The 288,358-nt window shown below is 43.5% G+C and overlaps 2 protein-coding genes across 5 annotated transcripts; both read right to left on the bottom strand.

The window, feature by feature from the left end:
* Positions 1–52,850: 52,850 nt before the first annotated feature.
* Positions 52,851–71,394, bottom strand: SLC30A10 (solute carrier family 30 member 10). The gene is made up of 4 exons (XM_073628365.1): positions 69,348–71,394; positions 67,115–67,195; positions 65,013–65,252; positions 52,851–58,586 (listed from the first exon to the last, which is right to left on the bottom strand). Exons 1-4 carry the CDS (start codon positions 69,889–69,891, stop codon positions 58,111–58,113), a joined length of 1,341 nt encoding a protein of 446 aa, XP_073484466.1. The 5' UTR covers positions 69,892–71,394; the 3' UTR covers positions 52,851–58,110.
* A 56,343-nt stretch (positions 71,395–127,737) lies between these two features.
* EPRS1 (glutamyl-prolyl-tRNA synthetase 1) lies at positions 127,738–278,792 on the bottom strand. 4 transcript variants are annotated; one of them, XM_073628361.1, is made up of 35 exons: positions 278,636–278,792; positions 254,714–254,798; positions 251,493–251,592; positions 235,222–235,378; positions 232,993–233,114; positions 232,202–232,296; positions 229,313–229,439; positions 225,277–225,469; positions 224,431–224,602; positions 224,010–224,243; positions 218,661–218,745; positions 216,598–216,657; positions 216,356–216,376; positions 201,157–201,267; positions 198,335–198,471; positions 194,444–194,651; positions 192,549–192,661; positions 190,122–190,239; positions 188,495–188,884; positions 185,545–185,766; positions 184,988–185,227; positions 184,397–184,624; positions 182,449–182,720; positions 182,268–182,319; positions 180,671–180,880; positions 177,329–177,401; positions 175,377–175,456; positions 175,148–175,249; positions 168,785–168,940; positions 163,484–163,681; positions 155,099–155,272; positions 149,390–149,550; positions 144,002–144,080; positions 129,929–129,993; positions 127,738–128,037 (listed from the first exon to the last, which is right to left on the bottom strand). In XM_073628361.1, the coding sequence occupies exons 1-35, from the start codon at positions 278,673–278,675 to the stop codon at positions 127,887–127,889; spliced, it is 5,031 nt and encodes a 1,676-aa protein (XP_073484462.1). In that variant the 5' UTR covers positions 278,676–278,792; the 3' UTR covers positions 127,738–127,886. The 4 variants fall into 4 exon arrangements, with proteins under 4 accessions (XP_073484462.1, XP_073484463.1, XP_073484464.1 ...); XM_073628362.1 differs by lacking the exon at positions 216,356–216,376; XM_073628363.1 differs by lacking the exons at positions 184,988–185,227; positions 185,545–185,766.
* Positions 278,793–288,358: the final 9,566 nt, after the last annotated feature.

Here is a 288,358-nt window from a genome sequence, read left to right as displayed (position 1 = left end):
CCCAAGTGTTTCCGAGCCTCTTTAAGTGTTTCCGGGTGCATCTGATCGGCTCTGAGTGGTTTCCGAGTGTTTCCGAGTTACTCTGGTGCCCCCCCACCTCTGGCCACATGCGGTACTGCATACCCTAGAAGTCAATGTGGAACGAATTATCTGAATTTCTATTGACTTCTATGAGGAAACTTTGATATACGAGTGCTTTGGATTACAAGCATTCTTCTGGAACGAATTATGCTCGTAATCCAAGGTTCCACTGTATGTGAATTGGATGCATTTTAAACCGCATCCAATTGACATGATATGTGAATGTGACCGGCTCTCAATGGCCGGTTCACACATGTTCGGGGCGGCCACGGTGCGGTTTTAAAAAGGGTCCTGTGAGCTTTTGGGCCCAGTTCTGGTGCGAATTCAGGCAAAAAAATTTGCCTCTAAATCACACCAGACCCCGGGTGCAAACCTCAGCCACGCATTTGTGAATCCAGCCTAACAGGGCCATACCACCAGTGTCATAACTCCTTCATTGTAAATGCCCCCTTATCTTTTTATATATTTGAGACTGTTGCTTTGTTGTCCTAAAAATGCAGGGGAAAAAAATGACATGTGTGATAAACTCCTGATTGTCAGACATCACAAGACTCAGCCTTAACCTGATCTGCTTAAAGTGGTCGTTAAGCCACTTTAACCTGTATACACCATCAGCACTGCCTCCTATTGTAGTATCCCCCTTTGTGTGTGATTTATAAAAATAAATGCTGCAAATACCTCATTTCACTGCCCAGATTGCGATCACATGACTGGCCAGCTTCCTCCTTTTCTCCTCTGAGAGATGTAGGAGGACGGGACTGGAATTCCCCTGCTGATGTCAGTCTGGAGGGGAGGAGGAGGGAGCTGGCTGGACATGTGGTCGCAATCTTGGCTCTTAAATGAGGTATTTACAGCATTTATATTTATAAATCATTCACAGAGGGGGACACTGCAATGGAAGGCAGTACTGATGGTGTATACAGGTTAGTGTTACGAGAGCAGGAGGGGGGAGAGGGGGCTAGCACACAGACAGAAAGGGGAGGGGAGAGGAGAGGAGGACACAGGAGCAGAGGAGAGCAGATAGCAGGCTACTGATGACAGAGGCACGTAAACTGACCACAAAGTCAGGGCTCAGCAGCCATGATACACCGTGGTCAGTTTACAGAGGGGTGGGGAGAAACTGGCAGGATCAGCCAGGTTTTTTAGGTGTTACAGGGGGCCAAATGACACAGGACAAGCACTGTGTCATATAACATGATTTAACCACTTCCATACCAGGCACATTCCTCCCTTCCTGCCCAGGACAATTTTTAGCTTTCAGCGCTGTCGCACTTTGAATGACAATTGCCCGGTCATGCAACAATGTACCCAAACTAAATTTTTATCATTTTCTTCCCACAAATAAAGCTTTCTTTTGGTGGTATTTGATCACCTCTGCGGTTTTAAATTTTTGCGCTATAACAAAAAAAGAGCGACAATTAAAAAACAAAATACTGATGGGCACTGATAGGCGGCATTGATAGGCGGCATTATTAGGCGGCACTGACAGCACTGATAGGTGGCATTGACGGCACTGATAGGTGGCACTGATGGGCACTAATAGGTGGCACTGGATAGGCAGCACTGATGAGGAGCTACTGACAGGCAATACTGATGGGGCACTGATTGGCACTTTTTTGGGCACTGATTGACACTGTTGTGGGCACTGATCGGCACTGTTATGGGCACTGACAGGTGTTTATTATAGGGGCAGGCTGGCAGGTGTTGGGCACTGAATGGCAAGTGATGGGCACCTTTTGATGGGGGCTGTGCTGATAATCAATGTGCTGATTATCAGCACAGAACCCCCCCCGACAGGGAGAGCCGCCGATCGGCTCTCCCTGTCAGCGTGAACCGAGGAAAGCCATTTACCGGCACTTCCTGGTTCACGCGCTGATCAACTGTTTTTGGTCACAGCTGATCACGCGGTAATCACCGTCATTTTGCTATATGGCGGGTGGCAAGTGGTTAAAGGAGCAGGATCCTTTTTTTTTTTTTTTTGGGTTAACAACCGCTTTAACTTTCATAAATCAGGCATTATTTTAGACCTTTATAATCCTTTCTGTTTCCATTAGAAAGGAAACGTAATATTGAGCAGCTGAATGTTTATCATTAATGACAGAATCTTCCCTTGTTATTGTAAGGCACAGAAGCCAGCTGAGCTGTCAGATTTTGCTGCTGAGTCATGACTGCTGACCTGCAAACAGTGACGAAATCACAGCCCAGACAGCTCATCGTATTCATCCTCGTCTGCTGCATTCTTCCTTCATTGTGTCTACACAAAACTACAGAAAAATATAATTTCAACATTTTTCCATCATAACTATTTTATCAATCCAGTCTAGAAGCTGGAAATCACTATAATAGACACCACCACTCCAGTGATCTCCACTAGCTTCCTGTGAACACTGGAGGTCTTCCACTCAGCACAGGCACCATTTAGATATCACTTTGATTTCTCATTGAATACAAAGCGTTCGCTAATTAGACGAGGTGTGGAGGCGGGGCAGTGACATCACTGAAGATCAAACAAAGGCTAAGATGGCTGTAAATGATAGAAGGGTTTAGTTCCACTTTAAGGGCAATTTCACACCAGAATCACACAGGAACACGGTCTGCGTTCCTGTGCGATTTATGTGCATTCCCCTGCAATGCGATTTGGCAGCCCATTAATTTCAATGGGCTGCAAATCACACTGGACCGCACAAAAAGTAGTGCATGCACTACTTTTGAAAAATATTCTCTGCCAAATCGCATGGCTCTGTGTTTGGGGTGCCCTTACCAATGTAAAGGCAGTGCGTTTTGAACTTGGTGCTGGAAACGCGCATTTCTAGCACCACAATTGGTGCGAATGGGCCCTCAGGGTTAGGGTTACATAGAGGATCAGTGTTAGGGTGAGTATGAAAAAATGTTGTGTAGCAAAGTCTTTTACCTCTCCCAGTCTAATGAGAACCTTCAAGACCAAAGACAGCTGACATCCTTCAATATGTGGTGGGTTGTAAGGCATAGTGGGTGCAAAGATGGTGAAAGTCATTGGGCGCCAGAGGTTTTATTTCTTTTAACAGTCCTTTTTTATATTTTGCAAGGAAAGAGGGTTTGTGCCAGGACACCCTTGAGTAGTTACAATTTCAATTGGCAGACTCCGAGACTTCAACAGGAGGACAGCCGTACAGGGAAAGGCCCCAGCAAGGTGCCATGTCTGCACGTGCAGGTTTGCTGTCTCCTATGGCAACAGTATCTAATAGTTCCTAATACAAAGTTCAACAGTTCTCTCAGCTTCACTACAATGTCCACTTGCAGCTCTTCAGCCCCTTGAGCTCCTGGTCTCTCACTGGACTCTCTGATTCACTGACTCTGAATCTCTGGAGCTCCTCAAGGCTTTTGTGGTGGTATCTCCCTCAGGTGTTACCCATGCTTCCCTGCTGGGTCCCTAGCTTGGCACTACAGATACCTTTCAAGCTTCACCCCTGCTAACTGGCTCATTCCCTGGCTTGAACCAGAAGGCTGCTCTGCAAGTGTCACCTCCGCTGGTTGGGTCCCTGACTTGATCACAGCCTGAAGTTTTCCGATTCTCCACCTTGCCCGTTCGGTGAGAATACTGCTCTGGTACTTGTTTCAGTTACTCACTGTGGTCCCTGGTAAAGGTGGTTGGTCCCTTAGTGGTGACAGCTTCCCTTCTACCTCTGACCACGACAGGTTCTCTGGCCGGCAGAACCGTCACTGTTGGTTGGACTGCAAGCCGCTGTACCAACCCTGCACTGCCCTCTTACTTCTGGATAAGCCAGATGCCCCCGGGATAGGCCCAATCTCTGGCCTAGCAGCCCAGGGTGTACAACACGCATCCAACCACACAATGGTCCGGGTGGCACAGAACAGAGATCACCCGAATATATAGGTTCTCCCAGCAGGCCAAAGGATTCAAGAAAACCCCTGTCCATTGGCTGAGATATCCCAAATACCCATAACTTGACCTTGAAATCTCCTTCTCGCATCTAATGCCACCAAGTGCCTGGCCACCTAGTGGCAGAAGAGAAAAATACCCCACGGCCAAACTTAGGGAGAAATCAGTGGATCTCTAACAACTATCTACAGTAACTACCCATGGCAAGGAATTTGGCGAGGAGTTCCCTGAGAGTTGACAGCAACAGATTCCAAATGCAAATAGCACACTTGAAATGAACTCTGGACCTTTTATCTGCTCCTTGTAAATGGGATAATGAGGGAATAACACACACCTGGCCATGGAACAGCTGAGCAGCCAATTGTCCCATTACTTTTGGTCCCTTAAAAAGTGGGAGGCACATATACAAACTGTTGTAATTCCTACACCGTTCACCTGATTTCAAATTAAAGCTGAAAGTCTGCAGTTAAAGCACATCTTGTTCGTTTCATTTCAAATCCATTGTGGTGGTGTATAGAGACAAAAAGATTAGAATTGTGTCAATGTCACAATATTTATGGACCTGACTGTATGACATTCAAGTATCAAAAATAGTTATGTACATCTTGAAAGCAAATAAGCAATAATACTATCGCCTAACTATCTATCTATTATATACAGTCGTAGCAATATATAGAGGGTTAGTGTTGTCATCCGCCTAGATCCCTGTCTCTACTTAGCCAAGGAAGACGCACCGACACAGCAACACCTGAAAGAGAGAAATCAGAACAATGCAAAATGCAACCTACCCTATAAACTTAGTGCAATATGTACACAGTGATTTGAACTACTCCTCTGCTGAGGGCAGCATGGTCTTCCTTGTATTTACATTTTGAAAGCAGGCAACATTCTCTTTAAGAATGCCACCCCCTTTCATAATCAGTATAGAACTATAAAACTTCAGCAATACTTTGATCCAAAAACAGTCCTGATGGATGTGTATGAGTCCATTATTTGAAGAAATAGGCAAGCACTTTCCTATAAAGTGGGAGATGTTACTGCGCTAACTCAATATAGTGATGAAAGATAAACAGCTGCTACATGGAAATATGACAAAAATTAAAACGCAAAGGATGGTATAAATGTAGTGCTAAACCATAGCCATTAAATAATGTGACTAAATAATGTATAAAAGTGATAAAAACTAAATAGTGAATATCAGTCCCAAAAATAAGTACAACAAAGCATATGAAAAATGGGTGAAAACACAAATAAGGAAGTCTCAAAGGTGAAAAAATCTTGTGGAAAACATATAAAAAGTCCCCCGCAGAAAATGGTTGTTCAGAAGTGGGATAAAGAGGCCTCAGCAAGCATGTAAAACTTCAGGGATAGTGTGTCCTCCACCCAAGGTAAGGGATGTATACTCTTACCGGAACAGGTGGACTCGAATGTCAGTCAACAAGGCAAGGATAGTCGAATCGACAGATGGCCAAAACGATCCAGGAAATCCAGGGGAACTCCAAGGATGGATACAGGAAATCGTACTGATGATGGTAAGAGTGGGTTTTATTGAAAAAACCAACATACATCAATAGGATAAAAAATGTGATCACAGGATAAAAGCAATGTGGGAAGCAGAAAGTGAAGATCGACGCATTTCGTCCCAATGGACTTCAACTGGTCACATTATTTAATGTCTATGGTTTAGCGCTACATTTATACCATCTTAAGCATTTTCTTATCACAGCCTATTCTAACTAGCTACATGCTCTATATCCATAACCGGTTACCGTCCATTTAACTTTACTTCAGATGGACTACATTTCCCAGCAATTCCTTTTCTTCTTTGAAAGGAACTCTGAGTACAGGGCATGACTACATTACAAGCAACAAGCAGTCAGGCCAAATCGCAAGGGACCACACTTGTCCCCTTGTAAGAGTGTCTTCAGTCTGCCCACATGGCAGCCAAAGACAGAAACTTTCTTTATTCTGTTGCAATCAACAGCCTGCTGAAGTTCACAGATTGCTCTTCAGGGTGAAACACCCCAACACCTTTAGTCTTTAGCCAACGTGGCTCAAATGGTTGTTCCCTGTAACTGCTAGCAGTATTCAGTCCAGCACAGTCCTGGCGTTACAGCTTTCTGGGATATTCCCATTAATAACATTCAAAATGGGTGTGCAAAGTAACTGTCAGCAGAGCGTCCTTTGCATCACACAACCCATATTTGTAGTCCACAAAGTAATAGCATCGCTTCCATGAGACTTCACCAATAATATCGGGGATCTGGCAGTGTCACATCTTCTCCCTTAGCATTCAAAGTGACGACATGGTATTTAAAATCTCGCTTGTATGGCCTAGGGAGGACAACACTGTCCAGACCGATCTTGCGGCCGTAGCCCCAGGTATTCAGCACTGAAAGGTATTTCCCGGATGTTTTAGGCAATAATTTCAGAAAGTCCACCTTGAGAGGTATTTGAAGGAATTCCCAGACGGCCTCATCCACCCACTGTGTTTCCTTCTCCAGGATCTCCTCTTCTAGATGAGGAGGAATGTAGGGTTATAAATACCCGTAATTTTCTGCTACTTCCTTAATGATGATATGTTGGATCCTAGACAGCCGAGGCAGGGTCTTAGGGTTTCCGTACCCAGATAGAACCCGAGCATCTGGGGCATGCTGAACTGGATATCCAGCAACCACCTCCAGCTTACGATTCACTTTGAAGCTTGGCATGGGCATAATAGACCGTCCTGCGGGAACCCATTGATTCCTTTGATCCTCCTCAAAGGACCTGGCAATGCTAATCAGCGGAGCGGCACTGGCTGACAGCATAATCTGCTCACTTGCGGTAGTAGTAGAAGGTGTTTCATCTTCCTGCACATTGCTAGTTAACTCTTCATCACTCTCTCCCCACTTCCCTGAGTAAGACAAAGTGTCCGAAAAGAGCTGATCAGACGAAATGTCAGAATCTGAGATAGTCGAACACTCTTCGTCCGACAGATAATTTGTCCTGGCTTTTGCCTTGGTTGGCACCTCTAGATCAACTCCCCTTGCGGCCACTGGCATCACTTCACCCACAGTCACACCACGCTTACTGCTCACTGACTTACCCGACCCCGGTACGTTTCTTTCGGGTGACTCAGTCATCAACGCGAGCACCCTGGCCCGGCCTCAATCCTTGGGAGCGATCGGTGTGCTGGGATCTGGGGTAGTCGCTGTGGTAGAGTTTGTAGTTTCCTGCACAAACTTTGGACATCACTTTCCGAAGGGACAGCAACACTCTTTTCCCAATCCACCTGTAGGACCCGTGGAGGTAGAGTTGGAGGGGTGACCTCAAACAGATGCTTCCCACAGTGTTTGCAGACGATCCAAGGCCTCAACTGCGTGGTCAAGCCAGAGCATTTTCCACAAATCAACCCCAGAGACTCATAGCCTCCAGCCGTGTGCAAAGCAAGCTGACCATTCGGCGTGTACCGCACTATGGTATCAGTCACTCGGGTCAACGTAGACGCCCGGAGCGTACTTTCTCCAATCCGCCATCTCACTCACAAACTGTGCCATCTCCTTCACTAACCCACAATCAGACACACGTGGTGGCATTTCCTTATCCTCCTCTGCTGAGGGGGAGCTCCTCCGCCTGCCAATGGAATGGTGCAAATGTTTCTTGGGAACTGTGGAGCTCCCGCCTCCTTCTTGTTGCAGCGTGCAAAAACTGTAATGGAGTCCATTTTGGGGCCTGTTTTACCCCTTACAGCACTGGCGGGAAATGTCAAAAGACCAGGCTGATTTTTTCCCATGAGCAGTGAGACTTGTTGGTTCTTCCCTACACTGATGCCGCGTACACACGAGCGGACTTTATGGCAGACTTTGTCCGGCGGACTTTTCGACGGACTTTACGATGGACTTTCCAAATGAACGGACTTGCCTACACACGATCACCCAAAGTCTGACGGATTCATACGTGATGACGTACGACCGGACTAAAACAAGGAAGTTCATAGCCAGTAGCCAATAGCTGCCCTAGCGTCGGTTTTTGTCTGTCGGACTAGCATACAGAGGAGCGGACTTTTTCGACCAGACTCGAGTCCGTCGGAAAGATTTGAAACATGTTTTATACCTATGTCCGTCGAACTTTTGGGGAAAAAAAGTTTGCTGGAACTCACATACGATCAAATTGTCTGACGGACTCCGGTCCGCTGGACCAAGTATGCCGTAAAGATGGTACACACGACAACACAGAAGGGTAAATGTTACTTGCCACCTTCCCACGGAGCCAGGTGAAGTCCCGATGGAGCTGAAGCGGGTTGCTATGGGTAACTGCTGCAAAGACAATACCTTGACGAAAAGGGGAAATTTGGGACTTTGAATGAGATGTGTGTTAGAGAAAAACAAATAAATAAATTACATGATCAAAAGGAGGTTTATTCATAAAAATGTGATAGGACATAGTACATAGCAGGTATGACAAGCTGATGGGCATATAATACATATAAAAATACATTATTGCACAAGCTTGATAAAATCAAAGGAAAATTATAATGTACAAACATGATTGAATAAAAAACTGCATTACTGGCTTGACGCGTTTCGTGAATACATTCCACTTCTTCAGAAGCAAATGCAGAATTCATGTCTATAAAAAATATATATATCCAACATTACTCCAATGAATTGAACAAGGATGCAAGGGAAGGAAAAAACCAAAACACCCCAAATTACTTACTTTACAGCTCTAAAAATGGTCATGTAATACTAAAGCCTGCTGGTCAAGGAAGGCTGGGTATATATTGCAGTCTTGGGGGAGGTATAATTTTCTCCTTTCATACTGGACACTTCCTGGACCACATATGGAAGCCATGGCATCTACACTTAGATCACCAGGTACACTGTTTTCCACTCTCTCTCTCCCCCCCCCCATTGGGGGTTCTCTCTTTTGGCACTTTTTCAGTCCCTGAATCTCTGGACAGGATGGGATGGGATGAAAAAATAGAAGAGCAGGGAAATGTGATGAGGACAACCAAAAATCCAAAGAAAAACGACAACCAGGGAGCAAAGGGTGAAAAGGTGCAATGTCCTAGAATCACAACAGACCCATCCTGTCCAGAGATTCAGGGACTGAAAAAGTGCAAAAAGAGAGAACCCCCAATGGGGGGGGGGAGAGAGTGGAAAACAGTGTACCTGGTGATCTAAGTGTAGCTGCCATGGCTTCCATATGTGGTCCAGGAAGTGTCCAGCATGAAAGGAGAAAATTATACCCCCCCAAGACTGCAATATATACCCGGCCTTCCTTGACCAGCAGGCTTTAGTATTACATGCCCATTTTTAGAGCTGTAATGTAAGTAATTTGGGGTGTTTTGGTTTTTTCCTTCCCTTGCATCCTTGTTCAATTCATTGGAGTAATGTTTTAATATATATATTTTTTATAGACATGAATTCTGCATTTGCTTCTGAAGAAGTGGAATGTATTCACGAAACGCGTCAAGCCAGTAATGCAGTTTTTTATTCAATCATGTTTGTACATTATAATTTTCCTTTGATTTTATCAAGCTTGTGCAATAATGTATTTATATATGTATTATATGCCCATCAGCTCGTCATACCTGCTATGTACCATGTCCTATGCACATTGTTATGAATAAACCTCCTTTTGATCATGTAATTTATTTATTTGTTTTTCTCTAACACATATCTCATTCAAAGTCCCAAATTTCCCCTTTTCGTCAATGTATATTAGGGATGGAAGTGTGTGCTCGCTTTTGACTACACACTTCATTTAAAGTCCCAACTTCCTCAAAACTTCTATAGCAAAGACAATACCTTAGCCCCACATTGGGCACCAAATGTATCAAAGTCTTTTACCTCTGCCAGTCTAATGAGACCCTTCAAGGCCAAAGACAGCTGATATCCTTTAATATATGGTGGGTTGTGAGGCATAGTGGGTGCAAAGATGAAAGTCATTGGGCGCCAGACACTTCTTGCAAAAGAGGTTTTATTTCTTTTAACAGTCGTTTTTATATTTTGCAAAGGAAAGAGGGTTAGGGCCAGGACACCCTTGAGTAGTTACAATTTCAATTGGCAAACGCTGAGACTTCCACAGGAGGACAGCCGTACAGGAAAAGGCCCCAGCAAGGTGCCATGTCTGCACGTGCAGGTTTGCTGTCTCCTATGGCAACAGTATGTAACAGTTCCTAATACAAAATTCAACAGTTCTCTCAGCTTCACTACAATGTCCACTTGCAGCTCTTTAGCCCCTTGAGCTCCTAGTCTTTCACTGGACTCTCTGATTCACTGACTCTGAATCCCTTGAGCTCCTCAAGGCTTTTGTTTTGGTATCTCTCTCAAGCGTCACCCACGCTTCCATGCTGGGTCCCTAGCTTGGCACTACAGATACCTTTCAAGCTTCACCCCTGCTAACCGTCTCGGTCCCTGGCTTGGCCCACAATCACCTCCACTGGTTGAGTCCCTGACTTGATCACCGCCTGAAGTTTCCTGATTCTCCACTGTGCCCATTCGGTGAGAATACTGCTTTGGTACTTGCTTCAGTTACTCACCGAGGTCCCTGGTAAAGGTGGTTGGTCCCTTAGTGGCGACAGCTTCCCTTATATCTCTGACCACGACAGGTTCTACGGTTGGCAGAACCATCACTGTTGGTTGGGCTGCAAGCCGCAGCCCAAACCCTGCGCTGCCCTCTTAATTCTGGATTGGCCCTCACACAGCCTGGCAGCCAGATGCTCCCGGGATAAGCCCAATCTCCGGCCTAGCAGCCCAGGCACACCCACCCAGACAACAGTCCGGGTGGCACAGAGCAGAGATCACCTGACTCAACCCGAATATATAGGTTCTCCCAGCAGGCCAAGAAAACCCCTGCCCATTGGCTGCGATATCCCATATACCCATAACTTGACCTTGATATGTCCTTCTCACATCTAATGCCACCAAGTGCCCGGCCACCTAGTGGCAGAAGAGAAAAGTACCACATGGCCAAACTTAAGGAGAAATCAGTGGATCTCTAACAACTATCTACAGTAGCTACCCCTGACAAGGAATTTGGTGAGGAGCTCCCTGACTTAACCCCAGGGTGCTACAGTTGTTAGAGTTTTTAGAAAAGGTTAAGCTGTGCTTATTTGATACTTTAGTTTTTTTGCTGGGTGAACGAAAAAAAAAAAATGAACAAATGTCTCCATCCACACAAGCAAGGTGGATGAAGGAATTTTTCCTGCTGGGACATATTCTGGCATGGGGACTCTCTGATTTAAGAATACACTGATATGCTGCTGCAGCCGGCTGACTGAGAATACATTTCCAAGAAGCCTGTTCAACAAAACTGATCTAATTAGGGATGGCCTGTCCATTACGGGCGCCCGGGCACCGCCCTATCTCTCCAAGCCACCTCTTATATGCAATGGATAGATTCATGCATAGCATTCATGGCCACCGCGGCCACCCCCTATTCATGTGTCCGGACCCTTTCAGGGCACCAGCGACCAGGGTTTTTTTGAAGCACCTGATTACAGCCAGAGGCTCTAATGGGCTTCAAAATAGGGTGGGCTCGGGTCTCAGAGAATGTGAATGAAGCCCACCCAGGTGTGTTACAACAGCGAATTAATATTCGCTGTTGAAACACTGATCCTCAATCTGGCCAATCAGAAGCGAGTATGAGACCCGTTTTCCGATTGGCCGAAAAGAAAAGACTCCCGATTGGCCGCCGAGCAGGAGGAGGAAACAGAAGTCGCCCCCGCCATGATGACCCGTGGAGAGAAGGAGAGGGGGAGGCCGCCGCTGCCAAGCAGAGGAAGCCACCAGTGATGGGGTAAGTGATAATGACCGACCGGGGGCGGTGGCATACTGTTTGCCGCCCCCCCCAAAAAAATTCCACCGGCTGCCACTGGATCTAATGATCAACTTCTGTTGAACAGCCACACATGGATAACAAATTTGTCCCGACCCTGCTGAACTGCCTATGGCCAGCTCTAGTGTGATGAGATGCACCTTATTACATTCTAGGCTCAGTACCCCTGTGTCGTCATATCCTTTTCCTATGAGGCTTAAAGCAGTATAAATCCCAAAAGCAAGCAGTTATAATATTGCAGCTTACTAATTCTTAGATGTGATGGCTGCATTAGTCTTTTTAGTCTTGTTTTCTTCTATTTTCATCTGGTGATCTGGCCTGTAAGTCTGATGTTTTTCAGCAGAACAAACTCTCTTGCTTACAGGTAAAAGACAAATCATTTAACACTGGCAGGGGTGTTTACAAACATCAGCTTTTATTCATTTTTGGAAAACCTTTATCCCAAAAGGAAAAAAAAAATGTTTTCTGTAACTGCTTATAAAGTGTGAGCTGGAGTTTTGCTTTATTTGCTGGTGTATTTAAATATCCTAGTACATCCCAAACTCCCTTCTACCCAGACTGACAATGCTGATGTCCAAATGTGCCCCCTGTACTCCTTCATCCAAAGTGGGGACACTCTAATACAGGGGATGTTTTACTGGCCAGATCCCCAGGTGAAAACAGAGGGACAAAAGCCTAAAAAAGAAAGCTAATGCAGCCGCCACATCTAAGGATTGGTAAGCTGCAATATATTTCATTTTTGGTTTTTGGTTTAATACCGATTTATTACAACATGGAGCTTTTCCATTTCTCAAAAATTACAGTCAGTTGGTAGATGCTTTCAGTTTATATAGCATACAAAGAGCTGACACAGCGCTGTTAACAGAGTGCTGCCAATCTCTGCATCATATAGCATTATAGGGGTTGAGGTCACATCCTTCCATCAATGTAATAAAGTCTACAACACATTAACCATATCAGAGGAAGATCAATAAAGAGCGCTTGGAACGTCATTTTACTTCTGTACTTAGGTGATAGGCGAGCCTTTAACCTTAAAACCTATCCCATTATCACCTCAGATATAGATTATAACAAAAAAGAAAGAAAAATGACATGGCTGTATAAAAACAGAAATATGGGGACGTGTTTAAAGAGGAACTCCAGCCACAATGTTTTTGTTTTAGTGTTGGATAGAGCATGGGAGGGTTAGAACCTCAGTCAGGGTCTTATCTCTGTCTGTGTGCTTGATGGGAAGATTACCCCTCATGTCCTGTCTCTCAGTGACCACTTATAACCAGAAAAGTAAGTGAGGAGAAATATTTCATTGGGGACAGCAAAAAAAAAAAAAAAAAACAGATTCCTAACTGCTCTAAAAATCTTTTATTGGTTTGTATCTCCATTGGTGAGATCACCCTGTCCTCCTGCCATCACCTGTCACCAGAACAGGAAAGCAAATTAATTCTCCCCAAAAGGGAGGATGGCAACCACGAAGGCCTGGTTCACACCTATGCATTTTAAGCACATTTTCAGTTTTGCAGAAACACACTACAGTCCATTTAACATGGTTTCCTATGGCTGTAGTTCACATCTGTGCATTTTATGGATAGGACCAGGGACTTTTTTCTGGTTCTTGGTTCCATAGACTTCAATGGATAAAAAACATGTATTGAAAAACACAAAATGCACCTGGAATATGCAAACTGCAACCTGCATAGATGTGAACCAGGCCAAAAACCTGGCAAGGATTCTACCCTGCCCCACCTTATGTATGCTCCCACTTAACTCTGTCCTTCCCGTACCATGTGACCAGGCCATAGATCTCCATAATGCTAGTCTGCTCCCGGTTACCATGGGAGATGGACTGTTAGGCTCGATTCACACCTATGCATGTTGCTTTTGAGCGTTTTTGGAGGTTTTTTTTTCATGCTTGCCATGTTTTTGAGCAGCGTTTTTGCTACGTTTTTGCCGCGATTTGCGTTTTGCGTTTTTTTTTTTTTTACAGTTTTTTTTTACAGTCTTAAAAAAATTAAAAAAAAAAAAAAAACGGCAAAAACGCATCAAAAAAGCACCAAAAACGCTGCAAAAACGCTGCAAAAACGGTGCACTTGCGTTTTTGATGCTTGTCCATTGAATTTTATTACATGCAAAACGCTGCATTTTGCATGAAAAAAAGTCCCTGACCCTTTCCAAAAATGCAGAGAAACAAAAAGGCATTGATGTGAACATGTTCCATAGGAACCCATGTTAAAAAATTCCCGTGCATTTCTGCAAAATGCAAAATGCATCAAAAAATGCGCTAGTGTGAATGGAGCCTTAGGCTCCATTCACACTGACGTGTTTTTTGATGCATTTTGCAGAAATGCATGGGAATTTTTTAACATGGGTTCCTATGGAACATGTTCACATCAATGCATTTTTGTACCTCTGTGTTTTTGGAAAGGGTCAGGGACTTTTTTTCATGCAAAATGTTAATATAGTTAATAGTTATAGTTAATCAGTTAATATAACTTGATGTAGCACCCTGATGTTTAGGCAGTGTTGCTCCTAAATTTACCTACCAGTTGTAGTTACCTTGGCTCACTGTTAGGGATCAATTGAGTTCACCCACAAGTCTGGAATTGCTGCAGTTCTCTCTTCTGCTGCTAGGTGGCCGGGTATCTGGTGACATTAGATAAGACAAGGGTAAAGCAAGGACAGATTAGGAGTATATGGGGCATCTCAGCCAATGGGCAGGGGTTTTCTTAAATCCCTTGGCCTGCTGGGAGAACCTATATATTTGGGTGGAGTCAGGTGATCGGTGTTCTGTGCCACCCAGACGGCTGTCTACGTGGACATGTGTTGTACTGCCTGGGCTGCTAGGCCGGAGTTTGGGCCTATCCTAGGCACATCTGGCTGCCAGGCTGTCTGAGGGCCTATCCAGAATCAAGAGAGCAGCGTAGGGTTGGGATTGCGGCTTGCAGTCCAACCAGAAGTGACGGTTCTGCCGGCCGGAGAACCTGTTGTGGTCGAAGGTAGAGGGGAAGCTGTCGCCACTAAGGGACCAACCAACTTATTACCAGGGACCACAGTAAGTAGCTGGAGCAAGTACCGGAGCAGTATTCTCACCAACCAGGTACGGTGAAGAATCGGGAAACTTCAGCAGGTGTCAAGCCAGGGACCCAGCCAGCGGAGATGACGCATGCAGAGCAGTGTTATGTGTCAACAAAGGACTGAGCAGGCCAGTGGGATGCTCAAGCTAGAGACCCAACAGAGAAGTGGGGGTGACGCTTGAGGAACATACTAAAGTGAAGATTGGAAGAGCTCAAGGGATTCAGGGGCAGTGAATCAGCAAGTCTAGTGAGCGACTGGGAGCTCAGTGAGTTGAGAAAATACAAGAAGTGACAGTATAAGAGTAAGGCTCCATTCACACTAGCGCGTTTTTTGATGCATTTTGCATTTTGCAGAAATGCATGGGAATTTTTTAACATGGGTTCCTATGGAACATGTTCACATCAATGCCTTTTTGTACCTCTGCATTTTTGGAAAGGGTCAGGGACTTTTTTTCATGCAAAATGCAGCGTTTTGCATGTAATACAATTCAATGGACCAGCATCAAAAACACATGTGCACCATTTTTGCAGCGTTTTTGATGCGTTTTTGGCGTTTTGTTTTTTTTTGTTTTTTTTTTTTAATTTTTTATATTTTTTTTAAACTGTAAAAAAAAAAAACGCAAAACGCGGCAAAAACGCCGCAAAAACGCTGTAAAAACGCTACAAAAACGCTGCTCAAAAACGTGGCAAGCATGACAAAAAAAACTCCAAAAACGCTCAAAAGCAACATGCATAGATGTGAATCAAGCCTAAAGGAGTTTGTTACAACTTGTATTAAGAACTGTTCTAAGACTTTTGCCATAGGAGACAGCAATCCTACACATGCCGATCGTGTGCACGGGGCATTAGTCTCAGCTGTCCCCCCTTTTTATATAACAGGTGGGCCCACCAAAATCAAAAGCCTGGGAACTGAGCCGAAAATGTTTAACCCTTTCCCCCAGCCTGGTACGGCTGCTAACATACACTATATTGTCAAAAGTATTGGGATGCCTGCCTTTACACAGACATGAACTTTAATGGCATCCCAGTCTTAGTCCGTAGGCTTCAATATTGGGTTTGCCCACCCTTTCCAGCTATAACAGCTTCAACTCTTCTGGGAAAGCTGTCCACAAGGTTTAGGAGTGAGAAGGGGGTTCAGCGGTGGGACAGAAAAGCAGGGGGGGTTCAGTGTTGAGCCAGGTGAAAAGGGGGTTACAGTGGTGGGACAGATGAGCAGGGGAGGTTCGGTGTTGGGGCAGAGGAAAAAGGAGGTACATCGGTGGGACAGATGAGCGGGGGGTTAAAGTGGTGGGGCAGAAGAGCAGGGGGAACAGAGGTGGGACAGATGTGCAGGAGGTACATTCGTGGGGCAGATGAGAAGGGGGTTACAGTGGTGTGGCAGATGAGCAGATAAGTTCGTTGTTAGGACAGATGAGAAGATGGTTCAGTGCTGGAGCAGATGTGCATGGAGGTACAGTGGTGGGGCAGATGAGAAAGGGGGAACATTGGTGGGGCAGATGAGCAGGTGGTTACAGTGGTGGGACAGAAGAGCAGGGTGGTACAGTGGTGGGGCAAATGTACAGGGGGTTACAGTGGTGGGGCAGATGAGCAGATAAGTTCAGTATTAGGACAAATGAGAAGATGGTTCAGTGGTGGGGCAGATGTGCAGGGGGTTAAGGTAGGGTTGCCACATCATCCCTTTAAATCAGGACACATATTAATTACACAGGTTTTGAGGCTGATTAAGGTGGTAATTAAACTCACTTGATGTCTTATCTGCATTAAATCAGCCTCAGAACCTGTGTAATTAATATATGTCCTGGATTAAAGGGATGATGTGGCAACCCTAGGTTACAGTGGTAAGGCAGATTTGCAGGGGGTTACATTGGTGGGACAGATGAGAAAGGGGGTACATTGGTGGGGCAGATGTACAGGGGATTACATTGGTGGGGCAGATGAGCAGGGGGGTTACAGTGGTGGGGCAGATGTGCAGGGTAGTACAGTGGTGGGGCAGATGTGCAGGGGGTAGTACAGTGGTGGGGCAGATATACAGTGGTGGGGCAGATGTGCAGGGGGTAGTACAGTGGTGGGGCAGATGCACAGGGGGTAGTACAGTGGTGGGGCAGATATACAGTGTTGGGGCAGATGTGCAGGGGGTAGTACAGTGGTGGAGCAGATGTGCAGGGGGTAGTACAGTGGTGGGGCAGATATACAGTGGTGGGGCAGATGTGCAGGGGGTAGTACAGTAGTGGGGCAGATGTGCAGGGGGTAGTACAGTGGTGGGGCAGATATACAGTGGTGGGGCAGATGTGCAGGGTGTAGTACAGTGGTGGGACAGATGCACAGGGGGTAGTACAGTGTTGGGGCAGATGTGCAGGGGGTAGTACAGTGGTGGAGCAGATGTGCAGGGGGTAGTACAGTGGTGGGGCAGATATACAGTGGTGGGGCAGATGTGCAGGGGGTTACAGTGGTGAAACAGATTTGCAGAGGGGACAGTGATCTGAGGTGTGGAGTTGCAGGAATTGGGGCTGATCTGAGGCGTGAGGATGCAGGATATTAATTTCTCACTACTAAAGTAGTTTACAGCATTTACTTTATAAAAAATCCTTTTCGTGATTGAGAGTGTGAAGTTGACATTTTTTTGTTATAAAATCGGCACGCTCAATTTCTTTGAAAACATTTTTCGGCACACTGTGCTCAAAAGGTTGCCTACCCCTGTTTTAACCGATAAGTTCACTCAAAATGATCATTTCAGTGATTGGTGAATGCTTGCTATTAAACCACCAGACAGTTTCTTCTAGATCTCTATGCTGAGTTGATGGCTCTGCACTCCAGTCGATTGTGAGGGGCTCCCACCATACCTGCTGTATTTATTTCTATAACATAGAGAAAGTAACAGGAGGAGCTGGAATACACAATTGTGCACAGGAACACCTAAAATCCCCATTATGTCTGTGTGATCTCAAATCCTTTAATGACCGTTTTTGTTACTTGAATGTTTCATGTAGTAAGCATAAATTTCTAGCATTTCATATATACAGAATTCAAGGTAAAGGTACCCTTAAAAAGTCACTAGTACCATAAAAGCCTCTGTAATATATGAAACATGTACTGCATATTGCTGACACAGGTGAAATACACAATCGTTCTACAGTATATAAAACTTCACTGCATGTTACTTTATACATATATGACTTTTTTTATTTGCAGTCTTTGTGTCATATATTTATTTACAGAGATAAAAGCTTTTTTAAATAGATCTTTTAAAAAAAAGTATCATCTCATCTGAAATTTCTGCTGTGCTGGCAAAGACACTGAGAAAAGTTTCCTTGACATAAAGACACTCTCTACTAATAGCAATGCTACTCCTACACAAGGGCTTCCAGAACAAAGGCTCACTGATTCTTCCTAATATAACAATGCCATGATATTTGGCATCTGGCAGTGACAGCAGATCTGGCATCCAGAGTAATGACACCAGGGCTCATCTGAGGGGGTAGGCCAAGGAGGCAACTGCCTTGGTTGCTTCAGTAGGAGGGGGTGCAAAATGGGCTAGACCTGAAACCTATGCTGCTGAAGTAGTTCAAATGTCATGGGGGGAGGGCGTGCTTTGGCCTTTCTTAATTGGTTGCTAAACGAGACATAAAGCAGTTGATTTACTAAGAATGGAGAGTGCAAAATATGGTGCAGCTCTGCAAAGAAAGCAATCAGGTTTCCAGGTTTTATTGTCAAAGCTTAATTGAACAAGTTAGAAGTTGATTGGCTACCGTGCACAGCTGTACCAGATTCTGAGTGCACCAGTTTTAGTAAATCCCCCCCATTGCCTTGTACAGCTACGAAAATCACTGAGATGTCAGTCTTTGCAGTGCACCTCTCAAGCAACCCTCCATATAGATATGCTTTGTATATCCACATACACTACTGTGCAAAAGTTTTAGGCAGGTGTGAAAAAATGTTGTAAATTAAGTGTAGCACCCTGTAGTTTAGGCAGAGAGGTCCTCACAAATTTACTTGCCACGAGTAGTTATCCTAGTCGATTGATAGAGATCTATTGATTTCTCCCTAAGTTTTCTCCCTAAGTTGGCCTTGTTGCACCTTTCTCTTCTGCCATTAGGCGTCCGGGTACTTGGTGGTACTATATATGAGAAGGGATTGGGGTATCTCAGCCAATGGGCAGGGGTTTTCTTGAATCCCTTGGCCTGCTGGGAGAACCTATATATTTGGGTGGAGTTAGATGATCTAGGTTCTGCGCCACCTGGACGGCTGTCTGAGTGGACGTGTGTCGTATTGCCCGGGCTGCTAGGCTGGAGATTGGGCCTATCCGAGGCACATCTGGCTGCTAGGCTGTCTGAGGGCCTACCTAGAAGCAAGAGAGCAGCGCAGGGTTGGGATTGCGGCTTGCAGGCCAACCAGAAGTGACGGTCCTGTCGGCCGGAGAGCCTGTCGTGGTCGGAGGTAGAGGGGAAGCTGTCGCCAGTAAGGGACTATCTGCCTTATTACCAGGGACCACAGTGAGTAACTAAAGGAAGTACCGGAAGGAAGTACCGGGGCAGCATTCTCACCAGATGGGGATGGTGAAGAATCGGGAAACCAGTGGGAATCAAGCCAGAGACCCAGTTAGTGGAGGTGACGCTTGCAGAGCAGCCTTGTGTGTCAAGCTAGGGACCGAGCGGGACAGTGTGGGTGAAGCTTGAGAGGTATCTAGAGTGCCAAGCTAGGGACCCAGCAGAGAAGCGGGGGTGACGCTTGAGGAAAAAAGCACCATGAAGATTGGAGGAGCTCAAGGGATTCAGTGGCAGTGAAACAGAGGGTCTAGTAAGAGACCGGGAGCTCAGTGTATGGAAGAACTACAAGGAGACGTTGTAGTGAAGCTAAAAGAACGTTTACGCTTTGTGTTAGGAACTGTTAAAAACTGTTGCCATAGGAGACAGCATTCCTGCACGTGCAGATGTGGCTTCTTGCTGGAGACCTTTCCCTGCACAGCTGTCCTCCTACTGAAGTTTTGGAGTCTGCCAATTGAGTTTGCAACTATCTAATGCCGCGTACACATGATCGCACATTCCGACAACAAAATCCATGTTTTTTTTCCGACGGATGTTGGCTCAAACTTGTCTGAAATGATGAGAACGTGGTGATGTACGACGAGCCGAGAAAATTTCAATTCAATAGCCAGTGCGGCTCTTCTGCTTGATTCCGAGCATGCGTGGAATTTTGTGCGTCGGAATTGTGTACACACGATCGGAATTTCCGACAACGGATTTTGTTGTCGTAAATTTGAGATCCAGATCGCAAATTTTGTTTGTTGGAAATTCAGACGGAAAATGTCCGATGGAGCCTACACATTTTCGACAACAAGCTTCCATCGAACATTTGTTGTCGTAAATTCCGACCGTGTGTACGCGGCATAAGAGTGTCCTGGTCCAAACCCTCTCTCCCCCCAAAAATACAAAAAGGACTGTTAGGAGAAATAAAACCTGGGGGATACACAGGGGAAATGATGAAAGTTGGCTGTGCACTTGAAGTGTAGTCCCTGGGATAATGTACCACTAATAAATTGACAGGCTGGTGTTAAATCCTGTATGGGAAACGGCATATAGCCACTGTTAATTGGTAGTCCGGATATCCAGTCTTTGGTAACACCATATAGTGCAAGAGTAGATCAAATTACAGTCCCAGGGAATATAAGGCATATTGTTACCACATTTAAGGCAAAACCACTTGAACCACTGGTCCGCTCACCCAGCCATGTTAAACAAGGATCATTGATGCTCAGGCAGGTATCCCATTCTGACCCACAGCTAGCCTTGCCGCCCGTCACCCGCTGCCTGACCCATAGCATGTCACCCATCACCTAGATGGGGTAAGTGCCAGAAAGACCAGCAGACAGCGAGCGGGCGGGGAGGGGGATGGGTGCTGGTTAAGTGCCGCTTGCACTGATGGGAGTGTTCATCTAGAGGTTGCTAGAGGTTCAGTGAGCAATAAGCAATTTCTAGCTCTCAGAGAAGTTACCACTGATTATTATAGCTATCTGTAAGGGGAGCATTCTTTCCAAAGACCACCAAAGACCACCAATGTAAGAAGCAGCCTTTCCACTGATTATCAATGTAATGGTGGCTTTCTCCCACTGACAACCAATGTATGGGGGCACTTCTCCCTCTGACCACCAGTGCAAGGGGGTCCTTCCTACATTGACCACCAGTAGTGTTAGAGGGTCCTTCTCCCACTGATCACCAAATTAAGAGGACCCTTCTTCAAATTACCACCAATGTAAGGGGCAACAATCTACTGACTATCAATGTGAGGGAACACTACATTTTTTTCATTATCTGAGTTTCTATTCTGATCATTCTTTTTTGTTTCATTTCAGTATTATTATTACTGAAAATAAATTTGTTGTATAAAGCAACTCTGGGTATCAAATATGTAAAGTACGCCACATTTCTTACTCTTTTATTTATTCGTCTTTCTTCAACTTATGGTTTACACTAATGCACTGTTATAAATATAGTAATTTATTAGAAGGGGTTCCATGAGGCCTGAAAGTTATTTCAAGGGTTCCTCAGTGTTGAAATAGCAGAGAGAGGCTGTTCAAGGGAAACAAGCATATAAGCATTGTTCCGCACTAATAACCACACAGTGTGGAGTAAGGGATTTGGAATAACAGCACATATAGAACCCGTAGAACCGGTTGTACAACGGAACATTTCACTGCTGAAGTCCTTATGAAATGAGACATCAATCTTTGCCAATCTCCTTGCCAGCATCACTGGGGCACTGGTAAAACAGTGCCAAATTAATATTGGTATTTGACTGGTCTTGTGCAATTCTTAAGTAACAGCTCAGACAGGGAAGACTTTATTTGCACTGAATTTAGGAACACTTTACACAGAAAGCACCTGCAGTACACAAAATGGTAGCATCAAAGAATTACTTACTATAGCAAAACATTACTGTACTCTGGTAACTGTATGAAGTTACAGTGCCTTGAAAAAGTATTCATACCCCTTGAAATTTTCCACATTTTGTCATGTTAAAACCAAAAACGTAAATGTATTTTATTGGGATTTTATGTGATAGACCAACACAAAGCTGCACATAACTGTAAAGTGGAAGGAAAATGATAAATGGTTTTCAAAAAATGTTACTAATAATTATCTGAAAAGTGTAACGTGCATTTGTATTTAGCCTCCTTGAATCAATACTTTGTAGAACAACTTTTTGCTGCAAATACAGCTGCAAGTCTTTTTGGGTATGTCTATACCAGCTTTGCACATTTAGAGAGTGAAATGTTTGTCCATTCTTCCTTGCAAAATAGCTCAAGTTCTGTCAGAGTGTCTGTGAACAGCAATTTTCAAATCTTGCCACAGATTCTCAATTAGATTTAGGTCTGGACTTTGACTGGGCCATTCTAACACATGAATATGCTTTGATCTAAGCCATTCCATTATAGCTCTGTCTGTATGTTTAGGATCATTGTCTTGCTGGAAGGTGAGAAAAAGAAGGGGGAAGTGCCAACTGAGTGTAGTATTATAGTAGATTTTGATAGCACAAGGTGAAGAAACACTTACAGATTGAAGAGTTTATAAAGGTGCTCATAGTAAGGTAGCCTGCCCGGGATGTAGTGCCGTCCTGCAGGCTCATCTAGCTGAGTTCTGGTCGCTAGCAGTGGATGGTGGGAGACCGCGGCTCTCTACAGCTTCAGTAAACTCACTTTGAACAGCATGGAATGCTCAAGCGGAAGTGCCGTCACTGTAGGTTCAGAGGTCAGGGCTGTACCATCAAAGCTACACGCTCAGAGCTCAAAGCTCCTTCGTTCTCCTTCTACTGGCCAGTAGAAGGAGATGTGAGCTCCGAGCATATAGCCTTGATGGTACAGCCCCGACCTCCGATCCTCCAGTGACGCCACTTCCACCTGAGCATTCCACGTTGTTCAGCATGAGATCCTGAAGCTGCAGAGAGCCGCAATCTCCCACTATCCACTGCTAGCGACCAGGACCCAGCCGGTGGAGCCTGCAGGATGGCCTTACAGCCCAGGCAGACTACCTTACTGTAGCACCCTGGTGTTTAGGCAGGGTTTCTAATAAATTTAGTTCATCGCGTATTAATCATTCTGGGAGATTGTTAGAAGATCCAATCCATCCGAGATAGAAGATTCCTCTCTAACTCTGGATTGCTGTACCTTTTTCTCTTCTGTCAATAGGTGGCGTTTGCTGGTGGTATTACATTGACAAGGGTGTAGCAAGGTCAGACTATGGATGGATGGGGTGTCCCAGCGGGGGGTGATTGGTGTTCTGTGCCACCTGGACGACTGTCTGGGTGGATGTGTGTTATGTCGCCCAGGTTGCTAGGCCGGAAGCCTGCGGCCTATCCCGGGGACACCTGGCTGCTAGGCTGCCTGAGGCCTATCCAGGCACGAGAGAAGCAGCGCAGGGTTGGGGCTGCAGGATTGGAGTCCAACCGAGCATAAAGGTTCAGCCGGACGAGGAACCAGTTGTGGTCGGAGGTAGAGGGGAAGTTGTCGCCACAAAGGGACCATCCACCTTGTTAACGGAGACTACAGTGAGTAAGCTGGAGCAAGTACCAGAGCAGTCTTCTCACCAGCCAGGGACGGTGAAGAAGTGGGAAAGCTTCAGCAAGTGCCAAGCCAGGGACCCAGTAGGATAGCAGGGGTGACGCTTGAGGAGTATACAGCGTGTTAGCTGTGGAAGAGCTCCGGAGATTCAGTGGCGATTGGATCTGGAAGTCTAGTGAGAGACTGGGAGCTCAGTGAGTGAAAACCTACAGTGGGAGACTGTAGTGTAAGAGAAGAACGATTCTGTGTTGCCAATAGTTAAGTACAACTACCGTTAGTGACTGTTACAAGATTTTTCTTTTGCAGACTCAGACTTTTCTTCTAAGATCACCCTGTATTTGGCTCCATCCATCTTCCTATCAACTCTGACCAGCATCCCTGTTCCCGCTGAAGAAAAGCATCCCCACAACATGATGCTGCCACCATCATATTTCACGGTAGGGATGCTGTGTTCAGGGTGATGAGTAGTGTTAGTTTTCTGGCACACATAGCATTTTGCTTTTAGGCCAAAATGTTACATTTTGGTTTCATCTGACCAGAACACTTTCTTTCACATGTTTGCTGTGTCCCCCACATGGCTTCTCGCAAACTGCAAACGGGACTTCTTATGGTTTTCTTTCAACAATGGCTTTCATTTTGCTACTCTTCAATAAAGGCCAGATTTGTGGAGTGCATGACTAAGAGTTATCCTGTGGACAGATTCTCCCACCTAAGCTGTGGATCTCTGCAGCTCCTCCAGAGTTACCATGGGCCTCTTGCCTACTTCTCTAATTAATGCTCTCCTTGCCCAGCCTGTCAGTTTAGGTGGACGGCCATGTCTTGGTAGGTTTGCAGTTATGAAATACTCTTTCCATTTTCGGATGATGGATTGAACAGTGCTCCGTGAGATGTTCAAAGTTTGGGATATTTTTTTAAAACCTAACCCTGCTTTAAACTTTTCCACAACTTTATCCCTGACCTGTCTGGTGTGTTCCTTGACCTTTATGATGCTGTTTGTTCACTAAGGTTCTCTAACAAACCTGTGAGGGTTTCACAGAACAGCTGTATTTATACTGAGAATAAATTACACACAGGTGGACTCTATTTACTAATTAGGTGACTTCTGAAGGCAATTGGTCCCACTAGATTTTAGTTATAGGTATCAGAGTAAAGGGGGCAGAATACGAATACACGCCATACGTTTCAGATATTTATTTGTAAAAGATTTTAAAAATCATTTATCATTTTCCCTCCACTTCACAATTATGTGCCACTTTGTGTTGGTCTATCACATAAAATTCCAATAAAATACATTTACGTTTTTCGTTTTACCATGACAAAATGTGGGAAATGTCAAGGGGTATGAATACTTTTTCAAGGCACTGTAAAACCTGTAAAAACCGTATTCAGGACTTTATTCCTTTTTATTTCACATGCCATTATATTTTTCTCCACATTTATATGCAGATCAAGCTGTCCAACTAAAAAGACATTTACAGGGGTTGGGACAAACCATATAGCACTTCCAGGGTTGATTACATTGGTCAGCTTTTATTTATGATGTTTAAAACTTGTTTCCAAACGATAAAATACTGTTGCTATAATTACTTAAAGTATAAGTTTAGTTAAGTTTAGTTTTTTTTATTCAGCACCATGGATAATACTTACATTCAGGGATGTAACTAGAACCTTCAGGGCCCCAATGCAAGAAACCATGAAGGACCATCCAGGCGCGTTCTGTTGGTCCCTGAGCCCTTTTCACCTGTCCCGGGGGCCCTGCCTTGCAAGCCTGGGGCACTTTTCTCCAATTGCAGGACCCTTTTGGTCCTGCAGTGCAACCCTTTCACACGTTCTGCAGAGGCCCCCTTCCCGACATCTTGGGGCCCCCCCACAGTGGCAGAACGCCAGGGCCTAGTTCAAGTGCAACCTTTGCAACCCTGGTACATCTGCCACTGCTTACATTCAATGAGAAGTGTCCCTTGAGCTGGTGGCTGCTGTCTTAGTCAAAATCAATACCCTTGCAGTGGTAATCTTCCAGTGCTTCAGGGCTTAATATAGCCACTGGACCTGTCATAACCACTCCTCAAGAGTGCTGACCTCAGCCCTCTTCTTCCATTCATAGAAGTTTTACTAAAGCTTCCATCAATAAGAATGTAGGAGACAGACTTTCATTCATCCTATCTTCCTCCATTCATAGAGCCTTTTAATTTGCTGCATAGCCATATTGGGTCAATGATGTCAATGATGTGCAGCTGCAGGGTGCAGCATACTTATTTCTATGTGTAGGGTTACCGTACATGTGCAAGGTCTCTCATTTACAGCAAAGCTAATGTCACGCTAATTAATAAATGATAATGACAGGCCGAAAAGCTACACTGAAAATGCTTAGTCACAATCTAATATTACCAAGTGTGTGTCTAATGTTCCTTTGGGAGTGTGGGAAAAGAATCTTAACAACACTATGACTCTGCTGTGGTCACAGGGGAGTCAAGATAGAGAAGAGGCAATTCATGCATTCATTCAGAAGAGACAACCTATTGTCATGTCACACACGCCACTATTAGAGTATATACTGTATAATCTGACCCCATAAAACAGAAAATTAAATGCAACCTTGTGGGGCCGGTGCTACCACTAGGCAAACTAGGCAGCCGCCTAGGGCGCACTGCTGCCTAGGGCGCCCGGCCACTGGTGTTCCTACTCTCTTCTCTCTGCAGCAAGCAACTAAATCTTAGCATCAGCAGGCAGCTGCCACTCCATTCGCACATAGTGTCAGAGGCGCATCGGAGGACTGTGTCTGTGTCTGTGCGCTGGTGAGGCTGCATTTGATGGGCGCTGGTGAGGCTGCATTGATGGGCACTGGTGAGGCTGCATTGATGGGCGCTGGTGAGGCTGCATTGATGGGCGCTGGTGAGCTGCATTTGATGGGTGCTTCATTAAAAAGGTGGGGTATACTTGGGCAGGGCAAAGGGGGCAGCATCAGGGGTGGAGCCAAGGGGGCGGCAAAATGAGGTTTCGCCTAGGGTGTCAAAAATCCTTGCACCAGCCCTGCAACCTTGCCAACTGGATACAGAAGTTACTGATGTTCAATTAGCAGTATTGAATAAGGGCTCTGTATGCCTGGGAGGAGAATTGTACACCTCTGATTCTCAATAATGCATAAAGGTAATGATTTCATGCACGTACCTGGATTCGGTTTACAGGTGGTTTTGCTGAACAGCTCACATTCTTAAAGCGGAGCTCCACCCAAAAGGGGAAGCTCTGCTTGTTTGCTTCCCCCCCCTCCCCTCCGCTGCCACATTTGGCACCTTTTCGGGGGGGGGAACGGGTACCTGTCTTTTTTGACAGGTACTCGTCCCCACTTTCGAGAGACCTCGCTGCGGCGAGGTATCCCGAGAGTTTAGCCCCCCTCCTCCTTCCACCGCCTCCGGGCCATTCAGAAAGGGCAGAGCACCTCACTCATGCACAGTAGGGAACCGGTTGTGAAGCCGCAAGGCTTTACTGTTGGTTTCCCTTACAAGGAATGACGGCGGTAGCACCCAAGAGCTGAATGAAAAATCGGCTGTGGTGCCGACATCGCAGGATCTCTGGACAAGTAAGTGTCCTAACAGTATTTGTAGCTGCTGACTTTTAACTTTTGGAGGGTGGTTGGGGCGGCTGGAGCTCTGCTTTAAGCTTGGGTTCTAAAGTTAATCTAAGCCCCACTGAGGTCATTGAGAGTAAATGATTTATTAATTTTAAGTCAATTTGCCTATTTTCAAGACTAACATTGCATGATGGGCTGAGCACTGTAAAAAAAAAAAACATGTACCAGGGCAAAATAAAAATTAAGCCTTTAACAAAGCTTAAAGTGAAACATACAATTCCTTTAAGAAAACTTGCTTGGGAATGCCATAAACCTGTGAATGGGTGCATCTGCACAATATACAGGTACTACAGCAAAACTGACATTTACAAAGAAAATAAAAAAAAACATTTAAATAGACGGTGCATGAAACTGCATGGGGACTCCCTCTCACCAAAATATATAACAGAGGACCCTGGGAATAGGGTGGATTTCAATTAGAGAATCAGGGCCAATAAGGAACACTCAGAAGAGAGCTTGTTGTACCATAGACCCACATGAGAGTTGTAGGCTGCACCATGCTTCTCAATGGAGACTTCAATTTCCACAAATGACTGCATCAATTGAAGGAGAAGCTTCACTGTTTTCATAGGCAAATTTGCTGAGATCACGGTAATGGCACTATTGGGACAGTTCTGCAGCCAGGGTCTGTGCCTCACATCTGAGGGACTGGAGACTTTAAAGAGGAGCTAATAGGACCTGTTGCTGTGCCTGTTCCCTCACCTGAGCCTGCTGCATAGGCTGAGTTGAAAGAGAGACCGAGCAGCTTGGCGAGTCATGGCAGAGCAAAGGACCAATCATCATCTGCGGCTCCTTTGGGGATAGGGCAACAATTGCAGTAAGGTAGCCTGTGAATTTACAATGGTCTCTCAATACATGAAATCTCCCTGCCCAGCCTTTGCAATGCAGTGACCTCTGCTGTAGTAAACTGCTGTGTGTCGGAGTGCCATTCAGAATGATCATTACAAGAACGCACAAATATCCAACCCCTGTGAGGGGGCTCTTCAAATCTTCTGGTTTTCACGTAAAATCTGGCTACAACCAGAGGAACCGTTGAATTGTTTTTTGATTATTCTGCACCTGAAGATGACACACCTTTCTCACCCAGCACATACAATACCAACACACACCTTGGGGTATTTCAAAGAATTTTTTAAGCTAAGTATAGCCTAAAAGAAGAAAACTTTAGCAAGTGTACCTATACAAACAATTAATAAGACCATAACGTTACTGTTAGGGATATGGTAAAACACTTGCACTTATATAACACGCTAAAGAGTCCCATTTTGTCAAACTGGCCAGTGAATGATGAAAAAGAAAAAAAAAACGTTGGTTGGCAAAGTTGGGGCCCTTCAAGAAGGCACAAGAGATCCCAGCCAGCAAAGATTGACTTGTATGATGTTAGTCTCTTACTAGACCCAGGGAACCCTCTTCTGGGTCTCTGGTCACCTGCTCTGATTTAGTAAAAGTCAAGTTCAAGTCAGACAGGGACAGAAGATGCTGTGGTCTCTCTCTTTCAATCCTGCTGAGACAGTCCCTCTTTTCCTTCTTTACAAGTGGTGGGAGTGCTCTCTAGTACAGTCTTTGTAATCCAAAGGGCCACTGGATTATTCCAAAATAAAGAGGAGTTAAGACAACCCCACTGGGACAAAACTATATTGTTTTCTGCTCCCCCACGGCTGAAGTACAGGCAGCAACAGTCTCTAATCAACACTCTTCTCCTGGGCAGCACAGCATCATCTAGTTCAAGTGAACTTTGCTCACTCACCACTGTTCCCCCTTCCCTGTAACCTTGTGGTGCTTTCTCTCCTCTCTGCAGCCTCCACACCAAACACCTCCTTGCTCTGTTGCATCAGCCATTCACCATCCTCCATACCCAACCAAGGTGGCTGCCCCCTGCACTGGAGACACTCCATAGATAAGAATTGCAAAGTGCTCTCCATAAAGATGACTGCTGCACTTCTGCATTAATGAATATTCAGTTTAACCCTGTCCACACTTCAGAAAGACAATGCAGCAGCAACAAAGGAAGAAGTTCCACAGCAGTTATCAGCGACAATTCAGGTTACATTAACTTTACAGGAATGGATCCAGCTGGTCCCTACTTCATACAAGTGACAATAATATGCAATTAATTCTCATATGAAGGTCACATAAAAAGAGAGGAGGGACCTCTTCCCAATGGGGTCACAGACAAATAAATGCCGACAGCATTATTCCTCACTCACGCTATACAAATGTTATATGTGCTTAATTTTCCTGGGTGTGGACATGATGGAAAGTTTTTTATTGCTAACAGCAACATACTAAAGTTCAAAAACCAGTATTCAGTTGTGCATGCACAATGTTTGTATTGATCCTTTTAGCCACTAGTACCTAATAAGCAGGCAGACTGGTATGTTATAACTGCATCTTTAACATTCCTCAAAGGATTAAATACCACGACCTAGAGGTGTTAGCTTGTTTTTTGGACATGTAAACTCACTACCTGCACTAAGATCATTTAGGCCTGGTTCACACCTATGCAGGTTGCAGTTTGAATATTCCAGGTGCATTTTGCGTTTTTCAATACACGTTTTTGATCCACTGAAGTCTATGGAACCAAAAAAAAGAAAAAAGTCCCTGGCCCTTTCCATAAAATGCATAGATGCGAACGTGACCCATAGGAAACCACATTAAATGGACTGTAGTGTGTTTCTGCAAAACTGAAAATGCACTAAAAAATGCATAGATGTGAACTAGACCTTAAAGAAACATTGTCAGAATAGAAACATGGGAGCTGCCACTGAAAACATGCTGTCAAAGGTGACTCTGTGAGTTGTCATTCAATTTTTGCAAAAGAAGGTCAGGAATGTCAGTTCTCATACTTTTCTTAGGATAGTCAGTTTAAAGTTTGTGGGACAAAAGATAAGGCTCTCAGATTTACTTGGCTGCATGCTTATTCTGGGACAGACGTTTGCTATATATCCAAGCTAGAAAGTGGATGATGGCCAGAAAACCCATATCCTCTCAAATCCCCCCCAATATGGACCCTGCCTCCTCCTTGCTTTACTCTAGTACTGCAATTAAGTTTGAGTGGGTGGGATGGGGATGCGCCCGGCCTCGGAGATCACACCCTGCCCTCCTTCTTCTGGTGATGTGTCACGTGTGCACTGAGCAGAAGAAGTCAGAGTGTATACTATAATGATATATAGTATATATACATACACACATGGTTTGAGCTTTGGGGGTGCACACCCTAATGCAATAGGCTGCGCACACATATGAGAAGCTAACAAAGAGACATCCTGGGAAACACTTGGTGGTCAGACACATATAGGGAGTTTAAAAGATGAACTATTATTCATTCCCCTGTGATCGATAATATTTTAATTGCTTTTGACTAGTTCTATATTCATTTATGATTGCTTGAATATTGTTTTTTGCCCTTATTTATGTCTTCTGTGGTGTAGGGGCTTAGTTATTTCATTAGTTTGAGTGTTGTTGTAGTAAAGAGATTGTAAAGGTAATTAAAAATAAATAAATAAATAACGAACATGGTATACTTACCTGCATTTTGGGTCTCTATGCATTTTTAACCCTTTCATGACTAAGCCTATTTTTGAAATTTGGTATTTACAAGTTAAAATCCGTATTTTTTGCTAGAAAATTACTTAGAGCCCCCAAACATTATATATATTTTTTTAGCAGAGAATCTAGAAAATAAAATGGCGATTGTTGCAATATTCTATATAACACGGTATTTGTGCAGCGGTGTTTTAAACGCAACTTTTTGGGAAAAGGGACACATTCATGAATTAAAAAAAAAACAAACAGTAAAGTTACCCCAATTTTTTTGTATAATGTGAAAGATGATGTTATGCCGAGTAAATAGATACCAAACATGTCACGCTTTATAATTGCACGCACTCGTGGAATGGCGACAAACTACGGTACATAAAAATCTCCATAGGCGACGCTTTAAATTTTTTTTACGGTTACCAGGTTAGAGTTACAGAGGAGGTCTAGTGCTAGAATTATTGCTCTTACTCTGACGATCGCGGCAAAACCTCACATGTGTGCTTTGAACATCGTTTACATATGCGGGCACGACTTCCGTATGCGTTTTAAAAAAAATGTTCTTATTTATTTTATTTATTTTTATATTAATAAATTGTGTTTAAAAAAAAAAAATTTGATCAATTTTATTGCTGTCACAAGGGATGTAAACATCCCTTGTGACAGTAATAGGTGGTGACAGGTACTCTTTATGGAGGGATCGGGGGTCTAAGACCCCCGATCCCTCCTTTGCACTTCAAAGTATTCAGATCGCCGTTTTTGGCGATTCTGAATACTGTATATTTTTTAAAACCGGCGCCATTGGCAGCCGAGTAAACGGGAAGTGACGTCATGACGTCGCTTCCGTGTTTACAATTAGGAGGCTGGAACGAAGCCACTCCCCGATGGAACAGGAGGCCCGATAAGAGCGGCGGGAGGCGGCGGGAGGGGGACGTCCCCTCCTGCTCCTCCGGTATAACAGCCGAGCGGCATTTAGCCGCATCGGTTGTTATACCAGGAAAGCCGATCACCGGCTCTAGAAAACAGTACCGGGATGATACCTGCAGCTGCGGGCATCATCCCGGTATAACCCCCGAAAGCCGAGTACGCACATCTGCGTACGCTCGGCGGGAAGGGGTTAAAAAAGGTGTGGGGTCCCCGCCAAAATTCATACCAGACCCTTATCTGAGCATGCAGCCCGGCAGGTCAGGAAAGGGGAGGGCAAGTGAGCGCCCCCCTTCCTGAACCATACCAGGCCACATGCCCTCAACATAGGGGGGTGCTTTGGGGCGGGGGGCTCTGTGGTTTGGTGATTGTGGGGGTCTGTGGGCGGGGGGGCTTATAAAAGAATCTGGCAGGCCCCTTTAAGAAGGGGATCATGCCCCACCCCACGTGAATGAGTATGGGGTACTCATTCACCAAAAAAATAGTGTAAATAAACACAGGAGGCAATTTTTGACAAGTCCTTTATTAAATAAACAATAATAGAAAAAACTTGTTCCTCAGTGTAGAATCATTGTTAACCACTTCAGCCCCAGAAGATTTCCCCCCTTAATGACCAGGCCATTTTTTGCGATAAGGCACTGCTTTAAATGACAATTGTGCAGTCATGCGAGGCTGTACCCAAACAAAATTGACGTCCTTTTTTCCTCACAAATAGAGCTTTCTTTTGGTGGTATTTGATCACCTCTGCAGTTTTTATTTTTTGCTCTATAAACAAAAAAAGCTGACAATTTTGAAAAAATCCAATATTTTTTACTTTTTGCTATAATAAATATCCCCCAAATTTAAAAAAAAAAAACGAATTTCTTGCTTAGTTTAGGCTGATATGTATTCTTCTACATATTTTTGGTTAAAAAAAATCACAATAAGTGTATATTGATTGGTTTGCGCAAAAAGTTATAGCGTCTACAAAATAGGGAATAGATTTATGGCATTTTTATTATAAATTTTTTTTTTTTTACTAGTAATGGTGGTGATCAAGGATTTTTATCGGGACTACGACATTGCGATGAGCAGATCAGACATTTTTGACACTTTTTTGGGACCATTGACATTTAAACACCGATCAGTGCTAAAAAATAGCCACTGATTACTGTGTAAATGTCACTGGAAGGGAAGGGGTTAACACTAGGGGGCGATCAAGGGGTTAAATGTGTGTCCTAGGGAGTGTTTCTAACTGTGGGGGGATGGGACAGCCTGAGGGAGGAGACCAATTGTTGTTCCTAAGCAGTAGTAACAACAGATCAGTCTCCTCACCACTGACAGAACGGAGATCTGTCTGTTTACATTGACAGACCTCTGTTGTGTCTCTCTCAGGAGCGATCGCGGGTGGCCGGCGGACATCTCGACCGCCGGGCACGCCCAACGGCTTCGCCCTTCGCGCCCCCTAGTGCTCTTAAAGCAGGCCGACGTACAGCTACAACGGCTCGCCCAGGGGAGCCAACCTGCTGCAGTATAACTGCAGCGGCTGGTCCTAAAGTGGTTAATCACAGTGCCCGCCGCCACCACTGACCCGGGTAATGGTCACAGGTTTTCCTTTGTGGTCCAGCCTATCTCCTGTGTGATATAAAGGAAAAAGACCCAGATCCTACGGAGGGAATCAAGCAGGGGGACCCTGGAACAAGTTTGTTGAAACACCAACCAATTGGAATGCTCCCAGGACATGAACGCCTTTGTTCAAGCAATCTCCAGTTTGGACTTTTGCCAAAGATGTATACCCACGCAGGTAATCTGGGGAAGCCACAGCTCAGTTTAGTTGTGGGAAGGACATTGTTGCATGTATTGAATTGTATTGTTGCTGTATTGTCCACTCTTATATTGTAAAGTGCTGCGCTAAATTTTGGTGCTATATAAATTCTGTATAATATAATATAATAATGTATGTTTTGCCTAATGTTCAGTAAAGTTGCTTACTCTACTCAAAGCCTGGTCTGAAGTTATTTAAAGGGTCATGTGGGGTCCTGTCATATTTCTCTAAGGAACTTGGGTCTGGACTAGCACATTAGAAGTCTGTGAAACATGACTTCCACCACAGGTCAAACTTGCAAAGAAGTTGCTATGAGTTACAGCAAGAAGAACAGCAACCAGTCATTGGCATGGTACCTAAATAGGTCACAGAATCTCCAGTAGCGATGGGGGTCGGCATGCAACTCCCTTCCTAGCTGTCTGTCTCCGTTGGTCACCAGGAGCGGATTAGCGTTACGGAGTTCTAATACCTGGTCACTTGGTACGAAACAAAAAGGGTTAAGAGGTGCATGCCTGAGGTCCATGCAATGTGCTTGGTGGGACCATTCTGTTACTGGGAGTGAGGTAACAGAGTTACGCTGACTGGTGGAGTGGGCATAGGCTCTGCATGTCCCTCCTAATGCAACACATACACCTGTTCAAGTGTGTAGGACAAGGGACAATATCTTTGGAAGAACTCTGCATATAACACTACACACAAGTGGCTTATCCCTGAGTTGGGGGACTACCTTAATTATTGACTTTCACATGACCTGGTCCAAGGCATTGGTGAGCATACCTTCCGGCAAGGTGTTAACCCTGTGCTAGAACAAGTGATCCCATTCATAGCCTGGCGTAGCCTAAAAAAACACTCCGGGGTAGGCTTCCTATGCGATCCACACTAGGCATCCAACAAGCTGTTGGGGAAAACGGTGGAAGCATCATTCATCTACCCCTTACATGTAAGTTACACTAAATTGGGAAGACCCTTATGAACAGCAGTCATTATCTACTCTCACTCATATGTCATCTTTACAATAATTCACATGCTACAATGTTTAAACCTGCCATAGTTAAATATTTCCAGACACGAGTGAGTGACTGTATCTGGTGGTTTAGGTAATGCCAGACACTACCCCCAGGCACTGCATGCAGGTCACAGGCTATATCGGGCAAATAGGAGATGGCCAGACCACAGTATGGGAGGTAGATGATATGCATTTTACTGATATATACTGTAGACTTTAGATAAGGCTAACACAAAGAGCAGAACTTGGCAGGGTGCAAAACTGCTGAACATACAAAGATCAAATCAGTCCTATCAGTCCTAAACTACAGTACATGAATGCTCCAAAAGACAGCATGAGCAAAAGTGTTCAGTATGGAAGGGCAAAGATCAGTTATGATATGCAATGTGGAGAGCTCTCCATAGCAATTTTAATTACTCCACTGGAATTAGCATTGCCTTGGGTTAATGAATTTTGCATGTCAGGCCTTGTACACGTCTAGCTTGTTAATACTGCATTGAGGAATATCATTTACAAAGCATTTCAAAGGTGTGAAATCCTCAAAGCACCAATCAGCGCCTGTCTGAAAGATTAACTGCATTAACTGCTGGATACATTTATATCTGCCTAAGATTTAGCTGAGGGTGCTGGTGGTACCTTTATGAGAACAAGTGCTCTTTAGATAAGTTCTCCAACACCCTTCCTCACCACAACCTCTGCATAAATAAATGTAATGCATCTTCATACCCCAAATGTTTTGATTTCCCCATGTTTACTGCATGACCAGCTAGAGACAATGAAGCCACCCAAGTGGCTAATTAGTTTTCAGCATGTTGCTTCTTCATTTACGAAACCCCTACAGGTGTTGGTATTCTTTTGCCAGCAAGTGCCAGCAAAACAGAAGAGGTAACCACTCAGATGTGAAGACTACTCTACAACCTTATCACCTTAATCATCTTAACCTTAACAATTTTCAACAGGTGATGGTTCTTCCAGTAAAAGTGATCTAAGCGGCTCTACATCAGTCTGATCACTTTTATAGGGCTTGGAACATCTGTTCCTCCCCCTCCTCTGTAAGGAATAAAGCTGAAAGCAATGAGGGTTATGCCACTTCCAGTTTAGGTGTTTGTTTACCTAGCTGGTACCAGCAAGTGAAGCAGCAGGTCAACCTGATCTCAGTTTGATCAGCTGCCTTGGAGAGAAGAGGAAGAATCTGAGGTCTAATAGATCCCAGATTTCTCTATAAAGAGGACCTGTCGCTGCACAAATTATCGCAAGGGATGTTGTTCATTCCTTATGATAGCAATAAAGCAAAAAGGTTTTAAAGAAGAGTAAAAAAAAAATGTAAATAAAATAAATGGATACAGGCAACTGAACATGTTTAAAGATGGTGAACTAAGCAGGCTGAGCATTGGCCCATAATATGACACTTAACTATACTGAGACAAGGCTAACCAAATTGTAATTGGTATAGTTTGTGAAAAATATAACGGCAGTAACTATCCCATAAAAAGGTGTCCTCAAGTACACTCTGCACATACAACCCTTAGTTACATAGTTACATAGTTACATAGTTAGTAAGGTTGAATAAAGACACCAGTCCATCCAGTTCAACCTAAGGGATGCCCCCCCAATTATCCCCATCCCCGCACATTGCATCCCATCAAGATGCCCATCCACTATATTATTATTTTTTTTTAATATATATATTTAAGGTACCCTTGTAGCGCCATCAATCTACGCAGTGCTCCACACACACCCACACTGGTCCCCACCCCCAAGGGGTCTGCAATCCAAGGTCCCCAACTCACACCCATACACCAGGGCCAATTTTTTTTGGACAGAAGCCAATAAACCTACCAGCATGTCTTTGGAGTGTGGGAGGGAACCGGAGTACCCGGAGGAAACCCACGCAGGCACAGGGAGAACATGCAAACTCCAGGCAGGTAGTGTCGTAGTTGGGATTCGAACCAGTGACCCTATTGCTGCGAGGCGAGAGTGCTACCCACTACACCACTGTGCTGCCCAGTAGGGGCCCTTAAGGGGTGGTACACGCATTTCTAACAAGGGGTACCTCTGGAAGTGGCTACAAATTATTTGGCGCTTTATTGTCAGTATTAGCCGGCTATTGCTGGGGCCCTTCTGTAAGGTGGTGCACATGAAACTGTCCCTTTAAGACTGTTCAATGGATGGCTGATGGGCTGCTAAGCAAGGAGCAGTCCCTATTGGCATTAGCTGTGGTCATTGTTTCAATAAGCACCATCAATTTTGCTCACTGATCCTGGAACACAGAATGTCTTGTCCAGTGCATTTGGCAGTTATCTGCCCATCTGCCCTCAAGAATCCAATCCCTGGCAGCTCAGTTTCCACAAAGTTCAGTCTCTGCATTCAGACTTCTACTGGTCCTCTCTGACTCTAGGCGCACACCAGAGATCGGTTCTGTCCTTTTCAGTCAGAATGCCAAAAAGGGCTCTCCAGACTTCACACATATAGATAGGAAGTAGTTCTGGACAGCCACACTCCGAAAAAATTGCCTTTTATTCAAAAAACAAAATAAAAAGTACATGCCACAGCAGAACTGAAGGACTGACGCGTTTCACACTACAAACAGTGCTTAATCATAGCATAGGTGCTATGATTAAGCACTGTTTGTAGTGTGAAACGTGTCAGACCCTTCTGTTCTGCTGTGGCATGTACTTTTGATTTTGTTTTTTGAATAAAAGGCAATTTTTTTTGAGTGCGGCTGTCCAGAACTATTTCCTATCTATTGCTATATGCATTGCCAGCACCTGTGGCTTCTAAACTGGTGAAGAGGTTTACTATCGTTTGACCTTCCTGGAGCGGTGATATCTCCCCTTCCTTACCCAGACTTCACACATGCTCTGGTCTCTCTGATGTAAGCACAGACCCCAGCAACATGTCTGCACCCACTAGCTCTCCGCACTAGACTGCCCAGCCCTCCGGTAATTTGCTTGGTAAATGTTCTGTCCTCTCCTCCTTTTCCTATATACCTGTTTTGGCCCTCACCTGGCTGCTAGATTAGATGAGAGATGGGAATGAGCGAGTAATGCCGCGTACACACGGTCGGACTTTTCGTCTACAAAAGTCCAACGGACGCCGACGGACTAAAGGTGGCTGGTAATCCGTTCGTGTGTGGGCTTCTCCGGACTTTCAGCAGACTTTTTCAGCCTCAAATCCGACGGACTTTAGATTTGAAACATGCTTCAAATCTTTACGTCGTAACTACGACGGACCCAAAATCCGCTCGTCTGTGTGCTAGTCCGACGGACAAAAACCCATGCTAGGGCAGCTATTGGCTACTGGCTATGAACTTCCTTATTTTAGTCCGGTGTACGTCATCACGTACGAATCCGTCGGACTTTTGTGTGGTCGTGTGTAGGCAAGTCCGTTCGTTAGAAAGTCTGCTGCAAGTCCGCCGAAAGTCCGCCGGAAGTCTGTCGGACAGGCTGTCGGACTTTTGTAGACGAAAAGTCCGACCGTGTGTACGCGGCATAAGGGATTTTACACAGCCTGCTCTCTCAGCAGCACAGCAGGGAAGTGCAGGAAGAGAGGAACATAGCCCGCAGCACAGCCGCTCCTCTAGTCTGCTACACAGCGGCAGGGGGGTGAAGGAAGAGTATCAGCACAGACAGCACAGCCTCCTCCTCTGTCACTGTTTACAGTGGTGGGGGGGCAAGCGGGGGCTGCACACAGCCGGCAGGCACCCAGCTACATGAGACTTCTCTAACAATGACTTCTTTAACACTGGACCCTGAGACCATACACTAACTTGAACCTATAAACCCTAAACATAATCTTTAACCCAAACAATTAACCCCTAAATACTGGTCTTTCCTTATCAGTGTCCAAAATATTGGCATTCATTTCTCAGTCTTGCCCAAAATTCAGTAGAGAGCAGTGTTAATTTAGTCGACTAAAACGTCTAAAACATTTTAGTCGACTAAAATGACTAAAAAATTTTAGTCGACTAAAATACGACTAAAACTAAAACAATTGAGATGACTAAAATACGACTAAAACTAAAAGCCATTTTAGTCAAAAGACTAAAATGAGACTAAAACTAAAATGCCATTTTAGTCAAAAGACTATGACTAAAACTAAATTGCAATTACTGAAATGTACTGGAGATTTTAGTCGACTAAAACGTAGGACATTTTAGTCGACTAAAATGTACTGGAGATTTAGTCGACTAAATACGACTAAAACTAAAACAAGTGCAGAAGACTAAAATGGGACTAAAACTAAAATGCCATTTTAGTCCTAAGACTAAAATTAACACTGCTTAAGAATAGACTCAAACTATTATACTTCAATAGAGCCTTACTAACCAGTGTACCCTATGCAGAGCAAAGCAATAAGTTCACTTCAAAGCCAACTCTTGCAGCTGCTTATACTTACCTTCTTTTCATTCCCCATTAGCTCAATTCGCCCTGCAAGTGATATACTTTGAACTTCTGGTTATGGGTAGACATGCGACTCATTCAATTCCTTCAAGTGCTAACTTTGGTGTTTATCAATTGGCTGATCCGGTACCTAGTGCTGTTACATGAGACAGAGGAGAGACTTCTCAGCCCTGTGTGTCTAAATGTGAAGCTTTCGCAGGTCCTCTTCACCATGTTTCGACATCTGAACAAAATGGTGGGAGAGTGAAGGTAAGGAGCATTTACACAGCAGCAGGAGCCAGCGATCAAAGTGAAACTGCAGCTAGCACAGATTCACTTTAGGCCTTAAAAGGTCTAATAGCACTTGAAAGTCCCTCTTAAGCTCCTAAATATGATGTCTGAACATTACTGTCTTTCTTAAGGCTTCATTCACACTGACAATTACATACATGCATTTATATGCCTTTATTTGAGTTAATAGGGCATGGTATTGGTATACATAGTTTAGCAATTTAGCCGTGTTTACAGAAAATTTAATTCTGTGCATCCAAGGGCAGATCAGATAATTGCCAGAAGTTGCCAGAAAAAAAAGCCTTTACTGCACCAATGCCACAAAAGAGCCCAGTTACAATATGCCCAACCACACCTTGACATGCCTTATAGCTTCTGGCACACTGTAATCTGGAGTGACGAGGCCAAAATAGAGCTTTATGGTCACAACCATAAGTGCTATATTTGGAGAGGGGTCAACAAGGCCTATAACGACAAGAATACCATCCCCACTGTAAAGCATGGTGGTGGCTCACTGATGTTTTGGGGGGGTGTGAGCTCTAAAGGCATGGGAAAACTTGTGAAAATTGATGGCAAGATTAAGGCAGCATGTTATCAGAAAATACTCGCAGACAATTTGCATTCTTCTACACGCAAACTGTACATGGGATGCTCTTGGACTTTCCAGCACGACCATGGCCCTAAGCACAAGGCCAAGTTGACCCTCCAGTGGGTTTTGCAGAAAAAGTTGAAGGTTCTGGAGTGGCCATCACAGTTTCCTGACCTTAATATAATTGAGCCACTCTGGGGAGATCCCAAATGTACAGTTTATGCAAGATGACCAAAGACGTACCTGGAGGCATTTCGCCAAGATGAAAGCACAGCTATACCACCTGCAAGAATTCGAGGCCTCAAAGACAACTATTACAAAAGACTGCACACTCTCATTGATGCTAAAGGGGGCTTTAAGTGCTGGTGACCCCCTGACATGCCACAATTGGCATGTCATTTTTTTGGGAGGGGGAGTGGGTACCCAGTTTTTACAGACACCCAGCTCCCACTTCCTCCCTCGCGCCACGGTGCAGGAAGAAAGATCACCTCTCCCCCCTCCCTCCCTGCAATCTTTTGGGACACGTCACAGGTCCCAGAAGATTGCCCAGCCATTTACAGCGCGCAGCGCTGCTCGTGCATGCGCTGTGCACGCCAGGCTGTGAAGCCACAACCGGGCGTCCACAATTAGAATGCCGGCGCCGCGGAGAGGAGGGGGAGAGGAGCAAGGCTGCGTGCGCCCGCATCGCTGGACCCTGGGACAAGTGAATGTCTGATTTTTAAAAGTCAGCAGCTACACTTTTTGTAGCTGCTGACTTTTAAATGGGTAGAACGCCGCTTTAAGAACTAAGGGTATGCAGACTTTTGAACAGGGGTCATATTATTTGTTTACTTGTGGCTATGTTTTGTTTTATGATTCTGTTACAACCTATAGTTGAATATGAATCCCATAATAAATAAATATGTTTTGCCAGCTCACTCATGTTTTCTTTAAAAATGGTACATACTGCATATTACCAATTCTCCAAGGGTATGCAAACTTTTCAGCACAACTGTAGTGCCTCCCCCACCTTCCCCCACCCAGAGAATGCTACGGAGTAGTATTCTTCACAGAGGTGTAATTAAATGTTAGTGACACCGCATTCATAGTTACTTATTAAACAACCTAGTTTGCCATGAGACTTTAACTTGTGGAAAATTTCATTGATTGCTTTGTGTCATTTTCCATTAATTGGAACCTTGGAGTAGATAGAAAGCCCGTGACAATGGCATCAATCACCTTCTTAACTCTTTGTAACTTACTGATTTCTTTATTACTCAATGAATAATTACATGGTTATCCAGATTGTTCTATGATTGCTTCAATGGCTGCCCTGGATTAAGAAAGACAGGAAACTTACATTGTGACATCATTTATAGGAGCGGGTGGGTGTTGTTTTTTCTCCCTTATATGGTCAGGTAAGGTGCCGTGACAAAGGTTGTCTGCAGCATGTAAGAGACCCCTCATGTCACTGGGACAGGAACGTTATGGAGGTCATTCAAAAAGCCTTGAGACTCAAAGCTTCCTTCTCCTCACAGTAACATGCCTCAGCCTCATAGCTCCTTGGTAGCACATCTAAGTTTTACTGCTCCTTAGTAGCATGTCTAATGCTGGCCATGCATATGAACACTCATACAAAAATTCTCTGGGAATATTCATTATAGCTGCATAGCATAGTACCTACATGTGAGTATACATTATTACCTCCCTCAGGTTTGACCCCTCATTGGCGTACCTTATATTTAGTACTATACATTTATTTGTTTACTTCCAGTCAGGGCTTTTTTTCTCGGAGAATAGGTGCAGGAACTCCCCCTGTCTGAGTCACCCCTTGTCTCTGCCCCCTACCCACCTCTGACCAACGTCCCTTGATTCCACCCCCTACCCACCTACCAGTACTGCCCCTTTTAGAGAATCCAGAACCAAGTATCATTTTGTGGTGCTAAATCATGTGTATGGAACATGTTAATGATAAAAAGAAAAGCAATAACATAGATCCCCTGCAGCCAGCAACAATAGAATCCCAGCAATAGATCCCCACACAACAATAGAATCCCAGCAACAATGGACTCCACCCCAACAACAATAGATTCCCTGCAGCAACAGTGAACCACCCACAACAAAATATCACACCCAGTAACAAAATATCCACCCAAGCAACATTAGACGCCGACCCCCCCAGCAGGAACAACAGATCTCCCAGCAGCCAGCATTAATGGATCCTCCAGCAGCCAGTTAAAATAGACCTCTCCCTTCCAGCAGCATAAGACCCCCCCAGCAACAATAGATTCCCCATCAGCAACAATAGACCCTCACACAAAATCAGATCCCCACCAGTGACAATAGATCCCCCAACAGCCAATATCAATAGACCCTCCAGCACACCCCACACCCCATGCTATTACATACATTTAGTGCTGGAGGTGCCGGAACTGCGTTCCCCCGCGTCCCCGCTGAAAAAAAGCCCTGCTTCCAGTGCTATTATGTGAAGGTGATGGTTACAAACAGAAAATAATGGAGCAAGAAAAATTGCCATTAACAGTTCGGGATCTCATAATAAAAGCAAAATACTGTGGGGGTTATTTACGAAAGGCAAATTCACTTTAACCTGCAAGTGCACTTGGAAGTGCAGTCACTCTAAATTTAAGGGATAGATCCGAAATGAGTGGAAGCTCTGCTGATTTTATCACCCAATCATGTACAAGCTCTAATGCTGTTTTTTATTTTCCTTGCATGTCCCCCTCGGATCTACAGTGACTTTACTTCCAAGTGCACTTTCAGTGCAAAGTGGATTTTCCTTTAGTAAATAACCCCCTATGCGTACTAAGCAAACATAAGAACAAAGTCCATTTTAAAAGTTCAAAATGTCCTGAAAGTTAAAAGAAACTGCACTCACGACAGCTCCCCTGTGAGTGAGGCAATTCTCTGAAATGGAAGCAAAAAAGAACAAGGTGCGCGAACTAAGTGTAGAAATGAAGCCATTGGGAGATTTAATAGGCAAAACAGCCAAATGGGTACTGACATAACATGAGAGATAAAAGAGTGTGATAATAAGGGTCCTGGGTCACTGCGGGAGCTCCTGGTGAGACGCTGAAGGTCTGGAAGAAAAAGCGGATGCTTTGAAATGCGTCACCCGATTCCTCCTGATGTCACATCCGGTCCAGCTCCGAGTACTCTGAGTGCGTTCCATGCTGGTTCCATCCACCGCGAGGCAAAGACCTGGCCAGCTGTCACATCTATCCTGCCGATGCCGAACCTTCAGCGACTCACCATGAAGCTCCCACAGTGACCCAGGACCCTTATTATCATGCTCTTATGTCTCTCATGTTATGTGAGTAACCATTTGGCTGTTTTACCTATTAAATCTCCCAATGGCTTCATTTCTACACTCAGTTTGGCGCACCTTGTTCTTCTTTTTTGCAGGTGATGGTTACAGACTACCCACAAGCCTGTGCCCTATATTATGAGGATTTTGCCCCATTGGATTTTTCTTTCCTGTTTGTCCATACGGTAAACAATATTTATGTGTGTTTGGGAATTTCTCTCCTGGGTACCTATACACTATTATAGGGTAATCATGTGTTATTATCAATTATACATTTAGAGCTGTCTGGCCGCCTCCACTTGAGTGCATGTTCCCTCCTTGGATGGGCTCCCTGCTCTGTGTAGCCCTATGCCCACCTAGGGCATCTGATGGACAGAACTTCAAACTGCTTGTGATCACTGGTAGGAGCACCTACCAATTGGTAGATATGCATATACACTTTATTATCAAAAGTATTGGGACACCTGTCTTTACACACGCGTGAATGACATCCCAGTCTTAGTCCGTAGGGTTCAATATTGAGTTGGCCCACCCTTTGCAACTATAACAGCTTCAACTTTTCTGAGAAGGCTGTCCACAAGATTTAGGAGTGTGTCTATGAAAATGTTTGACCATTCTTCCAGAAGCGCATTTGTGAGGTCAGGTACTGATGTGGACGAGAAGGTCTGGCTCGCCGTCTCCACTCTAATTCATCCCAAAGGTGTTCTATTGGGTTGAGGTCAGGACTCTGTGCAGGCCAGTCAAGTTCCTCCACCCCAAACTCGCTTACCCATGTCTTTATGGACCTTGCTTTGTGCACTGGTCCAAATCATTAGGTGGAGGGGGGGTTATGGTGTGGGGTTGTTTTTCAGGGGTTGGGCTTGGTCCCTTAGTTCCAGTGAAGGGAACTCTTAAGACATCATCATACCAAGACATTTTGGACAATTTCATGCTCCCAACTTTGTGGGAACAGTTTGGGGATGGCCCCTTCCTGTTCCAGCATGATTGTGCATCAGGTCACAAAGCAAGGTCCATAAAGACATGAATGAGGGAGTTTGGGGTGGAGGAACTGGACTGGTCTGCACAGAGTCCTGACCTCAACACGATAGAATGCCTTTGGGATGATTTAGAGCGGAGACTGTGAGCCAGACCTTCTCGTCCACATCAATGCCTAACCTCCCAAATGCACTTCTGGAAGAATGGTCAAACATTCCCATAGACACACTCCTAAACCTTGTGGACAGCCTTCCCAGAAGAGTTGAAGTTGTTTTAGCTACAAAGGGCGGGGCCAACTTAATACTGAACCCTACAGACCAAGACTGGGATTCATGTGTGTTCATGTGTGTGTGTAAAGGCAGGTGTCCCAATACTTTTGGTAATATAGTGTATATTGTGCGCTATATGTGATCATATACTATTATATGGTGTCACCAATGTTCATGTTATTTTAGCCAATTTTTCATCTCTCTGTCTAGGTCCTGAGGAAGCCAAGTGGTTGGCGAAACACTGACCTTACAGACACCTCGATATACAATGAATTCTGTAACTGTATTTGTTGGAATATGTACGATTTATGCTTTGATCACGTTCTCTTAATTCTACTATAGACAATGCTTCAACACCCCTCATAGGTTGGGGTTGTTACATCTATGTTTATGTATTTTTTATATTAAGTATTGTACAATAAAGTTTACCCTTTTATCTATCCATGTCTCCATCATGCTGCCGCTAAAGCTATTGTAGGTACCAAAATGTTTTTCCGTTTTTTTTTTCTCTGTGTTTTTGGAAGAGGCTAATTTAATCCCCTTTTTAGTGTATTTATACAAAAATTCTCATCAGTACATTTGATGACATAAAAATCAGCGAATCTACCACAATCTAAACAGTAGAGGTAAATAGTGGCGCTGGCACTTATTATCATAGTCCAATATAAATCAGTCCACAGCTAGAACAGTACAGCAGAGAGTCAATGCAGGAACACAGATGAAAAAGATGTCCACTCCACACCACATGTCACACGTGTCACCTCTCCCCCATACACTGCACACTGTGTCACCTCTCCCCATACACTGTACACTGTGTCACCTCTCCCCCATACACTGTACACTGTGTCACCTCTCTCCCATACACTGTACACTGTGTCACCTCTCCCCCATACACTGTACACTGTGTCACCTCTCCCCCATACACTGTACACTGTGTCACCTCTCCCCATACACTGTACACTGTGTCACCTCTCCCCATACACTGTACACTGTTGTCACCTCTCCCCAAACACTGTACACTGTGTCACCTCTCCCCATACACTGTACACTGTGTCACCTCTCCCCCATACACTGTACACTGTGTCACCTCTCCCCATACACTGTACACTGTGTCACCTCTCCCCCATACACTGTACACTGTGTCACCTCTCCCCATACACTGTACACTGTGTCACCTCTCCCCCATACACTGTACACTGTGTCACCTCTCCCCCATACACTGTACACTGTGTCACCTCTCCCCATACACTGTACACTGTGTCACCTCTCCCCCATACACTGTACACTGTGTCACCTCTCCCCATACACTGTACACTGTGTCACCTCTCCCCCATACACTGTACACTGTGTCACCTCTCCCCCATACACTGCACACTGTGTCACCTCTCCCCATACACTGTACACTGTGTCACCTCTCCCCATACACTGTACACTGTGTCACCTCTCCCCCATACACTGTACACTGTGTCACCTCTCCCCATACACTGTACACTGTGTCACCTCTCCCCCATACACTGTACACTGTGTCACCTCTCCCCCATACACTGCACACTGTGTCACCTCTCCCCATACACTGTGTCACCTCTCCTCATACACTGTACACTGTGTCACCTCTCCCCATACACTGTGTCACCTCTCCTCATACACTGTACACTGTGTCACCTCTCCCCATACACTGTACACTGTGTCACCTCTCCCCATACACTGTGTCACGTCTCCTCATACACTGTACACTGTGTCACCTCTCCCCATACACTGTGTCACCTCTCCTCATACACTGTACACTGTGTCACCTCTCCCCATACACTGTACACTGTGTCACCTCTCCCCCATACACTGTACACTGTGTCACCTCTCCCCCATACACTTTACACTGTTGTCACCTCTCCCCCATACACTGTACACTGTTGTCACCTCTCCCCCATACACTGTACATTGTACACTGTTGTCACCTCTCCCCATACACTGTTGTCACCTCTCCCCATACACTGTACACTGTGTCACCTCTCCCCCATACACTGTACATTGTGTCACCTCTCCCCCATACACTGTAGACTGTGTCACCTCTCCCCCATACACTGTACACTGTGTCACCTCTCCCCATACACTGTACACTGTGTCACCTCTCCCCCATACACTGTACACTGTGTCACCTCTCCCCATACACTGTGTCACCTCTCCTCATACACTGTACACTGTGTCACCTCTCCCCCATACACTGTACACTGTGTCACCTCTCCCCATACACTGTACACTGTGTCACCTCTCCCCATACACTGTACACTGTTGTCACCTCTCCCCCATACACTGTACACTGTTGTCACCTCTCCCCATACACTGTACACTGTGTCACCTCTCCCCCATACACTGTACACTGTTGTCACCTCTCCCCATACACTGTTGTCACCTCTCCCCATACACTGTACACTGTGTCACCTCTCCCCCATACACTGTACACTGTGTCACCTCTCCCCCATACACTGTACACTGTTGTCACCTCTCCCCATACACTGTACACTGTTGTCACCTCTCCCCATACACTGTACACTGTGTCACCTCTCCCCCATACACTGTACACTGTGTCACCTCTCCCCCATACACTGTACACAGTGTCACCTCTCCCCCATACACTGTACACTGTGTCACCTCTCCCCATACACTGTACACTGTGTCACCTCTCCCCCATACACTGTACACTGTGTCACCTCTCCCCATACACTGTACACTGTGTCACCTCTCCCCATACACTGTACACAGTGTCACCTCTCCCCCATACACTGTACACTGTGTCACCTCTCCCCCAAACAGTATACACTGTGTCACCTCTCCCCATACACTGTACACTGTGTCACCTCTCCCCCATACACTGTACACTGTGTCACCTCTCCCCCATACACTGTACACTGTGTCACCTCTCCCCCATACACTGTACACTGTGTCACCTCTCCCCCATACACTGTACACTGTGTCACCTCTCCCCCATACACTGTACACTGTGTCACCTCTCCCCATACACTGTACACTGTTGTCACCTCTCCCCATACACTGTACACTGTTGTCACCTCTCCCCCATACACTGTACACTGTTGTCACCTCTCCCCATACACTGTACACTGTGTCACCTCTCCCCCATACACTGTACACTGTGTCACCTCTCCCCCATACACTGTACACTGTGTCACCTCTCCCCCATACACTGTACACTGTTGTCACCTCTCCCCATACACTGTACACTGTTGTCACCTCTCCCCATACACTGTACACTGTGTCACCTCTCCCCATACACTGTACACTGTTGTCACCTCTCCCCATACACTGTACACTGTTGTCACCTCTCCCCATACACTGTACACTGTGTCACCTCTCCCCATACACTGTACACTGTGTCACCTCTCCCCCATACACTGTACACTGTGTCACCTCTCCCCCATACACTGTACACTGTTGTCACCTCTCCACATACACTGTACACTGTTGTCACCTCTCCCCATACACTGTGTCACCTCTCCCCCATACACTGTACACTGTGTCACCTCTCCCCCATACACTGTACACTGTGTCACCTCTCCCCCATACACTGTACACTGTGTCACCTCTCCCCCATACACTGTACACTGTGTCACCTCTCCCCCATACACTGTACACTGTGTCACCTCTCCTCCATACACTGTACACTGTGTCACCTCTCCCCATACACTGTACACTGTGTCACCTCTCCCCCATACACTGTACACTGTGTCACCTCTCCCCCATACACTGTGTCACCTCTCCCCCATACACTGTACACCGTGTCACCTCTCCCCATACACTGTACACCGTGTCACCTCTCCCCCATACACTGCACACTGTGTCACCTCTCCCCCATACACTGTACACTGTGTCACCTCTCCCCCATACACTGTACACTGTGTCACCTCTTCCCATACACTGTACACTGTGTCACCTCTCCCCATACACTGTACACTGTGTCACCTCTCCCCCATACACTGTACACTGTGTCACCTCTCCCCCATACACTGTACACTGTGTCACCTCTCCCCCATACACTGTACACTGTGTCACCTCTCCTCCATACACTGTACACTGTGTCACCTCTCCCCCATACACTGTACACTGTGTCACCTCTCCCCCATACACTGTACACTGTGTCACCTCTCCCCATACACTGTACACTCTTTCATGTTTGGCAATCAGACATTGTACCCCTCAGGGTTAGGGATAAGCCCAACGTCTCCTCCACTCTCATGGGGCAATGGAAATCTCCCGTATATAGAATAAAAAGAACATGCCAATAGTGCAAATAACGTCTGTCACAATTTATTGAAACCATAAAACTGATCCACAAGGTAATTGCACTCACATGTAATCAAACTAAAATTTGCCTTGGGTATAGAGGATTTAGACAAATCATGGCCGCGGCAGGCTTAAGGCACCAGCTCCATGTCTCACCCCACCAATGTCAATCTCCTAACCAGACATCCCTTCCGATGCTGCATGTGACGTCATTTTAATTTAATAAATTGTGTCAGGCGTTATTTGCACTACATTGGTACAATGTCTGATTGTTAAGCATGAAAGTGTAAGGCAATTATTTCTGGTGAGTGTACAGTGTATGGGGAAGAGGTGACACAGTGTACAGTGTATGGGGAAGAGGTGACACAGTGTACAGTGTATGGGGAAGAGGTGACACAGTATACAGTGTATGGGGGAGAGGTGACAACATTGTATAGTGTATGGGGGAGAGGTGACACAGTGTACAGTGTATGGGGGAGAGGTGACACAGTGTACAGTGTATGGGGGAGAGGTGACACAGTGTGCAGTGTATGGGGGAGAGGTGACACAATGTACAGTATATGGGGGAGAGGTGACACAGTGTACAGTGTATGGGGGAGAGGTGACACAGTGTACAGTGTATGGGAAGAGGTGACACAGTGTACAGTGTATGGGGGAGAGGTGACACAGTGTACAGTGTATGGGGGAGAGGTGACACAGTGTACAGTGTATGGGGGAGAGGTGACACAGTGTGCAGTGTATGGGGAAGAGGTGACACAGTGTGCAGTGTATGGGGGAGAGGTGACACAGTGTACAGTGTATGGGGAGAGGTGACACAGTGTACAGTGTATGGGGAGAGGTGACAACAGTGTACAGTGTATGGGGGAGAGGTGACACAGTGTACAGTGTATGGGGAGAGGTGACACAGTATACAGTGTATGGGGGAGAGGTGACAACATTGTATAGTGTATGGGGGAGAGGTGACACAGTGTACAGTGTATGGGGGAGAGGTGACACAGTGTACAGTGTATGGGGAAGAGGTGACACAGTGTGCAGTGTATGGGGGAGAGGTGACACAATGTACAGTATATGGGGGAGAGGTGACACAGTGTACAGTGTATGGGGGAGAGGTGACACAGTGTACAGTGTATGGGAAGAGGTGACACAGTGTGCAGTGTATGGGGGAGAGGTGACACAGTGTACAGTGTATGGGGAGAGGTGACACCAGTGTACAGTGTATGGGGGAGAGGTGACACAGTGCACAGTGTATGGGGGAGAGGTGACACAGTGTGCAGTGTATGGGGAGAGGTGACACAGTGCACAGTGTATGGGGGAGAGGTGACACAGTGTACAGTGTATGGGGGAGAGGTGACACAGTGTGCAGTGTATGGGGAAGAGGTGACACAGTGTGCAGTGTATGGGGGAGAGGTGACACAGTGTACAGTGTATGGGGAGAGGTGACACCAGTGTACAGTGTATGGGGGAGAGGTGACACAGTGTACTGTGTATGGGGGAGAGGTGACACAGTGTACAATGTACAGTGTATGGGGGAGAGGTGACACAGTGTATGGGGGAGAGGTGACACAGTGTACAGTGTATGGGGGAGAGGTGACACCAGTGTACAGTGTATGGGGGAGAGGTGACACAGTGTACAGTGTATGGGGAGAGGTGACACAGTGTACAGTGTATAGGGGAGAGGTGACACAGTGTACAGTGTATGGGGAGAGGTGACACAGTGTACAGTGTATGGGGGAGAGGTGACACAGTGTACAGTGTATGGGGGAGAGGTGACACAGTGTACAGTGTATGGGGGAGAGGTGACACAGTGTACAGTGTATGGGGGAGAGGTGACACAGTGTACAGTGTATGGGGGAGAGGTGACACAGTGTACAGTGTATGGGGAGAGGTGACACAGTGTACAGTGTATGGGGAGAGGTGACACAGTGTACAGTGTATGGGGAGAGGTGACACAGTGTACAGTGTATGGGGAGAGGTGACACAGTGTACAGTGTATGGGGAGAGGTGACACAGTGTACAGTGTATGGGGAGAGGTGACACAGTGTATGGGGGAGAGGTGACACTGTGTACAGTGTATGGGGGAGAGTATGGGGGAAAGGTGTACTCTTCCAGCTGTGGACTCATTTATATTGGACTATGATATTTACACATTTCTCATCACTGGGTGTTTAGTGCATTAATAAGTGCCAGCGCCACTATTTACCTCTACTGTTTAAATTGTGGGAGATTCGCTGACTTTTATTTTATATTTATTTAAAGTGGCAGCTTCAGTAGATGTTTATTTTTATTTTTTTTGACGCAGTGGTAGGGTCAATTGAATATTAAGGGCAAGTTTAGATCCTGTTGAGTATACATTTGATGTCATAACGAATGTTGGTCAAAATTGCTTCAAAATTTTGTTTGCTTTTAACATTACTTATTTCAACAGCCTGCAGACGTGTTTATTTCATGAGTCAAAAGTTTCAAATAAGCAATACAGCAAAACATCAACTCCAACATGGGGCGGAGGAGAAGTGGATGGGTGGAGGGAGAAAATGGGTAAGGAAAGAATGGAATCTCAGATAGATAGATATAGAGGGCAACATTAGGGTTTAAGGTTTTAGTATTAAATATAGAACAATTTGATAAAAGAAGAAACCGAAAAATAAAGTCTTGGAAAAATAACACAATGATGTGAAACCGAGATGGAGACAGTAAAGTTGAATTAGGCTCTCGACAAGAGTTTACTGAAGTGGTTTTAAAGAAAAAAATAAATAAATAAAAAATACAAAAAAAAAAAAGAAAACATTACTTATTTCGAAACGAATGTCATTTCTCAAGCGAATACCACATAGACATACAAGAAATTCTTTCATTTTAGAAAAATTTCTATCCTGCTCCTTAGTGCCGGTTCACACAGGGGCGACTTGTCAAGCGACATAGCCGCCTGACAAGTCGCCTCCCGTTCTGTACTACGGAACCGTTCTAATAGGAGCAACACAAGTCGCTCCGACTTAGAAAAAGGTTCCTGTAGTATTTCTGGGGCGACTTCAGGCGACTTGCATTGACTTCTATACAGAAGTCATTTTGCAAGTCGCCGCTGAAGTCGTGTGCAAGTCGCCTCAGTGAGGCGACCTGCAAGTCGTGCCGCCCCTGTGTGAACAGGCACTTAGAATTTTCTTGTCACAGCAGTTGAAACGAACAGAAGTTTGAACCAACTATTGATTTATAAATCGCAGGAAAGTTCCTAAAACAAAAGTTTTTAAACAAAATTCTTCTTGCATATGGCCAAATTAAGCCTCACTGCTCCTTGATAGCACATAAGTGTTTAATTCTCTTCAATAACATGTCCAAGCCTTATCACTCCTAAGTAGCATGTCTAAAGCTGGCCACAGATTGGTCATTTTTTTTCGTTCCACCAGTGGGCAGTGAACGAAAAAAAGATGAACAGATTCTTCTATCCACACAAGCGAGGTCGATGGAGGAATCCTCCCCTCTGAAAAATTGCATTCTGACAATAGGACTCTGCTGATCGACAAAAGTTTGCCCATTTGATAAAAGTCAACCTAACGACTGCTGTCGAACAATGACAGTCACACATGGGTCCATCTATGACCAGCCTAAGCCTCTCTGCTCCTTGGTAGCACATGTAAGCCTTACTGCTCCTTAGTTCTAACATCGAAGGCCTACTGCTCCTTAGTAGCATGTCAAAGACTTACTGCTATTTTGGTAACATATTTAACCCCTACTGCTCCTTAGTAGCATGTCTGAGCCTTATTGTTCCTTATCAGCATGTACAGTATAAGCTAGTTCCTTATCAGCATGTACAGTATTAGCTAGTTAGAAGGAATTCTGACTAGTCTGCATAAGCCCTACTGCTCTTTAGTAGCATATCTACACCTTAAAGCAGTATTAAAAATGTAATATATTGTAGCTTACCAATCATTAGATTTCACCTGGGGATCTGACCAGTAACACACCTCCTGTTTTAGACTGCCCCCACTCTGTATGAACGAGCATAGTGGGCACAACAGACAGAAGCAATGTCTGTCTGGTGGAGGGTAGTGTTAAATGTACTAGCAGATTTAACTACACTAACAAATGGAAGCCAAACTCCAGCTCACATATTAAAATTACAGCAAACAGTATTTTTTTTCCCTTTTGGGATCTTACATGACTAAATAAAAGCTGATCATTGTAAGCACCACTGTCACAGGTAAATGATTTTTGTCTCAGCCCTGTAAAGTGATACACCTGGAAGAGAGCATATTCTTTTGAAAAACAGGCTTACTGGCTGGACAAAAACGAATGCAACCATTACATCTAAGAATTGGTAAACTGCAGTATAATAAAGGTTTGCTTTTGGGTTTAATATCACTTTAATGCCTTTTAGTAGCAAAATTTAAGTCTAACCAATGCTTAGTAGCATACCAAAAACTATGATTTAAACAAAAAATACTACATCAAAGTTATTACAAAAATAAAACACTTTATTACTTTTTCCAGATGTCATATATATTATAGCACTATTATAAACTGGGCATAAAATATACAAAGACAGCACAAAAAATACTTTCACAATTGTGGATTATCATTGCAAATGGTTATCAAAACCCTTTGGCTGTGTGTATAACTGTATGGGACTTGGATGAACTCTCCATAACGTGAATTAACAACATAAAATACAATACATTTTCTGTCTTTATTAAACATTTCCAGTAAACTTTCAAATTCAGTTGGTTTTCAGCTTTGGAAAAACATTTATTCTTCTTTACGACTGAATGATCTGTAGCAGATAGATGAAATTCTGGAGGTCTGAACTCATGGGCAGAACCTGATCAGTTGATTACTTTTATATGCTGAAACAAATCAAAATGGAATTTTATGACCCTTTATTCCTAATTGGAGTTAAATGTCTGAGATATCAAACAAAAGAAATAAATTCCATAATTGATCCCCTTGTCAATACCTAGTAATATCTATCACATAAATGGCTGAAGGGTGTTATCCAGCCCAATAAAAAGATGACTGTTGTCCGGACCAGCCAAAATGAATGGCACTAAGATTTCCACAAAAAAAAGGGGGAAGGTGCTGTGCCATTACCTATCTCAGAGTACTGTATATCTAGGAAAGAACATATAGAAAGATATAGATATAGAAAGAACAATATTGAGTTATCCTATCAGATCACTGGAGCATCATGGACATAGTTCAGGCCACAAAATAAATAATTTCTAGTATGTGTGCCATCCATTTTTTTAAAAATAGGCACCATGGAACATTTATATAATGGTACCTATATACTGATGATTTCTACCGTCCAAACCCATCTGCTCAAGAAAAAAAAGCTTGAAATCAGACTTTCTCCAAAGCTCTCTCCATATATAATGGGGTCTAATTATCTAAAATTGAACAGTCACAACCCTGAGCAATCTCCCTTTACTCAACACACAGACACCCTGTTCATGGCTAGTCAGCAATCCTCCCTATAGTGGAAAGAGGAATAGAAACAGAATACAAATGTCTAAACCACAAAGCAGTGATGACATAAGTCTCACACTGTCTGCCCTTGCTGTCATTGTTCCCTGCACAAATAAGCACAATACCATAATTACAGGGAAAAAATTGACCTGGGGACCTAAAGGATTTGGAAGGATCAGTAATCTATCTCATTCAGCGACAGGTCCATGGCCCACGGCCCACTCCCTGTAATTGCTGCCTTTTGCATGGCCCATTAGGACACCTTTAGCCTCACCTTTCCAAGACTTTTTTCTTTAAATTAGAAATCCATAGTGCCTAAACTTAAGAAGTAAACTCAATATAAGGCAGATATCTGAAAGCTTGTCCACAAAAGTAGTTTAAAGTAGAGCTGTTAAGAAAAACAACTATATTATTTACGTTGACCGATGAAGGCCCAATGGGTTGATATGAGCAACGACTTTACTTTTGCTCCTGTTTGTTGCAGCTTTTGTGCACAGTGAATTTGATATTCCTTTGCATCACAAAGGGTAAAAAAAAAATAGAAGTGGTTCTCACAAGGTTCCTCCTGACTGTTTAGACAGCTGATGTTCTGATGTCATCCTGGGACATGTAAGCAAAAAAAAAAAAAATGAAGTAAAACTAGTATCTGGGAGTGCAAACTATCATTCATTGGCAGGCAAGATGTTGGTATTTGCAAGCAAAAGCATTCAAAAACACATGAAGAAGCTTGCAACCAAACTGCTCATCTGATTAATGTTTCTTTGCGAGTCAAAAACTAAAAACAGACTACTGCCATTTCATATACAAGGCCAGTTAAAGCGCAATTGAGCCCTCAGGTATTTTACTTGTTATGCAGCCAGGAATACACCCAAAGGCAGATCCCCTTAAGGAATTGTGGTAATTCAAGTGATTGGCTGAGCAAGTCAACAGTAAGTGGTTTCAAACATGCTTGGGGCACGCATAGATCTATACTCAGACAAAAAAATGTTACAAAAAAAAACAAAAAACAGGCAGATTTGATGGACCACTTGGTCTTTTTTCTGCCATCACTTTTCTATGTTTCAATCTACCAGACTGTGCTCAGTGCAGCTAAAACAGCCTCCCATCACTGCCTATAGAGTGTGTAGAACTTTCTTGATGGACATTTCAGCTGAGCTGACAGGTCCAGTCGGGGGCCACTGTACTAACTATGCGAGGTTAGTTCAGCGATCTCTCCCGCTGAGCTGTTGTGTTCTGACAGGGGGACACCCCACCCCAAGGGCCAGAACACTCCGATCAGCTCTCTCTGTTATTGGATGAGCACTGAACGGGGGTCGGTCGGCTGCTGGTTCTACAGCATGCATGTCTGACATACACATGGGCAGAATGTCGCCCGGTATTTTTTGTACCGGCAAATGTCTCCCAACATTCTGCCTGTGTGTACAGGACTAAGTGTAAGTAAACCCCCCCTATCGTTTTCAGCCAAGGAAGCTACCATCTTTGCCTCTGTTTAATCTACAACTACCATGATGCTGCACATGTGATCATTTATGACACCAGCCATTGGATGGTTTGATAGTTTGGTTGAAAGCACAACCAATGGGAGTGTTACATTTCTGTCACGTGACGTAAATGAAACTGTCTTATGGATGGGTTTACTTCTGCATTAAGTCTGATCTAGGCATGGCCTGCCTTTTATATTGCCCCCCATGGTTTTATTTTATTTCAGATGTGGCCCCTCAGATCAACAAAATTTGTAACATGAGAGCCTACCTCTATACATCATATTCCATCAGGCAGACACTAATATTACACAATTGGTGGTAAATTTCCTGTGGCCACATTCAGATGAACTCCACTTGCTATTAGTGTCAAACTTTCCGCACTGCTTTTAACCTTATTGCCTAACTGGCTTTCTGTGTTCTTGGCAAAACAAATCACCAATAATTATTTCAAATAATCATTTTACTGCTTGCGATGATTAGTATTAACAGGGAGACAGCCAATTAGTTTTTATAGACCAATGTCACCATTGGTGTGAAACGGGATACTGTGGTGTCACATTTAACCGGTTCCCAACTGGCGCATGCCGATGTACGTCGGCAGAATGGCACGGCTGGGCAAATGGGCGTACCCTTTAAACTTGCCGCTGTGCCATTGCATGCGCGCCGCCAGCGCGCGTGAGCTCAGTGAGTTAAGTAGCGGGCCCCGCGGACTCGATCGCTGCAGGGATACCCACGATTGCCTCACGGAGAGGAAGAACGGGGAGATGCTAATGTAAACAAGCATCTCCCCGTTCTGCCTAGTGACAGTGTCACCGATCTCTGCTCCCTGTGATCGGGAGCAGCGATCAGTGACGTGTCACACATAGCCACGCCCGCCTCACAGTTAGAAACACTGCCCATTGAAATAATGCGTTTTTTTCCAAATTGTCGCTTTTTTTGTTTATACGAAAAAAATAAAAACCTCAGAGGTGATCAAATACCACCAAAAGAAATCTCTATTTGTGGGGAAAAAAGGACGTCAATTTTGTTTGGGAGCCACGTTGCACGACCACGCAATTGTCAGTTAAAGCAACGCAGTGCCGAATCACAAAAAGTGCTCTGGTCAGGAAGGGGGTAAATTCTTCCGGGGCTGAAGTGGTAAAACTGCTATTTATTAAGCGCAAGGAAGTCTTCAAAAAATATATTTTCACTTTAAAATTTTATTTTCATCTTGTCACTACAGACATGTGATTGCTGTATTTATTGATTGTGTTGTTTTCTTTAAATCCAACATATCTATATTTAAAGTGTAATTTACACATACAAAACTAAGACATCATAAAAAAAACCTGAGTTCAGAAAATATATAATATAAAAAAGATACTATTTACTTTTTTCATTTATACATATATGTTCTATTATGTTTTCTGCAGAACGGCTACATTAGTACAGTGCATATAAAGGTAAGGAACAAACAACACTGGATGAAACCAATTTTGCTTTGTGTTTTTTGTAAATCACCTTAAGCCCCGGTTCACACAGGGGCAGCCCGACTTGCAGCGCAACTCTGTAAGGCGACCTACACACAACCTCAGCGGCGGCTTGCAAAATGACTTCTGTATAGAAGTCAATGCAAGTCACCCTGAAGTCGTCCCAAAGTAGTACAGGGACCTTTTTCTAAGTCGGAGCGACTTGAGTCGTTCCTATTAGAACGGTTCCATAGTACAGAACGGATTGCGACTTGTCAGGCGGCTAAGTCGCCCCTGTGTGAACCGGGGGTCAGTTAACCCTATTTAGCAAATACCCTGAAGAAAGTGTAGCTCCTATAGCCTGTGACAACCAAACATCTTTCTTTTCTACAGTGCAGATCAGAAATCTATATGGTTGCTATGGCCAAGGAACAAGATTTTTTTTCTAGATATGAAAAATAGGAAATTGGGAGGAAGGCCTCAAAAAGAGACCCTCATTTGGTATCTGTATTCAAGGAGTACTGGATGGTTTTAGTTATGTTTTATGTGCAGCTTTTGTGTGTTTTGTATGTTTTTTTGATATGGATGCATGTGTAATTTTTATCATATAATAAATATTTTCTTGTACTTTTTACATAAACTGAGTACCATGATAGTCCTTATACTTAGTTTGTTAGGGTCCATTATTTTGTATATCTTTTTCTAGATACTTTAAAAAACGAAAAAACTAAAGACCCTTGCTTTGAGGTCCATAAATTCAGAAAATAATACTCTGTATGCTCAAAGGGATTCTGGAAACCAGCTCCGTCACTGAATTACCCATGACATAAAACTTCAGGTTATGCTAGAATTAAAGGAGTGAACATTTTTCAAAGCATGCACCAAGATAATTGCACTTCATGGTTTAGAGCTATGACATATTGGTACAAACAAAAGAGCCATTAAACAACCATAACGGCTATAGAGTCCCATAGTACACAAGAAAGCAACAGTACAATTATAGATTAACAGGCATCCAGACTCAATTTTGTACATCACAAAGTGGTACATAGTCCCCCATATTTACAGAGGGTTTAACATCAATGTAATTTAGTGTGCATTTGATCGATTGTGCACTAAAAGGCTTTTGTTTTCCATATGTGCATCCCCTAGCAGAGGTATACACTGCCCATTCAAGACCTCAACAGTGATATCTACCAAAGAACAAAGAGTACATAGGCAAACAAACACAACATCATCATACATCAAATGAAGTTATTTGGTCCTCAGAAAATTATTAAGGTTTTTCAACTCACTATGGTTCATCTAAACATTTTTAAAACCGAGTAGATTTTGCATTTAGAGCCTCATTTTCTTGGTTTACACTCCCGACACCGTTCACTTCTGGAACCTCTACGTACAAAGGGTCGACCGGTGTGTTAGCATCAATGTTTAAGTCATTACTTCGGTACCACACTTGAGAAGATTTGCCTTTTTTCAGAGCTGTGCCATTGGTCTCTGAGTAAGGGACCAGCTCCTGGCTGCAGCAGAGATAAGCATCACAGTTCTTGGAGATACAGGGGTTGCTGCAAGCTAAGGAGACCTCCTTCTCTTTGATAAACTCAGCCTGAAGAGTGACAGCATGGACCCCAGCCGAATGGAAAACCTTTCGGATGCTTCGATTCGAGACCAGGTAGTCGTTGAGGCTCTGGAATTTAACATGAACGGTTGCAATGTTCTTTCCACTTGCCAGTTCCCATATGTGAATTTCATGGATACTTTTCACCCCTGGGATTAATGATATTTTGCTACCTATAGAACACGGAAACAAAAGAATTTAAAGATATTTTGAGAAGCAGTTGGTTTAAATGACCAAAGCAGGCACTTGGTGAAGTCATTGCACTCAAACAATATTATGAATTCCGGTTAGCAGAACAATCTAACAAAGTGAGTCAGTGGTCACTTTAAGGGCACTGCCGGTCCTACAAAATTTCTTTGCAACATACACATATATTGAAGGTTGACAGTTGTCTTTGCTGATCATCCTGTGCACAAATAAACAGAAAGTGGTCCCCAGTTTCAATCAATCCATTCCCTCTATCTCAGAAAGTATGATCTTCTAAACATACAGTACATTTGGATTTGTTGGTAGACATCTGCATACTCTGTCCAGTCTGACAGTGACCATTTGGAAATTTCCAACTGATCCAGTTGATCAGTTTTTCGATTATTGTTCACTAATATCAACTTTGCAAAACCAAAACAGTTCTCCAAAAACTGGAAATGTCTACATAGAATAGAATAGAATCCATATCATCTTAAGATCAGATCACCTGGAACCCTAAGTTGCCTATTGTTTCCACCCAATATGCTCATCTTCTAAGCAGTGTTTGCCTGCTTAGAAGACTGCAGGTGTAAAATGTAACCCACTAACACAGATTATTGGTTTGTGTCTTGGCTTGTTACATCAAACCATACTTAGTGCATCCGCAAATTGTCCAAGTACTGGGTCAATCTATTACTCAAGCAACAAAAAAAGTGTTTTGCCACAAGGTATGGTAGGTGACCTTGTTGGCTCTGCAAATGAATAAAAAATATGCATGTAGGTACCTGGATGTGCCTTTATTATGGTCCTGTACCCAGTTTAGCAGGTTTTTCATATCTGTGGGTTTACTTGATAATTTTAGGAGCGTGAAAGAGGCATGTGAGCATCATTGAACTACTCAATCAATTTAAAAACAGAATGACAGGTCCAAAATTGGAAACTACCTTGCCCCACTTGCTGTCAAGGACAGCCTAGCAAATATGTTGCCTCAAGGCATTTTAATCCTACAGCCCCCTTGTGTCTATGGTAGCACAGACACTGGGACATACTGTAGACGGTAATACATACATTGAAAGTAACCTTACCAGGAAGCTACCCCATCCCTCTGGTTTGTACAATAACCTACCAGACTCCAGAGCTGCATAAGAGAGATGACGACCCCATGTGTGTGAGTGCAAAACACAGTAGCCATCATTTTATAACACTTTCTGAGTGTCTACTGTACATTTAAAGCAGAGTTTTTCAACTGGGGTTCATTATAACCCTGGACATCAACAGGGGGTTTAATTGCTGTCCATCATTGCAGCAGATTTATATCTATCCAGTAGTGGCTTCAGTGTTCTTCTTAAGCTATCGCTCATTCAAGTGCTGGGTACCAATGGGCAGACTAATTTTAGCCCAATGCTACTTGCCGAGTTCCAGCTCCTGACATCTGCACATTGAGCCAGCAACACAAGACAACAAGAACTGTTAACACCAAGCCAGCAGCATGGGATGAGAAAAGAAGCTCAACTCTAAGGTAAGTAACTGTATTCTCTCCCTACTCTGTGCACCACTTGCTCTTTGATAACATGGGCATAGCTTATTAGATAATGTTTGTCAGACATCAGACACTACCACTTTTCCTCACACAGCTGAAACAACATGCCAAGATATTATTTCTCTCTCTTCAACATTTCTCCTTTGATTCCACCATGGTTAAAGAATTTTCATCATAATAATGCTGAGACCCGAAGAAGTCAAGTTATCTTACAAAAGCATTTTCACAAAACTGAGCTGCCAATGAAATGTACTTCCAAAAATCCTAGGCATGTGAGCTCCTTTGATGAAGAGACTGGAGGAAATGAACTGGAGCAATTTTCTACCAAAACGAAATATATTTTTCCAGGGTAGGTAAGAATGTGAAAGCCAGCTGATCAGTGTGTTTTGCACTGAACGCCAATGCAGGGTTAGTTCTTTTATTTCTTTTATTTATTGATATATCTACAAATCACTGGTCACACTAACATTCCATGAGCTGTATGATCAGACATTCTTGCTGAAGAACTCAGTTTTTTAATGGTTCCCCAATGGTAAAAAGGGTTGGGAAAGGCTGATTTAAAGTCTTGGAAACTAGAAAGAGGGTCATTGGGTACCACCTTAGTGATATTTTAAACAGCCATACAGGTAGATGATAACAAGGAATGCAAGCAATTTCAGCATTTACAGTCATTTGTGTGCGTACTAGAAACACTGGTTATTGCTTGCAGAGTTGTTCAAAGTTTATTCTTCACTCTTGTGACCTGTTTTTAGCTGACTAAAGTACACTGTCCGCTGACATCACAGTGCCAGTCCAGGCTTAGAAAAGATCCCGACAATATGGTCTGGATCTGCCCAGATGCCTGGACCGGCAGCTGGCCCAGGCTCTCAGTAAGATGACGAGAGCCTGAGCCACCTGCTTCCACCCTCTTCACAGCTCAGCTCTCCAGTGAGCACTGGAGGGGCAGAGCAGAGAGCCGGTGACTGACAGTTACCGGCTCTCTGCTCACGAAACACTGAGAACGGAGTGATCAGCTGTGTTTGATTGCTCAGTTCTCAGTTTTAGAGCCGGCAGGAGACAGATGCAGCAGCCACCTAGATGAGTATATATTTTTTTTCTCTTAAACCTTACTAATCTTTTAAATAGGAGAATGTGTTAGTTGTCAACTAGAAGCTAAGCACTGGTAGGCTTTGATGCAAAGCCTTCCCTGTAACCCTAACACTAGCCCTCAATGTAACCCTAACAATTATTATTATTATTAGTATACAGGATTTATATAGTGCCGACAGTTTGCGCAGCGCTTTACAACATTCGGGCAGACATTACAATTACAATACAATTCAATACAGGAAGAATCAGAGGGCCCTGCTTGTTAGAGCTAACAATAAGCCTTCCTTTAACTCTACCATGTATCCTCCCTGTAATCCTAACAATAAGTCTTCCTTTAACCCTACCACTTACCCTACCTATAATACAATCATCATCTCTAACACTAACCCTCCCTATAACTCTATGAATCAATACCCCTCATACTAACCATCTCTGTAACCCTAACATTAACCCACCCCATAACTCTCACACTAACCTCCCCTGTAACTTTAACATTCATTAACCCCTTATGCCATATCTCGTATTGACCCTTCATGTAACTCTAATACTAAGCCTCCGTTTAACCCTGGCACGAACCCTCTATGTAACCCTAACACTGAGATTACCCCTCCCTTTAACCTTAAAACTATCTGTATCCACAACTCTAATATTAAGCCTCCCTTTAAACATAACACTAAACCCAGCCATAGACGGAGCGGGAATGCCTCTGGAGGAGCCATTGTGTTCATGCAGTAACCGCATGTAAAATCTGACAGGCTGGTTGTACCCAAGTTGATCAATAAATAGGTACATTCAGCCTGCCCATACATTGTTTGAATCTCAGACGGTTCCTGCTGAACCGGCCGAGATTCGAACCATCTATGGCCGGCTTAACCCTCTCTATAGCACTAAAAGTAACACTCACACTGACTGCCTCTTTAACACTAACCTTAAAGTGGATGTAAACCCTCACATATACCCAGTGACGTGAACAGCCTCAGATGATACACAGGGATGAAACAAATCTCCCTACATAAGTTTTACATGTATATCTGCTGTCTTCAGCTTTCTGTATTCTTTAGAAAGTGAACATCATGTTAGAGATTTGTGACAGCTGATTGGAGGAAAGGCAGACCCCCCCACCCCACACACACATAGGCAGAGGAAGGAAGGAATGTGCAGAGCTGTGCTGTGAATAGACCAGATCTCTGCTAATCTATTTATAGCCCCCACCCCGACACAAATTTCAAGCTGGTTTTATCTCGGTTGTCGGAGAACTTGTCAGAAGTTATCATGAAAATAACAGAAGAACAGAGCAGCAGAAAGACATGGGACTTAGAGCTTTGGAGAGAGATAAGAAAACACTACAGATATATGTGCTTAGGTCAAATTTCATGAATCAGGTTTACATCAACTTTAATGATAACTTGACCACTTGTTTGCACTATCTTGCACTGGTTGCACTGGGATCATCTACAGTGAAGAGCCTGTGCGAAAATATACTAGTACTAGGAATCTGCTGTTTCCTAAAAGTATCATTTAGACCCTTTTCACACGGAGGCGGTTTTCAGGTGCTTTTGTGCTAAAAATAGCACCTGAAAAGCGCCTGAGAACTGCCTCCCATTCATTTAAAGGAATGCTTTCACACCAGAGCAGTGCGCTTGCGGGGTGGTGAAAAAAGTCCTGCAAGCAGCATCTCTGGGACATGTTTGGAGTGCTTTAAAAAGTGCCTCAAAACGCTTCCTGCCCATTGAAATGAATGGGCAGCGCTTCCAAAGCGCCTTAAAAGTCCTTCAAAAGAGGCGCAAAATGGCTCTTTTTTCATTTTATTATTTAAAAAGCGCACCGTTAGCGCCTCAAAGGCAGCGCTTCAGTGTGAAAGGGGTCTTATATCTGCAGTCCTGCAAACAGGAGGGGATTGGCTAGATCATAAGCAGCCATATTGTAATACAGCTAATCATAAGAAATATGAAATTAAGGACACAAGCATGTTATTCACTGTTATATGGGATCATTGGATATCAGTTCAAAAGCACAGATCAGATATCCTCTGCATGTGAACTGTGCTGTTTTTGTGCTTATGTGTGTTTATTTCCTGGTGTGGAAACAAAGGCGCATAGAGAAAGGCCAGCTGAGAACAAACAGAAATTACTTAAGTGATTATTCTCCTAGTACTTCATTCCGGTAAACAGTTTTATGATGATGAGCTACTAATGAACATGGCACCTCCCATAACTATTCAGGACACTATTTATATGGATCAGTACACAAAAGAAGGCTTGTCTGGCTGTAATATCAATCATCAATAACAGGGCCCTGTCCTGAAATACCAAGCTTTAATGCATAACTTGGCATTGTTTGACAAGGTGATTTTATTTAAGGGCCAACTCTACCCAAAACTAAAATACACTGATGGGCTGAAAAAAAGCCATCAGTTTCTTGTTTTAAATTGGTGACTCCAACCAGGCAGCCTTGTAATGGACTTAGTGGATGGATGTAAATACTACAAGGGTTATTCCTTGCTTCTGGGATCCTAACAACTAAGAATCCAGTCAGTTATTCGGGATATTCTGGAATATCCGGTTTAGGACGGCATATAGCCCTGCAGCACTGAGGTCTTACACATTCGTTTTATTCAGAAAACACCTTTATGCAGTTTTATGTTTCTCTAAGTCTGTGTAGGTTTTCTTCAGGTGTCCCAGTATCCTCGAACAAACCAAAAACACTTTAGACCTGAAGTTTAATCTGCTTATATTTGGCCTTCCCTGGTTCCTCCCTTCCCCTTGTATCTACATGCTAATGAAATTTTTTAATAAAACCTTTCCAATTTCATACCTAGACTCAGGAACATCATCCCTGGGTCTTTGTGTGTTTTTTATGCAGTGCACACAGATCATGGCTGGCGGGAGGGCTCCGCAGAGTTTTGTACCAAGCTTCCTGAAAACATCACAGCACCCAGTACTCCTCGCAAGAGCCCCCAATTCTGATGCAAGCAGTAGACCGGCTCATAAAGGCCAAATGTCGTGCGACAATGGCCGGTTAAATATAAACCATCCAACATTTAGCCCATGTGTTTGGCAGCCAAACTGACAGAAGTCGGCAGTCTGGCTGGCTTCTGTCAGATGAGCATGCTGGAAAACCAGCAGCTGACTGGCTCCCGATCAGAGATCTCAGCCAATGGCAGAGAGTGCTGAGCAGAGTGTTCCGGCAGGGGGCCGTCCCCCTGTCAGAACACAATAGGACAGCGGGGGAGATTTCTGAACTAACATTGGGTTGTTAGTACAGCGGCTCCGACTGGAGCTGTCAGTTCTTTTTAATTCAACTCACTGCGAAGAACAAAAAAGAAAACCTAGTGGTGTGTACAAGGCTTTAGGAGAGGTTATGCAATTATCAAAATGCTTTGATGGGTGGATGTCGATCAGTCTGGAGGGGTGGGAACTTCTAGGCAGGTTGAATTTGCATGTAGACCATCCTAGGCAACACCCGCATGTGATGCTGAGCCTCCATTATTGAAAGAACTGAATTCCAATGAATAGAAAGGGCCAGCCAGGGACGGTAAGGCTGGAGAGGAAAGAGCTTGATGTTGCCTCCATCTTCTAATGGACACTGTGTGCAGTGAAATCAAAATGAGCAATTTCAGTACACAAGAGGAGTCTTTATAACTGTGCAAGGCTGAAGATAAGGCTGGGACCCAGCTTTAGGTAATCTGAAAATAATGATACTATACAAGTTCTGATAATATACATATAAATACAAGTAACATTAATTAAGTCTTCTCCACATGTAAAAGAACAACGTTTCTTACCAATGTCACCAACGTTAACATCCTCAGGGACCATTTGGAGTAATATAGTGCCTGTTTCTTTGATGAGGGGGAAAGCGGAATATAATATGATGGCCACCATGACTACAGTAAGGCTGGGATCGATGTAACACTGCCAGTTGCAGGGTTCCTCGGGTTTTATAGGTTTGACATAAAATATGATTGCTGCCACCACAACTACCACTGACCCCAATGCATCTCCCATAACATGAAGCAGGACACCTGCAGGCAGAGAAAGAAAGAAGTATTGTCAAACATCTAATTATATATTTTTTTATTTCTCTACGTTCAATCAAAACCTCCTGTAAACCCTAACCACCAGCAATCATGACTGGAAGAAGACAGGGAAAGGGAGGCATTATGTAAGCAATTGTGTTGTCAGTCTAACTCATGGACTCTTTCAGAATGGAGGAGAGCGAGCAAGCTCCACTGCAGTCTTTTTTTTTTTAAACATTTTTAAGGTTGTACCACGTGTTATCTGTAACTCATAATACATTAGTGTGATAGTCACTGGGAAGAATGCTCTTTACATTTGTGTTCATTGCGAAGAAGCTTACCCTTATGGATAGCTTAAAAGCTCATTGTTGTTAATTGAACTCAGTGGTCTCCAAACTGCAGCCTGCAGGCCAGATGTGGCCCGTTGCTTGTCCTTATCTGGCCCTTGGAACACTTTTCCTCTCATTGATACAAGGCATTATTAATCCTACATACAACAATAATGGGGCACTATTCCTTCCACCAACACCAATGACTGGGCACTATTCCTCCCAATGACACCAATGATGGGGCACTATTCCTCCCACTGATACCGATGATGGGACACTATTCCCCCCCAATAACACCAAGGATGAGGCACTATTCCTCTCACTGAGACCAACGATGGGGCGCTATTCCTCCCACTGATACCAATGATGGGATACTATTGCTCCCACTGACACCAATAATGAGGCACTATTCCTCCCACTGACCCCAATGATGAGGCACTATTCCTCCCCCTGACACCAATGATGAGGCACTATTACTCCCCCTGACACCAACGATGAGGCACTATTCCCCCCACTGACACAAAGGATGGGGCATTATTCCTCCCACTGATACCGACAATGGGACACTAGTCCTCCCACTGAGACTAATGATGGGGAACTTATTCCTCCCACTGATACGAATTATGAGACACTATTCTTTCTACTGCTTTTAGTGATGGGGAACTATTCTTCCAACTGCTACTAATTATGGGGCAATATTACTCCTACAGATAGCAATGATTGAACACTACAGCTCACACTTATACCAATGATGGGGCACTGTTCCTCTAATGATACCAATTATTGTGCACTATTCCTCTCACTGATTCCAATGGTCAGGAACTATGATGTGGCACTATTCCTCCTCATACTGACCATAAGCGGTATGTAATTTTTTTTTACATAAACTCACTACCAAGCCCGGCGCATTTTCTACTCCCACTGGCCACAGTCCGGCCCTCCTAAAGCCAAAAGGACAGTAAAATGGCCCTTTGTCTGGAAAGTTTGGAGATCCCTGATCTAACTCATTGAACACATGTTGTGCTTTTAATCAAAAGCATGGACCTCTCAGAATGGAGGAGAGAGTACAGGGATTACCTCATTAATGATCGGTTCTCCAATTGCAATCCTGGACCAAGCTCTATTGAATGTTCTCAACCTTTTTAACATGGAGGAACCATTGAAATAACTTTCCGGGCTAAGGGAACACCTTCTAATAAATACTATATCTATAATTCAAGGCATTTTAGCCTGATGGTCACTAGAAAGGATGCTCCTTACATCTGGAAAGAACCCCACCTTTACAGATAGCTAAAAACAAATCACTGCTGTCAGTGGTTGCTCATCTGAAAAATTGAAGTTGATCATTACTCAAGGAACCACTAGCAACCTCTGGAGAAACCCTAAGGTTTCATGGAAGGCTATTCTACTGCTTTGATTTCAGCGCAAAAAATAAGATCAGGGGCCTGGCTATGCTGCCTGGTAGGACAGTTCCCCAATAAGTACATTCTGTATATTTTGCTCCATTTTTATCTGCACATCTGCTTTTATGATCTTTACCTCTCATGTTTAGGGCTGCCGCGTTGTTATTCTTGGACTTCTCATCCTCCAGATCAGAATCCTGGTCTTCTAGAGAGTCACCTGTAGCCAAAGAAGAAACGCTGTGTTGTGTATAAATTCTACAAACAGAAGAAACACCAGTTTTTCAAAGATCAGCTTTGCCATTGACAATACAGATAGAATGTTTTGTCTGGAGACACACTTTAAAAGCAAACAGGGTCATACAACTTTAGAAAATAGCACATACAAAGGACAAATCCCATAATGTGATGGCAAGATCCTAAACTAGGAGCCCCAACATGATGAGTCAACTTGTTACACATGGGCCTATTGCTGCATACAGACAATCAGATATTCCGACAACAAAATCCTGGATTTATTTCTGACAGATGTTGGTTCAAAATTGTCTTGCATACACACTGTCGCACAAATGTTGTCTGAAATGCCGAACGTTAAGAACGCAGTGACATACAACACGTACGATGTGCGGGGAAAAATTAAGTTCGATAGCCAGTGCGGCTCATCTGCTTGATTCCGAGCATGCGTGGAATTTTGTGCGTCGGAATTGTGTACACACGATCAGAATTTACGACAATGGATTTCGTTTTTCGAAAATTTGAGAACCAGCTCTTAAATTTCGTTTGTCGGAAATTCTGACAAAAAATGTCCAATGGAGCCTACACACGGTCGGAATTTCCGACAACAAGCTCACATCGAACATTTGTTGTTGGAAATTCCGACCGTGTGTACGCGGCATATGAGTATGGGGAGTAAACTAACCTAAATGTAAACCTTTTGGAAGTTACTATATACACCTCAATCCATAAAGCTGGTACATACTTCTCAAGAAATAGTAGGCAACATCTTTCTAATATTGTTTCAGCTGGTTACGCAATGATGACAGATACACTTTACAGATGAAAACACAGAAATATTTTGGCAGAGCAGCCAGCAATAAGGAAAAGAAAACATGCAAAGTGTAGTATCCCACTGCAACCAATCAGTAATCCGTTTTTATTGATCAGGCTGTTCTAAACACATAATTTTGTATTATTTAAAAGTGTATACACATACACTATATACACACACACACAATTTCTGCTTATGCCTCTGTTTTAAGTGGTTGCATATCAGCCACTACATGTACAGTCTGCAAGTTGAGGTAAGATAAGGATATCTAACCATTCATGAAGTCATTAACCCTTAGACCTCAGATAGGACTCATAAAACTGCTCATACTCCAAGGTCACAGCAAGCTTCAAAGTACATGTTATCTGAGTTGAGTCTTATTACAGTACATAGTACATCAAAAAAGAAATGTTCTTGTAGAAATACAAGTTCCAGCAGAACCAGTTGCTAGGCCATCATGCTGGAACTTGTTATTTTCAAGGTGGAACATGCAGATTGGTTCACGGCCCAATAACCAATATGGCCAACAAAATCAGAGGGGTAAGTAGAAGAGGCCAAAAGAGACAGCTGCCCTGGGCTGTGATGATTGAGGGTCAATATTGCATTAGAAAAAAAAAGAATATTGATAGTTAAACCTGATCCCTACAAATATTATTATTTTAAATTATTAGTAGTAGTAGTAGTAATAGTAGTATATTTTTTGTATTTTTGAAAAGTAACTTGACTGATGTAACATATAATCTGTAACTATCATTATTTGCTGTTGTATTGTTTGTTGTAGCAGGGACGACTTAAAATAACAGTCACAAGGCTGAAAATAATCATCAGGGAAAACAAAAAATATTTGGCATAATAAATTACACCTGAATTTGAATTTGAGAAGATGGTTTGACATAATAAAATGCTTGGCATTTGTCTATAATGGGGTACATTTTTTTGGGCCTTGAAGCAAATCAACATTACAAACACCTTACCCATAAATCAAAAGCACCTAATTAAACCTCTGGTTCATAGTAATGGCCAAATCTGTCTGAAATAGACATGGATGATATTAGTCTGTCCCAAACGAATAGATTGTGTAGGGGACAACAGTTGTGAGCATATGAAGGCCACAACTGCCATTGGATGACCACATCTTAGCAGCTTGGAAAGACATGGATGACCCATATGGCCTAATTATCAGCACATTAGGTCTAAAACAGCCTCATCAGCCAATTATATGTGTGTATGGGCACATTTTATACAACTCAAGGCCTCAGTTGCTCATTGGTGCCTCTTTAAAAACCCACTAACCAATACCCCTGATGAAATAACCGAAAGGCACCTGCTCTGTCGTGGTCCTCACGCTCCGTCTCTTGGAAATCCGCCCTATAGGGGGTGACATTTAGGTGGTCATTGGATGATCTCTGAGGGTTCTCTGGATCCTTTGTTTTTCTGAATCTCCGCATGCACGCTCCATAGTCCTGGAAGACCAGCAGACCCACAATGTTCACCCCCAGACCCAGGGCACCCACGATCAGCACCAGCTCTGGGCCATCAATCTTCTCTGGCTTGGCTATCCGCAGCACTGAGTCCACCAGGATGGTAAAACAAAGGGCAGTCAAGAAGACGGCATTGCTCAGGGCGCCCACCACCTCGGCCCGGGCATAGCCATAGGAAAACCGAGGACCCCAGTTTGTGCGGCGGGAGATGCGGCTGGCGGTAAGGCCCACACAAAGGGAGATAAGGTCAGACAGCATATTGAAAGAGTCTGAAATGAGGGCAATAGAGTTGCCCAAGTAGCCAGACACCAGCTCTGCCACAAAGAAGATGACTGTGATGACTAGCATGAAGATGAGCCGGCAGGTCTTCCCTGTGTACCGCCCCATGACAGCAAGTAGAGGTAATAGTCAGTGCCAGGAAAGAGAAAGGTCTCAGAGGATCAACAGGGCAACAGACTGGGTCACTGTCAGCTCTGTACCTGATTACTGGTTCTGATTGCTCTGCAGGGTCTGCAGCTACTGAGCATATGGCACCAGGCACCAAGCAGTGTACAAGCCAGGGTGAGCTATCTACTGAGCAGTGAACTCAGATCTTATATGTGCAATTTAAAGGAGCCAAAAATGTCACATATATTTGTACTGTTTCTAATCAATACGTGATATCACACAACACTGCCTACTAAAGCAGTGGGATTATGCAGCACTGCCTGATACAGGATCAGTACAATGATGTTCAGTAGCGCAGTGCAATCTTACAGTGCTAAGCCAGCAGAACAGAGGAGGGTTACAGAACTGGCTTTTTATTGCTGAATTCCTTTACTGCAGCAGTGGGATCTTGCAGTGCAGGAAGGCAGATCAGCAGTGGGATCTTGCAGTGTGGGGAAGTAGATCAGCAATGGGATCTTGCAGTGTGGGAAAGAAGATCAGCAGTGGGATCTTGCAGTGTGGGAAAGAAGATCAGCAGTGGGATCTTGCAGTGTGGGAAAGTGGATTAGCAATGGGATCTGGCAGTGCTGGAAGGCAGCTCAGCAGTGAGATCTTGCAGTGTGAGAAAGTGGATCAGCAGTGGGATCTTGCAGTGTTGGGAAGCAGATCAGCAATGGGATCTTGCAGTGTGGGAAAGTGGATTAGCAGTGGGATCTGGCAGTTCAGGAAGGTAGATCAGCAGTGGGATCTTAAAGTATGGAAAGATTAGAAGTAGGATCTGGTAGGTAGGTATGCAAGTAGTGGTATCTTGCAGTGCAGGAAGGTAGGTCAGCAGTGGGATCTTGCAGTATAATAAGGTCGATCAACAGTGGGATCTTGCAGTGCAGGAAGGTAGGTCAGTAGCTGGCTGTTGCAGTGCAGGAAGGTAGGTAGGTAGGTAGGTCAGTAGCTGGCTGTTGCAGTGCAGGAAGGTAGGTAGGTAGGTCAGTAGCTGGCTCTTGCAGTGCACGAAGGTAGGTCAGTAGCTGGCTCTTGCAGTGCACCAAGGTAGGTCAGTAGCTGGCTCTTGCAGTGCAGGAAGGTAGGTCAGCAGAGCGATCTTGCAGTGCAAAAAGGTAGGTCAGCAGCTCCTCCAGTCATTTCTTCCAGTGGTGTCTCCAGGCTGAGCGTTGCAGTTTATATAGACGGAGCCGAGTGATATAATCGGTGAAGAGTGATGTCACCGCCCAGCCCGGCCGCTCCTATTTTCCAATACAGCGGCACGTACTCAGCACGGTGTGATCTCCATGTGACAGGCGGGACTCCTCCGATTACACCCGGACCGTGCATTCATCACCCGAGTCACCGGGGACCGGGCTCTCTGCAACCGGAGGATGGGAGATCTGTAATCATCAACCCAATCCATTCACCGACCAGTCTGTACACTGGATAGAAACATCTCTTCCCAATGTGTGTATGCTGTATATATCTATATTTCCCGATAGATGATAGATGATAGATAGATGATAGATAGATAGATAGATAGATAGATAGATAGATAGATAGATAGATAGATAGATAGATAGATAGATAGATAGATATGTTTGTATTCTAATCACTCATGTCGATACATTTTAACAATGAGTTTATAAAATGTATATACATTTGGAAAACTATAGCCATTCATAATTCTACAACTCATTAAAATAATCATCATAATGGTCATCATGTAGATTTTTAAAGCGGAGGTCCACCGACCATTCATTTTTTTTTTTTTTTTCAACCATGCAGACACTAACATAATAACAATGTAAGCCTCACTTGTTTGGTGAACTATGTCCCCCGATGTCCGGTTTTGAATAAAAAACAACGTTTTAAAAATTGTGGACGGCCGGTTCCATCTTGCTTGTGGGCATGTGAAGCCCACAAGCATTTACTTCCTGGATGCGGTGAATGCTGGTAGCTCATTCCCGCTCGTTCCCGCGCATGCTCAGTGTTAACAGCGCGGAGCGCCGTAAACTTCCAGGCTGCCATCACAACGGGCGTCGTCGTCTGAAGTTCCCGCCCCATTGTGATGGCAACAGATAGCTCCTAGGAGACAGTGATAGTTGTGATAGCTTCCAGGAGACAGTGCGCCGCCCTCCCAGGATACAGTGCGCCGCCGGGGATAAAGAATATACACGCCTACTCCCGCGGGGGTCCGAAACAGGAAGTTCCACTATAAAGACAAGGTAAACACACAGAATTTTTTTTTTTTTCATTTAGACATCTGTTCAATGCCATGAAGGGATTAATATAAAGTTTACAATATGTGTGGACCTCCGCTTTAAGGCTTCCCTCATACCGAAGCATTTCGCGCTTGTGGTTCCATTAGTTGGTAGCAACAACCCAAACGCAGCAAGCAGACGCACATTTTTGCAGAAGGACATCAAAAAGCTATATAAGCTACTTTGATGTGTTTGTTGTGCATAGGGAAGCCAGTTGAAATTAATAGGGGGCTCAGGTGCGTAGCGCAAAGGTGCAAAACCCGCATAAGCATGGTGAGATTTTGCACCTATTCTCAAAAGTCCTGCTGTGAGTGCAGTTCCATGAAAAGTTGTTCCCCATGTTTTCCAGTGATAACCATTCATATACGCGCGACTTAGAGCAGAGTTCCACACAAAAATGGAACTTCCACTTTTCGGAACCCTCTCCCCCTCCGGTGTCACATTTGGCACCTTTCAGGGGGGAGGGGGGTGCAGATACCTGTTTAAGACAGGTATTTGCACCCACTTCCTGGCATAGACTCCCACGGGAGTCTACGCCTCTTCCTGTCCCTCTGCGATGTCTCCTGGCAAACACACACAGGTCCCAGGAGATAGCGGGGACCAGTTACAACACGCTGTGCGACTCGCGCATGCACAGTAGGGAACCGAGAAGTGAAGCCGCATCGTTTCACTTCCTGGTTCCCTCACCTAGGATGGCGGGGGCAGCTGCCCAGAGTCGAGCGAGTGATCGGCATCTACTGCCAATGTCACTGGACCCTGGGACAGGTAAGTGTCCAGTTATTAAAAGTCAGCAGCTGCAGTATTTGTAGCTGCTGGCTTATAATATTTTTTTTTAGGTGGACTCCCACTTTAAAGTTGCAGCAACTTCAAAGTAGTTTATGCACTACTTTGGCCCAATTTGTATGCAAGTTGAGGGCCATAGACTTCAATGTTAACCCTCAGAAGTTGCATGAAAGTCTTACCTGAATGTTATACTGTGTAACAGTTGTCCATTATCACTGGTCAAAGCCAAAGACGTATCCAAGTTGCACTCATCCAAAGTTGCACTCCAAAGTCAGCGCAACTTTGGAGTCCTACAAGTGTGAATGGAGAATAAGGCCCCTTTCATCACACGATCTGGTCTGCCTGTCAGATTTTCAGGTGGACCTAATTGAATCACCCATTGTCCTCTATGGAACGGTGGATTTCAGCGGACATGTGTCCGCTGACACCCGCTGGGCATCCAATCCGACAAAATCCACTGGAAAATGGACGTATGATGATATGTTCATCCAATCCACCCAGCGTATCGGATGACAATCGTATTGAAACGAACATGCAGTTCATTTCCATCCAACCGCCCCATAGAGGAGAGTGGGCTGTGTCCGTGTCCACTTTGCATAGCAGAGCGGACATGGACCTGTCACCTGCTGCTCAGCGGGGATCAGCAGAGAGATCCTCCGCTAAGCGGGCAGATTCTGCTTGTACGGATCCGCCCCATGTAAAAGGGTTCTTAAGCTGGCCATACATTGATCAGTTGTGTTTTTTTTTTTTCAATCAGCCAGCAGGCTGATCGAAAAAAAAAAAAAACTAAATAGAGTCTCCCATCCAAACAAGAAAGGTTTATGGGGGAATCCTCCCCACTGCTCCAAACTTTCTAAACAAAGGGCCAGTTTGCTGCCCTTTAGAATTTAGGAGGACCGGACTGTGGCCATTGGAAGTAGAAAAGGTCCTCACATCAGTGGGAAATACAGTGCCCCATCTTTGGTGTCAGTAGGAGGAATTGCGCCCCATCATTGGTGTTGGAGGAATTGCGCCCCTTCGTGAGTGTCATTGGGAGAAATTATGTCCCATCATTGGGCCCCATTGCTGGTGTCAATGGGAGAAATTGTGCTCCATTATTGGTGTCATTGGGTGGAAATGTGCCTGTTCATTGGTGTCAGTGGGGGGATTGGTGGCCCATGATTGGTATCAGTGAATGAAATAGTGCTTCAAAGGCCAGATAAAAGCAAGCAAAGGGCCGTATCTGGCCCCCAGGCCACAGTTTGGTGACCACTGCTCCAGCAGAATACACTGCGATTGGCTGCAGCGCTGGTCAAATATAAATTGTCAAACACGCCCATTTGTGAGAGGTTGATCATTAGATTGACTTCTCACAAATAGGAATAGGCATACATGGATCAAAATTAGGCCTTCCCTGCTGAACCAGACCGACTTCAATCCAGCTTGAGAGGATTGGTATTGGACCTACACATTTTAGATGATAGTGGGCTGTAGGTACACAATGTGGTCACAAATAATCTTTCACATATACAGAGTCACACATTGGAACAGGCTGAATCTGTGTGATTGATCATCGATCTTCTCTGGCTTGGCCAGTCGCAGCATCTCATTCACCAAGATGGTAAAACAAAGGGCGTTGCCCAGGTGCCCCCACCACCTTTCACACAAAATATTTACAAAGCCCATTGGGAGTGAAACTGTTTGACTGGCCTATGGAGAAGAAAAGAGAGTGCAGATCAACAGCTTATCTCAAGAGAAAGCAATAACAATGGGCTGAAATAAACCTGGTCAAAAGATTTGACCCCTGAGAAGGCCACAACCGCTATTGGATGACATCTTAGCAGGTGGGAATGTTGTAGCCCATTGGTTAAGAAATAGAAACAAAAAAATTACTTTGCAATTAGTGTTAAATGATCCCAAATAAGTGATGCCCAACACTTTTTACACTAAAGATCTACACATTGGGATTGGGCAAACCTGTGTGATTGCCCTTTAGAGAGGAAAAAGGAACATGCACCGCGCCAACTTATTTCAAGGCTAAAGCTGGCCATACACCTATAGATTATCTGCAGATTTTCTATGGTTAGATGGAAAAAGTGCAACAGATTTCTCCATGTTCCCTAAACTTTGTGGATGGAGGAATCTCCCACTTTTTCCATCTAACCATAGAAAATCTGCAGATAATCTATAGGTGTATGGCCAGTTAAAGCCATAGCAATGAACTGGAATAAAATAAAGTTGGTCAATAGAGTTGACCACTGAGAAGGCACAGATACAGTAGACCCAAATGACAGATGGGTAGACATTCGCTCATTGTTTGCAGTGCCAGGATTTGCTGCTGTCCCCATGGTTGTAATGGGAACTGGCCAGTTTTGTACAGTGGTCCTCCTTGCATTTCTGAGAACAAAGTGTTCATCATTGTTCTCTAAAGGTACCACTAAAAGACCCAATCCGTATTATCCTTGTCCCCTTGCATTAGTGGCCAGTGAAGAAATGCGCTCATATAAAGGGGATCGGTGGAGAAATGCCTCTTTACATTGGTGGTTAATGCAGAAAATCCCCCTTGCACTGGTTACCAGCGTAGAAGTGATCTCTTACATTGCATGTCAAAGGGAAATTGCCCCCTCACAATGGTAGTCATTCTAGGTGGGAGATCAGTTCATTTATGGCTAACCTCAGAAAATCATTGCCAAAATTAAATGTTGCTGGCTGGATGAAACGTGCATTTTCATTTGTCCAGTGGCACCCCAGTCCTTAGAGTCCAAAAAAATTCCTCTTTTAAAGATCAAAACTGCACAAACCACTATTTCAGTTATGCCTGCTCATGGCAACTAGGGTTGTATGCTGGGTTCTTATGTCTCTTGGGTAACTTGAGTTCCATCTGCCACAGGCATGAAAAAAGTCAAACAATGGTGTCATGCTTGCTTAATAGATTTTCTATCAGGCCAAAACCAGACCAGTAAATCTTAGGGTCCAGCTACCCAAAAAATTGTGCCTTTGTTTTGGCCTTGTGGAAAAGGCAGAGACACAAACACAAACTAATCTTACCATGGAACCGGTTTAAACTCTGCAGCCACAGTGAAATATCAATATATAAGTTTGGGTGAAACTTACCATTAAAACCGAGGTTATTTTTAAAATGATCAGTGGATCCAGAGAAAGATCTTTTTCTGAAAATATTTAGCTTGACCCCCAACCTTGCCTCCTCCCGATCATCCTTATTGGCTAAGTGAGGCTGCTTATTGCTTTTAAAACCGTTATAGAAGCTTGAAAGGTTGGAGATAGGCTGTCAGTGTAAATCGTTACTGATCACACAGTGCCTAGTGGGGCTTAACAATAAGGAGACAGCAGTCACACCAAGGACATGATTACAGAACATAGAACCCTGCAGCTAAATTTTGATGGGCTCTTCATGACTGGAAGTATCACATGGGGTACAGAGCGCAACAGCAACCTTTGCAATCCCTAATGATACAGTGAGGGATATGTAATATCTTCACAGGCACTCGGATTTTCTATGTTTAGCCACTTGCCTACTGGGCACTTACACCCCCTTCCTGCACAGGCCATTTTTCAGCTTTCAGCGCTGTCACACTTTGAATGACAATTGTGCGGTCGTACTACACTGTACCCAAACAAATTTTTTATCATTTTCTTTACACAAATAGAGCTTTCTTTTGGTGGCATTTAATCACTGCTGGGTTTTTTATTTAAAAGAAAAAAAAAAAAAGACCAAAAACTTTGAAAAGAAAATGTTTTTTACTTTTTTCTGTAAGTAAATTTTGTAACTAAGTAATTTTTCACCTTCACTGATGTGCGCTGATGAGGCAGCACTGATGGGCACTGATAGGCTTAACTGGTGGGCATTGATGAGGTGGCACTTATGGACACTGATAAGGCGGCACTTATGAGCACTGATTAGGTGGCACTGATGAGGAGGCACTAATATGGCGCACTTATGGGCACTGATAGGAGGCACTGATATGTGGCACTGATGAGCACTGTTAGGCGGCACTGATGGGCACTAATAGGCAGCACTGGTGGGCACTGATAGGCGGCATGGATAGGCGGTACTGATGGGCATTGATGGGTGTCACTGTTGGGCATTACTAATGGGCATTGATTGACAGAAGTGATGGGCATTGATGGGCAGCACTAATAGGCGGCACTGATTGCCAGCACTGACTGGCATCGCTAATGGGCACTGATTGGTGGCACTTGTGGGCAAGGGTGGGCACTGATTGCTGCCACTGGTGGGCACTGATAGCTGGCATTGGTGGGCTGTGGTGGGCACTGATTTGTGACACTGTTTTGCAATATTGTAATCAGAGCAGTGATGATCAGTGCCCTGATTACATTCCTAGATGTCCCCCTGCATGGAGATGGCGCTGATCGGCTCTCCTCGCCACACACTTTGTCAGTGTGAGGCGAGGAGCGCCGATTACCGGTATTTCCTTGTTTATATGTGACCGGCTGTGATTGGACACAGCCGATCACATGGTTAAAGAGCCATGGACACGGCTCTTTCCACAGATCGGGGTCGCGCCGTGTCCTAGCAAAACAGCACGGCCACGACCGCCGCGCTGCGCACCCCCGCGGGAGCGGCCATTCTGGAACGCCGTCATATGACGGCGTCCCAGAAGGAGAGCCGCACCACCCCTCCGTCATTTGATGGTGGACGGGCGACAACCAGTTAGAGTTGAACTCCAGGAATTATTTTTATTGCATTCTTGGATAAGTCCAGCTTGGCATAATGTAAGTATGCATATCTCATACCTGATGGTCCACTGGGAAAGCTGAAAATCATTGGAGTAGTTGGTGCTACTTCAGCGATCACCACAAACTTCCAGGTAATGCGCCGCGTAGCTTCCCCCCTGCACACTGACAACAGGGGGTTGCTAGCTCAACTCCACCTTGTGGAGACATTCCATGAATGGCAGCAATACTGTCACTGAACCCAGAAGATTGCAGCTATCACTGTAGTAGCGCCAACTACTGCAGTGATTTCCAGTTTTCCCAGCTGTTCATCAGGTATGAGTTATGCCCTGTACACACGACCGGTTTTGGCGTCGGAATAAACTCCGAAGGTTTCTCCGACGGAACTCCAAGCAGTCTTGCCTACACATGGTCAAACCAAAGTCCGACCAAAGTCCGACCGTCCAGAACGCGGTGACGTACAACACGTACGACGGGACTAGAAAAAGGAAGTTCAATAGCCAGTAGCTAATAGCTTCCGTCTCGTACTTGCATCAGAGCATGCGTCGTTTTTGGTCCGTTGGAACAGCATACAGACGAGTGGTTTTCCCGATAGGAATTGGTTCCGTCAGAACTATTTAGAGCACGTTCCATTTCTAGGTCCGTCAGAATTTTTGAAAAAGAAAGTCAGATGAGGCATACACACGATCGGAATAGACGATCAAAAGCTTCCGTCTGACTTTTTCTGTCGGACATTTTGCTCGTGTGTACGCGGCTTAAGGGATACTTATATTGTACCAAGCTGGAGTAACGTGAGTTTGCAATAGAAAATAATTCTTGGAGTCCAGCTTTAAACTGCCTCAACAGCTCCCCTAATTGGGCCCCCTTGTAACCCCAAGACCAGTACCAGCTGCGTGGGCTGGTATGGCTATATTTATGCATTGAGTCACACATAGTGGCATTGGAACAAGGATAGCAGAGGTCGTGAGAGCAACTGGGCCACTTTTCAAGGAGGGCCTATAGGACCACTCTAGTCTTAAACAAGTACCCTCTCCATTGCCATAAGCAAGTTTGCCCCCAGTGAAAGGGAAGGGAATTACTATACCATGAGCAAGTTTGCCCCCAGTGAAAGGGAAGGGAATTACTATACCATGAGCAAGTTTGCCCCCAGTGGAAGGGAAGAGAATTACTATGCCTGGCAGAATAGAGAATAAGAGTTGGGGTGTTATATTTGATAGAGGGGATGTGAGAGTTGGGAATTTTAGAAACAGAAAGCAACAGGGTGGTTATGTTACTCGCAGGGGGAATCAAGGGGTAGGGGATGTTATATGTGGGGCAGTGGGTACAGTATTAAAGCTTGGGGACCTGGATCATATCCTGTGCCAGGGCCCAGTTGTACCAAGATAAGCTTCCAGTCAAACAGATTATTGTCTGTTCTTCCAAGTTCGTTGCAATTATATTGTGCAATGTTCCTATCTAAAGCAAACCAATTATTAAGGTCATCTTTAACTCACACCCTTTTATTAAAATGGCATTGATCCACTTATCAACATACACATATTCATGGACTAAAACTGTGCTTATTATTAGCTACTATAGTGCACTGTGCAGTTTCATCCAGAGGTCAGTTCGAGTTTGTGTTATTTCTCTGTAGCATTCCATTTGTATATACTTTTTCTACAACTGTATATATGACACATTTTTAAAACTAAAGGGTGTAGTGTGTGAATGTTGCCCTTAAAGACACTAAATGATATCCCTATCCTCCGAAATTAATACATCTGTATCCACTTCTTAAAGTGTTAATAAACCCAGGATCCTGCATTCATTATATCTGGTCTCCCACAGAACATGAAAATGCAATTATTTTAGTAAATATAAACTGCTAAATGCCTTTTCTCATCAGCAGTATATAGCAGTCTTGTGACTTCTATCAGTGCCTGGCTAAAGCTTGTAGGAGGAGTTTTCATACTGCACTGGCTGTCCTATCAGGATGCAGGACCCCTGACCCTCTGTCTGAACAGTGCTGATTGACCCTGTGCTGATCACATGCACCCTCCAAAGAGCAATACACACCAAAGTGAGCATGTGCAGAATGACTCCAAAGGTTCTGTCTTATCAGGAGATGGATTGGGGACTGTAGAAGAAGAGGGGGATCGGAGAAGACAAGATCAAACAACCTTTTTATACAATGCGTAGGATTAACCCCTTAGGTTCCACAGGGAGTAAAACAAGCATGCTTTACTGCATAAACAGACTGATTTTACTGTTGTGGGTTTAGTAACACTTAAATGGCCCTGTAATCTATTTTTTATTAAATAATTTATTTCTTCCACCTTATAATGCCCTCTGTGGGCTCCTAGAGCTCTGCTCCTAGACCTTCACTTTAGTTTTCCACAGTCCATAGTCTATCTCTGTAGCGAGCAAGAGATGGTTCTACGTTCCTACATACAGTGGGACCATCGAGAATGAACAAAACCACCTCTACCAGGAAGTTGCGCTACAGCAGCAAAAAAAAAAAAAAAGGCATTCCTAAATTTGGAGGAGGCTGAGAGAAAAAGAAAGGACTTTTTTAGGTTAAGAATACATACTTGAATAGAATAATTTTTTGTAGTCAGAGTTTAGTGTCACAGAAATTCGTCATTGACGGCCTTCGGGAATTTATATCCCACACCACAAGCCTCCCTCTACTGGCTACGCTTGTCCAAGTACGTCTCCCGATCTAGTTGACGGCCCCATAGAAGTATATGGGAGTGTAATGCAGAGGTGGGGCCAGCACAAGGAGCCTTGTGGTGCAGGATGTTAACAATTCCGAAGGCTAAGGGCAACGGATCTCGGTAAGTATGGATCTGTGGAGAGGGAGGGTGGGATGGTTTAGGTTGGGGAACAGAGGCAGCCTCCATAATCTCTCATGACAGGGGATAAGCTTGGATTTGGTCTAAAGTTTAGTTCGGACCAAACTCAAAAGAAAACCGTCACTCCTGCCTACTACCACCCAATTAACTGCAGCTAGTACGTTACACTCCCTGCACCTGCACATACACAAAGGGGAAGGGATGGTCATGACATGAGAGACCTAATAGGGCCCTCTGAACCCAAGTTTGGACCAAACCTGAGCTCATCTCTACTCCAAACTATCTTGAACAACATGCTCTTGCTTTTTTTCTATCATGCCCTCAGACTGATTTTAGTCCTTGTAGGCCATTGGTTCTCAACCCATAGTACGCGTACCCCTGAAGGTATGTGCACCAAGGGCAGGGGGTACGCCGCCCAGAGCCAGCGGCGTCAGGAGAGAGGGGCTGACTACCCGGTGTGTTCTGTCGAGAATTCTAACTCGACTTCGGCAGAACCCCAGCGTGGCCCAGTGAAATAGAAGTCCCGCCTCCGGCTCTTATGATGGACGTCACACTGGTCCAATACAGGGACGTGAGACGTCCATCATAGGAGCCATGGGTCCAGGAGGTGGGACTTAGTGGACACTGCAGTGGAAGATCCCCGCTCAGTGTAAACCGGCGGGCGGTGGCTCTCCTCTCCCCATGGTGGCATGGCTGCATTGATGGGCACTGGTGAAGCTGCGCTGATGGGCACTTGCAAGGCTGCACTAATGGGCACTGGTGACTGGCCAGGCTGCACTGATGGGCACTGCCGAGGCTGAGTTGATGGGCACTGGTGACTGGCAAGGCTGCATTGATGGGCACTGGCCAGGCTATGCTGATGGGCACGGGTAAGGCTGCACTAATGGGCACTGGTGACTGGCAAGGCTGCACTGATGGGCACTCCCGAGGCTGCGTTGATGGGCACTGGTGACTGGCAGGGCTGCATTGATGGGCACTGGCAAGGCTGCGCTAATAGGCACTGGCAAGGCTGCGCTAATGGGCATTGGTGACTGGCAAGGCTGCACTGATGGGCACTGGTGACAGGCAAGGCTGCATTGATGGGCACTGGCGAGGCTGCTCTGGTGGGCTCAGGTAAGGCTGAGCTGATGGGCACTGATCAGGCTGTAGATAGGGCACTGATCAGGCTGAGCTGATGGGCACAGGTAAGGCTGCATTTATGGACACTGAACAGGCTGCATTTATGGGCACTGATCAGGCTGCATTGACGGGCACTGATCAGGCTGCATTGATGGGCTAGGCAGCGCTGATGGGCACTGGTGACTGGCAAGGCTGCGCTGATGGGCATTGCCGAGGATGCATTGATGGGCACTGGTAACTGGCAGGGCTGCATTGATGGGCACTGGCGAAGCTGCGTTGATGGGCACTGGTGACTGGCAAGGCTGCATTGATGGGCAATGCTGAGGCTGCATTGTAGGGCATTGGTGAGGCTGAGCTGATGGGCACTGATCAGGCTGCATTGATGGGCACTGATCAGGCTGCATTGATGGGCATTGGCGAGGCTGAGCTAATGGGCACAGGTAAGGCTGCATTGATGGGCACTGATCAGGCTGCACTGATGGGCACTGATCAGGCTGCATTGCATTGGTGGGCATTGGTAAGGCTGAGATGATGGGCACAGGTAAGGCTGCATTGATGGGCACTGGTGAGGCTGCATTGATGGGCACTGATCAGGCTGCATTGATGAGCACTGGTGAGGGGCTAAGCTGATGGGCACTGGTATGTGTGTGTGTGTATCTGTCATTGCAGCATGCACACATACAATGATATTGCAAACGAACGAAAACCATCACAAACACATTCTGACATTACACACACACAGAAACTATGACACCCAAACAATAGACATTACTTTCTTGAGACAGGGGTACTTAGGAAATTTTTTTAGACCTGCAGGGGTACTTCACCGTAAAAGGTTGAGAAACACTGTTGTAGGCCCTAAGTATCAGGCCGAATGTAGGAATTCAGCTATCATGGTCCTGAGCACCACACACAGTGCTTGGTAAGGACAGTGTGGCAGTCATGGGATCATTGCCAACAATGTAGGCATCTGACCCTAGCCATGTTTTTATCCAGAATCCTATATATTATGCTCCAACATCCTAACTCAGTATATCATGGGCTAACAATTAAAATGTATTAAAGCCAAAACATTTGTTTACAGTTTTGGATCGAGTAGGGTCAACGCCCCTATCAGATTTTTTTTTTGTTTTTGCTTCCTTCATCCAGCTGTGGAGCTTTCATATCACTTCCTATCCAGGAGATGCAAAAGGAAATTAAACATTTTTTTTTTCAGAGTAAAAGGAATTTCCATCTTAGAAAGCTGTCACATGAACAGGCTTCATTGGAGGACTTGTGCTAATGCCAGCTCTAAAATGTTGGATTTCCTATCACTTTCTACCTTAGTCACCAGGACAAACCAAAGGTTGAATCTTCACAAAAACTTTACAAAAGTCTATCTAATCCCTTACCCCAACCCCACTGCAAGGGTCAATTTTTTTTAAGCCACATTCAACTTTAACTATCTCCCGCTCTCACAATCACCCCATTATGCAGTAACCAGTAACCCAATATTATATTAAAGAATTAAATGTATTTTTAACTTGCCAGCAACCACCCAAAAAATTAAATGAGAGCGTGGGTGGAGTTCTATGGAAAAATTGCAAAAGGTTATGCAGTGTTTCCATGTGTCCTATTATATCAAGCCATCATAAATACCACTTCCCTATAGATTAACTTTACATATGTAATGAGGCTTCCTGGTACAACTAGGTCACCTAGGTGATAGCCTGATGCGGCCTGTGAAATGGAGATCACTTGCTGCCCCCTGGAGGTAAGGACTGGCAATACAGGTAATTACAATGTCACATTGCTGGTAGTAATGAATCTTAAACTAGTAGGGGCTCTGTTTCAGTTAAAAAATAAATTAACTCACAACACCCTCCCCACCACCCTAGTCCCAGTTGCACTGAGCTCCTTTGTTATTTTCCGATGCCTGTGCCAGCCAAGTGTGGCAGTCTGGGCGTTTGAAAAATGTCGTTTACAGACCTGAGGTTATGTAGCATCATAATGCTTGCAATGGCAAGTGGTCATTGGTCAGCGGCATGTAACTGCACTTCTGAATAAGAATTTCTTTGAGCCCACTTTTTTCTGGTGTTGGTACTTTCTGAATCAATGACCTGTAGCAAGCATGCAGCTCGTGTAACCAGAACTCCTAATTTCAGCATACTGGTTCCAGGGCAATGGGTCAAAATGCCAGTGGGTGAGCATGAGAGCCAGAGAGCTAAGGAGGACATTGACTCCTTCCCACTGGCCATATGCATATACTGTATGTGACAGTTCGGCATGGGCTTTCATGCCATCCGCCACATGTATGTGTACAGTCGATGTCGCTGTTCTGTTCTGGGAGGGTGCACAATCCTATTGTGTTGTGCACCTGATCACATACACTTTGATTGTGATGAACATAAAATATACAAAGTTGATTTTTTATACAAAGACAATTTTGTGAACATGCACTAGTGCATTAAACATGCACTAGATTCATAATCAACGTGATAACTAAAATTTATCAATGTTCTAAACTTGATTAATATGCATAAAGAGATATAAAATTAGTGACATAAGTGAAATTGATTAATAAAATGAATATATAGGTTTAAATACAAGCAAACTTAAATATCAAAAAGGAGGGATAAGTCAGTCCCAAAAAATATATATATTTTTTTTTTTTGGGGGGGGGATTCAAACCCATGGCTTGAACCTTTGAAGGTAGCAGGGCATACCACTACGCTATGTTTGATTCTTTTCTGACTTATCCCTCCTTAATTTTTTTACATTTTAATTGTTAATCAATTTGAATTAAAAAAAATTTGACATTTTTTTTCACAAAGCTGTTGGGGGGTGAAGTCTCATTTTTGAGACAGAGAAAGGGACAGAGGAAACACATTCTCCAGTTCCTTTCTGCAGCCTCAGCTGCACTGCAGATGAATGAACATGAGACAGAGGCTGCTGTTCATTCATAAACTGAAGCATTGTAAACACAGTTTACCCCCAACGAGCACTGGCAGGGGGCCCCAGAAGAGGAGGATCGGGGCCACTCTGTACAATACATTGCAGAGAGCAGGTATGTATGACATGTTTGTTATTTAAAAAGAAAAAAAAGTACCTTTAGAATCACTTTAAAGTGGTTGTAGAGGCAGTTTTTTTTATCTTAATGCATTCTATGCATTAAGATAGAAAACCTTCTGTGTACAGCAGCCCCTCTAATACTTTCCTGAGCCCCATCTCGATCCAGCGATGTTGCACAAAAGACTCAGCTGTACGGGGCTTTCCCTCCTGAATGGCTGAGACAGCAGCGGGGCGCCATTGACTCCTGCTGCTGTTAACCAAATTCAGTAATCCAATGAGGAGAGAGAGGGGGCTGGGCCGGGCTCGGTTCGTGTGCCCCCCATAGCAAGCTGCTTGCTGTGGGGGGCACTCAGCAGGGGGGAGGGGCCAGGAGCACCAAAGAGGCACCCGAGAAGAGGAGGATTAGGGCTGCTCTGTGCAAAAGCAATACACAGAGCAGGTAAGTAAAACATGTTGTTATTTTAAAAAAATATATAAAAACGAGACTTTACAATCACTTTAAAGATCAACTGCCTATACCATGATATACATTTTTTGTTTTTGTTTTAGTGAGTTGATTTTATATCGCAATTTTTATGTGATATTTATCATTCATATCTACAGATTTTGCGGTATTCAATATTTGAATTTATTGAATTGGTTGTTTAAATATTCCATATAGAAAACGGTCACGTGACACAAATATCATGCATTAACGGTTAGTGAATTGACCCCTATGTCTCTCAACAATAATCTGTTGGTTTGCAGCAGCTGGAAGATGTATTGGAATGAGGAGAGGGTTATGCGATCATAGAGCGAGGATGGAGGTATCTAGACACCCCCCCACTTCTTTGTCCTATTCCCCCTCATTTCTTTTCTTCATCCTCTCCCTATAATATCCTAATTGGTCTCCAGTTTTCTTCTTTACCTTATTAGTTTTTACGCCAACTCTTTCCTTCTCTATCCCTGCTTTACATTAAATCCCTAAGTGGTTATTTTACCTATCAAAATGTGTGCACCACAAGAAATGACAGTCATAAACTCGTTACATTGGTTATAATTCAAATTAGAACTTCATGTTCCATTCCCTGAGGTATGGTGTATTTGCCTATTTTTGGATTGTCATTTTCTCTTAAATAAAGAATTTATAAAAAATAAAACGCCCCAAACTGACACTACTGACGCAGGCTATTTTGCCTATGCATTCTGTATACCATAAGCTCCTATACAAAATCATTCTGCATAGGTGGCAGGTATGCGCTCAGAATGTAACTAGGAAACTAGTCATTTCCAGGCACATGTTCCATGATTAGTGTGTTATAATTACTGCGAATAAGCTCAGTGCAGCTGTCACTATGTCTCCCAGGGAATTCAATCAATTTATCCTATTTTTAAGTGAATGCTCTGGAGTGTACATCCCCATTCAAACTTAAAGTGTAACGCAAGCAATGGAACAGGTCATGTGACATCTCATGTAAGCGGGAGTAAAGACTACATATAAATATGCTTAAAGTGTTACTAAACCCAGGACCCTGCATTCACTATATCTGGTCTCCACAGTACACAGAACATGGATATGCAATTATTTTAGTAAATATAAACTGCTAAATACCTTTTCTTATCAGCAGTATATAGCAGTCTTGTGACTTCTATGAGTGTCTGGTTAAAGCTTGTAGGAGGAGTTTGCATTCTCCTCTGACTGCCCTATGAAGCTGCACGACCCTCTATCTGGACAGTGTACGCACCCTCCCCAAGAAAGTCTCTCTAGCAATACACACCAAACTGAGCATGTGCAGAGTGCCTCCAAGGCTCTGTTCTATCAGGAGATGGATTGAGAACGGTAAAATAAGGGAATGATCAGAGAAGACAGGATCAAACAGCCTTTTTACACAGTGCAGAAGATTAACTCCTTAGGTTCCACAGTGAGTATAACAAGCATGCTTTACTGCATATACAGACTGATTTTACTGTTGTGGGTTTCGTAACAGTTTAAAACCACTGCTCCCCTACCACCTTACTACCTATGCTGTAGAGTGCTGAAAAAAAGAACTGTGTAAATGCCTTATTTCAATCCATTAATAGTGTATTCTACTAGTCAAAGTGCCTTAAAAAAAATCATAAGAGGAAAAATAGGGGAGATACCTCTTCCCAATTGTAATCATATCCAAAAAACAAAAAAATAGAAAGTCAGACTTTCTTGGTACCCCATGAACAAGACCATACACATAGTATTAATATATACTATATATCATACATAGTATGAAAAGACTATTTTGTCACAACATTACAAGTGGACTAAAACATACCTAATAAACCCTCAAAACATACTGGAGATCGTTGTTATATAATCCAAAATTATCTCAGTCACTCCAGATATGGCGTTTTCCTCTTATTTCAATCCACTCCGCTCTGGATTTTGACCAGCTGTTGCCGGTGTCTTGCCGAGAAAGTTCCCTCGGCGGATAAGTTCCCCCCCGTACTGCGCAGGTGCAGCGCCTGCGCAGTACCAGCTACTAGCAGCCGCCGGAGATAGCCGAACGACAAAATCCACAATCAGCTGTACACGGCGCCTGCGCTCTGGGTCCAGGTTCCTTCCCCACCAACCAAGTGGACCTAGAGGGGGAATCTAAAAGAGCCAAGCGAAGCGAGGCCGTGCCTGAAGCGTGGCGAGCGAAGCGAGCCCGCGAGGGGCCCTCTTACAGGCGCCGTGTACAGCTGATTTTCCCCTATTTATCTTCGGCTATTTCCACCGGATCCTACTGCGCAGGCGCAGCGCCTGCGCAGTAGGGGGGGTCCTTATCCGCCGAGTGGAACTTTCTCGGCAGAACACCGGCAATAGGAGGGGGCACCAATAATGAATGGGCAGTGGAAGCTGGCCGGTGACGTCATGGCTCCCTGAATTCAGCCCCATACCAGAGCAAACTGAAGTAATGTATTTACACAGATTTTTTTTTACCATGGCTCTACAGCATAGTTGGGAATGGGGGGGGGGGGGGGGGGGGGGGCAATGGTTTTAAAGTGGATCTATTCTTAGAAATGTTTCCTCATCCAAGACGGTCATATCAAACCTCTCCACTGCCTCAACGCAGACTTAGGAATAGGTCCAGAAGCCTACTTTCAATATTTGCAAATGGCCCACTGCCTTAAAAATAACCCACAACTTTGGGTCTCCATTCCCATTAAGGCATTGTCCTATTATTCACCCAGTTCCCTAGGGAAGAAAGGAATTTCTACATTCTATAATATACTCCAGGAAAAGACTTCCAACATTCCCTAGATATCAAAGAATGGGAACGCGACTTGGGTAAAACATACACAGACAGACAATGGATTAGAGCCCTACAATCTACATATCAAGCTACAAAGTGCACCGCAATGTGGGCAACTCACGCAAAATATTGTCCAAAGACGATACCTCAACTCCATACAGAATAGCAAAATTTGACAAACACACCTCTCCCAAATGTTGAAGGAACTATGGGGCGACCGGCACATTATTACACATCTTATGGGAATGCCCACAATTAACGCAGTACTGGCATGAGGTCTTTTCACTCCTTTCACATGTTACCGAGTTGGACATATTACCTTCTCCGGAACTTGCCCTACTAAACTTAACCATAGAATCCCTACCAAATAGCGCTAGAAGAATAATAACACACATCCTACTAGTGGCTAGACTCAATATAACCAAACTTTGGAAAAATACCAAATCTCCTGAGGCAATTGAGGTCATTAAATGACCCAGACCCACCACACATACAAAATATTACTGACAAAAGACAATATATCCTATATCAAAATGGGAGAAATGTGGAATCCGTGTTCTAACTGGTATAAATCTTATATAGTAAAGTAAATATATGCTTCTCTCAAGCATACTCCCTCTGCCTTCCTTCCTCCCTTGCTACCCTTCCTAACCCCATATATTAATCCCCCCCCCCCCCCAATTACCCACCTCCCCTCTTCTGAAACAATATTTGTGCACCTGCTTCAAGGCGCACCTATTGGCCAGAGAAACAATGTTACTGAATCTCATTACTATTAACTATATGTATGTTTACGCATATTTTGCATTTATATCAACAATTGTGCCTTTCATAATACTGTTTGTACTTTATCATTGCACAATAAAAACATTGAAATGAAAAAATGTTTCCTCCCCCTCCTCCTACCTATCCTGGCCAACCTGTATAAAAAAAGATACCTATTCTTTTAATCTTTCTCATCACGTGATCGCAAAGCTCCGGCTCCCCTGTGTCAGTGAGTGGCTGCTGCAGGGGAGAGGAGGGAGCGCCGACAACAGCGGGGCTATTGGAGCCTATGGGTGATGTCACGTCTTCTGGAATTCAGAGCTGTTGCTAACTGCTCCCTTATACAGAGCTGCAGTCACTGAACCAGAGACAATTGAAAGAAGGTAAGTATACAGTTCCTTTTTATACAAGTTAGGCAGGATAGGTAAGAGGAGGGAACATTTTTAAGAATAGATATAGATTAGGGTTTCCTGAGACGCTACAGTGCATGCTTTATACAATATATTATAGGATAAAGTGTATGGGCCCACAAGAGCACTTTGTACTTTTAACGTGTTATTTCCTTTTAATAAAACTATATTCAATTAAAAAGGTGTTTGGTCTAGTGTGTACATACATAAAATCTTGCACTGTAATAATGTAAAAGATATGCAGAAGTGTTAGCGGATGATTTGCTGCGTCATCCTACTTTCATGCACTGCTCAGATGTTCCGGTTACATGTAGTCTGACACCAATCCCATTCTTGTGACTGCCAGGGTGTGGACCGGTAATTAGAGACACATTGCAGAACGTATTCTTTCTTACCCTTCCATTACCTGTCTGTAAATGGAGATGGCTAATGTACATTAGGAGATAATTTTATCTATAATACATGAGAACCTTATTAAAAGATCATTTTTTATCATTGCGAGTATCAAGGGAAATGACTTACAAAAGGACACAAATATCTATGCAAGGGGAAGCTCCTGCTGCATCATGGAAGTTTTTTTTATGTTTTTACTGGTTCAGACCTATGCAGCTGGGACTTGTATACACTATATTACCAAAAGTATTGGGACGCCTGCCTTTACACGCACATGAACCTTAAAGTGTAAGTTCACCTTTACAGAAAAATCTATAAGGTGACCTTACACAGAACCCGCTCCTCACTGCCCCCCCACCCTCTCCCCATAGTCCCGCTGACCTGTTGCGCAGCGATCTCCCGTTCTGAGCCTCGGTATAGCTGTCTCAGGGGTCCGGGGCTCCACTCAGCATTCACGCGTCTTCTTCCCCACTGACAAGACAGCCTGCGTGTGTTCCCATGTGACAGTGCTGACCAATTAGAATGCTCCGAAATGTTCCTCCTGACGAGGTACGTTTTGGAGATTCAGCTGCGGGGATTTTTAAGAACAGAAGATTGCCGCAATCCAGGTCAGCGGGACTGGGGAGAGGGGGGGGGGGGGTGAGGAGGGTGCCCTGTGTAGGTTCACCTTACAGATTTTTCTGTAAAGGAGAGCTTACCCTTTAATGTCATCCCAGTCTTAGTCCGTAGGGTTCAATATTGAGCTGATCCACCTTTTGCAGTTTTAAGAGCTTCAACTCTTTTGGGAAGGCTGTCCACAAGGTTTAGGAGTGTGTCTATGGGAATGTTTGACCATTCTTCCAGAAGCACATTTGTGAGGTCAGGTACTGATGTTGGACGAGAAGGCCTGGCTCGCAGTCTTTGCTCTAATTCATCCAAGGTTTTCTATCGGGTGGAGGTCAGGACTCTGTGCAGGCCATTCAAGTTCTTCCACCCCAAACTCGCTCATCCATGTCTTTATGGACCTTGCTTTGTGCACTGGTCCAAATTATTTGGTGGAGGGGCATTATGGTGTGGGGTTGTTTTTTAGGGGTTGGCCCCTTAGTTCCAGTGAAGGGAACTGTTAAAGCATTAGCATACCAAGACATTTGGGACAATTTCATGCTCCCAACTTTGTGGGAACAGTTTGGGGATGGCTCCTTCCTGTTCCAACATGACTGAGCACCAGTCCAGTCACGGTGCTTTTCAGAGGTTATTTGACAGGCAGTGAGGAGAAAATATTACCTTCTCACCACCGGATGTCACCCTATAATATCGTACTACCACGCTGCAATCACATGCATTGCATGCAGTTCTTGTACAGCCCCATTGAATTCAGTGGGTCTAGCGGTGCCACTTTTCAAACTGTGAACAGCCCGGTCCAACTGTTATTTTACAGTTTGGGTGCCGGCCCAAGCAAAGTAAAACCTAGGCTGAACCGCTGATTTTACCACCACCAAAGCAGTTGTATCTATAATTCTTAGCACTAGGTGTTTGTTTTCTATGTTTACATGCTTATAGACCTTCCAAAAGTTTGGCTCTCCACAACAGTCCCAGTTTCTCATATGGTCTCTTTGGAAAATGAATTTCCCACCCCTGCTCTACTCAGTGCTATAGATACAAGCATGAATCAAGGTAATAAAGTCCTCAGTACAATGTAGTTGGTTTAATCATGTTTGCTTTATTAGGTATGTAGGAGCTGACAGATATGTAGGGTTTTCTTTTTGGAAAAGTTTATTCTTTGTCTGTCTGGAAGGATTTTTGCAATTACATGACATGCTGTTGTTAGAACTTTTGTAAATTGCCCTTGTACAGAAAAAGACAAAACGTAACCTACAGCACTGGAAGCAAACATAGCATATAGTATGCATAGTCTAGGCAGACATACAGTGCCTTGAAAAAGTATTAATACCCCTTGATATTTTCCACATTTTGTCATGTTACAACCTAAAACATAAATGTATTTTATTGGGATTTTATAGACCTACACAAAGTGGCACATAATTGTGATGTGGAAGGAAAATGATACATGGTTTTCAAATTTTTTACAAATAAATATCTGAAAAGTGTGGCGTGCATTTGTATTCAGCCCTCTTTACTCTGATACCCCTAACTAAAATCTAGTGGAACCAATTGCCTTCAGAAGTCACCTAACTAGCAAATAGAGTCCAACTGTGTGTAATTTAATATCAGTATAAATACAGCTGTTCTGTGAAGCCCTCATAGGTTTGTTAGAGAACTTTAGTGAACCTACAGCATCATGAAGACCAAGGAACACACCAGACAGGTCAGGGATAAAGTTGTGGAGAAGTTTAAACATACAGCCAGAGCTACAATGGAATGGTTTAGATCAAAGCATATCCGTGTGTTAGAATGGCTCTCCATCTGTGAACAGCAAATTTCAAGTCTTAAAATAATAAAAAAGTTGCGCTAATATTGTGATGAAGGCAGCAAAATGAATGCCTCAAGACCTTATGAAAAATAAATATAAACAAGTGATGTTAAATGTGCAACAAACCAATCTTAAGAGACGCAAATAATGTCCATACACTCTGTGCACAATGTACAGAGAGTAATTATAAACGTAATGCTATGTGGAGCAATTTATGTTTTTCATGCTGATACACCATCCTGTTGCGGTCTATGGAGAGGGTCCCTGTGGACGTGACGTTATCCAGTGCCTGTCTCTAAGATCCAGGGCTGTGGTTACAGCCGTCTGCCTAGTGAGGTCCCCTATAATTAAGGGACCAACATCCTCTGGTAAGTGGCAGAATTTTTTGAAGGTGGAGGTTTCATCTACGCACCCCATTCACTTCAGCAAGAGTTTTTTCACCTGTCACTTGGGGATACTGTTTTAGTTTTTGCTTAATACACTTTCAATATATGGACTTCCTTTTTTTGATCATTACATTTATAATCACTCTCTGTACATTGTGCACAGAGTGTATGGACATTATTTGCGTCTCTTAAGATTGGTTTGTTGCACACTTAACATCACTTGTTTATATTTGTTTTTCATAAGGTCTTGAGGCATTCATTTTGCTGCCTTCATCACAATATTAGCGCAACTTTTTTTATTATTTTATCCGATTGTGCTGTATAACACTATAGTCGCTGCTTTACACATTTTTGATTGTTAGCGCAGTATTATATTTTTTTTCAAATTTCAAGTCTTGCCACAGTTTTTCAATTGAATTTAGGTCTGGACTTTGACTGGGCCATTCTAACACATGAATCTGCTATGACAGAGCTTGAGCTATTTTACAAAGAAGAATGGGCAAAAATGTCACTCTCTAGATGTGCAAAGCTGGTAGGGACATCCCCAAAAAGACTTGTAGCTGTAATTGCAGTGAAAGGTGGTTCTACAAAGTATTGACTCAGGGGGGCTGAATACTAAGACCCCTTTCACACTGGAGGTGTTTTTCAGGCGCTTTAGCGCTAAAAATGGCGCCTGTAAATCTCCTGAAAAATACCTCATCTGTAATCCCAGTGTGAAATCCAGAGTGCTTTTACACTGGGGAGCTGCGCTGACAGGACGTAAAAAAAAAGTCCTGCAAGCAGCATCTTTGAGGCGCTTTAGGAGCGGTTTATACATCGCTCCTAAAGCGCCCCTGCCCATTGAAATCAATGGGCAGCGCCGCCGAAGTGCCTGCAAAGCGCATCTGCAGCGGTGGTTTGCGGGCGCTTTCAATGCTTTATTCAGCTGCAAGCGGGCCGCTAAAATGACGGTAAATCGCCGCTAAAACTAGCGGCGCTTTACCGCCGACTCCCCCACGCTGTCAGTGTGAAAGGGCTCAAATGCACACCACACTTTTCACATATTTATTTGTAAAAAATTTGGAAAAAAAAATATATAATTTTCCTTCCACTTCACAATTATGTGCTACTTTGTGTTGGTCTATCACATAAAATCCCAATAAAATACATTTAAATTTTTGGTTGTAACATGACTAGATGTGGAAAATGTCACGGAGTATGAATACTTTTTCAAGGCACTGTGTGTCTGCCTAGACTATGCATACTATATGTTATGTTTGCTTCCAGTGCTGTATGTTATGTTTTGTCGTTTTCTGTACTGTAAATTATTCAAAACAATTTTTTGAAATAAAAAGTTACTTGATTTAAAAAACTATTTGGATTTACCCTCACGTTCATTGCTGGAGACATTAGTTATCAGGTCAGTTAGATTGAGTGAATCTCCTTAACATAAATACAGACAGCAATTTAAAACCTGACAGAGGCTCTAACCCCTCATCCTAAACAGGATTACTCACAGGGCTATTTTGTTTCTACATTTATTTATACCTTTCTAACTTTATTTATGTATAAATGTATTAATGGGGGGAAATTTGTAAAAAATCTTCTCCACTGTTTATAACTTCTCACCCCTGGAATTCCCCATCCCCCTAGGATGTTCTAACTTCTGACCGACATACCTTAAATGTTTTTCTAATGGTTTTCAAAGTGAACCTTTGAGTCATTCTATACCTTGGGAGTTACCGTACAAATGTGTAAATAACTCGGCACGAAGATAAGCAAGATCAGCGGCGATAATACATGACTATGTGTTGGGGTTTCTTGCAATATCACACAATGCAAAACATTACAAAGTAGAGGAAAATAATATTCAATTGTGTAAGAATTAGTGTTGGTTCACACAGGGGCGACCTGTCAGGCGACTTGGCCGCCTGACAAGACACGCTCCATGCATTGCAATAGAACCATTCTAATAGGAGTGACTCAAGACGCTCCGACTTAGAAAATGATTCCTGTGGTACTTTGGGGCGACTTCGGAGAGGCTAGCATTCACTTCTTTACAGAAGTCGTTTGCAAGCCGCCCTGAAGTTGCGCTGTACGGGGCGGCTTCAGAGTCGGACGACTTTGAAGCCACTCTTGTTTGAACCGGCATTTACAATTCAAGACAAACTAACATTTGTAGCGGTTAATAAAATATTGGTGACAATGGGGGTTATTTATGAAAAGGCAAATCCACTTTGCACTGCAAGTGCACTTGGAAGTGCAGTCGTTCTAAATCTAAGGGGTAGATCTGAAATGAGTGGAAGCTCTGCTGATTTTATAATCTAATCATGTGCAAGCTAAAATGCTGTTTTTTATTTTCCTTGCATATCCCCCTCGGATCTACAGTGACTTTACTTCCAAGTGCACTTTCAGTGCAAAGTGGATTTGCACCTCCAATAACCTCCAATGTTTCACTATTTACAAGCAATGTAGTTAGCCTATTGAAACATCACTGTCAATAACTGCCAATGTAGGAGCTCACTGCACATCGATAATGAGAACCTCCAAGAGCGAGAAATGCGTTATATTGCTCACTGCAATTACTTCCTTTTCTTGAAGGTGAAGGGCTCCCGGTACTCTCGTGCAAAAGCTCGGAGGTGGGAAGAGAAATTGCAGAGGGCTCTAGTAGGTGTACAGTATGAGGAAACTTAAGGAGAGAATTCCTTATGTATGACCAAAGGCGAAGAATATAAACTGCCAGTTTGAGGTTATGGCCACTGAGACAATTGGCTTGGGTGCCCTTTGGCTTCACAGTTTGCCGAATTTGTCATAAAATGTTCATAAACCCCCACCAAAAAAACTATAAATAATGAACTGTGAAAAAAACTGAAAAAGTAATATGCCATAGTAGGTATCTATAAATATTTAATTTATCTATTTGTATGATCTATCTATCTATCTATCTATCTATCTATCTATCTATCTATCTATCTATCTATCTATCTATCTATCTATCTGTCTGTCTGTCTGTCTGTCTGTCTGTCTGTCTGTCTGTCTGTCTGTCTATCTATCTATCTATCTATCTATCTATCTATCTATCTATCTATCTATCTATCTATCTATCTATCTATCATACAGCTGTTCTTATTTCTCCTTTTGCATTTCCCATAACCTAGGATTAGAAGGAAGGAGCCCCTGATGTCCAAAAGAATGGGGATTTGAAGGTATGTTAAAAGGTATTCACTGGTATTATTGACAAGAATATAAAAGCCAACACGTTTCAGGGGAAAGGACTCCCCCTTCCTCAGGGTTGTTGCTGCATGCTATTTAAAAAAAAAAGTTCCCAAACCAGATAAATATTTGCAAGGTATCAGAGTGCACACTGACAGAATGACAGCTGTGGTTGCAGGTGCATAACCTAAAAATGTCTAGGTAGATGTAGGACTTTAAATGTAATTTAAATACTAAGAATTTAATTTAAAATTCCATTCCATTCCATTGACTAGGTAAATGGACACAAGAGATGAAAAGGAAAAATGCACATTTCTCCTAATTATTTATTCACAAAATAGTAAATCAATATAAAGCATAGTAAATAAAATATGCACATAATTAAAAAAAAATACACTGACTTTAGAAATAAGTGATGCACAACGTCTTCCCAATGTGCAGGGTTTATGCTTCCTGTTTTCTGCAGAAGTCCAAAATGTTCTCCAAAATTGATCGTGTGGCTATTGCTTACAGATGTAATTTCTAACCATAGCTTGTATTTTGTTTAACTCCACATATCCCTACCAATTTAAAACAGACTTTAAAGAGACAGCGCAGTCACAAAATATTTATTTACCTTTTTCTGGGTCTGGATGAACATTTGACTTCGCAGGCAAGCAGCACTCAAGAAAGATGACATAGTTTATTAAGTTGATGGCGAGGCCAACGACTCCGACGACCAGAACCAGCGTGGCATTTTCAGTCTTCTCTGGGCTGACAAACCTCTTGATGGCCTCTATCAGGATGCTGAACATCAGAGCAGCACAAAAGATGGTATTGCCAAAGGCTCCCACCGCGTCTGCCCTGAGGAAGCCATAGGTGTTTCGTTGGTGCCACTGGACACGACTGTATTGCACCCCCAGCAAACCAATGACCATGGAGATGAGGTGGGTAAGAACGGCAAAGCCGTCAGAGGAGAGAGAAAGAGAATTCCCTATGTACCCTACCACCAACTCTACTATAAATAAGAAAAAACTCACAACACACATTAAGATCAAGCGACAGGACTTGCCCGTATAGCGACCCATTATTGACCTGCGATGTCTACTCTCTCTGTAACTCTCAGAGCACCTTCTGCCTGTTACTTTACAGCTACCTTATATGCTTTTGCCCCAAGAGCACAACACATGTAAAATCTCTTTTTATGATGCCATAAAATAATCAGTTTATTTTTTCAAAGACCAATTAAGTGAAGGGATATTATTACACATGGTACAGTACAAAAGTTGCATAACTATAGGGGACTGCAAAGATTTATTGGCCTATATGTAGACTTATGTTATAGAATTTACCAGGTGGAAGGAAGCTGCCATTAAACCAGGGTTAGCGCTTCACTGTTCATTACAAATGTTTTTTTTTTAAGTAAAATTCAGTAGCAAATAATGTAAAACTAATAAATACAAACTTATGTTGCTTTTTTTCTAAATTGTTCAGAAGAAAAAACTCCACTTTTTTTTATTTAGTAGCAGAAAATGAGACATGCCTTGGAAAATGACCTGATTCTTATGGGTTCAGAACATTATATTAGCTGTCACATGTGTGGCAAATTCATGTGACAGTGACCAACCCATTCATTCCCTATCTTGAAAATAATTACTTTTATGTTCCTTTTCGCAGAGCTGTAGAGCACAACAGTAGCAGCTCAACCTGTGCTGGTGTAAAAAAACAAAAAAAAACACTTAAAATAAAAGGAAAAACATATGGCATTTGAGTTTTTAATGGTATTTTAAAATAGATGTGTAACCTGTGTTATGGTGTGAGCACACTCATTGGAGATGATTTACTACAAGCAAATAGACTGTTCACTTTGCAAGGGAAGTTGCACTTTGCAAGGGATTTTGCCCCAGAGTTGAATCAATGTAGTGAAATTTAAGTATTCAAAAATACCCAATCACATGCAAGGAAAATAAATAAAACAGCAATTATGCTTGCACATGATTGAATGATGAAAGTCAGCAGAGCTTCACCCCATTCACTAAGCTCTGGGGCAAATACCTTTACAAAGTGAACAGTCTATTTGCCTGTAGAAAATCAACCCCATTAAGTTGTGTCCTGTATTCTGCAAGGCAGAGTAGTTATATATTACTTTATTAGCAAGTTCAAGCATCCATAACATACCAAAAAGAAAACCAGTTCTCCTGCGCTTGAGAAAAAGGTGTGTGTGGCTGGATGTAATCGTGTGTCTCCACTGGTTCAGCCTCCACATTGGCTGTGCTGCCACTCTCAACAGGTCAGGGAAACCCAAGTGGAACTCTTTAAAGAAAAGGAACAGAGGGTGCACCAGCCTAGCGGATTATCTTTGCAACAATATACCTTTGCAGCAGCTCTGAGGAAGAGGGGACACCCCTCGAAACGTGTCATTTATTTTGGACTCTTCATCCCACAATTGGTACTTGCCAGTCGACCATGCTGGATGGTTGACTGTATTTTGCTTGACATATGCACTAATTTGTGAGTATAATCTCATATATATGTTTTAACAATAAATTGTTGCAAGGGTAATGCGCTAGGCTGGTGCGCCCTCTGTTCCTTATCCATAATATACCTGCAGGCTTCTGAGAATCTCATAACAGGAACTGGAAAAAATGTGTACAGAGTATAGCAAGTATAATACATGTAACAAATGTACCGTATATAGTGACACCTACAAGACAGATGTAAACATACCACATACCTCCCTAAAAGTAAAAAAAAAAAATAAAGCCTTTTTCCTCAATATTGAAAAATACAGACAACAACAATGTAAAAGGTTTTATCAGAAAACAGTACTATTCATTTTAATGACATCACATAACCCTTGGTCCACACAGGAAGCCTTCTGATTCTTTGAACATGCATGTCTAGATGGTTCAGGTTTCTGGTTTCAAGTTTGGTTGTTATCAGCAAGAATAGGAAAATGTCCTTCGTCAAATTAAACTTCAGAAAAGCCCTGCCTAATGCCGTGTACACACAAGCGGACTTTTCGACAGCAAAGGTCCGACGGAACAAATCCGCCGGACAATTCGATCGTGTGTGGGCTTCATCGGACCTTTGCTGTCGAAAAATCAGACAGACCTTAGATTTAGAACATGTTTCAAATCTTTCGACGGACTCGAGTCCGGTCGAAAAATCCATTCGTATGTATATTAGTCCGACGGACAAAAATCGACGCAAGGGCAGCTAATGGCTACTGGCTATGAACTTCCTTATTCTAGTCCCTTCATATGTCATCACGTTCAAACCAACGGACTTTCGAACGGACTTTAGTCCGTCGTGTGTGGTCAAGTCCGGTCATTCAAAAGTCCATAGTAACTCCGTCGAAAGTCCGTCGGAAAGACCGTCGGACCTTTGATGCTGAAAAGTCCGCTCGTGTGTACGCGGCATTAGAGCTGCAAGGCGACTGAAATTTTATATGTGTCCATCAGACAGTTCATATGTGTAGGGTCCTCAATGACCTGGAAAATTGGAAAAGCATACTGGAAAATTTGGATTGTCCCAGTTAATAATTATTATTATACAGGATTTATATATCGCAGCACTTTACAATATAAAAGGGAGACAGAACAGTTACAATACAGTAAAATACAAGAGGGTTAAGAGGGCCCTGCTCATAAGAGCTTACAATCGAATAGGGTAGGGCAAGTGGTACAGAAGGTTGTAACTGTGGGGGATGAGCTGATGGAAGTCATAAAAGATTAGTTGGAGGCATGATAGGCTTCCATGGAGAGACGAGTTTCCAGGGATCGCCTAAAGGCAGCCAGAGAAGGAGATAGCTGGACAGATTGAGGTAGAGGGTTCCAGAGGATGGGAGAGGCTCTGGAGAAGTCCTGGAGACGAGCATGGGAGGGGAAGACAAGTGAGCTTGAGAGCAGGAGGTCTTGAGAGAAGCGGAGAGAATGGATTGGATGATAAATAGAGACAAGATTGGTGATTTAGCTCAGGGCAGAGTTGTATATGGCTTTGTACAGTATGATGTTGCTAGTATCTTAAATTTAATTCGCTGGGTGATCAGAAGCCAGTGTAGGGATTGGAGAAGAGAGGTGGCAGACACTGAGCAGTTGGTAAGGTAGATGAGTCTGGCAGCAGCATTCATGATAAACTGAAGAGAGGATAGTCTATGGAGAGGTAGGCCTATGAGAACGGAGTTGCAATAGTCAAGGCAAGAGATAAGGGAGTGAATATTTTTTTTGAGATTCTAAAAGCTACTAAAATGCTACTAGAAGCTGGGACAAAAATGCTATTATCAGCATTTTTCATCCAGCATTTTGTTCTAGCTTTCTTTGAGCTTTTGAAAAATGCTAGTGTACATGGAGCCTTCATGTACTGCTAAAATGCTTATAAAATGCTAATGCTTCTAATAATAGAAGCTGGCACAAAAATGCTATTATCAGCATTTTTCATCCAGCGTTTTCTCTCTAGCTTCTTTTGAGATTTTGAAAAATGCCACTGTGCATGGAGCCTGAAACTGTATTCTTGCACCTCATTTCCAAATGATGCTTGTGTGGCTGCATATTAGGTAGCTCTGTAGACATGTAAGAACTCTGTAGTAAAAAAAAAATTCCAAGATTTTCCTGCATGATTTGAAGTCTGAAGAGCTTCTCTTTTTTTTCTGTTTCAATATGTTTATTGAGTTTTTGGATAAACAAGAGATTCATAAACAAGCTCATTGTTTATGAATCTCTAGAAATGTGTAAAAAATACCAATGATCAATATTGTTCACAATTATCCTATGACATAGTGAAAATAAGGGATGGTATCAAAAAATAAATACTGCATAAAATGCAATAGCCCCAAAATCGTTGCCGAAGGGGAGGCTCTTCTCCAGCAACCCCCCTCCATAGGAGGCAATGGCAGGATAAGGCTTTTTTTTTTTAAATATCTCTATTTGCTTGGGGATAATAAATTAAGGATTTCATGTGCACAATATTTCTCTCACTCAGGATGGAATGAACCTCAGATTAAATAAATTGCAGTTCATTTTCATACATTAGTTCCTGTGGGTTACCTTCTCTGTTAAAGACTGCAATATGTAATTAGAGTATCAAACTTTAGATTTGAAATTAATGCAACTTCTGGCCATTTGCTGTAATAACTTATCAACGTATAACAAATCAGCAGTCCACAGGTGCTTCTGAGAAAGGACCTACAATATCAATAGCAAGCTTCTCTCAAGCAGAATAAGGATATAGCAGGATGAGTGGCAGCTAGTATTTGGGTATACAAGCCTAGCCACCAGCATAGTTCACTCATGTGCAAGTTGTAAAGGGGTGTTCTCTCAAGGTCTATTAGTACTACTGGTACTAGTAAGTATTGAGATCCATGAAAAATATAGCCATCAACTAAAGACAGTTCATGTCTAATCCTGTAGTAAGGTCATAGAACATGGTTCAATTTATTTTCAGTGTTTGCTTATTTGTTTCGCAAATTGCCTCGTACTTGGCATGCAAGACAAGCTTGTTTGATCTGACGATCTCATGTGCTATAAGCTACATCTATATCAATAATTCCAATAACTTCAACATCCTCATCCCGTGTACTAGGAGTTGCAGGTAAGGCCAACTGTGACAATTAGCAGTATATTTTTCAAACCTGGTTTTTATTGTATTGTGTAGTTACAAATTGTGTAGCTTTTCTAATCATCTGTCTTTACGCATTCCTGCTTGCCCAAGTCACTTTATGGTAATCTGTGTAGTTAAAGAACGACGTTTAGTCCACAAGATAAAATGTCAACCCTACAGGTGTTAAAATGTGAAAAAACCAAAGCGCAGAGATGGAAGTGAAATCAATAAAATAAATTAAGCTGCTATCAATCTTGAAGTACTCAGAAGATTACTATAAATACAATTATTAGAAATAAAATATTGATGCGCTCTAATTACCGGTAATACGTGTACAACTCACTCTATAGATTGCAAATATGTGCAAATAAACAATATGGTCATTTAAAGTGCATAAGGTGCATATAAATAAATTTCCTAAAAAGGTGCTGATGAATTAACTTTGAAAAATATAAAGAATAAAAATAAAAACCAATATTGTGTGTAACATCACAATATATAAATAAATATAACCAAAATATAAATAAAAAACAATATTGCTGTGTGCAAATAGATTTCTCAAGGATGCAAGGATCCTTGAGAAAGTCACGTGGTCAGTGACGTAACGCGTGGGAGGAGCCAGTGTACCGAGCCAGTGTACCATCGTTGCAGTCTCGATACATCAGCTTGACAGCAGCGGCTCTCGGTATGAGCCATGTTCACAGCGGCTGACTGCTAACCTATATGACTCGGCTTTTCGGATGTCTGTGAGTGTATCTCTGTCATGCTAAACCTGCTCGGTTCTTATTGTCCTAATTTTTTGCGCAATGATATGTCTTTCTGTTTCCTTGCATAAATCCATCATATGCTGAGAATATTTATTGAATCAAAGCCTAACACATCGCTGTGTTTTCGTTGGAGGAGAAGAACTTATGATTCTTGCTGAAGTGAAGTCATTAACAGGAACACTAATCACTATAAGCAGTCAACCCCTTCAATCTGATAATGAATGGATTGCTGGGCTGATTATACAAATAGCCTTTCAATTATTGTCTTTCTCCAAAGTGCACTGTGTATTTGAAGTGTATAGCACTATTTGCACACAGCAATATTGTTTTTTATTTATATTTTGGTCTTAACATCACACAATATTGGTTTTTATTTTTATTCTTTATTTTTTTCAAAGTTCATTCATCAGCACCTGTTTAGGAAATTTATTTATATGCACCTTATGCACTTTAAATGACTATATTGTTAATTTGCACATATTTTCAATTTATAGTGTGAGTTGTACACGTATTAATTAGAGCGCATCAATATTTTATTTCTAATAACCCTACAGGTGTGTCCTCTATTTTTCTGTTGCCCAAACACATCCCAGAGCTTTTTTTTACAGTAGAATACTTTTGTTCTACTTTTTTAAGGGTTCTGGAAGCAAAATCAACCATTTTCTCTACCTGGTCTGCATGGCACTGTGTAAGGACACACCATGCAATTGCCTGAAATATCTGTGGTAACAATAGCAGGTAGAGAAGGCTCAAGCTATGTACTGCTTCTCTGGCAATCTCTGACCAGACCATTCTTGTATTTCCACATAGTAATGCTCTCAGTGCCACCACATCTGAGGTATAATTTGGAAGACATTTGGAATACCATGAAGTAAAACCTAAGAAAGCACATAAGGACCCATATAAAACAAGGTGGTTCTTTCTCCTCTGCAATGTTAAATGCAAATATAGCCACTGTTTCTAAACCAAAGACCCTCACAGCTGGTTCAATTACCAGCCTATATTATTACTTAATATAGACGTTAAAATATTTACTAAAATTTTGGCCAACAGACTTTACTTTCTTACCCAATTGGTTAAGAAAGACCAAATGAGATTAGGCAACAGGCAGGGGGCATCATTTGCAGAATATTGTATCTCAACCACATAGCCCCTTCACGTTCCCAGGAGATAATCTTACCTTTGCTGGATCTCTAAGGCTTTTGAAACCTTATATTGGTTCTAAATTGAAGCTGTACTCCGTGAAGTAGGCTTTGATCCCCAATTTAAGACATGGATCTCCAACCTCTATAGCAACCCCCGGCCAAACTCAAAATACTATGAATTTGAATTTTTTTTGTTCCCTATCTGGAGAACTCAACAGTGATGCCAGCTTTCACCTATACTCTTAATTTTAGGTCTTAAACTGCTTGCAAAAGTGATATGAACACATATTGACAATGCAGGAATTGAAACAGTCGGGTTTAACCATAGCTTACATTATTTGTAGACAACATACTAATGTCTCTTACCACCCACATATCTCTCCCAAACCTTTTCTCAGTACTAGGTGAATTTGCTTTCTTATCAGACCTACAGTTCATGTAAACTCAACAAACTCCAAAGCCATGTCTCTCACTGTTACTACTGAGAAAATTGAGTACTGTCCGTGATACTTTTTTTTATTCTATTGCACTAATACGGCTACAATCACATCAAGTATACTCTTACTACTGCAAATGCTTGCCACCTTATAAAACTCCTATCAGGTTCTTTATGAAGCCAACTTCCTACCATTATTTAAACAGCTGAACCCCTTACTTGAATATTGGCAGCATCTCCTTGATTTACACTTTGAAGATATCATCTATACGAACACCCACCAGGGCATACCAAACAGAATGGTAAACTGAATTTAAAGTGATTGTAAAGTCTCGTTTTTTTAAAATAAAATAACAAACATGTTATACTTACCTGCTCTGTTGCAGTGGATTTGCACAGAGCAGCCCAGATCCTCCTCTTCTCTGGTCCCTCTTCTGCTCTCCTGGCCCCTCCCTTCTGGTGAATGTCTGGTGAATTCTGCTTGCTGTGGGGGCACCGAGCCGAGTCACAGCTTTGTGTGTCCATTCAGACACGGAGCTGTGACCTGGCCCTGCCCCTTTCTCGCCTCATTGGCTGACTGACTTTGATTGACAGCAGCGGGAGCCAATGGTTCTCGCTGCTGTGTCTCAACCAAGCAGAAGGAGAGTCCCAGGATGGTCGAGGGACTTGTGGACATTGCTGGACAGAGATGGGGCTCAGGTAAGTATTAGGGGTGCTGGGGGAGCTGCTGCACACAGAAGGCTTTTTATCTTAATGCATAGAATGCATTAAGATAAAAAACCTTCTGCCTTTATAACCACTTTAATATGTCCTTGGAGCTAGAAAGCTGGCACAAGGCTCAAAAAACCTAATTTCCTATATAAACCTCTTATAGGTGGTATTAAACTTCGGCCCACCTAGCTCGCTTTATACCAACATGCCCCTCCACCTGTTTCTGTGACTGTTCCCATGAGGGCAAAATGACCCATACTTGGTGGACCTGTCCATTAGTGAGCAGACACCGTTTATGGGTTGTTGGTTCTTCAGATATTCATGGCCACCAGACTCACAATAGCCAAGACCTGCCAGGCCTCCACCTTAAGCTTCGAAGCAGTAGGGGAGGGTAAATTTAATTAAAATGATATACTTGCCCAAATTTTTGTACTTTTTTCGAAATTCACCCTTGATCCCCCCAGCTTCATTTTTTGCTAAATTGAAAGGTATTGTCTTCCTTTATCTGGAACGGAAGGCCCCAGAGACTGGCCATGACTACCCTCCAGCTGCACATTACTCAGGGGGGTTTGTCCTTACCGGATTTCCAGGTATACTTCTGGGCGGCCGTCCTGGTGACGGTTAGGTGGTGGTTCTCTCAACCACGTGATAACCCAGCAGTGACCCTGGAAGCCGCCATCATGGGGTCCTACTCCTCTCTCAGCAATGTGGTGTTCAGAGGGATAAAATCCCACCCTGGCATTACGGATGTGATGAGCACCACCATTATAGTTTGGAACAAGGCCAGGAATAGTTTTAACAATCCAGAGAGGTTCTCCCCGCACATCCCCCTGTGGGGCAACCCTAGACTGCCGCATTTGAAGTCGGTCCCAGACCCCCAAGTCTGGACAAGAAAGGGAATTGTTAAGCTAAAACACATTGTGCTGGGTGGCAAATTAAGAACTTTCTCTGATCTCAAAAATGCTTACTCATTACCAGGTTGGATGCTGTTTAGATATTATCAACTCCGACATGCCTATAGGAAGCAATTTCCATCTCTCCTCCAGCTAGAATCAGATCCTGTGGAGGGATTACTTACAGCTAAAATCATAGATAGACCATTATCTACTCTATATTTTCATTTGTCCATACCCCCTGCAAAGAAACTTGAGAAAACTTTGGTCAAGTGGAAAGCAGACATTCCTGACTTATCAGAGGAGGAATGGGAAACGTGTGTATCCTCCTTTGTGATTAACACAATATCGGCCAGAGAGCGATTTATGCAGGTCAAGTTCCTCCACAGGGCCTATTACACCCCAAAACGTCTGACAATTATGACACCTGACAGTCCAGTGGCCTGCGCCAGGTGTGGTCTGGAGTCCGCCTCCTTTCTCCATATGGTGTAGTCTTGTCCTCGCCTCGGAGACTATTGGATGGAAATAGCTAACACTCTTAACCAGGTTACCTCCTTAGATGTGGGAGCTCATCCCAAGGCAATGCTATTGAACATTTTCAGTCCCAATGTTAGAGGTAAATATACCAAACTATTTTTGAGCTATGCTACGTTCTATGCCCGAAAAGAAATATTTCTCCATTGGAAGGATGCATCACCCCCTAGAGTATCTTCATGGCGCCTAGCAATGAATTCTATACTCCCACTATATAAACTTACGTATCTTAATCGTAACTGCCCCAAGAAATTTGATAAGATATGGTCGGGTTGGATAGATGCAAGGGGTGCTGAGGTTGTGAATGATGTCCAAGTTGACGCAGAGATACCAGCTATATGATTATACAACATGATTGAGTTCTCTTTAAACTTCACCTAGTGTATATGTTCAGTTAAGCTATTGAGGTATTTGTGGTACCTTCCTTGCCTCCCCCTCCTGCCCCTCCCCCACCTCATCTTCTAAGTATCCTTAATCGGCCCCCCCACCCTTTTTTCTCCCTCCCCCATCCCCTCCCACAAGACCTTCTTGATTGATTGTTTTAATATGCTACCTCTACACCAATATTTTGCTGCAATGTCATGTACTGCTCTCATACTTCTTTATATTGTCTATATGGAAAATTAATCATCTATCTTGTGACTATATATATACTGTTATCATATCTAAATGTGCCTATGCATCGCTTGTAATGTTTACATCTTGAATAAAAAATGTTTTCTTGTAAAAAAAAAAGCTTCGAAGCAGTAAAAAATAGGTTGACGTATAGCATGCTAAGCGAAAAGCTTATGGCAATCCTGACTTTGATTCCCAACCCTCATGACTTCATGATTCTCTATTGACAATAGATCTATTGGAACCCCTTTCATCTACCTCTTCTTGCATCCACCCCCCTTCTCTGCTCCGCTAATCTTTCTTAACCTTACTCATCTCTGATTTTGTAGCTTCAATGTCCACTCAGATCTATATCTTTCTCCCTACACATTTTTTACACAATCCTTGATAGATTTTTTTATTAATACTCATGGTGACAGAACTGTCCAGCACCCAGCTTGGGTGCCTCCATCAAGATATAGCTTCGTCCAGTCATGGACCCGGGAACCGGGTATTGTAGCTGAGCACCCAAGACTAGGGGACACTAGCTTAGATGCAAACTGAAACTCACTTTATTGAAAATTCACACAGAAGTTATAGCACAGAAGATCAGGTAGAACCTGATCACATTACCTTAACAATACAAACTGTAGGCAGGAATCTAATTAAAATAGCTAAGGAACAGCCAACATAAACATAAATTTTATTAAACTACTACAAGCCTAGGTAATTCAGTGCCCACCAAGACAATGCTTTGATTAATAAGAGATCCCATTCCAGCTCAGACTGTCCAGCACCAAGCCCACAAAAAAGTACATTACACTTTATCATAAGTATAAACACATAACATCCCACATTGGTTCGGTAACAAGGTAAAGTGGACACAATATTGATCACATCTCCATGAGATGAGCAGACAGACAGAAACAATAGGTGACTCAATTAACAATGGAAATGCACTCGGGGGCACACAATGGAAGAGACACAAACTTGTGTAATCTGTCCACTAGACAAGTCAGAAGACAGACAATGTTCTAGCAGTCTGATACAGTGGAATTAATTTATCTTCATAGATTTCTTGTGGGATATTGTTGATAAGTATTTCTGTCCCAAGTGAAGGAGCTTCTCCAATCCAGTCTGCAGGAGGGCCACCATATTCCATATTACACCTTTCCATCCACTAGAAGGAAAGCTTTATTATCCTTATTCAAAGAATGAATCCAAGCTTCACTCTCAGCATTCATCACGTGGTTGTCCATCATTAGTTAATGATCTGCTCCCTCAAAAGCCAGAGCCCATAGTCAGTAGGCAAGAGGCCACCCTATAGTCCCCTTCAAAAGCCCCTGTCCTGGTTGGGTCTGTCACACTCATTAACTACACCTGCAAGTAAACAAAGACTCTAACTCCGGATCCCTCTATCTACCTAAAAGATAATATAGCTGATTCTAAGGCAAGCCATAGATGATGCGATTTCCTTTCCTGCAACCTGTTGATTCCCCCATCAATAATGACTTCCGGTCTGCCAGCAGAACACAATGATCACTGTTGGCGGCTATAGCTATAATTGCATGCAAAAGATCTGACAGGGTGGTTGTATTAAACTCAATTGATGGATCGACTTCAGTACAACCAGCCCACCCATAGATGGATCGAATCTCGGCTGGTCCCTACTGCACTGGCCCAGATTTGATCCATGTATGGGTGGCTTTTGACAGGGGTCATTAACTTAAATTACTGTACCTTGATCTTTACAACTTGTCAGTGTTGCTACTTCTATATAATGTTGACCATTTGTATATGTCCACATTAGTTTGAAATATGTCATTGGAATCCATGCGTTCGGCATCCCACATGTAGATTAGGTGGCCGGACGCATGGATGGGGGGGCGATGCCCCTGCGCCCTGCATTACGGGCCGCCACTGCTGATAACAGTCCAGAGGCAGAAAGCATGGAGATTTATCAGCTCACAAGATTTCTGGCTGGGTGAACAGCTATTTTTTTTTATTCTTCATTGGTTGAACAGAAAGCAAAAAAGAGAAATTGTAATTTTGCTTCTGCCATGGCCATTTCACTTTGGCTTGAAATTGTTACAGCTTTTGCTAGAGTTAAAGTGGTTCTGAAGTCTAAAGTTTTTTTTTAATCTTAATGTATTGTCTGCATTAAGATAAAAAAAAATGCCCCACTACCTGTTCCACCCACCCCATCACTAAATACCTGGCTTCTGTCACCACTCCAGCACTGTCTCGGCTGCAGGACCTCTCTTCTCACGTATTTTTTTCATAGGAGACACTGAGGACAGCGGGAGTCATAGGCTCCTGTTGCTGTCAGTCAAACCCCCACGAGGAGGGAATGGACATGTGGCTTACCCGCGCTGTGTGCGTCTATGGACGCATGTAGGCCAGCACGGGAGCAAACCCACATGGGTGCCTCCTTATCACCCATGGCTAAGGGGGCATCCGGAGCAGGAAGAAGCGAACGTTTGCGGCGAACTGCCAGAAGAGGAGGTAAGGGACGTCTCAGTGCAATATAATTGCACAGAGCAGGCAAGTATATTTTAAACCTAAAAAAAATTGCATTTAGTATTACTTTAAATCATGTTGCAACACCAATCTTTCTCTAATGCTGTCTGCGTTTGTTTTTTCTACAAGTTGGTCTCGTATCATTTCATTTGTTAGAGCACCAAACGCAGAAGTAACAAAAACTCAGCTGCTATAAATTGTACTGTGGATTTGCCATTATTCTGTTGACAATGCTGTAACCACTTTTGCTTTAGGCACAAAGAGGTTCTTTAAAAGAGAAATATGGCCAATGCTTTTTTGTGGGTCATAGGCAGGCATGTACTGGCCATTGGGACTACAGGGAGTTTCCCGGTGGGCCGATGGCTCAGTGGGCCGATTTCAGTGACAGTGGACCGCTGCCTCCCTCCAGTCCTCTGTCCCCCCCGCAGTGCTCACCTCCTCTCCCTGGCTAGTTATGCAGCGCGCCTGAATACAGACATGATGCTCAGGAGTCAACACTTAGAAGCTCATCATACGATCTGGAAGGAGGGCGGCCTCACTTTCCTGCCTAATCTTGTTCCATTGGGGGGGTGGGCGCCAAACTGATTCTTTGCCCCAGGTGAAATAATGTCTAGCTTCCCCACTGGTACTGCCTATAAGAGAAATAATGTAGAACGGCTAATAGCTAGTGGGGGGGGGGGGGGCTTGGGTGGCAAGCCGGAATGGGAGAGACCTGTGAAAGTGGGCCAGTCTGGGTGAAGTCCAGGGCCAAATTTTTGTCCCAGTCCAGCCCTGGTCATAGGAGTACATTTACTTTAGTACCCCTGTAAACCAGAGTCAGCTGAGAGTGGGCTTTTTCCTGCTACTAACTGACAGGGCAGAGCCATGCCGAGCTCAGGAAGAATCCCTACAACATTGTCGGGATTCACCCTGCTGCATTATTCACAGATGGCTCCATCTTTGAGCGCATGGTTGAGAGCCAGAGTCAGCCATGCCCACCCCCTCTCCAGTCTGGAGCTCCCGTTCAGTTAGCGCTGGAGGAGCAAAGCGATGACGGCCAGTCACTGCTCTCTGCTTGGAACAGACTGAGTGTTGAGTGACCAGCAGTCATATGATCGCTCAGTTCTTGGTGTTAAGAGTCAGAGTGAGACAGCTGCAGCATCACACTGATGATGCAGCATTGAGGTGCCCATGCAGTTGAGGAACAGAGGGGAAAAAATAGTAGCAGAGGAAAAAAGAATAGATGCATACACAGCTTTATACAGTATATTTCATATGAGTAAACCTGACTGTGAGCCTAGGTTCACACTGAATGTGGGTTTGAAACTGTGTGAGTTCAGCTGAACCTGCACAATTTCAAACCGGCATTTCAGTCTGACTTCCGGGTTGATTTGAATGCGGGTTCATGCACAGATGTCTATTGAACGTTGCCAAAAGTAGTGCAGGAACTACTTTTGGGAATCGGTGCGGCGCCGCAAAGTCAGCAATATGCTCCGATTTGGCATGTGATTTGACATGTCAAATCGCATGTCAAATTACCCCAATGTGAACGGGGGCTGAAGGTGTGTTTTTATCACACTCAGCTAGATTTGTAGGAAATGTTGAAGAGATTTCAGCACCCACCCAGATATCTTCTGCATTTCAAATTGAGGAAGCCACTTATGGCCCAAAGAGACAATGGGGTTGATTTACTAAAGGCAAATCCACTTTGCACTACATGTGCACTTGCTGTAGCTCTGAAGGGAAGATCTGAAATGAGGGGAAGCTCTGCTGATTTTATCATCCAATCATGTGCAAGCTAAAATGCTGTTTTTTTCCCTTGCATGTCCCCCTCAGATCTACAGTGACTGCACTTCCAAGTGCACTTGTAGTGCAAAGTGGATTTGCCTTTAGTAAATCAACCCCAATGGGGTTGATTTACTAGAACTGGAGAGTGCAAAATCTGGTGCAGCTCTGTATGGTAGCCAATCAGCTTCTGAGTACAGCTTGTTCAGTTAACCTTTGACAAAAAAACCTTGGTTTCTATGCAGAGCTACACCAGCATTTGCACTCTCAAGTATTAGTAAATCTCCCCCAATGCGTTGCATTAAGGAATGTGAATACAACTCTATATTGTGTGTAAAGGGTGCACTGCATTAAGTTAATTTGAATGGGCTTGCAGCTCAGCTTAATACATTAAAAATGCACCTGCCTGTTTTTTGTTTTTTTTTACACAGTGCCCTACAATGCACTGCATGTGGATTGAGGTGCATTGCAGTGCAGATGTTAAGCCTGTTACTGGAATTGTGCATTGAGATGTTATTTAAAATGAATGATACTGAACAGTGGTTCATGTATTACGGTAGCGCATTGCAAAATACGTTTTACTGCCCTTAACTGCAAAGCAAAAAAGTAAATAGGTCCTGGGAGGTAAAATGTCTTTAGCATCTCTAAAAAAGTCCAGTTGGATGTAACTGCCTACTACTTGAACCTTTCTCTATAAATGTTGTCAACATCCTGCTAGATCAAAGTGGTCTCTTTTCACACAAACTAATTATATAAGAATGTTCAGTATATTTAAATTTAATATCTACACAAGGAATTATGATTGCATCCCTTTTGTTTTTTATTTTAAAAACAACATGCTGCAGCTTTGAGTCCTAATTCTTTTGTTTATTTGGACAAAAATGCAATGATTATATATATATATATATATATATATATATATATATATATATATATATATATATACCGTATTTATATACCGTATTTATCGGCGTATAACACGCACTTTTTTCCCCTTAAAATCAGGGGGAAATCGCGGGTGCGTGTTATACGCCGATCCCCTGCGATCCTGAGCTGTCAGATGTAAAAAATCGCCGACTGCGATTTGAAAATGGCGCCGCCGGCGCCGAAATACACAGTGCCGGTCCTCGGCTCTTCTCGGCCATTTTTGGCTTCACTCGAGCGCCGCCCGAACCTAGCCGAGTGTACTCGGCTAGGTTCGGATAGCTCCGCTCACCGTCACGCCCATCCCGAGTGGAGCCGAAAGTGAACGAGAGCCGCCGAGAAGAGCTGAGGACCGGCTCTGTGTATTTCGGCGCCGGCGGCGCCATTTTCAAATCGCGGTCGGCGATTTTGAAGCTCAGCGAGCTGCAAGGCTGAACTGGGGCAAGGCTGAACTGGGGCAAGGCTGCACTGGGGCAAGGCTGCAATGGACACTGGGGAAGGCTGCACTGACAAGGCTGCACTGACATGGCTGCACTGACATGGCTGCACTGGCAAGGCTGCACTGGGGCAAGGCTGCACTGAGAAGGCTGCAATGATGGGCATTTAAATGTAAGTTTTTTTCCCTTCAACTTCCCTCCTAAAAGTTTTTTTTCCTTAAAATTCCCTCCTAAATTGGGGTGCGTGTTATACGCCGATAAATACGGTATATATATATATATATATATATATATATATATATTTCTATATTGTGTTTCTAATATGTTATGTCCATGTTGTATGTTCTTGCATTGATCAGGAAAAGAATCTTGGAAAAATAAAAACAATGGATGTGAAATGAAAACAGACTGCTAGTGAGAAATAATGATGTTGAATTACTAAAAGCAAATAGACTGTTCATTTTGCACAGGTAGTTGCACTCTGCAAAGGGCATTTGCTCCAGAGCTTAAATTGGTTGTTAAGTCACTGATATAAAATTATCCCACCCTCTCTGTAATATAACCATAAGTGTCCCTGTGCCTGTGTTACAGTATATAAAAAAATATATGCCGGTCGGTACCTATATCACAGCAGCTCCCAGCGATCATGTGACTCCTCGGCTCTCTCCTCTGCCCGGCTGACAGCTTCAGCAGGTGGTACCGAGCACTCCCACTGACGTCAGCCAGGGAGGAGGGGAAGTGAGAAGAGAGCCGAGGAGTCAAGTGATCTCCGGGAGCCGCTGTGATATAGGCACAGATCAGCATTTTCTATATAACACAGATGCAGGGACACTTATTGTTATATTACAGAGAGGATGGGATGATTTTATATTAGATATGAGAGCAGCAGGAGCGGAGGGGGTGGGCGCTGAGATGAGCAGACAGGCAGGGAAGGGAGAGGACGGAGGAGGGGACAGAGAAGGACAGAGCAGGGCTGCGGATGACAGAGGCACGTAAACTGACCACGGTGTCAGGGGCTCAGCAGCCATGATATACCGTGGTCAGGGGGGAGGGTATAGCTAGACAGGATCAGACAGGTTTTTTAGGGGATACAGGGAGCCAAATGACACAGCACAAGCATTGTTCTGTATAGCATGCTTTAATGGAACAGGATCTGTTTTTTTTTGGGGGGGGGGGGTTAACAAACACAGTTTACAGACTACGGCAGTATGTAATGTGCAACATAGCATCTAGAGTGTATGGGTCTAAAGTATGTAAGGTACAAGTGTATAGACTGCAGGGGTCAGGAGCATGTAACACAAATAATATACTTACCTGAACAGATGTTCTGTTTCCTGTGCCTCTGCCTTACTCTGCCTATCGTGACAACTGGAGCTATGGAGGTAATATAAAGGGAAGTGTAGGTATGGCGCTGTTCTGAAAAAGAGAGTATTTTATGAAAAAACTGCTGTGTTACACCCTCTGCAGTGCTTCAAAGCAAAATGTGGATAGTGAGGGGATTAATACACAGAATGGCAAAAAAAAGTAGATGTTAAATTTTCAGTAGGTGCCTAGACCTGTGTATGCACTCGTAACAGGGTGTGGTACCATGAACCAATGTGCAGGTATGTTATCCTCTAATGCAGTGGTTCTCAACCTGGGGGTCGAATGATGATTTGCCAAGGGTCACCAAATCCTGGGCTGTTCCTGAAGCCCGCACCTCTCTCCCAGCCTTTTTGTGGCCGGCCAGCAGGGCTGTTCCTGGAGCCTGCGGCTTCCCACTCAGCCTCTTCGCAGCCACCCATTCAGTTCATGGCATGGCTGGGGGGCAGAGACTAGAGGTCAGCTGACTGGTGAGGAATGTGAAGTTAGAGGGGCTGGAGGAGACCCTATCTCTTGATTTTGGCATAGGTGTCACTGTTACGAGACACCACAAAGTCGGAGACACAGTGAGTAACACTACCTGGGATTATAGTTGTCATTAAAAGTCCCCACTACAGTTCTCAGATCAGCATATGACCTTGATCAAGAGCACCTAAGTTGGCTAATCAGAACTCCCCGCCAGCATTGCTACGCTTCCCAACTAACAGCCAGCACTGACACTCATCCCATTCCCCACCAAGGAGTAAGGGCCCTTTCACACTGGGGCGGGGGCGGCGTCGGCGGTAAAGCGCCGCTATTGTAAGCGGCGCTTTAACGTCGGTATTCAGCCGCTAGTCGGTATTTTACCCCCGCTAGCGGCCGAGAAAGGGTTAAAAACCACCGTAAACCGCCTCTGCAGAGGCGCTTTGCCGGCAGTATAGCCGCGCCGTCCCATTAATTTCAATGGGCAGGAGCGGTAAAGGAGTGGTATACACTCCGAAGATGCTGCTAGCAGGACTTTTTTTACCGTCCTGCTAGCGCACCGCTCCAGTGTGAAAGCCCTCGGGGCTTTCACACTGGAATCAGAGCAGTGGCACTTTCGGGTCGGTTTGCAGGCGCTATTATTAGCGAAATAGCGCCTGCAAAATGCCCCAGTGTGAAAGGACCTTAAGAGAAGGAATAGAGAATACATGGAAGGGAGAGGGAAAAAAGGGGAAGGAACAAAGAGAAAGAACAAGAGAAAGGGCTAGAGAGAGGGATGGGGAAAAAACAAGAAATTAGGATAGAGAAAGAAAGGAAAACAAAGAGAAAGAGTGGTAAAATGTACCATAAGGGGTTTCAATGCTGAACGAGTGGAAGGGACTCAGGAAGCGGTAAATGTCCATTAAGGGCGCAAATTACTTGTCTTGCCTTGGGTGCTGACAACCCACACTATGAAAATAATTTTACTGTTAGGGGTCCCCACAACTTGGGAAATTTTATCAAGGGGTCACGGCACTAGCAAGGTTGAGAACCACTGCTCTAATGGCTATACTCAACTCATAAGAGGGAATATTAAATAGATATGAGCGTGAATGTTCATATACTTTCCACGGAGTGTGTTATGTTGTGAAAAAAAATCAGGTGAATTGTCCTCTAATGTCCACGTCTGAATTACAGAAAGGGGAGTAAGTGTGCATGAAGAGAACACCGGTAGTGCCTTTCTTGTAATGATGCTAAATCCTCTATATAAAAGACCAGTGTCTGGGGTAACAGCTAGTGTCCAATGATTGATGCTAAAAGTAAAATAAAAAATGAATGAATAAAAATAAAAATATGTCTGAATTGTGTTACACCCTCTGGCAGCTGGTTGACAAAATGGTATCAGCAATCAGAAAGGGTAACCCAGCTTACTCCTATTGTTGGTTTTCAAAGTGGGTTATGTGATTAAGAAAAGTGTCCAAAATGTGTTACACCCCCCTGGCTATCTAATCAGTGAGAAAATATATACTACAAACTGAGACCTATACTATTCACCAATGATGTGATTAGAATATCATAAATATGACCAAATTAATTGATAATACATTCTACACAGTTAGTATAATTAACAGTGAGAGATCTTAGTAAAAGTGCATATTTCAAAAGTGCCTAGTGTTCAAAAAGTGTCCAGTGCTAGCATATAAGCTATTTTGGCAAAGTGCTTAAGAAAAAAAAAAAAAGTCCAGTGTTTGCTGAGAAACAGTATTGTTTTTTTCAAAAGAAAAAAAAGAGAAGAAAACTTCTTGTTCAGGCGCCAGCTAGTGATGGTGCTCCTTATTCGTGCTCCTAATGTGAATGCACTCACCAAATAGCCTCACTCCCACAGGGGTACTGCACATTCACAGTATCTGCCACTGTGTAGCAATCCCTGGCAGTCCTGGTCTGTACTTTAAATGTTGTTAGCAGCGTTTTGTATGTTCATCATGTGGAAGAGAAGGCATGCCCATAGCGTAAAACCGTTTTTTAAACTTTATTTATTAATTTAAAAAAGTTGTACTCACATTTTATGTAAGTTGTATAAGCATGAAAACATGAGTGGATGGATGCCGTCAGAAAACTGTATTCGTCTAACCGGAGGTGAAGCAAGACGTTCGTAACCCCGCTCTACGCATTTCGTCATTGGACGTCAACAGGAGCGTCCATCTTCCTACACCTCCCGTGGAGGTAATGTCAAGCAGGAGCTCATATATAGTGCATGAGTCAGAAGTATGTAATGTACAAAGTGGTGTAATGAGTACAGGGGTAAGGAGCATGTAACATACAACAAAGCATATAGAGTACACTGGACAACAGTAGGTAGCAGAGGGCCCCTACATTACTGATTAGTGGGAGTGAAAAAGGCTCAGTCAAAAGAACAATTTCCCAATATCAGTGTGAAAAATACCCCCATCATTGGTGCCATGTGCAAATTACCTGAACAGACCATGCTGCTGCCTCACTCTTCCTATCCTGATTATGCCAAGCTTTGCAGACATTAACATTGCAGCACCCATCACTGGGTAACTTTGTTAAAGTCCTATTAGACCTGAACAGTTGGGGGTTTTGGGTTCTTCACTTTACGTCTCAAAAAAAAACAGGTTTTGGCTGAATTTGGCTTACATAGAATACAGGACAGTTGGGATCACGTCGAGGATGGAAGGAAAATTTCTCCTCCAGCACTGCAACCACAACAAGAATAATACGTGCGTATTCAGAATATGAAACAATCTAATATCTAACTAAGCCTTTCTCATGCTCGCATAACATTTTGGGTCTGCTGGGTCAGCTACACAAATGTGTAAATAGCAATATTGCTGCAATAATATTTTATTGTAGATTTATACTAGATAGACCTATGAGAGGTGATATGTTTAGTTGTTAAGCATGCATTGAAATGTAATAAAGAGAAAATTGAGCAGTTACATGATCACTGGTGATAAACCACCATCACTGTAATAAATGTAATTACTGCAGTATATCTTTATGGAAAATAATTTGAAATGATGTTTCCGGATTCAGGGTTACAGATAAAGACTTCAAGTGCGTGTTGAATGGCAAAGGTAAGTTTAGGTACTTGATGAGGGATAGCAGAGAAAATAAATATAATTTGTAACAACCTTCAAGGTCTAATGACATCCTGTCCCCTAGCACCTAAATACACCCCATAAATACCAGCTACAGCAATTAACACCTGAAAGTACTGACAGTGATGCAACTGAACTTAAGATACAGCACTTTCAAGTGCAGCAGAGGCTACTAACGATATCATTTAGCAAACACTGCGGCATAGAAACCAGGGTTTTACATAAGGATGAGGTTTGGGTATGCTGCAGCCTTGGTTTTAAATCCTGTTAGTTCAAAATGTGAAGTGAATTAAGCTGGCAATGCATGGATCGAAATTTGGCTGGTCCTGCTGATCCATTAATGGTCACAGTGATCTACCAATCGACTTCTGTTTAACCACCCTGTTGGAAAATTTCCACTCAATCAGTGTATTCTGACAGCAGGAAAGTCTCCCCGCTGTCAAAATACAAGCACACCAGGGAGGATCCCCCCCCCCCCCCCCCCTCCACCTCGAATGTGTGAATTGGCGGGTTGAAAAAAATGGACTCATCTATGACCAGCTTTATAGTAAAACCATAATGCTTTGCATTTTGGATAACCTTTAGACAATAGCTGGCGGGTTTAGAATATCAGGGCTAAGCCTCCCTATCAAAGTGAGGGCTCATGGCAGACATGTTGTAAGTGTATTGGTGCCGCTGTAGAGAGGAAAAGGGACAGTTGACAATCTGCATAGGGTCCATTAGCAAACTGTGCTTTACCTCCTCCTGTGTTCACGCTACTTATTAGTCTTCTTTAGAACTACCACCTGTCCCAGCAACATGACTGATTGCTGTTTGGCAATTACACTTTCTGTTTCCATTTTTCTGTTTTTTTGTTGTCTTTAATTTGTGGTGGAATTGATAGTAGCAGTCATGAACTGATCATGTTTGATCTTTGGTAGCGTGAGCTTTGCCGTTGATTGATTTATCCATTTGAGGGCCAGGGATGGTCTCCGAGAACCGTTTCAAGTATACCACCAGACCTGTCATATCTGGAGCCCTTTTTTACTTAAAAATTTGATGCTGGCTTACTGCTGGATAATGGTATCCAAATTGCATGATAAAACATTTTCATCCCTTTTGCGGTGGGTAGGTCCCATGGGTCAGTAGGCGTAACCCTCTTTGGAGACTTTTTAATTCTGCTGTTTTCTCACTCCTTGATGGGTCATATGACAGTTCTAGATCATCATTACAGTCAAGAGCTATATATTGTATATGCTAATGTAGTCTTGAAGAAGCGGGGCTCCCATGAAACGCGTTGACCAACTTATAATTGAACATATACATGAACTCCAATTTATCTACCAATATATTGTGATGCTCTGTACTGTATGGTATACAATTCTTTGGATTTAAGCCTTTTGGCATTTATTAAATAATATGTAAATTCAATAACATTTTGTATTTTTTTTTATATTTTGTGTGCTGTGTTCTCAGAGGCATATTTAAAGTCCCGCTTCTATTTGGTTTCTCCCTTCTTATTGATTTTATTTTATTATCTATGGTATCTTAATTCTTATATAAAAATATCTGTTCCTGTGGCTCCAGTACATTTCAGCCTAATTTTTCTCATTAAAACTGCTCTGCCACTGGCCACTTTTGGCACTGCTTTATCATCTGCGGTTTTATAATTCTTTTAAAAAAAAATACACTTGCCTGTGTCTTGTGTGTCTAGTATATATTTTGGCCTAGTCTTGCTCATTAAACTTGCCCTGCCACTGGCCAATTTTTACAAGCTTTATCATCTGACATCTCTTGCCTGTGCTTTTTGTCTCTAGTACTTTATGGTCTAGTCTTGCTCAATAAACCTGCCCTGCCGCTAGCCAGTTTTTTCTCCAAATGTTTTTTTATTAAGGATTTTATTATTTTACAAGAAAACAAAGAAAAATATAGAGCGCTAGCCTGTTTTTAGATCTGCCTGTGCCTTGTGTACGTAGTACATTTTGGCCAACTCTCCATCATAAAAAAAAGCCTTGGCACTAGGCAATTTTTACAATGTTTTATTATCTGATGTCTATGAATTGTTTATGAGTTTGATAGAAATAAGCTAGTGGCAGGGTCGTTTTGCATAAGTGAGAACCGGCACAGCAAACTGCAGGCCAATTTCTACCTTCTGGTCAAAGCAGGTCTGTAAGTGACTGATAAAAAGGCATGTATCACTGCTAAAACTTTTTTTAACTGAAATTATACAGATTGGGGTGCTGTTGTGTGTAACCCAAGCTACAAAGAAAAAAAATCAATTCCACAACCCAATTTGCGCTACCAGAGTAGGCTGTCACTGAGGCTATACATGAAATCATACTGTTCTGTGTCCTGGCAATGCAGACCATACCCATTTCCAGAAACACAAACTCCTTGTATGCACAATCAAAACTTTATCTTATGAAAGTACAATTAAACTAAGGATCACCATACATGTACAATTTGACCACACAATCATCTGTAGATTTACTAACACTATGCAATATGAGGACCTACCTAAACTATCCAATCTATTTGTAAACAACCAGGCAGCCCCTTGCACTACATAGTTGTTGGTCGATCTAAAGGAAATTGTACATTCAGATTGTAAAGTTTGTGGTTAATTTTAGAAAACTAGCATGCAAAACTAGTTTGTGCACAAGCTTATAAAACTAGTAAATTAATATAGATAAAAGAAACATCCCAGAAAGGGTGTGGTGAAATACATTATAAGCAATAAAATGAATATTCCATTCAGAAAGGAAACAATTCATCTCAATTCTTGCAAATGTTATTTTGGACTTGGCCATAATCAAAGAGGCATCTGTTTAAACAGATGTCCAATAGGTACTGAATGTCCCAGGCTTGATAAGAGCTGAAATGCCAAAAAAGTAGGGGAAAGGTTATCTTGTTTTTGAGGAGCTTAGAAAAGTATGTGTTCAGAAATATTAAGCAAAAGCATGTTTCACACAAAGCCACTCATGAAAAAAAGGGCAAAAGCCTTGCAAGCCTATAAATCCAACATTTTTTCCCCCTGTAGTTCATTTTCTGAACTAACACCCTCCATCGAGGATTCTGCACTCATTCATGAGACTGAAAGGGCCCACCTCCCAACCAGGTCCTCTTTTTTTTGAGCCTTAAATCAAGGTTGCCTCTCCATCCAGTTAGACTTCAAAGCCATGGAAGAGTAAACTGGTGTACTTATCGTAGAATCTGAATCAGTGAGGTCACTATTGCATTTATATCTCCATCAAAGATGTTGTTACTGTCATTGTTCTTCAGGTGGTAGCGTGGCCACGCGCTTCCTTAAAGCTGAGTTCCACACATTTTTTTCTCTTTGGCTGTGCTGCATGCCTTTAGCTCATAGTTTTCACAATGGACATTTTTTTTGCTGTTAAATACCATATTTTTCTATTTATACATTACTTCCTCCTTGCACTCGCCTAGGCGATTGTGTCACTAGGTGATACGCAAGTGTTCCTGGGATAGCGGCATCATGTATCCCATGACTCCTTGCGAATTGCCTACTGCCGAAATCTCGCGTATGCAGGGAGAGAGAGGAGCTGTCAGAATTCATCGGTGATGTCGGGGGTGGGCGGGACCGAGCAGTTATCTAACACCAGCCAATGGGATGGGGTCAGGGCAGGCCACTACGTGTATGCGGCTCCGCCCCCTTTCTTAAGAAGCCCAATTATTGGCTGGTGTTCGATAGCTGCTCGGTCCCGCCCACCCCCAACATCACTGATGAATTCTGACAGCTCCTCTCTGTCCCTGCACACAGTTATATTACAAGTCTGCTCAATGTTATACGGTCTAAGTGCGGGCTACACATTATCACTATATATATATATATATATATATATATATATATATATATATATATAGGCATTACTGAGCATGTGCGAGATTTGGTGTTGGTGGTGCATGATGGGTAGACAGCTGAACAGAAATCCAGGAAATTAACACGAGAGGGCTTCAGATACCCACAACTAAAATGGAACCTGCCTGCTTCCGAGATCAGTAAGTAACCAACTATTTTTAAAGAAAGTAAAAGCACAAAATACGACATGTTAGAAATGTTCATTTACAGGTTGAGTTACAGAGCAGTCTTTAAAAAAAATGTTTGGGGGACTGGAACTCCACTTTAACAATTATGCATGAATACAAAAGATAAAAAGCACATCAGTAGGTAGTTTCAGTAATTAGGGCATGTAATGGATGCATATAGTTAACAAGCATTTTATTACATTGAAGAGTAGAATAGAGTAAATATAGTAAGTGCCCATTCACACCAGGTGCTGTAGGACTGCGTTGGATGGCTATTCCAGCGCAGTCACACTGCAAGACAAGGCAAACAGCCTCGTCTCCTACTTTGCCAGTTCACACCACCCCATTATGCTGAAAAAAAAAACTATGACATGCAGTACTTTTTTTCAGCGCTACGCAATCCACTGCCTCACACTGCACTGTGGCCAACAGAACATAAGACATTATTTTTGTTGGGAACCTTGTTGTATATGTTGCTATTGCTCGGTGTAGGCTGCATATCTTGAAAAATGTCATAGTGAATACTGGGCATTGTTAGAAAAAATATTATCCGTTTCAGCTTCAAATATTTTTGTTTTGTTTTTTCTGAAGAAGCAGGTGTTTACCTGAATGTAAAGACCCCATTTTTTCATCTTTCTGACTGCAAACAAGGGTTAAAACAACTTTCTGTATACTGTGGGTGATACCCCTGTACAATAAAATGTAATATTATTAATATTAATAGTAAAAACATGTGCAATGGGGTTTTCTTTTTTTGTAACACTTAAAAATATCAAAAACATATTAAATCACTTTAAAAGAAATGTTGATATGGCACCATCAAAATCCTATTTAGATTTCTTTTAGGGACTTTTATTGTAAGAGTAAATAATGGAGGATGTGGTAACTATAAATCCAAGAAATAAATAAGGTGGATGATTGCCTTATATCCCCCATATTTTTGGTCTTTGCATATCTTATTAGACTATTTAACAAACTTAGGAAGGGTCTTCTCTAGGCCGTGATTCCTCAATGTCAGCTGTTTGCATGATTCCCCATCCAGGCATGGACCATACCTCCTGGACAAACTGCCATCTTTTTTCCTTGATCAACATCGACATCAAACTATTGGCCAAAATATTAGCTGCAAGGGTAAACGGTGCAAGGAGGACTTATTTCTAAAGACCAGGTAAGATTCATCCCAGGTAAAAGGGTAGGTGACATTGTATAAAGGATTTCCTTCCTTCTGCATATAGCTAGCCAAAAGGAAAAGTCGCTAATTCTTCTCTCCCTGAACATTAAAACTTGATTCCGTTTGATTCCCTGGGCTTGGACTATTTATGCTTAAATGCTGGGCGTTCAGTTCAGTCCATACCTAGATGAACATTCCATACAACGGTCCAGCTCTACGTGTTCATCCAATATTCGGGTTTCCAAATTGCAATGCAGTGTTTTGGGACACCTTTCTATCAGAACCATCATTTACTTTTTTTCAGCAATTTGACCTACAGTAGCTCTTCTATTGAATTAGACTATATGTGTCAGCCTTCCCTCCCCTGTCATCAAAGAGCTTTGGCCACCCATGGCCCTGTAGCTGGTTTTCCTTCAAAGGACCACATTTGGTAGGTGCAGACCATAAACTTTCCACAGCAACTGCAATTTTGGAGTCACATTGACCCAATGGTCTAGCCATTCAAATGCTTATGCTTGACCATTTTTTCTGCTTTCAACACATCAACTTCAGGGACAACATGCTGCCTGATATATCTATTCCATTTTCAGGTGCCATCGTCAAAGTCATAGGATAATCAATTCACTTTATCTCAGTGGTTATAATTTTATGGCTGATCAGGGTGTGTGTGTATATAATATATATATATATATATTTTTTTGCTGGTGTAAGTGACTCAGAATTGTCAATGATCCATTGCTCAGGGAGTGCAATACTTGCCTTCCCCCGGGTGCTGGCAACCCATGCTGTGCCACTGGGGCTCTATGGTAGTATTTTGTACACTTTAACCACTTCCAGCCCATGGACGTCATATGGTGTCTGACTTTGAGTGGGGATATCTGAATGATGTCTGCAGCTGCAGACATCATTCAGATATCAACTTTTACAGCCGGCGATTCTGTGCGCCGTAAGAATAATCATAACAGGAGTTCAGCTGCTTGATAATACTTACAAGCGGCAGAAGTGGACATCCCGCCGCTCTCCAGTGCTTCTCCGGGCTCGCCCGTGTGATCAGCGAGCCGGAGAAGGAATCCACCACTGCCGGACATTGATCGTAGAGATTTCCGGTGACCAGATGGTCCCTAGTCATCTCCATGACCTTCAGAGGCCCAGGCGTGACTTTATGACATTATGCCCGGCCGGCAGAAGTAAACAAAGCGGAGAATCCCGTGACATCACCATGCACCAGCTGATAGCTTGAGAACCTAGAGCTTTGTGTATATTTCTGCGATGTGCATGTGAAAAAAATCTGCTTTGAATAAATATCAAGACTTTGATGCACTATGAAGTTCTTTTTTTTTTTAAAACAATTAAAAATATCCAACGGAGAAGCCTGTGAAGTAAACAGAAGGAAAAGTCTTTAGACTATCCAGGTATCCATTACGGGAGAGAGCCACCATCCCTGCCCAGCAGACCAGGTGGAAGCATTACAGCTAAATTGCTGGAGTCATCAGAGTGCATGGAGTGATCGTTTCAGTGTGGCATTCCTGATGAGAAAGAGCGGCTGATCTAATCCCTGGAGCTGATCGGGTGAGGGATTGTTGCAGTGTGTGGCTGCTACCAGGCGAGTTTGACCCTTATCTTTTGGGGTCCATCAGTTTCAGTAAGAGGCCATCCATTTGATTGTACGTTCATTTCCAGAGTTGAAACACAGGACCATTGTGCAGAGTGTGCGGGGCGGCATCATCAAATCTCCTTGTTTCTTTGCACTTTGTCAGTATGTTGCCTTTTGGACACATCTAACATAAATATTTGTGTGGAATATATTTGTGTTTTTTTTTGGGAGGATTATCCTTTCATCACAGATCAATTTAATATTAATGCACTGAAATTTTTTTCACGATAGATCAATTTTATGTAGTAATGAGTGGCACCTATATTCACATATTTGGGTGTATTAGTTTGCACAATCTGTGTTTATATAAAGCCGAGAACTCGGCTGGAAAGAAAGAGATCGTTCATTTTTTTTTTTTTATCGCAATCTTGCCCAGCCTGGAGCAGAGATCTGGGGTCTTACAGACCCCAGATCTCTCCATAAAGAAAGACCTGTCACGCACCATTCCATAGGGATGTTTACATTCCTTGTAATAGGAATAAAAGTGATCAAATAAAAAATGTTTTAAAGAAAATGTGTAAAAGTAGAAAAATTAAAGTAAAATAAACAATAAAAAAAATAAAAAAAATAAAAAGTAAAGCGCCCCGGTCCCGTGTGCTCGCGCACAGAAGTGAATGGACACGTAAGTCTTGTCCACATATGTTAACGGCATTCAAATCACACATGTGAGTTATCCCTGCATGCGTTAGAGCGTTAACTCTAAACTGGTAACCTGTAAAAAAAAAAAAAAAAAGTGTCGCCTATGGAGATTTTAAAGTACCAAAGTTTGGCGCCATTCCACAAGTGTGCACAATTTTAAAGCATGGCACATTAGGTATCTATTTACTCGGCGCAACATCATCTTTCACATTATACAAAAAAAAAAAAAAAAAAAAAAAAAAAAAAAAATCGGGCAAACTTTGTTTTGTTATTTTTTAATTCATGAAAGTTTTTTTTCCCCCAAAAAAACTAGTTTTGAAAAATTGTTGCGCAAATACCGTGCGACATAAAAAGCTGCAACGACCGCCATTTTATTCCCTGGGTCTCTGCAAAAAAAACATATGTTTGGGGGTTCTAAGTAATTTTTGAGCAAGAAAATTATGATTTTTACATGTAGGAGAGGAGTGCCAAAATAGACCTGGTATAGAAGTGGTTAAAAGTGTAATACTGCTTTTAATAGTCTTTGAAAATGATATTCATAAATTGTTATAAAATTGCCCTGTTGTATTATGTTCTGTGATGTAGTGGTATATTTCAGGCTGTTTTGGTGCTGCAATAGTTGCTTGGTACAGTGATAGTGATTTAACTCTACATTTCCACAAATTCTTAGAAAACAAACAGTGGCCTGACCACTTACTCACTTTTCTTCCAAGGGAAGTGTTTGGATTTGTGTGTGTTGTGTTCTTGGCCCTCAAAAAGTCAGTAAGTAAAGTATGTACCCCATACATATTTTGATTTATTCCTTTAGTCTTAAAAATAGCCTAACTCCATCCAGCCCCCCCCCCCCCCCCCCAACATGTTCAGCCCCACCCAAAGGACTTAGTCATGGAGTTAGGCTGAGACTGCTATCACCTATTACACACTGGGCTTAAATCAGGTGCAGTTTTTCTGTACTGGTCTCGTGGATTACATGGAGTTAGAGCAGACTCCTAGCCTGACCTATACCCTCAGTGGAATGCACTGATTGGGGGATATACTGTAGATGCCGGAGCAGAGACCCTAAAGTTGGTTTACGTTTAGGCATTATGTGTGTTAGTTGGGGTGCCATTCAGTATGAATGGCATTACACTAACTTGCATTTGCTGCCGAAAATACTAGTGTCTTGAAAAAGTATTCATACCCCTAAACATTTTCCACATTTTGTCACGTTACAACAAAAAAACATAAATGGATTTTATGTGACAGACCAACACAAAGTAGTGGAAGGAAAATGATAAATGGTTTTCAAAAATGGTTTACAAATAAATATGTGAAAAGTGTGGTGTGCATTTGTATTCAGCCCCCCTGAGTCAATACTTTGTAGAACCACCTTTGGCTGCAATTTCAGCTGCAAATCTTTTTGGGGGTGTCTCTACCAGCTTTGCACATCTGGAGAGCGAAATGTTTGCTCGATCTCCTTTGCAAAATAGCTCAAGCTCTGTCAGATTGAATGGAGAGTGTCAGTGAACAGCAATATTCAAGTCTTGCCACGGATTTTCAATTGGATTTAGGTCTGGACTTTGACTGGGCCATTCTAACACATGAATATGCTTTGATCTAAACTAAGGGTCTTCAAACTATGGCCCTCCAGTTGTTCAGGAACTACAATTCCCATCATGCCTAGTCATGTCTGTGAATGTCAGAGTTTTACAATGCCTCATGGGATGCCGTAGTTTGAGGATCCCTGATCTAAACCATTCCATTGTAGCGCTGGTTGTATGTTTAGGGTCGTTGTCCTGCTGGAAGGTGAACCTCCGCCCCAGTCTCAAGTCTTTTGCAGATTCTAACAGGTTTTCTTCTAAGATTGCCCTGTATTTGGCTCCATTCATCTTCCCATCAACTCTGACCAGCTTCCCTGTCCCTGCTGAAGAAAATCATCCCCACAACATGATGCTGCCACCATGTTTCACGGTGGGGATGGTGTGTTTAGGGGGATTTGCAGTGTTAGTTTTCCTGCCACACATACTGTTTTGCTTTTAGGCCAAACAGTTCAATTTTGGCCTAATCTGACCAGAGCACCTTCTTGCACGTTTGCTGTGTCCCCCTACATGGCTTCTTGCAAACTTCAAACAGGACTTGGCTTTCGTTCAACAATGGCTTTCTTCTTGCCACTCTTTCAGGCCAGATTTGTGGAGTACACGACTAATAGTTGTCCTGTGGACAGATTCTCCCATCTGAGCTGTGGATCTCTGCAGCTCCTCCAGAGTTACCATGGTCCTCTTGGCTGCTTCTCTGATTAATGCTCTCCTTGCCCGGCCTGTCAGTTTAGGTGGACGGCCATGTCTTGGTAGGTTTGCAGTTGTGCCATACTCTTTCCATTTTTGGATGATGGATTGAACAGAGCTCCGTGAGATGATCAAAGCCTTTTTAAAACCTAACCCTGCTTCTTCACAACTTTATCCCTGACCTGTCTGTCTTCCTTGGCCTTCATGATGCTGTTTGTTCACAAAGGTTCTCTAACAAACCTCTGAGGGCTTCAAAGAACAGCTGAGTTTATATTGAGATTAAATTACATACAGGTGGACTCTATTTAATAATTAGGTGACTTCTGAAGGCAACTGATTCCACTAGATTTTAGTTAGCGGTATCAGAGTAAAGGGGGCTGAATACAAATGCACACCACACTTTTCACATCATTATTTGTAAAAGATTTTGAAAACCATTTATCATTTTCCTTTCATTTCAGAATTATGTGCCACTTTGTCTTGGTCTGTCACACACATCTCAATAAAATACTGTACATTTACGTTTTTGGTTGTAACATGACAAAATGTGGAAAATTTCAAGGGGTATGAATACTTTTTCAAGGCACTGTACACGCATCAGTCTTTGTGCGCGATATGGTGTGTTAGGAAGGCTATTCAAATAAATAAGCTGGCTTAACGCAATACATTACAATTTCAGTGTGATCTCAGAACATCCCCAATGCATGCGCCTTCAGACCTCAGATAAGCCCCAAACCTTACACTTTAAAGGAACAAATGAGTTTTAGATACCTGCTGCACGGTTTTATCTAGAGGATGAAGAGTGCCTGTCGGCTCCTCCCACACACCACCTCCTTCAGCTGCCAGCAGGCCTACGCTGTCAATGATGTCAGGTAGGGGGGTGGGATGTGAGCAGACATGCTTTGTAATTGACAAGCTAATGAGCTGCCATTTCCAGCCTATGACAGTGGGGCTTTGGTTGCCAGTTAAAAAGCCATAGCATGCCTAACCAGGCCTGCACGCTACTGGTTGCCGATACCTGTGTTACACTTATAATACACATAATGATAGTTTATGTAACAGACGAAATGTAACATACATTTGAATCTGTCCAGTAAGCACAAGACTTTCTCTTTCATGGTTGCAGAGGTGCAATATGGAAGAAAAAGGGAATGTGATTGACAAGTTCTGTTGATTTTTATAAAAGATGTCCTTTGCTGCTGCAATAGATATAAAAAAAAATGAAGGTTTTATAGACCTAACAAGCCAGCTTGTTCAGCACAGAAAACAGTAATCAGTAATGACAGACACATCATTTCCTTTAGCTTTTATTATCTGGGATGTACTCAGAAAAAAGCATGTGCAGAAATGGGAAGCATTTCAGCACACACAATGGGTCCTAAAATCTGTTTTAAGGTTAAGTAATAAAAATAAACAGCTCGGTCCGGGGTCCGGGTGACTCTACTAATAACTGCGTCCAAATAGCGTATAGTGCTTGGCAGGGTTCTTGCCACACACACACTTGGTTCCAGGTTGAAGCTCTCTCAGTGGCTTAAAGGGGATGCACAAACTCTTGGCTCCCATAGAAGGAGCTCCGGGTTCCAGATCCTGATCCCTGTATCAGAACAGAAAAGAAGGAGTTTAGAATTATGAGCCAAGACAGAAAGTTTTAGTTCATTACAGTACTTACCATGCAAAACAGTACATGGCCTGCAAACAGCTGATTCTGATAAAAAAAAAAAAAGCTTCCCAACAGAGCCTCCTTCATAGCTACCAGATACTGCCCTGAGCGACTGGCCATCTTAAGCCGCTGTGAGAATTAGGCTGCTTTCACACTGGGGCGCTGGGTCCGTTAGCGGTAAAGCGCCGTTAATTTAAGGAGTTAACAAGGGGTTAAAAGCGCCTGTGTTGAGGTGCTTCGAAAGCGCTGCCCATTTATTCCAATGGGCAGGGGCAGTGTGGGAGTACTGTATACAGCACTCCTATACCGCCCCAAAGATGCTGCTTGCAGGACTTTTTTCCCCGTCCTGCAAGCACACCGCCCCAGTGTGAAAGAACTTGGGCTTTTTACACTGGGGAGGCATGAGAGGCAGTCTTCAGGCGCTTTACAGGCACTATTTTTAGCGCTAAAACTGCCTCAGTGTGAAAGTAGCCTTAAAAGATAAATTAAAGGATAAACGAAGGATAGTTTCATCTTTTAGAACATGTTTTACCCATATTTAGGGTGGAACATGGAACATGTTCCAGCTCCTGCAGCCAGTTCCCCCAATCCCCCTTTTAGTGTGACAGTGGGCGGATAATCTTCTCCACGCATCCACTGTCATTTTTTGAAAAGAGCACGGCTGTGTTATTCATTCACAGTTTCCTGTGAATGAATGAACTACATGTACCTTCGGCCGCCGCAGTTGATGGTTTGTAGTTCTGAATGAACTGCACGGGCGCTGATGAGCACTCTCGCAGTTCATTCGCAAGCCCTGCAGCTTTCAACAGACAACCCATATAAAAAGGTACAGGCAGAAAGCTGTAAGGTTTGTCTGCAGAAGCCTGATATTGCATCCCTGATTCCCGGGTGCAATGCTTCCCAGGCTCCTGCAGGAAAAAGCAATAAATGCACATTTTGTTTCTGTAAAAGTATGTGCATTTATAATTTTTTTTAGGAAAAGTGAACTTATCCTTTAACAGCCTACTTGCCCGTCCCCTTCTACTCATGGTTCTCTCCTACAACGATCTGTGAATGGGCATTGGGAATCCTGTTATTCAACTGCTCCTCTTCCATTCACAGAATGCAGTGCATTGCTGGAGAACAGTAAAGTGAGCAATATGAATGGCAGAGAGGGCAGAAGGGGGCAAGCGAGAAGTGGGCCAACTTCTCAGTAGCAGTGGCTCTTAGCATGCATTATAATCACAAATCAGAAACAATTGTATGCACACACGCATTATGATTGTATCAGAAAACATGTCCAAATTTTAAGTAGAAGTATGGCCAAAGCTTCTTTAGCCATACTTCTCCTATGGATCACAGGAGTGCAGTTCGTTCTGCACTCCTGTGACGTGTTTTCAGCCCGTGGTTGGCTTACGTCAATCAGCAGTTCCAGACTCGGGAAAGATCCTGACCATATGGTCGGTATCCGACCAGAAGCCTGGTCTGAAAGCTTGCTCAGCCTCTCAGTGATCCACCAAAAGTCTGAGCCAGCCCCTCCTTCATCCCCTCCACAGCCCAGCAGCCCACTGGCAGACACAGCTCTCTGCTCAAAGTGGAGGGGGAGAACTGAGCGATCAGCAGTGTTTAATCGCTCAGTTCTCACTGCAGAGCCAGTGACGACAGATGCGTCGAGATTCCCCTCATCTAGATCGCTGGTGTGGATGTGGGGATCTGTACATTTTTTTTTTCATTCAAACCCTTGATTGAACAAAAAAAAAAGTTGTGGAAAAAGATAAAAAAAAATCAGAACAAGAAATATTACAGTGGCACTATAATATATGTGAGCACTGTTAGATCAGATTACCTGGCGGTGGTCTTCTTTATCCAGTCCTCACAGTCAATCTCCCCACAGAATGGAATCTGTACAATCTGCAGAGGAATGGAAAAGCACATTATATGTCTCACCTGACAGAACCGAACCCAAAAATATGTTCTATGCGAATTTAAACGGCTTTCGAAAGACATAAGACTGGCCACTAATCCCTATGTCTATGGGCACAAGCAGAAGACATCCTAGTCCGATCTTTAAGAAAGCAGTAAAAAGTCACATTAGGTGCATTGCTCCACCCCAAGAAAATAACCCCCCCTCCATTGATGCCTATTTTTTTTTTTTAAATAGACATAAAATAAACAAGAACATTATAAATTACACAAGCATGTCAAATTTAAAGGCTGAGACTGCCATAGGAGATTGAAAGAGGCTGCAGAACCTCCCTTTGAGAATGCTAGTTCCCTGGATGTCACCCTGATGCTTTGATTTCAGTGCTGCCTGAGTTGTGGACCAATAGTAAGTAAACTTTTCTGACACTCCTTTACAGCAAACTTGTTGCGGGACTGTGAAATAAATATACTGGACACAGCCAGGTATCTAAGACTTTCATAAGGCCACCTGCAATGGCAGCCCCCCTCTTTTTGTGAAAACAATTCAACATAAAGGCCCTTTTCATACTTTTGCAATCTCAAACACGTGTGATCATGTATTGCATTAAAGGGTTTGTTAACCCACATGTGCAAATCACTGCCAGCCAATTATAGGCAGGCATAGCACACTGCATTAGTCTTTTATAAAAATGAGCGTTGTAAATACCGTTTTAGATTGATCTTCAGGCCGGTCACATGACTCGCGGCCGCTGTATACCTTCGATACATGGCTACTGCAGGAGGGGCCAAGATCTCCCTCCGAAGTCAGCCGGGGGAGATCACATGGCCGCTCAGCCCCGCTGGCAGTAGCCCTGGAGACTGGCCACAAGTCATGTGACCGGCCTGAAGATTGCGCTAAAACTGTATTTACAACGCTCGTTTTTATAAAGTACTTATACAGTGTGCTATGCCTGCCTCTAATAGAGGGGCTGGCAGTGACATTTTTGTAAAAAAGTTTATTTATACTAATGGCGGTGGGGGGGGCAAGACAGACATGGAGCTGACAGGCAGGGAGGAGGGGGGAGGGAGCAGAGAGCAGGGCTGCGGATGACGGAGGGGGCCAGTGTTGCCAATCGTCAGTATTTTTATTGGCAGCCAGTAAAAAAACAGGCAATTTTGCTCCTGCCAGTAAATGTAAAAGGTTGCCAGTAAAAAATATGGCTGTGATGCTTGGGCTTGGTCCGGAGCTGGCTGGGACCATCCGAGTGCTTGCTACAGTGTGATCGGGCGGCTCTGACGGAGGCCGTGCCTGAGCAGAGCAGCCAGAGCCTCGTGTGCGGGTCTGCGGTATGGGAGTAAGGCAAGCTGGGACCGGGACTGTCAGTGCTGTTTGGACTGGAGGGACCACTTTGCTTGGAGAGAGACCGTCACTGACAGGAGGGGACGTGTTATGTCAGAGAGGTGTCATCATCATCTGTGCTGCTGCACACTGCTGTCAGTGTCACTATGAAAGTCAATTTTATGTGTGTGTGCGCCCATTCTAATTTCTTGCCCTCCTGAGGCCAGTCCCTGAGCTACTAACTTATTATATCAAAAATAAAATAAGAAATATGTTTTTTGCCTTATTATCTACCTTAAATCATAATTGCATATTGTATTTGTTTGTAGCCTAAATACTCTAATTTGCACTTAAAACTGTAACGTTTGGAAATGCCAGTAAAAACTTGGCTGTGCCAGTAAATTTCAATCTGGTGGGTTGGCAACACTGGGAGAGACGTACACCGACAACGGTGGTCAGGGCTCAGCAGGAATACAGGAATTGGCAGGATCAGCCAGGTTTTTTACAGTTTAGAGAGGGGCATATTACATAGCACAAGCACTGTGCTGTTTAATCTGCTTTAAGGGACCAGGATCTGTAATTTTTTTTTTGGGTTAACACTTTAAAGTATAGCTAAAAGCAAAACATTTTTAAAGTTATGAATAGAGTAAAGAGGAATTAGAAAATCTGTCAGGAACGTGAAAGAAAGTCCCACATTTTGGATTGCCTCCAGAACAGTAATAGAGGGGAAATCTTCCAATACATGACAACCATGTATTCACTCACTTTGGAGGGCTTTCTGTCTTGCCTATGGGACAGGAAATGAAGGGAAATCTCCCCAATGGGACACAAATCTTAAAAAAAAAACCAAATAAAAAAAAAAAACAACCGAGTCTTAAAATTCTACTCTATCCAAAAAGAAAAAAAAATTCAGATAAACCATGAATTTTGAATGAACTTAGAATGCACAGCTTCCTTGGCACCTACTGAACTTGAACTTCTGTGTCCTAAATGTGCCATACACTACATTTATGTTTTGTAAAACGCACATTTTACTGCAATGCATAAACGTGCAGTGGGCTTAAAGGAAACCCAAAATGGTTTTTGGTCAAATTTTTTTTTTTGCAGCTTTATAAAATTCTTTTTAGTTTTAGTATAACATCTTAAAATAATTATTTCTTACAGGGTACTTGACAGTATTTTCCAGCGCATGCTGTGTTACTAATAAAGGCCAGCATTTTCCCGACACTTGGGGGAAGATTTACTCCTGGAACTGGAACGCTCAGAATTTGGTGCAGCTGTGCATGGTAGGCAATCAGCTTCTAACTTCAGCTTGTTCAATTAAGCTTTGGCAATACAAACTGAAAGCCTGGTTTCTATGCAGACTTGCACCCGATTTTGCACTCTTCGGTTTAAGTAAATAACCCCCATGGGGACAGTTTCTGCAGACTGCAAATGCAGATCTTGCTCTAATAGGAAAGAGGGAGGGGTGCCCCTTCTCTGAGGGATTTTGCTGCAAGTGTAATTTGGTCTCCTGCTATGGAGATCTATTCCCCACACAAGTTAAGTTAGGATCACATTACAGCAGTAAAGCTGGCCATAGACGGATTGAAATTTGGCCAGTTCAGCAGGGCTTGGCAGCATTTTGGTCAGTGTGTGGCCCTCAGTGTTCAATATAGGTTGATTGTTAAGCAGGGTATGCACGGACCAGGAGCCGTCCCTGCTGGGAGAACACAGTGAATCCAAAAAGCTGACATGGCTGGCTGTACCCAAGTCAATCGTTGGATCAACTTGGGTACATTCCACCTGCCCATATATGGTTTGAATCTTGGTCAGTCCTTATTGAACTGGCCAAGATTGGAACCATATAAATACAGCTGCTGACACTGTTCACAATCCCAAATACATGTGCCAAAACATATTCAAAATAATATATATAGTGCCGCACTATCCCTACATCCAAGTGTTGTCCTATATAATATATTCACTTAACACTTTAAATGAATAATAATTGTGATAAACAGAAATAAATAAATCCAGTGAAAAAAATTCAGTGAAAAAAAACATGCAAAATTAATGCCCTTCTGTGCACTGCTCCAGTGCCTGCCAAAACATAAGTCCATCAGTGTATATCCTTTGTGAACTTCTTAGCGTTATCCGTGTGATAGTGCTCCACATATAATCAAAGTGTCACCACTCTTGTGCTCCCCCCCCCATGGTAATACAGTAATACCTTGTATTACGAGCAAAAATTTGTTTCAGAAGCATGCTTGTAATCCAAAGCACTCGTATATCAAAGAGAGTTTTTCCCCCATAAGAAATAATGATGATTTGACCACAGCACAGTATGTGGCCAGAGGTGGGGGGGGGGCGCTGGTGACGTTCAGAGACACTCAGGAACTGTCCCCCAGACCTCTGGCCACATACAGTAATACATACACCAGCGACTTGAGCACTGCTCATCTTGCAAGACAGCATTCGCAAATCAAGTCAGGATTTAAAAAAAAATATAGCTCGTCTTGCGAAATGCTGGTATACCGCGTTAGACGCAAACCGAGGTATCACTGGTATGCTCACTTCAGTTTGGTCAATCAGCGCTGGTTAGACACCCCTGGGCTCAATTAACAAGGAATCTCCAGGCTCCTGTGCTTATCCTTGGATCAATCTCAATCTTAAGGTGTACCAATCCCTAGAGGAGCTTCACGAGGAGCTGCTGGCAGACAAACGGCTGTGGGGTTTCATCTTGTGTTTTAACTAGGGATGCACCGATATCATTTTTTTCTTTTACAACGAGTAACGATACTTTTTTTTTTAGTACTCGCCGATACCAATTACCGATACCTACCGCAACTGTTTTGTTTACACTTCAGCTTTACATATGAAATAAATTGATTTTGTGTTTTTAATTTTGCGCTTTTTTAATGTGAAATGTGTAGATATATATGTGTGAAAATATTTACTAACAAACCAAACAAAAAAAAAGTTTTAATTGTTTATAGTTTATAAAATAGACGTGAAGAAAAAAAAAAAAAGCAGGAAAATAATAATTAAATGGAAGAGAATAGGGAGTTAATTAAGGTTGATTATAGTAAATTAAGGGTTAATAAGGGGTTAAAACAGAGAAACATTTGTTCATCCCCACTGACAGCTCAAAGAACCGAGCCTGAAAGTAGATTCCAGGTATCAGTGCATTTGCACGAGTACCGATATTTGCGCAAATACTCGATATCGCCACCTATACCGATGCTAGTATCGGTGCAGTTTCAACAGATTGTTGGTTATAAATTGGTGCACTGGAAGCATTTCAAGATTGAGATTGATCCAAGGTTAAGCACAGGACCCTGGAGATTCCTTGTTCATTGAGCCCAGGGGTGGCTTACCAGCGCTGATTGACCAAACTTAAATGTGAGGTCACACACCCTGAGGTGAGGATATTACCATGATGGGGGGGGGAGCACAAGAGTGGTGACACTTTGATTACATGTGGAGCACTATCGCACGGATAACACAAAGTTCACAAAGGATATACACTGATGGACTTTTTGCAGGCACTGAAGCAGTGCTCAGGACATTCATTTTGCATGTTTTTTTTTACTGAATTTTTTCGCTGGATTTATTTCTGTTTATCATGAGAATTAAATATATTAATTGACATTTTCACGTCAAAATGAGATTTTAGCAACTCATTTTAGATTTGTTTTAATATGTAGCTAATTAAAATGAACTGTATAAAAAAAATATATACAAAACGGCTGTACATCCCTGCAAAGGCCATGTTACATTTATTTTCTCTGCTTTATTCATGTATTTTGGCACTAATGACATGATCTGCTCTGATCCTTTGAAACATTTGCGTGTCTCTTAGCGATTACTCTTAAAACCCCTTTAGGAAAGTAATGAAAATTGTAAAACATTTGGACAGTGGCCATGTAACCCAAGAGAATGATATAAAAACTTCTAACAAACAAGATAGTGGAGGATCTTACAGAGCCCTATAGGCCAACAACAGGGTTCTGCTGTCGGATACGGCAGCAGCTTATAGTTGTGCAATTACCTGCCATAAAAGGACAAATTATGCCATTGCTCAGTAAAAACGATGGCTTCCTGTTGATGTATACGTAAATTATCATCAGCCTGATCAACCTTGAAAGAGTACACGCCTTTTACATTATCGGAGACAAATCTCGCAGTGATATTTTATTGCTTCTTATCTAGATAGAGATCTGGAATTTGAAGCCATTTTAGGAAGAGGTTATTTTGAGTAAATGGCTTTAATAGTGATTGTAAATGTTTTTTTTTTTTAAACAAACAGGTTTATACTTACCTGCTTTGTGCAATGGAATTGTACCGTGTGGCCCCGAACTTCCTCTTCTTAGGCCCCTCGCCAGCATTCTTGGCTCCTACCCTCTGGTGAGTGTCCCCATAGAAAGCCGCTTTCTATGGGGGCACTCGTGCAGGGTCGTTCCCGAGCCTCGTTGTCTGCATCTATAGACACAGGCAGCGGGACTCGGCCTTGCCCCTCACTCTCTCGTCTCTGGCCAAAGGCTCCCACTGCTTCAGCAAAGCCTGCGAGACCCAGAATTGAGGGGAGAGAAGAGCTGCAGACGTGCACAGCGCTGGATTAAATGAGGGCTCAGGTAAGTAAAAGGAGGGGAGAAGGGGGGTACTGATGCCTAAACATTTTTTAGCCTAATGCAAGGAATACATTAGGATGGAAAAATTTTAAGGCTTTAGAACCTCTTTAAAGTTAGTTAGCTTAAGGTAGTGAAAAGATCTTCAATACTTCATATGTAGGGAATATTGCTCGCTTCCACCATAAAAGCAAATAGAAAAAAACAAAGCAATGCTAGGTAAGTTGCCTAGGTGTTCATAAAGTGCCATTTCCCATTTTTCGCAATTCATAATTTTGTTGCAATGCACACAGACATCAACATATGTGCTTGGCAAGCACCTGTGATTTCTGCTGAGCAATTCTGATGATGCCTAGCTGAAAACCTGTGTAATGCAAGATGTGTCAGAGTGTCAATATTACCATTGTGCACCTACAGGTTGCAATGTTGGCAACTGATGGGAAGAGGGTGCAATACATTGCAGAAACCATGTCCCCTGGTTCAAGCCTACAGTCACTGCAGCAGAGCCAGGATGAAATAAAGGACTCCTTGGGGGATCTGTACCATTCCTTGTATGTATATGTAAATGCAAACTGTTAAATGATATTAAAGTCTTGTTTTTTTTGTTTAAAAATAACAAACATGTTGGGGGGCGTGGCCTGCTACAGCATGGAGTAGGACGTGGAAGACCCGAGCTCCGTCCAATACTCCTGCATCCCCATTAATCCTGCCTGTCAGCAATCTCCGGAAGAAACCTAGCATACCTCCTGAGGTCTCTACCCAGATACAGACCTGTTTCAGCGGTCCTCCGGCCGTACGGGAGTTCCGAGCGGCACGGCGCTCCTCCGCGGCCGCAGCCACAACTACAGGCCGCGGCTTCGGCCTAGTCGACGCCGGCGGCCGTCTTGCTTCACTCTGCCGCCTCCTCTATACTCATCCCCAGCCTCCCTGGCGTTTGGAGCCCCTGCCGAGCGAGGTCCCTGCCCAGCGGGCCTCCGATTGGGGGATCGAATGGAACGGTGCCCTTTTGTGCGGGGGCGCTCTTAAATTTAGGCCGCGGCTTCGGCCTGGTCCGGAGCTCCGGCGGCCATCTTGCTCCTCCCTGCTTCTCTGGAAGTGCTGTGTCCTGGCCCCTCTGATGCCTGGCTCCTCCACCAGAGGCTGACCCGACTGCATCTGATCCTGTCTGGGAGCCTGAACTGAACAGGGCCCCCTCACATAGTGACAACCCCAGACCCGGGCCGTGGTCTGGGCCTAGTCTCGGTGGCCATCTTGGTGCTCCCTGCCTCTTTACCAGCAACACATCCTCCCTTCCTGGACTCTGCATCTAACACAGTGGATCATCTAACCGACCTACTGCCCCCTGCAACTCCTCCAGGGACATCACGGTACTCAGACCTACAGAGGACCTCCGCATCCTTCAGGTGAGCGGCATCCACTTTACTACTCTATATTGGACACTCCTGACCTTCCCATCTTTCCTCTGCCTGATCTGCTGACAATCCCATTCCCCTTACCCGCCAAAGCATTGTCCCTACCCAAACCCGCTGGGGGTACTCGGGCCCATTGGGGGTGAACGGGGACTCAAGACCTATCCTAGACGAATTGTGTGGGGACTATCCTGTTGATCTTGGCCTCCAAACTCCCACAGCTCACCCACAGTACCGCTCAGTCAGCTGCGTCTACCCCCTCTTATTAACAGTCATGGCTCCGACGAAACCCAAGACCAACGCAGCTGCCAAACTTGATAAGTACCGCCGACAGGATAAAGACAGCCTGGGAGAAGATGGCGGCACCGCATCGGGGGGGAGGGAGGTGGCGGGCGCAGACACAGATAGAGTGCTGGAAGCCATCTCTGCACTCCAGGCCGCCCTCACGACCAAGATTGAGGAGGTGAAGGTGGATGTCTCCCTAGTCCGACAAGACCTGCATAAGCTTAAGGAGCGAGTTAAGACATCTGAGACCAGATTAGGAGAGGTGGAGGATGCGATCCCGCCATTACAGACTACCTCTGAACGCATGCAATACCAGATTAATCAACTCCTGGCAAAGCAGGATGACATGGAGAACAGGCTTCGTAGGTGCAACCTCCGCTTCATTGGCCTGCCAGAGGGGACGGAGGGGAAAGACCCCACCACATTCCTGGAGCAATTACTAATTACAACGTATGGCAGGGAGGCCTTTTCGCCCACGTTTGCTGTCGAAAGAGCACATCGCATGCCCGCTAGGCCGCCACCACAGGGTGCCCAACCCCGAACATTTATCGCCAAATTGCTAAATTACAAAGACCGCGACGCAACACTGCGCTTGGCAAGGTTGAAGGGTAATATACCCATTGACAATGTCAAGGTAGCCATCTTCCCTGATTTTTCCACTGAAGTACAGAAGCGCAGACAAAACTTCACCGAAGCCAAGAGGCGCTTACGCATCAAAAATCTTAAATACTCAATGTTATTTCCCGCACGTCTTCGAGTGGAGGATGATGGCCGAGCCGTTTTTTTTGAAACCCCTGAAGATACCATCGCCTGGCTGGAGCGCCGAGATAACAGGAAAGAGAATGAATAACCCAATACACATAGCACATGGCCGTGGATTGCGGCAGGGGACCGCAGACCTCTTTTCTTACAACATGAAAGACTTTGCTCTTAATACCTCAGGAGAAACTATATACTATCACGTACTATTTTGATGACCGGAGCCTCGGGTCAGCAATAGTCCTACAGAACATATGTATGGTGCAGCGTGACTTTGCCCCACGCACCTTTAGGGAAATCAGTCACCGAACCTGGAATGAAGCCGTTCAACTACAATTACACGTATTTATCTATCCCAGAGAACACATGGCACCATTTTCTTTACATAAGATTTTGTGGGATATGTTTACCCCGGGTTCTAAAACCCAACGACTACCCTGGTTTTTTCTTTTTTTTCTGATGAAGCTGACTGTTCTTTCCCGGAGTTCAATCTCAGTTTTGTTTGGGAAGTATGCCCGCACAGGTTGGGGTCAGTGCAGGGCTGGGAGGGAGAGGGGAGGGAAAATGTTTAAGTTACTTTTTAAAATGCAAGAAGTACTATGTTTACACTTTTCGAATCAATATAGTTTTTTGAATAATATTGAAAATTTGCCTCTGTTGTTATATTTTGTAGTACTGTACATATTCATACATAACTCTTGTAAAAAGGTACCGGTGAGACTCAGGATACACACCTCAATACTGAAAATGATCTGTGAGAACTCCATATGGCGTCTATAAAATTCCTTACTTGGAATGTGAGGGGCTTGCGTGAACCGCTTAAGAGGTCGGCAACCTTCACATTCCTTAAGAAACAGAGGGCTGATGTAATAGCATTGGTGGAGACCCATATTGATGGCAAGCTACAGATGGCCCTACGTCGCCCCTGGGTAGGATGGGCATTTCATTCGACGTTTACATCCCATTCAAGAGGTGTATCTATTTTAATTGCAAAATCCATACACTTTGAGCCAGGAGAGATATGCACAGACCCTCAGGGCAGATATGTTTTTATATCTGCTAAACTATACGGAGAACCCTTCCTAATCTTAGCTTTCTATGTTCCCCCTCCATTTGCTATTACTATAATACTAGAGGGTGTCTCCTTTATGGCAAGACACCCCACAGTGCAAGCAGTATGGATGGGGGATTTTAATTCCACAATGAATGATACCCTAGACAGACTTCGCCCACCGACAGTAGCTGCAATGAGGACAAATGACACTAAACTACATAAAATAACCTCATCCATTCATCTAACTGATACATGGAGACATAAATTTCCACATACCAAGGCCTATTCATGTTTCTCCTCCACACATAACTCGATGTCCCGAATAGATTTCATTCTGACATCTAAACAACTTTTACCTAGATTATTGACAGTGTCCTTTGGACCTAGGCTGTTGTCTGATCATAGTCATTACTCAATTACACTCAGCGTGCCCGTGGCCAAGCAGAAGCGGACCTGGCGCTTGAACCCATTTTGGTTGTCCTTGCTGCCAGAAGATGATATGCTTGAGGTGGAATGGACTCGTTTTTTTTACGGACAATGAACATTCTGCTCCCGCGCCAGTAGTGTGGGATATGTTTAAGCTGCATGTCCGAGCTGTCCTGACCTCACGCATCAATCAGATTAAAACAAACTCCGCGGAAGCCTTAGATAAAGCAATCACAGAACTATCCTCTTCAGAACAAACATATATAGCTGACCCATCCACAACAAATGCCAATACTCTTAAACTACAGACAAGAGTGGTGTCTCAGATGCAATATGTAAAAGCCAAGCAGAAATTATTCTTCAATAGACAGCGGTGGTTTGAACATGGAGAAAAAGCAGGTAAATTGCTTGCATACCTTGTTCATAGTGAAGACAAACCCCCAATTGTAGTTACGCTTCATGATAAGGATAGACAGCCGATCACGGATCCTCTTGTCGTGTCCTCCAAGTTTGGAGACTTTTTTACAGAACTTTACACATCGACGGTCTCGGGGGATACGGCAATAATGGATCAGTTTTTGAGCAACATCATACTTCCACAACTCTCAGAGAGCCAAGTCGAACTTCTTGAGGCACCCCTCACGGTGGAGGAAATAAAGATTGCTATTGCAGATTTTACTAGGTCCAAATCCCCGGGGTCTGACGGTTTGCCCATTGAATTTTATGCACACTTTTCTGAGATACTTACACCCAAACTGTTGACTCTGTACAACACCATGTTCGAAACTTCAACACTACCTGCATCCATGAGAGAGGCCACGATAGTACTTATACCCAAACCAGGGAAAGATTTAGGATACCCTGAGTCATACCGCCCCATATCGTTACTCCAAGTAGATGTCAAAATATTAGCCAAAGTACTCTCCAAACATCTAAAGCAAGTAATACTATCCCTTATACATGTAGATCAGTCAGGGTTTATGCCTGGCCGAAACACTTCCTTTAATTTAAGGAAGTTATTTATCAATCTCCAGGCCAAGCATGATAATGTGGGCACAAGAGTGATAGTAACATTAGATACAGCCAAGGCATTTGATTCGGTTGAATGGAGATATCTCTGGAGATGCATGGAGGGATACGGATTTGGGCCCAAATTTATTAGATGGGTGCAACTGTTATATCAGCAACCAACTGCCCGAGTGGTGGCTAACGGATGCCCCTCTCGGGAATTTGGCCTAAGCAGAGGTACGAGACAGGGATGCCCGCTCTCGCCCTTGCTGTATGCTCTGGCATCGGAACCCCTCGCCGTGTCCAGCCGTACTAATCAGGAGATAATAGGCTTGACATTCGGATCCCTTACCGAGAAAATTAGCCTATATGCAGATGACACCCTTCTCTACCTGGCAGACCCTGGCCTCTCTCTACACACAGCCCTTAACGTAATTGAGCAATTTGGGACATTCTCGGGCTTGAGGATTAATTGGGGTAAATCACAGATATTACCAATTGATAGTTTTCCACCTACAGAATCACAGGCTAATTTACCCCTTCAACGGGTGGATATAATAAAATACCTTGGCGTTAAAATATCCAAGAATCCAGTAGACTATATTTCCTTGAATGTCGAGCCATTATTCTCCCTAATTAAATCTAAGATCCAGGTCTGGTCCCGCCTCCCTCTAGGAGTATGGGGCCGAGTCAATTTAATAAAGATGATACTACTGCCTAAGGTACTATACGTCCTATGGCATACTCCAGTATATCTACCCCTTAAGTATTTTAAACTATTAGAAACACTACTTAAACCATTTGTATGGGGGAAATCTAGACACAAACTCGCATGGCAAACACTTAAAAGCTCAACGGACATGGGCGGAACAGCACTCCCCGATTTTAACCATTACTATATAGCGTCACAGCTATCCCAACTATTTCACATTGACAAAACTGACAAGGAACGCTTTCTCATTCTGCTGAGCCCCCGTTGGGTTCAGCATACTGGGGACCCAATAAATGGGATAGCGGTGGGTGTAGGGAACACACAGTCAAAAGATTATAGACATTCCTTGCTATATCATTATAGACGCATTTGGGAATTAGCCTCCTCTAAACTAGAGATACCATCATTTAATGACTATACACCACTTTGGCATAATAACAAGCTGCAGGAACTTAATGGAGTCCAGAACTCAGACTTATGGGCAGCCAAGGGCATATACTATTTACACCATCTGTTCACAAATGGCACTTTTAAAACGTTTGAGGCACTTAAGATATAGTTCAAGATTCTGAATCAAATGTTTTTTTGTTATCTACAGATCCACCATGCGATCCAAACGCAGTTTTCACGGGACCTTCCTCAGCCCACTCCTAACTCTATTATAGCCATAGTCAAGGATACAGACTCAAAAAAACTAATTTCCTGTTTTTACAACATGCTATCCGCCCCTGCCTCTGCAAAATCAGCTTACGCATTGAAACCAAGATGGGAGAGGGAGTTTGGGAGGATGGAGGATGAGGAGTGGGAGGAGGCCCTGGAAGCATGCAAGTTGGTTTCACCCAAACTTTCAGACAGGCTGTCCCAGATCTTTATACTTCATCGTGCATACCTCACTCCTCTTAGGGTAGCTAGATATAAAAGAAGTCAATCCATCACATGTCCAATGTGTGGAACTGAAACAGGCACATTCTTTCACCTTATGTGGTCTTGTCAGAAGATACAAGATTACTGGAAACAAATAGTTGCCTTCTTGCATGACGACATGGGGTCCCCATTAACTCTTGACCCAAAACAATGTATACTGGGAATTTTTCCAGATGTACTAGACAAATTCACACTAATATTCCTGCATGAAACTTTATTTTCAGCTAGGAAAATTATTGCCAGACAATGGATGAGATCCGAACCCCCTCAATTGGTGGACTGGAAAAGAGACATTAACACAACCCTTCCATATAAAAAATTCCTCTATATTAACAGAGGTTGTCCAAACAAGTATAACAGAATATGGGATAGATGGTTACAAGAGTCTATGACATGCATATAAATGGTGCTTATCCTGATACTTACTAAATATGAGTGTGGAAGTGTACGGATTATATATGAACCAACAGAACTAACAACATGATAGTAATATATGTGTATCATGTTCTTGGAATACGGAATATCTTCTGTAAGATGTTAAACATGTATACCAATGCTTTTCATGTATTATGTACAATCTTGCAAATAAAAAGTTTGTTATAAGTTAAAAAAAAAAAAAAATAACAAACATGTTATACTTACCTGCCCTGTGTAGTGATTTTGCACAGAGCAGCCCTGATCCTCCAAGCCGTTGCTCTGTGTGTCCATTCAGACATGGAGCTGCAGGTTTCTCCTCATTGGCTCACTGATTTTGACGGACAGCAGTGGGAGCCAATGCGCACCGATGCAGTCTCAGCCAGTGAGAAGGGAGACTGAGACTCTCATGCAACATCGCTGGTTCGAGATGGAGCTCAGGTACGTATTAGGGGGGCTTCTGCTCACAGAAGGTTTTATATCTTAATGCATAGAATGCATTAAGATAAAAAAAAAAACCTTCTGCCTTTAGAACCACTTTAAAATCTCATCTAATCTTTAAAATTTTTATATCAGTTTAATTTTAAATTCTATTTAAATCTGAAGTTTTCATTAGCATATTTCTTGCTGATCCTTATTTAGGCACTTCCTGTTCTATGATGACATCTGCTTGTCCCTGTATACCAACTGTTCTTCAGCTTGTCACACAGACTTCTGATGCAGACTACAAGTGGCTTATTTGATACACAGCATAGTTATGGTGATATCAACTGATCATAAGGAAAAATGCTATTCTCCATCGCTGCTGGAAAGGATGACAACATGATGGTCTGAGAAAATCTGAAAATCTGCCAGGAAAGGTAGGAGCCTACATTATATGATCAATTCACAAGGCTTTCACACCAGAGGATGAGGAGCTTTATTTTTAGCCACATGACTATAAATCTTTTGACACAAACCTGAAAATAATTGTTTTTTTTTTTTGAATAAAGATCTTTTGTCTGGTGTGTTAGCTTTAGGAATTGTGTTTAATATTCAGTCAAATCCCCCTTCCCTAAAAAAACAAAAAACACATACTTTTCCTGTATCCAGCTGATTCTGGAATTCTTCCATAGAATCTGTTACCACCATGTGGGTCGTCAGATCTCTCAGTGCCCTAAATTAAAAAAGACAAGAAGGGTGCAACCAAAATTACTTATATGTTTTCGTCAAGGTTTACAAAAAAAAACACTATAAATCACAATCAATAAAACCAAACACAAAACCAACCCATTTGGTGCATAGGAGAGTAGCAACTCTAACTTCACATGAAAGATTAGAGTGGCATTAAGGGCCGGTTCACACTGCTGCAAGGCGGGAACCCTGCAAATCCACTGCGGGTTCCCGCATTGCGTGTCTCCCGGCAGCAGTTCACACCTCCCTATGTGAACTGCTGGGAGTGTCAGTTAAAAATTACTGACACCCCCAAATCAGTTTGCATATCGCAGTGTGAACACCCATGTGATCCGATTCTGCTGTGGACCAAAAAAGGGTCCTGTGCGAGTTTGATGCAAATTCAGCCATACTAAAAATCACATCACACAGAGATCGCATGTGATTTGCATTACAGTGCGAATCACATGCGATCTCAGACATTGCACCAGTGGGAACCCGGCCCCAAGCCCCCAAAAAAATATTGCTGATTACCAGCTCTTAAATGAGTTGACTGCATTTTTAGGGCTTTTTTCAGTCATTGAACCTGCCAGTCTGTTTTTCAACTTTCTTTACCAGGCCAAGTTGCACAGCAAAAGTGCCATTTAGAGGGAGGGTTGAGACAAACCATTTACATGGACACCGGTCAGCTTTTATTAATTTATGTAAAACCTTTACACCAAAAAGAAAAAAAAAAAAAAGAATTTTGACTTGCCTGTAAATTGTATATCCTGGGGTACAGGACATGACACAGGCTCTGTAGTTCTAGACCATGGGTTTTATGCCACTACCTTCAGGTGATTGGACACCAGCAAAAGCCGTACTGTACTCCAAGATATAGAATTTACAGTAAACAGTGGCAAACAAGGCTCACAAAAAACAAGGGCCAACTGATTTCAAACTCTCAGATAACAGCTTGAAGCCCCTGGCGACCGAACCTTGCATCAGCAGAGGCCTGGAAATCAACCTGGTAAAACTTGGAAAAGGTATGAATGGAAGACCAGGTGGAGGCTTTGCAGAATGGGAATTGGATGCTTGCTACTGAAAGGCCCAAGAAACACCAACAGAGCTGTTGGAATGGGCTATGATAGTAAGGAGGGAAACCTATTCCTTGAGGGCATAAGCCCAAAAATGAACTGCCTGAGCTAACTAGCAATGATGGAAGAGGAAGCCGGATGACCCATCTGGACAACTAGAGGCACTATATCCTTCGGAGCCCTTGCCAACTATTCTCTTAAGCGGAGTTCATCCAAGTATCCAGCTATGGGATACCTCAAGCGTGCAAGAGGGTCAAAACTGAGGCCAGCATATTAGTGACCACCCAGTGTATAGTGGATAGGTTGAATGGAAGAGCCACAAACTGGTAGTGCAAAGGCCCCACCGCAAAGCACAGAAAGAGCGGATGTGCTGGAAAGATGTGTACATGTAAATAAGCTCAATGACTTTCACTAAGGCTAGAAAGTCTCCACAGTAAGGGAAAGTGATGACAGATCTTGACAATTCCATTTAAAATTGAATTTTTGTACTTGAAAGTAAGCAAATAGAATTTTGAGGTCCAGGTTAGGGTTAATGCCTAATCTGGCTTGGGAACAGCAAACAGTTTGGAGTAGAAGCTCCAAAACTGCTCTGTGGCATGGACTGGGGCAATGATCTTATTAAGAGTCTAAAAAGTGTCCAATAAAGATCAGTAGGACACAGAGATTGGAGGTTGGTAAGAAAGTGAGGAGAGGGAAAGGGAAAGAAACTCAAGTTTGTAACAATAGGACACCACCACCTGCACTCAGGCACTGGAAATGCAAACAGTCCAAATCAGCTATGGTGCAGCAGGTATCTTTCAGAAAACATTGCCCAGATCTTAGGTGTGTGTGGACAGCTGTGGCCGGGAAGCCTGTACAAAGCAAAACTCACAGCGGCCACAGCTGTGCTCATCAGCGCCCTGGTAGTTCATTGAGAACTACAAGCTGTCAGCCACAAAGGCTGATGGTAGTTCTGAAATCATTGACACGGCCATGTGGGGGGAGCCCCGAAAGGCCGCGCTCTTTTTGAATAGTGACAGCAGGTGCAGAGAGGAGATCCCCAGCCCGCTGTCACAAGGAGCTCTGGGGGGGGGGCAGAAAGGTGAACTTATTCTTTAAAGTCTTCAGTGGCACTAAAGCACTTGTAGACACATTTAACATGTTACCACAATGCATAAGTGTAAGTGGGCCCTGTTGGTAAACCAACCCCCTTCCTCTGCAACCTGGTCACCAAAAATGTATGATCCAGTGGATGATCCAATGCCATTATTGCAGATACATGAAGATCAGCCATGACCCATGACATTATTCTTCCTAACGGGAAAACTTTCAAGCTGAGACATTTTGCTAACTGCAGAACAAAAAGGGTAATTAATCTCTTTCTCTGCGACTGCTCCTGTTGGGAAAAAAAAATGGCGTTCTGGCAAAGAGCTTATCGACATCTATTAAGCATTTAAATCTGCAATCCAGAACCCCCCTAAAGCTGGATACACACTATACAATTTTCTTTAGATTTTTTCCTTTAGATTTACCAAAACCATATAACCATATAAACCTAAACACTTTCAGGCAGGCCCTTGCACTACCATAGTTGAAGGTAAATCTAAAGGAAATCAGAACAACAAAAGTTGTATAGTGTGTATCCAGCTTTAGGCAGACGTGTGCTCCATACATGGGGGTACATTCCCCAAAGTCTCCTTTGTAATCCTTGATCGCGTTCATTCATGACGGGGGGGGGGGGGGGGGGGTAGGTCAGCGATTGGAATAAAATCCTCTTACAGTACAAACAAACATACATTTTTCAACTCAATGCCACATCTCCCCCCCATCTAAACAAATCTATAGCGTTTAAACCATTCCTTGAAGGTTTTAAGTCAGGGGGTCCCGAATTAGATTTCCAATCTGCAGATCTTTGTTTAGAGCTACATATATCAAGCTATTCATTTTTCTTTATCTGATTGTTAAAAATTATCTAATTGCCACTTATTATGTTTATGCTCATATCAAATGTACTGTATCTCTCATATAGGATATCAGGAGGGCCATGATTAAATATATTCCAGATTGTCTCAGGGTAAAAAGGATTTGATTATGGTTGTTTGCTCTCTGTGTCCTTTTATGTAATTGCTGCTGCGTGTTGCTCTCCTGATCGACTGGGGGGAGTGCTGTCCAGCTTCTCTCTGTCTCTTCCCTACCCGGCGCACAAGGGCCGCTGACCACCGCCCATTGGTCGGCAACAGCAGCATCTAATTGGCCCATGCAGAGGGACAGCATCTCTATTGTTATGGTGCTCTAAGTGTGCCAGTATACATCCAGACGCGGCGCCTTGATCCCCAGTGTTCTATCGGATTACCGCTACCCATCAGATTGTGCAACGGAAGTGACGTTCCGACCAAAAAAAAAAATTAAAAAATTACTGTGCATGCGCTATGTGTTTCAACATGCGTTCCACTGCGCTATGCAGTCCAAACAGTTCATTGTCTGATGGGAAGCGGTAATCTGATAGAACACCCATGCGGACAGCTTCGATTTCAGAGTAATTTTAGCAATAAAGTGAGCATATATAAAATATAGTGTATTGATATCTGTGATGCTGTTTGGATGTTTAATTTTGAAAACCTAAAGGTTTAGTGCTGAGCAGTGTGGGATGTACCAACATGGCCTCTGCCACCTTTCTACTGCTGGCGTCCAGCTTCTTTCAAAATGTATCATCAAAACAGCATCACAGATGTCAATATACTATTTATTTATATACGCTCACTTTATTGCTAAAATTACTCTGAAATTCAAGATGTAGCTGGGTGTAGTAAGAAGTCCGCATTGGTGTTCTATCAGATTACCGCTATCCATCAGATAATGAAGTGTTTGGAACACATAGCACACGTGCAGTAGTTTTTTTTGGCCGGAACGTCACTTCCGTTGCACAATCTGATGGGCAGCAGTAATCTGATAGAACACCAACCGCTATCACCACACGGCGAGACCTCTTGGACTGGGGGAGGGGTGCCTTCTAGCCCCACCCACATGCCTCCACACGACTGGGATCCTACAATTGCCCAAGCAGCACATTTATACAGCTGCAGGCCAAGGATGGACAGCGTTGCTGCGCCTCAGACCACCTTTCACCTACAGGTAACTTGATTTTCACACATCATGCCCCCTTTATATTGTTGGATTGAGGGGAAAATTTGCTTTTTTTTCCCACACAGTTTAAAATGCTGGGCTACACCTCTTTTCCGATTAGATACCCGAGCTGGGGATACTTGAGGTATCCTTTAGCCCCTTTGAACTTCGCAGAGGGAACAGTTCTCCGGTATACTCCTCGGAAGACCTGTATACTCTGTATCACCTCATCAAAGTAAGCTTATTGACACAAGTCTACGATTTGAAAAACCATCACTAGTGATTATTTGGCCAGTACCCTCACAGTTTATTTTCCTCTTTCCCCCTCCTCACAGGTACTATATACTATTTGTAGGTGCTGCTTAACTTCAACCTTTTCCTTTCCTTTTATGTTCTATCGGAGTCCGAGCGTTTATAGCCCTCCCTCAGGGCATCTCTAAGCTTTTCCACTAATGCATGCAACCCAAGTAAGTTTCTACATGAACTGAGCTGAACACTATGTACCACTAAGTAATATCAGCCTTTATAGTTATATTTTTACTTCATCCAACAGATTGATCTTCTTTGTGAAGACGGTGTGCATCTCTTGGTGGGGCACCTCAATCCCCCAGTGGGTAAAGGGTTGGGAGCTCTGGCATCTCCATCTGATGCAAAAACCTCTTTCCTCTTTGGATTTTATATGATGCTGTCTTGTGCTTAATCCTCTCTACTCTTACGGGTTAGTGTCTATTTATATTATGAATATATATAATAGAACATGTAATATGTTAATAGACAAATGTTCTAATACGATCCTTTTTGTTATAGATAACCATGTTGCCTATTATTTGATCCTGAAGAAGAAAGCTATAACATGTTAAATTTGAAACACGTTGGCTAATCTCTATTCCCACCATTACATGCATTGACAGACTTCCATGGTACTTGGTACATTTGTACTTAGCCTTCAACCAATTTGCTGTAACTGCATCAATTATTTTAACATTGTATATGGATTATAGATTTTTAACCTGTACCAATAAAGGTGATCATTTATATATTTGAAGTTGTTGATGCCCTAAAAAGTCCTATTTAGAGGTCGGTGTCTTTTAAGCATCTTGGAAATAAACATGGAAATCGTAGACAAATATATTACCTGCTGTAGAGGTTCGTGTGAATCTCTTCCAGAATATCTTTTAACTTAGTCTCTGCTTGGTCCTCTGCAATGGTCAGTTTCTCTCCTGTGTCTCGTCGAACTGCTACAAACTGGTTACTTTTCATATCTCTAGGGCCCACTTCCAGCCTGATAGGAACACCCTAAACACAAACATATCAAAAATGTAACTTTGATCTCAAAAAAAGCCCAACTAAAGCCTAAAACTGTAGTTTGCTTTGACCAAAGTGAGTAAGTGTTAGAGCCTTTGTCAAGTTATTATTGCAGTCTGTGACTCTGTTGAGTTTTACCTGTACGTCCTGATAGGACAAGAAACAATGGATAGACTTTCCAACTGGGACAAAGAAGAATCAATAACATTTTTTTCATAGAATGAGGTAGGTAGGAACCTCAGACAATGTCTTTATTGCCGTAGAAGCCCTTTTGACCCAGCGACAGCTGCACCGTTTCATGGAAAACACAGATACAGTTAGGTCCATATATAATTGGACATTGGTACAATTTTTATTTTTTTCAGGTATTTACCAAAACATATTCAAGCTATATTTATATAATGGATATGGGCTGAAAATGCACACTATCAGGTTTAATTTGAGGGTATATACATCCAAATCGGAGGAAGGGTTTAGGAATTACAGCTCTTAAGAATAGCCACCCCCCCTTTTTTTAGGGGACTAAAAGTAGGTGGACAATTGAGCCAAAAGCTGCTTCATGGCCAGGCGTGGGCTACTCCTTCCTTATTTATTCATCAATTAAGCAGGTAAAAGGTCTGGAGTTGATTCTAAGTGTGGTATTTGCATTTGGAATCTATTTCTGCGAACCTACATCATGCGTTCCAAGGAGCTGTCCATGCAAGTGAAACAGGTCATTGTAAGGCTTCAAAAACAAAACAAATCCATCAGAGAGATAGCAGCAACATTAGGAATGGCCAAATCAACAGTTTGGTACATTCTGAGGAAAGAAGAACACACTGGTGAACTCAGCAACATAAAAAGGTCTGGACATTCACAGAAGACAACAGTGGTGGATGATCGCAGGATCTTCTTTATAGTAAAGAAAAACCAGGAGGTGAGCGTATCATTGTCAAAAGTCTACAAATCAAGAGAAGACCACAAGGTGCAAACCATTCAGACGCCTAAAGAATAGAAAAGCCAGATTAGATATTGCCAAAAAAAATCTAAAAAAGCCAGACCAGTTCTGGAAAAGCATTCTTTGGATGGACGAAACTAAGATTAATCTGTACCAGAATGATGGGGGGGGGGAAGCGTGGTGAAGGCTTGGAACAGCTCATGATACAAAGCACACGTGGTTACATGGTGGAGGCAGTGTGATGGCATGGGCATGCATGGCTTCCAGTGGCACTGGGTCATTGGTGCTTATTGATGATGTGACAGAACACAGAAGCAGCTGGATGAATTCTGCAGTGTTTAGAGATATACTGTCAGTCCAGATTCAGGCAAATGCAGCCAAGTTGATTGGACTGCGCTTCACAGTACAGATGGACAATGATCCAAAACACACTGCAAAAGCAACTCAGGAGCTATTGAAGGAAACGAAGTGGAATTTTCTGCAATGGCCGAGTCGATCACCTAATTTCAACCCAATTGAGCATGCATTTCACTTGCTGAAGGCAAAACTAAAGGCAGAAAGACTCACAAAGAACAACTGAAGACAGCTGCAGTTAGAGCCTGGCAAAGCATCAGAAAGGAGGAAACCCCGTCTTTGGTAATGTCCATGGGTTCCAGACTTCAGGCACTCAGATTGCCAGTAAAGGATTCTCAAAAAAAATATTAACCACTTGCCACCTGCCATATAGCAAAATGACAGCGGCAAAGTGGTTTCAATATCATGACCAGAATATTAAGCCACTGTGCACCCCCGGGGGCGCGCATCGCGGTGATCGTTGTTGCGGTGTGTCAATCTGACACACCGCAACTCCCATCTAGGTAAAGAGTCTGACGGAGACTCTTTACCACGTGATCAGCCGTGTCTAATCACAGCTGATCACGATGTAAACAGGAAGAGCCGTTGATCGGCTCTTCCTCACTCGCGTCTGTCAGACATGAGTAGAGGAGAGCCGATCGACTGCTCTTCTGACAAGGGGGATCTGTGCTGATCGATTATCAGCGCAGCCCCCTTGAGGATGCCCACACTGGACCACCAGGGATGCCACTAGGATCACCAGGGATGTCACCACCAGGTATGCCACCCTAGACCACCAGGGATGCCAATCAGTGCCCACAATAGGCATCACTGATTGGCAGGCATTATTGTTTGGCACCGATTGGCATCCATCAGTACCATACATTACAGTACATCAGTGCTGCCTATCAGTGCCCATCTGTGCCGCCTATCAGTGCTCATCCGTGCCACCTATGTGTATCTATCAGTGCTGCATATCAGTGCCGACTATCAGTGCCCATCATCAGTGCCCATCAGTGAAGGAGAAAACTTAATTATTTACAAAGTTTTGTAACCGAAACAAAACAAAAAACTTTTTTTTTTAAATTTTCGCTTTTTTTAAAAATTTGTTTAGCAGAAAATAAAAATCCCAGAGGTGATCAAATACCACCAAAAGAAAGCTCTATTTGTGGGAACAAAATGATAAAAATTTAGTTTGGGTACAGTGTAGCATGACCGCGCAATTGTCATTCAAAGTGCGACAGCGCTGAAAGCTGAAAATTGGTCTGGGCAGGAAGGTGCATAAGTGCCCAGTATTGAAGTGGTAAAAAAAAAAATATTTAGGATTATATTAATTTCTCCAATTACATTTGAGCCCCTGAAAATGGGCAGACTGGGTATAAAAATGGTGGCAGTTCCTAAAATTTGTACTTGATATTTATGTTCAACCCCTTGAATTAAATCTGAAAGTCTGCACTTCAAATTCATTTGGATTGTTTCATTTTAATTTTATACGGGTGGCATACAGAGCCAAAATTATGAAAATTGTGCCTGTGTCCAAATATATATGTACCTAACTGTATTTGTAACTTACCGACCATTACCAAAACTAAATTAAAAAAAAATTGTCTAGACCTAGGCTTTAAAAGTAAGAGACTAGTCAATGTATTTGTCAAAGTGCCCGATTCTTTAAGCTAATAAATCATTATTACCACGTGTGAAAACAATGCTTGTTTTTTTTTAAAACCGACTGTTACTTTCCCCAAGAAACGTTAAGAACTTTCTGCAACAGAAGACAGTGAATACTCACCTCTATAATGGGCAGCCGAATCTCCTCTGATTACCATCTACCAACAGCTTCCAGCAAAGTCTTCAACATTTGACACCTCCAAGCAGTGGTGGTTGCTCATAAGGGATGCAGGAGCGCTGCCCCCCCTACTTCATGGGCCCAGCCCCTAACCTCTATGCAGGACGCTGGACACATAGATTTCAGAGGGGTTTTTTATATTATTTTGAAGCACGTGATTGGAGCCTGAGGCTCCAATTGGCTTCAAAAAGGGTGGGCTTGGGGCGCAGCGCACTGCACCCCGAGCCCACCCACTTGTGTGACATTAACAAATTAATATTCGCTAAGGTCTTTCTGCTTCTCCTCCCGGCCAATCAAGAAGGTCCTGAGAGCCAATTGGCCAGGAGGAGTAGCGACCGCCGGGACTCGGGAGGAGATGCAGGGGGGAGGCGGCCGAAGCCACGACCTGGATGAAATAAGTGCGGGGCTGGCAGGTGAATCGGTGATCGACTGAGCGACAGGGGCGGGGTGAGCGGAATAAGTGAGGGGGCCAGGTTTGTTTGCTGCGCCCCCCCCCCCCTCCAAAAAAAAAAAATTGAGCACCAGCAGCCGCTGCCTCCGAGGGTCGAATGCCTGCGTCCGCTGCTGTGCACTGTGGTACAACTTGCTTTACAGAGGGAGAAGCATCATATGGCCCCCAATCCTGCAATTTTTACCTTGCAAGGAATGCAAATAACAAAGTTTTGGTAAATTTGAACATGAGATGGTTGGTTTTTGCTTTCATTCTTCTTCATGATGCTAGGAGTTTGTTAGTTGCTCTGCAAAGGGTTTTCAAACTCAACTAGGAATAGAGACAGCTTCTCCTCCGCTTTAAAAGTGTGATGAGTTAGGTCTCAGGAAAGGTACTTATTTTAGCTCTTAATGCCCACAACTGTGGCAAAGTGTCCCTAAAGCAGCTGCTAACACTAAACCTTTCCCAAACCATAATTACTTCATATGTTTTAGTGGAATCCACCTGAAAATACCCACACTGGACAACTTCTACCTCCTATGTGCACCCTGCCAACCCATTGCTTTTTCAGTACTTGTTTCTCTGCGGACACGTCAGGTTCTCCTCTGTGATGAAACTGGAGATACTGAAAAAAAACTAAATATACAGGGGAGAACAATCTCCACCGACAGCTTTTCCTCTGAAAAGAGCCTGGTTACTTCCCAGTATAGAGAAGCATGTGACTCACTCCATGTGACAGCAACAGGTCATTCATCAAGCACCAGCATTGTCACACTGGGAGATTCTGCGGTCCTGTATAAGCTACACATTTTAGCTCACATAGGTTGGCTCCTCCTTCTCCTGGCAGCAAAACAGAATGATGGAGAAGTGTAGGATCGATGAGTATACGCTGCTGACAGGGAAGGGGGATTAACATAACATGTTGCACTGCTCTGCATGGACAAAGTACAGGTCTACTTTATGCACTGCATCAAATATCATATAAGACTTAAAGTGTTTGTAACCCCCCAAAAAGAATAGATCCTGTTCCCTTAAAGCATGTTATACAGCACAGTGCTTGTGCTGTGTAATTTGGCCCCCTGTATAACCTAAAAAACCTGTCTGATCCTACCTTGCTATGCCCTCCCCCCTGTAAACTGACCACGGTTTATCATGGCTGCTGAGCCCTGACACCGTGGTTAGTTTATGTGCCTCTGTCATCTGCAGCTCTCCTCTCTGCTGTCCCCCGTCCTCTCCCCTCCCTGCCTGTCAGCTCTGCCCACTCCCCAGCCCTCCCCTCCTGCTGCTATCATAACACAAAGACATTGCTACAATCCCCTCTACTAGGTTAAATAATGTCCCCAGTGTATTTTTTTTTAAATGCCCCTGTTCCTCATTTTATAGCTCCTGATCGACACTCACACAACCGGCTGCCTCTGTCCTCCTCCTGGCTGATGTCGGGGAGGGGGGGTTCAGCCCAGCCCACTGTAGCTCACAGATCAAGAGAGGAGAAAGGTGACTGGTCACGTAAGCGCCGATCAGCGCTATGAAATAAGGTAACACAGGGGCTTTTTTTTTTTTTAAACACATACACTGTGGACATTATTTAATATAGCAGAGGGGATTGTAGCAATGTCATTGAGTGGCTTAACAACTGATATATATGAAAAACATGGTCTTCTGCTCTAAATTCAGTGCAAACAATTTGTTCAATAAAAAGAATTACTAAGATACTTTATCTGCAAACGAACGCCAATGTTTAACCAGTCTGAACTTAGCATACTAATCAGTCACACATAAAGTACAAGGAGTTATTGCTTTTATGTTATGTTTTAAAATATATTATTTTTACAGTACATTATGGCTGGATGAGGAAACCATAAAGAACAATAAAAGGATCTGTCTCATGACCCCTTGTAGACGTTGAAAAATATATTTTTTTCTTGCTGTGAATATTCTCAGACATGAGATGAATGGATGGCACGAACATGCAGCATCACGCTATAGTCCTCACCTTAAGCTCCCAATGGTTGAACTTCCAACCAGGCGAGTAGTTGTCACGTAAATCTGTTCGTGCTCTGATGTCCACATTCAGAAGGCGTTTTAAATACTGATTGCATTTCTGTAGAAGGGCATCTCTATCTGCTTCAGCTAATGTGTTTGTGATCCCGCATGGAATTACAATAATCTGGGAGAAAAATAAATAAATAAATCAAACCAACATATGTGATGGACAAACCAAAAATGTACAATCAAATGCAATCATCATACAAAACAAATATTTCCTGGTGCAAAACATAGATTACCATTACCATAGATATACCAATAGTACAAAATCTTTAAAAGATGTATGGGGTTTTTTTTGTTTTTTTTTTAGTATCATACTTACCTAGGTGGATGCAGCATCGGTCCGATGCCTCTAACAATGAGAGCCGAGCCTACAAACACCACTGATTGCTCGGTTCTCACAGCTTCATGAGCAGAGATCTGCTGTCAGTCAGCAGCTCTCTGTTCTGCCCCCCCCCTGGCTCACTAGAGCACTGGGCTGAGGAGGGGGTGGGAGCGGCCGGCTCAGCGATCTGGGTGGATCCTGACTCTATGGTCGTGATGATGTCCAAGCCTGGACAGTCTCTGTAACGTCAGCAGAGAGCGCACTTCAGGCCGCACTCAGCTGAAAACAGGCCACAGGAATACAAAACTAACTGCACTCTTGTGATCCATAGGAGAAGTACAGCCAAACAAGCTTTGACTGTATTTCTCCTTTAAACAAGGAAGGGAATTTGGATTAGCATCATACCCCCAGCCACCAGGAGATGGACCAAAAAAAAGACGGGGAGAGAGGAACAACTGGGGAGCAGGGAGAGACATCAACAAAACCAACATCAATGTATACACCAATACATCCAATTAATTTATTATTCACCGGTCAGCCATAACATTATGACCACTGACAGGTAAAGTGAATAACAATTATCTAGTTACAATGGCATCAGAAAGTGGGTGCGATATATTAGACAGCAAATGCAGTTTTTGTTCCTGAAGTTGGTGTGTTGAAAGCAGAAAAAAAATGGGCAAACAAAAGGATTTAAGCAACTTTGAAAAGGGCCAAATTGTAACTGCTAGAAGACTGGGTCGGACCAACTCCAAAACTGTAGCTCTTGTGGGATATTCCCAGTCTGCGGTGGTCTGGACCTATCAAAAGTGGTGCAAGGAAGGATAACAGTGAACTAGCGACAGGGTCATGGGGTGGCCAAGGCTCACCAATACACATGGGGAGCTAATGCTGGCCTGTGTAGTCCCATCCTATTAGAGCTACTGTACCTCAAATTGCTGAAAAAGTTAATGCTGGCCCTGATAAAAAGATGCCAGAATACAAAGTTTGTTTCGTATGGGACTGTGTAGCCACAGACCGGTTAGGGTGCCCATAGTGACCCATGTCTACATCCAGAAGTGCCTACAATGGGCGCATGAGCTTTAGAACTGGACCACAGAGCAATGGAAGAAAGTGGTCTGGTCTGATAAATTCAAGAATGGTTTGAGGAACACTACGAGATTGAGGTGTTTATTCCTTACAGACTTAGAAGTTCACTTGCCAATTGTCTACTCCAGAAATGAGAATGGGCTATACAGCTGAAATGAGAGTGTCTGCCCAGGAGAGTATCAGACTTGTTTGCCTTAAGGTAGCTTAACTTCTGCTGTCCACCTAATATTTTATGTAGGCTACTGATTTGGAATTGTCCGACTGTATCCTGACTGGGTGACCTTGCAGCAGGGGGTCAAGTGTTGTAGAGACAATGTTATGACTCTTAGTTTCAAAATGTCGTTGGGAAGTCTCAACTCCTCTAAGGATCAATTCCCCTCAATTCCTCTAGGAATCAAATCTCCTGGACACTTTTGGAGTTGAAAACATTTGCTCAGTCTTTGAGGCTGGCATCCACTGTCACCACCCTTCAGGGTATTTAAAGAAATTACTTTGACTTCCTGAAGAGCCATTCATGGCGAAACATATGTCGGAGCGCAGGATCTGTCATTTCCGGGTCCATATTTGATACCCCACACCAGGCTTTGCACCTTCGGAGCGAGATGTGGAACACACTCCACCCCTAGGGATCAGCTGACTCTCACACACCGTTTACACCTAGTGCCAGGTCAGGCACTATTACATGCGAGTGTAACTGCTATGCATTGCTGCTGTTTTTGCTTTATTAAAAATTACTACACTATGAGACCTTTCATCTGTGTCTCCTGTGGAGTCATTTTTTACATTCTATCTCCTTCCTGAATGGCCATTAGAGTGGATTTATTCCAGTAGTGGAACCAACCTGTAAAAAGGGGCAAACAGCTCTGGTGAGTGGCCATCTTCATACTGAGCACTCGTGGTGGAAGATCTAGAAGTTTTATCTCAGAGTATTCCGTTTTGGTATTGGGATTCATTCACTTAAGGACTTTATGCTTGCTTATTTTATTTATTCATTAATGTGCACATTTAAGTTTGATGCAGTGTTTTCTTTGTGTCAGTTTTCTTACATGAACATGTATAGCGCCTTATTCTTTATTTTATAATTTTGCATAGTTTAGTGATTTGTTCACTCTAAAGGGGGCAGCTGTTTGTCTACATGTTCACATCCCCACAAGGCGCCATTTTTTTTTGGTACACATTTTTGCAAAGAAATTACTTTGCTAATTACAGGGGCAGTTTCACCATGCCAGGGACATCTTTGTTTGGCTCAAAATAAGCACTGGATGATGTAGGTATTGGATATTCTTGTTCCATGTTGTGAAATTGTTGGATAGAAGATTCCTGGAGTGAAACGGGACAAACAAATGTCCCCTTTCATGAGCCCCAGAACGCTCAAGCAGAATTAAAGAGTGCCCTTTGCATCTAGGGTCTGTGATTAGAGACAATTTTTTTCGCGATTAAGGAAAATTCTGGCTTGGGCAATTTCCAAGTTGGCCACAAGTACTCCAGATGGTGCGAGGGTCAGAAAGCAAGCTTTTGAAAGTTGATAAATCATCCAAAGTTTTGAAGTAACTGAATTGTCCTTTGGACAATGCTCTGGGTTGACAGAAAAAGGGAAATGTGTAGATAGGCATCTTGTATGTTTTACCGATGCCTGAAGTTTCTCTTGTTTGGGGGAAGTCAGATCTTGTTGATTCCATACAGAATTTGGGTATACAAAGAAATTTGTTTAGAGATTTTAAGTCCTGTAAGTCCTGTATTGGACAGATGCCATCATTTGGTTTCGGGGCTGTGAATAGATTTGAAGAGACACCTTGAAATCATTCATTCAAACTGGTTCAACCACACCCTATGGTTCAATCACTCCCTATGCCAAAACAATAATACACAAATACATAGTGGGATTCCCAGGTATCCCTATGCCTAAAGTTGGCTCATGGTGGGCATTATGTTTTTTTACCTGCAGTTGGCAGTTTGGAAAGCAAGGAGGGGCAGAAATAGAAACTCTGTACCCCTTTGAAATGACAGATTGGACCTGAAGGTCCAGGACATCTCATATCCACACTGGCATTATGCCAACAGATGTTCCCAAACTCCAAGGAGTGGGGATGCCCCTTCATTGTGAAGAGGTCTTCAGGGCAAGTTTGGTGGACCTACGAGCTGAGGGTTCACGAGGAAAATAAAAGTTAACCTTGGTTTTGTGACTAAGCCCTGGGGATTGTGAAAAAAAAAAACCTTTCGCTGAGCAGAGGTAGTAGCTGTAGGAGTATGAGACTAAGGCTTCTTAATGTGGAGTAGAAGCACCTTCGCCCCAATGACTTCCTTGATGAATTGATCAAGGGACTCTCCAAATAGGTGTTCATTACCAAAAGGCGTTCATACAAGACATTCTTAAAAGCAGGTTCAGCAGATCAATATTTTATCCACCAAATCCTGTGCATATGCACAGATAAGGAACAATCTAAATAAATCCTCTTTAAACTGGGTTAATATTTTCCATAACATGCCAAATAACGTGTCAAAAATTTAGACAAACAATATATGCAGTAAATAGTGGAATGTTTGTACATGTAGTTTGTTTCTTGAACTGAATTAGCAACCTATTATCACAGGTTAAGCACTCCTCTTCTTTGTCAGCCAAGGCCAAGTAGTGTAGCCAGGGGCACCCAATTATAAATCATGAAATGTTCCTTAAAACAAGCAACATGGCATGCAAATGCCTATAGATGTAATAAACTGGATTTTTGGTTTACTTGTAAAACCTTCTTTCTTGGAGTACATCACAAGACACAGGGTATCTTCACATTGATTACAATAGGGGTTATGCTGCCCCTGTCAAGTGATCGGACACCATAACCCCTTACAGCTAAGCACTGCTTCAGGAATCCACCCTGAGATTATTCAGAAGTATACTCTTCTGAAGACGAATGCCCTGCATCCCTCTCTTCCAGAAAAAGAGTAGAAGGAGAATGTTTCTGCTTGCGACCAAGATGGTTTAATCCCTAAAGGATTTTGAAAAGCTGAAGTAACCCAGTATCAGCATAGGAGAAATCCTACATTGACAAAAAGGAAGTGGAAGAAAGTGCCCCCAGAGGCAGCAGAAAGGTGAATAGAATCAGAGCTACAAAGAACTAAATGACCCCTAGGGAATATATTGCAATGGAAGCTGTGACCAGGTTCCTCTCTACACAATAAGGAGTTTGGGAAGCCTCTCCACCAATCCATCTCCCCTCATCACTGAGCCATGGCCTGCCGACAATAGAGAAGGGCTATAGTTCAATAGCAGTCCTAGTCAGCTGAGAGAAGCAGATGCGATATCAGACACCCCCTGCATTTGGCACCAACAGCCTCCAGAACTGTCCTGAAGCTCAATCACCACTATATGGTGCATGGGGCGGCCAGGAGGAAACTAAGTGCAAAGCAATGTAGCCACACTTTAGTCACAAAGGGAGGGGGAGCCAGAAAAAAAAATAGACCAGGGAGCAAGGTATGTGGAGACCTACTCCCTTTCCCTCCCATCCCCAGGGACAAACTTCACCCATCACTGCAGGCAAGAGCCTTCATGGACACAACTACTTATCTGGGGAACATTGCCCTGGACCTGTAGAGTACCCTGCCAGTTCACCAGGCAATATATCATTGCACAGAGTCCCATTACCCCGAATCCAGTTCCAAATGGCAACATTACAAGCAATCCCTGCGTATCCGGTCTGGGTACTGTTCCTCTTAGCCGATATAGGCAACTGATCCACACAAGTCAGTCTCCTAATCCAAGACATACTCTTGAGAAAAATTATCTAAACACCATTTTTTTTGCATAGATAACACAGACATGACCATCACCTTACGACACTAGCAAAAAACTGAAGCTATGACTGGCTGGGAGGGGTTATGCCTGTGAGGGGATGTCCAATCACCTGAAGGTGGCAGCATAACACTATCATAATGGAAATGACGATACCCTGTGCACTGGGATGTTTGATAAAGAAAGGCTTTTCCTGTATTAGCTGGGTGGGGTTACCAATAAGTATAAGCTCAGGTGTGTTTGGACACGAGTCTGAGCCTGCCTGAGCTATCCTGCCAGGAAGCGGTCACTGTGGACAGCCAGTCATAAGCAGCGGAGGCATTCCCCACCCCACAGCCACATCTATACATGTTCGAACATGACTAAGTTCATCCTTGGTTACTAAATAATGAAATGTTTTCCCTTAAATCTGAACTCCAGGCAGATATAAAAAGTAATAATCTATGCAGCTTTGTATTAACACATCTATTAATAAAGTTTTTAAAAGCAAGCAGGGTAAGTACTTGAATTCAATCTTGTATTAGTCTCTTGCAATCCACTGCAAAGCAAAGTTCAGAGTGGGAGAGGGAGAAGCAGCACAAGCAGCAAATCACATATACTACTGTGCTCATGTCTGAACAAGTAAAATTTGACTAAATTCTGAGTATTTCTGAGCACTTATGGATACTTCTGAGTACTTTTGAAATACTTATGAAGGTTTTTAAAATGTTTCTGAAAATCAGTTTTTAAGTATTTATGAATGGCTTGGGATAACTTGTCACATTCAATGTATTAATGTTGTTATAATATAAAATGGTGACTTATTTTTAGTTTTTGGTTTGTTATGTAGGAAAAAAATGTTTCTCACAAAAACAAAATCTGGAGGAAAAAAAAAAACAAAAACATTTTGACAGGAGGAAAAAAGCTGAGTGGCAGAGGGGTGAACACATCAGTCCGTTTCTTGACTGCAGTAGAGAAGTCAGATCTTCTGCCCCACTAGATTGGGCTGTGTTGTGTGGCAGAGTTGTGTAAATTTCAAGATAGGATGGACAGATAAACTCCTTTATGTGTATATTATATTAGTATTTACCCATTTGCTTAGAGTTCAGCTCTAACCCCTTTTCGGGGCCAGGAGATGACTTCCATTATGCACTGCTGATGGCCTAACCAATCCCTCTACTTTTCACATATATATTAGACACATCAATGTTTGTGAAAGCCCTGCCTTTACATAACTTTTAAAAGCACAGGACCTATAGAAACAACAAGTCAAGGAACTTGGTCTTGGAATGGTTATATTATAGAATATATATATATATATATATATATATATATATATATATATATATATATATATATATATACATACATACATATATACACACATACACACAGTATCTCACAAAAGTGAGTACACCCCTCACATTTTTGTAAATATTTTATTATATCTTTTCATGTGACAACACTGAAGAAATGACACTTTGCTACAATGTAAAATAGTGAGTGTACAGCTTGTATAACAGTGTGAATTTGCTGTCCCCTCAAAATAACTTGACACACAGCCATTAATGTCTAAACTGCTGGCAACAAAAGTAAGTACACCCCTAAGTGAAAATGTCCAAATTCGGCCCAATTAGCCATTTTCCCTCCCCGGTGTCATGTGACTCATTAGTGTTACAAGGTCACAGGTGTGAATGGGGAGCAGGTGTGTTAAATTTGGTGTCATCGCTCTCACTCTCTCATACTGGTCACTGGAAGTTCAACATGGCACCTCAAAAGAATTGTTGCTCTAGATAAAGATGGCCAAGGCTATAAGAATATTGCCAAGACCCAGAAACTGAGCTGCAGCACGGTGGCCAAGACCATACAGCGGTTTAACAGGACAGGTTCCACTCAGAACAGGCCTCACCATGGTCAACCAAAGAAGTTGAGTGCACATGCTCAGAGTCATATCCAGAGGCTGTCTTTGGGAAATAGACGTATGAGTGCTGCCAGCATTGCTGCAGAGGTTGAAGGGGTGGGAGGTCAGCCTGTCAGTGCTCAGACAGTACGCCGCACACTGCATCAAATTGGTCTGCATGGCTGTCATCCCAGAAGGAAGTCTCTTCTAAAGATGATGCAAAGAAACGTCATGCAAACAGTTTGCTGAAGACAAGCAGACTAAGAACATGGATCACTGGAACCATGTCCTGTGGTCTGATGAGACCAAGACAAACTTATTTGGTTCAGATGGTGTCAAGCATGTGTGGCAACAACCAGAAGAGGAGTACAAAGACAAGTGTCTTGCCTACAATCAAGCATGGTGGTGGGAGTGTCATGGTCTGGGGCTGCATGAATGCTGTCGGCACTGGGGAGCTACAGTTCATTGAAAATACCATGAATGCCAACATGTACTGTGACATACTGAAGTAGAGCATGACCCCCTCCCTTTGGAGACTGGGCTGCCGAGCAGTATTCCAACATGATAATGACCACAAACACACCTCCAAGACAACCACTGCCTTGCTAAAGAAGTTGAGGGTAAAGGTGATGGACTGGCCAAGCATGTCTCCAGACCTAAACCCTATTGAGCATCTGTGGGGCATCCACAAACAGAAGGTGGAGGAGTGCAAGGTCTCTAACATCCACCAGCTCCGTGATGTCGTCATGGAGGAGTGGAAGAGGACTCCAGTGGCAACCTGTGAAGCTCTGGTGAATTCCATGCCCAAGAGAGTTAAGGCAGTGCTGGAAAATAATGGTTGCCACACAAAATATTGACACTTTGGGCCCAATTTAGGGGTGTACTCACTTTTGTTGCCAGCGGTTTAGACATTAATGGCTGCGCGTTGAGTTATTTTGCGGGGACAGCAAATTTACACTGTTATACAAGCTGTACACTCACTACTTTACATTGTTGCAAAGTGTCATTTCTTTAGTGTTGTCACATGAAAAGATATAATAAAATATTTACAAAAATGTGAGGGGTGTACTCACACTTGTGAGATACTGTATATAGATATATATCTATAGAGATAGATAGATAGATAGATAGATAGATAGATAGATAGATAGATAGATAGATAGATAGATAGATAGATAGATAGATAGTAACCCCAGCACCGGAAATTGAAGAGAGACAATTGAAGAGACACAGTCTTTTCTAACCAATCACTTACCTGCACACAGGCCACTCGTGGTGGAAGCACAAGACCCATATTGTCTCCATGGACCATGGTCATGACACCTATCGTTCGGGTGGTAAGACCCCATGAGTTCTGGAAGGCATACTGCTTTTCACCAGGAGTTTTTGGATCTTCGAAAACAATCTCAAACATTTTGGAGAAATTTTGTCCAAGGTGATGTGATGTAGCTCCCTGAAATGAGTCAACACCATGTAAAATTTTATTCACACAACCATTGGTTCTGAAATGAAACTGCATAGCAGCATTGGACATCTGGACAGGATAGTCTTAGATGGACTTGTAGTTTTAAATTGCCTTTAGGTAAAAATTAAAGCAATACTAATCTCTGGTTTAAAAATAAAAAGAGATATATTCAAGTATGTATTCCTAACTCAAAAAATAACATTCTATTGCCCTCAGCCTCCAATTCCCTGTTTTTGTGATCCAACTTCTGTTAGAAGGTGGCTAACTGCATGTAGGAACATGGCCACCCTTTTCTTGTGGTCTCCCAAGATGGACTAGGGACTATGGGAGTTGTAGTGTTCATACAGCAGTGCACAACTGCAACTAATGTGCAGTGTTCATTCCAAGCAAATGAAAGTGGAGGAAAAGAGGAGTTTCCAGCACTCACAGAGGACATTAACAGGAGGCAGAAAAACACACTAAGAATTTCATGAAAAATAGACTACAGGGCCATTAAAGTAATGGATGTGCATGGATTATTTTTGAAAAATAAGGACATTTGTTATTGTCACTTTAAAGCCTAATCTAAACCCAAAAACAAAAATGTAATATTTAGCATTGTCCCCTTTACTTTCACTAGGTAAACCTGCAAACACCACACTTCCTGTCCCTGGGTGGCTACACTCACCCCTGCACTGTATCTATGGAAGGGACCATTGAAGCCACCCAGTCTAGATTATAGTTCACACAAGAAAGTTATGACTAGTAATTTATACAAGAAAGATAAGCTTATTTTTTCCTTTCTTTTAATGTGTTAATTCACCTTTACAGAAAAAATGTACAGGTGAACCAACACCAGACACATTACCCACTCCCCCAGTCACACTGTACTTATCTCCAGAATTGGCCAGCTTTTAACACCCCCGCAGCCGCTCCAATGGTCTTAGGATTCGGAATCCTCGCTCTTCCCACTCTTCTCCATCAGCGCTTCCAGCAAAGACCAGATCAATTCGGATTGGTCAGCACAGTCACATTGACAATGCTGACCAACCAGAATCGATCCGGTCTGTGCCAAAAGCGCTGATGGAAAAGAGGGAGAAGACCAGGAATTTCAAATCCCATGACCACTGGATCGGCAGCAGAGGTGCTGACAGCTCAGCAACCCCAGAGGTAAGTACAGCGGGGACCTGGGGGGTAGGGAGGGTGTCCGATATTAGCGCACTGTTACATTTTTTCTGTAAAGCTCCATTCACACTTGTAGGACTCCAAAGTTGTGCCAACTTTGGAGTGCAAGTTTAAATGGGTGCAACTTGGATACAACTTTGGCTTTCACAAGTGATAATGGACAACTGTTGCATTGTATAACATTCAGGTACAACTTTCATGCAACTTGTGAGGGTTAACATTGGCCTTTGAATTACATGAAAGTCGGACCAAAGTAGTGCATGAACTATTTTGAAGTTGCTGCAACTTTAAGTTGCACGTATATGAATAGTAACCATTGGAAAACCTGGGGAGCGACTTGTCATGCGACTGATGTCCAAAGTTGCATGACAAGTCGCACAAGTGTGAATAGAGCCTAAAGGTCAACTAACCCTTTAAGCTCACAGAGTGGCTTAGATGTGGCATCTGCATTCGATTTTTTTTTTGGCTTTTCCTCCTTTATTTTCACCTGGTGATCTGGCCAGTAACACACTTCCTGTCTTTAGGTTGGCTATGCTCATGCCTTCACTGTATCTGTAGAGGTGCAACATAGCCACCTTTGGACAAAAGCATTGTCAACATGTAAAGATGGTATTGTTACACAGACTAATTGATATAGATGGACTACAAAAGTGACAAATTGCAGAAACTGTTTTTTTTTTTTTCTTTTGGGATAAAGATTTTCACTAAACAAATAAAAGCTGAGCATTGTAAACACATCTGTTAGTGTTAAATGATTTGCCTCAATCCTGCCACTTTTGCTGGACAGGAAGTTGAAAAATTACAGACTCACTGGCAGGAACAACAAGTTAAAAAACGGATTTAAAAAAGCAAATTTATGTAGCCACCACATGGAAGGATTGGTAAGCTGCAGTATATAAAACTCTTATTTTTGGGTTTATATACGCTTTAAGCCCTTACAGTATTTTCCACAATAGAGGACCTTTAATACTTCCCCAATCTACACTATATTGCCAAAAGTATTGGGACACCTGCCTTTACACGCACATGAACTTTAAAGTCATCCCAGTCTTAGTCCGTAGGGTTCAATATTGAGTTGGCCCACCCTTTGCAGCTATAACAACTTCAACTCTTCTGGGAAGGATGGCCACAAGGTTTACGAATGTGTCTATGGGAATGTTTGACCATTCTTCCAGAAGCGCATTTGCGAGGTCAGGCACTGATGTTGGACGAGAAGGCCTGGCTCGCAGTCTCCGCTCTAAGTTTTCCCAAAGGTGTTCTATCAGGTTGAGCTTGGCAGGCCAGTCCAGTTCCTCCACCACAAAATCGATCATTCATGTCTTTATGGAACTTTCTTTGTGCACTGGTCCCAATCATTTGGTGGAAGGGGATTATGGTGTGGGGTTGTTTTTCAGGGGTTAGGCAAGACATTTTGGACAATTTCATGCTCCCAACTTTGTGGGAACAGTTTGGGGATGGCCCCTCCCTGTTCCAACATGACTGCGCACCAGTGCACAAAGCAAGGTCCACAAAGACATGGATGAGCGAGTTTAGGTTGGAGGAACTTGACTGGCCTGCACAGAGTCCTGACCTTGACCCGATAGAACACCTTTGGGATGAATTAGAACGGAGACTAGGAGCCAGGCCTTCTTTTCCAACATCAGTGCTGGACCTCACAAATGCGCTTCTGGAAGAATGGTCAAACATTCCCATAGACACACTCCTAAACCTTGTGGACAGCCTTCCCAGAAGAGTTAAAGCTGTTATAGTTACAAAAGGTGGGCCAACTCAATATTGAACCCTGCAGACTAAGACTGGGATGCCATTAAAGTTCATGTGCGTGTAAATGCAGATGTCCCAAAACTTTTGGCAATACAGTGTATAAGAGCTTCTACTACGGGAGCTAGACATTAAAAAAGTAGTTACACCACAAGTAGTACTAACACTTGGTCGTATGCCGATCCACGGCATCATTGGGGGGAAAAAAGAACATGTCTGTTTGTGTTGACGTTCAGCTTCACCCAGGACTGAAAACCCCAATTTATAGAGGTTCCTATAGGGGAAATACAGCACAGCACAGTACAGCAGCCACCACCCGCTTTCTTGGATTCTTACTTTGCAAAATATAACCGATATTTATGTCGCAGAGATATTTCTCCCATCAAACACTACGTTTTGAACAACAAAGCATCACTGGCAAAGATTAGCCTATGCTAGAATAGTGGACTGTCTAGAGTCACTCTCATGCCCTGTACACATGGTCGGATTTTCCAATGGAAAATGTCCGATCGGAGCGTGTTGTCGGAAAATTCGACCGTGTGTGGGCTCCATCGGACATTTTCCATCGGATTTTCTGACACAAAGTTTAAAAGCAGGATATAAAATTTTCCGACAACAAAATCCGTTGTCGGAAATTCCGATCGTGTGTACACAAATCCGACGGACAAAGTGCCACCCATGCTCAGAATAAATAAAGAGATGAAAGCTATTGGCCACTGCCCCGTTTATAGTCCTGACGTACGTGTTTTACGTCACCGCGTTTAGAACGATCGGTTTTTCCAACAACTTTGTGTGACCGTGTGTATGCAAGACAAGTTTGAGCCAACATCCGTCGGAAAAAAAACATGGATTTTGTTGTCGGAATGTCCGACCGTGTGTACGGGGGCATTACTCTAATTTTTAGGTGGGGGTCAATCGAGAGAAATATCCGTCTTCACTTTGCAGCTGTGAGCATTGTGAATCACGTTCACTATAGGTAGTTGTGAAGTTCTCTCTCACAACTCTGCATTTAAAGCGGTTGTATACCTTTATTTGTAACTTTTACCTACAGGTAAGCCTATAATAAGGCTTACCTGTAGGTAAAAAAAATATCTCCTAAACCTGTAAGGTTTAGGAGATATTCCCCTCGCAATGAGCCGCTGACTGCAGCGGCGCATGCGCACAGGGACTCTCAGCTGACAGCCCGGCAAACTCCGGAGCTTGCCGGGCAGAAGTCTCCCGCGCGCATGCGCGGGAGTGACGACATCGCGGCTCCGGCCACTCACAGCGCCGGAGCCGCGATACCCGGAAGACACGCCGAGGGGAGATGTCGGCTCCCTCGGCGTGGACCAGTGAGATGCCGGCGCCTCGTTCTAAGGTAAGTATCTCATAATGAGCTAGTATGCGGTGCATACTAGCTTATTATGCCTTTTCCCTTGCAGGTGTAAAAAAAAAAAAAAAAAAAATGACAGCGGGTATACAACCGCTTTAATATTATGCTTATAGACTTCTTACATACACTGTGTATGCTCAGTGTCCTTGTGAAGACAGCCTGGTAAGAAAGCCTATAAAGACTTGCAGTCACCAAGGCGCGTCATCTTTCTGCCTGCTCCAAATCCCTCAGGATCCAGCCTGCCTGCTCTGGCTCTTTCTATGCCCACTGTGTATGCTCTTGTGAAGGCAGCCTGATTACACATTGCAGTCTATGAGACTTCCAGTCACCAGGGCACTTCATCTTTATGCCTGGTGCAGACCCCCCAGGATCCCACCTGCCTGCTCTGCCCCTTTCTATGCTCAAATCGGGAGCAGAAAGGCTTGTGTAGCGGAGGTGACACCAACTGCTGCTAAAGCTCAACAACGCTCCCTCTGGTCCAGCTTCCAGCCTGCAACCAGTAGCCCCCTAATTGCTTCCCTGAAACCCTGCCTTGCTTAGTTCTAACCCTCTTATAATTATATTATACCCTACTGTGCTGATGCTTATTTATACATGCACTTGGTCCCCTGGAAGAGTCAGCAAGAATCTTTACGTTTTGGTGATACTAATTCTTTAACGAATAGATCCGAACTTATACAAGGCCTGTATATTTCCTCATTTCACATTTGTCCTACTGGGGTGGTCATCACAAACCAATGAAAAATAGGAACTCCTTACTATGTACATCCTTGGACCAATCACCTATTAGTCCTCACCTGTATGGCTCTGCCACTGGCTGATATAAATGCCTCAACAGTGGTTGTATAATCTCCTCCTGCAAACTTTTCCTTCTCTGTCTTTCTTCCTTTCACTACAGGAATAGCCAAGAGGTCCTCATAGACACGGGCGTAGAGATCCAGGATCTGCAAGACCTACAATCGAAAACCGAAAGTAATAAAATGTTAAGAGATGAACTCTAGGCAGATATAAAAGACACAAATTAATCCAGTTATGTGTTCAGTAACAAGCAGAGCTTTTTTTCAGGGGGAACTTGATGGAACTCAGTTCCACCACCTCTGGCTCAGACCCTTTGGTGTCTGCTCACCACAATCACTTGTAAACACAGAAGTCTGGTTTCTGTGTTTACAAGTGACAGCTCTCTGCACTCTGTATGAAATGCAATGCTAATATTTAATGCCCCTTTAAGACCCTTTACTGTTTGTGAAATATGACCATACCAACTATTTGATGTGATTTGGAGGGTGTGTGTGGGGGGAGGGGTTTTCGAGGGTCGTGGTTGAGTTCCAACACCTATTGTTTGAGAAAAAAAGCCCTGGTAACAAGTCAACTAATATAATTAAGTACTTTACATTTACGATTTCGCTAAGCAGCATTTTTCCAGCCCTCCCCCTTGACATGCAAAGGCAGTGGATTGGGGACATCCTGCAACTCCCCTGCAAACACGTGCCCTGTTCTGAATAGCGGTGCAGCATTTGAAATGTTAAATCAGACATCGTCTCTAGACCACCTGTCAAATGCCTCTGAAAAGCAATTCACTGCAGATCGCTTTTCAAAGGGGCAGCAGGTATAAATTTAAACTGGCCGTGCACTGCCAGTTTTTCTTTTTATTTATCCCGCTAGCTAAAAAAAAAAAATGTATCCCCATCCCGAAAAACAAGGTGTATGAAGGACCCCTCCTTGACATTGTACTCTGACAGTGGCACCTGCCAAAATTCTACCAGTCCCTGCTGAATCACACAAATTCCGATCACTGTATGGCCAATTTTACCCTTAAAGCAGAGTACCACCCAAAAGTGGAACTTCCCCTTTAAGCACTCCTTGCCCCCTTACATGCCACATTTGTCATGTAATTTTTTTTTGGGCGGGTACCTAGTTTTGACAGGTACCCAGCTTCACTTCCTGCTCTCATCGCCTCGACGACGCCTCCTCTCCCCCTCCCTCACTGCAATCTACTGGGATATGTCACAGGCCCGAAAAGACTGGCTGGCCACTAAGAGGGCGCAACACGTCTTGCGCATGCGCCGTACGCACCGTGACTCGCGCATGCGCCGCGTGAAGCCACAAGCTGTCACAGCCGGGTGCCCACACTTGCAATGCCGGCGCCGGGGAGAGGAGCAAGGCCGCGGGCGACCGCATCACTGGACTGTGGGACAGGTGAGTGTCTGTTTATTAAGAGTCAGCAGCTACACTTTTTGTAGCTGCTGACTTTTAATAAACCTAAACGAGTGGAACTATGCTTTAAAGTGATTGTAAACCCTCACATATACCCATTGAAGTGAATAGTTTCATGTGATGCACAGAGATGAAACAATCTCCCTACATAAGTTGTACTGGTCTGTCTGGAGCCATCTGTCCTCTACATCTATTCAAGGTGCTGAATTATAAAGCTTGGCTGAGAGTTCAGAAAAAAGGGGGTGGAGAGCTGAAGTTACACTCTGCAGAGCTGAGTGAGGAGAGATCAGAGCTGATTGGAGAGAAGGGACACCCCCCTTTACACAGCACACAGGGACAGAGCTGAGGCTATCACTCTGCTGGAGATCCTTCCCGTCACCATTTTTCTCTTGGTGTCAGGAAAACTTGTCAGAAGTGATTTATGCTGATAGAAGAGGAACAAGGCAGCAGACAAAAGTGACACTTAGCGCTCCTATTTGGGACAAGTACATACTATAAGGCCCCTTTCACACGGGACGGATCCGTGTTGATCCGCCCCGTGTTTATCCGCTGCTCAGCGGGGATCGCTCCGTTTTCCCCAGCTGAGCAGGCAGATGACAGGGCGGGACCCGCACACTGTGCAGGGACCGCCCTGTCAGATCTCCGCTCTCCCCTATGGGGGATCGGAGGAACACGGACCGTCTGTTCGTGTTCATCCGATCCGCTCTGCAGGCGGATAGAAAAATAGGATTTTCTTCCGTCCGCAGAATCGGACGAGAGCGGAGCCGGACAACATCGGGTGTTAGCGGATGTACATCCGCTGACACCCGCTATCCCATAGAGATGCATGTATGTCCGTATTTCATCCGAAAGCGGATGGATGAAATACGGACATACTGTCCGCATGTGTGAAAGGGGCCAAAAGGGATATGCTTTGTTCATATTTCATATTTGAGGTTTACAACTACTTTAAGCTTTCCCTTCACCAGAAAGACCAAAGATACTTGACAAGTTATGAGATTGTTGGGTCTCTAGACCACGCACTCTAGTTTTTCTAGGTCTGGGATGTTAGAATTCCAATGTTGCTGATCTATTTTGCCAACTCAAATCGATTTTGTTTTTTGTACCCAATGTAAGACCTGACTTTTTTATTACTGTTATGTAGTAATCAGACGAGACCATTGTTCGTTTATGTGTTTTGTATGGTCTTTTTGAAAATCAATAAATGTAAAAAAAAAAAAAAAAATCCCTTCACTTTGGAAATATTTTAACCACATCATCTTTAGGCCTTTCCTGGCACTTTTTGTTTACAAGTAAAAACCAGTATTTTGTGCTAGAAAATTACTTAGAAGCCCCAAACATTATATATATATATTTTTTTAGCAGAGACCCTAGAGAAAAAAAATAGGCGATTGTTGCAATTTTTTTATGTCACACAGTATTTGCGTAGCGATTTTTAAAATACCCTTTAATGAATTTTAATGCAAAAAAAACCATAGCATAGAACCCGATTTTATGGTAAGATATAAAATATGAGGTCACGCTGAGTAAATAGATACCTAACATGTCATGCTTTCAAACTGCGCACGCTCCTGGAATGGCGACAAACTACGAAACTTAAAAATCTCTGCTGAGAGGTGACGCTTTAAACATTTTTACAGGTTACCTGTTTAGAGTTACAGAGGAGGTCTAGTGCTAGAATTATTGTTCTCGCTCTAATGTTCACGGTGATACCTCACATGTGTGCTGTGAACACTGTTTACATATGCGTGTGCGACTTGCGTATGTGTTCGCTTCTGCGTGCAAAAAAACAGAGGGATAGGGTGCCCTTAAACATTTTTGGTTTTCCTTCTTAATTTTATTTTTTTGTTTTTAAAAACTGTCCCTTTGTTTTTTTAATCACTTTTATTCCTATTACAAGATATGTAAATATCCCTTATCAATGGGATGACAGGTCCTCTTTATGGCGAGATCTGGGGTCTATAAGAGCCTAAAGCTCTCCTCTACCCTTGAAAGCAAAATAGGCGTGATCTTTTGCCTTGGAAAATAAAAATATATATATTGTTTACTTCCGCCCTAGACCGAAAGTGACATGACGTCGCTCCAGTCCTCCTAGATCAGTGATGGCGAACATTTTTGAGCCCGAGTGCCAAAACTGCAACACAAAACCAACTTATTTTTTTCAAGGTGAAAAAAATGAAAAAGGTATACAGCGGCTTATTTAAGCCACGGGTTCACCATCGCGGTCTTGGATCATAAAGGTGATCAGAGACCGTCTGGTCTCTGTTTACCTCTATGGCCAGATGCTGGAAACATCAGACGGTTTTGGGTCGTCGCCGGCAAAAACAGTAAGCCTAAGAAATACCAGCGAGCGCACCCCCCCCCCCTCTCTGTTTCTGAAAGCGATCCAGGGGCCAATTAGCCGCTCGGATCGCTTTCATGAGAAAGAATCGCCGGCTGCAAAAACATTTTTTAAATACCGGGGTAATGGCCGATAGCTTTAGCCATAACCCCAGTAAACCACTTGCAAGCCAAAATGTGTGTATATACGTATTGCGGTTGGCAAGTGGTTAAAACCCTGGCATGTTTTACCAAACTTGTCCCACCTGACAACTGCTCCAAGTAGCCGCTAACCCTTAAATACCCAGCTTGCTGCAGACTGTCAGTAAAAATGCCTTCAGCTGACTAGGTATAATACATCTGAATCAAGGTCAATCTCATGGCCAGAATACAAACTGCATTGACGGCCCTGGTTGGCAGCTCACAGTCATGAAGACGCCTCTTGAGGGCACATTGGGGGAAATCCATGAGATACAGTAAAATCAGAAGCATCGAGACAAAATGCTGAGACACTATGACAAGCTTATTTCATCATAAAATATGGAAAGGGCGAGCCAACATGTTTCCATGGTTCTGACGGGCCCCCTTAATCAGGGCTAAAAGCTATATTCATGGCACACCTAACAAAATAGCAGCCATTAACTTCTTAATACTTCTAACAATGCAACCAACCAAAGAGAAGTCTGGCTCAGTGACTGAAATAACCTGCTTCTAGCTCTATCCTAGTGCAAGCATTTATTAAAGCAGCAAAAGATGCCAAAAGAGCGAGCTTGCTCCCTTAGCACAACAAACAGTGAGGTTATAAATTACTAAGTGGATTTATTAATGGAGTTTTCAACAAATCTGAGCAGTACAGGATGTCGGCTTGGCTTGTTTTATTACAGTCTTCGGTTACAAGCAAGCAAAGAAATAAGCCATCAGACTGTTTATTAGTAAAACAAAGTCACTCATGTAGCAACATTTTCTGTAAACTTCCAGCGTAAAAGGAGCCGGGGATATTTATATCCAAACTTACGTGGAAGAAAAAAATAAAATAAAAGCAAGAAAAGTTTGGAGGAGAAGAAAAAAAAAAAACTCCTTGTCTACTAGAGTTCAGGCAAATCTCTGCTTATATGACCCTACGGGAATGAGTTCTTCTGGGGTGAAATGAGGACACAAGACAGCTGGAAATAAAAGGAAGGACAGGTAAGGGTCGGTGCAGTGTGCTGAGGGTGCCATCTAGTGGTTAGCTAGAGGAACGCAACTACATTTTGAAAAAAATAATAAATACACATATTTTTGCAAGGAAAAAAATGTGTATTTATTATTTTTTTCACAGGACACTGCTGAGCATTGCACCCACAATCAGCGGATCGTGGGTGCAATATCAGGCTCCTGCAGACTCTTCCTGCAGCTCTATGCCTGTAGTTCTCTAGAAAGCAAAATTATTATAAAATCAACTTGAACTGGTTTAAAGTCTTTCTAAAATAAGGCCCCTTTCGCATGAGCGGTCCGATCTAATCAACCTGTCAATTTTTCAGGTGGCTTTCTTAGGACCCACAATTCTCTACGGAGAGGAGGATGCCAATTAACTTTTACACCTGCCTACCTCCAATCCGATCAAGAAAAAACAAATGGAAGGGGGTCTGTTCCTGCTCGTCTCAAATTGGAGGGCAGTGCCGTGTAAACTGACAGCTGGTCCATTTACATCAGTCTGTCCATAAAGCATAGTGGACTGTGTCTGCTCTGCATAAGCGGACAAGGGCCTGTCATCCGCCCGCTCAGCTCAGTAGGTGATTAGTGGACAGATCCTCTGCTAAGAAAATGGATTTGGCTCGTGTAAAAGGGGCCTTACTAACTGTGGTTAGATTTTGCTCATTTAGCCCCATGAGATATCACTTAATTCCGCCCTCCACACTAAACAGTACGGATGAGGGAATCTACCCTGCCAGCTGTTGTATTCAAGGAGCAGCTGTCTGAATACCAAAACATTACCTCTTATTTAGTGGCCACCAGTGTATAGGATGTAACACCTTCAGTTCTCCCACATAGAGGAGTTCAGCTCCCATGATTGAGACTAAGGATCTTCCATTCTATTACTAGAGTAGGACCCATTAATTCGGGGTACTTTGTCGCAGTAAGTGGGCTTAGCACTATATGACCATATAGTGTGAACAAACCCCGTCTTTTTTGAATATGTTCAGGTGTTTTTAACTAGCCTTGCAGGAAATGTCATTCTTGAATGTGTGCGCTGTAATAGGTTTTGAACTGTTTGTAGGTCTTATAGCAGCACCATCTTGAATTTACACGCATTGTAGGGTGTGCCCCCCAAAAGTTTTTGAATACCAAAACAGTGACTGCCTCCGATTGGCTGGAATCACTGTTTGGAAGCCAATTTTCCACCCAGCTTCAGCAAATTTTCAATCAAAGTTTGTCAACCTGGATAATGCCAACAGGGCTAGCTAAGGCCTGAATTTTAGCCAATTCAGCAAGAATCAGCAAAATTCAAACAGTGTGTGGCTAGCCTTAGTCTTCAAATAGATAACGGACTCCCTCTGGAGTCCCCCCGTGGATCTCCAGTCCTTGCTGTGAATGGCGACTTGACTTCCAGGTTAACAATTAAAGAAATTTTGCAGACTGTTACGTACCTCCTCTGCAGCTTCCTCATATGTAGCAAAGGCAGTGTGTCCCTCTTGCCACAGGAACTCGCGTGTGCGCAGGAATGGCTGGGGGTGCTTAAACTCCCATCTCTGTACAAGATAAAACCGTTTTGTTTAGTCGATGACTGACACATCTTACAGAACTACCCAAATGAAGTATGGATAATCTAACAAAAATGATCACATTTAAACTGAAGATGCTTTGATCTGCACTTACCACAACATTGCACCACTGGTTAAGTTTGATGGGGAGGTCTCTGTGAGACTGAACCCATTTTGCATAGGAGGGATACATAACTGTAAAAGAAAAAACACAAAAAAGTGTGTATATGTCATGCACAGTTGTTTATGGAATGTGTTGTGTTAAAGCTGAGTTCCAGGATTAAATAAATCCAAAAAATACACTTACAGTGAGGGAGTCTCAATAAAAATGGGAAAAGATTGTAATACTCACTTTACTCATTACTACCCCTCCCCTCCCCCCCCCCCCAGCCACTGGGGCATTTTCTCTTCTCTCCGACGCTCCAGGTTGTGGACAAGGAACTCGACCGTTTTCATGAAAAATGCAAGACTATTTGTTCTGCATTGTATTTGATGACATCAGATTGCAACCGCTGGCCCAAGCACCTTAAAGAGGAGGCTTTGGAGAACCAGCTGCACAGTGTGTCAGAGTGAGAAGTAAGATAATCATTGCATCTTATTCCTGTACCCCTAGACATAAGAGTATTATGCCCTTGTAATGTGGGGAGGCCCTGCTGCAGGGTTCTTTTTTTTCTCATGCCCATTGTTGCACTTTCAGGCTCCATTCACACTAGCGTGAATCCACAGGTGCACGATTTCCAGTGTGACTTTGAAGCGTGACTTTGATGTGACTTTCTTCCGACTTTACACTCTCTGGAACAAAGTTGCATGAAAAATGGCATCAAAGTAGTGCAGGCACCTTTTAAAGTTGCTGCGACTTTAAGTTGCACCAACTTGAATGGGTGCCATTAAAAAAAATGGGCTGTGACTTTTATGTCCAAGCGTGAATGGAGCCTCATTGTACTATTGTAGCTTTAAAAGGATAACAAGATTGGTTTTAAAACAAAGTGCATTCATCATTTTTGCCCATTTCCCTGACGTAATCTGACCCACCTTCCTTCTTTACAGATGCATACTGACCTCGATCTGATGGCTCTGGTTCCACAGTTTTACATCCATCAGTGTAAGCCTTCACACTCTTTAGTGCATTAGTGCCCCACTGGCTTCTATAGGGTTATGTCCCAAAGTTGAAGCATTTTCACAGACAGTCCCATAGCAGTCTATGGGGATACAGACGCAACCAGAACAGTGGTGACATATGGTGCTGGATGTACACAAACAACTGAATCGCAGCTGTCCGAACAAGGCAAATATGCACCTATAGGGGGGAAAGTTGGGTTAGGTCAGGGGAAGGGTCTCTAGGCCCTCTTTATTCCCACTTCTCACCCCCTGTGCCATCAGATACTGTAATGGGGCCGAATCTCCTAGTTTTTCATTGGAGCAAAATAATGACACTTAGTCCACCATTGAGGATAAGCTGAGGTGCAGAAGATCTCGATGCCTGATGTTACAAAACTCAGCCCTCGAGAAAACTTTATACACAATACTTGCTGCAAATATTAAAGAGGAAAGTCATGTGTGCGAAAATGAAAAGTCAACAGCTACAAAAACTGTAGCTGCTGACTTTTAATAAACAGACACTTAACTGTCCCATGATCCAGCGATGTCCTTGTCAGAGGCATTTTCTTTGTTGGACTTTAGCCCCCCCAGCACCGGCATGTTAATTGTGGGAAGCCAGCTGTGCCGCACTGTGATTTGTAAATGGTCCCGCAGTCTTCTGGGACCTGTGATGTGTCCTAGAAGGCGACGGGCAGGGAGGAGAGGGGGAGGGTGGAAGAGAACATCTGCTAGGCTATCCGAGCAGACGTGGGAGCCAGTACCTGCTCTCCCCCCCCCCCAAAAATACAATCCAAATGTGGCAGGGGGAGGGGAATGCAGCAAAACTTGGCCTTTTCAGTTAAGTTCCTCTTTTAAATGCATTATCCAGTTTAAAATGTATCCATAGTCAGTTCTCTTTTTTTGATCGTTTTAAACATACTTACTACCCAACTCTAGTAATTTGTTTAGCCCTTTCCAATAATAACTTACCAGTTTCACTTGTGGGTCGAACAGCTATGGGCTCAGCTAATTCAGTCTTCCCTGACCTGGTAACCCAAGCCACCTGCAGAAAAATGAAAGCAATTTGTAGTTAGCAGTAGAAAAAACCTAAATAAACATAAAAGCTGCCAGTTGCCCACAAATAAGTTAGCGCTCCAGGCAAATCGCTGAATTCTCAGATACATACAAGGGAGCTGTTCTGCCTGTCAAAAAATTGGTGTTTCTCTCCATCCAGTCTTGAGAATTACACAGTTCTGTGACACAGTACAGTCCTGTCTGGCAGGGTTGGAGACCTATTTTTTTCTGTTACAGTTTCCCTATCCTGTGACTGGACAGGGAAAAGAGAAGCAATGCTCCTTATTAGTATTTGAGCACTGCAGCACAACTAATTGTACTGCTTTCCCTTTCCTAGTTTGAGCTCTTCTGTACAGAGACTGCAGGAGACTGATACAAGTCAAATTCATGTACCTACGCTGCTGGAATTTAAAAAAATATATGTACTGATTTATTCACAAAAACAGAGCTACATTAATTCGTGTCTTTTTTTTTTTTTTTTTTATCTGTCAATCAGGTTACACCAACCAGGGTTTAAAACCATAAATCGACACCATCCGACAGGTTATGCTCCTTCTGCATTGTGCAGACTGCAATGTACTGATCTGTTCCCCAAACTAAAGATAAATCTCTTTAAAGCTTCCTGTGCTGGATTGACATGCATTGCACAATGCTTCATTTCATCTGAGGATCCACCAAGAATGACTTTATTGCTACAGGACTAAGCCTTGCTGCACTTTTTTTTCACAAACAATTAAGGATGCAGTTAACATTTTCAATTTGATTTTGTGTTGTGCCTGGAGTTCTAATTTAAAAGTAATTTTTAAGTTTCTTTTGGTTGATACTGCACATTCTTTATTCATGCATGTTCTTCCTGTTCCCGTGTGGGTTTCCTCCGGGTATTCCAGTTTCTTCCCACGGTCCAAAGATAGGTTAATTGGCTCCTGTCTAAATTGGCCCTAGTATAGTGCCTGGAAAAAGTATTCACACCCCTTGAAATTTTCCAATTTCCTCCAGAAGTCACCTAATTAGTAAATAAAGTCCACCTGTATGTAATTTAATCTCAGTATAAATACAGCTGTTCTGTGAAGCCCTAAGAGGATTGTTAGAGAACCTTAGCGAACAAACAGTATCATTAAGGCCAAGAAACACACCAGACAGGTCAGGGATAAAGTTGTGAGGAAGTTTAAAGCAGGGTTAGGTTATAAAAAAATATCCCAAGCTTTGAACATCTCACAGAGCACTGTTCAATCCATCATTCCAAAATGAAAAGAGTATGGCACAACTGCAAACCTATCAAGACATGGCCGTCCACCTAAACTGACAGGCCGGGCAAGGAGAGCATTCATCAGAGAAGCAGCCAAGAGGCCCATGGTAACTCTGGAGGAGCTGCAGAGATCCACAGCTCAGGTGGGAGAATCTGTCCACAGGACAACTATTAGTTGTGCACTCCACAAATCTGACCTTTATGGAAGAGTGGCAAGAAGAAAGCCATTGTAAGAAGTCCCGTTTGCAGTTTACGAGAAGCCACGTGGGGGACACAAACATGTGGAAGAAAGTGCTCTGGTCAGATGAGACCAAAATTGAACTTTTTGGCCTAAAAGCAAAACACTATGTGTGGCAGAAAACTAACACTTTACATCACTCTGAACACACCATCCCCACCGTGAAACATGGTAGTGGCAGTATCATGTTGTGGGGATGCTTTTCCTCAGCAGTAACAGAGAAGCTGGTCAGAGTCGATGGGAAGATGGATGGAACCAAATACAGGGCAATCTTAGAAGAAAACCTGTTAGAGTCTGCAAAAGATTTGAGACTGGGGCGGAGGTTCACCTTCCAGCAGGCCGATACTAAACATACAGCCAGAGCTACAGTGCCTTGCAAAAATATTCATACCCCTTGAAATTTTCCACATTTTGTCATGTTACAACCAAAAACATAAATGTATTTTATTGGGATTTTATGTGATAGACCAACACAAACTGGCACATAATTGTGAAGTGGCAGGAAAATGATAAATGGTTTTCAATTTTTTTTTCTTAAATATCTGAAAAGTGTGGCATGCATTTGTATTCAGCCCCCCTGACTCAATACTTTGTAGAACCGCCTTTCACTGCAATTACAGCTGGAAGTCTTTTTGGGGATGTCTCTACCAGCTTTGCACATCTAGAGAGTGAAATTTTTGCCCATTCTTCTTTGCAAAATAGCTATGAATACTTTTTCAAGGCACTGTATGTGTATGAATGAGTGTGAGTTAGGGACCTTAGATTGTAAGCTCATTGATTGCAGGGACTGATGTAAATGTATAATAAATATGTAAAGCGCTGTGTAAACTGACAGCGCTATAGAAGTACCAATAATTAAAAAAAAAATGTGGACACGACTGTGCAAGTAAACCAATAAATCTGTGTGTGGTTATTAGCTTTATTTTAATGAAAACGTTTTAATTACTTACAGGTAGCAATCATAATTGTGTATTACTTACACTGCTGCCTCCTGCTTAGTAAAGCAGCACAGTCTCCGCCAGTGCAAGTCTATGGGTCAGGTCTGACTGATTGAAAACACTATGTGCTTGAGATCTGATCACAGTGCTTACTGACCAGTAAAGCTGAATGACTTAAAGTGTTACTAAATAGTAAAATCAGTCTGTATATGCAGCATAGCACGCTTGCTATACTTACTGTGGAACTTAAGGGGTTAACCCACTGCATTGTGTAAAAAGGCTGTTTTATCCTGTATGCACAGATCCTCCCCCTCCTGCACTGTCTATCTGGGAAAGGTCAGCTAACACAGGCAGAGTAGACTTGCACATGCTCAGTTGTCTCTTTTATGCAGGAGAGAACATTCACTTGTTCTCAGAGCTAGCCAGGTCACATGATATTACCATCACACATGTGGGCGTGTATACAGACTGTAGTGGAAATCTCCTCCTACCTGAACTCTCAGCACTGGAGAAACTGTGCAGTTTATCATGTAACAGTGGCATACAGATCATCCAAAAAGGTATATAGTGGCAGTATTTTAATGTAAAAAGCATATTTATAAGTTGTGGGCACTGTGGGGGGTGGATGAACTATTTTCATATTACCGGGTTTAGTAACACTTTAAGGAAAATACAGCAAAGGACAGACATATGGTACAAGGGCATATGGGATATGAAGTTATGCGACATTGATCCTGGGATATTTTCAGGTGAATTCTGCTGGGAAACCAAAACTTCAGGGAGTGTTGAACTCCTGGGTCCCTCAGCCAACACAGATCACTTCCAGCTTTACCTACCTCTGGGGCGAAGTCAGCAATGTGGGATTTCTCTTTCTCCAAAGCAGCCTGAGACACAAACATGGGAAAGTAGCAGTTCTCCACTCCCAGCTTCTTTATTTCAGGATCAAAGAAATTTTTAATTGATTCCCAGATGGCAAAAGACCAAGGACGCAATACGTAGCAGCCACTGACGTCATAATATTCGATCATTTCTGATTTTGTGATCACCTGTGGGGAGAAAAAACCTGAAAATGCAGAACCAACAGAAATGTACGCTGTATAGCCTTCCAGAGCTTAAAGAGGAACTAAACTCTTTCAGTCAACATTATCGATTTTTAATTCTTATACTGCTAGCATTATTAAATAGTTAGGAAGGTATATTATATTTACATGCTTTAAAATTATTTTCCTGGTATTTGGTCTAGGCTAAAATGATGGCATGCATCCCCTGGAGACATAGATGGATAGAGGAGTTTGCTTTAAATATTAAAAATTTAATTTCTGCTTTAACCCCATGAAAATCAGCAATTGGTGGTTACATCATGCCAAAAACAGAACATATCGAACCCCAGCTGGCGATGGCTACATTAAAAGAAAATAGCCATCGCCAGCTGGACAAAGAAAGTATGCAATACTAAAAAAACAAACACACACTCAGATGGCTGCAGCATCTATCTAAGCTGCAGCTGTCCCCTGCCGGCTCTACATCGAGAACTAAGTGGTCAGACCACTGATCGCTCAGCTCTTGGGTCCGCTCTGATAACAGAAAGGTGACCGTCAGTCACCGGCTTTCTGCTCTACCCCTTAAGCACTCACTGGAGCACTGGGCTGGAGAAAGTGCGGGAGTGGCTGGCTCAGGCTTAGCAACGCACTGCGAGGCTGAGCTGTCCGCCAGTCAGACATCTGGGCAAATCCTGACATTACTGTCGGAATCCCTGCAGAGTGTGAAGCAGCCCTTTGACATCAGCCGACAGCGGACTTTAGTCTGCTGTGGGCTGAACTTGGGTCACAGTAGTACAGAACTAAGTGCAATTTTGTGACCCACAGAAGTATGAACAAAAAAGCTACTTTAACAGCGATTTTTAGAAGCAGGGTTTGTACCGCTCTTTAGAATTATGGTAGTTCAAGGTTGGTGCATTTGCATTAGGTACATGTTAAAGCAACTCTCGCATTGTCCCTACCAGGTCCTCTTATTCCTGCGCATGTGCAAAGCATCCTCAGTCACTCATTTCTATGGGACTGCTGTACTAATGGTGGCCTCCAGTGGGCCAGTAGAGAATAGCTCTCCCATAGGAACAAACAGGGCCATGGTACACATGTGCAGGAAGAAGGTGACCCAGATGGGAGGTTTTTGACAGAGGCTGTGCGGTGCCGGTGAGGCGCACACAAAGATCACTGGAATGAGGAGAAAGTTATTTAACTATGTGGGCTGTACTCAGTTGGGCGGGGGAATCAACTAAAGAACATCCGTTTCAAAGAAACTGTTGTCATTTGAATGACATTTCATATGAAAGCACAACTCACTGCATTCAGCAAGATAACCTAAAGTCTGTGGCAGAGAGACAAGACAAAGTCAATATAAGAGGAAGAGAATTCCTTGCTACACAGCACTTACCTGAGAAAACCAGTCTGCCAGGTTTTCCTCTTTCTTGGCCTCCAGTCCCAGCCTGAACAAAAAAAAAATAAAAAATATGGACACATGAATAAAAGTGAGCAGTCGTTTTGCAAGCTAGGAGTTTTGTCAAGGTAAGGCAGCCTTGAGAAGTCTGCACCCTTAGCGAGCTATGCCATCCTACCTGGTCTGTTTCTTTGGGCCCTGCCCATCTCCGGTTCCTCCTGAGGAACCATTGCCAGAGTCTTTCGTTGGCTCGTTCTTCTGCCCTTCACCCTGTTTGGTCTGCTTGTTCTGTTTTTCAGACTTGTTCTCTTTCTCCTTCTGCTTCTTGTCCTCTTTGGGTTTCTTGTCCCCTGAGCCCACGGTAGTTACTGGCTTGTACTCCATTCCTGTGAGGGCCTTGTACTGAATCTTGAGGTCCAGAAGCTGCTTTACTGCAGCATCCACAGTTTCCTGCAAGCCAACACAGTATAACGCTGATATCAACCACAAAGTTTGAGACTACACAAACAAAACATATCAGGGCTACACTGCACAGTGCTGTCTAATACTGGGAACTTGTTTACAGGAGGACAGAGCACATGGGCAACCTCAGAGCTGCTTTGTGCTTCACTTCGTCACTTTCTAGTCAGCAGACTGGAGGTCTATAGGTGACTAAGCAAGCAGAGCTTTAGTGGCCTTTTTACCTGTAGTCACCCATTATCATGATTCTGAGGAAGGTTAGAGAATTGGGTATACAAAAGGGACTGTAGCATAAGCATTGAAGGACATACATTCATTTATTAAATATACCTTTTTACAAAGAAACATGTGGTTGCAATGTAAGCTTTTCCCAGATCTGAAAAGCATTCCTTGGAGAACTCAGAACATGCTCACTGTTTGATGAGTAGTTATACATAGATAAAGACCAGTAGCCTCCATGACGGTATTCCCGAGTGTAGCTCGGGGTTAAATTTCAGCACCATTAGCGATAACTCCGAGCCACACTCGGGATTGCATTGCAGGATCCTGGTGCGGTATACTTACCTTGTCCCCAGGATCCTGCGATGTCCCCCGCTGTGTCTGCGGGCCGTGTCCTCCTCCGAAGCCTCTCTGTGCCAGGCTCCGTTCCCTGCAAGCGTCGCGACGCACGGAGGAGGAGCCTGGCAGCAAATTAAAAAAAATGTAAAAAATCATAACACATACAGTACTGTAATCTTACGCAGTTCTTGGTGGACTCTCTCTTTTAAAGATTAACTCAACCTTTTGCAACATATTACACCCATATTTAGGGTGTAACATGTCGCAAAGCAAACTTTCTCCATCTTGCTCCTGCAGCCGCGTAATTCATTCAGAGAGATATGTGAATGAATGAACTACAAGTCCCATCTTTCACCATGGAGATGGACTTGTAGCTCTCAATGGAACACAAGTGCCGTAATCACCACACTCATAGTCCATTGACATTTCTTCCAATCAGTAACTTAAAGCCCGTACTGTGGTACAGGCAGGGAGCTGAAGGAAGAGTTTTTAGAAGCTAGGGATAGTATCTGCAGGTGTAATGCTTTGCAGGCTGTGGGAAAAAAAAGCCAAAATATAAAAGAAAAAATAAAGTGTTAAAGCAGAGTTCCACCCAAAAATGGAACTTCCGCTTTTCGGAATCCCCCCAAACCCCCCCCCCCCCCCGTCACATTTGGCACCTTTTAGGGGGGAGGGGGGAGCAGATACCTGTATAATCCAGGTATTTGCTCCCACTTCCGGGCACAGATAGCCGCAGTATCCGGGGATATCTATGCTATATCCGGCACCTCCTCAGTCACCCTTCCCCCCCGCGGTCTTCTGGGAGACACACAGGTCCCAGAAGACAGCAGGGGCCAGTGGAATTGCGCAGTGTGACTTCCGCATGCGCAGTAGGGAACCAGGCTGTGAAGCCGCAAGGCTTCACTTCCTGATTCCCTTACCGAAGATGGTGGTGCAGCCACCCGAGAGCCGAGGGACAGATCGGCTTCGGGTGCCAACTTCGCGGGCGCCCTAGATAAGTGAGTGTCCATATTTTAAAAGTCAGCAGCTGCAGTATTTGTAGCTGCTGACTTTTAAGAAAGAAAAAAAAATTGGCGGAACTCCGCTTTAAGGCAGGTAAGAAACTTTACCTTTGGAGCTTTTTCACTCTTCAGTTTTCGGACCTCATCGCCTTGCCTGGACACCTTGTTATAGAGTTCGTCAGCTTCTGAAGGGCTGGAGGATTTTTCCTGCACATTGACAGAGGTCTTTACTGATGCGTTTGTAGGCGGCTGCCCTGGTTTGTACTCCTGACCCGTCTTTTCCTTGTATTCTGCTTTCAGAGCAAGTAGAGCTTTTACTACCTCATCTACCTTGTCCTTTAAAAAGAGAAGCATATATCAACACAACTGGTAGGCATATATTAAATGTAATACTAAGCTACAATGAAACAATGATATCCAATGACAGCCCTAATTTTACACAGATGTTGACAGCATCAAAAATTCTAATATCCTTATGCCCAGGACAGCTCAGAAGCTGTTTACCAGCACTGCATTTGCATAAACGTGAACAGCTAAAAGAACACCTAGATATCCATAAATTGATCATTTATGTATATCAAACAAGAGGTATAATTTCTTTCTCAGTGCTTAGTTACCAACCCAACCCCTACTGCTTACTAAAGCAGTGCAACAAGGTCTCTGAAACATTAGCATATTTAGGCCTTCAGAGCTCTTTACCTTGGGAGCCTTTTCAGATTTCAGCTTGCGGACAGCCTCTCCTTGCTCAGCAACTCTGTTATAAAGACTAGCATGGTCAGTGGATGTCGCATCTGCTTGACCAGGGCTTTTTTCAGGAGCAGAGGTTTTGCAAGGAGGTTGAGACGACGGGGGGCACCCGGGCTTATACTCCTGACCAGTTTGCAGCTTGTATTCTGCTTTTAGGGTTAGGAGGGATTTCACAGCAGCATCAATTTCGTCCTAATGACAAAAGAGGAGAGGAAAAGAGAAGAGCATAGGAAGGGAAAGCTCTAAGAAGGCAAAGTGAATGCACTGGAAACGATCTGGGTGAGCACTGCGTTAAAGTCGAACTACAGGCAAAACTTTTTTTTTCTTTTTCATTTTGGTTATAGTAAGAGAGGGTCATAACCCCTATCAGTTTAGACAGCAATAAAAACTGACCGGTGTTCTAATTCCTCTCCACTATCCAAAACTAAAAAAAATAAAAATAAATAAAAGTTGTGCCTATAGTTATACTTTAGTTCACAGACATAACTACTGTTCTCCATGTACTCTACCTTAGGAACCTTCTTGCTTTTGAGCTGTCGGATCAGCTCTCCTTGTTCGGCTACCTTGTTGTATATCGCTGTGATATCAGAAGATCGAGGAGCAGAAAGACAGGGTGCAGGATTGTTGCTCGCAGCTACGGGAGGGCTGCCTGCTTTATACTCCTGCCCTGTTAATTGTTTATACTCGGATTTCAGCTCTAAGAGGGTTTTCACAGCAGCATCTACCTGAGGCTAGTGTAAAACAGAAGAAAACATGGTGTGCACTGAGAGAAAGGTAAAGAGCTAGGAGGAAAACATGCATGCAGAGTTAAAAAGCAAGCAAAATCCAGAGTGTACCCATCACCAGCAAACGGAGGGAGGCAATTATGTGGAAGAGTCATTTTTTGGAATGTAGCCCATGGATTTGGAATAAAGTAAATACATTAATGATTCCTCAAATGTTTGTTGTATAGTATCAGTCCTTCACAACAAGGCCCAAGTTCAATGGGGTTTCTTGCTTGCAGAGAGAAAAGGTGAAAATCTTTATTAGCCCCAACCATTGATTACTAGCGGCCATGTACAAATAGGACCATGGTGATCTCTAAGGATGAGCTCCAGCGTGTTCGCACAGCCCACATGCAGAGCCCGCCAGGAAGTCGGCACTGCGCTGCGCTAATCACAGGCAGTGAGACACTGTCCCGATGTGCAGCTGCAGAGATCGGGAAATGTCTCACTGCCTGTGATTAGCCCAGCGCAGTGCCGACTTCCTGGCGGGCTCTGCATGTGGGCTGTGCGAACACGCTGGAGATCATCCTTAGTGATCTCTATAGCTACCAGCATTCAGAACAGCATGGCTTTCCTAGACAGCTCCCAGGAACCCGTATTTTCCAACAGGCTTCTTCAAACTCTTTCATAGATCCTTTGCTACAAAAAGTCATCTCCAGACATTTAAGGTATAATCAGATCAAACATTTTTTTTTTATGTATTGATCTTTGAGAGACAACAGTAATCATTAAGGATAAAAGCCCTGGCTATAAGCAACTGGGAATTTTCTAACCTGTCATACCAAAGAAGATGGACATTGTGTATTCTTGTAATAGGTAGAAAGAGGTGCACTTTAAATTTAAAGCATATTTAACCCTTTCATGACTAAGCCTATTTTTGACATTTGGCGTTCACAAGTTAAAATCCGTATTTATTGCTAGAAAATTACTTAGAGCCCCCAAACATTATATATATATATTTTTTAGCAGAGAATCTAGAGAATAAAATGGCGATTGTTGCAATATTTTATGTCACACGGTATTGGTGCAGCAATGTTTTAAACGCAACTTTTTGGGAAAAGGGACACTTTCATGAATTTTAAAAAAACAAAACAGTAAAGTTAGCCCAATTTTTTTGTATAATGTGAATAATGATGTTACGCCGAGTAAATAGATACCAAACATGTCACGCTTTATAATTGCACGCACTGGTGGAATGGCGACAAACTACAGTACCTAAAAATCTCCATAGGCGACGCTTTAAAATTTTTTTTACGGTTACCAGGTTAGAGTTAGAGGAGGTCTAGTGGTAGAATTATTGCTCTCGCTATGATGATCGTGGCGATACCTCACATGTGTGATTTGAACACCGTTTACATACGCGTGCTCGACTTCCGCCGTATGCGTTTTCTTTGCTGCGCGAGCTCACGGCGACGGGGGCGCTTTAAAAAAATTTTTTTTTCTTATTTATTTTAATAAATTGTTTTTTAAAAAAAAAAAGATCACTTTTATTGCTGTCACAAGGAATGTAAACATCCCTTGTGACAGTAATAGGTGGTGACAGGTACTCTTTATGGAGGGATCGGAGGTCTAAAAGACCCCTGATCCCCTCCTTTGCACTTCAAAGTATTCAGATCGCCATTTTCGGCGATTCTGAATACTGTATATTTTTTTAAAACCGGCGCCATTGGCAGCCGAGTAAATGGGAAGTGGCGTCATGACGTCGCTTCCGTGTTTACAAATAGGAGGCTAGAACAAAGCCGCTTACGGCTTCGCTCCAGACTGTCACTAGCCGCCGGAGGCGGCTGATTGTTGATCGGGCCTCCAGGTGGAACGGAAGGCCAGGTAAGAGCAGCGGGAGGGGGGGCGTCCCCTCTCGCTCCTTCGGTATAACAGCCGAGCGGCTTTGAGCTGCATCGGTTGATATCGCTGGAAAGCCGATCGCAAGCTCTAAAAAACAGTACCGGGATGATGCCTGCAGCTGCGGGCATCATCCCAGTATAACCCCCGAAAGCCGAGTACACACATCTGCGTACACTCGGCGGCAAGGGGTTAAAGGATAAGTTCACCCTTCAAAACATTATAAATGGACCGTATTGCCCTATTCATGGTATAACATATGTTATAAATGAACCAGCCACCACTTCCCCCACCCCCGATCTGACAGGTAGCGAGGATCTTCAAACTCCCCCCTGCTAGTACCTGGATATTTGACAAGAACCTTGGGAAATGGAACACTGAATTCACTTGTGGAATAGTCTGTCATATGATGCTTAATAAAATTTGTAAAACTTTTGTTGAAAATGTCTTGCTGTGAGAGCATTAAAATCTGTAAAATTTGTATCTATAACTTTTGTATTCTCACTTATTAGACATGAATATCCACGCATGTTCCTGAAGAAGCCGTAAGGCGAAACATGTAGAACAAAAAGTGTGGTATTTTGCTGTATGGAAGAAATGTATTATTATATACCTCCTTTCTTTTATGTATTTGTGTCAAAATAAAATATCTTTTTTAATCATAACAGTTGATGAGTATATGAATAGCACCCAGAAAGTCCCATCCATTCCCCGTTAGGGGCTCTCTTCCTCTTTTTCAATACAAAGGGACATTAGTGTTAATTAAATAATTTTATGAAATGATCACTTCAAATTCTCTACACTTAATTCCTACATCAACCTTCCACAGGGAAGTTTTTTTCTATACGAATTTTACCTTAGGTGCTTTTTCAGTCTTCAGTTTCCGGACTAAGTCCCCTTGTTCAGTCACCTTATCATACAATGTTTTAGGATCACTGTTGTTCGTGGCTGTTGGGCTGGGGGTTGCGGTGGGGGTGGCGGTGGTGGTAGGTACAGGGGCATTTCCTGGTTTATAGTCTTGCCCTGTTGCCTGCTTGTATTCCACTTTCAAGGCTAAAAGAACTTTCACTGCAGCATCGATCTCGGCCTTCTCCGCTTTCTTGGCTTTGAGGTCCCGTACAAGTTCTCCCTGAGCCGTGACCTTGTTGTACAGTTCTAAAGGACTACCTGAAACCCCTGCTGGCTGTGGTGCTGGGGCTGGAGAATCCTTCACTACCTCTTCTGCAGACTTTCCCTTGGGCTTGGCCTGTGGACAACAGAGACATAAACTAGTAAATTAGGCATTTCAATAGGCCCGTTTTAAACAGGCTGGGAAATGTGACCATGCATCATGTTAAAGCCTAAATATGGATGTATTGGCAGCAGATTAAGGAACTATGAACAAACAAATTCCTTCAGCAAATCAGCAGAGCACTTCTTGTGCCTGGGCACAGCTGTACCTTGAGCTTGTTAGCTGTATATCTGCAGTGTGAGAACTAAGGCACTGCTGCCCATTTGGAGTGAGATTAGGTGATGTCACTACTGTGAAAGGAAGCTGTACCTGAGGAGCTGCAGTAGTTCAAGGCATGTCAGTAATGATGAAAAGTTCAGCTGCAGGGAAATTACAGGCAATGCTGGCAATTGCTTCCCTTACTGGCCACATCTTTCACAGTACAGGACTTTAACAGAAACCCATACTGAAAGAAATAACAAGGATAGCCAATGCTTCCACACTTGGTCCAAGCCTGTGCCCAAGAAAGAACTCAAGCCATTATGTCAGCATGACAGCCAGGCAACTATTACTTTTTTTTTATGCAGTCAGTTATGGTAGCCTCCATATTCACCCATTCTAGTTCAGACAGGCCGGCCCTCCCTTATCCGCAGTTGTCACATGACCGAATACCTAAGCCTACATAAATATCACACACAGAAGGGACTCCAGGGCATTTTCCTCAAGAAAGGGATTTCATCCCTTCTGCTACCCTTTATTTATCCTTTCCAGCAAGACAGATAGCTTGTACTGGATTTTTGGTTAAACCAGAGAAAAAGTTCACTTTCATTTTTGTACATTTATTATGAAAGAATAGAAATATTCTGTAAGGGCTCTTTCACGCGGGGCGGATCAGTGATGATCCGCCCCGTGAACACCCGCTTGCTCAGCGGGGATCGCTCCGCCGATCTCCGCTGAGCAGGAAGATGACAGGTCCATCGCTGCACACTGTGCAGCGACGGACCTTTCAGAGCGCCGCTCTCCCCTATGGGGGATCGGATGATGACGGATCGTAGTGTCCGTCGTTACCCGATCCGAAAACGGATGGAAAAGTAGGGTTTACTCTTTTCGGACCGGAGCGGGTCGGATGTCAGCGGACATGTCACCGCTGACATCCGACGCTCCATAGGGATACATGTATGTCCGTTTTTCATCCGAAAACGGAAGGTTGAAAAACGGACATACGGACTCCCCGTGTGAAAGAGCCCTAAAACTGAAGTTTTCATCTGCTTACCTCCTTTTTGACACTGGCCACCTTTGTCTTCTCTTTAGATCCAGAGGTTGGCATCTCCTTGGTGTGACCATCTGGGATGTAAATTAAGATACATGGGGCCTCCTTGCAGCTGTGTGGACTAGACAAAATAAAGGATAAAAACTGAAAGGTTTGGTCCAAAGATTCGACACTCTGGGCTGCTCATAACGTCAGCACACAGTCTCTAAAGGTGCTGTTTTACAGTATCTCAAAAAAGTGAGTACACCCCTCACATTTTTGTAAATATTTTATTATATCTTTTCATGTGACAACACTGAAGAAATGACACTTTGTGTACAGCTTGTATAACAGTGTAAATTTGCTGTCCCCTCAAAATAACACAACACAGTCATTAATGTCTAAACCACTGGCAACAAAAGTGAGTACACCCCTAAATGAAAATGTCCAAATTGGGCCCAAAGTGTCAATAGTTTGTGTGGCCACAATTATTCTCCAGCACTGCCTTAACCCTCTTGGGCATAGAGTTCACCAGAGCTTCACAGGTTGCCACTGGACCTCTTCCACTCCTCCATGACAACATCACAGAGCTATTGGATGTTGGAGACCTTGCGCTCCTCCACCTTCCGTTTGAGGATGCCCCACAGATTGCTCAATAGGGTTTAGGTCTGGAGACATGCTTGGCCAGTCCATCACCTTTACCCTCAGCTTCTTTAGCATGGTCGTCTTGGAGGTGTGTTTGGGGTCATTATGTTGGAATACTGCCCTGTGGCCCAGTCTCAAAGGGAGAGTATCATGCTATGCTTCAGTATGTCACAGCACATGTTGGCATTCATGGTTCCATCAATGAACTGTAGCTCCCCAGTGCCGGCAGCACTCATGCAGCCCCAGACCATGACACTCCCACCACCATGCTTGACTGTAGGCAAGACACACTAGTCTTTGTACTCCTCACCTGGTTACTGCCACACACGCTTGACACCGTCTGAACCAAATAAGTTTATCTTGGTCTCATCAGACCACAGGACATGGTTCCAGTAATCCATGTCCTTAGTCTGCTTGTCTTCAGCAAACAGGCGGGATTTCTTTTGCATCATCTTTAGAAGAGGCTTCCATCTGGGACAACAGTCATGAATGACCAATTGGATGCAGTGTGAGGCGTATGGTCTGAGCACTGACAGGCTGACCCCCCCACCCCTTCAACCTCAGCAGCAATTCTGGCAGCACTCATATGTCTATTTCCCAAAGACAACCTCTGGATATGATGCTGAGCACATGCACTCAACTTCTTTGGTCGACTATGGCGAGGCCTGTTCCGAGTGGAACCTGTCCTGTTGTATGGTCTTGGCCAACGTGCTGCAGCTCAGTTTCAGGGTCTTGGCAATTTTCTTATAGCCTAGGCCATCTTTATGTAGAGCGACAATTCTTTTTTTCAGACCCTCAGAGTTCTTTGCCATGAGGTGCGATGTTGAACTTCCAGTGACCAGTATGAGAGAGTGAGAGCGATAACACCAAATTTAACACACCTGCTTCCCATTCACACCTGAGACCTTGTAAGACTAACGAGTCACATGACACCAGAAAGGGAAAATGGCTAATTGGGCCTAATTTGGACAATTTCACTTAGGGGTGTACTCACTTTTGTTGCCAGTGCTTTAGACATTAATGGCTGTGTGTTGAGTTATTTTGAGGGGACAGCAAATTTACACTGTTATACAAGCTGTACACTCACTACTTTACATTGTAGCAAAGTGTCATTTCTTCAGTGTTGTGTATAATGTGAAAGGTAGGGCCAATGTTAGACAGCAATGACAGGAAAGGCTTCTGCTAAAGCCCCATACACACTATTAGATTTTCTGCAGGTTTTTGTCTTCAGATTTAACAAAACCATATAATATGAGGTCAAACCTTAAGCGTTTCAATTTAGATGCAATCAGGCCGGCCATTGCACTACATGGTTTTGGTAAATCTGAAGACAAAAATCTGCAGAAAATCTAATAGTGTGTATGGGGTCTAAGGCTTCATTCACACCATGGTGTTCCCTTTTGCGGGCCGAATCACCGCGATTCGGAAATGCCTAAAAAAAATTGTGGGACGCCCCTGTGATCCCCGTTACCTTGAATGGCACCTAAATCAAGGCGCGATTTTGCAGTGATTGTCATCCGACAACTTTTTTTGGGCAACAAGCGTCCCGCCATTCTGTCTGCGTGATTTTACCATACATCGTCAGGCGACAATCGCGGCAAAATCGGGCCGCGATTTAGGTGCCATTCAAAGAAATATGCGACGCAAAGGGCGTCCCGCAATTTGTGGCATTTCCAGAAGCAGAAACGGCTTGGCAAGCAAGGGACTAACTCGATAGCAGTCTGCTAGTGATTCTGTCGCTGGAGAGTCAGGATTGCTCAAGTAACAAACCTAAGAACATATTTTCATGGTCCCATAATTCATTACCTGATTGGCTCATAGGGTTCATCACAAATGTAAAACCCCCTCCGCTGGAGTTGGACAATGTCACCCTTCTTCACGTTCTTTAGACAAGGGTCTCCCAGCATCACTTCTTCTTGCTGCAAAAAGGCACATTTTAGAAGAGAATTAAGAGGTACAGAATACTTATTTGGCGCGCACACACTTTTAAATAAACACACACATGATGTAAGTAGATAATGGCTACCTACCAAACCAAAATGTTGCAAGAACATTTCCATCTGATGACTAATGGGGGTCAGCTATACAAGTATTGCCACCAAGCCGCACAAAGACTATTACGATACTAAGGGCTTGCTTTTGCACAACACAGCCTGGTCTCTCAAAGTTAAATCAACTCCCCTAGGTTTCGAAAGCTGTGTCCCAAATGAGGCAGAGGAGCTCTAAGCATTGGTATTATTAAGTTGCAGCTGATTGGTAGGGATCCGAGTATGAAGACCCCTAGCTAGAGCATACACCTAAAGTCTTTCCACCTACTAATGGATAGCTTCACTTCACCGAAATCTAATATTTGTATTTGGCTGGTTAGCGACAGGCTGATTGATGGGCACTTGGTCTTTTTTATTTGCCATTTTATTCTTCATTTATTTTACCATTTCGGTAAATCTGCAGAGGGCATGCGATACCCTCATTTAAATACATGCAGGATGGAGCAAGGGGGGAGCCAGGGACTCACAGAAGAGAACGTAACAAGCAAATATCATGCCAGTGGGTCAATTTAATAAATGCAATACACTTGCAACTTAAGGACATAGGGAGGGCAGTAGCGTATCCTTTATGTGTGCAGGGCACATCGGCCCCCAGGGGTACGGGGCCAACTGTGTTCTCACTTTCTGCTACATGCCCTATTACACACCTCTTATTTCTAAACACTGCACTGTACATCCCCCTATGTCAAACCTCCAGATTTTGTACACTGCGCTGTACATTCCCAATTCCATACGGCCTCATTCTGTACACTGCACGGTACATGCTCTATTCCATGCTGCTTTATTCTGTACACTGTGCATCCTCTATTCCATAGCTCCTCATTCTGTATGCTGTGCTGCACATTCCCTCATTCTGTACACTATGCTTGTACATTCCTTATGCCACAATACCCAGTTCTGTACTCTGCGCTGTACATCCCCTATTGCACACAGCCTGATTCTGTACACTCCCCTATTCCACACCTCATCATTTTGTACACTCTGCTGTACATTATCTATTCCACACTGCCCGATTCTTTACTATGCAAACTGTTTCAGATTCTTTTTAACCACATGCTTTAAGCCATTCCCAACATTCAGCGGCACCCACTTTGTGCCATGGCACACTGTGCATTCACTTTTTCTTGCAGAAGGGGGCCCAACTCATAATCCTGCAAACAAACCCACTGTAATCAGAAAATGCTCGAGTGTCAGCTTGTATGCAAGTGCTTTTTCTGCATCTCTTTCCTGGAAATCTGACAAGCTCATTTCATTAAGTTATAAGCCATGTATAATTGGTACTACACGTGTACCATAATCACTATTATCAATCATTGAGAACCAAACTCCAAACCAAATAGGCTCTCAATGAGAAAAAGGTAGGTATACCTGTGAAGGAATGTGATGGAGAGAGTTAGGTCTCACAAATGGTTGCCAATACTGTGTGAGACAGAATGGAAGCAAACTACATACACCTGGTTCATTCTGTGTTTACTTCTCTTAGGTTTCAGCAAACTGCACAACAATCCTGTGTTTTAAAAACCCATAATTATTTTCTTCATGGTTTCCTGTACAACCTCTAGTCATCATTGGTGCTAATGTGCTCTAATTCAAATGCAGAAAAAAAGCTGGTCACTAGTGTAGCTGAGGAGCCCCAACCAGTAAAACAATCACCTTGCTGCTTCTGTTAACATACTGCTTGAAGTCTTCATCTCTTCCCAGGACTGGCTTGGTGATCAGGTGGTCAAAGTTGGCACATGTGGTGGGAATTAAGGGTGCTTTATCCGTGTCTGCCAACCAAGTAATCTTTGTGGTTTTCTTGTAGTCCTTGTTATCCAGGTTCAGTTTGGCATCCAGAGACTGTATTTTGCCACTGGAGTCCCTGCAGTTAAATTACAGAATATATGCATTAACCAGTTGGGACCTGATATTTCATCCAATTACCCTTTCCATCGGGCCTCATGAGGCAGGGGAGTGGGAGATGTTGGAGTAGGGAGCGTTCATTCTTGCTTCCCAGACCCTCCTACTTCCCGTATATTCTCCTCGCCCCCTCTACTACTCCTACCTCCCATCCTCCATCCTGCTTTTTTTTCTTATTCATCCTTTTTTTTCTGTTTCTTTGATAATGAAGCTACACCCAATCCCAAGGATTGTTGGGATCCCCACCTCATAATTTTCCCTTATATATTCCCCCCCTTGTCTTGGTGTATAGAGAGGAAGAAAAAATGGCTGCACATTGTGTTGCATTGGACGATTATTTTTGACCTATTCTATGACCAGTGTGGTCATCATAGGTGCAATTGTTTAATGAAGACTCTCTGTAGCATACCCTGGCTGTTTTTGGTTTATAAGGGGTTGGATTCAATTCGCACATCAGGATATGATGCATGTTTCTATTGTGCGTTCTTCTCAGTGCACCTTTTTTTACTCTTTATGCGCTCCTGTCTGTAAACCTGTGTGCCTTTTAAAAGAAATGCCTATATGTGATAGTGCCATGCAGATTGCAAAACCAGACTGCAAACTATTTTACTTGCACAATGCCATAAAGTGCTTGTAAAAGGCTCAAGGTGTTTTACCTTAATGCATTCTATACATGAAGGTAAAACACTTTCTGTGTGCAGCTGCACTCCCAGCCCGCTCTAATATTTACCTGAGACCCATCTCTATCCAGCATTGTGCACAAGAGCCTTGGCTCTCCCAGATCTCTCTCTTCTCACTGGCTGAGACAGCAGCAGTAGCCATTGGCTCCCGCTACAATCCATCACAGCCAGTGAGCCAATAGAGGAGAGAGCTGAGGCAGGGCCGAGCCGTGCTCAGTCTGTGAATGGACTCGAGGAGCAGCAACTCAGGAGCGAGCCTGCTCATGTAAGGGCAAGAAGGCGCTGCCGAGGGACCCGAGAAGAGGGGGATTGGGGCTGCTCTGTGCAAAACCACTGCACAGAGCAGGCAAGTATAACACGTTAAAAAAAAAAAAAAACCAAAAAAAAAAAAACCAAAAAAAAAAAAACAAAACAAAAAAACAAAACAAAACAAAAAAACAAAACAAAACAAAAAAACAAAACAAAACAAAAAAACAAAACAAAACAAAAAAACAAAACAAAAAAAAACACAAAAACAAAAAACAAAAACAACCTAGCCTTTTCACTTTAAATAGAACAGTTTTCAAAAAGAGTAAAATTGTTATTCATCTTTCTGGTACTATGTTTTTATTAACATAAAGGGAAAAAAAAGCAAACCAGATAAATTCCCACGCAGGGGATATGGGCATGGCGCATTAGAAGTTCACGCAAAGATACAAAATAAAACGTGTTATAAAGATATAAATTATAGACTAACACTGACCCTCAGGCCGGGGGTCCATGCCTTATGCCCGAGCCTATAGACCCAGGGGCTAAGGTAGATAAGGGGGAGCGGAGCTGTCCGCCATAATGAGTAAAAAGGAAAAAATAAAAACCACACACACCAATTGGGGGGGTGGGGGGGGGTGGAAAACAGAGCAATGGGCAAGAGGCCCAGAGATGGAACGAGTAAGGGGGGGGGGCGCAAAGAAGAAGTTTGAAAGTAAAAGAAAGGTCCCCCAGGCTGGGGATGGGGTCAAGTTAGTTTGAGAGTCATAGACTGGTCGGGTGCAAAGTGGGGAATGCATAGATTTTCATCTTTCAAATGAAACAGTAAGCAGACTAGTTGCTATGTGTATTTAATGCACATGTGTCCTGTGTTCTTTGGTTCTGAAAGTCAGCCTCATCATAAAACACTGGCCAGCAATTAAATTAGATCTAAACCTAAATCAGTAAAATATCAAAATAATCTTTGGTGTGTTAATAATAATTTTCAAAAGTTGTATTTAATCTTTAAAATGTGTAGCTTTTATTCACACAACCCCTGGTTTTCCTGCCATGAAAGTCCTTGTTCAGGCACTTCCTGTTATAGGGTGGATAAACCGATCCCAGATGAGTTCTTGTGCGGTCACCCTTTCACACGCACTCCCGATGCAGACTACAAGAGGTCTTACCAACACACATTGTACAGTCATGATCCACTATGGTTATTATCAGGTACCCAATTTAGAACAATGATGTGTAGCCAACAACACAGTGCATGTAGACAGGAAATGGCTAAAAGAGGACAAAAATGATCAGCGCCACAGGATTGCAAGAAAAACGGTGAAATCAGCATATTAGGGAAAAAAACTAAGTTCATCTGCTTTAATAAAGTGGACCTAAAGTAAAAATTTACTTTAGGTGCGCTGGGCCTTCTTTTTGTGCCCATGCTAAACAGTTTAGTCCAGGAGAAGGTAAGGTTGGCTGCCTATGCCAAAGCAATCAATGCCTCTGTCTTATACAGACCCTGCCCTCAGCTAAGCAAGAGTAAGGTTTGGCTGGTCAATCTCAGAGGGAGCCAGAACTATTGAAGTATAAGCTCACCTTTTGTAACATTCAACCTTTGTGGTTCTCAACTCCTGTCCTCAGGACCCACTAACAGGCCAGATTTTAAGTATTACCTTGGGGATATGCAGACTAGAATACTGCAATCACTGAGCAGCAAATTATATCACCTGTGATGTATTTCAGTTATCTTGCAAACCTGGCCTGTTAGTGGGTCCTGAGGACAGGAGTTGAGAACCACTGTTACATCCATATTCAGGGTCTGCATAAGGCTCCGTTTCCACTTGTGCAACTTGTCCTTCGAATAGGGACTGCAAAGTCGCATGACAAGTCGTACCCCATGACTTCCAATGAGTACCGTTCATATTTGTGTTCAAGTCGCGGCGACTTCAAAGTAGTCCCTGCAGTACTTTGATGCTATGCCGTCTATAGACCTCAAAAATACACAGGCATTGCTGTCGCCCTTGTCAGTAAATGAGCTGTCGCATCAAAATCACGGCAAAATAGCGTGACTTTCAGGTTGCAATAGTGGAAACCTAGGCTAGGACAGCTTTTGAGGATGTCTGCTTGTAGTTCTCAATGAACTACCACGGCACTGTTGACAGCTCTGGTAGTTCATTCTCTCTTCCGGTCAGTGTGCATCTGCCTGCCAGTACGAGGTACGGGCAGACAGATACTCTGACAAGCCTGCAGGAGTCCTGCATGGCACCCGCAATCTGCTGATCACAGGTGCAATGCTTTAAAGGTTCCAAGTAAAAAAATAATAAATGCACTTTTTTTTTTTTTTACCTGCAAAAAGTTGTGTTTATTATTTTTTTTTAAAAAGGTGAGATGATCCTTTAAGACCTAAAATGGGTGGCTTTAGTGTGGATGGAGTAAGGAGGACCTGCTGACCTTAAAAAAAATAAAAAATAAAAAAAATAGTACTTCAACCCCCAGAACATATATGCAGCTCAAAGTGTAGATTAAAAAAAAAAAAAAAAAAAAAAAAACACTTACAGGCAGAAAGAAGCATTTATAACATAGGAGACATACAGAGTCTCTACCGTCATAAAAGCCTACTTTGTCAACATTTTTTCAAAGCAGGGATTAGGTTTTGTTTTAAAATTAGAGGTCTGCTATTTCAACCCACGATAGAAGAAATAACCCCAAAGATTTAAAAGGCAACAAATATTTTTACCTGTGTATTTTGGTGATGTTGAGATTTCCCCAATTAATAAAAGTGACCGTCTCGCCCTCAGACAAAGTTTCAGCATCTGCTCCCTCGATGAGAACTCTCGGGCCATACCACACTGGCTTCAAACCAACCTCAGCATTCTGAACAACAAACCTCAAACCATTAACATACATGTAAATCCAATCACAAAAATCTCACTGAAGCTTTAACATGATGATATTTTAAAAGTTGTCTTTGGTCTTTAGTAATGTTAGAAATGCTATTCTTAACTGTGATAAAAAAAAGTACCTTTGAAGGTTTGGCAAATTTTTCTTCAAATTTAATTCTGAACAATGGGCTTATATTGTGGCAGAACTGCCTTTGTTAACTTTTTTCTTTTACATATTTACCTTAAAGTGGAAACTTCTGCTCTTCTTTCTCCCCGTTCAGGTACTCGCTCCCCTATTTCCGGTCAGATCGCAGCGGGGACCCGAGTGGAAGTTCGGCTTTAGCCCTAAAGGACACTTCACATGTCCCAGAAAGCTGCAGGACCATACAAGGTAGTGCAGCGTGGCTCATACATGCGCAGCCGGCTGTGAAGCTGCAAGCAGTCACAGCCAGCTGCACACAGTTAGTATGCCGGCGCCGGGAACCAAAGCCTAATGAAGACATCACTGGACCCTGGGACCGGGGAAGTGTCCTATTATTAAAAATCAGCAGCTAAAGTTATTGTAGCTGTTGACTTTTAGTTTTTTTTTTTAAAAACTGAACTGCTTTAAAGTCTTTTTCTTAAGAGCCCTTTCACACTGCCAGTGCGGGGGCGTCGGTAGTAAAGCGACGCTAGTTTTAGCGGCGTTTTACCTTAGTTTTTGCAGCGCTTTTCGGGCGCTAACAGGGAGCAACCGCAAAGCGCTGCTGCCCATTGATTTCAATGGGCAGGGGCGCCCCAAAGAAGCTGCTTGCAGGACTTTTTTTGACGTCCCGCCAGCGCAGCGCCCCAGTGTGAAAGTACTCGGGCTTTCACACTGGGATTGCAGATGAGGCTTTCTTCAGGCACTTTACAGACTATTTTTAGTGCTAAAGCGCCTGAAAAACACCTCCTGTGTGAAAGGGATCCTAAGGATGCTTTCATCAGTCACATTTAAAATGTATGTGTGGATGGAGTATGGAAGAAGTGGACCACCCCATCAAGTTATGCATTGCTCTGCCACCACTATACATAGATTTATTCCCGGTTTGTCCTGACAACTATTGCCGCACAGACAGAGGGTGACTGTAAATTCAAATATTTCAGGGCTGTCCCAAAAATAGGAATAGGAGTATACACTATAATGTTAGAAGAATTGGGATGCCTGCCTTTACAGACACATGAACTTTAATGGCATCCCAGTTTTAGTCCGTGGGGTTTAATATTTAGTTGGCAGACCCAAGACATTTTGGACAATTTCATGCGCCCAACTTGGTGGGAACAGTTCGGGAATGGCCCCTTCCTGTTCCAACATGACAGTGCACAAAGCAAGGTCCACAAAGACATGGATGAGCGAGTTTGGGGTGGAGGAACTTGAACTCAACCCGATAGAACACCTTTGGAATAAATTAGAGCGGAGAAGACGAGAAGGTCTGGCTCGCACACATCAGTGCCTGACCTCACAAATGCACTTCTGGAAGAATGGTCAAAGATTCCCATAGACACACTCCTAAACCTTGTGGACAGCCTTCCCAGAAGAGTTGAAGCTGTTATAGCTGCAAAGGGTGGGCCAACTCAATATTGAACCCTACTGACTAAGACTGGGATGCCATTCAAGTTCATGAAAATTTACCAACAGCCCGTTCGGGAGGAGTTGACCATTAGAGCAACTCGTCTTAAAAGAGAACTGCTCTAGATGGATCAAAATTCGGCTGTTCCCTGCTGAACTGGCCCAATTTTCAATCCCATTATAGCCAGCTTCAAGTGGATGAAATTTGAGCTGGGCACATTTATCTTCAGTGTTTTGTTATCTCTCTTCAAAGCACTATGTCCTGTAGCTTTTGTTACCAGCCTGATAACTCCTGACAAGTTCTCCATCACATATGATGAAAGCAGTTGGAGTTTTGTGTTGGGGAGGATGCTATATATAGATTAGCAGAGCTCTGAACTATTCAACAATCAGCTCTGAAAGTCTCTATCTATAAGGAGAGGGGGTGTGTGCCTTTCCTCCAACCAGCTGTCTTGGCTGTATGCCCAGGCTTCACTGCAGTGCTAACCAGGAAGAGAAAAAATCTCCTAACATGATGTGCATTTTCTAAACCATATAGAAAGCTGAATATACAGCAGATATACATGTAAAACGTATGTATGTAATGAGAGATTTGTTTTATCCCTGTGTATCATCTGAGGCTGTTCACTTCATTGGGTATATGTGAGGGTTTATATCCACTTTAAGAGGGGGATAGATCTCCTTATTTTGTAGGGATTTCCTAACACTCCCTTCTTCCTCTTGAGTCTTTGGAACAGGAAGAGAAAGAAAATGCTGTTTTTACTCCCATCTTTACTCAAACCTTTAAAGAAAGGTTCTGGCCAAGTCTAACTCCAGCCACTTTAAAGTCTGAACTTTTTTTTTTTTTTGAGTGGGGAAAGGAAACAAACCTCTACCTGCTTTTTATTGTCCCTGTTCCCATTGGAGATTTCCTCTTACTTCTTGAGGACAACAGGAAGGGAGGAGAAATATATACAGTTAGGCCAAAGAGAGCAATAACAAAAGTACTAACCTTTAAAAAAAAAAAAAAAATTTGCCTAAAGATACACTTTGATAATATTTTGTGAAAAAGCCAAATATATAAAAAGGTAAATGATAGAGTATAGGAACCTTGGGATGCTTGGCCACTTGTGTCACACCTTCTTCTGCTTCCGAGATGTTGACTGGGACAACCTGGCTCTTCAGCAGGGCAGTGTACCGTGGAGCTACAGGATCTATCACCTAGCCGAGACAAACACACAAGCAGTTAGGAATATGCAACCTGTGGATAGAACCATCATTAAAGTACACAGACAGTAACTGGTCTTTTATAAAATCGGAAATGGAAACCTAATGCACTTGCTTTATAGGTTTCAAGTAGAAACAAAACAAAATACATTTTATGACCCTGTATAGAACTGAATGGAAGATAGTGTGCATGTTCTGCTTTAAGCTACAAAGTATGTCAAGAAATACTACAATTCAACAAACCATATACAAGTTTTTAACAAAGAGAGCAAGGTATCAGCACAGAAAGGTATACCTATTCATTTTCCCACTGCAAAACTTTAAACAGGTTATTTTGTGACTATTGGCCGATAGACTGATGTCCATTTCATTTTACTGCCGCTAGCAGGACCAGTAGCCAACCTAAAATGGATTGAGTGGGGAAAAAGAAGATGGAGCTTCACTAAGATTAATGTTTGAATAGGACCGCGGCAATGACTGGGCAAGTAGGGAGAAGAAGGAATTCTAGCCAGCAGATTTCTGTACTGGAGCCCTGGAGAGGCTAAATAGTGCACCATATTTGTTAAAGAGTATGGCAAACGAGAATAACCCATATGCATAAATCTCTGTAATACATGGTCATTTCCCTATGCTTTGTTGCTTTAGAGCAGGAGTCTCCAAAATTTCTTACCAAAGGGCCAGTTTACTAGCCTTCAGACTCTAGAGCAGGGGTCTCAAACTGGTGGCCCCCCAGCTGTTGCCAAACTACACAAGTCCCAGGCGGGCATTGCAAGGCTGACCATTACCAGCATGATTCCCGCAGGCAGAGGCATGATGGGACTTGTAGTTTCGCAACAACTGGAGGGCTGCCAGTTTGAGACCCCTGGAAGGGACTGGACAGTGGGCGTAAAAAAAAAAAAAATGTCCTCCTCTGCCGCCGGGCCAATTAGAAAGCGCAGCACGCTCCACGCATGCGCAGTAGGAAACCGGCTGTGAAGCCGAAAGGCTTCACCGCTGGGTTCCCTTACCAGGAATGGCAGTGGCTGCACCCGACAGCCGATCCAAAGATCAGCTGGGGTGGCGACATTGCGGGCTCCCTGGACAGCTATATTAAAAGTCAGCACCTACATTATTTGTAGCTGCTTAATTTTTTTTTTTTATGGGGGAGGGGGGACCTTCCCTTTAATCTTAAAAAAAATATATAGCATTTCTTAATTTTTTTTTTTTCATCATGAGCCTGCAAAGTATCGCACCCCTGATCAGAGTATCGGTGGTACAATGTCAGGCTCCTGCAGACAAGCTCCGTAGCTTTCAGCCCATACCTCTGATATGGGTTGTCTGTTTACAAGTTAAAACTACAAGCAGTCTGTCGCATTGGATGACGGTACTTGTAATGCGCTCATTCACAGATTGCTGTGAATGAATAATGTGGCTGCATGGGCGGAGCCCTGCACGGCCACGCTATATTCAAAATGGAACAGCGGGTGTGGGGAGAAGATCCCCTGTCATGGGAGAGGGGGGGGGGGACATGGAAAGGTTTGGGCTTTTCTTGCGCATACCAAAAAATCCTCTTATTGGCTGCTGAAGATGCAACAGCAATCTGATCACTCTGCAATTTCATTTTTCCTGAAATAACTTCACCAAAGTGTACCTGTGTCAATGTTTACCTTGGCACAGCAGACCTTAAAGTGGATGTAAACCCATTCTCGTCCTTTCTAAAGTACTGCCATAGGGGTTATCTATAAGGATATACATGTTTCCTGCACTAATCCTTATCTGTCAAATGTCTCCTCTCTGTCTGTTTTGAGCCCCGAAAAATTGCTGATTCTCTGGGTGGGTGTGTTGATCGGCGCTTGGTGGGCGGAGTCGTGACGTCAGTAGACTCCCCACCCACCTCTACACTCTTCTTAGCAAGGCACCGTCGTGAAAAATACACGAGTGGCAGAGCGTGTTCTGAGAAGAAGCAGAGTGCGCTCACGGCCCCCTTGTAAATCCTGCACATGTGCGCACACACAGCCATCTGCAGTGTGGATTCGAGAGAGCTGTGTGTGAGAGAGCTGTGTGTGAGAGAGCTGTGTGTGAGAGAGCTGTGTGTGAGAGAGCTGTGTGTGAGAGAGCTGTGTGTGAGAGAGCTGTGTGTGAGAGAGCTGTGTGGTAGCTGAGAGAGAGCTGTGTGGTAGCTGAGAGAGAGCTGTGTGGTAGCTGAGAGAGAGCTGTGTGGTAGCTGAGAGAGAGCTGTGTGGTAGCTGAGAGAGAGCTGTGTGGTAGCTGAGAGAGAGCTGTGTGGTAGCTGAGAGAGAGCTGTGCTGAGAGAGAGCTGTGTGGTAGCTGAGAGAGAGCTGTGTGGTAGCTGTGAGAGAGAGCTGTGTGGTAGCTGTGAGAGAGAGCTGTGTGGTAGCAGTGAGAGGCAGAGACACCTTGTGCATGAGATAAGGAAATCACCTTTCAGTCACAGCAAGGGGGAAGAAAGGGACTCCTATTTCTCTGTGTGTCTGTTTTTATCTTACTGAAAAAAAGATAAGAGGATTGCGCAGAGCTAGATTCGTGGCAAAACTGGGCACAGATGAAATGACATGCTCTGCTGTACCAGGTATGAGTCTTAAAACTTTTTTTTGGGGGGGGGGGGGGTTTACATCCACTTTCACGCTAGGTGCACACTTGTGCGGGTGGTTGTGAGTGCGGGACAGCACGTAAATTGCACCTGTTCCTGAAACCACAAGCAAACCTCGCTGTTCCTTTGTAGATGTACTGGGCTGTCATTTATTCTTCCGGACCGCCGCACGCCAATATATGTCCTAACTTTGAAGAGGGATATCTCTGTTATGGCAGCTACCATAACCCTGGTATCCTCTTCTTTGTCCGGCAGTCCAGTTTCCGATAATAGTGGTCTCTGCGGCAAATTCGTCGCAAGATCACTTATTACCGGCAGGGCCTCCCCCCCTCTTCAGTGCCCTCGGCCGCTTACCGGAGCCATCGGCAGCAGCGGAGGCAATCAGGTCCTCTGTCCTTCTATGTGTGATATGAAGACGAATGAGGGGAAGATGGTCCCCACCTGTCTCCATATCATTGCAGGGCGGAAGAGTCGTCAAAACGTCACTTCCACCCATAGCTCTTAAAGAGCCATTTTTCTTTTTAATTTTTCAAATTACAATTTTTTTTTTTTTTTTTATTGCATTTTAGTGTAAATATGAGATCGGAGGTCTTTTTGACCCCAGATCTCATATTTAAGAGGACCTGTCATGCTTTTTTTTCTATTACAAGGAGTGTTTACATTCCTTGTTTATAGGAATAAAAGTGACATTTTTTTTTAAAAGAACAGTGTAAAAAAAAATAAATAAAAAGGTAAAATAAATAAGAAAAAATAAATACAGCACGCCCAGTCCCACGAGCTCGCGTGCAGAAGCAACCGCATACGTGAGTAGCGCCCACATATGAAAACGGTGTTAAAACCACACGTGTGAGGTATCGCCGCAATTGCTAGAGCAAGAGCAATAATTCTAGCCCTAGACCTCCTCTGTAACTCAAAACATGCAACCTGTAGAATTTTTTAAATTTCGCCTATGGAGATTTGAGGGTAAAAGTTTGTCACATATTCCACGAGCGGGGCAATTTTGAAGCATGACATGTTGGGTATCAATTTACTCGGCGTAACATTATCTTTCACAATATAAAAAAGAATTGGGCTAACGTTACTGTTGTCTTATTTTTTAATTAAAAAAAAGTGTATTTTTTCCAAAAAAAGTGCGCTTGTAAGACCGCTGCGCAAATACAGTGTGACAGAAAGTATTGCAACGACCGCCATTTTATTCTCTAGGGTAGTGATGGCGAACCTTGGCACCTCAGATGTTTTGGAACTACATTTCCCATGATGCTCAACTACATTACAGAGTGCATGAGCATCATGGGAAACGTAGTTCCAAAACATATGGGGTGCCAAGGTTCTCCATCACTGCTCTAGGGTGTTAGAAAAAAAAATGCAATGTTTGGGGGTTCTAGGTAATTTTCTAGCAAAAAAAAAACTGTTTTTAACTTGTAAACAACAAATCTCAGAAAGAGGCTCGGTCCTTAAGTGGTTAATAGTACCCCACACAATTTGAAAAGGCAGCTCGTTGCAAATGCACCATGAAATTTATTTCAGACTGCGTTTTAAAAAAGGAGCAGGAACCTTTTTCCTACCTGAAACACAGGCACAGCAGCTCATTCAAACGAATGAATCGCAGAGCTGCTTAAGTGTGGCATAGGCCACACATCCAGGCTGTTCTATTAGGTTAATATCCACTGCTTCTGAGCATTGATATTGGCCCATCACTGTAATGGCTGGCATGATTAACCAAAAGCAAGAGTTATGGGGTGGAAGGGAGATCTCCCCAGAGTGGTTCAATGATATTGAGGTCAGGAGACTCAGATGGCCACTTCAGAACCTTCACTTTATTCTGCTGTAGCCAATGATAGGTCGACTTGGCCTTGTGTTTTGGATCATTGTCATGTTGGAATGTCTAAGTACGTCCCATACGCAGCTTCCTGGCTGATGAATGCAAATGTTCCTCCAGTATTTTTTGATAACATACTGCATTCATTTTGCCATCAATTTTGACCAAATTTCCTGTGCCTTTGTAGCTCACACATCCCCAAAACATCAGTGATCCGCCTCCGTGTTTCACAGTAGGAATGGTGTACCTTTCATCATAGGCCTTGTTGACTCCTCTCCAAATGTAGCGTTTATGGTTGTGGCCAAAAAGCTCAATTTTGGTCTCATCACTCCAAATGACTTTGTGCCAGATGGGATCTCCCATCCTGGGCGGGCGTCATGACGTCCTGAGCTTCCCGGCACTTCCCTACCTGCCACGTCACAGAGGAGCCGATGCGCGTGCCCGGCAGCCGTGATGACCGCCGGGCACTTGCGATCACTCATTACAGAGCAGAACCATGGATCTGTGTTCATATGGGTACAGTGTTGCATGACCACACAATTGTCATTCAAAATGTTACAGCGCTGAAAACTGAAAATTGGCCTGGGCAGGAAGGGGGTGAAAATGCCCTGTATTGAAGTGGTTAATATACATTCAAGTGTGTGCAAAGTTTTATTTATTTTTTTAACCTTCACTTTCTGTTCTGGAGGCGCAACAGAAAGTGAGACGAAACCTCTCCACATGTATTTCCCATCACATTCTATCTCCGTGAAAATATTCACCAGGACAAATAGAGAGGGGAAATCTCCCCAGCTGGGTCACAAAGAGAAAAATGGAGCATGTTACATGTTAAGCCGGCCATACATGGATCGGTTCAGTAAGGATGGGCCAAATTTCAATCCACGTATGGGCTAGCTGGTTGTACACAAGTCGATCTATCAATCAACTTGCGGACAAACCAGCCTGTCTGGTTTTTCATGTTCAATCAGTACCTCTGGCTATAAGCTGGCAATACTGGTCATTGTATTATGTCGGCAAGGACGACTTCCTTCCAATTAAAACACAAGAGCTCTGTGGGACCGATTCTCCCTTCAGCAAAGATTGTGTTGACGGGGGAATTGGCACTTTTTTCTTGCAACCCATGGCCAGCCCTACACCAAAAATACAGGTATAATATGCTCCTAAAGGTGAACCTATCCTTTAACCTGAAATCAAAGTTGAGAAATGGACTGGTGTCAGGTGATAGGTGAGCAAACTGTCAGTAATTGTATCTCAATTCTATTTTTTCACTGCTCAAGAACAAAATGTCTTTAGATGTAGCTAGCTTGGGGATTTAACGCTTAAAAAAAAAAAAAAAATAAAATAAATAAAAATAGGATTTCTTTCAGTTGCTCTGCTCACTAAAATCTTTTGAAGTCAAACTGGTACCGAATAGGACTGACGATGACGATGATGACCTATTTAAGGCAATCCATTGGGGATTCCTAAAAATGTTCAGAACCCACACATTATAGAAATCTTTTTCATTGTTTTGTGCTGCAGAGCTACAAGTCCCACTATTCTTAGCATACAGCTGGCAGACAGAACTGTGATTGGTTTGTTGAACACGATACAGTGTTTAGTATAGAAAAAAAAAAAAAAATGAAGAAACGGTACAAGTCTACAGAACTGTGATCTTATGAAAGCAGGGATAGCGTGAGGTTATCTACATTACTAATAAATACACAGCTAGAATCAAGACCAGTTAATGTCATTTTCAAGAGGACATTGCTTTGAAGGGAGGCACAAACACAGGGAGAAAGCTGCATGCTAGACAGATAAAAACAAAGAAAAAAAAATTGCTTAAACAAGCAAATGTTAGACTGCAAATCTGCAAGACCAACGCGAGTCCAGGGGCTGGCTGGACTGAATGCTAGAACCATGGAAAAGGAGCTGTCATCTATAATTCTTATATATACACGTTTTACATCCCCGATCAGCAATCTGCCGTGTATATAAAGTGACTGTACAAGTAACACAACTAAAGAGTTGCTACTGTTGCTTTAGATTGTATTGATATATGAGGCTACAGTTTTATGGTTGGTTAAACTTCAAAAGCCTAAAATTAGCAACCTAAATCTCTAAAGTGAGGCTCTTGAAAGTTTTCCCTACATAGCTTAGTAACACTGTCAGTGGGCCCATTCAGGGCAAAGTGACGGTGCCTCTTAAGCGCCAACTCCATGAACAAAGTATACTCGCCAATACGTGCTTCTTCATTGCCTTCCTGCTGCAGAAGTACAATCTAGATACTTTTTATGGTCAGATAGTGTTGGAGCTTACCTGAGAGCATGAGGTCACTTCCCCAGCATGGGACAGCGTTCAACCTAATGATTGGCCACCTAGGCCGGAGCACTGCCACGTAGGGGAGATCAAATGTTCTCCAAACCCAGAAGCTCCTGCAAGGGTTCCAACTATGCAAGAAAGCAGCAAGGGAACGTGGATGGCTGAATATATCTTGCTGGTAGAATGAGTGATCACAAAGCACTGTCACTTTGACCTGAATGGGAAAACTAACAGCCAAACTTTTTGTTCCAGTAACAATGGTCACTAGGACAAAACAGAAATGGTTCCTTTCCCCAGTAGGGACACAAATACCAATAAAACCCCAATCCCTACTATATTTTCATAAGTAACAGTTTTGGCTTTAGATATACTTTAAAGTGAAACGTTATATCATTTGAATCATCGAAAGAGTTGGAGAGACAGCTTGCATCTGTTTTTAGAGACCACATAGTCAAAAACAGAAACCAACTTATGTGGAGAATCCGTATATTTTTTTTTTTTTTTTTAAACAAAGTTAGGGAGAATTTCCCCCAGTTTTCCATGTTGGAGATTGGCCCTTATCAAAAAAGATTTTTGCTGTATTTAGATCAAGGGTCGCCCTGACATTATCCTATGCCTGCCAGCCAGTCCCTGAACAGAACACAATCACAGGGTCCTAGATACCAGGGTTTCGCTCATTTTATTAATATTTAATGAAATCAGCCTTTAAAAGGAAACACCAGCTCATTCAGAAATGGATATAAAATATATAATTGCTATGCAAGCTATTTTGTCACTTAATGACATAAGAAATTACCTTTTCACTCCAATCGGCAGCCATTCATGACTGCCAAAAGATGGTATTTTGGCATTTCTCATTACCCAGAATCCTCCTCTCCTGCTTCTGTATATGTCTGTCTGTCTATCTCAGAAGTGTACGCAGAGCTCAAACTAAAGTAATCTCTTCTGTGATGTCCTCAGGTTTACTGAACTAAAACCCTAAAGTGCGGAACTCGGAAAAAAAAAAAAACACACTTTTCCTTTTTCCCTAAAGGACATTCTGTCTCTTCTACTCGTGGCAGGTTGTCCTTATTGCTGCTGCAAATAGCACGGATTTACAGACCGTGGTTTAGTGCAGTCGTTCTTAAAGCCTTGACTGCAGCGATGACTCCGCCCCAGAAGGCAGATCTAGGGTAGCCTAGGATCAGGGGAAAAGGGGTTGAAAGGAAGAGATGTGGAGAGGACAGCTCCTTTTAGAAGGTAAATACTGAAGCAAAAGCTGATACTTAATTTTTTTTTTTTTTTCTTTTTTGCTTGAGTTCTGCTTCAAGCAAATTAACCATTCCAAACTATTTGACTAGAAGGCCCATTTCAGATGGGGCCAACTCTGTCAGGTGGATTCACCTGCTCACCGCTGAGCAGATGAATGACAGGTCCATTTCCAATCCGCTTTGCAGAGTGGACAGAGACACAGCCCGCTGTTCTCTATGGGGCAATCCAATTCACCGGACAGATGGGGAACAGATCCTGATCTGTCTGTTTTTAGCGGACAGGATCAGATATAGAGAGCAATGGATGGTTCGATCGGGTTCGCCTGAAAAACTGACAGGCGGGTTTGATCGGTCCGTCAGTGTGAAAGGGCCCCAAGGCCTCACGAGGCGTTTAACTCTCCTAGAAGCCAGCAGCGTTTTTACAGAAAAAAAATGCCCGATGCTTGTAAAAGTGTCTAAAGCTTTTACAAGCATCATTATTCTAGCTATTGAAACGAATTAATGTTCAAGCACTAAGTGCACCTAGCGTTTAGGCACATTGAGCAGCTGTAAAAGTGTCCAGTGTGAATGAGAGCCAAGTCAATGGCCTTCTTAAGAGCATTCATCACAAAAGGTGCCTGACTTGGTAAGAAAAAAAAAGTGCTTCCTTGAACTTGGTTACACTTCATTGCTCCGTCATCAACTTCGCTGCTCTGTTCTAAACCTGAATTCCTAAAGTGAAGTATCAACCATTTCATATTTTATTTCCAATGAGAGCACAGTTATCGGTCCTGAAGACACTCTCTCTCTCAGCAAGGGGGTTGTCAGGTCTCAAATCTATGGAAGGACATATAAAATATAAACAAAATGACAGATTCACTTGAAGCCTTGGCGAGATACCTGCACAGCGTGCTGCACATCGGCAGGCATGCACTGTTTCCTGACAACACTCAGAACGATCATGTAATTATAATAGACAGGCCCCATCTGCTTATTTACTTTAATAAATTTCAACACCTAGAGAACAGAAGCAGGCAAGGAACTGCAATTCAGTTTGTCAAACCCCTTTTTGTTTTGTTCTCAAAAAAGCTGTGAGTTTCCCTTTAAAGTCTATGGCACATGCTAATTTAGGAACGCTACACATGCTACGGATCCAACCAAATTATTACAAAATATTGTGGGAGAGGAGTAAACTAACAGATTTCACTGTAAGCAGGATGCATTCACTGCATTTTAAGTGCTAAATGAAAAATTCGAGTAATTGCTTCAAAGTAAATTTTCTTAAGCTTTATTTATAAGGATTTGTTGTGCTGTAACTTCATAGTCATGTTCAAATACAGCAAATTGGAACTCTCTCTAGTGGTCAGCGGTATGTCAGACAGCACATACAACCTACTTGCAACCTACTTGTCAAATGGCTAGTATGAGAAAATCAGTAACAGTGTAAAGCAAGTAAAGAGTGCATGGTTATCCTAGACCATACGTATCAAGAATGTGGCCCACGTCTAGTTTTGCAGCCGGAACGTGGAGGGACTCCTCTTGCCCTCCCACTCCTCGCTGTCACTTATAAACATAGAAACTTTCTGTGTTCACAAGGGACAGCTTTGCGCTCAGCAGCTCCTGGATGTAAGAGATCCCTGCATGAACTTACGGTGAGGACAGGTCTCCAGAGAGTGATCGAATGATCTCCCTGCAAGGAGAGGCAAAGCCGCCTAACCCAGGGGGTAGAACCATGCCAGGTAGGAGAGAGTAGAGATGTGAGGAAGCTTTGGGTTTGTGGGGTTCTCGGAGTTGGGCAACCAGACTGCTCATGTGGTCCGTGATGAAGTTGAGTTTGACACCCCTGTCCTAGACCATGGGCAAAAAGCAAAAGGTAACTGGACCTCCCATAGTCGTTCTGTGGCCCACCTCTTTCAGCTCCCCTCATGTTCATGTTGGCCAATGAGGTTTACCCATCACAGTTTGTAATGAGAGGAGCAGGAAGTAGCTGGCCACATTTGGCTCTGGTTGCTTTTTGTTCTATAGAGAATCTGCAGGATTATTAATGGACGGGTACACTCTGGAATTTAACAGATCCTCCATTTAGGCAGAGGTAGGTGCCCTGAATGATCATTCCATTGCTGGATTATTCTTAAAATCTGGTCCACAGGTACACTTCAAAGAAATCAAAGCAACAAGTTTGCCTAAAGTGTTTGTACACCCTGTACAACCACTTTTACCTACTGGTAAGCCTATATTAAGGTATAGAGATATTTACAATAAAGCCGAGCGCCGATGTCTACGGCGCATGCGCACTTTAGAAAGGGCAGGTCGTGCCATTTCTAAAGGGGGTCATGCCGTGATTGACGGCTCCCGCGTGCATGCGCGGGAGTGACGCCACGTGGCTCCGGACAGTCACAGAGCCGGAGTTCGCGGCCCCGAAAGGAAGAGGGGTGAAGATGGACACTCACTGCTAGTGGGGACAGCGGTGACATTGCAGGCTTCGGTTTCAGATAAGTGACATATAATGGGCTTCTATGCGATGCATAGTAGCCCATTATGCTTTACCTTTGCAGGGAAATAAAGAGAAAGTTAAACCCATCAGGGTTTACTTCCTCTTTAATGTCCCCTCCCCAACAGCACCTACCACTTCCCCGCTGCTCTGTTCAGCCGGCAGAATGAGAGAAACACGTGGAAATCGTCACGCACCAGAGCTGTTACATGGGGAGCATCTATAGTTCTGCGTAAGCCACGACTTGAGCACCTCATACAATGCTATTGAAAAAGTATTCACACCCCTTGAAATTTTCCATATTTTGTCATGATACAACCAAAAACGCAAATGTATTTTATTGGGATTTTATGTGATAGACCAACACAAAGTGGCACATAATTGTGAAGTGGAAGGAAAATGATAAATGATAAATGGATTTAAACGTTTCTTACAAATAAGTATCTGAAAAGTTTTCTGTGCATTTGTATTCAGCCCCCCATGTCAATTCTTTGTAGGTCTCTACCAGCTTTGCACATCTAGAGAGTGAAGTTTTTGCCCATTTTTCTTTGCAAAATAGCTCACGCTCTGTCAGGTTGGATGGAGACCGTTTGTGAACAGCAATTTTCAAGTCTTAAATAGCTAAAGTATCAACACATAATGGTAATGTGGATACACATATGATACTCAGTGCCACGTCCTGATATAATTGCATAGAGAGTAATAAGTTGGGCTTTGGACTTTCTGGGCACAATAAACACTAAATATAATTGTATTAAAAATATGATTTATTGAAAATTGTTAAAAAAGCCAGAATAAAAAGGTCAGATCCAGAAATCAGTTCATAGCAGTACAATTACAGTTATGCACTCCATACATAGCTCTAAAACAGATATATTTCATCACTATGCGGCCGCCCAGCGCCACGCCCAGCGCCACGCCCCCCCACGAGGGCGTTAAGCGCAGTTGGGTATCACTGGTTTCTCAGGATACCTTAGGTTGCAACCACTCTCTCCCTGTCTGACGCGTTGGCGGTTTCTATGCCGACGCTGTGTGCTGGGACATGCGCGGTAGGCACCCGGCGGCCGGCTCGGATGACGTCACATCGGCCTCTCCGATTGGTGACTACGAGCGGGGCGTGTGTACAAGAGACGCCAGCAACGTCTCTCTATCCACGCTCTATACTGCCAGTCGCTCTTTACCCGAGCGGCTGGGTGGACACCATTCCTAGCCACAGGTGTCTGTCTTGAATCACTAACAGGTATGTGACTGCACAGCAGAAGATACTTGCTCTAGCTTGGTTAGACTATATATCACAATATGTTGTCTTTACACTTTTCCTTTTGTTCACTACTATCTCTCTTTCTGGAATCGTCTGTTCAGTGCTACAGCCAAACGATTTGGATACCGACAAATCCTTTAACACCACATACAGGTGAGGCTTATCAGAAGCTTGACATATCGTTTTTCCGCTTTTTGGCCGTTATAACAGTCCGGTTGGCTACACTTTGTACTGGATCTTTTCAGCAATAAATTGCTGAATGCAAAGACATATAGTGAAGACACAAAAGTCTTTTTATCCTAGCTGTTCATAGATGCTTTCTACTCTATTAACATGATAATGGTAAGTGAAGTGTATCTTCTTTACATCGATAGTTAATTAACTATATACCTAGCATCTAGATGCTTTATTTTTTCCCCTTCTAATGCCAGTAAAACATAGATACTAGATGGGAACAGGTTGTTATAAGGCCCTCTTAACTGGTCTTTTGTGTATACAAAAATACCGGTAATTGTCTAGTCCGTGAGTTATAATTAGTAATGTTATAATCAGAAAATCACTGAGACTATATATATTTTCTATTTTTTAGACATATATATGGTCATATATTTGGAATGGGATTTCCATACTAGCCCATAATTATTTTTCCACAGTAGTTCATTATTACTCCATTGACCTCCTGTGAATCGGTTCATATACATTTGATACTCCTGTATCTACACTTTTTTTCTACCTTCCTTCCCATCCCTCTTTCTCTCCCTTCTTTTCCCCTTTACCCCCCCCGGCCCCGCCTTCCCCCTCTAAATTCTCTACTGGCAGTCACATGTTTTTTCCCCAAACAAACCTATGAGCTATCATATATATTATTATCATGTTACATACGTCCCCATAGTGTTTGAATGCTACCTAGGCTTTGTGGGACCGGCACCATCTAATGGGTCCCGATGGCAACGATATCAAATTCGCAATACTTTTACTATCTGATTATAGCCTTACACCAGTTCGTTTACTAAAGTTATATTTATTGGATGCTTTGTATATTTCAGTAATCTGTTCTGTGCTCCTGAAGAAGCGCTTTGGCGTGCAACATGTTGAGCAAGCTATAGACATCGATTGGTATTATTGCATAGCTCTTAATTTATTACAATACAACTACATGGATTAAGGATTGGTATTTCCAACTTCTGTATGATTTATCTCTGTTTTAGAGCTATGTATGGAGTGCATAACTGTAATTGTACTGCTATGAACTGATTTTGGATCTGTCCTTTTTATTCTTGCTTTTTTAACAAATGTCAATAAATCATATTTTTAATACAATTATATTTAGTGCTTATTGTGCCCAGAAAGTCCAAAGCCCAACTTATTACTCTCTATGCAATTTTCAAGTCTTGCCACAGATTCTCAACTGGATTTAGGTCTGGACTTTGACTGGGCCATTCTAACACATGAATATGCTTTGATCTAAACCATTCCATTGCAGCTCTGGCTGTATGTTTAGGGTCGTTGTCCTGCTGGAAGGTGGACCTCTGCGCACCAGTCTCAAATCTTTTGCAGACTCTAACAGGTTTTCTTCTAAGAATGCCCTGTATTTGGCTCCATCCATCTTCCCATCAACTCTAAACAGCTTCCCTGTCCCTGCTAAAGAAAAGCATCCCCACAACACGATGCTGCCACCACCATTTTTCACGGTGGGGATGGTGTGTTCAGGGTGATGTGCAGTGTTAGTTTTCCACCACACATAGCATTTTGTTTTTAGGCCAAAAAGTTCAATTTTGGTCTCATCTGACCAGAGCACCTTCTTCCATGTTTGCTGTGTCCCCCACATGGCTTCTCGCAAATTGCAAATGGGACTTCTTATGGCTTTCTTTCAACAATGGCTTTCTTCTTGCCCCTCTTCCATAAAGGCCAGATTTGTGGAGTGCACAACTAATAGTTGTCCTGTGGACAGATTCTCCCACCTGAGCTGTGGATCTCTGCAGCTCCTCCAGAGTTACCAAGGTCCTCTTGTCGGCTTCTCTGGTTAATGCTCTCCTTTCCCGGCCTGTTAGTTTAGGTGGACGGCCATGTCTTGGTAGGTTTGCAGTGGTGCCATACTCTTCCCATTTTCGGATGATGGATTGAACAGTGTTCCGTGAGATGATCAAAGCTTGGGATGTGTTTTTATAACCTAACCCTGCTTTAAATTTCTCCACAACTTTATCCCTGACCTGTCTGGTGTGTTCCTTGGTCTTCGTGATGCTGCTTGTTCACTAAGGTTCTCTAACAAACTTCTGAGGGTATCACAGAACAGCTGTATTTATACTGAGATTAAATTACACACAGGTGGACTCTATTTACTAAGTAGGTGACTTCTGAAGGTAATTGGTTCCACTAGATTTTAGTTAGGGGTATCAGAGTAAAGGGGGCTGAATACAAATGCACACCACACTTTTCAGATATTTATTCGGAAAAAAAAAAAACACGCGAAAACCATTTACAATTTTCCTTCCACTTCACAATTATGTGACACTTTGTGTTGGTCGATCTATCACATAAAATCCCAATAAAATACATTTATGTTTTTAATTGTAACATGACAGAAGGTGGAAAATATCAAGGAGTATGAATACTTTTTTAAGGTACTGTATTTTATGCAGCGTGTTTTTTTCTGACCACCAGCAGCTGAACAGAGCGAGAGAGGAATAAAGCAAAGGGTTCCCATGGAGGCAAACGTTAAAAAGAAACCTGTTGCTTTGCTCTGCATGGGTACTTTAAAGATATCAATACTCAATATACAGATGACCACTAGAGAAAATTTAGAAATTTGTATATGAAAATGCAATAACCAAAGCATCGATCCCCAGACAAAAATAAAAAACTGTCCCTTCTCATAAGCATAGCAATTACTCAAAATGTGTAATTTCTAGACCCATACTAAAAATGTATTGTAATTCAAAAATTATCTCTCTCAAGTAACAATTTATTTTCTATAATCTAGCTTCAATACATATTGGTATTCTGTTCTTACAATGTAAGTAGACACTAAAGCTAAACTGACATGACAATCCAGCCATACCAAGCAAGCCTTTCTTTGGCTGAAAAGCAGAAATGCCTTGGGGTAGCTACAGAACAGAACACCAATCACATGTCTGTGGCACTATGACATAAAGGTCAGTACAAGCAAAGTATGACCTGATCCTCCCTATACAGCAGTGAATGCACCTTGCAAAGCACACAATGTTTTCTAAAGCTACAGCTGCGAGTCAGTTAGGCAAGGATGCAATGTGATTGTGTTATTTGCATCGCAAAATTAAAATGTAAGCAATGTTGGCTTACAGAACTGTAAGCTATATGCCAAACAAAATGCAATGGGAAAGGAAAAACTAATAGGAGCAATGAGTAGTAATACCTTCTTACAGATAGCTCGCAGCTTGAAAGCAGAGAAATGAAATGCAGAGTTTTCAGATCAATTTCACGTCAAGTTCCCTTCCCACAAGTCAACGTTTGGTTGGGGCGAGTTAACATTAACACAGGGGCTAAGGGACCAACAAGCCTGCAGGACATACTACAATGCACTGCAGACTACTGGATCAGTTACACGGGGCACACTATACATTCCACCCTAAAACATATAGTGTCGTTGATTCTTACCTTCTTATTGAAAGCCCAGATTTTGTCCCATTCCATGTTCACAACAGACCTAGAAGATCCCTAAAATATAACAGAAGAAAACAAGATGAAAATTTGTTCCAGATGTTCCAGTGAGCAGCTCACAGTAAAGGGTTTTCAAATTATCATTCCACAAATTCATAATTCACAAAGCGAACACATCAGGATAAGTATCTTAAAGAGTAACTCCACATTTGTTGAGAAAAAAAAAACATTCCCCTCTGGGTGAAATATGTACATTAGAAGGATTTTAAACTTTGTTGCAGATTCCTACCATTTTGTTATTCTGAAGAGATCACTGTGTGTTTAAATGTGTCCATGTGGTAAGTGAATCTAATGGGAGTGTTTTCATAATTATCAGTCAGTTGCTGCTGCACCTGCAGGACTCTAATACGACATGATTTTCTATTAGGAGTATCTCACCAAAAATGACATTTTTGTTGCAGGAGATGCCTGATATTTGACTTGCGTCTCAATGCAGGTTTCAGGGAAAACCAGTGAGCCAATCACAGAAGCAGGTAATGTTTATGGGGGGTATTCTGTGTACAAAACATCTCCAGGTAGCCATATTGCATTGCACATTAAAGAATATTACAAAGACGCAGATTGAAAAGGAAAGGTCATATTTAAAAACATTCAATTACAATATGACTTCAGTCGCAATTGTATATGCCATATCATTTTTTTTGCTATTTATTTTTTCCCTATAAAAGTGGAGTTGCCCTTTAACCACTTCAATACTGGGCACTTTCACCCCCTTCCTGCCCAGGCCAATTTTTAGCTTTTAGCGCTGTCATGCAACACTGTACCCACACTGAATTTTTATCATTTTTTCCCCCACAAATAAAGCTTTCTTCTGGTGGTATTTGATCACCACTGGAGTTTTAATTTTTTGCGCTACAAATAATAAAAAAAAAAAAAAAAGACCGAAAATTTTGAAAGAAACCACTTCCTGGTTACAATGTGATCAGCTGTGATTGGACACAGCTGATCACATGGTAAAGAGCCTACGTCATAAGCTCTTTACCTGGATCGGAGATGCTGTGCATCAGACTGACACACCACGGATCGCTGTGCATCCACGATAGCGGTTCATCCTGCTGGACGTCATAGGACGTCCAGTCAGGATAATACAACCCCTTTCTGGCCGTCATTTTGCTATATGGCGGGAGGAAAGTGGTTAGGGTGTTACTAGGGGCAAAATCAAAATTATACAGATAATGCAGCCTGTCACTAGCCATAGGGGCTCGTTTACAACAGATGCATTTTTTAACTGCAGTTTAAGCGTACAGACAGGAAATATTCATGTATTTCAATGAGCCTAGTTTACACCTTTGTCAAGCTTTCATTTAAAATAAAAATAGAGCTGCATTTTTATGCATGTAAACGTACTGAAGAGCATGTGAAAGCACCACAAACGCATGTAAATGTGCACATGTAGAAATGCACACTGAATGAGGGGATTGTGATTAAAACATTTTTTTACCTGTTGATATAAAATAAATTATAAAAGGGACTTGGGACTTGAATTTCCTAACATAAATTTGATACCAGAAAAAAAGTTTAAATATCACTTTCAGAAAACTGGCCCTGTTCGAGGACCCCCCCCCCCCAAATCCTCCAGCACCAGCCGCCACTGACCACAAGCGACTTTCTCAGCTAGGGTTGGGCTCCTATCCCTCTTTTCTTTTGCGGAAAGGGGGCCAGGGCTGACATAAGGTTGAGATCTGTTGGTTTCATTCTATAACCTCTACATAGCAGAATTTTCAATGGTGGAGAAGATACTTGCTTGTGTTGTATAGCATTGTATTACAGATGGTTATGTAATCCTTGGATACCGCAATGTTTCCACTTTGTTCGCTATACCTTTCTATGTTAGAACGTATCAGGAGATAAAATTTGTATTTCTCCCATGCCATATGTTTGCACAATGGCTTTTGTACTTCTTTGAAATACTTAATAAAAATCATTGGAAAAGAAATATTACTTTCAGGTAAATGTCAATTGCTGTTTCTCCACCCAAAATAGAAGTATTTTGTACCAACCTGGGCAGCAATGAACTGCTTCAACCCCTCTACAGTCATGCCCCTTCGTAAAACTCCTCGTACAGTTGGAAATCTGGGATCATCCCTGAAAAATAAATTGGTATATTAAAGCTGAACTCCAGGCAAACAGCTAGATAAACAGATGAAATGCATACAAGGGAGCAATTTTACCTGCCAAATGATCTGAATTTCTGTCTATGCAGTCCTGAGATATACACAGCCCTACCACACAGCACATCCCTGTCTGGCAAAGTAAGGGTACTTTATCTTTCACCACTGCAGTTTACCTTTATTTACAGGTCTCCTCCGCACCCTGCGACAGGATACGGACAGTGAAAAGAGAAGTAGCACACCGATGAACTCATCTCTACATTACTACATGCTTATGCTTTCTATTAGCATTCTCCTTGCATTGCACAGTTTAGCTGGTTCAGTGGGGACTGGATGAATTTCGATCGGTGTGGCTATCCCTTTTTGACAGAAGTCAATCGACTTCTCCTAAATGTTGGAAAACTTTTCTCAATCAGCGGCTGCAGACACTAATCAGTGTATTATGACAGCGGGAGAGGCTGTCAGAATACAGTGTCCCGGGGGGGAATTTCATCCACGTACCTCGCTTGTAAATCTGCTTTTTTTATCCATTCAGCTCGCTGGATGAACAAAAAACAAAAAAAACAAAAAAACAAAACAAAAAAAAAAAACAAAACAAAAAAAAAAACATTTATGGCCAGCTTAAGTTCTGTTTCTTTGATTTAATACAGTTGTGCTCATAAGTTTACATGCCCTGGCAGAATTTATGATTTCCTGGCCATTTTTCAGAGAATATGAATGATAACACAAAAACTTTTCTTTCACTCATGGTTAGTATTTGACTGAAGCCATTTATTATCAACCAACTCTGTTTACTCTTTTTAAATCATAATCACAACAGAAACTACCCAAATGACCATGATCAAAAGTTTACATACCCCAGTTCTTAATACCGTGTATTGCCCCCTTTAGCATCAATGACGGCCTGAATTCTTTTGTGGTATTTGTGGATGAGGCTCTTTATCTTCTCATATGGTAAAGCTGCCCATTCCTCTTGACAAAAAGCCTCCAATTCCTGTAAATTCTTGGGCTGTCTTGCATGAACTGCACATTTGAGATCTCCCCAATGTGGCTCAATGATATTGAGGTCAGGAGACTGAGAAGGCCACTCCAGAACCTTCACTTTATTCTGCTGTAGCCAATGACAGAGCGACTTGGCCTTGTGTTTTGGCTCATTGTCATGTTGGAATGTCCAAGTACGTCCCATGTGCAGCTTCCTGTCTAATGAATGCAAATGTTCCTCCAGTATTTTTTGATAACATACTGCATTCATCTTGCCATCAATTTTGACCAAATTTGCTGTGCCTTTGTAGCTCACATATCCCCAAAACATCAGCGATCCACCTCCGTGTTTCACAGTAGGAATGGTGTACCTTTCATCATAGGCCTTGTTGACTCCTCTACAAATGTAGTGTTTTGGTTGTGGCCAAAAAGCAAAATTTTGGTCTCATCACTCCAAATGACTTTGTGCCAGAAGATTTGAAGCTTGTCTCTGTGCTATATGGCGTATTGTAAGCGGGATACTTTGTGGCATTTGCGCAACAATGGCTTTCTTCTGGCGACTCGAACATGCGGCCCATCTTTCTTCAAGTGCCTCCTTATTACGCATCTTGAAACATCCACACCACATGTTTTCAGAGAGACCTGTATTTCACCTGAAGTTATTTGTGGGTTTTTCTTTGCATCCCAAACAATTTTCCTGGCAGTTGTGGCTGAAATTTTAGTTGGTCTACCTGACCGTGGTTTGGTTTCAACAGAACCCATTTTTCACTTCTTGATTACAGTTTGAACACTGCTGATTGGCATTCTCAATTCCTTGGCTATCTTTTTATATCCCTTTCCTGTTTTATACAGTTCAACTACCTTTTCCCACAGATCTTTTGACAATTCTTTTGCTTTCCCCTTGACTCAGAATCCAGAAACGTCAGTGCAACACTGGATGAAAGATGCAAGGGTCTGTTAGGAGTCCAGACCTTTTATACACACACACACACACACTAATTACAAGCAAACAGATCACAGGTGAGGATGGTTACCTTTAATAGCCATTCAAACCCCTTTGTGCCAACTTGTGTGCATGTTATCAGGCCAAAATCACCAGGGTATGTAAACTTTTGGGGGTGAAGAAAGGAAGCGCCACCTGAGTGCAGTATTAATATGAACGTTTTAATGACACATAAAAAATAACACTTACAAGAAGGACATAATTAAAAGGCTCATCTGTGAGTAGGCAGTCTGTGTGTGTTCCTCGAGCTCCAGTCTGGAAGGTGCATCAGCGATGTAGGGCTGCAGGTGGAAGCTGTTTAGCTGGTTGTTCTTCCTGTGGCCATCAGAGAGAAGCTGGGACCGGCGTGGAGCGCACGGAGGATGTGTGTGACGTTAGGGGTCATCCAACGGCTTCCGGGTACACTCCAGGGGGAGGGCTAACAGCGAGGGAGGGTTCTGGAACTGAATAGGCTAGGCTAGGCTACGCGCTCAGAGCTGCTCCTTCAATAGGCCTGAGGGGGCTCCCCTTTTGCATACCACAGAGCCAGCTCTCTGAGGACAGCAGCCGCCTCTTAGATCAACCACCCCACCAGCCAGCTTTACATATCCTGTACTGTCAGAGACTTAATTAACCCCTGGACTGCCACTACTATGGCCATGAACTAAATGCCTGGCAAACCTAATATACCCTCATTATTGTATGCATTTTTCTGTATATGCGCTTACAGTTATCACCTTTTTCTGTATGTAAACTTTTGATCAGGGTCATTTGGGTATTTTCTGTTATCATTATGATTTAAAAGGGGTAAACACAGTTGATAATAAATGGTTTCAGCCAAACACTAACCATGAGTCAAAGAAAACTTTTTTTGCTATCATTCATATTCTCTGAAAAATGGCCAAGAAATCATAAAATTCTGCCAGGGTATGTAAACTTATGAGCACAATTGTATCTGCCTTTAAAATAACCTATAACAAATAGAACCATGCATAAAAGTTATAAATATATTTCCTACAGAAGTAGGGATTCATGCTACTTTGTTTTCCCATCTATAGACACACTAGAAGTCGGATTCTAGGATGTTTATACCTTGTCTGCTTTTATATTTCATGCAGAGAAAATAAAAAAATATTCCAGCCTAAACATAACTTTTTCTGTGTGGTCTCTAAAAAATCCTCAGTGGTCTGAGAATTCCAGGTCATGTGTTAAATGTCTAAAAATGACTAAATAAGCTGTGTAGACAATGCAACAAATTGTACAAAAATCAATTTGTTAGTCTCCCTTTAGGACAAAAGAAGGGCTGAGGATACTTTATTTCAAGAGACCAGTACTGTTTTCTTTTACAGTGCATCATACAGAACAGCACAGGACTGGAAAGGGGACTCTAAAAATAAAGTGTGCTTTTTTATTTAACTAGTTGTTGCCACGCACTATATAGCTTTACTGCTACACAATATATATATATATATATATATATATACATATATATATATATATATATATATATACACACACATATATATATATATATATATATATATATATATATACACACACACACACACATATATACATACATACACAGGCATATATACACACACACACAGTGGAACCTCGGCTTGCAAGTAGCGTGGTTAACGAGCGTTTCGCAAACCGAGCACTTAAGATTTTTAGAAATACACTCTGTTTGCGAGTGTCGTCTCGCAAACCAAGCAGGATTTAGGCCAAAAGCAGTGTGCAGTACCGCTTTTAACCTGAGGTGGGGGGTGCCGGAGCTGAGCCGAAAGTCGACGATCGTCGGCGTTCGGAAATGCACAGAAAAGCCCGAGGACAGTTCGGCTGACCTTGGCTAACCTCGAAAAGGCTTGTGAACAGAGTCTTTCCGAGGTTTGCCGAGGTGAGCTGAAGTGTCCCTCAGGCCTTTTCAGCTGTTTCCGAGGCTCTCCAGCGCCCCCCGCTTTTTGGCCGCATGCAGTATTGCATCCCACTGAAGTCAATGCGGAACGTATTATTTTCGTTTTCATTGACTTCAATGGGAAAACTCGCTTTGATATGCGAGTACATTGGATTTTGAGTATACTCCTGGAACAGATTATGCTCGTAATCCGAGGTTCCACTGTAGGTGTGTGTGTGTGTGTGTGTATATATATATATATATATATATATATATATATATATATATATATATATATATATATATATATATATATATATATATATATATATATATGCTCCTCCGGGTAGGGCTACGCACCGGTTGTGCTGTGATTAGTCACAGCACAAGCCGATCAGTGGGTGCCAGCCGATGAATGACTGCCGGCCAAAGGAGGAACGTCTGCCCCCGCTGATCGGCGAGGAGGAAGAAAGGACAGAGCTCTGTCCTGACAACAGGGATGTGCTGGTTTTTGTTTCCCTGCAAAGAATAAAAAAAAAAAAAAAAAAGAGCACATCCCTTAGTGAAAGCACCTCACAGTAAAAACAAACACTGGCTAGGCACACATTTAACCCTTTGATTGACCTAGATGTTTAACTACTTCCCAGCCAGTGTCATTAGTACAATCACAGTGTATATTTTTTTTTAGCACTGTATTAGTGTCACTGGTTCCCAAAAAGTGTCAAAAGTGTCAGATTGTCCACCATGCTATTACAGTCCCGCTATAAAAGTCACTAGTATAAAAAAATAAATCAATAAATAAATAAAAATTCAATAGTTTGTAGACTGTAAACTTTTGCGTAAACCAATCAATATGCTTATTAGGATTTTTACCATAAATATGTAGCAGAATACATTTTTTGCATTGGATATGTTTTATAGCAGAAAGTGAAAAAGTGTGTTTTTTTACATTTTCGGTCTTCTTTTGTTTATAGCGCAACCCAGAGGTGATCAAATACCACCAAAAGAAAGCTCTATTTGTGGGGGAAAAAATGATATAAATTTAGTTTGGGTACAGCGTTACATGACCACGCAATTGTCAGTTAAAATAACGCAGTGCCGTATAGCAAAAAATAGCCTAGTCATGAAGGAGGGTACATCTTCTGGAGGTCAAGTGGTTAAAAGACTATGGTGTCACAATATGCAGCTATTCTAGATGTAAACAGTGCTTAGCAAATAAGTTTTGATGTATCCTGATTCTGGCTGAATTTGGGATTTCAATTATTGCTACAAATTACAGCCTAGGGATTATTTGTTGAGGAGGTTTTCCTGTCCGAATCAGTAATCACCAAAATGTAGCCAAACATGAACCAGTAGCATACTTGGACTTTACACATACCAGCCATCCACAAGGCCTTCATTGACAAACCACGTGAGTTTTCTCTTGGACAGCACAGTGTTATTAAGGTTCAGACGACTATATTCCCAGATGTAGGGCTTTCGGATCCCCAAAGCATTGATGATCCAGTAAAACTGTTCATCCCGATCATGATATTCAGTTGTACGCAGAGCATGTGTCACTCCTTCTACACTGTCCACTATGGGGCAGGCGAAGTCGTAGGTGGGATAGACACTAGAAAGGAAAAGCAAAGTGCATGTTGCACGTCAGGCTGAGTAATAAAGAGAAAACACACAGACTAAACTTGTAGACTTCTATTTACTAAAATGGCATTTTATAGCAGAGAAGGAAGAACTTAATTATAGAATTAGAAGTGTATTTTGTTATAAAAGCAGCCAACCAGTAGTCATGCTGCACTTACTTGTACTTGTTTCCTGTCCGTGGGTGTGGCTGGGTCTTGCAGCGGAACAGGGTGGGGTCCCGCATACAGCCATTGTTGGAATTCATGTCAATCTTAGCCCGAAGACAGCAGGTTTGCCCAAACTCTGTGCCCTTCTTCATTTCTTCCCACATCTGCCAGTTCTTCTCCACCGCTGGAAAGGGAAAAATAGAATTGTAAAAGAAGAAAAATGTGATACTCCACAGCAAAGCTTAGGGAACGCTGATGTGCTGTAAACATGCAGACATGGGGGTAAGCATCCTCAATGTTCACAGAAGCCAGAAAGTCTCATTGGTCTCCAGATTTGCTGGATTCCACGTGGAATTTCTGGACATGAATGAAGACATTCAGAGCTTTGAGATCCAAGATGGGGCTGTGGGTTTGGGAATGGTGAACAGGTTGGCCAGAACCAGGGCAATGACACTTTAGTCCAGAACACCAGAGGGGGTTCAATGGAAATCTGCTAATTTATGCGATGACACCGGAAGGTTTTAAGGTGAGAAACCGAGGAGGGGGCAGGAAGTAAAGCTCCAGTTTATAGCTATGGGATACCATCTCCTGCACTAAAGTGAGATGTAAGCTGTTCAAGCATCCACAAAAGGTTAACAAGCGTCCCCCCGCTCTACAAAGCAGGGATGCACCTTCATGCCAAGAATGGCTATTTGACCGATTTTGAGTGCCAGACCTTGCAGATGGACTAGGAGTGAAGTAAGAGGGGGGGTAAGAAAAGATGTATTAATGAATGTAATGCTGCATTAATTGCTGTCTTTTATATCTGCCTGGAGTTCCAATTTCAAGTGTTCACATGACCCATAATGCATGGCTTACAGTTAGTTCTGTGCTTGGACTCCGTCCTCTGTTCACGCTCCGCTTTCATCTGTTCAGGGGGAGTGTCATCCACATAAGCCTTCCCCTCATTTATAAGCTTCTCTGCATATTGGATGATCTTCTCAAAGTGGTCAGAGGTGTATGTGAACTGGTCAGGCTTGATCTGCAGCATGGAGACATCTTCCAGGATAACCTAAACAAAAAATAATAGCTTCACCAGTTATAAAAATATAAATCCTTATGTCTGCAGTATCCACTCATATTTTCTTTATTAGTTTTGACAAGAGTGTTCAAGCCAAGATTTGGCTGACAAATTGTCCTTGAAGCAGAATATTACTGTGATGACCACACAGAAAGCTAGGGGAAAATAAACCAGCATCTCACAAGTCCTCAAATTTTATTCTTATACAGTCATAGTGTGTTATTCATGGATTCTAACTCGTCATCTCCAAGGCTGCATTCACACTGTGGGGTGCGCTGTCATTCATTTTTAATGGCATGCCAAAACAAATGTACTTGACACGGCAAAGTGTGTTATTTTGGTTTGTACCTGTTTAGGGCCCATTACAAAGAAATGGGTTGATTATCGGAAGTGGACACACCTAAAAAACACTAAAAATGTTTTCACAAGTGTGAATGGGCCCAGCAGCCAGCCTGTGCTCACTCAGCGAATCTTATATACTGACCTGTCGAGTACCCAAATTGTGTGACCCTACCACTGATGTACTATAAATAGTGGAAGGAAGGGGTATTAAAAGCCATCCAGAGCACTATCAAGAGAGGGGAGTGTAACTGTCAGTTCAAAGAAGATGCCTTTCTTCTTTTTTTTTTTTTAAAGGATTGATTTGCATAGGTAACCTACTTCTTTAGACTAAACCTACCTCAAAACTAGCTCTAATTTTTGGCAAGACCCTGGTTTGGTGATGCTCTGCAACAGTAGCTAAGTTAGTTGCTGGAAGCACAACGTCCCTGTTTCTTAATCTGTACAGCAGCTTCATTAGCTTCTTTTAAAGGAAACAAAAGCTGAAGTTTAAGGAGATCATGGCTGGTGGAAGGGGCCAGCAGGCGGATGTACATGACCTCCTGAAATCCTCACAGCACCCTGTCTCAGTACTCCTCTCAAAAGCCATCAGCCCTGATGAACCAGTAGGGTGGGTCTTGGGAGGAGTTATGAATATATCAAAATGCCTTAAAGATGAACTCCAGGAATTCAGCTACTTTGTAAAAAGGGAAGGCATACCATGAGTTAAGTCCAACAAGGTGCATGCCACCTACTGGACGTATCTCTTTAATTTATATTTAACACATCTATGGGGCTGCCAGAAGATAGCTTCTGGAGTACCTATGCTGGAATTTCTGGTCTCAGCTCCTTCAAGTGCAGAGTCAATGCAGCTGCTATTATGTGAACTCATTTACAAACTACAAAGACTTCTGTGAACGGGCAGCAGAGTGGAGGGGCAGGTATACAGTGAGGGGAAAAAAAGTATCTGATCCCTTGCTGATTTTGTACGTTTGCCCACTGACAAAGAAATGATTAGTCTATAATTATAATGGTAGGTTTATTTTAACAGGGAGAGACAGAATAACAACTAAAAAAATCCAGAAAAACGCATTTCAAAAAGGTTATAAATTGATTTGCATTTTAATAAGTAAAATAAAGTATTTGACCCCGCAAAACGTGACTTAGTACTTGGCGGCAAAACCCTTGTTGGCAATCGCAGAGGTCAGATGTTTCTTGTAGTTGGCCTCCAGGTTTGCACACATCTCAGGAGGGATTTTGTCCCACTCCTCTTTGCAGATCCTCTCCAAGTCATTAAGGTTTCGAGGCTGACGTATAGTAACTCGTACCTTCAGCTCCCTCCACATAATTTCTTTGGGATTAAGGTCTGGAGACTGGCTGGGCCACTCCAGGACCTTAATGTGCTGCTTCTTGAGCCACTCCTTTGTTGCCTTGGCCGTATGTTTTGGGTTATTGTCATGCTGGAATACCCATCCACGATCCATTTTCAATGCCCTGGATGAGGGAAGGAGATTCTCACCCAAGATTTGATGGTACATGGCCCCATCCATCGTCCCTTTGATGCAGTGCAGTGGTCCTGTCCCCTTAGGAGAAAAACACCCCCAAAGCATAAGGTTTCCACCTCCATGTTGGACGATGGAGAGGGTGTTCTTGGGGTCAAAGGCAGCATTCCTCCTCCTTCAAACATGGCGAGTTGAGTTGATGCCAAAGAACTCAATTTTAGTCTCATTTAAGCACAACAACACTTTCACTTAGTTCTCTGAATCATTCAGATGTTCATTAGCAAACTTCAGACGAGTCTGTACATGTGCTTTCTTGAGCAGGGGGACCTTGCGGGAGCTGAATGATTTCTGTCCTTCATGGCGTAGCGGGTTACCAATTGTTTTTCCTAGTGATTATGGTCCCAGTTGCCTTGAGATTATTCACAAGATTCTCCCATGTAGTTCTGGGCCTGATTCCTCACTGTCCTCATGATCATTAAAACTCCACAAGGTGAGATCTTGCATTGAGACCCAGACCGAGGGAAATTGACAGTTTTTTTGTGTTTTTTCCATTTGTGAATAATCTGTTGTCACCCTCTCACAAAGCTGCTTGGTGATGATCTTGTAGCCCATTCCAGCCTTGTGTAGGTCTACAATCTTGTCCCTGACATCCTTGGACAGCTTTTTGGTCTTGGCCATGGTGGAGAGATTGGAATCTGATTGATTGATTGCTTCTGTGGACAGGTATCTTTTATACAGGTAAAAAGCTGAGATTAGGAGCACTCCCTTTAAGAGTGCTCCTAATCTCAACTCGTTACCTGTATAGAGGACACCTGGGAGCCAGAAATCTTGCTGATTGATAGGGGATCAAATACTAATTTCACTCATTAAAATGCAAATCAATTTATAACTTTCTTGAAATGCATTCTTCTGGATATTTTTGTTCTTATTCTGTCTCTCACTGTTAAAATAAACCTACCAATAAATTATAGACTGATCATTTCTTTTTCAGTGGGCAAACGTACAGAATCAGCAGGGGATCAAATACTTTTTCCCCTCACTGTAGCTGCTGTGTGTGCTTATCTCCCCTTACAGCCCAAGTGTATCCTCTGGGAGCGCTATAAACCTGTCAGAATAGAGATAAATACAGGAGGTTACCTTCACCTCCTTGGACTTATCTTGTAGTATGCCTGTACATTGATCAAAGTTTATGAATTCCCGGAACTCAGCTTTATTTGGTGGATGTCACTCTGGAGGAATAGGAGTTCCTAGACAGGCTACATTTGCATGCAGACCACCCTAGGTAACACCCATATGTGATGATTAGTCTCCATGACTGGAAGAACTGAAAAACCCTGAAAGAAAGGGGTGGGCCAAGACCAATGAGGTTGGGGTGGAAAGAGCCTGACCGGGCTTTTAGCAAACCTTTGTGTATTCCAGTGTGCTGTGCCACATGTCTATTGACAAGGTGTGTTGGTGTGCTATTCAAAATGACTATCAACACACTGCAACAATGCACGTAACATGCATTACTGCAACAAAATAGTCGGAATAGGCCCTTGGGTATTTACATAGGTGGCCTCAACTAAGGTTATTTAAGCAATACACAAGAATAGTGCAAACATAAGTAAAGCAAATCACTTTTACATGGCTGCAGCACCTCACTGGAGCAGGATCTTGTATGAATCCTGCTAATAAATATACAAAACAAAGATAACAGGGTGCCACTATCTAAGTGTAGATGTATAAAAATAACAAATAAAAACATGCATGAATGCACTTACTGGGGTAAAATGACAATCTGCATTTAAAACAGTCCAGGTTCTGTAAGTACTCCCATAGTAAAATAGTCATCAGCTGGTAATGCAGGGAGAGTCGGTTAAGTGCAGAAGAGTTCATCAGGGAAGCACCCGAGCATCGCAGAGTTAAAATAAATCTACACTTAGATGGTGGTACACCTCTCCTATTTGGCTTCAAATTTGGTGGTGGGGGGGCTATTTAAGTATAACTTCACCAACATGACCATTTACGTTACCTTTTCAAAGTCTTCCTTCTCTTTCTCTGGGTTGGTGTCATCAAACCGCATAATGAGTTTCCCCTTGAAGTTCACCTGATAATGCTGGTTGAGAAGAGCAGCCTTGGCATGTCCAATGTGCAGATACCTGAGAAAATAATGAGAAAACTTATAAAAGATTCTTACACTTTAAAGTGATATTAAACACTCAGTTTTAAGGGACTTTCAGCAGCTAATTTAAATCACAGAGTATGCAGATACTACATCTTTTATCCCTTGCCTATGTTCCAGTTTTAGCTGGTGCTATGACCGCTGCCCCAGGTTTCCTGTTTCATGGTGACTCCTTTCTCTTGCAGCATCCTATGGGAGTTAGCCTTGCATTCAGGGACTTGGAGGTGCGTCTTACCCTATAACTACATCAATAGGAACACACAGCCCCATGGCAAGGCGCTCCCTTGCTTCCCCCTTTTCCTCCTACAAGCTAACAGACTGACTGGAGACTGCACTGTACGCTCTCAATGCTTTTCTGTAAAGACTGGATGTTCAGGGAAGCAGAACTGTGAGAGAGTAGGAGCTAGCAGCATTGAAACCTGTAAACTACAAATGCTGGATTAGGAGTTAACAATTCGTTTACTGGGGAAGGTTTATTTTATTGTGCTCAATGTGCTTTTGAATTTCTTCAAATTGCTTGTGAGTTGCTTTGATCTAGATTGTCATTGCTCAGAGAATAGTTTTGAGCAGCATTTGTATTCATATTGACTTGGTATGGGAAGAAAGAGAAGCGGCTCCTAAGTAAACCACCAAAACTCATGTGCCCAGGCTTCAAAGATTAACTGCACTTTTGTTGAGAAAAAAAAAATAATCCCCTCTGGGTGATCAATGTACTTTGCAAGGATTTTAACAACCTTTGCTACAGATACCTATCCCTTTTCTACTCTGAAGCAATAACTCCTTGTTAGATTATGTCTTGTGCAGTCTGGTTTTGAATAGGAGCGACCAAGTCATTATAAAGCAGCTGATGCACTTGCAGGGTTCTGATGAGAAAAGTTGCAGTGTCTGAATCCCTCTGGAAGTACTTACCCTTAGGCTGCATTCACACTTAAGCGCTTTGAATCCCAGGCAGATTTGCACTGATGTTTGAATGACAAATCGTGCTACTCGCATTTGAGATGCCATTCATTTGCATTACACCTCAAATTACGCCGCGGGCCTGCCGGGATTGTCACGTGATAAATCACGCTGCAATCGTGGCAACACGCATCGCAGGAAGCTGGTCGCCCAAAAAATAAGTTCCTGAACTTTTTTTGGGTGACTTGCTTCCTGCGATGAGTGTTGCTGCGATTGTAGCGCGATTTATCGTGCGACAATTGCGGCAGACCCACGTTGCGATTTGAGGTGTCATTCAAATGAAGGTGGGGCTTCGAGCGAGCTTTGCCATAGACTTCTATGGAGGCTTTGAAGCACCACTAAAGCTACATAGGTATAATTTTTGAAGCAAAGCAAAAGCAAATTGTAAACAGGACTGTAAGCTAACCATTTTATTTAGTGACAGGAGCATTGACTAGCGTTCAGAGAGCTTTAACAAAGCCTGTCCGAAGCCTTGTTTTGAAGCAAGTGTAAACTAGCCGTTAATGTGTGTTGAAGCCGAAGCAAGTGTAAATGAGCCCTTAGTGCAGGGTTCTTCAGCCAAGCAGAAAAAAACATTTTTTGGAGGTGTTCAGTACACCCACTGTGTATTTATATTAACATTAAATTACAAGATGATTTGTGTAGCATTTGTATAAGCTATTTTTTTTGTTACATATTTTCCCACAAAAATTATTATTATTAAAAATTATAAAATTATTATTATTGCCATCTATGTCTTTCTGTCCCATCGACAATGGCACCATCCATGAATTGTTGTCTTAGGGATAGAAAATCAAAGAAAATTTCCTCGGTGGGTTCACAGACAAAAGTGAAAACCTGACATGCATATTGCACTTGGCCCCGCTCTATGCACAACTAAAAAAAAGATATTGCTTGGAGTTAGGCTTCAAAGACAGTGCTGCAGAGCTCACTCATAAAACTCACTATGCAGCCATCACCTCTCTTCTGAGAACTGAAGGTGTGTTTCAAGACAACGCCCCAAGCTACTTGCATGTTTAGCAAGCCTTCTAGGTTTCTTCTTGTGGTATAACATTTGGATATAAAATAGTTCTATTTTGCGTGCAATTAAAAAAAAATTTTAAAAAAAGCTGTATTTTTAGGGAGTTCATATTTTGAACTTGTACTGTGTAGAAACACAAATGTTGTTAAAACATTAAAAAAACTTTAAAAAGATTACCATAACATTTGTCATGATATGCTCCTTAAAAATAGGCGTAGGCTTGCTGTGCCTAGGCATATCAGTGCCTGAGCCTCATAGCTGTACATACAGTGTAAGATCTAAGGCACTGCTGCCTCTGCCTGCTTGCATCAAGTAATTTGGTGAGGTCAATACTGTACTGCTTATTGCACTCTTTGCTGGAGAGGAAGCTGTACCTGAGGGCCTACAGTGCAAGGATCTCCCTGCTTTTGCTATATTCTCTGTCGGTCTTCTGCTACTTCTTGACTATTCCCTAGCAGTCAGCAAAAGGGTGGGTTTGAAAAAAGGAATAAAAAAAGTCCAGGTCTCTAACCAAGAGAGCTGCAGACTTCATTCATAATTCTAGACCCAGCACAAACCCTAAACTCCAACTTAACCTTTTACAGCAGGAGTTCATTGAATGGTTCCTGCTTCATCAATGATCAGAGTTTTTCAATGACAGGCAAATTACAGAGTGACAACATACAAGAAGTAGCCCAGAAGAAAGGCTTTTAAAAAAAAGGGGCACCTGGTTGCAAAAAATAGATGATAGGAGGCCACGTGCTGGGCCTACACTTACTTACCCACTGGCCTCAGGGGGGAATCTCACCACCACCTTCCCCACCTCTGCACCTGGAAGCTCAATAAACTTTCCAACATCTTGCTTCTTTTCAGCAGGCTAGGAAGAATAGGCACAGATTTACTTATTTAGGAGACTTCATATTGCTGATTTAAAATGACAAAAACAAAACACACAGTACAGGGCTGGGTCTGTCTTTTTATGATTGAGTCTAATAAAATTTAATTTTAAAAGAACATTCTCCTTATTTTGTTCACATTAATATGGCATGTAAATCTTTTCATGTGCAGATAGCTGGTGCAGCTCTCAATGATATAGAAGCTCCTTACTTACCCCCATGTGTTTTAAAAAGCCTATTCAGAGAGCTCAGCAGCTCAAGCCGAAATGTCAACGCAAGTAAATGAATCAAAGCAGTGAATCATCTGCCCCATTTAAAGGGCTCAATCTGATGTTTCTATCAGTAACGATGTGCCTAAAGGCAAATAACTTATGTTCTCCCTTTACAAAACCAATGTTTTGAGAAATCATAGCTGGACCTAGTGTTAAATATTTTTCTGCAAAACAAAAGATTGTATACATATCTTTCGGTTTATGTGCATATAGCCTTAATTGTGAATATACAGTGTGTGATATAAATATGTATATATAAAATACACATACATACAGACATATACACTTATCTGTGTTGAGATATAGAGAAAATTATATATGGTTTCCCTTTAATTCGGAGAGCAGCAAGAACAAAGTCTGACAGGAAGCAGGAGCAGTGGATTTATTGATAATCTATTTACTTACCGCAGACACGCTGACACTAAGCTCCCCTCGGAAGGGAACACTGGGCTCCAGAAACATATACCAGCGTCGGACATTGACAGCAGCTTTGTTCTGTTTCAACTCTGCTTGCCATAAGCTGCTGACTGCACAAGATAACAAAACAAGGAGCACGAGTAAGACAGGGCGCTAGTGAAATTATTCTGTAAAGCAGTGTAAAGGGTGATGGAAAATACAATAGGCAGTAACATATACCAACCAGGGACTATACTGGAAATGATCATGATTGACATTACCTTCCCATTCTCAGAACTGAATTCAGGGAGGTCTGGTGTGACACTGGAGAGGGTTGCCAAGCATTTTGCTGCTCATGCCCTCTAGATTTGGGGATTCAATGTGATAATATTGTTAACTAAAGGTGCACAGATACCACTTTTTTAAGACAGAGTACAAGTACTGATAGTTTTTTCAAGTACTCGCCGATACCGATTACCAATACTTTTTTTTACTGTCATGTGACAGTGACACTAATATGCAGCACTAATAGGCACTGATGGAGGTGTGGACTGTGTCAGTAGGTTTTTGTTTTTTTTACAAATTTTTTTTTTTACAATTTATATTTTTTTTGTGTTTTTTTTTTTTACAATGCTTTATTTTTTGGAGGGGGAGGGTTATTGGACAGTGTCTGTGTTTTTTTTTTTTACAATGCAACTTTTAAATATTTATTAAAATTCTTTTTTTTATATATTTATTTTTATCGGCCGATTGGGGGGGGGGGGACTTTGGTGAGATATCAGGGGTCTAAACAGACCCCTGACATCTGCCCTTTGAGACAGGGAAAGGGACTAAGGACACAGATTCCTTGTTCCTTTCTCTGTAGTCTCAGCTGCACTGAAGATGAATGGACAGGAAACAGAGGCTCCTCTCCAAGCATCGTAAACACAGTTCATCGTAATCACTGCAGAAGAGGAAGGAACCCGTAAATGACATATATACCGGCTCCTTTCTCCATCCTGACATATCTGGAACGGGGGGGACCCGGAGGAGAGCACCGAGGGGTACCCGGAGTAGGATAAAGGGGAGTCGAAGGTGATCGTGCGGCGGTGGGGGCAGTAACAACCACCGATCTCACACTGTGTGGCTTTCAATAAAGCAGCTGAAAGCTGCGGGAGGGAGAGAAGGAGAAGCGGCGGTCAGCTGCTTTATTGAAAGCCATACAGGGAGATCTGTGATTGCCCCCACCGCCGCACCGATTATCTCTAAGGCTGCACAGGTATCGGATTAGGCATCGGAGCATTTGCACGAGTACAAGTACTCATGCAAATGCTTGGTATCAGTGCAACCCTAGTGGTAACTGTACAGTAGAAGGAACATTTCTAAGAGTAAACTTCCGTATTTAACACTACGTAGAACCAGGGAGAAACGTCCCTAGTTAGGTAAGCATTTGTCATTTAATTATATTTAAAGCAAAGTTAAAAAAGTGGAAAGTAACTTGGATCTGCTGGGGCAGGGTCATCTGCATAAATGGAGACAGCGGAAATGGAATGGGCTCTAAAGGGGCAGGGTAATGAAGGTAAAAGCCCGGCCTCCTCACTAGATGGTATAAATCTGAGTGAAGTCCCTTTTTCAGGTGGACCCAATTGGACCATCCATTGCTCGCTATGGAACAGCAGGTGTCAACTGACATGTGTTCGCTGACACCCACCGACATCCGAGCCGATCCTATACAGGCAGTCTGTTTCCATCCGACCGCCCCAGAGAGAACAGCAGGCTGTGTCTGTTCTGTATCGGTGGAGCGGACACGGATCTGTCATCCTCCAGCTCAGCGGAGATCTGTGGAGAGATCCCCTGCTGAGCGGGCAGATCTGCTGGCGGACTCCGCCAGTGTAAAAAGAGCCCAATTTACTCCATCCTCTGTTTCCCCAGCAGCTAGCACTATCTGCTGCTTCCTGTATGGCACTGGAACGTCCGTCAGCATCCTTACTTCCAGTACAGGGCTAGGGACGCTGTATTCTACTTGACCCAAAAGGACATGCATCTGCCACAGCAAAGGGGAGAATAGGGAGCAGGGACTGGTCTGACAACCAAGAGAAAGAGCCTCTGTGATCAGTAAATAAAACTAAAACTAAACGAGCATTTAACCTCTGCAGTATTGGGGCAGCCCCACTGCAAGGGAGATCTTTTACTTTCCCTAGAGTGTAGCTTTAAACGTTTAGCCCTTGTTCCCTAATCTACATTATGGTATCCCAGTACCTGCCAAGGAGGAATAGACGCTGATGTCAGCGAGCGTCAGGGAGTCCCCTACTAAGTAGGTCCGGAGGGAGAGGCAGTGGTTCAGTTCTTGCAGAGCAGCAGGGAAACTGGTCTTATCCTGAAGACGGGTCTGACTGAACTCCATCCAGTGGTTGACCTAAAAGACAAGACCAACGTTCAGTCTTTTATATAAGGTTTATGTAGTGCAGATCCCCACACCCACAGTCAGAATGATAAAAGGTCAGGTTTTTTTTTTTTCCATTGTAATAATGACCTTTTGGGAGTACTTTGAAATCTCAAGAAATTCAAATACTAGAACATAAAACATGTAAAGGTTTCCTGTACCTGGACGTATATTTTTGTTATTACCTGCATGTGCATTTTGCAAACAATTTTCTGGTAGCAAGGATCGGTACTATTAAAAAAAAAAAAAAAAAAAGTTTGGACTGCTTGTACAAAAGGTTTTGCATAAATCTGTAGAGCACTGTGTTATATCTATGTCCAGCCATAAATCAGGGTTCAAGATCGAAGACTTTAACATTTCTCATAAAGGAATCAGCTTTCTGGTACAACAAAAGAAAAGGTATTTACAATGACAGGGTCTCTTAGCAATAAGCTCTTTGCATGCCAGTACTTTCACAACGCCATTAAACAAGGGCTTTATTTCCCATTTAGAGAAAGTGGGTGCAGACATCCCCAAATCATTCTTCTGTAGCCAACTGTACATCCAGAATTGTGGGTTTAGATTAGACAGATATAGCTTCGGATATGGAGCTACTGGACTAAAATTTGCATACAACGGTTTTAAGCAACCGATGTAATAATAATATAATAAAGCAGCATAAATCATATTATAGTGCTGATGTTTAACTGCAATTATAATCCATTTCAAATTGGCTGAATCAATATCAGCACATCATAAACTAACCCTAGCATGTGCAAAAAGGTTATTCAAGAAACATAGCAAATGCTGCCTCGCTATCTCTAAGGGGGCATGCCCCATTTTGTACATAATAAAAAATGTATATATAGATATCTATATATAGATAGATATATAGATATCTATACATACATACCCTTGCAGTGGAGCCTCACCACCCTAAAGAGCTAAGTGTTTGGTAAGTTTAGGAGTACACGGGCAGGGGTCTCAAACTGGTGGCCCTCCAGCTTTTTCGAAACTACAAATCCCATGAGGCATTGCAAGGGTGACAGTTACAAGCATGACTCCCACAGGCAGAGGCATGATGGGACTTGTAGTTTCTCAAGTGGATTTGTGACCCATGGAGTAGAGGAATAAAGTGTAATACTTGCCTTATTCCTTACTCAGGGAGGCTTCCTCTATGCTGTGCAATGCTTCCCTGAAGCCTCGTCTCTAAGGTGCTTTGGCCAACAGTCACACTATGATGTCATCACATAAAATGCAGATCTAGCAGCCCTGTACCGTACATGAAGATGACTGCCACCCAAAACCTTGAGGTTCAGAAAGAAGAGCGAAGTCTGCCAGAACATGTAATAAGCTAAGTATAACAGCTTCTTCCTCTAGTAGATTTAACAAGCATTTAAAGGAGTTGTAAAGGCAGAACATTTTTGTTATCTTAATGCATTCTATGCATTAAGATAAAAAACCTTCTGTGTGCAGCAGCCGCCCTCCAGCACCCCCTAATACTTACCTGAGCCCCGTCTCCATCCAGCGATGTCCACAAGTTCCTTGGCCATCAGGGACTCCCCTCCTGATTGGCTGACACAAAGCAGCGGTGCCATTGGCTCCAAATGCAGTCAAAGTCAGTTAGCCCCTCAAAAGAGAGAGGGGGGCAGGGCCGAAGCGGGGCTCCGTGTCTGAATGGACACAGGGAGCTTTGACTCGACTCAGGTGCCCCCACAGCAAGCTGCTTGCTGTGGGGGCACTCCAAAGGAGGGAGGGGCCAGGAGAGCTGAAGAGGGACCCAAGAAGAGGAGGATCTGGGCTGATCTGTGCAAAACCACTGCACAGAGGAGGCAAGTATAACAGAAAATATAACAAGATTTTACAATCACTTTAACTCCAAAAGTACATGGAGGACCACTGAAAGGGCATTTTTTTTTCGCTCGCTTTAATTTGTATACTAGTATTCTAGGAGCTCAGTTTTAAAATGAATCTGTCCGATTTCTGCTATGCAGACGTTTATGGGAAGAGAATATAAAAAGGTAGAATAAAAGAAGTTAAAGTTTTTTTTACATTAATGCATTCTATAAGCCGCCAAGCGTGTCCCTATAGATGCACACAGGCCAGCTCGGGAGCAAGCCCGTACATGTTCCCCGATAGAAAGTGGCTTCCTATGGTGGCACACGGAGAAGAGGAGGAGTCAGGAGCGCCAGCAGAGGGAACCCAGAAGAGGAGGTAAGGGGCCTCCCTGTGCAAAACCCTTGCACAAAGCAGGTAAGTATAAGATGTAGGGCTGCAACTAACGATTATTTTCATAATCGATTAGTTGGCCGATTATTGTTTCGATTAATAAGCTTAAAAAAAAAAAAAAGTGTGGTGTATAATTTAGTTAATATGTAAAGTTTTAAAAAAAGGCAATTTATTGTTAAATATCTCTATGCAGTGGTAAACATAAATAACTATATGGTTAGGGAGCAAAATATCTAATCCACTCTAAGAATAATTGACAGAAGAGATATACTATTAGAGGAGATGTACTGTATATGCTATTGGAGGATATATACTATTAGAGGGTGAATCTGGTAAATATCATCAGACTCAGAGATCAAATTTTTTTTTATTCAAAAAACAAACAATGTCTTCCTTCAAAAAAAAAAAAAAGGCATTTTAAGAACGTTACTTCAATTTTCGAATCGTTAGTGGGGTCAAATCGACATTCATTTTCAACTATGGTGACAATTTGGAAATAATAGAAAACTTCTTGGTCAAAGGAATTTTCAGACGGTGTATGTGGTTTGCGTTCATTTTAAAAACGGAATGTTAAAAACAAGTGAAAATTTCAAACATTATTTCATTCAGCGAATGTACAAAGATATTCCGTCTGAATATTCTTGTCTGAAAATTGATCTGTGTGGCCAGCATAAGGCTCGGTACACACCTATGCAGTTTGCTTTTGATCTATTTCTGCGGTGCTTTTTGATTTTTGCATTTTTTTTGGCCAACTTGTTGTTGGACAGATTAAAAAACACAAATTTCTGCAAAAACGCATAACATGCTTTTCTGCAGCTTCTCCATTGAAGTATATTGAACCAAAAAAGCACCATTTTGCGCTAAAAAAAAGTCCCTGACCCTTTCCAAATATGCAGCTGCTAAAAAAAAAAAAAAAAAAAAAAAAAAAAAAAAAAAAAAAAGCATAGATGCGAACGTGTCCCATAGGAAACCATGTAATTGAACCGTAGTGCAACCAGGTCTAAGACGTTTAGTAACATAATGGGGTTAAAAAAAAACTAAAATTAGCCCTTTATAGTACAAAAAAAGCAGATAATCACTACTGTAAGGGTTTAATTTTTATACTGTAGAACTGTGAAAGTAATATTTACAGTAGTGATTATTTGCTCTTTTTGTACTATAAAGGGCTCATTTTAGTTTTTCTTAACCCCATTATGTTACTGGCCGATTAATCGATTATGAAAATAGTAATCGATTAATTTCATAATCGATTAATTATCGATTAGTTCTTTCAGCCTTAATAAGATGTATATTATTTTAGTAAGAAATATTTAAAAAAATTACAACTGTTTCAATACGGTTTTAAAATATACTTAAGAACCAGTCACAACTTGACCAATGGAAGAATATGAACATTTAGAACTAAAATTATAACTGTGCAGGCTTACCTAATGCCTCTTTATCTAGTATTATTTATTCTGTATGTGTCTAACACTTTAGTCTGAGTTGGGGGTGAAGAGTTAAGGCCCGTACACACGATCAGAAAAAAAAAACACTTTCAAATCGATCGTACGATAATCTGATCATTAGCACGCATCTTTCGAGAGCTGATCACAATTCATTCGAAATTAGCCGATGGGACCAGCACAAAAAAAAATTCTCGTACGTTATCAGATCATACAATTTCCGTTACAAATACATTACATCACTTCTGAATTTTTATTCTGTCGTATGAGAGTTTTAGTAACTTTAGTAACTTATTTTTTTTTGATAGGAGACCAGCATGCAAAAAAAAACAACAACAAAAAAAACGGACGATCATTCGTCTCATAATCTGATCGTGTGTACCAGGCATTACATGAAATCTGACAGTCACTGTTCTGTCAACTGCCTGACCTGCAAACTTGGAAGCTGGGAGAAAGTGAGGTCAGACAATTCACAATTAAGCAATTTTCAGACTTTGGGCCATCTTCTGCCTGACTAAAGTCAGATGAATACAGAAAGAGTAACTACAGCTAAAAAGGGAGCAAAAAAATCTCACAGGAAAGCAATATAACTTATAAAGACACTGTCACCTTGCCCAATCTTGTTGCCCATGCTTCTGAAGCACTCCTGCCCCCTGGTATTGTCACAGACAGCGAGGGAAGAAGGAGCAGTGGGGAGTGATGGCAAAGTAACCACCTTTTGGTAGACTTTTGGTAAGGTGGCTGTGTCCCTTTAAAATGGATACCCAGATTTTGCTTAAAGTGGTTGTAAAGGCAGAAGTCTTTTTTTTTATCTTAATGCCTAAAATCCATTACAAAGCCTTCTGTGTGTAGCAGCCCCCCTAATACTTATCGGAGCCCCATCCCTGTCCAGAGATGTCCACAAGTGTCTCCGCTGTCCGAGATTCTCCCTCCTGATTGGCTGAGACACAGCAGCGGTGCCATTGGCTCCCACTGCCGTCAAAGTCAGCCAATCAGGATAGAGAGAGGGCAAGACTGGGCCACAGCTCCGTATCTGAATGGTGCCCCCATAGCAAGCTGCTTGCTGTGGGGGGCACTCAACAGAAGGGTGGGGCCAGGAGAGCCAAAGAGGGACCCAAGAAGAGGAGGATCCGGGCTGTTATTTTTACTGAAAAAAAAAAAAAAAAACACAAGACTTTAGTATCGCTTTAAACTCAGTTTTGACTGTTTAGCTTTAAGTGCCTTGGTATTGTTCAAAACTAATCTTAAAAAGTATTATTTTACTGAAGGGGTAGTTGATGCTTGGACTAGACTTCCAACACAGGTAGTGAGTCATTCAACAGTAAGTGGTTTCAAACATGCTTGGGACAAACGATCTATTTGCAGACAACAAAAAAAGTAAAAGAAGGAAGAAAAAGGAAAATAATGTATTAAAAAAAAAAAATGGACAGACTCGATGGACCACTTGTTTTTTTTTTTTTTCCTGCCATCACTTTTCTATGTTTCTATTGTAGATGCATCTAAAAAAAAAAAAAAAAGAATCAAGTTACGCAGAGCAGGATAAACCAGCCAAGAGCCCCCCCAGCAGCTGAGCAAACGTGGCAGAACAGCTGTGCTCCCAAAGTAGAATCTCCTGAATACAGACAGAGCTGTCAGCCAGGCTCAGCACTGCACAACTCGGGGGTGTTACGGCAATCTTCCCCCACTACTTACAGAACTCACCACACAAACCTGTGAGATCTGTTTTACACATCTTTGACGTTTCGCCCCATGGCAATTTTTGCATCATAAAGTTCAATTCACAAAATCAAATATCGCATTGGTGTGGAATCTACATTTTTCTGGATGGAAGTAACATTTAAAGTGACCATTGTTATGGGAACTGAAAATTAGGAAAATGCTAAGTTTTGGGTTATCACTAGAACAGAAATTCTTACAATGGGAATACTTGTTTCTGTGACAACTGCCTAACGCCGGCCATACATGTATATGTACATGTAGATATCTTTTGTTGAGCCCACAGGCTGAACAACAGAAATCAAATAGATTTTATTTTTTTATTTATTTCAGTTACTTATATAGCGCCGTCAATTTACACAGCGCTTTACATATACATTGTACATTCACATCAGTCCCTACCCTCAAGGAGCTTACAATCTAAGGTCCCTAACTCACATTCATACATACTAGGGACAATTTAGACAGGATCCAATTAACCTACCAGCATGTCTTTGGAGTGTGGGAGGAAACCCACGCAGGCACAGGGAGAACATGCAAACTCCAGGCAGGTAGTGTCATGGTTGGGATTCAAACCAGCGACCCTTCTTACTGCTAGGCGAAAGTGCTACCCACTACACCACTTTGCCGCCCATCCATGCTAAACAGTGTGAATAAAAGAAACTCCCGTGCCAGCTGGCACCCAATCAACAATTTTGCACCTGGCTCCTTTATTAATTCAATTTTTAAAAAAACACCTTGACAACAAGGTCAATTCAGTGAGATTTGACTGAGTTTTGTGCGGTCAATAGACATGCCCTGTTGTGTCTTAACCACTTCCCTACCCGCCCATAGTCATATGACGTCCACAGATGGGATCTCCCATCCTGGGTGGACGTCATATGACGTCCTGGGATTCCCGGCCGTCTAGGGGGCGCGCGCGCGCGCCCGCCGCGTTCCTCGGGACCCGGTGCGTGTACCCGGTGGCCGTGATGTCCGCCGGGCACCCGCGATTGCCCGTTAACCGGGCCGGCATGTGGATCTGTGTGTGTAAACACACAGATCCACAGCCTGTCAGCTCTGAGGAGAGCGATCTGTGTTCCCAGAACGGAGGAACACAGATCGGTCTCCTCCCCTAGTGCGTCCCCTCCCCCTTCAGTTAGAATCATTCCCTAGGAAACATATTAACCCCTCCCCACCCCCTAGTGGTTAACCCCTTCACTGCCTGTCACATTTACACAGTAATCAATGCAATTTTATAGCATTGATCGCTGTATAAATGTGATTGGTCCCAAAAATGTGTCAAAAGTGTCCGATGTGTCCGCCATAATGTCGCAGTCACCAAAAAAAATTGCGATCGCCGCTAAAAAAAATTAAAAAATATTTTTTTTAAAAAAATGCCATAAATCTATCCCGTATTTTGTAGACGCTATAACTTTTGCGCAAACCAATCAATATACGGTTATTGCGATTTTTTTTACCAAAAATATGTAGAAGAATACGTATCGGCCAAAACTGAGGAAAAAATGTGTTTTAAAAAAAAAAAATTGGGATATTTATTATAGCAAAAAGTAAAAAATATTGTGTTTTTTTCAAAATTGTCGCTCTTCTTTTGTTTATAGCGCAAAAAATAAAAACCGCAGAGGCGATCAAATACCACCAAAAAAAAGTTCTATTTGTGGTGAAAAAAAGGACGTCAATTTCTTTTGGGTACAACGTCGCACGACCGCGCAATTGACGTTTAAAGTGCGACAGTGCTGAAAACTAAAAATTGGCCTGGGAAGGAAGGGGGTGAAATTGCCCGGTATTGAACCGGTTAACAAAACAAAAAAAAAAAAAAAAAAGAGAACAGTGAAAGAAAAACTCACCAATGGAACAAAAAAGATCCCCGACAGTGGTCGCAAAATGATAGATAAAAAGATTTTGGGACAAATATACAGTACTATTGAAGAGTAAACTGCAGGTCCATTTACTAAGATGCAAGACTCTTATAACGGCAATTTTTTTTATGTACCCCATTTTCTCATTATTATTTTTGAGTATCCCACAGGTGAGGAATTGGTATTTTTAAACATGAAATGGACATTGAACTCTTTAAACGATTTAGAACCGCCCTACGTACATATACTGCAGCAGGGCGGCTCTTTAGCGCAAAATCACATACCTGTACGTGATTTCTTCCAACGGCTCTGGGGCGCATGCGCCGCCGGAGCCATGCTCCTGCTGTGATTGGACACAGTGGGAGCCAATCAGCGGGTCCAGCGGCAGCCGGCCATCCCGCGAGCATTCGCTGGTGAGACAGAACGGCGGTCGTCCTGTCAGGAGGGGTGGAGAGAGAGAGACAGAGATCTGTGATTCCAGCTAATCAGGAACACAGATGAGTCTCTTCCTCGAGTCAGTCCACAGTTAGGCACCTTTCACACGGGGCGGGGGTAAAGCGGCGCTATATTTAGCGCCACTTTACCGTCGTTTTAGTGGTGCTATTCGGACGTTAGCGGGGCGGTTTTAACCCCCGCTAGCGGCCAAAAAAGGGTTAAAACCGCCCACAAAGCACCGCTGCAGCAGCGCTATGCCAGCGGTATAGCCACGCTGCCCCATTGATTTCAGTGGGCAGGAGCGGTTTAGGAGTGCTGTATACACCGCTCCTTCACCGCTCTAAAGATGCTGCTAGCAGGACTTTTTTCAGCATCCTGCCAGCACACCGCTCCAGTGTGAAAGCCCTCGGGGCTTTCACATTGGAGGGACAGCAGCGGCTGTTTCAGGGCGCTTTGCAGGTGCTATTTTTAGCGCTGTAGCGCCTGCAAAGCGCCCCAGTGTGAAAGAGGTCTAAAAAAGTACACCCAGCCAACAACGTTAACCCTTTGATTGCCCCTGTTAACCCCTTCCCTGCCAGTGTCATTTATACAGTGACAGTGCTTTTTTTTTTTTAGCACTGATCACTGTACTGGTGTCACTGGTGCCCAAAAAGTGTCACCTAGTGTCCAAGTTGTCCGCAGCAAAATCGCTGATTTCCTCTATTACTAATAAAAAACAATAAAAAATAAAAAAGTCCATAAATCTATACCATAGTTTGTAGACGCTATAAAAGTTTTGTGCAGAGTTTTCCGATCAATATACACTTATTGGGATTTTTTTTACCAAAAATATGTAGCAGAATACAAATTGGCCTAAACTGATGAAGAAATTTGATGTTTTATAGCAGAAAGTAAACAATAGTTTTTTTTTCCATAAATAGTTTTTTTGTTTATAACACAAAAAAATAAAAACCGCAGGAGGTGATCAAATACCACCAAAAGAAAGCTCTATCTGTGGGGGGGGGGGACACATCAATTTTATTTGGGTACAGCATCGCATGACCACGCAATTGTCAAAGTAACGCAGTGCCGTAATGCAAAAAATGGACTGGTCAGGAAGGGGATAAAACCTTCCGGAGCTGAAGTGGTTAAAGCCTCTATTTCTGGACGTGATGTGTGTCTGACGTCAGCACAGGGGAGGGGCCTAGCGCCGGCTCCACGGGAGGTGGGAGACGAGGCGTCCATGAGCTCGGAGATGCCGTGCGGGGTGAGAGACCGCGAGTGACCGGCATATGATTGAGCGTCCGGCTCTCCTCCTACACCGCTTCCCCTTCCCGCTAAGACCACTGAAGCTATGGCGGTAGCACCCATCCGCCATGGATAACAGGCAGGACCGGCTGGATGTGCCCTCTCCCTTCCTCAGCTCGGCGCTGCGTGCAGCTGACAGCCCCAGTGATCTATGAGCCTCCCACAGAAGGGACACAGAACGGAGTTACTGCTGATTACTCAAACCGAGTGCGGGACGCTGCAACAGAGAGCAAGACCTACGATCTAAAGGACTCAGTGTAGCGCTCAGCGGTACAAGAAGAAGCAAGGTAGCCTCTTTGATATAACTGGATCACTACTGACAAATGTTGGAACGAACAGTACGGGGCTAACTGGGAAAACCTGAAGTGAGTCAGGGTGACCAGGAAAGCGGGATCAACTGGGGCGCATTGTTTTCCTGGTATTAGCCCAGTTTAAAAAGGACTGGATCACTGGGGGCCCTCTGGTTCTCCCCCCCCCCGCCAATTAAACCAGGGGAGACACCTGAGCCGAGGGGCTGAGAGGTTGTAGAGAGGGCCCTATCCCCCCCCCTCACCCCTCCCCCTCTTTGTTTTTTCCCTTTTCTGTGGGGGGCTCCCATTTATCTTTTCAAGTACGGTCCCAGATTGGGGAGCGGACCCACAAAGAGAAGCAGTCATAAGATAACCACCCAAGGTATCGGGCGGCCTGGAAGGAGGAAGAAAGCGGCATAGTCACCGCAGGGACCCTACACAGTATATAGAACCCAGAGGTACAGCGGACCCTCTCCCATACTGTCTGAGGAGGGAGGGGGACCCCAAAAGAGCAAAGCGTCAAGCGGGGCGACGGGGATACTTCTTAGCACCCAGTCACCACTAGGGGTGAACCGGGATTGGGATCGGAAGCATGAGAGGTCGGTCATCAAGAACAACAGAACCTCATAGCTCAAGAGAGAGTTTAAATACTAGCTCCATACAAAAATACCTAAAAGAGGCAAGTATAAAGAGCCCAGGAATGGAGGCGAAACACACAGGTGCAAAGAAGAAGGAGCAACAGAAACAAAAGGGGGGACAGGGTGACAGAACTCACGAAGAGCCGGTCCTGGAGGGGGCATCCGCAAGCAGCACGGCTGAGGAGCAGAGAATGATGGCCCTAGCCCCGAGCAAGTTAGACATGAGCGAAATGCTCACCAAACTGGAAAATAAACTAGAAAGTGTGATAAAAGCAGAGATCTCAAATGTCCGCTCCGACATGGGTCATCTCCTCCGTAGGTTGGAGGAAGCCGAAGAGGCCTCAGGCCTCCAAGCCAAGGACATTTCAGATTTAAAAGAACAAGTCAGGAAGTTACAAAACGAAAATCGTCTACTGACGTTTAGACTGGAAGAACAGGAGAACCAGAGCCGTCGACAAAATCTTCGTATTAGATCTATCCCGGAACAACAAAACGAAGATTTGGGAGAGAAGATGAGGAAGATCTTCAACCCTCTGCTGGGTAGACGAGAAGACGAAGTATTAAGGATCGATAGGGTCCACAGAATAAGGAAGCCCACACATATAAAGCAAGACACCCCCAGGGACGTCATAGTAAAATTTCATCAATACGAGGACAAAGAAATAATATGGAAAAAATTAAAGGGGGCCCCTCCAATAAACTACGAAGACAGAGAGCTGCAGATATTTACGGATCTTTCGGCTGGCACCCTGGAGAGGAGAAGACGGATGAGACCAATTCTTGATCAACTCAGGAGGTCAAATCTAAAATATAGCTGGGGGTTCCCAACATCCCTGATAGTAACTAAAGACGGAAGATCCTACAGAATGAGATACATGGAAGAAATGCAGGACTTCTGTAACAATCTGGGCATTCCCGTCCCTGACTTGTTATAGTTATCGTTGGTGGAATGAGGGGGGGGGGCGCATGAGGAGTGAGGAGAGTGTGCGGGGGGGGGTAGCGGGGGAGGGGGTTTTTCTCTTTTTTTTTTTTTTTGGTTTGATCTGTTTTTGTGTTTCGTTCCCGTTCCCTCTCTCTCTCTCCTTCTCCGCCTCCTCCCTCCACCATTCACCTTTAAAGGGACGTTTATTCTTCAGAGGCACGAGACTAATGCATTTTGGGATTTTGGCTGACACTGAATAATGGGAGGGGTTAGGGAGGGGCCGCCCGCTGGACAGCCCTGAATAAATAGAATAGAAGAGAAAAGGGAGAGAAGAAGAGGAAGGAAGGGAAAGGGAGAAGGAGAGGGGAGAAAAGGAAAAGGAAGGGAAGGGAAAGAAAAGAAAAGAAAAAGAAGGAAAAAACATGTTCAGGGTCTGGGCGGGAGGGGAGCAGTGGGAGTTGAGGTACATCTCCGAGGGGGGCGCTTCGTGTTTCCATCTCCTATGCCTCCCCCCCCTTTGGGGGGGTGGGTGATGGAGGCCGGTGCTGGAGCTCACCCCTGAGAGAGAAGCCCTGCAGTGTGGAATGGGTAAATTTCCATATGGGCGGGCTTTTGGCGAAATGAGCGCCATGGGGTGGTGGGGGGGTGACGGGGTGGAGGGGGAAGGGAAGGGGAGTTAGGGGGTGGAGGGGTATAGGTGGGGGGAGGGATCAGAGGTGGGCGGGGGAGCCTGCAGGATGTGTTCGAGAGGAGCAGAAGACAGAGGCGAACGTTCGCCCTATTAGTTATGCCTGAGATCAAATTTATATCCTACAATGTTAAAGGGTTAAACTCACCAAGGAAAAGACACAAAATAATGGGGGAACTGAGTCTCCTGTGCGGGGATATAGTCTTCTTACAGGAGACCCAGCTGACTCACGACACAAGGGTCAGGTTGTTCTCCTCTAGGATCCCTCAATGGGTATATGGGGACTCCCCTACCAAGGGGTCAAGGGGAGTCGCCATAGGGCTGTCCAAGGCATCGAATTTCTCGGTGAGGGATAGATTGGTAGACCCTGATGGTCGGTATATTTTTTTAAAAGGTTCAATTGGACCAAGATCGTTTACATTGGCTAATGTCTACTGCCCTAACAGAAGCCCAACTATCTTCCTGGGACAAGTTCTGGAGAAGTTACTAGCATTCGGAGAAGGGGCGGTGATCTTAGCGGAAGATTTAAACTTCTGCTTGGACCCTGTCCTAGATAGTGCGTCCCGTGCCCAGGGGATAAAGAAGGTGTCATTAGGGGCAATTAGGCGAAAACTATTCCACAGCTAGTTAATGGACGTGTGGAGAGTGCAACATGCCAAAGAAAGGGATTTCACCTTCTTCTCCCCTGTGCACGGGACGTACTCTAGACTGGACTACATTCTTGTGGATCATAATTTATTGGAGGAGGTCTTAGAAACCAAAATAGAGATAATGTCCCTCTCAGACCACTCCCCAGTTACGATGAGGATGAAGTTACCAGAAGTGGTGACAAGTCCGTTCTCGTGGAAGCTGAACGAGGATTTGTTCAGAGATCCCGAAGTGGTAGAGCAGATCCAGAACGAGGTGAATTTTTTCTTCAAGACAAATGATACGGGAGAGGTATCTCCTGCTATTCTATGGGAGGCGCACAAAGCTTACATCCGAGGGACCCTTATAGCCATAGGTGCAGGCCGGAAAAAGAAAAGGAAGGAAGAAAGGGAAAAATTGATCGAGGCCCTATTCGGATTGGAACAAGCACATAAAAAGACCAATGGGCAGGATCAGGACTGTTACCGTTTATTGGTTGCCAGGAGAGAGGAGTTGAGGGACATGATGGAGCAGGACGCCAGGAGAACCTTCAATTTAATAGCAAGGGATAAATACCTCTGGGCAAATAAATCAAGCAGCCAGATTAATAAGGAAAAAAAGAGGGCGGAATTTTATCGATAAAATAAAAAGCTCAGGAGGGAAAGAGATAGCGACCAGCGGAGGCATGGCAGAGGAGTTTAGAAAATTTTACGCAGATCTCTACTCTCTAGGGCAAAAGAGGGGGGAAGTTAGGGCCCGGGCAGCCAGGAGCAGGGAATTCCTAAAAGAAGCTGGTTTAAAGATGCTGCCCACTGAGGATAGGGACTGCCTGAAAAAACCAATCGAGGAAGAGGAAATCATATCAGCTCTAAGAGATTCCCCGAAGGGTAAGAGCCCTGGCCCCGATGGTTTCTCCACTATCTATTTAGAGAAAATGAAACACATACTGGTCCCCAGGTTGTGTCAATATAGGAATGAACTGGGCACCAGGTGTGAGATGGAAGGCGAGGCATTGTCCGCCACGATAACCCTGATACTGAAAGAAGGGAAGGATGCCGGGCTATGCTCCAGCTACCGGCCCATCTCCTTGCTAAACGCAGATGTTAAACTATACGCCAAGGTCATGGCCAATAGACTGAGGAGATACATGGTGGATCTGGTGCACCCGGACCAGTCCGGCTTCGTCCCTGGAAGACAGTGCAGGGACAATGGGGTGCGGGCAGTCCTGCTCTCGGAGTTCTGTAGATGCAGGGGACCCCCAGCTCTATTCCTGTCGATAGACGCCGAAAAGGCGTTCGACAGGGTAGACTGGGGGTTCTTGATGAATACTCTGGAAGCCATGGGGTTCGGGCCCAGGTTTATTTCCTGGGTCAAGGTCCTATACAGTAGCCCAACAGCAGTAGTAAGGGTGAACGGAGCTATCTCTAAACCTTTCGGGATGGTAAACGGTACAAGGCAGGGCTGCCCGCTCTCCCCCCTCCTGTTCATCCTGTCTCTCGAACCTCTCCTGGCCTCCATTCGGAACAGTCCGGACTGTAGCGGGGTGAGGGTGGGAACTGAGGAGCATAAGTTGTCGGCATTCGCCGACGACGTTCTATTCTTTATCACAAACCCCAGGATAACACTCCCTAATGTGCTCCGTATCCTCAGAACATATGGAGAAGTCTCCAATTTTAAAATAAACCCCGGTAAGTCCGAAATCTTAAACATCAGCCTACCTAAGCAGGAAGAAGCCCATTTAGCTGCAGTGTTTCCCTTTCCCTGGAAGAGAGAGATTAGGTATCTGGGAATTATGCTAGCCAATACCATTAAAGAGTTATTTCAAAAAAATTATATACCATTGTTAGATGATATTAGGCAAGAGGTTAGAAGACTTCGATCTAGGCCGCTCTCATGGTTTGGACGAGCAAATACGGTTAAAATGATGATTACCCCGAAAATCCTGTATAAATTCCAACTGCTGCCGATCCCTTTACCAAGGTATTATCTGAAGGCTTTGAGGAAGTTAATCAGTGAAGCTGTCTGGGGTGGCAAAAAACCACGTATTGCCTTTTCAACACTGAGCAGAGGTAAAAAAAAAAAAGGGGGAATAGCAGTACCAGACTTAAATAGGTATTATATTGCAGTGGTGCTTTCACGGGTCACGGAATGGAGTAAGAAAGGGATGGATAAACGGTGGGTGGACATCGAGTTTTCTTTAAGTAATAATAATCTAGCACAGTCACTATGGAACCCTCCAAAATTTAGAGCACTTAGCACCAACACATCTTCATTAATGCAAAACACCCTTAAACATTGGGATAAAATGCATACACAGCACAAATGGACATATAACTCACCGTTGATACACATGAAAAACAACTTATTTTTTGAACCAGGGAGGAGGGAGGTGGGGGGGAATTGGTTAAAGGAGGATTCCATTCAATTGAAAAACTTCACTGATAAGGGTAAAATACGCACTTTCACGGAATTGAGTAGAGATTCAGAACTCTGGGTGATTGATAGATGGAGGTACCTCCAGCTCTCCCATTTTATTGGCAACTTACCGAAGCCACTCAGAAGTATGGAAGAGCTTAGACCGCTTAGCAACTCTGTACGAAAGAGCACGCAGGGGGTGTTATTGCCCAAATATATAGAATATTGGGAGCAGAGCAGGAGGGGGTAGTGCCTCCACATGTTAAAAGGTGGGAGCAGGAACTGGGGACACAGTGTAACAGGAATATGGTAGAAAAAATTTTGAGATTGGCTCACTACACTTCATTAGATAATAGGAGAACGGAAATTCTATACAAAGTTTTAGCGAGATGGTACGCCACCCCTGACAGAGTAAGTAAAATGGATGGAACAAAGGCTAACACCTGCTGGAGGGGGTGCTCAACTGTGGGCACAATGGCCCACATCTGGTGGGAATGCCCCAGCATAAAGGCCTTCTGGAAAAAAATTCTGTCATTGACAAAGGACATTACTGGGAGGGAAATTGAGGAAGATCCATGGGCTTGCCTCCTCCATGGGACTCAGGAATCAGTTAAGAGTTATAGATCCTCACTGGTCCCTATAATATTAGATGAGGCCAAGAGGCAGATCGCCTTAAACTGGGGGAAACCATCGAGCCCCAATACGCGAGATTGGCTCTTTGGCCTCAATGAAATATTTAATGTCGAGTGTCTAGATCGGCGGGGAATGGAACCTGACGAGGATTCGGAGCATACAGGGAAGTGGTCAGGCTGGATCAAATTTAAAGGATCATGGTCTTACTTAAAGGAGATTACATAAATTGATATAACAAGAAAGGGATTTATAGTCCGATAGGAGCGACTTAGATGTGATTCGTACCTAAACGAGCCACGTCCTGCGGGGTGGGGGGGTGTGGTGGGTGGGGAGGGCAGGGGGGGGGGGGTTCCAGGGGTTAAGTTTGTCTAATTTCTGAGTTTATAAATTGTTTTGTACCTTGAATTGCCCCTGGCGGGAAAAGATTTGTTATGAAAAACGAGAAATAAAGATTTAAAAAAAAAAAAAAAAAAAAAAAGCCTCTATTTCTCATGAATTGTTATTTTACCTTCTTAAAAATGTAAAGCCTTTTTTCCAGAATAGGGAAAAGTTCACTTTTTTTTTTTTTTTGCAAGATTTCTCTTCACTTCCCGTCCTGAAGATAGAACAGAAAATGAGAAGAAAACACTCTCAAGCCAACAGAAGTCCAGTCTTACAGAGTGGTCATAGGAAAAGAAGTCACAATCAGCCTTTGCCTCAGTTGTTGCTTTCGTGACAATTCATCTCTCTCTGCCATGTGACAATATTATCGGGGATAAGATGAATCTCTTGAGCAGGGGCACAGACAGGAATTAAAACAGGACTCGTTTCTCGGTTTCAGTTTTCATAAAACAAATTAGTTTACCTTCCAAAATAAATCTATAAAGAAGCCCAGAGGCCTGTAAATATGCAGTCATGCAACCATTGCTCATACGCTTCTCATACCTCTGTCTGCTCCATCAGATTTGAGCCGTACAGTCCAGCTTCTGGAGCAAGTCGGGCCAGGTACCGGATAATGGAGTTCACATCATTGAAGGTTACTCCACTGCAAGAGAAAAAAAAAAAATCCCCGGATAATATGGGTCTACCCCAGTCACAGTTATTATAAGTTTGCATGGCTGCAGAAATGTTCAATCAGGTGCTGGTTTCATAAATCTCCTAAGGACTCCAGCAAGATATACCCACTGGTTAGCATTAGATTACAGAGTCTGACGGCATCCTATGGATTATCAGTACTACAATAATAATCTAGAATAATACCGGAGTACAGCTATAACACGCACTCATTATATCCATGTGGACGAAACTGAAATCTCAGCACTGGAGTCTGAGAACTATAAGATGACAGCAAAATATTCACTGACCATCCATCAACCTCAATGAAAACTGACTGCACTACTACTGCAGATAGATCCACGCATCTTATTTTAATCATGCATCAAGAACCAAAAATAAATGTTAGTTGTTCAAATTAACAATTTTCGTGCAATTTCAACCATCTTTGGATCATCGGATGCATGGGGTCTCTCTTTTTTTCTTCACCTGTCTTGCAGAGGGAGGATCCTCAATGATCCAAAGAGCAGTGATGATATTAGTGCTGCGCTTTGCATCATTATTGTGCCGGGAGCCATAATGACACCCCTCAGAGTGTAGATCCATGACACCCTGCACTGATAAGAGTTTTTCAATCTCCTGAGAAAGGGCTCATTCACAAGGGCAGAAAAAAAAAAAAAACACACTGTTTAGAGGTACAGCAGATAGTTTTGTACACATCTAAACACAAAATGATAGTAACCAATTTGCCCAAATAACTGCAAGAATGCACACTAATAATAAATAATACGTTTAACCGCACAAAAAAAGAAAAAAAAAAAAAAGGGACACTGCTGCGTCCAGGGCCATACAGGTCTGCAGATTTTTAGTGCATATGCATTTAAATTGTACAGATCTAAATACAAGTACATTAGAGGCTTATTTTACATATGATGTTCTGCTAGCTCTGCCTGCCAGCAAGAACCTGCGTTCAGTGCAGAACAGTGGTGCCTGGTGGTGGGGGGTGCGGAGAAAAGTTGGCAGCAAAGCACCCACAGCCGCCCCACCGGTTGGTCGGGTCTCCCACTCCGCTCCCCTCACCACGTTGGCGCCCCCACCCCGGTCCGGTCAGTCAGGTCATCTATGAAGCGACTTCCCCTGCGTCTCCTCCTCTGTATCATGACGTCTTCCGCCATGCGTCTCCTCCCTCCTCCTCCTAGATCAATTGGAATGCTTCTTCTTTCGTCAATCGGGAAACAGGTCTCCTCCCTCTTCCTGATTGGCCGGGGAAAGAATCAGGAAAATGATGGCGAATATCATTTGCTATTGTCAAACAACAAGGAGGGCTTGGGGCGCAGTGCTCTGCTCCCCGAGCCTACCCCCAATTGGAATCCATGTGTTCGGCACCCTGCATGTGGATTAGGGGGCCGGATGCATGGATGGGGGGGGGGGGGGGGGGTGTTTTGCCTGTGCGCCCTGCATTAAAGGCCACCACTGGTGCAGAAAATACACATATGCCCATGTGAATGTGGCTTAATGATGCTGGGTCCAGAAGACTGGAGGAGATCTGGTGTCCAAAGTAAATTATACCATTACGGTATAAAGTTGGGTACTGCAGCAAAAAAACATTTTTGTTTTCTTTTATTCTCACTGCTGCTGGAGGACTTAAAGTGATTGTAAAGGCTCGTTTTTTTTTTTCTATAAAAAGAACAAACACGTTATACTTACCTGCTCTGTTGCAGTGGATTTGCACAGAGCAGACCTGATCCTCCTCTTCTTGGGTCCCTCTTCTGTGATCCTGGCCCCTCCCTCCTGTTCAGTGCTCCCACAGCAAGAGGCTTGCTATAGGAGGTACCCGAGTCGAGTCACAGCTCCCTGTGTCCATTCAGACACAGAGCCCCGACCCAGCCCCACCCCCTCTATCCCCTAATTGGCTAGCCAACTTTGATTGACAGCAGCAGGAGCTAACGGCACTGCTGTGTCTCAGCCAATCAGCAAAGAGAATCTCAGACGGCTGAGACACTCATGGACATCGCTGGACAGAGGGAACTCAGGTAAGAGTTAGGGGGGCTGAGGAGGGCAGCTGCACACAGAAGGCTTTTTATCTTCATGCATAGAATTCATTACGATAAAAAACCTTTACAACTTTACAAACACTTTAAAAAATAGCCTGGAGCTGTGCTTTAATTAAATTGTAGAATTATCTAGCCTTTATTTCGTTCCATTTTTGTAGGAAACGTATGGGGCACAGGCTGAGGCGGTAGTTAACGCCAAGAGTAACCGAATGCCTCACAAGTGGTTGTAAAGTCTTTGTTTTTTCTGTAAAAATAAACATGTTATACTTACCTGCTCTGTGCAGTGGATTTGCACAGAACAACCCGACTCCTTTTCTCGGGTGCCAATTCTGTGCTCCTGGCCCCTCCCTCGTACCCCCCCCCCACCCCACCCCACAGCAAGCAGCTGCCTATGGGGGCACCCGAGCCAAAACACAGCTCCCTGTGTCAATTCAGACATGGAGGCGAGACCCTGCCCCTCCCCTCTCTCTCCTGATTGGCTAGCCGACTTTGACAGCAGCGGGAGCCAATGGCGCCGCTGCTGTGTCTCAGCCAATTAGGAGGTAGAGTCTCGGAAGGCCGAGACACTCATGGACATTGCCGGACAAAGAGGGGGCTCGGGTATGTATTAGGGGGGCCGAGGGGGGCTACTGCACACAGAAGGCTTTTTTATCTTAATGCATAGAATGCATCAAGATAAAAAAACCTTCTGACTTTACAGCCCCTTTAAGCGTGCAAAAAAAAAAAAAAAAAGTAGAGCTCACCCACCATAAGCAGTCCCCGCTCCGTTATGAGCCTGGATGTCATGCATTCTCTCAGCAGGGTTGGCTAGTAAGATGTGCATTTGCCATATCATCACAAATTAAATGCCACAGGCAATGCTCAACCATGCCACAGTGGAGTGCCAACAAGAACTCTCGGGAGCCATTCAGATGAGTATATTCTTCCGGGGAGCACACAATGGTGTGAGGAACGTGTACCAGGCCCCATGTCATCGTTCACATCAGACATGATTAGCAGCACAACTGAGATCAAGTAAAATAATAGGGACGTTCATAATGGCAAAGAGCTGACACTTACTCTGACTCTCGCAGGACAGTCTCCTTCCCATCCTCCACATGGATCTCTACTTTGCCTTTAAGATGGTCCACGGTCCATAGTACAGCTGCAAGACAATGACACAACACCATTACAAAAACTGTCTAGAACTACTGTACATTCCAGTTATGAAAAAAAAATTGCTGCAATAGCTTTTTGAAAAACACTATAATAATCACATTTATATAGAGCCTTAAAGAGCAACTCCACTTTTGTTGAGAAAAAAAAAAAACACATTCCCCTCTGGGTGATCTATGTACATTGCAGGGATTTTAACAAGCTTTGTTGCAGATTCCTACCATTTGCTATTTTGAAGAAATAGCTGTTTGTGTCCACGTAAAAAGTGAATGGGAGTGATTTTATAATAATTTTTAATAATAATTTGCCATTTGTTTCCGTGCAAAAGTGGAGTTACCGTTTAACATAATTCATAGTACTTTAAAAGAAAAAAGCCAAAACCTCAGCCAGTATTTTTTTTTTATTTTTTTTTTTAAAGTTTTGGATAAAATGAGTATGTGTTAAAATCTTCCCATCAGGTTTAATTAGTAGTAAAATAGGAAGAGCATACAATCGGTATGTAAAAAACATTGAAAAAAAAAAAAACATTTTGGGGAAAAACAAATACAGACGTTTGTACTTCATATGCCAGAAATCTGAAAAAAAGATGTACATAGCTAAGAGGCGTGCTACCCGGTAACGTCATCTAGTGGCTATTTTTTTTTGCTTTTTCAGGTCGGAATGGCGTCGTGATTGAACATGGATGTACACCAGGGGACATTTATTTTTTAATGAAGTACTAAAAATTATCGTGATGGGTCTTTACTCACTTTTTACACTTTACTGGTGAATGGGTAGGGGTACCATGTACCCCATACTCATTTATATAGGGGGGGAATTGGGGCCCCCCTCGTTAAAGGGAGCTTCCAGATTCTGATAAGCCCCCTGCCCGCAGACTACTGGCCAGGTGCCTGATGAGGCTGCCCTGATGGGCACTGATGAGGTGGCACTGATAGATGGCACTCTCCGTCCACTCAGCGGCGAGCGACCAATCAAGCCCGCAACCTCAACCCCTGTCAACCTGGGAAGATGATGTCGGAGGTGGGCGGGCAGTGATAGCAAGCCGCGCTCATCACAGCACCGTCCACCAGAGGGCGCCGGTTTGCACATAGGAGCGTGTATCCCGCTCCAGCAGGCCGCAAAGCTGCGGCCTCTATTATTGGATAGCCTGACACTATTCCACACACATGGGAGGATACTGACCACTGCTGTGGTGTAACCCAGGCGCCAGGACGCAAATTCCAGTCGCCATTTCGACCTGGAGGCACTTCCCGCAAAATGACGTACCCGTTGGCCTCACCCCAGTACCATTTGTAGAGCTGGCCATCGGCTTTCTGGTCATAACATCCCTTGTGTTGGTACAGCAAACTGTCAGTTTTGTTTTTTTCATTCAATCTGCTGGGTCATATTTATTATGAAAATTAGGCTAGAGATGAGCTGTGAATGCAGCATCTGTTTGCTGGAAATAGAAAAGGAAGACAAAACCTCTAGACTGCCCTGTTCTCACCAATTCCACAACGACTGCATCACCAGGTGGATGGAACAGAGCAGAACATGTCCACTCTGCCGGGCCAGGGTCAATCATCATATGGATAGAATGCCGGCACCTCGGAGAGGAGGGGGAGAGGAGCGAGGCTTCCTGCACCCGCATTGCTGGACCCTGGGACAGGTGAGTGCCTGATTATTAAGTCAGCAGCTACACATTATGTAGCTGCTGACTTTTAAATGTGTGGAACTCTGTTTTAAGAACATTTCCTTTAAGAAACCCTTTGATAAATCTAACTTTTCTTCTCTCACCTACAGTCCGCATTTGATCTACCAAATTATGGAAGGATGGCCGTTATCATCCCTGGAATATTATCATCTCTACAGCCACCAGTTAGGATGGACTTTGATCGTGTAGCACTAACTTTACGAATTCATTCACCCACCAGAGATGAAAAAGTGAACAATTTCAGCAGCAACAGGTAAGCCATAATTGATAGAAGGATAGATTTCCCCCATTACAATATTATTCTTTACAACTAGCAAAATGATCACTTATTGGAAAATAAGGATCCTTATCCTTGTGTGATAGCTTTGTGAATAGAGCCTATTGACACCAAATCCCGTTATAGTGAATGTAATCTATGAGGTTTGCTGTAATGCAGATCCTTGTTACAGAGCAATTCGATGGATAAAATCTACCAATAAATTGGTGAATCAGATAAATAAAGCCTTCTACTCTGTGAAGGAAGTTTGGGAAGTTACAAAATGAACATTAGCTTTGTATTTGTTCAGAATCATGTCCACCAACTGATTTGGATTGTCTGCTCAGATGCCAAAGGCTATATAGCTCTTACAGGGCTAATTCACTGATATTTGATACCTCAATTGTTAGTAAATGGTTGAGGTATGAGTGAAGCTCCTGGTGTCAACAAGGAGGACATGAGTAGGACCCATTCGTTTCCCAGGAAGCAATAAAACCTAACAGAGGTTCTAAGCTTTCTCTGCTCTATGCAAAACAAAATAGGAAAATATTTTATTGGGCATATGCGGCTGAATCAGAAGATGGATGCAAAAGACAAGAACCTGTTCACTGTGACGGCAGAGGGTTACTTGGCTAATTCCGATTTGTGTCTTTTCTCCCAAAACAGCTCACCTTGACCATTGTCAAGGTGGGCTGGACACAGCAGGAGTGAATCAGCAGGTTTGGTGGACGAGAGAGGCAGAACGATGGTCTGCCTCTGTAAATAAGGCAGATCGCCAAACTGCTAGTAGGGGAGACAGAGAACCTGTGTTTCTGCTAAGCAGGAACACGGATCTCTGTCTTCTCACAGTTAGAACCAACCCCCTAGGGACACATTTAACCCTCTGATCGCCCAGGATGTGAACATCTTCCCTGCCAGTGTCATTAGTACAGTGAATTTATTTCTAGCACTGATCACTGTATTGTCACTGATCCCCAAAAACCATCACTTTACTAGTAAAAATAAATAAATAACAACTCCATAAAAATATCCCATAGTTTATAGACGCTATAACTTTTGCGCAAACCAATCAATATACACTTACTGGGATTTTTTTAACCAAAAAGATGTAGCAGAATACATATTGGCCTAAACTGATGAAGAAATTTGATTTTTTACATTTTTAATTGGGTATGTTTTATAGCAGAAAGTAAAAAATATATATATATTTTTTTTTTTCTCAAAATTGTCGGTCTTTTTTTTGCTTATGGCGTAAAACATAAAAACCGCAGAGGTCAACAAATACCACCAAAAGAACCACCAAAAGAAAGCTCTATTTGTGGGTACAGCATTGCACAACTGCACAATTGCCAAAGTAACGCAATCACAATGCCATATCACAAAAAAAATGTCCTGGTCATGAAGAGGGGGTGAACCTTTAGGAGCTGAAGTTGTTAAACATACAAGGAGACAAATTAAAAAAAAAATCCTGTTCCTTTAAAGCATATTACACAGCACAATGCTTGTGCTGTGTAATTTGGAGCCATGTAACACCTGTAATACCTGGCTGATCCTGCCTGGCTATCCCCTCCTCTCTGCAAACAGATCACGATAATCATGGCTGCTGAGCCCTGACATCGTAGTCTGTTTGCGTGCGTCCGTCATCCGCAGCCTGCTATCCTGTGTCTGTCTCCTCTGTCGCCCCTCCTCTCTGCGTGTCACCTATTGACAGTCCCGACATTTCCGTTTTTGACATGAAAACGCAGACACAGGGGGGCACTGCATTAGAGACAGAACGGATTATGTAAATTTCTGAAAGTGGCCACTTTACGACCACTTTAAGGTTTGACATGTTTGGTATTGATTTGCTCGGTACAACCTCATCTTTTATATTTTACCAAAATATTGTATGTAAAAATGCGTTTATGGGCCAAAAAAATCAACTTCAGTGTTTTTTTTGTTTTTTACTGAAATTTTCTCCAACGGGGCACCATGTGGAAGTTTTGGCTCAGCTGCCAGTTGTCTGTAGCCAATGAGGAGAAGCAAGGAGTGCATAAACCCGCCCCCCTCATTGCACACTGTCATTGTGGAGGGGGATGGTGGGAGAACGGTGGAGGGGATGGGAAAAAAAAAAAAAGCAGCATGAAGGACCTTTAAAAACACACTACACTATTAGTGTAAAGAGCTTCATAGGATTCAAATGCAGACATCATGTATTTTTCTTTTTTACCCCAAAAATGCATCAGTATAAAAAAGCTTGAAGAGGAGAAATTCCATTACTTTCAGAGATTTCCTATAACTTCCTGTTGCATCTCTGGGATAGGAAGTGAAGGAAAATTTCCTCAACAGTACATCAAAAAATAAACTGCCAACGGTTTGAATCTGTTCATACTCTATCCAAGAATAAAGAAAAAAGTTTGGTTATACATACACTTTAATAATCATGTCAATGCCCATAGCCTGGCCACAGTTCTACTTTATTTTTATGGAGTTTTTCTTATTTTATTATATTTATGTACAGTGTATTGCCAACAGTGATATGGATGTAATTTGTACCACTGGATGATCTGAACAATTCCTTCTACTTTTCTACTTCTAACCTTTTGTATTAAAAAAAAACAGGTTCTACCAGTGCAAATTCTGCATCTCCTGTTGAATAATGGATCAAGAGAGCACATTTTTGCACACACCCAGAGTTTATGCCTTGTCACTGCAAAGAAAGATGATTGAACCAGCCAGCCTGTTAATGAAGAGTTCTAATTGACATACATGACCCCGCTGATTTCTGTGGTATCACAAGCTGACCACTACAGTTTTATAGGGACACAGAAGGGACATATGGCAGGTAGAAACCACAGCACTGGTATCCAACAAACCTGGGTGTGTCAGAGGCTTTACAGTAAAAGCGGAACAACACTGTCCTTCCAATCCACCTTGTCCTACCAGAAAATGCAAAGCATTCTCTGAATAGTGTTCTTGCTGAGCAGCCAACCTCCTGTGTTCACAATGCATCAGGATGGCTTTTCAGAACAGGACCTGGAAGCAAATGGAGATCACTGGAGTAGCCGTGTCTAAGCCTCCCGGAGCACCAGGTATGGTATATACAGTGTTACAGAAGGGGGTGCACACCAGTCAAGAAAGCTGCGGTTCTGCAGTGTAGTGGAACACATTCACGTAACGCCCAGTACATATAAAAAGTGAACTTACAAAAGTACACAGGGTGTACACATGGCTCTCCTCTGAAGAGAAAGGACACTAGCCCTGAACCCCCAGGGCACAAATCTCCTTACAGGGACTGGGATACTCCCTGGTCAATCCAGCCGTCACCAGGCAGAACCCTTTCTTCGCCCGAGGCAAGGCCCACCACTGTACTAGGTAGGGCTCCCCCGAAGGGAGACCCCATGGGAGGGGGGAAAGCCTGACTAAAAGGTCACATGCCGTGTACCCCCCCCCCCCAAAGATTTTCAGGTTAGGCCAGAGGGCCTACACCCTACTAAAATCAGGAAGTGAAAGTGAATACAGTGCTATGCAAAACGTTTTGTGACAAACAAAACGTTGTGAAGTGTTGTGCAAATTGTTGGCGCTAGCTATATAAATTATGTAAAATAATAATATAATAAAAAAACAAAGAGGAGGGGGAAGTGGATAAGGGCTTTAGGGCTAAAGTACCACACCACGATGGGCCTTTCGGTGGAAATAAAAAAAAAAAAAATCCTCTAGACCTAGCCAAAAGGCGCGGCACTATAGGAAGGTGAGAAAAGAGCATGCAATGATGTAATGACCAGGATACTGAAAAACACATAGTGAGCTCCCCACCATGAGAAATTTTGGCACCCCTGGACTGTCACTCCAGGGGCACATACACCGCAGGCTTCTCTCAGCCCAGCCCCTGGCCAAAACAATGTAGCCCCATTCCTACCAGGAAGGCATTAGAACTTAGGAAGAACTTTGCCATCAACCGGGAACAAGCCTATGGGACTCAGGCCAGACTGCGCCTGGGAGGAAAGGGGTTCATCCCACTATTCCGTACCTAAACTATATCAGGCGGAACTCTAAACAGCGCCCCTACTCAACAAGAGGCACCAGCATTCTCCATCTCAAAAACTGATAAGAACAATTACTACACTTTATCTTAGCCAAAAGGAAAGCGGATACTTCAAAATAAGAGCGCCCAAGGATCTGGGGGTCCCAGGGCAACCATGAAGTTAATGGGAGGTACAAGCAGGCATTCTGGTAATCCTGACAGTGAGAAATGTTCACTTTACATGCATTGCCTAAGTTCCCAATAACTATTCCACAATGAAACCTGTAATTAAATTTACATAAGACACCCCATTAAAGCTATTAAAGCGTAATATACCATGAACATTACACAAAAGAACATCTGATGGAAAACATATTGTGAATACACATAAGCAGCAGAGCAGTTCACTTCAACAGTTTCACAATATAAATCGGCAGAAGAACAGCCTCTGTTATGTGTGGATGACAGCCTAATTTACTGTAGGAGCTTGTATCCAAATTTCTGAATGAGGAAAGTCATTGAAGGACAGAGTTACAGGAAGAATCCACAGCGCTGCTACACTGGCTGTATTTGTGTATGATATACTATAGCTATACACACACACACACACACACTATATATATATATATAGTAGTTTGTATGGCCCCCACGTGCTTGTATGCATGCCTGATAACGTTGGGGCATGCTCCTAATGAGACGACGGATGGTGTCCTGGGGTATTTCCTCCCAGATCTGACTATGGGTCCAAGGATTTCATCCCGATACCTAATGGCAGTCAGTCAGGGTGGCATTGTCTAGCCTGTAGAGGTCTGTGCGTCCTTCCATGGATATGCCTCCCCAGACCATCACTGACCCACCACCAAACCAGCCATGCTGAAAGATGTTAGAGGCAGCATAACATTCTCCACGGCTTCTCCAGACCCATTCATGTCGGTCACATGTGCTCAGGATGAACCTGCTCTCATCTGTGAAAAGCACAGGCCGTCAGTGGTGGATCTGCCAATTCTGGTGTGCAATGGCAAATGCCAGTCGAGCTCCACAGTGCTGGGCAGTGAACACAGGGCTCACTAGAGGACGTCGGGCGATCAGGCCACCCTCATGAAGTCTGTTTCTGATTGTTTGGTCAGAGACATTCACACCAGTGGCCTGCTAGAGGTCATTTTGGAGGCCTCTGGCAGTGCTCATCCTGTTCCTCCTTGCACAAAGGAGCAGATACCGGTCCTGCTGATGGGTTACGGACCTTTTACGGCCCTGTCCAGCTCTCCTAGAGTAACTGCCTGTCTCCTGGAATCTCCTCCATGCTCTTGAGACTGTGCTGGGAGACACAGCAAGCCTTCTGGCAATGGCACGTATTGATATGCCATCCTGGAGGAGCTGGACTGCCTGTGCAACCTCTATAGCAGTGATGGCGAACCTTGGCACCCCAGATGTTTTGGAACTACATTTCCCATGATGCGCAACTACACTGCAGAGTCCATGAGCATCATGGGAAATGTAGTTCCAAAACATCTGGGGTGCCAAGATTCACCATCACAGCTCTAAAGGGGCCAGGTATCGTCTCATGCTACCAATAGTGACACTGACGCTAGCCAAATGCAAAACTAGTAAAAAACAATCAGAAAAGATGAGTAGGGAAAAAAAATGTCAGTGCCCTCCACCTGTAAAACCATGTTGGCCGTCTCATTGTTGCCCATCTAGTGCACCTGTTAATTTCATTAACACCAAAGCATCTGAAACTGATCAGATCAATATCCCAGGAGTTTGACTTGATGCTATACTCAGATTAAAAAGTGTTCCTTTAATTTTTTTGAGCAGTGTATATATGTAGTCATTTTTAAATAAGAAACTTCTCACTTTAGTTTATATATATCACACACACATACACACACTGTATAGCCCATCTGAAATGCTTATAGCTGATTGGTAGCATCAGCCAATTTATTATTATTTTTTTTTTTCTTGTAATACTGGCTATATGATCCAAAATACAATATCAGAAACGCCCAGTGAGGTACGGTAACATTTATTGCTATGGAACATCCTAGAATGCAGTGCTAATGGAGAGCAGCTAGATCGTCATCAACAATAAAGGAGAACCGATTACAGAGGCCATTAGAATCTTTCCAAATGGCTGTTTGGCTTTATTTTAGGACTATAAGCTGTTTTGCATTATGCATTGTTCCGTCCATTAATCAGCCGCGATCGATCTCTGTAAAACAAAAGTAGAAATGATGCCCTGTTGGCAAGATCTGCAAGTAATTTTACGTCTTTAACCACTTAAGGACCGGAAGGATTTTCCCCTAATGACCAGGCCATTTTTTGCAATACGGCACCGCGTCGCTTTAACTGACAACTGCTCGAATGTGCAACGCTGTACCCAAACAAAATTGATTTCTTTTGGTGGTATTTGATGACCTTTGTGGTTTTAATTTTTTGCATTACAACCAAAAAAAAAAAAAAAACAATATATTTTTTACTTTTTGCTATAATAGCCAAAAAAAATATTTCTTCATCAGTTTAGGCCAATATGTATTCTTCTACATATTTTTGGTAAAAAATAAAAAAAATAAAATCGAAATAAGCGTATATTGATTGGTTACTTTTGCGCAAACCAATCAATATATGCTTATTGGGATTTTTTTACCAAAAATATGTGGCAGAATACATATTGGCCTAAACTGATGAAATCAGATTTTTGTTTACATATTTATTGGATATGTTTTATAGCAGACAGTAAAAAATACAGTTTTTTTTTTTTTCAAAATTGTCTTTTTTTGTTTATAGCGCAAAAAATAAAAACCACAGAGGTGATCAATTACCACCAAAAGAAAGCTCTATTTGTGGGGAAAAAAGAACATCAATTTTATTTGGGTACAGCGTCGCACATCCGCGCAATTGTCAGTTAAAGCAATGCAGTGTCGTATCGCAAAAAATGGCCTGGTCATGAAGGGGGTAAAATCTTCCAGGGCTGAAGTGGTTAAAGACCTATTCCAGCAAAGATAAAACATAAAAACTACAATGTTTTAAAAACAAAGCGTATGTCACGCCAAAAACTTTTTTTTCTAGTTTTAGCGGTTTTGCAGCAATTAACGTGCAGCAATCGCAACAAACCACAACAATGCTTGTAGCCCAAAAAGGAGCTGGAGCTTCTTTGGGCAATAAGCTTTGCAATTTGTCACAATAATTGCAGCTGAACTGCACCACATTTAGGTGCCATTGAAAATGAATGGCACCCAAATGGCCTGACAGAGGGTGATGGATTATGGTGGCGATCACAAATCTGATAACATTCACAAAAATCCAAAAAGCTGCAGGAGGTGGGGCAGTGACACAATGGAGGAAATTTACTAAAACTGAAGCACAAAGAATCTGATGCAACTGTGCATTGTAACCAATCAGCTTGTTCAAATAAAGTGATTCTAAAGGATTTTTTTAAAATAACAAACATGTCAAGCTTGCTGAAGCCCGCTGTCGGCTGATGTCACAGAGCCTGCGCAAGATCGCAACCATGGAGTCGGGATCCACTCACATGCCTGGACCGGCACCCAGCTCAGCCTCTAAGCGAGCCGCTGAGAGTCTGAGCTGGCCGCTCCCGCCCTCTTCACAGCTCAGCGCTCCAGTGAGCGGGAGCGGTGCAGCTCTCTACTCACAGCGATGTTTGATCGCTTATGCCCCGTACACACGATCAGATTTTGACAACAAAATTCTTTTTTTTTTTTTCCGACGAATGTTGGCTCAAACTTGTCTTGCATACACACGGTCACACAAATCTTGTCAGAAAATCCAAGCGTCAAAAACGCGGTGACGTACAACACGTACGATGATCCGAGAAAAATTAAGTTCAATAGCCAGTGCGGCACTTCTGCTTGATTCCAAGCATGCGTCGAACTTTGTGCGTCAGATTTGTGTACACACGATCGGGAATTTACGACAACGGATTTTGTTGTCGGAAAATTTGAGAACCAGCTCTCAAATTTTGAGTGACGGAAATTCCGATGGAAAATGTCCGATGGAGCCTACACACGGTCGGAATTTCCGACAACAAGCTCCTATAGAGCATTTTTCGTTGGAAAAAACCTATCGTGTGTACACGGCATTAGTTCTCAGTGTTAGAGGTGTCAGGGGACAGGTGCAAAAAAAAAAAAACACAACATCTCTTTTAAGGCAAATACCTTCTACCCTTAGAACCCTTTTAAAGGGGAAGGACAGCCAAAGCTTGTTTGGCTGTACTTCTATGGATCACAGGAGTGCAGTTCGTTCTGCAATCCTGTGACCCGTTTTCAGCAGACAACGGGCTGAAGCCTGCTGTCAGCTGACGTCTCAGAACCGGTCCAGGCTGGGGAAAGATCGCGACCATATGGATCATGGATATCACAGAGAACTGAGTGATCAGCAGTGTTTGACCACTCAGCTCTCCGGCAGGGGACAGATGCAGCATAGGTCCGAGGTAATTATTATTTCTAAAAAATAAAATAAAAAACTAAAATTCCCAAAGCTTTAAACAATAAAACCAAGAAACTGATTGGATACCATGCACAACTGCATCCGATTCCGTGTGTACCAGTTTTAGTAAATTCCCCCCAGTGTCTGCAGATCTGCAAGATCTGAAGGGTCTTGTCATCCTCCTGATACCATACAGGACAGTTGGGTCAGAGAACCAGCACAGTGTGTGTATTCAGCCATTCTTGTGCGTTTACACGCTTGTCAGGTTTTTTCCCCCTTAAGGTCTCTGAACCAACACGCAGACAGCTGATGCAGAACAGTCACGTCCTTGAGATTTCTGAGTCTGGAATACACAGCCAGATGTACGGTCAGCCAGGACACAATAAAACTACAAAACATAATAAGAAGCCTTATACAGAAAGACATCAAAGCAAGTGCTCTAAAAGCACAGCACCTGTCCAAGCCTATGAGCAATGACAGTGTGCACGATATGCAAGAAAACCTGGGAAAGCCGTATAAAGAGCACATGAAGCACAAAATTGAACAATTAAGCTACAACATTAAAAGTGGTTCTGAAGCCTCAAGTTTTTTTTACCCTAAGGCCCCTTTCACACGTACGGACCGTTCAGGTCCACCTGTCAGTTTTTTCAGCGGATCTGAACGGTCGCTCTATACATCTCTATGGAGCGACAGATGTCAGCGGTGACATGTCAACTGACATGCGATCCGCAAAATCCAGGACGGATGGAAGTCCTATTTTTCCATCCGCCTGGCGGATCGAATGAAAACGGACAGGCGGTCTGTAATAATCCGATCCCCCCATTGAGGAGAGCGGTCTCTCTGACAGGTCCGTCTCTACACAGTGTGCAGAGACAGACTTGTTATCCGTCGGCTCAGCGGGGATCAACAGAGCGATCTCTGCTGAGCAAGCGGATGGCTGGATACGGATCGCAAGTCTGAAAGGGCCCGAACACATTCTTTGTATTAAGAAAAAAAACCTTCTCTGCTGCAGGATCCCCCCAGCGCCCCCCCCCATTCCTTCTTATTCTTACCTGAGCCCAATCCAATCCAGTGACATGCACTAGAGCAGCGGCTCTCACCCCTGTGTCCCTCCTCATTGGGCAGATTGTAAGCAGCAGAGCCATTGGCTTCCGCTGCTATCAATTGCTGTGATGGGGGAGTGGAGGGCGGGGCCGAGTTGCCCAGTCTGTGTCAACAGACACAGACAGAGCAGCCCGAGAGTGAGACCGCACTACCGAGGTACTGGTGGAGAACGCCAGAAAAGAAGGATCGGGCTGCTCTGTGCAAACCACTGCACAGAGCAGGTAACTATACCACTTTTTTTTTTTTATTAAAATAACAAAGGTTTAGCCCCCATTCACACTGAATCTGACTTTAAAGTTGCGTGTCAGTGTGACTTGATGTACAGATGTCTATGCAAGGTGCAACTGAAATCGCAAAAAATAGCGCAGGAACCTTTTTTTTCAAATCAGTTTGGCACCGCGTGATGCACACAGGCATAATAAAAATGCTCCTATCTATGCCGGATCCTTTTGCCAGAAGCAGGCAGAAATATCCGGTGTAAAACAAGCTAATTTTGGTGCATTATTATAAATGTTTACAGGAGTACAGCGATTAGAAACGTATTGTCTAGAACCGTGGTCTCCAAACTGTGGCCAGTGGGGAAGCACCACAAACACACCACAACCGTGTGCAATGCATGCAGGTGCAGCACATTTGTTCTGCAACAATGAGGTTAAAATCAGAGGCAGTCAGGAGGCATCATATTGCCTCCCCACCATTTGTCAAATGCCTCTGAAAAGCAATCGGAATGCAGATTGCACTCAGAGGAGTGGTGGGTTTAAATTTAAGAGAAAAAGCCTTCTGAACACTCAGCCAAAAGGAGGAAATAACATTACGAAAATCTCTCCACTGTGTACCAAGTATATCAGATTGCCACCAACAGTGTAAAGCAGTGGTCTCCAAAACTGCAGCCCGGGGCCAGATACGACTCTTTGCTTCCTTTTATCCAGCCCTTGGGGAACTATTTCATCCACTGATACCATCAATGGAGCATAACTCCCCCCCCCCCCACTGACACCAATGATGGGGCACAATGCCTCCCAATGACACCAACAATGGGGCACAATTCCTCCCAATGACACCAATGATGGGGCACAATGCCTCCCAATGACACCAACGATGGGGCACAATTCCTCCCAATGACACCAATGATGGGGCACAATGCCTCCCAATGACACCAACGATGGGGCACAATTCCTCCCAATTATACCAACGATGGGGCGCAATTCCTCCCACTGACACCAATGATGGGGCGCAATTCCTCCCACTGACACCAACAATGGGGCGCAATTCCTCCCACTGACACCAACAATGGGGCGCAATTCCTCCCACTGACACCAACAATGGGGCGCAATTCCTCCCACTGACACCAACAATGGGGCGCAATTCCTCCCACTGACACCAACAATGGGGCGCAATTTCTCCCACTGACACCAACGATGGGGCGCAATTCCTCCCACTGACACCAACGATGGGGCGCAATTCCTCCCACTGACACCAACGATGGGGCGCAATTCCTCCCACTGACACCAACGATGGGGCGCAATTCCTCCCACTGAAACAATGGGGCATTATTTTTTCCCACTGATGTCTGGACCTTTTTCTACTCCTAATGGCCACAGTCCGGCCCCCCTAAAGTCTGAAGGACAGTAAACTGGCCCTTTGTTTAGAAAGTTTGGGGACTCCTGGTGTAAAGAATCAGCTGCAGAGAGTTCACTGTCATAGGACGGATACAATGTTGTAGAGACAGAGAACTGCATTGTTTATCTCAGGTGATCTGTGAAAGGTTTCAGTCCAGTAAAGTCATCAAAGGAGTTTGGTCTCTGCAACAATGTATCTATTCTGTACAGCAGGTCACTCTCTGCAGTAGCCAATTCATTACACAGTAGTTGAGCACAGAAATCGCCATACACTTTAGCCCCCGGTCACAACAGTACGACGCATCCTATTATCAGCAATGGAAGCTGACAAATTGGTGCAATTCCGACTCCATCCGAGTCGGTTTGGAAAGTTCTTGCACTACTTTTTACAAGTTCAGGAACGACTTGTGCATGAAGTCACACAGATGTCCTCCAAGTACAAACTGAAGTAGTGTTATTTTGAAATTGTGCTTCTTCACTTAATGTTGCGATCGGAGTGTTCGGCCCCTTACACACGGAGAGGGCTATTGGAGTCCGCCTGCTCAGCAAGGAATCTGTCCGCAGATCCACACTGTGCAGGCGGATGGCTTTTCTGTGTCCGCTCCACTAATGCAGAGCAGACACGGACACAGCCTGCTCTCCTCTATGGGCGGTCAGATGTAAAACTAACCACTTGTCTGCCATCTGATCCGATCCGCCAGACAGATGACGAACAGATCCCCAGCTATCTGTTTTTAGCTGAGCTGAGCGGATCGGATATGGGTGGATGTCAATAGACACATGTCCACTGACACCCTCCACCCCATAGAGGAGACTGGAGGGTCCGATAAGGTCCACATAAAAAACTGACAGGTCTCCCATATATTTCCTCTTCTGGTTGAATGTGTTCAGTTTATGGTGTTAAGATATTTTCAATTGCATATGATGACAAGGCTTGTTCACACTAGCGGTTGAGCCGCGCTTTTATGCTCTAATTAGCTGCGGAAGGAGCGGCAGAGATTGTCCACATGCTGCAGCAGGAATTATACTCCCTTTCACTTTCTGTGGGTCAAACACAACCCATTCAAGTGAATTGGGCTGCCCTGCATTTGCATGCATTTCAAGCAATTACTGTGCGCTAGTGTAGGGATCAAGGGGGTTAAAGTGGAAGTAAACTTCCATCTTTTGCTTCTACCTATAGGTAAGCCTATAATAAGACTTACCTATAAGTAGTGTAAATACCCACTAAACATGCGCCGTTTAGGAGATATTTAGCGTACATGCAGCCAGTGACATCACCGGCGCATGCGCTCTGAAGAACGGCCATCCGCGCCTTTTCTTCAGAGCAACATGCTGTGATCGGCGGCTCCCATGCACATGAGCGGGAGTGACGCCATCGCAGCTCCGGCCAGAGACTAGCACATTATGCCTCTGCCTTGCAGGTAAGCAGCGGTTTACAACTGCTTTAAAGCAGATGGGGAAGAAGCATTACAACACCACATCACTGCCTGACAAATGCTCTCTGCAAAGCGATCCAAATGCAAATCGCTCTTCAGATAACACAACTAGTGTGTAGGAAGTCCTAAAGCGTTTGAAAAGTTTTCTTGATCTGGTTCCACGTCTTTACATCACTGGATGTTGTGTTGTGTCTGCTGGACATTATCTTTTGCAATGCATGGCTCACTATTGAAGCGAACAAATAATAAAAAGTACTTAAGCGCTGATATACTAATTGATAGTGGACTAGTGTTAAAAAATCAAATATACAATGCAAAATGCATACAGTGGAAAAAAAGATAGTGAAAAAAATATATTGGTAAAAATTGGTGAAAAAGCGTGTGAATGTCGAAGACTCAAATATATATCAACAATCCTTAATAAAGGAATTAGGTGAAAAATAGGAATAAACCAAATAATTAAAAGCTGCTCTTATGTGAAGAAAGTGCTCTGATTCCCACTAAAACAATAATTATTAATAATATATAAGTCCGCTAATAATTAACTTCCTACTGAAATAATATTGTATCCGTGAAAGTAAAAATATTAATGATCCCTAATCAATACAAAGAAATAAAACCATAATTATTGGTGTACAAAATGTGAAAAACAATTGATTGGATATCTTCATAAAAAAACGTCCAAAATAAGAAACAGGCTAGAGGTATGGAGAAATACACCAGCAATTAAAACTCAGTCCTTAGACAAATAAAACACATGTTCTCTTAATATTCGGATATGTTGGAACCAATTTCCTTCAATTAATCAACAAGGAGCTGCACAAATCAGCCCTGCAGCTCTGAGGCTGACTAGGTGGTTGAATAATAATCCTCCCAGTTCATAATTGATATTGCAGAAAGAGAGAAAAGAGAGAAAAATATCATTGCGCAATGAAAGCTAACTTTATGAAGTAATCTGCATCCGCATCATATTCACTGTTTTGTGTAGGAAAATAGACAGCGCTTGAGAAGCAATCAGAAGCAGTATCGTATGGTCGTCTTCTCACCGCTAACACTGTGTGTCAGGTGACGTCACTGGCTCCTCCCGATGCGTGGCGTCACGTGACTTTATCAAGGGTAGCCATGTGATCGCAGTATCTCCATCTTTATGCTCATACAAGCGTGCCGGTTGCCAAGGTGACTGACGGTGATCATCGGAATCATAATATTGATTCAGCGCTCTTAAACTTTAATACATTCCATTCATAAAAACACGTAAAAAACAATCCCTACCAGAACATCATTAATTAATGAATATAAACAAACTAAATAATACTCAATAAAAACATGTAAGGAAGGATCTAATTACTAAATATCTGTTGGTTTCCTAAAAAAAAACCCCCAGTGGTCAAATGCATGTATTACTTATCTTAAACCATTATTACCATTATAACTCGTAGGGATTGTTTTTTAAGTGTTTTTATGAATGGAATGTATTAAAGTTTAAGAGCGCTGAATCAATATGATGATTCCGATGATCACCGTCAGTCACCTTGGCAACCGGCACACTTGTATGGCACACTTGTATGAGCATAAAGATGGAGACACTGCGATCACATGGCTACCCTTGATAAAGTCACGTGACGCAACGCGTCGGGAGGAGCCAGTGACGTCACCTGACACACAGTGTTAGCGGTGAGAAGACCATACGATACTGCTTCTGATTGCTTCTCAAGCGCTGTCTATTTTCCTACACAATGTGAGTGAATATGATCCGAAGGCAGATTACTTCATAAAGTTAGCTTTCATTGCGCAATGATATTTTTCTCTCTTTTCTCTCTTTCTGCAATATCAATTACGAACTGGGAGGATTATTATTCAACCACCTAGTCAGCCTCAGAGCTGCAGGGCTGATTTGTGCAGCTCCTTGTTGATTAATTGAAGGAAATCGGTTCCAACATATCCGAATATTAAGAGAACATGTGTTTTATTTGTCTAAGGACTGAGTTTTAATTGCTGGTGTATTTCTCCATACCTCTAGCCTGTTTCTTATTTTGGACGTTTTTTTATGAAGATATCCAATCAATTGTTTTTCACATTTTGTACACCAATAATTATGGTTTTATTTATTTCTTTGTATTGATTAGGGATCATTAATATTTTTATTTTCACGGATACAATATTATTTTAGTAGGAAGTTAATTATTAGCGGACTTATATATTTATCATATTCTTCTCATCATTGAACTGTATTTCTAAATTACATGGTTGTCTCACAATATTAAGACTTAAATCCCTTTTTTTCCTTCCTTGGAGGGTTTTCTATAGCTTCTTCCTATATAAATAATTGACACTAATAAAAGGTGGAATTATTTATGATTTTATTTTGCTGCACCTTATTTTCCCGGATCTCAATTATACTTATTACTGGTAAAAAAATTTTAATAGAGCCGAGTAAAGCAGCATGAGACAGCAATAAGATCAGAACAGACAAGCAATGCTGAGCTATGGCCACAGCCATCTCATAAAGAAACCATGGGGCTGATGCAGGTTGTGGACACTTGGGGGTTGATTTACTAAAGCCCAGTACACACTATAAGAAAATTGGACAAACGATTGTGCGGTTTCCTCAATGTTTTACAGCAGGAAAACAAGGATGGTACTAATTATATGGAAATTCTTGTACGACAAAGTCTTTTTTTGTTGTTGTTTAACCACATACAGACCGGAAGATTTCCCCCCTTAATGACCGGGCCATTTTTTGCAATATGGCACTGCATCACTTTAACTGACAATTGCGCAGTCGTGCGACGATGTACCCAAACAAAATTTACATCCTTTTTTTCCCCACAAATAGAGCTTTCTTTTGGTGGTATTTGATCACCTCTGCGGTTTTCATTTTTTGCACTGTAAACAAAACAAAAAAAGACAGCCAATTTTGAAAAAAATAAAAATAAAACAATATTTTTTTACTTTTTGCTATAATACATATCCAAAAAAAAAAAAAAAAAATGTAAAGAAAACAATTTCTTCATCAGTTTAGACCAATATGTATTCTTCTACATATTTTTGGTAAAAAAAAAAAAAAAAAAAAAAAAAAAACTCCTGATCACTAGGAACAGAAGATCTCTCTCTTGTCCCCTGTCAGAATGGGGATCTGTCTGTTTACATTGACAGATCCCCGTTCTGGCTTTCTTTCCTGCAATCACCCAGCAGACATCGTGGCCGCCGGCCACACGCATCGGGTCCCCCGAGCACGCGCCTGCTATGGCTTCTAAAGGAGCCGACATACAGCTACGGCGATTTGCGGGAAAGAGCCGACCTGCCGCAGCATAATGATGGCGGCTGGTCGGCAAGTGGTTAATGTTTCTGAGCATGCGCAGTCTTTCATACCTGAATTTTCCATGAACAAAAACAGTACACATTAAACGAAAATTGTTCGTTCTGCTCACATATGAGAAAAATCCTGGAGTTTGTCCCTTCAGAAAATTTTAGTTTGGAAAGTCTGAATCGGATGTCGAAAGTTGCGTAAGGAATTTTTTCTTTCGACTTTCTCATAGTGTGTATCCCACGTAAAACTGGAAAGTGCAAAATCGGGTGCAGCTGTGCATGGTAGCCAATCCGCTTCTAACTGCCGCTTGTTCAATTAGGCTGCATTCACACATGATCGCGGCCGGAATCCCCACCATTCCGTCCCACGGTTTCAAATGACTGCAAAACGTGGAACACATTTGAGATGCCATTACTTCTAATGGCACCCCAATCGTGCCTCAATTTTGCTTTGATTGTCACGCGGCAAATTGTAACGTGCGACGCTTGGCACTCAAAAAGAAACACAAGCTTTATTTGAGCGACAGCGTCACATGTTGTGATTTGCGGCAATTGCAGCATAATTTACCATGCCAAAATGGCGGGGCGATTAGGGTGCCACTAGAAGTAATGGCATTGCAAAAGCACCATGCGTGTTGCAGCAATTTGAAATAGCGGGGCGAAACTGCTCAAGATCATGTGTGAATGAAAGCCTAAGGCTTTGACAAAAAAAAAAAAAAAAATCCTTTTAGTTGATTCTGAGTTTTAGTAAATTGACTCCTTGGCTTGGTACAAGACACAATGATGCAACTGGATGTAAAAGGTCATATTTGTCATCAATGAAAGAAGAGGAAGCTGGGTCCAGCAGAGAGGAAGTATTGCCTGCTGATGAAACCAAGTGAAAAGACAACATAATACAGTTTGTCATATTACTGTTGTCCATAGAGGCCCAGATGTTTGCCTTTGTGAACATACAGGCAGTCCCCGAGTTACGAACACCCGAGTTACAAACGACTCCTACTTACGAACGGCCTCAAATGCCGGCCACTTGTGCTCCACGCGGGTCCTGGATACCTTTCGAGCACTTTCAAGCACTTCCGAACACATCCCACACTGCCGTACTACGCCCCAGATAACATAACAAGCGCCCGGAACATCCCACATCCATGCACAGGCGGCAGTTACACTTACGAACATAGTATTCCGACCGGAAGTTACACTTATAAATTCAGTGTTGCTACTTAGTCCCTATTGTGTTCGTAACTTGGGGACTGCCTGTATATATTCCGCCCCCTTTTTCTATACTCTATACGGTGTATGACAGACTGACTCTTTATATGGTCACTAGACTCATCATAGCAGGGGATTCTAATGGCATTCTGGACCGGATTTTGGTCACCTCTAACTCAACCAGGTTACCGGACCCCAAATTGGGGCAATGGGCCTCAGCCCTGCAGCTTACAGAGGTCTGGACATGGAAAAATCCACAAGCACAGCGCTACTCCCACTTATCTGTGGTTCACCGCTCGGCCTCCAGAATAGACGTGGCTTTTTGCTCTCCGGCTACACTTCCGCATGTGGCCTTCTGCAGCTTGGAGGGGGGGGGGGGGGGGTGCATGGAAATCATTAGTCAACCTTGCAGTACCCTTATATAAGGAAACATACTCTAGTAGAGGATGTCCCCTGAAGTTTCAAAAGGTTTGGAACATATGGTTAGTCTGAAACGACAACTGTAGAAGGAGAGGACCCTGTAGAACTACCAGTCTGATTTGATTTCACATATGAGATGATGGTTCCTCTGACTGACCACGTGCCTATAATCACCCACTTGGTTGTAGACTTTTTTTTTTGGGTGATACTTGTCGTATATCACATATCTATGTAATTTGCTGAGCATTACACTTATCCTGTTATTTTTAGCAGCAAGCTATGGGGTTGTTTTGTTGTTTGTTTAACTAGTTTAGGCCATTAGGTAAGGTATGGTATGCCTTGTCTAATGTTTTATACACCTTGAGCCTGGGAATGCCCAGAGGCTCTGTTATGTAACTTTTCTGAAATAAATAAAAAGAATAAAAAAAATAAAAAAAAAAAAAGAGAATAAACAAAGCCATACAAAAAAACTTACAGAACATTGCAAAGAGCAGCAATCCACAGCCAATCAGAATTCATCTTTCACCAATCACCAAGAGTGTGATTTTTGTTCTTTCGGGGACGGTTCATACTAGATGCGGTGTGAATTTGCACTGCATCTAAATCGCAAACCTGTTCATGCGAACTGATTATGGAGCGTATGTTAAGTTAAAGCGTAGGTCTGCCAAAATTTTTTTTTTTTTAAGTCAGCAGCTACAAATACTGCAGCTGCTGACTTTTAAAATAAGGACACTTACCTGCCCAGGGCACCAGCGATGTCAGCAACCGATGCCGAACCATCCCTCGGTCCCTGGGTGCTGCCGCCTCCATCTTCGGTAAGGGAATCAAGAAGTGAAGCCTTGCGGCTTCACTTCCCGGTTCCCTACTGCGCATGCGCAAGTCACACTACGCAATCCGAATGGTCCCTGCTGTCTCTGGGACCTGTGTGTCTCCCAGCAGACAGCGGGGGGGAAGTGGCGTAGACCCTCCACGGGAGTCTATGCCCGGAAGTGGGTGCAAATACTTGTATTATAGAGGTATCTGCACCCCCCTCCCCCCTGAAAGGTGCCAAATGTGACACTGGAGGGGGGGTGGAGGGGGTTCTGAAAATCGGAAGTTCCATTTGTGTGTGGAACTCCGCTTTAACCACACCACACATTCAATTTGCAAAATGCAACCCGCTTTGCAAAATCAGATTGCATGGGTGTGAACAGCCATGTGATCAGATTCTCGTGCGGACAAAAAAAAAAAAAAAAAAAAAAAAAAAGGGGGGGTCTGGCACAAGTTTGGTCAGAATGCGATGTGAATTCAGCCATACATTTTGTATAGCTAAAGTCGCATTGCACAGACATCGCATGTGATCTGCACAGCAGTGCGGTACAAATCACATGCGATGTCCGGCATCGCACCAATGTGAAGCGGCCCTCATGCTCAGTGAGAACAGTAAATATGACAAATAGAGAGGGTGAGTCTCCCTGATGGGAAAACAGTGAGCAATAAAACCTGACAGGTGATCTAATCCCTCTCCACTAAAGTTGTGCCTTTAGTTATACTTTACGATAAATATTAAATTCAATATTGATTTAGTATGAACACCCTGCATCACGGATGAGCAAAAAGTTAACATCCAATGTTTGTCATAATCCAGTTCAGATTTTTTTTCTTATACATATAAATTTAATTAACAAAATTCTCCAAAGGCAACTGTCACTTTCTGACTTGCTCTAGCAATTTGACAACAGGAAAGGACTGGTTGCCATTGACAACAGTCTGTTTATTAGCCATAGTAAGGAGATTTCTCATGATTGTGGTGCTGCTATTAAATCAGATGCTGGCTAGTAGTTCTATTTATTTCATGGCACTCAAACCACCCCAAATATTACATTTCCTTCAGATTTTATAAATCAGATCTCACCTAAGTTACAACTTCAACCCACAGATCCACAAGAGCAGAGCCTCTAAAGCTCATCACTAAATGGCGGACTGTGGTCTGGACCAAGTGACCGTTATATCCGGAACCCCAGCCAGTCCCTAGCACAGTTTCCCTGTCTTCTCTGCAGTGACTGGTCGCTAGGTCTGCCAGCTTCCTAACAACTAATTACATCATGTGCGTGCCCCACCCCCATCATCACTGGAAGATGGAAGGGAAACTTCCACCATCCAGACCAGCAGCCTAGTTTGCTTACCGCTAAAAGTGGCACAATGATGGGGACAGCTGATGCAAGGGGGAGCCCGGATGTAAGGGGTCATAAAGCACCACACTGACTACAGCTGCATACAACTATTGCTAAAGTCTAGCCTTCAGTGTGGCAATCTCTTTTTATGTCCCACCACAGAAAAATACACTTTAATAACCAATGTAACTTGGAGAACCAAAAAAATATAACGGATTTAAAGTCTGGTCCCACAGGATGTGCACCTGAGATCTAGAATACTGATGACCAACTTAAGGGTTATGCCCTCAGCTAGGGTCCAAGACTAAAAGTATAGGAGAATACAGTGCTAAAACCAGATTCAGCATTCCAGAACACTGGCAGAACAACACTTTGGGGTGTGAAGACAAGAACCACTCCTTGGGATCTGGGCTATCAGTGGGGACACTGTCCCATATGCCAGAGATCAGCAGGTCACTCTCTGGCCCCCAGCAATAAAGCAAACATGCCTTGGGACTCCAGTGATCAGCTCCTTATTCTCTGGGACGCCAGGCATCAAAAGGGCCATTCTTTAGGACCCCATTGATCAGTGGGTCATTCTCTGGGATTCCAGTGATGAGCAGAGACACTCTCCAAGACCTCAGTCATCAGTTTGGACATTCCATGAGTCCTTAGAGGTCAGAAGAGACATTCTCCAAGACCCCAGTGATCAGAATGGACGTTCTTCAGGAACCCAGTGCTCAGCAAGGTCACTCTCCAAGACCCCCAGTGATCACATGGGCCATTCGCTGGGTCATTCTCAAAGACCCCAATAATTAGCGGGCCATTCACCGGGACCGTAGTGATCAGTAGGAAATTCTTGGAGACCCCAATGATCAGCAAAGACACTATCCAAGACCCCCGTGATCAGCAGGGACACTCTCCCTGGGACCCCAGTGATCAGCAGGGAGACTTTGCAAGATGCAAGTGACCAGCAGGGACATTTTGCCGGACCCCAGCCATCAGATGGGCTATTCTCTGAGACCCCAGTGACCAGAAGGCAATTCTAATAACCCAGTGATTTGGGAGACACTCTCTGGGATTGTAGTGATCAGCGTGAAAAATCTCAAGGCCCCCAGGGATCAGCCAACCACCCACCAGGGCCTCAGTGATCAATGGGCTGATCCAGTAATCAGCAGGGCTGTTCTCCAGGACCCCACTGCTCAGCAGGCCATTCTCTGGAAATCCAGTGATCAAGTGGGACACTCTCCAGGACAACACTGATCAGCAGGACCCACCCAGAGATCACACGGATAAGCAGGCCATTCTCTGGGATTGCAGTAAGTAGCAAAACATTCTTCAGGACCCCTGTGATAAGTAAGGAATTCTTGGGGACACCAGTAATTAGGAGGGACATTTTCTGGGGGAGCAGCGATCAGTGAGAAGGAATCAGGCGCTGATCGCCGGAACCCAAAAGGAATGAGGCGCTGATTGCCGGAACCCAAAGGGAATCAGGCGCTGATCGCCAGGAAAGGATGAGCTCCAGCGTGTTCCCATGCTGCACGTGCCAGGCCCACCAGGAAGTCGGCAATGCGCTGCGCTAATCACAGGCAGTGAGACATTTCCTGATCTCTGCAGCCGCACATCAGGAAATGTCTCTCTGTTTGTGATTAGCGCTGTGCAGTGCTGAGTTCCTGGCAGGCTCGGCACGGGCAACATGCGAACACGCCGGAGCTCATTCTTAATCGCCGGAGCCCAAAAGGAATCAGGCGCTGATCGCCGGAGCCCAAAAGGAATCAGGCGCTGATCGCCGGAGCCCAAAAGGAATCAGGCGCTGATCGCCGGAGCCCAAAAGGAATCAGGCGCTGATCGCCGGAGCCCAAAAGGAATCAGGCGCTGATCGCCGGAGCCCAAAAGTTATCAGGCGCTGATCTCTGGAGCCATAAAGGAATCAGGCGCTGATCAGCATGCCATCTGCTCTGTCATCTCCAATTCTGTTATCACTCAATAAAATCATCCTTGATCTGAGGATCAATCAGAAAAGCCCCCAAATAGTGGATGACATTACCGCACACACTGATCTCAGCTCATGGGAACACATGTAATACACCACACATAGTTCCCCATCACCCTATCTGGAGACATTCTCTGCCCTTCCAGCCCCGATCCCGGCAATCACATTGCGCTATGGACATGACAGTGCCCCCTGCAGGATGTCATTACCCAGAGGAGGGCTGCTGGACACGGTCAGGTTGGGTGCCATTCTCTTTCTCCCTCTCCTACTCCGGATCCCGCAGGCTGCCACGAAGCTCCCGACTGAATGAGAAAGAGTACAGGCGCTTCCGGCACTCACATGCTCAGCACAGCCCCCCTCCAACCCACTGACAGTGCACACTTCCGCTACAGAGAGGCCATCTTGGGCAATGCATATCGCGCCGCCATCTTTGTTATGGGCAAGGCATGCTATAGTGCGTAGCTGATAGACGTCAGGAGACGTTTATCCTGGACGCCGCGTACCCTCACCATGGCTACAGCCCAGTCTCGCGATTATCACAGAGCTTCCTGCTGTACCAAAAGATGCCGCTGGGGGAGCCCGCTCTGTTGATCATGAGACAATCGGCAGCTGATGCAATGCTGGGAGTTAGCGTGGCAATAGTCTAGTTCAGGGTTCAGTGAACTTTACCACACTGAGTGCCTTCTGTACAAGCATTAGAATAATGGTGTGCCCGAGAGTAAAAGCACGCCATGAACCTCAGATAAGGTCAACTTCCTGTACCTTCCACCTCAGGCTACCCCAATTCTTGTACCTACACACTCCAGATCAGAACGATAAAAAAATAATGTTCTTTAGCTAGGAACTGGCATTCCGCATTAAACATTACGCTACCAAAATAATTGTGTGCTGTAAATTGTCTCCAGCATTACTCCTGTTTCTTCTTGCTGGAGGCTGCCATTTTGCTGACATACAAATATATGCAGCACTGGCAACGACGACACACTTGAAAAAATGTATATAAGTGCATAAAGCTAATACTTGCGATGTGTGGCTGTTAGGGTGCCCACGTGTCCCCGATTGCCCGGGATTGTCCCTTATTTCTGATTTTTGTCCCGTGTCCCGGGCACCTTCATTCCGGGACAATATAGTGTCCCGGAATGAAAAAAAACCCACACCGCCAGCCAGATGAGCCAGTCCGCCACCCTTATAAACATTTGCACACCGCCAGTCCGCCGCCCGCCACCCTTATAACATTACACACTGTCACTGCACAGTAACACATGACACATCATAGCATGGTTGCTAGGCTAGGGCCGCCCCGCGTCTAGCAACCAGGGACGTCGGCTGAGGGCTGACACGTGGGCAGTCAGTGTGGGCACCCGCACCCTACGGCTGAGCAGCGCGCCTCAGAGAGAGAGAGAGCAGCCAGCCACAGACAGCGCACCAGACAGAGCCACAGTCACTTACTGCTGGTAAGGATCATTAAGCCTGTGCTCAGTCAGTGCCAGTCTCGGGCCGGGGCCGCTGCCGACTACTTCCGCAGCCGCTCTCCGCTGCAGGCACATTGCCATTTGCCAGCAGTGCACTTCTCCACAGTAATAGTTCAACTTCTCTCCTGAGCTGAGCCTCGTCCGAGTCCTCCTCCAGGCTCCCGCCCACGAGGTCTGCGAGTTTGCCGCCCACCAGACATTGACAAACTTCCAGGACAGGTTAGTGTACTGTGTTACACACTTTGTTACAGTGAGCATGCTCCCCCTCCGTTCTGCTGCTGTCTGCCCCCCTCCATTCTGCTGCTGTCCCCCTCCAGTTTTCCTCCTTGTCCCCCAGTTCTGCTGCTGTCCCCCTCCAGTTTTCCTCCGTGTCCCCCTCCGTTCTGCTGTCCCCCTCCGTTCTGCTACTGTCCCCCCCGACCCCTCCCTTCTCCTACTGTCCCCCTCCAGTTTTCCTCCATGTCCCCCTCCGTTCTGCTGCTGTCCCCCTCCAGTTTTCCTCCGTCACTCCGTGTCCACCTACGTTCTGCTGTCCCCCTCCATTCTGCTGCTATCCCCCTCCAGTTTTCCTCCGTCACTCCGTGTCCCCCTCCGTTCTGCTGTCCCCCTCCGGTCTGCTGCTGTCCCCCTACAGTTTTCCTCCGTCACTCCGTGTCCCCCTCCGTTCTGCTGTCCCCTTCTGTTCTGCTGCTGTCCCCCTCCAGTTTTCCTCCGTCACTCAGTGTCCCCCTCCATTCTGCTGTCCCCCTCCATTCTGCTGCTATCCCCCTCCAGTTTTCCTCCGTCACTCCGCGTCCCCCTCCGTTCTGCTGTCCCCCTCCGGTCTGCTGCTGTCCCCCTCCAGTTTTCCTCCGTCACTCCGTGTCCCCCTCCGTTCTGCTGTCCCCTTCTGTTCTGCTGCTGTCCCCCTCCAGTTTTCCTCCGTCACTCAGTGTCCCCCTCCATTCTGCTGTCCCCCTCCATTCTGCTGCTGTCCCCCTCCAGTTTTCCTCCGTCACTCCTTGTCCCCCTCCGTTCTGCTGTCCCCCTCCGTTCTTCCTCCGCGTCCCCCTCCGTTCTGCTGCTGTTCTCCTCCAGTTTTCCTCCGTGTCCCCCTCCGTTCTGCTGTACCCCTCCGTTCTGCTGCTGTTACCCTCCGTTCTTCCTCCATGTCCCCCTCCGTTCTGCTGCTGTCCCCCTCTGTTTTTCCTCCGTGTCCCCCTCCGTTCTGCTGCTGTCCCCCTCCGTTCTTCCTCCGTGTCCCCTTCCGTTCTGCTGTCCCCCTCCGTTCTTCCTCCGTGTCCCCCTCCGTTCTTCCTCTGTGTCCCCCTCCATTCGCGGACCTCGTGGGCAGTTTGCCGCCCGCCAGACATTGACAAACTTCCAGGACAGGTTAGTGTACTGTGTTACACACTTTGTTACAGTGAGCATGCTCCCCCTCCATTCTGCTGCTGTCCCCCTCCAGTTTTCCTCCTTGTCCCCCAGTTCTGCTGCTGTCCCCCTCCAGTTTTCCTCTGTGTCCCCCTCCGGTCTGCTGTCCCCCTCCGTTCTGCTACTGTCCCCCCCGGCCCCTCCGTTCTCCTACTGTCCCCCTCCAGTTTTCCTCCATGTCCCCCTCCATTCTGCTGCTGTCCCCCTCCAGTTTTCCTCCGTCACTCCGTGTCCACCTCCGTTCTGCTGTCCCCCTCCGTTCTGCTGCTATCCCCCTCCAGTTTTCCTCTGTCACTCCGTGTCCACCTCCGTTCTGCTATCCCCCTCCAGTTTTCCTCCATCACTCCGTGTCCCCCTCTGTTCTGCTGTCCCCCTCCGGTCTGCTGCTGTCCCCCCCAGTTTTCCTCCGTCACTCCGTGTCCCCCTCCGTTCTGCTGTCCCCCTCCATTCTGCTGCTGTCCCCCTCCAGTTTTCCTCCGTCACTCCGTGTTCCCCTCCATTCTGCTGTCCCCCTCCGTTCTTCCTCCGTGTCCCCCTCCGTTCTGCTGCTGTCCCCCTCCAGTTTTCCTCCCTGTCCCCCTCCATTCTGCTGCTGTCCCCCTCCGTTCTGCTGCTGTCCCCCTCCGTTCTTCCTCCGTGTACCCCTTCGTTCTGCTGTCCCCCTCTGTTCTTCCTCCATGTCCCCCTCCGTTCTGCTGCTGTCCCCCTCCGTTCTTCCTCTGTGTCCCCCTCCGTTCTGCTGTCCCCCTCCGTTCTTCCTCTGTGTCCCCCCCTCCATTCTGTGGAGTAAGTGATGTACAAAGTACACTGTTGTCACTAAGTGACTTAGTTAAAGCAGGTGCACATTGCATACCACCTGTCTAAACTGGTTACCGCTGTTTGCTTTTTTTTTCCCAACAATTGGCAAAAAAAGTATCAAAAAACATCTTTTTTGGGCGGGTGCGGGGGGGGGGGAGGTTTGGTCGATGTCCCTGAATGGCAGTTTGGAAATGTGGTGTCCCTAGTGGCTGTGGCTAAATACAATAAACACATAATGATAACATGTGATGGAAAAAAAAATGAGTGAAGAATTTGAATAACATGTGTAGATTCCCTGAGGGAGATCTCACTAATCAGTGATGGCAGACTCTCAGCTTACATAGGATAAACACACACAGTCACCTGGAATGTTGCAGTTTCTAAGGAAAAACAAATGGAAGCTGGATCGTTGCAAACAGGATGGGTACTTGGGGATAAGAGGACGTCATATTCCACTGAAAAAACGAAGAGAGGAAGGCATGGTGAAGTATCGCAGGGCAGACTAACAGGCGCACATGGCAGCTCTACTCACAAGCTGAGAGGTGCAAACAGGCATTCAGAATACTTCCGCGATCGCCGCTTTGATGGCGTGCGTTCACAACTTAGTGAAACTTTAATGAATATTCTTCTTTCAGAAACAGCCCAGTGGGAGGTTCTTGCTGCTGTGCATTCTGGGAGAGAGTATTTATGGGACAGATGCCATGTGCTAGGGATCAGTTCTTACCTCGTGGCCCTCCAGGCTAGAGAGCTGCGTCACTGCAGCTGTGCAAGTAGGCCCAAAAGCCTGTCTGGGGCTTACTACCGCAGAGGTGGGCCTTAGGCTGTCTTGCCTGCTAGGAAGAAGCCGAGCCAAGCGGAGGAGATCCAGGGGAGGACCCTTGCTGGAGAGAGCCAGAATGAAGATTGGTCTCTCAGAAGGGCCTGGTGACTTACTTGGAGGACGCACCTATCTCTAACCTACTCTCACAGTATCGCCGGGTCGCCTAAAGTGGCCACAGGGGAAAGCGACGTTACATAACATCGTTTCGCTCAGCCGTGCCATTCTGTCACAGTAAAACTGCGGCGGCTAGTCGGCAAGTGGTTACATACCCATGTGGGAAAGCTTGATTGACCTGTCTGTTGATTCAGAGGTCCATACTTTGAGGTGAGCAGCCTGCATTTACGGTGGTGGAATCACTAATACGGATTCACATAGAGGATATATCTTTGAGCACCCTGGTCACTACTGAAGAGGACTAAACTTGTCTTTCTGGTGTTGCTTCTCTGCATGTTCTTCCGTTTCTCATCCCTCCGATTGGCTTTTTTACTTATATAAATTAGGACTTTTTTTACGGTTCTCTTTTGCCATACATGACTATATTATATTTTAGTGTTTTTTTAGTGTTGTTTCATTTAGCGCTGCACTGTTTTCCATTTTTATGCACTTGTCCAAGGATTGTTATATTGACCTTGAGAGTTCAGCTGCTTAGGTTAGAAGTTTAGCTTTGGTTTTGCGTTGACTGAACCCTTATTCCATTTATGGCTAGAAAGGTTTTTTTTTTTTGCTAGGGAGAGTTCATGTGATCAGCACAATTCCAATCGGCACTGTCCAGACATATCCAGAAAGAGGGTCAGGGGCCCTGAAGCCTCATATGACAGTCAGAGGAGAATGAAAACGCCTCCTACAAGCTTTAACCAGACACTGATAGAAGTCACAAGACTGCTATATACTGCTGATGAGAAAAGGTATTTAGCAGTTTATATTTACTAAAAAAACTGCATTTCCATATTTGTGCCAGAGATTTGATAAAATCGGGGCTCATATCCCTGAAATTTACACCATCTTGACTAGCTCCCCTATTAAACAGGGCTACATGAAAAAATGGAAAGCGGACCTTCAGGAGAGTATTGAGCTGGATGAGTGGCACAACATAGCCCAGGGGGCCACGCGGTCACTCATAAATACTTCTATTATGGAAGCGAATTATAAAGTACTTCTAAGGTGGTACATGGTCCCCACTAGGCTGGCATCCTATGTACCGGACGCATCTCCTTTGTGTTTCCGAGGATGCGGACAGTGGGGAACAATGTACCATATATGGTGGCGATGCCCTAAGGTAAGGCGGTATTGGATTAGGGTGTATAACTTTATTTACACTCTCACCCAAATAAACCTTGTCAAATCTCCGAGATAGGCGCTGCTAGGGTGTAAGATAGAGACAGCGTCAAAATCTCAGAGAAGCCTCATAACATTTATCTTTATATCAGCCAAAATTATAATCGCAAGATCATGGAAATCGGCCGTAGTGCCCTTTGAACAGCTTAAACATAAACTTTCCTGGATCTTGCTTAACGAGCGTATGACAGCGATCTTAAATGAGGGAATGAAGATGTTCGAGAAAGTCTGGAACCCATGGGTCAGGTATCTGTCTGGAGATCCTAGATCTTTGCCTGATGAGAGCGACTTCTGAGCTGTGGGATTTGGAGCATGGGTGATTCCTTACTCTCTTCTTCCAACTTCTCTTCTCTCTCTCTTTCTCTGACCGCTCTCTCTCTTCTTGTTAGTCTTTGTTGCAGTATAACAAGGGTTTTTGGGCCTAGTCCCTAACAATCCTAAATGGGGATTGTCCCTATCTGGGATTGAGTCTGATGTGGTGAGGGAGGAGGTCCACTCTCTAAGGAGATGTGGATCCCCTCCTTTCGCACATACGGTGAATCATACGGGCACCTACAACCCACGGAGAGTTTTAAATTGACATTTACTTTGGTAAAGGTGGAGATATTACCGCCGATAGTATATGTGCATTGTGGTGGTGTCGCATTAAAAATAATAAGTGGGAATGGGGGCTCCCCCATGGAGACACAGTTATTATAACCAACAAAAGTCTCCATTTGGAGGAATGCCCATTGTAGGTGTAACATTCTGCCTAAAAATGTTTGGATATCCATTCCTATAGCATATATTTTATACTGTACATGTTCTTTTCAAATACTTTGTACACTTTGTTTTGAGAAAAAAAAATGAAAAAAAAATATTGAAAAAAAAAATGAAAAGAAATATTGAAAAAATAAATTGCACTTCCATGTTTTGTGTACTGTGGGAGAACAGATATAGTGAATGCAGGGTCCGGAATGGGGATTGTCCTTATCTGGGACTGAGTCTGATGCGGTGAGGGAGGAGATCCACTCTCTAAGGAGATGTGAATCCCCTCCTTTCGCACATATGGTGAATCATACGGCACCTATAACCCACCGAGAGTTTTAAGTTGACATTTACTTTGACTTTGTTAAAGGTATTACCGCTGATAGTATATATGCATTGTGGTGGTGTTGCATTAAGAATAGTCCTTCTTCTTGACCAGCTTACCAGTGACGTTGGTGCATCATCTCATGCATGCAGCACAAAACATTTGACTAATTCGGAAAAAAAAAAAGAAACTTGGAAGATCTTGGTTTAAAGGCTTTATTCAACAGGTGAGTGTTATGTTGGTGCTATAAAAGTGCCTATAGAAAAAAAAATTATGTTTCTAATACAACACGTCATAAAAAGCTCATGAAAGAGGCTGCTTTGGGGACAGAACAAACATAAGAATGGACCCTATGGTGATAGAAATACCAGGATAGTAGTAACACCATAAAATAAAAGTCTAGTTTAAATTCTTAGTACCAAGCAATACATTGGCTACTCAGTGGAAATGCCGCAGTATGGGTTTATGTTATAAGGCCCCTTTCACACTGGGGCGGTTTGCAGGCGGTATTGCGCTAAAAATACCGCCTGCAAACCGCCCCTAAACAGCCTCCGCTGTTTGTTCAGTGCGAAAGCCTGAGGGCTTTCACACTGAAGCGGTGCGCTGGCAGGACGGTAAAAAAAGTCCTGCCAACCGCTTCTTTGGAGCGGTGTATTCACCGCTCCTAAACCGCTCCTGCCCATTGAAATCAATGGGACAGCGCGGCTATACCGCGGCAATACCGCGGCTATAGCCGCGCTGTACGAGCGGATTTAACCCTCTTTCGGCCGCCAGCGGGGGTTAAAACCGCACCGCTAGCGGCCGAATACAGCAAAAACGACGGTAAAACAGCGCTAAAAATAGCGCTGTTTTACCGCCGACGCCCCCACCGCCCCAGTGTGAAAGGGGCCTAAGGCAAGGGGCACTGCACACAATGCAAAAACAGGCAATCTGAGATTATGATCAATTGTTATGAGGTGTACATATTTCTATCAGAAGTCATAAAACCACAAAGGATAGGATTTTTTAGCCGGCAATATTGAGCATTTAGTTCGTGCCACATCCAATAGTTAAGGAGAAAAGACAGAATCCCCTTGTAAAGACACAAAATATTTGGAAAAGTATTTCTTTTAAGTATTTAAGTTTCAAAAATATTTATTAAATATGACATGTAAAAAACATGTAAAAACACGGAATGCTTAACATATCTACAACATTGTCACCGTTATTTAAATGTAGTACAGTCTATAATTCTTGCACCCGACGCGTTTCAGAGTACAGGTTGTCTCCTTCAGGGGTATATATTAGCCAGAAGAATTTATATTCTAAAATAGAGTATTGAACACAAATGAATGCACAACACTGTAACAGTGTCTATAGATATACATGAAATTAAATATAGTTCATGAAGGTTTACTTACTACATTGTGACGGTATGGTTAACAATCCGATATGTTAAAATGATCCTTCTTCCTAAATTACTATATATTTTTTGGCAAGCCCCAGTACCCCTCCCTATATGCATATTCAAATCAATGGAATCTATCCTCAACTCCTTCATATGGGGCTCATCCCGTCACAAACTATCGATGAAGGTCCTAAAATGCCCAACTGAATTGGGAGGCACAGCGCTCCCCGATCTATTTACGTATTACATAGCATCTCAACTTTCTCACTTCTTCCACTTCAACCACACTGACAGAACCCGCTACTCCCAAATGGTCTGCTCACAATTTCATGGTCAGATATCTCACCCCTTCCAAATCCTATTCTGTACACCCCGGGGGCTGTCCCATGGTAATGATGAGAGGCACATGTTGTCACATCATTGTAAGATTTGGCAGACGGCCATGCGAATGGGCCGAGCACCCTCTCCTCATTCCCACACTCCCCTATGGGATAACCCCACTTTGCCTGAACTTGCCACAATTCCTGACCACAGTTTATGGGTTGCTAGAGGTGTGATTTACCTGTCACAAGTTGTAGCCAACGGATCGGTTAAATCATTTCAGACGCTCAAAGACGACTTTGCTTTACCAAACCACATGTTCTTTCGCTACCTCCAACTAAGGCACGCACTCAATACACAGCTTGGTGGCCCCATCCCCGCCCTTGAGGTCCCATTATTGGTGGACATAGTCCTGGGAGAGGACCCCAAGAAATTGACTTCCCAATTATATACATATCTCATGAGACCTGCAGCTGATACCATTACACAACAGCTGAGGTCGCGATGGGAATCTGACCTTGGCGACCTGATGGACGAGGACTGGGAGGAGGCCCTTGGCAACTGCAAGATTGTCTCCCCAAAACTCTCTGACCGTTTGTCCCATCTATATGTCCTTCACAGATCATACTTGACTCGGTCACGGTTCGCATATCCAAATACAAACATGACCACAACCCTAATTGCCCAGACTGTGGCCACCACATGGCCACTTTTTTTCACTTGTTGTGGGCCTGCCCATTCATACAGGGGTTTTGGACACAGGTGGTGAAATTTCTGCACGACCGCATGGGCTTCCCGCTGTCCCTTTGCCCCCATCAGTGTGTGCTGGGTCTTCTTTTACTCTCAGAGAGTGACAAATATTTAAACATTTTTCTGCAGGAGACACTGTTCCTTGCCAGGTTGCTAATCGCTAGAACATGGCCGAGGGGACCCCCCCCCACACACTATGGAAATGGATCAGGGCTGTTAACAATACTCTCCCCTACAAAAATGTGCTATATATCCATAGGGGCTGCCCCGACAAATACTACAAAATTTGGGATAGATGGCTCAAGGATACCTCCACCTGTGACACCAGAAGCTAAGCTTACTGCCTCCCTGTGTACAAGGAAGGGGGAGAGATTGTGTGATGCCTTCATGAATCTCTTATTGATTCTCTTCCCTTCCCCCTTGTATCCGACCAACCTAGCTGCTCACTATGCTCCAATATATAACTGCCTTCACTCCAATTCCTGCATCACTATACTGCAGATGCCAGCTGTACAATGTCATAAATATAACATCATATGTGCATGTCAATTGGATTGATTCGTAAAT

Source organism: Aquarana catesbeiana, linkage group LG04 (genome assembly GCF_042186555.1).
Source record: "Aquarana catesbeiana isolate 2022-GZ linkage group LG04, ASM4218655v1, whole genome shotgun sequence".
NCBI lineage: Eukaryota > Metazoa > Chordata > Amphibia > Anura > Ranidae > Aquarana > Aquarana catesbeiana.
Note: the sequence above shows the minus strand (reverse complement) of the source record. Positions and strands in the feature narration are given on the sequence as shown.

Bases quoted from the DNA above. Each gene is read 5' to 3' on its own strand.
- SLC30A10 (XM_073628365.1), bottom strand. From the start codon at position 69,891: ATGGGGCGGTACACAGGGAAGACCTGCCGGCTCATCTTCATGCTAGTC. The intron at 65,253-67,114 runs GTAAAGATCATA...CTCTGCCTGCAG, and splicing joins GGCAGCCCTAAACATGAGAG to GTGTCCTGCTTCATGTTATG. The intron at 58,587-65,012 runs GTAAGAAACGTT...CGTGTTCTATAG, and splicing joins TGTTAACGTTGGTGACATTG to GTAGCAAAATATCATTAATC.
- EPRS1 (XM_073628361.1), bottom strand. From the start codon at position 278,675: ATGGCACCCAACCTGACCGTGTCCAGCAGCCCTCCTCTGG. The intron at 232,297-232,992 runs GTAAGTAAATAG...TATTCTTCCTAG, and splicing joins TTAGTGTCAGCGTGTCTGCG to CCTGCTGAAAAGAAGCAAGA. The intron at 128,038-129,928 runs GTAATCTGATCT...GTTCTGATACAG, and splicing joins ATAAAGAAGACCACCGCCAG to GGATCAGGATCTGGAACCCG.